This window comes from Dermacentor albipictus, unplaced genomic scaffold (assembly GCF_038994185.2).
Source record: "Dermacentor albipictus isolate Rhodes 1998 colony unplaced genomic scaffold, USDA_Dalb.pri_finalv2 scaffold_30, whole genome shotgun sequence".
NCBI classification, from domain to species: domain Eukaryota; kingdom Metazoa; phylum Arthropoda; class Arachnida; order Ixodida; family Ixodidae; genus Dermacentor; species Dermacentor albipictus.
Genome location: NW_027225584.1, coordinates 13,210 through 301,567, shown reverse-complemented (window position 1 = coordinate 301,567; position 288,358 = coordinate 13,210). Strand labels below are relative to the sequence as shown.

The 288,358-nt window shown below is 47.4% G+C and overlaps 4 protein-coding genes and 2 long non-coding RNA genes across 6 annotated transcripts; 2 read left to right on the top strand and 4 right to left on the bottom strand.

The window, feature by feature from the left end:
- Nucleotides 1-20,616: 20,616 nt before the first annotated feature.
- Nucleotides 20,617-30,108, bottom strand: LOC135908427 (involucrin-like). The gene is made up of 2 exons (XM_065440202.2): nucleotides 27,695-30,108; nucleotides 20,617-20,924 (listed from the first exon to the last, which is right to left on the bottom strand). The coding sequence occupies exons 1-2, from the start codon at nucleotides 29,768-29,770 to the stop codon at nucleotides 20,652-20,654; spliced, it is 2,349 nt and encodes a 782-aa protein (XP_065296274.1). The 5' UTR covers nucleotides 29,771-30,108; the 3' UTR covers nucleotides 20,617-20,651.
- A 50,158-nt stretch (nucleotides 30,109-80,266) lies between these two features.
- On the top strand, nucleotides 80,267-197,481 carry LOC135908408 (uncharacterized). Its single transcript, XM_065440190.2, has 7 exons — nucleotides 80,267-80,282; nucleotides 80,356-80,513; nucleotides 92,674-92,713; nucleotides 94,668-94,739; nucleotides 111,622-111,796; nucleotides 165,717-165,854; nucleotides 197,417-197,481. The coding sequence occupies exons 3-7, from the start codon at nucleotides 92,681-92,683 to the stop codon at nucleotides 197,479-197,481; spliced, it is 483 nt and encodes a 160-aa protein (XP_065296262.1). The 5' UTR covers nucleotides 80,267-80,282; nucleotides 80,356-80,513; nucleotides 92,674-92,680.
- LOC139052729 (uncharacterized) lies at nucleotides 150,292-152,013 on the bottom strand. Its single transcript, XR_011510035.1, has 2 exons — nucleotides 151,874-152,013; nucleotides 150,292-150,421 (listed from the first exon to the last, which is right to left on the bottom strand). It is a non-coding gene; the product is annotated as an uncharacterized lncRNA (long non-coding RNA).
- A 15,718-nt stretch (nucleotides 197,482-213,199) lies between the features above and the next one.
- LOC135908439 (uncharacterized) lies at nucleotides 213,200-218,526 on the top strand. Its single transcript, XR_010566331.1, has 2 exons — nucleotides 213,200-213,639; nucleotides 218,431-218,526. It is a non-coding gene; the product is annotated as an uncharacterized lncRNA (long non-coding RNA).
- A 12,769-nt stretch (nucleotides 218,527-231,295) lies between these two features.
- Nucleotides 231,296-232,985, bottom strand: LOC139052721 (uncharacterized). The gene has a single exon (XM_070529763.1). It carries the CDS (start codon nucleotides 232,849-232,851, stop codon nucleotides 231,682-231,684), a length of 1,170 nt encoding a protein of 389 aa, XP_070385864.1. The 5' UTR covers nucleotides 232,852-232,985; the 3' UTR covers nucleotides 231,296-231,681.
- Nucleotides 232,986-260,938: 27,953 nt separating this feature from the next.
- Nucleotides 260,939-287,568, bottom strand: LOC135908425 (uncharacterized). Its single transcript, XM_065440201.1, has 4 exons — nucleotides 287,531-287,568; nucleotides 278,714-278,880; nucleotides 274,097-274,453; nucleotides 260,939-265,077 (listed from the first exon to the last, which is right to left on the bottom strand). Exons 2-4 carry the CDS (start codon nucleotides 278,878-278,880, stop codon nucleotides 264,789-264,791), a joined length of 813 nt encoding a protein of 270 aa, XP_065296273.1. The 5' UTR covers nucleotides 287,531-287,568; the 3' UTR covers nucleotides 260,939-264,788.
- Between the last annotated feature and the right edge of the window lie 790 nt (nucleotides 287,569-288,358).

Genomic DNA, 288,358 nt, shown 5'->3' with positions numbered 1-288,358 from the left:
TACCGCAGGCATTGCACTCGGCGCTATCAGCCATTCCAGTCAAAAATGCATATGCACTGGCAGGCACGTACCCAGGATTTTTTTTCGGGGGGGGCCCATCACCTTCATCATCATCATCATCATCATCATAATCATCATCATCAGCAGCATCATCATCATCACCACCACCACCACCACCACCACCACCATCATCATCATCATCATGTTTTATGTCCACTGCAGGACGAAGGCCTCTCCCTGCGATCTCCATTTACCCCTGACCTGCGCCAACCGATTCCAACTAGCGCCCGCGAATTTCCTAATTTCATCGCTCCACTTAGTGTTTTGTCGCCCTCGATTGCGTTTTCCTTCTCTTGGTACCCATTCTGTAACCCTAATGGTCCAACGGTTATCTAACCGGCGCATTACATGACCTGCCCAGCTACATTTTTTCCTCTTGATGTCAATTAGAATATCGTCTATACCCGTTCGCTCTCTGATCCAAACCACTCTCTTTCTCTCTTAACGTTATGCCTAGCAATCTTCGTTCGATCGCTCCTTGCGTGGTCCTTAACTCGGTCTCAAGTCTCTGCCCCATATGCACTGGCAAAATGCACTGATTGCACACCTTACTTTTCAATAATTATGGTAAGCTTCCAGTCGGGAGCTGGCAATGTCTGCCGTATGCGATCCAACCTATTTTTATTCTTCTGTAAATTTCCTTCTCATGATCAGGGTTCCCTGTGATTAATTGACCTAGGTAAACGTACTCTTTCACAGTCTCTAGTGGCCGACTGGCGATCCTGATCTCTTGTTCCTTTGCCCGGCAATTTATCATTATCGTCATCTTCTGCATATTAATATTCAACCCCACTCTTACACTCTCTCTGTTAAGGTCTCCAATCATTTGTTGTAACTCGTCTGCATTGTTGTTGAATAGAAGAATGTCATCGGCAAACCGAAGGTTGCTGAGATATTTGCCGTCGATATTTACTCCTAAGCCTTCCCAGTTTAATAGCTTGAATTCTTCTAAGCACGCAGTGAATAGCTTTGGAGAAATTGTGTCTCCCTGTTTGACCCATTTCTCTATAGGTATATTCCTGCTTTTCTTGTGTAGAATTAAGGTAGCTGTAGAACCTCTGTATATATTCTTACGCGAAGGACGAGTCAGTAAGACGAGAAACTATTTACAGATTATATTTACAACAATCGTTGCAGCGCTGACCGTTTAGATTCACAGCGCGAGCCCAGTTCGTTCTTCCTTCTCTTTTCTGGAGTGATGGCGCCCACGTACCTCATTCACACAAACAAATACCACACGCATGTAGCAATATTTTTCAAGCTTTTTACGTAAGCGTTCTGTAGTCCTTAATTATGTAGTGCATCTAGACTGCTGGTGTCTCTACTGAATCAAATGCATTTTCGTAATCTCTATAAGCCACATAGAGAGGCTTATTGTACTCTGCAGATTTCGCGATAACCTGATTGATGACATGGATGTGATCCATTGTAAGGTATCTCTTCCTGAAGCCAGCCTGTTACCTTGGTTGACAAAATCCAGCGTTGCCCTTATTCTATTGGTGATTATTTTGGCAAATATCTTATATAATACTGGGAGCAAGCTAATGGTCCTATAATGTTTCAATTCTTTAACGTCTCCTTTTTTGTGGATTAGTATAATGTCTGCATTCTTCCAGTTTTCTATGACCCTTGCAGTCGATATACACTTCGTATAAAGAGTCGCCAGTTTTCCAAGCATTATGTCTCCTCCATCTTCGATTAAATGGACTGTTATTCCACCTTCTCCTCCCACCCTTCATCGTTTCATGTCTTGCAGGGCCCTTCTGACCTCATCGCTAGTTATAGGAGAGTTTCTGTATCCTGTTGATTACTGTTTCTAAGTGAGGTATCGTGACTGCTCTGGGTACTGTATACAGGTCAGCTTAGAATTTTTCCGCTGCTTTTACTATATCTTCGAGATTGCTGATGATATTATCCTTCTTATCTTTTAGTGCATACATCATGGTTTGTCCTATTCCAGGTTTCTTTTTTACTGATTTCAGGCTGCGTTCATTTTTTACGGCTTCTTCAGTCTTTCTCATGTTATAGTTTCGAATAGCAGTTATTTTCGCCTTGTTGATCAGTTTTGACAGTTCCGCGAATTGCATAACGCTGTGCGGCCGCCACTCCCATACAACCGCGTAGAGCGCAGGACTCTGCGATTCTAGACGTACTGCGCTCACCGAGAAAGGTTAGAAAAACACTCACATAAGCACAGCAGAGAAGTGGCTACGTGAGGCGGTTCGACCGATAACTGTAGAAGCGTCATTCAAAGCAAGTAATTATTCTCCACTTCCGGCGGCGTTTCCTCTACTTCCTTTTTAAATAAAAAGATGTTGATTCATAAATATTCTCATAAACAACAGTCAACATTTTTGGTTATTGCGTTGCCCTTATTCTATTGGTGATTATTTTGGCAAATATCTTATATAATACTTAATCGCCTAATTCGCTTAATTCTCAACTTAAGATCGCTTAATTTCTCAACTCCTTGCGATTTTTGTTTCCAGTTGCCAAATTTGCACGAAAAGTGCTATACAATTAGGGAAAAACAGACGAGCTAACTGGCGACAGTCATCTTGCTAATGGGTTTAAGGATTATTGCAGGGTTTCATGATGGACGCTCTTTCACATTATTTTATTTCCCACCATATCTAACCCATATCACGGGTATATGGTTCCGGGCATCTGCCTGCGTCGCGGCGAGCCGTAAGTAACTCAAGGAAATAATGAAGCACAGGGAAAACTTAAACGCAATTGGCGTTTTGTCCGGCCGCAACTCGTTCCATGAGAGTATACAGACCAGCTAAGTAACAGCCGCATCCCTCTCCTGGTCCCAGGATCAGCCTAAACAAAGATGGTTGAACTAACAAGAGCAAGAGCTATGCGCGTGACGGTGGAATAGATGGTGACAACTGAACGCATCTCGAGTTAATCGCGCGGGTGCGGAATCTATGAGAAAACTGTCCTTCACATTACAAGAGATGCCGATAACTACCGCCATCTAAAAGGAGTGAAAAAGGCAGCATAAGGCTGACCGATGAACAGCTGCCAAGTCTCAACATTAATCTGGCGGCGCTTTAGGAATGTGTGAGGAGTGGTGGCGTGGGTGGGGAGGGGGGGGGGGTATGCCACTTGATTTCGGGGGGGGGGGGGGCGCGGGCCCCCCCGGGCCCCCCCCTGGGTACGTGCCTGTGCACTGGTGAATGCGACGCCCAAACGTAAGCGGCACAGCACTGTTTCCTCATTTCGCAGAAGACCTGGTAACAGCCGCAGTTGCATAGAGGGATCGAGGGAATGCAATCGATGTTGAGTGAATTCAGGTGTGTGCCACTTTTCCAATGTCAAAAGAGTGCGCTAGCTTGCCTAAGTGTTGGGCTGCGTCGGTCCGTGATAAAGGTACAGAAACAAGGGTTGCTCCTTCGTGGGCTTTCCTAGCAGCTTCGTCGGCGAGGTCGTTGCCGGAGATACCGCAATGACCAGGCAGCCACTGAAACACGACGTCGTGTCCTTTCATGATCACGTGATGGTGCATTTCTCGTATCTCCGACACGAGTTGTTCCCATGACCCGCGACGAAGAGATGACAGAAGACATTGTCAGGCCGCCTTTGAATCGCAGAATATTGCCCACCGATTAGCCGGTTGGTTATTAATATAATCAACGGCACCTCGGGGGGCAACAAGCTCCGAACCGGTCGATGTTGTCAAGTAAGAAATCTTGTATTGGATGCTTAGTGATCGTGATGGTATAACCACTGCGCTGGTGGAGATGGTCTGAGTGGAAGAACCATCTGTATATATGTGGACTCTATCAAAGTAGAAAGTGTGCAAACAATCCAGAGCTGCTTGCTGCAAGGCCAAGGTAGGCAGGACGGTCTTCTTTCTTATCCCTGGAACCGTAAGACGCCCTTGAGGTTGTTTTAAACACCACAAAGCTGAGATTGAATGTGCTGAGGGTGTGAAGCCCGATGGTAAGGAGGCACGATGGATGCTGACCTTGTTGGAGAAGGACGCCTGTGGTCGTCGTTCTGGCATGAATTAAGAAAGTGCAATAATATGCTATGTGCCTGATCATATGCATTGCGCTATATTTTTCTGAGTTTTAATAATGGCTGGCTACTGCATGCAGTGTCGTGCAATAAAATAATATGCCACAGCAATTATTGCGTGCCTCGCAGAACAAATTGAATATATCTTTCTCAGTCAAAACATCATAGCAGGCTGAAAACAATAAACTGCAATTTTTCTTTTTGTGGTGACGAAGTGTATAAATTGTGAAAATAACCTGTTTATATATTTCTTATACTATGCAAATGAGCTGCTCCCATACATTCGAATAAGTGCGTCAATAGTACGACTTGGCAAAGCGCAACGAAAGACTCCTATTAAAACCCTCTAATTCTCAAGCTTGTATTATCTGACGGTATGTCATTTCATTAATGTAAAGAAAGGCAAACTTGATATGTGGAAACCAGTTACAATAGAACATGGCCCTTACACTGTGAAAATGTTTTGTAGCAATACACTCAATGTGAAGGCCTCCGGATGCGGTGTTGATGCATCAAAACAACCTAGAATAATAGAGGTGCTCCATGGGCTAGATTTGGCAGAATCAAGAATTTGGGGGAGACAAGATACGAATTACATACATTTTAGCTATTCTAGTTTTTTTTGTGAGTGCTACAGGTGTTTCAATTCTGGTTTGCTGATTTTCTCAGAACCCACTTTTTCACGTTTCTCTCACGCACCAACAAGCATAATTATATTGACACGGATGCTTTATCTGTATCCGGTTACCGTATTTCACCGGCTAAAAAATGTTAAGCGTTATCGCTCGGTGCAGGATGCGCCTGAACGTATCGCAAGTTTCGCGAATGTTATCGATGGTTCTGTCTGTTGTCGACGAACCTTGCTAATCTGATTGCATACGCGACACGAATTGTGTTGTAGTTTCTGGAAGGCGCGCGGGCACCAGCGAATAGGCTGTAACTTTCGACGGCTGCCGAATGCAAACCGACGCGCTTGACCCGCAGATGAGATTTTCTACGATTGCCGACATTGCTCGCCGCTATCGTTGCGATTGAGCCGGCACTATTCATTTACCGTCACTACTACGTGGCAATATTTCCAACACAGATTTTTTTCAGTTATACATTGCACGCCTAATTCTTACATAGTTGGCTGTGCAATGAGCTACCAAAAAATGAAATGGTGCAACAGTTTTTGATAAATGGCATCGTCGTGCAGGTGTTTGCAAAGCGATCTTGCAGACAGACGACGCGCGAGCGCTGATGTCGATATTTTGTACACTATTGTTACTTCAAAAATAAAAAAAACTGTTGCGGCAGGTGTATATTCATTATTCAAACGTGTTTTTTTATATATAAAAGCACATACAGATCACTAACTTATTGTTTCAAGCTTAGTTTGCAGCAGGCTGTTTTAGGCCGGACTTTGACGGATGAAGACGGAACAGTCCAGCAACAGTGCGCCGCAGTCGAGGAGCGAGCTTCGGCGCGCGTCTCCAGTGGTTGCGCGCCCTTTCCCTCCAGCCGAAGCGAAGCGACGCGTTCGCTTGCCAGCGCGCGCCGAAGCTTTCGGCGCGTGCCAGTGGTTTCTCCTCAGTTTCCTTCCTCCATGGCGAAACCGATACCGGTGCTACTGGGGAACCAGCGCTGGATAGGCGGCGCGTCGAAAAGAGTGCGTTGCACGCCGCCCTGGCGACGAGACGCGGCATATTCCAGCCTCCCGACCAGACGACACACACGTGCGCGGCCGTATTATAGTTCGTATATTTACGTTTTCGCGCCGCTTCAAGTGGACAGTTTTCGTAAAGAAGCTAGCGCCATCAAGTGAACAAATGACGAAAGAAGCTTTTTAAGCTTTATCGTGTTTTTAAGCTTTTAAGCTTTATTTTTGATCGTGTGTCGCGGCGAGCACGTCCGTTTCTTTAACGGTTGCGCATAGCTGCCTCGCAAATCTAGCAGTTACGGCTCCGGTCGTGCTGCGCTATGCTTTCGGAAGTATTAGTTGGCCTGAAGACATTCCATATTTCTCTGGCTAGACATAAAAAATTCTAATGTTACTTCGCTACAGCAGTCAATGGAGAAGAGAGAGATTAAAACATCTTTATTAATAATATTTGAATGGCGAGAGCAGTGTGGGAGGAACCCTCAGTCCAGGATCCCTAAGATGATTCCGGCGATGTTTCGAGCCCGTTGTATCACTGCTCGGAGGACCTCGGGAGGTCCGTCGCGGAGGGCATCGTCCCACAGCTCTTTGTTGCGTAGGGGGTAAAGGAGAGTTGGCAAGGGAGGAAAGAGGTTTTCAGTGCACTCAATCGGGACGTGGAAGATTGTGCGCGAGCTGCCACAGCCAGGGCAACGATCTGCATAACAGTGTGGGTAGAATTTATTGAGAGAGACAAGATTAGGAAAAGTTGCGGTTTATAACTGGCGTAATGCCACTGCTTCCTCCCGCGAGAAGGACGGTGGTGGTGCGGCGTGGGTGCGACGAATGCGTGTATAATAACGGAGTATGTCTTTATAACGGAGCAAGAGATCCCCCCACTCTGAACTAGTCGCCTCACCACGCCGAGTCGCCCGGAGGGAAATTTCTCGGGCAACCGCATGTGCGCATTCGTTACCCGGCAGCGAGGTATGACCAGGGGTCCAGAGTAAGTGGATGCGGGGAGCTGTGGTTGGTGTATTTTGCGGGATCTGTTTGAGAATTTGGTGCGCCGCTCTCGGGATGCCATGTCCTGATAGGAACGCCCGGCATGCCTGTTGCGAGTCCGTCAATATATACACTTCCTCAGGAACACGGATGGCGTATCGAATTGCAAGAGAAACACCGAGAATTTCTCCGTAAGCGGCATTTGTTCCGCGCATTGCAGCAGAGTCTCTCAGGGATTCGGTGCCATCCAAAACTACCGAGGTATAGCCCTCTTGAGTGCGTGATGTGTCAGTGTATAAAGCTTGTGTTTCCGGAATGTTTGCAAGCATACGGCCGATGTATCGTACACGGGCTTTGCGCCGCCCTTTGTCATGCTCGGGGTGCATATATTACGTGGCAGTGGAGAAGAAAGCTTTATCGCATCAGCTGACTCGCGCAAGCAAAGGTTTGAGTGCTCCGCTGCTGGATCCGTAACAACGCTGGCTACATTTAGCATTAATTACATAAATTTACCGGATGCACCTCAGCTCCGAGTCCTCATCCGCATGCGCATTTTTAAAAACACATAGGCAGCTTAGTCGCGCCTGCGCCGGCAGTACGCGCACACAACCCGTATTACAAGGCAGCTTCCCTCCCACATAATTCTTGGCAATGAATGGATAATATTTACCTTTCGTATCTTTCGCTTGGTGCGGTGGCGTTGGAAGGGGCTTGGCGGTGGTATTACGAAGGAAAAATGGTTGGTACATATGCCGGATGGTGCATGCTATTGCTCATTTTGTTTCCGACGAAATGCCGACTGCAGATTCTGCTGTTTGGTACTGTCTGCCACGGCTTACCGTCTTAACTATCGAATAAACCAAGCAAACACACGAAATTCAATTTAGAAACCAGCCCGACACCGCTTGACCGGGCGCCAAGACGGGAACTTACTCCGCTCGCCTGACTGCTTGGATCCAACGCCGCCTCTATTCTTGTTCGTAGGGTTTAGATGGAGAGACGCAGTAGGATACATCCTCCCTCATCCCGACGTAGTTGTCGCACTTGTATACGCAACAGTATAGTCGGCGTCCTTTTGTTTTCCTTCGACTTTCAGGGCACGCAACGCCACTACCAGTAGCAATTTTCGTCCGCGGGGGAGGGTGCATTGTGCACGCTCTGACCGCCAGGGCGGCGCTGCAGGCGTCGTGAAAACTCCAGCGCTGGTTCCCTATACCGGTGCCGTACGCATTCGGACTACATTGCGCACGAATACAGCCACGCGCAGAAGCTCCACCCCGTAGCTTTCGCTTCATAGCCAAGAAAAGTCCGCGAGTATAGTATAGACACGACAGTGGTTGCGGGGAAAGGGGATAAATTTCAGTTTAGGGTACGGTACGATACGTCCGTGTTATTTCGGAAAAATAAGCGCCATGCAAATATGTCAAGCGGACAACTTACGCAGGGCGTGCAGAAAGAGAGCCGCATTAATTAAAGCACATCGCAGGGTCTAGGCGACACCACGGAAGCGTCGGCACGTCAAATCAACACTTCAGTGCCCGCCGCGTTAGCCTTGCGGCTGTGTCACATTTCGAGGTCGCGGATTTGATCGCGACAACGCCGGATTTTCACGGGGGCGGAATAAGAAAAAACGCCATAATTCAATTAAAGTTTAATAGTTCTGCCACGATGCGATGTGCCATGTGAGGCGATGGCAACCCTTTCAGATGCTATAAAATTCAACTCGGCACTCTCGCGTTAGACTGAACGTTGAAGAAATGAAAGATTCACCGTCAACATCGCCGCTAATTATCGTCCATCAAAGCAAACAGCAAAGAAAGCTTCGCGTGCATGGATTCCCACATTGCGCGCGATCTGCATAATTTTTCCTTCATTTTTGCTGCCGAACGTACTCGTCGATGGGCTTGGTGGATTCCTGGCCAAAACGCCACTTTGAGCCGCACTGCTCCCCAGTGCGTCGGCCACGGCCGCCTCGATCACGCGCGCACGGCTTGCTCCGGCCGTTCCATTCGGACGGAGAAATCGGCCCTAATTGCGGAGAGTGGCGCGGCCGCTCTTTTCGCCGCACCGCGGAGCGCGTGCCCGACCCCTCGCCTCCCCTGCTATGGCTTCGCAAGAGGCGATTTGCGGCGCCTTGGACGTATTGTGTGATGAAGAGTGGCGGAAAACCGCGATGAAAACAAATTTACACAAGAACACCAATGACTCCTGCGGCTAGGTATTTATTTTCTTACTAAGCTCCAGACGCTGCGGCCGCGTGTTGCCCGAAGCGGACACTCATGATGCCATGCGAAACGAGTGCTCCCCGGAAAACAATCATATCTGCGGGTTTTGGGCGCAGCAGGCCAATGAAAGCATGGAAGTATGGAAATGCATTGCTCCTTTATAAAAGAAGTGCCACGTCTCACGAGGCAACGCAGTAGTAATTTTTTCCCCTGTGAATTCATGAACGTTTGTGCATGACGTACTAGCTCGGTCAGAACGTCTTTACCGGTCAAAAAACAGTCTGGAAGGAAAATGGCAATTGTACTATGAAGAAAATGGGCAGGCGATGTTGCACGCTGAGCTGTCAATTTTATATTCCTTAGGCGAGCTCATCACTGTTCCTCCTGTACGAGAGAATCTGCTCACCAGAGTCGACAGCCGCGGAGAGCAACGTCCTGTCGCTCTGATTAGTCTGTATACTTGAATACCATGGCTATATTCGTGGTAAAAATTACCAGCATAACAAGGTCAGTGTGTGCAGGAATTTATTTACAATAAAAAGTTGTCAGCTCGCGCGCGCTCGAGCTGTTTAAACGCGCAAAACCTTTCGACTGAGCGGCTTAGTGATTAATTTTTTGCGATAGGCCACTCTGTCCGTAACAAGAGCAGCAATGTTTGATAGGAGGGGCTTTATGAATTTCTTTGCCACTATTGACGATGTGACCGAGGCATGGTCTTCTCTTGCCTCGCATATAAATAGAGGGCAACTCTCCAGATGCGGCAAAATCATCGCCGTGATCTTCTTGCACACATAGTTTGTGCCAATACGTGGCACTGCGATGTCGATGGCCTTCTTTACTTTTACAAGAACAGCTACAAACTCGGGCTTTGGGAACACCAAACCCCCTCTAGTTCGGTGGTTAATAAGTCCCATCACTGGTGATATTGATGGTTCCAAATCATTTAGTCTTGGGCAGGCGCTGCACATCCTTTGTTCTTCTATCGCTTTCACGACAAAACCGGCTACGTATGCTACTGCAGCGGTTTCCACTGTTGAAGGTGGCCGCTGCACTGAAAAAGAAAAGGTAAGAACAAAGTGCTCATATATCAGGACTAATTAAGGAATATGGAGCTCCAATCCCGGCTTGAAAAAGTGATAAGCTCGAAAGGCTATTATAACTGCATGCGCAATTCATGAAGTCTGCCTACTTACAGGGCATCACTTTCAAGGGCGCCAGCAAACTGTTGACATCATCCACGAAACTCGGTGGTTTACAAATGCTAGAAAACAAAACGGTTCAGAAACTATATATTAGTGACCGGCATGAAAAAGGTGCAAAAGCATGGGGAAACAGCACTAGCTTGAAAAACACATTTTTTTTAACGGAGCTGGGGCCTATGCATACTAGGTAGGAAATCGCTAGTTGCTGCTGACACACTGCTTTGATCATCCGCAATATCGGGTGGTTCAGACAAGCTGAAAAACAAAACAGTGCAAGAACAAGAAGCTGGTTACCACTGTATGTGGTGTACAGAGGTAAAAGAACCAGAGGAAGCGCGCGTCCTTTTTGAAAAACTGACATCAAATAAATGGTGCTGCAGCGGATGTGCATACCTGAGTAGTGCAGTACTGGTTTTAGCCGAGGTGTTCTGAGGAATGCTCGATGTGTACAGTCCTGAAGATGTCCCGCTCGGCACAGCTGGATCAACTCTGCTCAATTGGGTTGATGTAGCACTGTACATGCTGGAGAACAAAAAAATGAATACGACAGAAATGACATCAGAAGGAAAAAATGTCAAGAAAATTTTCTTGCATGTTCAGCACAGACTAGCATTAGTGAACAAGTGAATTTAAACCGCAAGAACTTGATATACAGTGAAATACACTTAACTTTGCAGCAAAACTTGTGTGCTTACCTCATAACACTCTGACCATTTCCAACATTTGATGCCTGCGATGCACACAGGATGCCAGTCCGGAGTAACTTTTGAAGGCCGAAGGTGACAGCTCTAGCGTCTAGACAGTCATTGCAACCCGCCATTTGACGCAAAGCACTGAACAGGACCTCAACCGGATCACTTGACACATTTCTCGTGAGGACATGAAAGAACCCACTCTCCAGCAAGTACTTAATACAAAGAACAGAAGACTTGCTTGTGAGCAGCAGTGCCTCGTAAGTTTCTGGGCTTAGGAATTTTTTCCCATTTGCAGGCACTGTGGAGACTCTCAAGGTATTGCGGGAATTCGTCCTCAAGCCAATTCAAGCGTCCATCTGTCGCACGGAAGAAATGCATCTTGTCGGGCTTGTTTAAGTGCACGTGGGCTATTTTGTTGGCCACAATATGGATATCAGACCACTTTTGGATTGCCTTCATGAACCGCACAGTTGCACCAGCATTTCTGAAGGGCTCAGCTCTTGGGTGATAAGTAGGGAACTCCATAAGAAAGGAAACCGCAGCAATCACCTCATCCGAGAAAAGCTGCACTGCCCTCCCAACATTCTTTTTCTCGAAATTGCTCGGCTCCACGTGCTTTTGAGTGAGAAAACGAACAGGCTTCACAATCTCATTCTTCTGGAGTTCACAGAGCTTCTTTATGAATAATCCCGTTATTGGAAGGCTTCCATCAGTCATTTCGCGTTCAAGAAAGAGATTTCGCACATTTTTTATGATGTGACATTGGTCGAAGGACAAAAATAGTGGCCTGCTAGGGTCACATGGGTGACTGACAGCTGGCTTCAGCGATCCATTTCCAAAACGGCGCATCATAGTTGCATTAATTTTGTGGTTGTCTGTAACGATTCGTACCACATGAAGACCACACTTTTCGACTTCTTCGATCACATGCTTTGTCAGTTTGTGCAGCATTTTACCACTTGGCCGGTTCGTGAAGAAGAAGCCGCATGGAATTTTGTAAGACGTTGACAGCCCTGCAGCCACAAAGTACAACACCTTATTAGCAACTACAACATTGCTTATATTTTCTTGGCTGATGGTGTCAGGCTTTGTTGTTTCATGACCAAAGAAGCAGTCCATTTTGCGGTCATATATGTATCTTAAGTTTATGGCTATTTCGTCAATAATTACTGAACACATCTTTGCTTGCTCTTTTAGCTGCTTGACTTCTTGCATGAGACGCTCTTTCATCAGCGGTGTGACTCCACTTTTATTGTTAGACTTCCCAACATACCGGAGCAAAGTTTTTGAGGGTAGCTTCAGAAGGCCTCGGTTACGTATGTAACGGTAGGCCTTTGGCGATATAGAGGACTACACACTCCTTCACAAAATCCGGTGACCAAGAAGGACGCTACCTTGAAGCGTTTGCTAGCTGCTCAACTATACAGTCTTCCAGACGAAACTTTGCTGTGCCCACCTTTTGCAAGCACTTTCTCAATGCAGATTGCACTGTATTGGACTTAAAATAATTGAGGTTTTTCTTCAACCTTTCATTCTGTGTGCGAAGTTTTCGAATTGCTTTATTTTTCCTGAAAAGCTGCACCCTCAACCGGTTTATTTCTCTTACATCTGAATGTTTATGGGGGACAGTATCATCACTTGTTTGAGTAGCACATTCAACTATTGAAGTAGCTGGAAGATGATTTTCAAGGTCTTGAGTATTGGGCTGAAGAACAAAATTCAGTGTTTGGCTGTTTACAGCAGGTAAGAGCAGATGGCTGCTTTCTTCATGGCCCTCGGTTTTCCAATTTTTCTCACTAATGCAGTCCATTGGACTGAGAGTAGAAACTGCGCAAGGTGGTTGCTCCCGCTCCAACTTTCGCCGTTTTTTTGCTATCTGCGGCTGCATATAGCTCGGGTATCCAGGAAAAACACTGGGTACAGCAGCCCGCTTCAGACGCCGGATCTTTGCGGATTCAGAACGGTAGTCATTGCCCAAGAAGTGCAAAGAGCAGACGACACTGCTGGCGGACTTATCATTCGGAGTAAAATCTTTCCTCGATATAGCTTTCAGCCATGCGTGCCGGAGAGTTTCATCAGCTGGGAATTCGTGGAAGCTTAAGCCAAGCTTTTTTTGTGTGCTGGATTTGTAGCATGGCACGCAGCAATGTGGCATGTTCCTGAAAATACAGGAAATAATTTATGAGGTCAAAGTCCTTGATTATCAAAATAATGTTTTGTCTGAATCGAAGTGACTCGAACAACTCGATAATACATAAAACATGGCTGATAGCAGCAGAGCCCCTTCAGCGCCAACACTTGACGACTGAGAAGCGTACTCCCAACACCACTCAAGTTCCCTTGAAGCTACGCAATGTAAAAAAATAAAAGCCATGCGTGGAAGGGCCCCGAGTATATAATTTCTCCAGCACGAGGCTAAAGAAAATGGACCTCAAAAGACAGATCGAGAAGACAGTCAGGGGCCACGTTGAAAGAAAACCCCGCAAACAAAAAGAAAGGAAGACGAGCGTTGCAGGGGCAGCGCTTAGGCACAGCGGCAGCTCACTCGCCACAATAGATATTTCAAGCACGACCTACTGTATAAGGTCGTGATTTCAAGACGTGCAATGCGGCACATCAAGTCATGCATCAACGCAGCCTTAGGTGCGTCTCGATCGTATTATGCTACAAGAAACAACGCGTGCACTGTGCAAACCCGATTTGAGGATATACAGAGACGTACCTTGATTTCATTGCGGTTTCCTCTGGCTGTCAACAAATTTTAGAGCGAATCTGACGCGAGACTGTACACGTGCACTCTCCGATGTATTCGCTTCTCCAAGCATGTGCCAGCCGCCGCGCCGTCGGCAGGAGTAGTGTTCCTGTATATGCTCCCTGCTCCCTGCTCCCTGCGGGAGCATATACAGGAACACTAGGCAGGAGTTAAGGTCCCTCTATAATTTCCAAGGTAGCGCCATCTGCCGCGCGCGCCACCTAGGAAGTTCCTGTAGCAGACGGCGCCCACGCTAAACCGCGGCGCCGCGGCATTCGTGAGGTGAAAAAATATCTGCATACGCGCGGAGATATAACCTACTGGTGCCTGACTGTGGCGAAAAACGAAAGAAGGACCCGAACTGCTAAATTTAGTCCTTTAATTTCAAATAAGTGCTCCAAGAAAATAGCTCAAGAGAGCGTAATGAGTGCTTGATCGCCTCGATTCCGCGTGTTTACATTTCGTTCGTTTGCGCTCAATCGCCGCGCGAGCCTTGGTGATTGCTTACGCTTAATCCCGTATGCTCTGTGAAATATTTTGGCTGTAAGTGTGCTGCGTACACATAGCGGTTGCATTGAACGAAGAAGTCGTGTAAATATGAAGGCTGACAGTCGCTCCGACCGGAAAACTTTCGACATAACGTCGCTCAAACGTGCGATTCTCAAAGCACGCGACCCTCACGGCAACTAAACAACATCCTGTGTGTTTGTGGAAACGAGTGGGCCAACAGTCTTCTTGTCGCTGAGTGTGTCTGTCATGTAGCGATTACACGACCACTGCTGTGTCTTGTGGTTCAATGCTACGAGCCAGTGCAACTGTCTTGACATGATGAAGAGGCGGTATGGATCGTGTCAGCGTGTCTCCTCGATCGTGTTCGGGCTGCCAGCGCGATCTGATCTCGCGGCACACCAACATCGAGCGTAGTGTGTGCGCGTGTGTGAATGTGGTTGACTGTTCTCGTGAACCGTGCGACGTCGCCGCGTAAACTCGAATCATGACGCGCATTGTTGTGTTTATCCCTTTTCGCCTCCGTGCACCGCTAAAGCCCCGTAAGAATTAGAGGGCCCTTATACGAAACGCACGCGGATTGACCCAGCTATTACTGCACTGTGTTTTGCTGGCAATCCGCGTATCGCTTGTGGCGTTTTTCTTATGTTCATTTGCAGTTGTGTGTTTTTCATCAGTAAAATGGCATTGCCGATTACTGAAACATCTTCGAGTGTAAGGGAAACTTGGAAGGAACGAGCTCGCAGCTGTATGTAATGTACTTTGACATTCTGTATTACGCTTTATTATTTGACGGCCAGTAGCTGTGGCTATGCAGTATTCGTTTTTAAAAACAGAGTAATGCAGGCACTTAGCAATATATTTAATCACATATACAAAGCACAAAATACGATTAGGATATTGGAAATTACATTTTGGACATGTTGTAAAGCGCAGTTAACAACGCGCGCACAAACACAGGAAAGTGTAAAAGTAGAATTCGCTGCTGAATTTTATTTTTTATCGCACGTAACGCAATGCGGATATTTGTCAGCGAGTTAATGCGTTTCTGCCCCGCTATTTACTTGCATGCTAGGTCATACTGCACTTGCTAAGTCAACGGGCTCGTAATGCGCTGAAATCAGTAATCTCCACAAACTTCGGCTGTCAACATTCATGCGCGCGAATGAAATAATACTGCAGCTCTGCACACACAGGTGCATACTTTCTCTCGCACCTTCCCATCGCTCTACGTTACTTTCCTCGCATAGTCGTGCAGTTACCGATGGTTCAGTCTTTCCGTCCATTTCTATGCAACCAGAATTACCTTCTGGTTAGGTTTTGTTTGCTGCGCGGGATGCAAAATAACTTCTTGTCGTCCTCCGTCTGATCTCGGCACCCATCCGCACAGCAACAAGGCATTTCGGTCCTTCGCATCCTAGGTCATGCCGATCTATTCAGCGCGCTCACAGCGAACTAAAATAAATAATCTCCACAAACTTCGGCCCTCAACATTCATGCACGCGAGTGAAATACTATCACCGCTCGACACACTCACGTGTATACTTTCTATGGCACCTTTGTATCGTTGTATGTTACTTGCCTCGCATAGTCGTGCTGCTAGTAACAGCGCAAAATGTAGACAAGGGACGAGAAAAGAAGATACCACAAGCGCTGACTTTCAACAACGTTTATTCCGAAAGAAACACGACTTCTTATAAACATTGCCCTCACGTGTCGCAGTCACGTGATCGCACATCATTTTGCGCTGTTACTAGCAGGATGGAAAACCAACAAGCCGAAGCTGCTATTCTAGCGAAATAGTCGTGCTGTTACCGACGGTTCAAAGTCCGTCCGTGCAATTCTGTGTAACCATACTTTTCGTCTGGTCAGGTTCTGGTTGCCGCGCGCGATGCAAAATAACTTCTTGCCATCCTTCGTCCGATTTCGGCACCCAACCGCACAGCAACGAGGCATTTCAGACCTCCCGGAACGAAATTATCGCAGCGATGTGCAAAACACAACAGGCGAAACGCGCGCTCTTCGCCCGGCGCGCAGGAACTTTCATGGCGGCAAAGGGGCGGAGCAACGTCACATGTCACCGATCAGCCTATCGCAGGCGTTGTCGGCTGGATCAAAGCCTGGCGGTACTTTTAAATGATTGCGGGACTTTAGCAGGAGTGGGATAACAGCGCCGCTCCACGGCGCGCGAGGAAACTTCTTCGATTACACCTCTCTAATGGGGTGCGCGCTGAATGGGACGGCCGGAGCAAGCCCCGCCGTGCGCGCGTGACCGAGGCGGCCGTGCGTCGGCATTCGGCGCACGTGTATTTACCGACAGGCGGAGCGGATGGCTGACTGTGAGTGGTAACGTCCACAAGCGCGAGGGAAATTGCTTGTAATCAGACATTTTCTGTAATAAATGGTTATGCTTAAAGGAACACTAAAGGCAAATATTAAATCAAGCTAAAGTGATAGATTAGTGTTCGAGAATCTCTAAGGCGTCAACATTATCGCGAACAGAGCCTTAATACTCGAGAAAGCGAGGTAAATGCAGGACATGATCAGAGATTCGTCCAGGATGTTCAAGCACTTGCCCGATGACGCAGGCGCTCCTCAGTTAAATTGTGTCACTAGTACTCAACCACTCGTTGCAAAAACACCCTTGTATTGTATTATGAGACGAAATAAAATGTTACTTGTCCATTTCTATTTCATTTTTATGAGAAAGAACTAACTGAAATTACCCTTGACGCGGTCGGTCGACAGGTTTCGTTTTTTTTTTTCGCCTTCGCACCACCCACGCTTTCGCGTTTCGGTACTTTCCTGATCGCGTAGCGCTGCGCTGGTTTTGCTGGCTCGCGAAACTCGCACAAACTGCAAGTGGCAGAAAATCCAACTTCCATCCGATGTCGCGAGGTACCTGAACGGCATTTGATCAAAAAAATTGGAGGACGCTTAAGCTATGCCTTCAAAAGTGGAACGCGACAGCGTTCCCGTCGACCCACCAAGGGGTGTAAGACAATGCGCTACGGCGCAGCGATCACTTACGAGGCGCCCCGCATCGGTCTTTGCACCCACCAATCACGCGGTGAGCGTCGAGCAACGCAGCGTTCGGCGCGGCAACGAAACGTGCGCCTGAGCAAGCGGAATGAACCAAAGAACTCGGTGTCTCGGAACGTCATGATTGGCACGGACGACCGGGCGGCGAGGCGCCTCGCACCGGTCCCCGCACAGCCCCAATGCGCGCGTGGCGCGCCAGCTGTCGGGGCACCGCCGCACATTGCGAGGAGGGGGTCTTCTGTGTTTGCCGCAAGATGGCTCTGCGTGTGCAGAAAGCGCAGAATAAATGTAGCGAAAACGAACTTCGCTACTCGTGCAACTGCGACTTCTGTAATTTACATGCTCATAATTACCGATATACACAGCAGTATAACTTTCTACGGCACGTTTGTAAGCTAACACCGCATTCACTAGATGCGTTTTTGTCCCACTTTGAACGATCGAACTCATTCCTTGAGTCCTTTTGTTTGCGGCTACTGAAGAGCCCAAACATCCGGGGTTACACTTTTCATAAAACTGAAGTTCGAATTTTAGCATATACTGATGATGTAGCAGTGTTTTGTATGGACGATGACAGTGTTAAAGCAGTTGTACAAGAGGCTGTAAAATTTTGTACTGCAAGTGGAAGTGCTATTAACTGGAACAAGTGTCTTGGTTTTTGTATGGGAATTGGCAATACAAGCCTGAGACTTTTTGTAACATGCAATGGGCGGTGACTGCAGGCACCTACCTAGGTGTCCCCCTCGAACATTACCGAGATAGCAAAGAATATTGGGACAATGAAGCAGTGCGAATTAAAACCCAGACCGGCTAATGGGGAGGGCATAAATTTTCAATGTTTGCAAGAGCCACCGTGTGTAATGTGTTTTTAGTCGCTAAAATCTTTTATGTGATGCAAGCGTTATGTCTGACGAGGATGTCTGTGCAAAAGCTGCATAGAGTATTTGCGATGTTTATTTGGGCATCAACATGGGAACGTACAAGTCGTAGTAATCTGCTCCATAGAGTGTTGAATGGTGGGCCGGGGGTTGTCACATTTGTTCCTCAAACAGATTGTAAGCAGGTTTCTTTTTTTGCGTGATCAAAAGGATGCTTTTTTGAGAACAATGATTCAAGCTAGACTGCGCGATTCATTGCCTCATTATGTAGTGTCGTCCATGTATGCAGGGCCAATGCCTTAAGTGCTTTTTTGCCTGAAGTGGTCGCGTCTTTCCGAATACTAAATGCAAGATTTTCTAGTGAATATCTGGCCGCTGTTACTAGTAAGAAGTTGTATAAAGATCTTGTTGATGTATTCTTGCGTGTACCGTTGTATCGTACAGTATTTGTTTTAGGTTCAGAATGAGATGTTCTTAAGAGAGTTAAACGAATGCCGGTAAGAGCTTCTGTTAAATCTTTCTTTTTTCAACTACATACAGGCACTCTCCCAGTGAAACCGTAGCTGCAAAGCAAAGGCATTTTTGTACCTTGGTCTGTGAATTGCTTAATATGCAAAAAACCGGAGACGATTGAGCATATCTTTTTGGACTGCCATGACGCAGTGTTTTTGTGGGATATTCTAATACGTAGCTTTAAAAAGGAATTGCCGTTAAGTGCTTTCGGGATACGCTTCCTGCCCTGCGCGGAACCAGAGGGAGTGCCTGTCGATCTGTTAATGCTTCTGTGCATGCACAGTGTGTGGCGAACGCGTATGGATATTAGACATGAGCGCGTTGTTCAGGCCCCAGCGCATGAATACTTCATTGAAAGTGTGTTATATATACGCGAATTTTTCTGTGCTCAGAGTGATCCTCCTGATTGGCTAAGTGCTTTGGACAAAGTGACTAGCCTACATCGTTCTTATCACACCACAGTGATCCGGCATTGACTAGTTGTTTTTTATGGCCATGTAATATTCACATTGTATTTTCTTTTGCGAAGCCGGTAATAACAACAACAACAAAAAAACTCATGGCTGAGTGGTAGCGTCTCCGCCTCACATTCCGGAGACCCTGGTTCGATTCCCACCCAGCCCAACTTGAAAGATGTTTTTATTTGTGTGAATTACCTTCCAGGATTTTTCGCTCATGGCCAACGCCGCCGACTCCAATGACACCGGCTTTTCTGCGACACGAGCTCCTTAACGCTGCCGCGTTAAAAAGCAACTGCCGCTGCAGGTTACTGCAGCGGCGAATCCACCCCTCTGACTTCATCTGTCTTGGCCCGGTATCGCAGTCGGTCGGGTGCCGTTATTGCAAGCGATGCAAGCGATTTTGCGCGTGACAGTGACGAGCGACGGCTTCGAGCAACGGATCGGGCCGTCGCTTGAAGAGATTGCTCCGTCTTGTCGCTCGATCGCTGGATTTCCAAATCTAGAATTCGTCGTTCGTCGCCCGGGAAGTGCTATAAGCGACTAGCCAATAGCGCGAAGCCGGAACTGGATCTAAATAACTCAAGCACTTCCGATTGTCGCACGGAACGAGCAAACGATAGAATTTTTATACGTGCAAGGGTGAGAACCTACTGCAAAACCTTCAGAAATATTTTATGCTGCTTTTTACAGTAAATGACATCAACTTAAGTTAATAAAACATCCGTCACGGTAGTTTTGGCGCCTATATTGCTGCCCTCATACCGACAACACTGGGGAGACGTCGCTCGAACCATGGTGTTAGAATAGGTGGCATGGAGTGCGACTTGTAGGCGACGAGCGAACGCGACAGCCATCTCCATCGCGTCGCTTGTCGCTGTCGCGCGCAAGATCGCTTGCATGGTGTTTATACTTTATACTCACTGACGGCAGCAAAGGGCGGTGATGGCGTACGCAACGTCACCCCCCCCCCCCCCTCTAATTAGGTGGCGTGAGATTTCAATTTCGAAAAAGTTATTCAGACCCTTCAGATGCAATTTTCTCCTAAACTAAGTTTTTTCTTGGCATGAAACAAGCATTGCAAGGTCTCTGGAATGGTATATAAACAGTCCACGTCGACTTAGTATTTGCCTTTATCCCTTTAAACAAGGCCGTCCTTTGTAAGCGGTGTTGCTCTCATACATCCGCCTCCAAATTATAAGACATCAAAATTGACATTTTGTTTCGTACCGCCTACCTTGGGTCAGCTTTTCGGTGCTCTGGTGGCGGTGGGGCAAATGCCCCCCCCCCTCGCCCCCCCCCCCTGGCGCCTCTCTTGCTGAAGGTGCTCTACAAATGTTCTTATCTTACTTGAGGTCCTCAGCCAATAATTAAAATGCTTGGTCATGAAACTTAAATAATGAGCGAGGTATGGGGAAAAAAAATGGCCTGAGGTACCAGTGCGAATTGTATGCGTGCGTTTGAATTCGCTTCCAACGCGCCTTTAATTTTTAAAATCTTGGCTCAAGTTACGTGGGACGCCCTGTATATAGCTGGACGATATATGAGGTCGCAAAGACAATCTAATGGAGTTACGAGGAATTACTGGGCAAGCGAACGCACGAAACGCACGTAAGACAGACGTGGAAGCACAGGTGGAATAATTTTTTACTCCTCCGCGCTCTCTAACGCCTCCTAACGCGTGGCATGGACCGGGACCGCCCTGTGCGAGACATCCCAGTGGGACTCTGCGGGCGGGCGTCGATGACCCGTATGGTGCGGCTGGAAGGGCGCGCTGGCTCCCTGATGAGCCGTATGGTGTGCACCTGTGCCTCATCCTCGTCTTCGTCGTCGCCACCGCCGGTCAGCACGCGCACATCTCTGGCCGACGACTGCTGCTCGGCGCCATTTCGCAGGTACACCACCGCGTCGTTGTCGTCCGCCCTGACGAGCCGTACCTGCGCTTGCAACCAAAGGTTCAGCGACCTTTCACGGAAGGCTCAGCCTTCGACCGTGCGTAGAAGGTCACCACGTATACCAGAGAGCCGATCTGCCTCTGCGCATTCCTCTGGCCGGCTGCTGCTTTCCAACGGGAGTGAAAGCAAGAGTCTGCATGCTCGGATATTTAAGTGCATGTAAACGTATCTCAGTAGGTAAGTCTTAGGCCGGAGCCCTCCATTTCGAAGTCTTGAACGTAAAATTACTTAACCTTAAAGCGCAGGACTTTTCACTTTGGTATATCTTACTGCTCTTGTGCAAGTCCGCACCACCAAGTCAGTAAAGAAATAGATAGATAGATAGATAGATAGATAGATAGATAGATAGATAGATAGATAGATAGATAGATAGATAGATAGATAGATAGATAGATAGATAGATAGATAGATAGATAGATAGATAGATAGATAGATAGATAGATAGATAGATAGATAGATAGATAGATAGATAGATAGATAGATAGATAGATAGATAGATCCATTCAATCGACCGACTTGGTGGCTCGGGGTTGAACAAGAACTATAAGATATACCAAAGCGAACAACACTGAGCTTTATGCATATTCTCGTTCACGTGTCGCAATAAGACTGTATGCCGGTGGCGCATGGAGGAAGGTGGCGGCTAACCGGGACTGCTTGGTTGTGACAATTTCGGCTTTTTCGCATGTCAATACTGTTGGTATACCAACACTAAGCACTCTGACTTGGCTATTCTTTCTTATTCCCCATGTACTTGCACTACCAACATCGTCCGCCATATTTTCGGGCCGTCGCTAAGTTGGCTAAGGCCCAAACAACGAAACGTTCCTTTCCTTCGAGCGCTTCCTAACCTTACGTGAGGCCTCCTTACAGCGAAAGACCGATGGCGGAAGCAAGCGTACTCTGAAAGCTCCCTTCACCCGTCCTCACGTAAGGAGTGGTTGCCGCGTGCATGGGTTCGAGAGTATCTCTTAAAAGCTTTACGCGAACACCACTATTCAATAAAAAATGTTGTATCGTCGCACAATCTTTAAATTGAAGAGCTAATATAGAGAAGCGTGGACGCTTTCCTCTAGTTTTGTTTACTAAACTTTGAAAAAAGTAGCGCATCACAGTGCAAAACTTGATGTGTTCCATCAACGCTGGCACGTCGGCGTCGTGCAACGCCTAGTAACGCCCAGCAACGCATCCATGCCGCACGCGTGACTGAAACGAACATGCCTGGCAAGACGTACCGTGCTCGCGCTTCTCCGCAGGTGGGCGACAGCGCGCATGCGCAAGCAAAGGTCACGTGGTTAACCAGTGAGGTGAAGCGCTCGTTCAGGGCCAGGAGCGGCGTAAGGACGCATGAAGGTAGCTTTGTGGCTACCTTATGCTGAGGAAGCACCAAGGAAGCCTTCACCGAGGGCCCCTCAGTAAGGAAGCTTTCAGAGTGACATTAGGTAGCCTCACCCCAATGAAGGCTTCCTTAGTGAGGAAAGGAGGGTTTCATTGTTTGGCCCTAGATTACAGCATCAATTGAGGCCAGCGCTAGGAACTTGAACGCTGGCACTTGTGACTTGCGCGCGTTTCGGTGACGCCGAGAGGGCACTGCCAACCGGTGAGGTAACAATACATATAGTTCGGGAAGGGGGTGAGGGTGGTCGGCCTGGTGCAAAAGAAGAAAAAGATAACAAAATGAAAATGTAGCCACGTGATGACATTCCCTTGCACCGCAACAATTATGTTTTGGTTGGGGAACGCGGAAACAAAGGAATGCGACCACAAGCGAGTGTCTAACTTAGGCGTCTGATGCCACGACCGAAGGATCGACCGAATAAGATACACCGCCGATTACGATACTCCATAATGTTAAATTGGAGTGCAGTTCTATACGTGTTTTCGCCCTATATTGAAGCGTCGCACAGACCACTGCGCTGACTGGCAGCGCAGCTACGCGTGGCTCTGTACAGGGTGTCCCAGCTAACTTTATCCAGAGTTTAAAAATGTGCGAATGCCACGTATCTGGACAGAACGAAGGTAATGTTGTCTGCCGTGGCTTGGAAACACTCAGATTATTTTTTCATTCTATCTAACTACAGAATTAGTCGTAATTAGTTAATTATCTATGGGTTCTCAATATTATAATTAGATGAAAGTGTCAATGAGAAAATTGTAGAGCAACATGAGAAACTCCCGATACAGATTTATGTTGCTCAATACGTGCTACACAAAAGTGTTTGCATGAAAGCCCGAAAATGCACGCAAAGTGCCTCGAGAGGCCAGCGCGGCAATTTTTCGTGCATTTGCGGGCTTCTTTCATGCTCGGAAAAACACTTTTATGTATCTAATTAGGCGGAATGAAAAAATAATTTGAGTATTTCTAAGCAACGGCAAACAACATTACCTTGCTCCTGGCCAGCTATGTAGCATTCACGTATTTTAAACTCTACAGCTAAAGTTAGCTGGGACACCCTGTATATTGACCAGCCATACAGTCGTCGCTTCCCGTAAAGGCCGATCCACACGACGGACCAAATTGCTCTTTTGGACCGCGGTCCGCGCATCACGTGACAGGACGTCACCAGTTCGTGCGTACCGCCGTTGGCCTGCACAAGACCACGGCCCTCGCGGTCCAACAAATCGCCGAGGCTTTTCGGGCCGATTTACGCTCGAGCCGCCCATCGCCGCAAGCCGCACCTCACGCGTGCGGTAGCGCGAAAGATTGCACGTATCAAACACTTGTGCACAAATTTCGGTTCACATTGTGTTTGTGTTAGGTATACACTGTGTACACAATGTAAACGGTAATTTGTGCACAAGTGCTGGATTCGTGCAATTTTTCGCGCGACCGCAAGCGTGCGCGGTGCGGCTTGCGGCGATGGGCGGCTCGAGCGTAAATCGGCCCTTCCCGCTTCAGTTTTGGCGGCGGACCGCATGCAAACCGCAGCAATTTTGACGTAGCCAACGAATGTTGTGCGGCAACAGAGTGTCTTCAGCCAAATCTAATCTAGTATTCGGCTCAGCAAAAGCCAGTCAAGCCAGTCATTTCATGTCCGCCGTTCCGCATATACACGTGCGTGCAGCAGACATATTTTTTCAAAACCGCGTCCTCTTGGAGTGACGTGGAGGTTTTTTATATTGTATCCCTCGTTGAGCAGTTCCCGGCTTTGTGGGAATCGAGCCGGAATGATAACTATGATAACACTCTCGCCGAGAGTGCAGCTGGTTGGTCTGTTCTGCCGTCTGCTATGGCGGTCCGCCGTGTGGATGTGCTTTGCGCAGGACCGGACCGCGGCGGGCCGTGACGTCGCATCACGTCACCGATCGGCCCGCAGACTTGGTCCGTCGTGTGGATCGGCCTTTAACTGCGCAGCTTATGCAACCGTAATCTCTACTGGGAAGCACTTGCGGCGAACGCTATGCGCGAAGACGAGCTGTCTCATTTTTTTCTTTCCCCCGCACTGACGGCGCCACCTTTGCCGCGATGCGCGAGCGTGAGCTCCATCTGGTGGTGCTTCAATGTAGATTCCTCTGCTTTCCTCTTTATGCTTCCGCTGCATGCACCTTCTCTTCCGCTTTCCTCATCGCGCTCTCCTCGCTCTCATCACCTTTCATCCACCGCTGTGCTCCGCGTTCTGTTTCATCTTTGGTTGTGCTCGTTCGCTCGGTTACGCCGAGGTACGACACCGAGGCACGCCGATGGTCAACGCAGGAATGGGCGCCTAGGAGCTGTGCTCTAAAGGAAATGATGATGATGATGATTTGGGATTTTTATGGCGCAGCAGCCGTGTAGACTATAATGCGCCAAGGAGATGTTTTTCGCATTATCTTATTTGTTTAAATGCTGTAAAATGGTGTCTCTAAAGGAAAGTGCAAGGCTTGGTCTGCACAGCATCGTGCGCATACAGCCCGACGTCGTACACCGGCGAGACGAAAAAGAAAGAGGCGCCGTATATGTCTCACCAGAAGGCCGACCTTAACTGTGCCTTGTGGGAGTGGAGAATGGAAAGAATACAGTTGAAGAGGCAACAGAGGATGGAGAGTGTAGAGAGTCGGAGGGGGCTGTAGGACCACTCTTGTGTTCTCTATTCCGGCTGCTGTTTGCGCTATTTGTTCATTTAATTTTGCGTACTCTTTTTTACTTCCCTGCATATCTCTTTTGAGCAGGGCTCTCAATTGTAGACTAATACGCTTATGATCACTTCCGAGGATGTACTTCTCCTCTTCGTCTATTTCCATTATTGCGAGCTTGCTATACATCCCCTGCGACATCAAGCAGTAGTCAATGGCCGTTGATTTGTCCCTGACACTTAACTAGGTTGTGTCGCCCACAGAAGTCTAGCATCAACTTCCCGCGACAATCTGTGTATCCATCCAGATCCTCGATGTAACCATTCATGCCACCCAGCAGACAAATATCGGCACCTTCTCCAAACTGCTCTATATTGTCATTGAGACACTTCACTAGATCCTTGTTCTCTTGCCTGTATTTGTCACCTGTCCCTAAATAAACTACTCCTAGCCTTGTCTTTTTACCGAAATTGTACCTGATACCCAGACATGTTCTTTGCAAGTTGACTTTATTCTTTGGCAATTTGTTCCTTGATGTATCAGCATACCTACTCCTTCTCCGTTCCTCTCCCTTGTTGTTCTGCTGCTCCCTTCCCAGACGTAGCCCTCAATAAACGGTTGGTCTTCTAGATGCCTCAGATGTGTTTCGCATAGCACGTAAACACCTACTTCTTCGTCCTTTAACTGCTGTTCTATTTATAACCACTTCGCTCTCTTTCTACCGCCTTGCATGTTTATGTACCTGATCCTGGTGTTAAATTTATTTTTGTAGTTTTCTTCCTGGACCACCTAGTGGCCATTTTATTGCCGTCAGCCTCTAGTGTTGCACTTTCTACATTGTTTCTACCTACCCCTACGCCCTAGCCGCAGTGGATCCCCTAAAAAAGCTACTGCCCGGCCTGCCAGGCGCCAGCCGATCTCTGCTCCAAGCCTTTCATTAAAGTGGATGCCATTTCGTGTAAGGCCTCCGCCAAAGCTTGCTCTATGCACTTCCCTGTTTATGTCTGCCACTTCAAGGCCTTTTTCATGGCTTAGCTTTCTTATCTCCCGATCAACAGCCACAACGTCCTTGGTAATTTCTCTGTTAGAGATGTCAGCGCCACCTATCGCTGCAGTCGGGAAATAGCCTCAACGACGGCATATGGCCACTGAGATCCAAAGATCTGGCCGGCCAACTAAAACTGTGAATGACGTGCGCTGCTTAAGGCCGATCCACATGACAGACCAAATTGCTCTTTTGGACCGTGGTCCGGGCATCACGTGATAGGACGTCACCAGTTCGTGCGGACCGCCATTGGCCCGCGCAAGACCGCGGCCCTCGCGGTCTAACATATCGCCGCGGCTTTTCCCACTTCAGTTTTGGCGGCGGACCGCATCCAAAGCACAGCGATTTTGGCGTAGCCAACGAATGTTATCCGGCAACAGAGTGTCTTCAGCCCACGGAGGAAGGAAACTACGGAGAGGCCCTGACGTCACTCTTTGTGAAGCAAAAGTGAAGCCGGAAGTTGGCGTTGCTCATGGCGATGCTCCGCCTTTTGTGCCACCCTCCTCTCTTGTTTACATCTTTCGCGAAACCACGCCGCGCTACGCGTGGTATCGCGCGCGGAGCGCGCGCGCTCGCGCAACATCCGGCAGAGCACGGTGCAGGTAACACAGCGCGACAAGACACGGTGACTAACGCAAACCCGCCCACACAGCGCCTTTGCCACGGCACGAAACCTACAAGAGCAACACGTGTGAGCGCTCAAAATCAGAACAACGCCGCCATTGTGGCCCAAAAGGCGTGGCCATACAACAAAAAAATAAAAAAGCAGCAAAAAAATGAGAACCTACTACGTCATTTCCGCCACACTTTTCTCCTAGCGCGCGGAGGGGGTAGGGCCTCTCCTTAGTTTCCTTCCTCCGTGCTTCAGCCTAATGCAAACTAGCTTTCGGCTCAGCAAGAGGCAGTCGTTTCATGTCCGCCGTTCCGCCTACCCGTGCGGGCAGCAGATATATTTTTAACCATGTCCTCTTGGAGTGACGATGAGTTTTTTTTTTATTTGTGTATTCCTCGTTGAGCAGTTCCCGGCTTTGTGGGAGTCGAGCCGGAACGATAATGATGGTTGGTCTGCTCTGCCGTCTGCTATGGTGGTCCGCCGTGTGGATGTGCTCTGCGCCGGACCAGAGTGCGGTGGGCCGTGACGTCGCATCACGTGACCGATCGGGCTGCAGACTTGGTCCGTCGTGTGGATCGGCCTGCCGATCCGCACGACGGACGGCACGAATTGGTGACGTCCTATCATGTGATGCGCGCACCGCGGTCCAAAAGAGCGATTTGGTCCGTCGTGTGGATCGGCCTTTAGCGTACGCTACACTATAGCGGATAGCGTATGCTATAAGTTGCGTAGGCTATATAAAAGACACAACGTGATGCACCAACTGACCCAACAGTCAACGATTCTGAACCTGTAAAGATATTTGTCTCTCTTCTCCCCCTAACATTTTGGTGGAGTTTGCGGACTCTTACAGGTTCTTTATTTCAAGGCCTGCGAGAGCGCCCTGTCAAATGAGGAGAGCTTTGCTTTTCATGAACGAAGATAATTAAAACTGAACAAAGTGACCAAGGTGCAGTGCAACAAAACGTCCCAACCGTTGTCTGAGCTGTTGCAACTCGCCAATTTAGTGAGTATGGTGAATATTATGGATATTGTTCTCACCTCGGCGGCTCGCATGCTGGGTCGCCGTGGGTATCGGAAAATTCTGGTGGCCGCTCCTCTGGCGTCTACCTCGCAGAGGGAGCTCGATGACGACGACGACTGGACGCGACGAAGGCGCACCAACTGTGTCGGCGACTGCGGCGTGCTTCGGAGGACGCGCAAATGGGCCGGGGACTGCCGTTCCTCCGGCTGGCGCAACTCAATGGTGCGTACGCAGCTGCGCCTTTCCTGCTGAATGGTCAGCGGGGAGTCTCGCCCGTCCTCCTGGTGCCCGCTGACAGTTTCGATGGGCAATCGCAGCGACTTGACAGAGCGCAATTGAGGTGCAGCTGCCGACTCCATCTGGTGCACGAGAATTGTTTGAGTTGCTGGAGCCGCTTCCTTGATGACGTGCACTTCGGTTGGCGGAGCTTCTTGCTCGTGCACGTGAATTGTCTGTTGGACTGAATTTGGTTCCTTGATGACGTGCACCTCAGGAGGTGGTGCTGGTTCCTTCTCGTGCACGTGGATGGTCTGAGGTGGCGGGGCTGGTTCCTTGATAACCTGAACAGTGGGAGGAGGTGCGGGCTCTTGCTGATGCACGTGGACTGTTTGCGGCGGAGGCGCAGGTTCTTTGATGACATGCAGTTCGGGAGGCGGCGTCGGTTCTTGTTGGCGTACGTGAAACGTCTGAGGGGGTCCAGCGGGTTCCTTGATGAGGTGCAGTTCAGGAGGAGGCGCGGGCTCTTTTTGGTGCACGTGGAAGGTCTGAGGAGGCCCTGCGGGCTCCTTGATGAGGTGCAGTTCAGGAGGAGGCGCAGGCTCTTTTTGGTGCACGTGGAAGGTCTGAGGAGGCCCTGCGGGCTCCTTGATGACGTGCAGCTGAGCGGGCGGAGCTGGTTCTTTCTGACGCACGTGGAATGTTTGCGCTGGCGGAGGTGGTTCCTTGACGAGGTGCAACTGCGGCGGTGGAGCGGGTTCCTTTTGCACGACGTGTACAGGGGGCGGCACCGGCGCGGCCTGCTTGACGATGTGCAGTTGCGGAGGAGGGGCTGGCTCCTTCTGAATTACGTGGAACGTCTGGGGCGGTGGTGCAGGTTGCTTGATGATGTGGATCTCGGGGGGTGGCGCTGGCTCCCTCTGTATTATGTGCACGGGCATCGGCGGAGCACACGGCTGTTTGATGACGTGGATTTGTGGCGGGGGCGCAGGATCCTTCTGGTGGATATGAAACGTCTGTGCTGGCCCCGCAGGTTCACGAATCAGGTGGAGCTGCGGAGGGTCGGCCGGTTCCTTTTGGTGGATATGGAACGTCTGAGGCGGTCCCGGTGGTTCTTTTATAACGTGCAGCTGCGGAGGCGCCGAAGGCTCCTTTTGGTGAACGTGGAAGGTTTGCGGAGGTTCTGCGGGCTCCCGGATAAGGTGCAGCTGAGCTGGCTCTGGAGGTTCTTTCTGATGAACATGGAAAGTCTTGGGGGGATCGGGAGGCTCCTTGATGATTCTCAGTCTGGGCGGAGGCGGGGGTTCTTTTTGGTGCACGTGGAAAGTCTGTTGTGGAGACCCGGCGTCCTTGAATACCTTCAGCTTCACTGGTGGCGGTGAATCTCGGTGCACGATGACGGCCTGAGTAGCCAACTGCTTCTCTTCTCCGGTGATTCTTATCTGCGTATCGGTGTCGGACTCGGCTCTCTTGACCAGGTACACGCGTTTTTCTTCCTCACTTGTGGAAACTTCTCCCTCGGTGATCACACTAACATGGGGTGCAGGCTCGGACTGCCGTCGGTAGATATGGACGGTCGGCCGCTCTGTCTCGGAGGACGACGACCGCTCCGCGTTCCCGCCGGAAGCACAGGCAAGCACCTGCGAGGCGGGCTTCGAAGCCCTCTTCTGCACGATGCGCACGGCGTGCCCGGATGACTCAGACGGCGAATCTTCGATGACGCGTATAAGTTGCCGAGACGAAGGCCTTGAGCTCGGAGGGATGACGCGCAACACCCGCGATTGTCCCCTACCGTCTTTCACAGGAACAACGTCCTCGGACGGACATTCTTGCAGTCGCACGACGCGCAGTGCGCGGGATGATCTGCGACCCTGCATGACGCCAGTTCCTCGCTGCCACAAGACGAATGTCGGCGAAGTGCGAACCGAATGGCAGCCCCCGGGACTAAATTTAGGCGCGCCTCACGATGCTCGAGCTTCGTGTGCGAGGTCTTCAGCAGCGGCAGCACTGCGACGGCTCTCCGCTATGCCAGCAAAGCCTACCTGTTTCGGCCCAGCTCACTGGCGCAGCGGCAGCTTTGCGTCCTATGCAGTCGCCACTCCGAAGGCCAGAGGGGCGAATTCCGTGCTAAGCCGATTGAGACCGCCGTTAGCGCCAGGTATAAAACGGCCCGTGCCCCTCGCTTCACCGAGCACACCAGCGACGTCAGTCGTGGCTGATGGTTGAACAGAGGAAGACGAAGTGCTTTGACCTAGTTTGTGCGGGATAAAAAGAGAAAATAATTGTTGCAGAAACGATGAAATATAATTAATTAATTAAATTATTTATTTATTTATTTATAGTACCCTCAGGGCTTACAATGAAGCATTTCAGAGGGGAGGGGCTAATAAATACAGATAAGTATGCAAGAAAGGAGAAAGAAAACACGAATACTAATTAGATGACAATGCATGGTACAACGTAAAAATAACGCGAGAGCGACACAAAAAAAGCATATTACGGTAAAAAAAATAATTATACAAAGAAAAACGGAAAACTTCGGTAATACAGATTAAATATAAATACATGGTATATCGGACAAGTTAGAGTGAGACAATGAGCACAGAATGATAGAAAATAAAGCATAATACAAAATACACTGTTTGTAGATTAGGTAGATAATAAAAAAGAAAACTTATAAACAATACTGATTAGGAGAAAACGGAATCGCTTCATTGTACATTCACATCGAGGCATACTAGACAATATTAGTAAGTGCCTTACGGAAGCTATCTGTGTTAGTTATATTGACTAGTGGGTCCGGTAGGTAATTCCATTCGTGGCATGATTTTGGAAGAAATGAATTACCATAGGTACACGTTTTGTGGAATGGGATGTTCACTTTATGACGATGGTCCAAGCGTGCAGAAGTAAAAGAGGCTGGTTCGATAAAGCGTGACTTGAGTGTAGGAATTAAGTGGTATATTTTATGGAACAGACAAAGGCGAGCGATTTTTCTTCGTTTGGAAAGGAGAGGTATGTTGAGGGCAAGTCTGATGCTAGTTACGCTTGCTGTGCGCTGGTAATTGTTAAGAATAAAATGAACGGACCGATTCTGCACAGCTTCTAAGCTGTAATTAATGTTAATTGATGAGGGTCCCATATTGAGGATGCATACTCTAGATTAGGCCGAATGTAGGTGACATATAACTGTTTTTTCAGGGAAGAAGGTGCGAGTGAAAAATTTCGTTTAAGATAGCCCAGCATGCGGTTAACGTTTGATGTAACGTGTTCGATATGTCGTTTCCATGGGAGATTATTTGTAATGTGCACTCCGAGGTATTTATAACAAGATACTGATTCAAGTGGGATGTTGTTAAGATGGTAGTTATGAAAAGATACTTGGCTGCGTGAGATTCTCATGAATTTACATTTTGAAGTGTTAAGATTCATGTGCCAGCGGGAGCACCAGGTTGTAATGTTATCAAGGTCTGATTGTAATGTAACCATATCAGAATCATTAGTTATTTTTCGGTAAATTACGCAATCGTTGGCAAACAAACATATAGAGCTAGTGATTTGATTAGGCAGGTCGTTAATATAAATGAGGAAAAGTAAAGGCGTCAACACAGAGCCTTGAGGTACACCCGATTCTACTGGCACCTCTGGTGAGTCATTGTCATTGATGGTTACATATTGGGTACGATTACAAAGAAAGCTGCAAAGCCATTTGAATATTAAAGGGTCACTATTTAGAAGGCTTAGCTTATAGATAAGTAACTGGTGATTAACTTTTTCAAAGGCTTTAGAAAAGTCTAAAAAAATACAGTCCGTCGCAAAACCCGAGTCCAAGAACGCATGCAAGTCATTAGTGAATGTTATTAGTTGTGTTTCACAAGAAAAAGATTTTCTGAAACCGTGCTGATAACGGCTAAAAAATTGTTTGATTCAAGAAAGTTTACAAGGTGAGTGAAAATGATGTGCTCAAAAATTTTGCAGGGTACCGAAGTTAAGGAGATGGGTCTGTAATTCAAAGAGTGATGTGGGTTTCCCGATTTAAAAAGTGGGGTAACCTTACCGGTTTTCCAATCAATGGGTAGGGCACTGTCGTTAAGTGATCTAGTAAACATAAAGGTAAGTATGATGGAGCTGTATTCTGCAGTGTTTTAGAGAAACTTGGAATTATTACCGTCAATACCACATGACGATGACCGCTGTATCGTGAAAATTCTGGCTCGGATACCAGCTGGGTCCAGGGTAATGGGATACATCGCCGGAAAGTTAACGGATGTAAAAGGGGGATAGTCACCTAAATTTTCTGTGCAGAATGATTGGGCAAACGTGTTGTTTAGTACAGAAGCGCAAAGATGACTCGGAACTTGATCGCCTGAATCGTTTACGAGACTTATAGCGCTATCTTTGGTACATTTCATAACGTTCCAAAAGCGTTTTGGGTTAGTTTTTATCGGAGACGGTAGGGTTGAGTTAAAGAAGTTAAATTTGGACGTGTTTAAAGCGCTTGTATAGGTTTTTGTAGCGGATGTATATGCTAACCATCGATCAGCGTTTAATGACCTTTTGGCGGAACAAAAAAGTCTGCATTTTTTGTTGCATAATCTTTTCAGATGGTTATTGTACCAAGGGGCGTTAGAAGATTGATGAATTATTCTAAGTGGAATATATTTGTAGATAACATGCATTACTGTAGTCTTAAAAGACAACCACAATTCTTGAACTGATAAGTCTACATGTGTCATAAGGAAGTAGTCAGGAAAGGCTGATAGCTCAGAGTTTATAGCGTTAAAGTTAGCCTTTTTGTAGTCCCTAATATATTTGGTGTGTTTCTTTACTTTTGTAGGGGGGATGGAAATGTTAAAGTGTAAGATGTCATGGTCACTCAGGCCAGGCACGTGGGTCACTGGTGAAACGTTATCAGCATGAGTGGTCAGAATCAAGTCGAGCAACGAACTTGTAGTAGATGTGACACGTGTTGGTTTGATAACGAGCCGTGCAAGGTTCAAATCTACGCAAACGTTAAGAAATCCTGTAGCCTCTGCAGATGTCGGATTAGAAAAAGGGCAGGAACGCGACCAGTCGATAGTTGGGAAATTAAAGTCTCCTAAAAGAAACATAGGTAATCCAGGAAATCTAACGGATATTTCGCTTAGGGTGTCATGAATTTTTTCTGCAAAATCACAATCGGGATTAGGGGGACGATAACAGACCCCTATGATTATTTTTTTGAAACCAATAGATAGGCAGCACCAGAGTAATTCCAAATTAGTAGTTACACTCAAAAGGAATGATTCAAAGCTAGAGTTAATAGCAATTAAAACACCACCGCCTATTCTGTCGGTGTGGTCTAGCAGATATACAGTACATTTCTTGTTGCATTGAAAGAGCTCGCCTGTCTCTATTTTGTCAGAGAGCCAGGTTTCCGTTAGTACAACAACATCAGCTCCAGTATCGTTAATTAAACTGTTCAAACTATCTCTTTTAGGAAAAACGCTCCGAATATTAGTAAGGATTACGGATGCTGTTGCCGATGGGCCTCCACCCCTCGCGTGAGCCTATTTATTTCCCGCATAGACACGTCCAGAACGCGTTGCTCGTGGGGACATGGCCACAGCATTGCTCGTTTGTCTGCCAGTATTCACTTCAATAACGGAATATTCGTCGGTATTGAACATGTAGCACTTTCCTTCCGAAAATAGTCTTTTGTAGCTTAATTTGAAGTTAGTGTTCAAGCCTCTACCGAATTCCAAAAGTTTCTTCCGGGCGTGACGTGTGGCTTCGCAAAAGTCTTTGCTTACGCTGATACCTGTTCCCGCGAAAGACGACCGTTTGGAAAACACCAGCTCTTTTGTCTTGAATGTGGTAAACTTCACCACTAGAGGCCTATTTTTGCCGCTGGCAAATTTCCCGATTCTATGTGAACGCTGTATGCTATCAAGTGTAAACGTGTATCCAATTGTCAAAGTAAGCGAGAAATAGCTTATGCGGATTGAAGAAATCAAATCGACACTCTAGCAATGTTTTCGAAGTGTGCCGATGACGTGAGTAATGTTCTGTCGCAGTGATGCAGTAGCTATATGGCGTTCTGCTGCTGAACACAAGGTCGCGGGTACGTTTCCCGGGCGCGGCGGCCGCGTGTCGGTGGGGGCGAAATACAAAAAAGCTGGAGTACTTAGATTTATGTGCACGCTAAAGAACACCAGGTGGTCACAATTAATCCGCAGCCCTCCACTACGGTGTCTCTCATAGCACCAGTGTTGTCTGGGACGCTGAACCTCACGAATCAAATCAATGTCGATAATGGTGTTTGGTGATAGCGGCACAAAATATTGTCGACACCTTTTGGCATGCGACATAACAGAGTGACGACGATGATGGCGTGACGATAACGGATTGAGGACAGCTTCACAACGATGGCATCACAAGGGCTGCACTCGTGCACCTTTTCTGCTCGTTCACTCCACGGAGGCCGGATGCTCCTCGGACCATTTGCTTCAAAATCATGCAGATCCCCCGCACTGTGGGAGTCGGTCGAAGCAGAGCTGTGGTCAGCGGATAAGACGGAACGGCGTATCTCGGCAAGAGACGCGCAGCGGACCCCTGGGAAAAGACGTGCCCCGCCAGCGCACGCGACGGAGACACCGCACCACCTTCAGACGCCACACAGCTTTCGCGTTAAAACATGTGCGTCTTAAAAAAACTGGTTGGCGTTCGGCGACGAACGCGCCCTTAAAATCGGTTGTGCGAGAGCACGTGCCCTTTCCGTCAGCGTAGAAAGTGCGGCCGCCGACTACAAAAACGGGCAACGGAGCCAAAGAAAGCTATTCGCTATAAAGGGAAAGTTTTGTTTTCTGAAAGTACGACACCTTTCGGCAACCGTGGAGTGTGGACGCCTGGTTTCTCTGCTCCTTCGACTATGGCGCGTCCTGCCATGCCAATTCGCCTGCGATACTACAAATTGCCGCGTTCCCCGCAAGCTGAGGCCAACCTTGTATGCTGTGAATTTGTTGTTTGCCGCTCCCCGCGCCTCTACAGCTCTGAAGCAGCTGCAACGCGGCAGCCCCTGCCGGGGCCATAGCTGCCTTGGCATGTTTTCTGCACCATGAACCAAGAGCGCCAAGCGACCAGCTCTTCCGAGGCCCATGTTCTAAACGGGCGTGCAAAGGACCTTCGGCCTATTCACCGCTCTGTTTCCGTGGAGCATTTATCTACCGCAACGTCATTTTCCAATGAGCAGGAGGCGCAATCGGCGATGGAAAACGCCGCCGCGCGTTCTTCGGCCACAACGAAGACGCCCGAAGGGGATACCGCGGGACTGGCCGCCAATCCCCTCGTCGCCGTTTTTTTTTTCTCCCAACCACGAGAGGCGGACACTCCGACCGGGGAAAGGATGGAGGAAGATGCTGCCCTGAACATTTACGACGACAAAACTGACGACGACTCAGGTGGCTGTTGGAAGACAGTCATACATAGGCGGCGCGCCCGTCAAACGCACGCCAAGACGCAACCCTCCCAGAACATCTTGGGCATTACGGACGCCTCTCAGCTTACCATACGCAAGCGCAGTCGGAATCAGAACCTGCCTCGACTTCCTTTGCACGATGAAAAGATAATTCTGCGCCCTCACGGAGGACTTTGTCTCGATAAGTGGACACCCCCGGTACTCGCCAGTGCTCTAGGAGTGCAGTCGGCTTGACCACCGAGGATCGTCAGCACATCGTTTTCCGATTGCGACCTCAGTAGAACTTCATCATCAGCACACCCAAGTCACACGTGGCTGACGCATTGTACAAGGTGAGGGAGCTGAACCTTGGTCAGCGGGTCCATCCCATCACAACATATTCTGCGGCCCCAGACAACTTATGCAAGGGAATTGTTCCTGGTCTTTTGCCCGGTACTCCTTCTTCCACGCTAGTGGATGAACTTTTGGCTCCTGCAACTCAAATACTTCAAGCACGAATGATGGGTCAAACCAACGTTGCGTTGATAACATTTGAAGGACTTAAAGTGCCTCGCTACGTGCGTTTCTGTGGCGCAGAGCTGTGCTGCTACCCCCTCTGCCCCCGCCAACTGGTTTGCAATATATGTCACAAGCTCGGCCATTGGGCTTAATACTGTCCTACGCCGCGCCTGGTCATTTGCGCGACGTGCGGGACTGACAACCCCACCCCGTCGCATCCGTGCACCCCACACTGCAGATCCTATGACGGGATCCATCCTACAACACGTCCAAACTGCCCGCGGCGTGCTAGGCAGACACTGAACAAGGCTTGGGTACGGAACGCTCTCGAGAAAGAGCAGCGTGAACTCCATTCCTCCAGCCACCTGACCACAACCACAGATACGGCGGAGACCCGAACGTCACGCGCCCCAACGAAGGCGACGCGACAACTACGGTCGGAGACCCGTTCGAGATCCCGTCGCAAGCGCCGGACCCCCTCCAAGTCTCGGTCCCAATCCCGCGAGGCACCGGGACGCCTCTCGGAGAAGCGCCCTCCTTCCCCATCTTGCCAACTACCCTAGAAGAAGGCCCTACAGGCCAACGCCCCAGCCAAGGTGACCCTGGCCTCCTCAGGGGTGCAAGGGACCCCGGAGAAGAAAGCAGCAACGGAAGCGCCTCGGGAGGTAGACTCTAAGCCAAAAAGGGCTAAAACGGGTATGGCTGTTAGTCTCTTGGGGGACTAAATGACCTGCCACAGATTTTGAACCAATTTTGGACTAACTGCGGGAGCAAATGCGGCGGCCTAACAGGGGGAGCAACTACTGCAGACGAAAAGTGAGGGCAACCTTTAGTCCCTCCGAGTTAGTCCCTAGAGGATCAACGGTTAGTCTGTTAAAGTTAGTCTACAGGAGTAACTGCAGGAGCAACTCTTAGTCCCTCCCAGTTAGTCCCTAGAGGACCAACAGTTAGTCTGTTAAGGTTAGTCCACATGGAGTAACTTCAGGAGCAACTTTTAGTCATTCCCAGTTAGTCCCTAGATGACCAACGGTTAGTCTGTTCAGGTTAGTCCACAGGGAGTAACTGCAGGAGCAACTTTTAGTCCATCCCAGTTAGTCCCTAGAGGATAAACGGTTAGTCCCTTTAGGTTAATCCACAGAGAGTAACTGCAGGAACAACTTTTAGTCCCTCCCAATTATGCCCTAGAGGTTCAACGATTAGTCTGTTCAGGTTAGTCCATAGGGAGTAACTGCAGGAGCAACATTTAAGCCAGGGAGGACCAATGGTTGGGCTGGTTGAGTTAGCCCAGAGACTATCTGTTCGCCCTTCTCTGGAGAAATGTTCTTCCTTTCAAGTACTTCCTCTAAACCAACAGTTGTTCCCCCAAAATTAAATGCTGCCCACCATAAAGGTAATGGTTATACCACCTTAATGTTCTTCTAGAGGCTAACGGTTCAAACAGGAACGATTAACATTCAATCCGAAACAATGTGTTTCGGATTGAATATAGTCTTTGGAATAAATCATACTTTTCAGTCATGCAACGAAATCACTTTTCCAATGATTCCAGGTTGCCATAGCTTTTCAAGCAAAAACAATGATCGAACTCAAGTAACCCATGTTTATTTTTAATTAAATATTGCCACCATCATCTTGAGCCACAATTAACAAAAAAAAGGAATACTAGAATACAAATGCCAAGTCCTTGGTGTACAGTAATGACATAAATATACAGAAGATAAAAAAATTGACTGAAAATATGCAGCAGTTCAAACAAAATAAGACAACTCCAAAGTATACAGCAGATGAAACTTGTCATAGCCAGAGTAAAATCATGAAAATAAAATTAAGCCAGGAGCAGTCACAGTCAAATATAAGTTAGAAGCACTCTACAATAACCCCCGAATGCAGAGATATAACTTGGCTCGAACTTGACTTCTGGCAGTCTCAAGACAGCATTGCCGTGCGTCGTAAATCGTGCTTGATCTTGCGGACGACTTGCGAACGACTTGGCTGCGTCGAAGTCCGCTCAAGTCTGAAGTCTGCTCCTGGGCTAGCTTGAAACTGACTTCGTGTGTTATTCCAACATGGCAGCCTCCCGAACGAACGTCGCGCGGAGGTTAGCTGCTTTCGAGTTTGCTTGCTACGCCACGGATACGGCATTTTCAGAGGCGCAGCCCTTGCCGAAAATTCCGCGACCCACCCTACGTGACCGAGGGAATCCGATGGAGCTGTACGACAACGAACAATTCCTCGGTCGCTACAGATTCACGAAGAACGCCGTGCGACTTCTCGCTATGTTGCCTATCCGGGTAAGCGGGGACAACAGAGGACCGACTGTGTGCCTCCCATGCTGCAGTTGCTGATGGCTGTGATTTTTTACGGCGCTGGCACGTTTCAAACAGTCACCGGAGGTCCGGTCCGCATTCCTCAGTCAACAGTGTGCCGCGCAGTTGGAAAGGTAACTATGCTCATCGCGAAGCACCCGCGCCCGATGCTGGTGCGCTTCCCGCAGTAGCGGAAAGATTGATTGCGAGTGTATTTTCTCATCTCCTGTGACTACACATAATAAAAAGGAGCCCAAATAAGTCAGTCATGCAGAACATGTGCGCTTACCAGTTTTGTGGCGCTTTCCCTTTTCTTCCGCAGCTTCCTCTTTCCGCTTTTGCTTCAGGTTGGTCCAGCATTTTTTCAGTTGCTGGTGATCGCGCCGCGTAATCCCGTGGTTGACATTCTAATGTTTTGCTATTTCTTTCGATGTCTGATTCTTCTTGGTCAACGACGCGACATAAGTTTTCTTGCATTCCACAATATGCTTGTAGTCGTTCAGGAGTGTCGTCGGCAGGCTCTATTCGTCTTCTTTAAAACGGGCTGCCGTCTTGCGTTGCGGTGCATTCTCTTGGGAGGAGACCGTACGTGAGTGCGACATTTCAGCGTGAAAGCCTGTTGACAGAACAGCAATTTCGTACCAAATGCGGCTTGCGGCCGTCGCGCGAGCCCCACAACTTGTTTTCCTAACAGACGACACTTTCCTAGCAGACGACACGTGCTGCCAATTTCCGATGTCGACAACTGTGCCGCACTCTCCCTCTCGTTGTTCTCGAAAAACCCTCCATGCGAAGCAGACAAATCGTTTGCACGTGTCATTTTATTTATTTATTTTGTTTTTTATCGGTGTTGTCACCCATATGGGTCCGGGCAGGGGACTCAACGGCGCTCGGTACTCTTCGTTCGCAGCACATGTTGCAGTTTTTTTCTTGTTTGTGACTCCGGCCTAGTGCGTTCGAATAGGTTGGCTTTTTCTTCAAAGGGTCACGTAGCCCGAGCAGAACACGGGCCGTCGCCTTCCTCCTGGAATGCCTATAGGCGAAAAGGGACGCGCGAGCTCCCTCAGAAACCGACCGTATGCCTCGTCTCGGCCTCTTCTGTCCGGTTGCCGGCCCAGACGGCGCATGAACGCCTTGCGGCAATCGAGAACAAAAGCCGTTTAAAGACCACCATACGAACCAACCATTTCGTTCACTTCTGTACGGCAACAAACATGCAACAAGACCTCTGAGTTAAAGATAAACTAAAACCAAAATAAATGTGACGATAAAATTGATTTGCACTCAAATACACTGTCGCCTAAAAGTGTAGCGGCGACTTGAAAAGATGGTGAAACCTGCAACTCAAAAAGCGCGCCAAAACACCGAAACTTGAAGACCACCTAAATCCGCCGGGAACGCGCGCGTTCCGCAAGCAACACTGGCCATCGCAGCGGCGGACGTAGCCAGATGGAATAAGCTTACGCAAACTATACTTCAGCACTTATGCCCTGGTAGAAATTTGGAAAGATACATACTTTTTTGCTGTACAACGTGCCTTACGCTAATAAATTTATTGTTTACCTCGAACACAGACGAGCAACCTGCTTTTGTATTGAAGCACACTCTTGACTTGACGATGCAAGTCAGCTTGAGCGTCTATGAAACGCGAAAGCCGACTTGGGCGTTTTGAAGTCCGCCTCTTGCTTCGGGCTGACTTCGTCAAGTCAAGTCCAAGCCCGATCCAAGTTAGAACTCTGCATTCGGGGATTAGTGTCTCTTTAATATCCTGGTCAGATGCGCAAACTTAGGGCACCTTGAGTGAATTTAGTTTACTTCGTTGAGTGTCACTTCAGCAGCAGGGTGCTAGGTGGCAAACCAAAGTGCCATTCAGGTATACTGAAAATGATCCTACAGTGAAATCCTAATATAATAAACTTCAGGGGACAACAATAAATTGTTCTTTAATATGAAAGGTCATTATAGCAAAAGCCCTAGAATTAACAATTCCGTGCATCAAGCCATAAGTGTGTAAGTTTTGACTGTGTGGGCCATCCACAAAAACTTTAGAGTTGGCCCTCTGCCTATTCTGTTGCTATTTTCCATTGACTCGGCCACCATATACCACCAAAGCACCGCGGCGCACATGAAAGAGACGCTGTCGACAAAACCACAGACAAGCTCCCAGACGCCTCCAAAGCACAATGTTCTTTTTTCTCCTTTTCTTTTTTGTCACTTTTATTGCCGCATGCGGTCACAAAACCTATTATGTCGTCACCTCCAGAAAGGACAAAAGAAAAATTTGTGGTCTCGCTACGCTCACAGCGCGCCCGCTCCGATTCCGCGCGCTGTCGGGTTCGTCGGACGATCCTACGGCTGTCAAGCTGATGTAGGAGTCGTCGGACTACCTCGCCGCTGCCACCATTTGAAGGAGTCGGAGGTCGTAGATGAGGAACTCGGTTAACAGGATTTATTTACAGGATTAACATATTTTAAGACAAGATACATTGGCAGTCTAGCGCGACTCCCATATGGAGCCCGCAAGATTAACATTCAGCAAAACAGCATTCGAGCACACAGCTCACTACTACATTTTGGCATAACGTCGAGCACTCAGCTCCTTACGACGAGCACGACACGAGCACGAGCACGCTCTAGCAGTCGGCAAACGCTGCTTATAAGCCTCCGCTTGACGTCATAGTTCGACGTCATCGTTCGGCGTGGACGGAGCACGAATGGTCGGGAATGTGCGTCCAATCATGGTAAACTTGCCGCCGCCCCGCAGTACAGCCCACACACACAAAGGCTAACACGTTCGAGCCTACACACACAAAGGCTAACGCGTTCGAGGGCTTTGTAGAACTCTCGGTATAACCCGCGGTGTCGTCGACCGAGGGCCTCGTAGAACTTTGCGCCGTCCCGGGTGGCGCGGCGGCGCACCACATTCCAGAGCTGCCCGCGCGCCACGTGGCCGCCTGTCATCCGTAGTTCTCAGAAGGCGCCTCGTCTGGGGGGGTTGGAACACGCGCAGCGGGCTGAAAGCTGCCACGTTGCCACCCCCGTACGGCCATTCCTAACAGCTCCTCCATGGCCCGGAAAATCTCGCCTGGCCAGTGCTGGCAACCGCTGGGCAGGAAGAGAATGGCTGGCGAGCAAGATGACGGCTTTGCTCTCTGCAACCCCTGCGTACTTGGAATGCCTTCAACCATCTCACAACAACTGGCACAGAAGAGTCGACCCCGGCAACACAATACCGCTCAGCGTTCAAACGCCCGGAATTAGCTGCTAACCCACCAGGCCTCCTATCACAATTTCCATGCAAGTCACTCAACTGGGAATCCCAAATTTTGCCCCAAAATTTCGTGCCACCAAAGCGAGCGTTCACGTTCCTCCTGAGTTCGACCAAACCCGGCCGTCGCGCTGCTCAAGAGTAAAGGGTTACGCAGAATTAAACCGAACGCTTTCAAACACCAATACTCAAACATAACTTCAGCAGCCTAACTTCGCGAACAGCCTGTTACTACCCTATCACAGTGGCGTACTTATCTCATGCACTGCTGCCACTGAACCGTCTGGCCAACTCTACAGGTACGTCATCACAAACGCGCTAAGTTTGAGGTCCCTATTCCGAACTCGTGCTTGCATCTTACAAAGTTTTCATCACGCTGACTCACATTTGTTCCTTTAATCCACACAGGACACGTTCCTTAAGCAAACAACCACTCTTGCGTAACTTACGCAACACAGAGGAACCTTTGAACAAATGTGTCTTTTACTAACTAGCTCTTCGCACGCGTACTAGAGAAGTCAGAATACGGCTGCCCTCGACACACACGAGCAACCCAGTCAAAACCTTCTGCTTCCTTCCGTCCGCACAGGACACGCGCTAATAGACCTAAGAGCTTTTCTCAGTGCAAATCACGCACTTACTGAAAATCTACGCGCTTAACCTTAAAATTCAAAAAAAGCACTTAAAAAGAAAGAAGGTTAAATAACACACACGCGCGTTACAATAGGCCTCTCAACGATAACCTTGACCTTCAGGTTACTCACATACACAAAAAAAAAAAAGAAAGCCTATATACTTATTAATGAACATCTCGCGAGACTACAGGTTTACATAAAACGCGTCTTTCAAATCACGGAGCTTCTCAAACGAAAACACAAACAAAGCTCAAACCTTACATATTGAAAGAGCTCCTAGTCTCAAATCGCGAAAATTTGCAAATGTTCAAAAATAAAACAAAACACGTTTCACTTCTGTGTAAGCTCTCTTGGCTTCCCGTTCCCGATTGCTTACGACTGACTCATACTTTCAGCCGGACCCGTGGTGGTCGCACTTTACAAGCTACTCTGGCTACGGAGGAACAACAAAAGGGCTGACTCACTATCAGCTCTCCCAAGACGTTACGGTCTCCTGCCAATTTGCGTCCTCCCGCCCCGCTTTCAACAGGACCTCGACTGACCGCGTCGCTACTCCCCACCTGGTCTCGTCTTGCCACCTTGCGCTTCTTTGAACTGCACGCTGAGCTTCGAAGAGAACGACGGAACGACGAGGAATTTGACTGCCCTGTGCCCTTTGTCCGCGTCCGTGCAGAACAAGCTTCTCGGTCCCCCTTTGACCGGTGGCTCGAACTTGTTCGATGCGTCAACATCGTCCGTGACGACCGCACCTTTCTTTTCTCCGCGCCCTGCCTTCTCGCGCTTGTCGCCGTCTTTGGCTTCGCTACATTAGCCACCGCATTCCGATCTTTTCGGCGCTTCTTTCTGCGGCGCTTTCTCCTCGAACTCTCTTTCATGCCGTCATCTCGCGCCTCGTGCTGGCCGTTACACATCTCGTCGGCCCAGATCGGTCTCTTACCCGCACAGTCTCATTGATTTTCATTTAAATCAACATTATCTCTGCCTCGACTGGCGGACAGCTCAACCGACTCTGGCACAATGCAGCAGGCTTTACTCGAGTTAGACAACTCGCACTCTTGCGAACTGCCCTCTACTACATTGCCCAGCGCACGCTGTGCGTCGGCACACAGCCCGTCGGTATCGATCGCTGTCTCACGCGCACAGTCCGAATGATTAATAACTGAATCATCCCTCTCTAGGCTACCTAGACTGGCGGAGAGCCGCACCGATCCCTGGACAATGCAGTTGTTCTCTCGTGAGCTACGGAGCTCGCCATCCCGAGAACTACTCTCAACTGCATCGTCCAGCTGGCACTTCTCTTCTGCACGCAGATCTGACTCGACATGGGTGCTCGCGTCTGTCAAGTCAACAGTACCCTGTACCTCGCTAACGACCTTGATACCATGAGATGCGACGCACACACGCGGTAACTGTGCCAATTTGTTCGCAGCTGGCCTAGCTGTCTCTACAGTCCTCTGTTGACACAGCACCTCGTCGCTCTCACTCTGGCCGTTAACGGCCTCTGCTGCCACTAAGGCATCGCTAGCTGCTAGCACTTCGAGTTCACTTATGAATGTGCTGCTATTCTCACAGGTACTACTACTCTCGGCTTTCGACTGAAATCTGCTGTCGAAATCCTGCCACTTTCGCTGCGTCCAGCCTACAGATTTTTCAAGCCGCTGTTGACTTTGTTCGATTAACTGCTCGAAACCTTCAATCTTTATGGTCAATGCCTCAATGTACTGCCTTCTTACTTCTGTTAGGCCTTTTTCCTGCGAAATGCTTTTCAGTTCCTGCCTAGCTTCTTCCTGTTCTTGCTTAAATTCTTCCTGTTCCTGTCTAATTGCTTCCTGTTCCCGCTTTTTGCTTAGAATTCGTTTGCCCATTTGTTCTATAAATTTTGAATCATTGTTGCTTTCTAGAATTGCCTTACGAATTTCTGCTTCCGTCAAGTCCTCCTCTACGTTTACCTCGATCTCCTCACACAACCAAAACAGGTCAGCTCTCGTCAAACACATTAGGACCATGGTCGCTACTTTAAGCTTTGGTTGTGCTGTCACACAATACTTGTTGCGATACCCACGCAAATCAAAATACAAGTAAAAGATCCCCAGCGAATCAAATCCAAAAACACAGGGAAATTGAAGCCTGGTAAATCTTACAGCCAAAACCAAACGCTTACCCACTGAAGCAGCACCATATCACCAGTCCTTCCCCGCCGTATCCAGTCAGTTGCAAGAGGTGGTCGCCCAAGTCGCCTCCAACTTGATCAGGATGCCGGTCGGTCACCATGTGCCAACGTCCGTCAACCGCCGTTGTTGTCTCCCGAGTCGTAGGCCGATCTAGGAGCCGTAGTCGGATCCCTCCGCTGCCATTCAGTTGTAAGAGTTGTCGGAGCGGTCGTAGTTGTCGGGAGGATCTTGATGCGACAGGACTAGGCGAGCAAGCTTTACTGGCAGTCTTTACATTTTATAACATGAGGTATATTGGTTGTCTAGCGCGACTCCCATATGGAGCCCGCAAGATTAACATTCAGCAAAACAGCATTCGAGCACACAGCTCACCACTACATTTTGGCATAACGTCGAGCACTCAGCTCCTTACGACGAGCACGACACGAGCACGAGCACGCTCTAGCAGTCGGCAAACGCTGCTTATAAGCCTCCGCTTGACGTCATAGTTCGACGTCATCGTTCGGCGTGGACGGAGCACGAATGGTCGGGAATGTGCGTCCAATCATGGTAAACTTGCCGTCGCCCCGCAGTACAGCCCACACACACAAAGGCTAACACGTTCGAGCCTACACACACAAAGGCTAACGCGTTCGAGGGCTTTGTAGAACTCTCGGTATAACCCGCGGTGTCGTCGACCGAGGGCCTCGTAGAACTTTGAGCCGTCCCGGGTGGCGCGGCGGCGCACCACATTCCAGAGCTGCCCGCGCGCCACGTGGCCGCCTGTCATCCGTAGTTCTCAGAAGGCGCCTCGTCTGGGGGGGTTGGAACACGCGCAGCGGGCTGAAAGCTGCCACGTTGCCACCCCCGTACGGCCATTCCTAACAGCGCGCCGGACGACCACCGCGGGTTCGAGCACTCCGAGGCGCCATGCGTGCAGGGCACCGCGTCCGCGCCTGCTCCGGCCCGCTCCGTGTGCCGACGCGCAGCTGCGCGCGTACGCACCCCGCCGGCCCCAGCTTAGGGGGAAGGCGAGACCGCGCGCGCAGCAAGGGAGACCGTAGGCAAAGCTCTCGAGAAGCCAGAAAGTACATTTATTAAACTGGAAGTCAATACAAACATCAATTTTAACGTCCCGTCCGAATCTGAAGCTAGTTACACAAAACACTTCCGAATGGTCGCCGGTGGCCACTAACGGCGCACCACGACATAGAGAGGTCCTTCGAACAGGGATTACGGAGCAAGTTAAATCATGCATAGAGTGAACTTTCGCACGCATGCAAGTTCCTGAGCTTAGCGGTTACAACGAAAACGGGCTTCCCGACCAAGGCTCTCGGCCGCAACCTTCAAATGTGGGCACCCGGCGCCCGCATCCCTATGCACGACTGCCTGCTTCCCTTTTCGATGATGATGGCGCCGCTGTAGGAGTTGAGGAGGACTTCGGGATGAAAACTCTCGGGATGTTTATTTACATTATGTACAGTAAGCGTCAATTAACAGTCTTAGAGTCATTACGGGCCGGCAGCAACTCGGACGCTGCGGCCCGTCGCAAGAAGTTCGAGAGAATCAAGGAATGCTCTAGGAATGCTCTAGGTCTTCGTCTTTTAACGCGATAGCGTTAAGGAGCTCGTGTCGCAGAAAAGCCGGTGTGGTCGGCGTCGGTGTCGGCGTCGGTGTCGTCATCGGTGTCGGCGTTTGCGGCGTTGACCGTGAGCGATAAATCACGGCAGGCGCTTCATAAATAAAAAGCAACTTCCAAGATTGGCCCGGTGGGAATCGAACCAGGGTCTCCGGAGTGTGAGGCGGAGACGCTACCACTCAGCCACGAGTTCGATGCTTCCAAGCGGTGCAAACGCGCCTCTAGTGAATGCGGTGTTGCCTTCGAAACGAGCCGTGGAAAGTTATACTGCGGTGTATATCGGTAATTATGAACATGTAACGTACAGAATTCACAATTACACGAGTTGCGAAGTGCGTTTCCGCTGCATTTCTTCTGCGCTTTCCGCACACGCAGAGCCATCTTGCGGCAAACACAGAAGACCCCCTTCTCTCAATGTACGGCGCTGCCCCGACAGGAGGCGCGCCGCGCGCGCATTGGGACCGCTGCCAGGCGCGTCGCGGGACTCCCTCTCCCCTGACGACGGTTCGCCGTGCTCCCGGTCCTTTCTTTAGATTACTATCTCTCTGCCCGTGCCGATCGCGACGTTTGGCTGGCGTAGATCGTTTCCCCTCCGAGACACCGAGTTCTTTGGTTCGTTCCGTTCGCTCAGGCGCACGTTTCGTTGCCGCGCCGAACGCTGCGTTGCTCGACGCTCACCGCGTGATAGGTGGGCGCTAAGTCCGATGCGGGGCGCATCGTAAGTGACCGCTGTGCCGTAGCGCATTGTCTTATACCCCTTGGCGGGTCGACGGGAACGCTGTCGCGTCCCACTCTTGAAGGCGAAGCTTAAGCGTCCTCCAATTTTTAAGCCCTTCGGTGCCTTGATGACACGTCACGTTCGGCCAATGGTAGGCGCCCGTGCGATGGAGTCACACCCGGCGAAGAGAGTTGCTGCTCGGGTGTTTGTCCGAGGGTTTACTTCTCCCTGCGGTCTTGCCTTGCTGACTTGCAATGCGTCGTCGCAATGGGTGGGCGGGGACGACGCTTGGGCCCTAATTGTCCGAGGGCTTTCTTCTCCCTGTGGTATTGCCTCGCTGGCTTGCAAATGCCCTCTTCAAAGAGGGCAGGGGGCGACGCTGCCAGGCCTTCCCGGTACAACACAGCCGTCTTGCCTCGGGACCCACTTTACCCGCAACAGTGCCAGGATGGTAGAGTCCCTTCCCTCCACTTTCGGGAAGAGCCAAGCAGTTAATAGCTACACCGGCTGCACACGAAGTGGGGTCCGCCAACTTGTTTGCACGTGTCGTGCCTCAGGAATGTGGCATCCGTGTTTCTGCGCTCCTTAATTAGCTGTGGTGCGATTCGATGTGGTCTGGGGAACTCGAAGCAGGCTCAGGAAACGGCCCCGTATCTAACACCGCGTAACACGGAGTAACGGGTGGTGTGGCAGTGGTATTGTAGGGGGATTCCGCCAAAAACGAGGTTCCCTACAGCAGTATATCGCCACATCCACGAACCCCTTCTTTATCCGGCTACAGCTTGCTCTCGGGTGTCTCTCCTCTTGTGGAGCCTTAGTTTCGAAACATGTTACATGTCGCATGCATACCACTAACATTAACATCCCTCACCAAATATTGGAAATAATTATGCAAGGTAAACGCAGCGAGAGTCTGTTTATACTCAATGTATACAGTCCCCCCCCCTTCATGTACGCACTGTTTTCAGCACCTACTAACATAATTTGGTAGCTTTGGACGCGTTTGTGGGGGGCCGGTGGCTTTAACGCTCCGCATACTGCATGGGGTTACGTTAACTCGTAGGCTAAAGGGACCCGCTTATGGAATGCCATCTGTAACATGAAATACAGACTGCTTACCAACCCAGAGCACCCAACTCGGATAGGCAACAGCGTATCTCGTGACACCTGCCCTGAACTTACTTTCGTGTGCAATACTGGCCCAATCGTTGCGCACGGGCCTTTAGAGGAGCACCTTGGCAGTGACCACTACATTGTGGCGACCACCTTGTCACCTTGTCATTACGGTGTGCGCGCAGGCCCGAGCGAAATGTGCGTATAACGGATTTGGCGAAATTCAGGGAATGCCGCCAGGACCCACCTGAGGGCCAGGGGTACGAACGCTGGCTTGACTCTCTCACACAAGATCTAAAGGCCAGCACGTGCACATTGAGTACCACAACCGAGACACCAGACATAGACCCGCATTTACTTCATCTATGGAGCGCCCGCAGAGGGTTGACATGACGATGGAAACGACAACGCCTCTACCGCAAACTTAAGAAACGTATAGATCAAATTACACGGGAATCCCAGGAGTATGCAGAGGCCCTTACGAGGAATAACTGGCGAGGAATTTGCGATCGCCTCTCAGGCACATTGAGCACAGCAAAAACGGGGTCGATTCTTCGCTCGCTCACAGACCCCACCACAACAAAGGGAAAAACATTTCAAGAGCTGCGCATCCTACTGCACGAGTACAGGGACGATGTCTCGACACTCCTCAGGGAGCTAGAGAAGCATTTCATACCCACAGGCCCGCCGCCGCAGTACCCTAGCTGACTATCCGAATGTAGGCGAGGCTAAGAAATTTCTGGATGCAGACATCACATCTGAAGAGGTGCGGTGATCTTACAAAACCTACGCCGCAACACGGCACCGGGAGGCGACCACATCCGATTCGCCACCCTTCGTAAGCTCAGTGACCCGGAAATTAACCACCTCACCCATATCTTCAATGATTAATGGCGCAAGGGCATGCTTCCCCAACCATGGTGACACACCGACATGACACTGATCCCGAAACCGGGCAAACCTCTAAAGGTTGAAAACTCATGGCCCGTCTCCCTAACATACTGCATTGGCAAGCTCATAAAGCCTGTACTCTTGCGGTATCTACAGCGTTTCCTCGAAGAAAAATCATTCTTTTCTCACTCTCAATTCGGATATCAAGCTCATCTGTCTGCAAAGATGTGCTTTTACAATTGCGGGAGGAAGTCATAGGACCTCCGTCGCGCGTCCAAACGAGAGCACTCATCGCCTTAGACCTAAAAGGGGCATTCGATAATGTTGAACATGGCCTCATCCTTCGCAATGTTGCACATTCGCCCGGTGGAAATCGTGTATACAACTGTATCCGCGCATTTCTTCGAGATCGCACAGCCACCGTAGGAATGGGACCGCATCGATCCAGTACGATTCCCCTTGCAGGACGTGGGACACCCCAGGGCTCAGTTCTTTCCCCTACTCTATTCAATATTGCGCTCGCAGGGCTATTCTACCAGATCCCTGACGTCGCCCATGCTATTTATGCGGACGACATTACTATCTGGTCGACACGGGGTTCCGACGGAGCCATCCAGGACCGACTACAGCAAGCAGTCGACACAGTCTCCGAGTACGCGAGAAAATGCGGTTTAAGATGTGCTGCGCAAAAATTGGAGCTCATAATCATTCGCCCCCGTAGCCGTTTTTCTACTCTCCCTATCACTGTGCACCTGGATGGCATACCCATACCACAGGTTAATCGTGCTCGCAACCTCGGCCTATAGGACCAAGTGGATGGCAGGTCTAACTATACTGTTGCCGTTCTATCCAGACAGATTGAGCAAATTCGGGACACGATGGTGGAGGCATGCGTGACCAGCCGGCCTACATACCATCTCCCAATTCAGTGGTTGACCCGAGCGTAACAACTTCGCATAGACGCTATGATTCGCAAAGCAACGAAGCTGGCCCATGGCCTCCCAAACTATACATCCACATGCCGTCTCCTTATCTTACGGGGACATAACACACTATGCGAGCTGCTAGAGGCACATTGGGTGAGCCATCGACAGCACCTCTTACTCACTCCTACTGGCCGCCATCTTCTCACACGGCTAGGATACTCTGTCCTACCACCACGACACAGTTCCGTCGTCCGCCACCACTCCCCAGGCCAGCACGCCAACCCATCGCCCCACGCAGCATTCCAAGGAAGACTGATGTTTGGTGCGCCCCCTACCACCGTCCGCTTTGCTATCACTGCGGAGAAGCCGGGCACATCTATCGTCGATGCCCATACCGGGAGATGGGACTCTGAGGGTTCGCCGTTAATGCGCCGCGACCACATATTGGCGAACGACCTCGCGATATCGCCGACTACATCGCTGCCACTCAGTGGAGCCCTCGACGACCGTCCCGTTCGCTGTCACCAGGCCGCTACCTGTCGCCGCAGCACCGATCATACACCGGCCCAGCCCGGGGCCGCTCTGCGAGTCCATATCCGGAAAACTAAAAGCAGGAACCGATGGAGGTGCGGTTGCTGTTCGTCGAACTGACGAAGATCCTCTGCCGCCGACGAAGACGACGAAGAGACCATCTCGACGACATAATAATGACACGCCGCCGTCCCGACGAAGTCAGGAAGCCAAGACTACACCGACGAAAGACGGCTTGACGACGCAACGTTCCAGCTTCAGTTCAACACGACGCAGCCGTGATCCGACGCCAAGACCTAATAGCAACGGCAGACAAAGAACCACCGACCTCGACGTGCTTCTCGATGGCCACGCAGTTACCGCCTTAGTGGAGACTGGGTCTGATTATTCCGTAATGAGAGGACACATCGCCGCCCAGTTGAAGAAAGTTAAAACTGCATGGCAAGGCCCTCAAATTCGAACCGCTGGAGGACACCTCATTACGCCGACTGGAATCTGCATGGCAAGAATTACCGTTCATGACCGGACTTACCCTGCCACCTTCGTTATTCTCCAACAGTGTTCACGATACGTCATTCTCGGCATGGACTTCCTGAACCAATACGGCGCAATCATAGACCTGAAGTCAAAATCGATAACACTGTCGGAAGATCAAGCGATACCGCCGGAGAGCTCTCGTAGTCACCACGCCTTGAGTGTGCTCGAAGATTAAGTGAGCATCCCGCCGCGCTCCAGCATTATTATTTCCGTCTGCACCGAAACACCCGCTGACGTAGAAGGCGTCATAGAGGGCGACCAACATTTGCTGCGCGACCGTGAAATTTGCGTCGCAAGGGGGATCGCTCGACTCCATTGAGGGAAAGCGGAAGTTATGCTAACCAACTTCAGCCAAGAGTTCAAGCACATCAACAAGGGCACGAAAATCGCGTACATCGAGGAAATTGTGGAAACCAGCAATGCCTTTGTCCTCTCGGATTCTGCCGCATCTACCCTGATGAGCGTAGTCCCCGAACCAGACTTCGACGCAAATCCGAGTCTTCCTATGAGTAAGCAGCAACAGATCAGAAGTCTTCCCCGACGATACAAAGACTGCTTTTCGACGTCATCGAGGATTCGACAAACACCATTCCAAAGCATCGCATAATAACCGAAGAGAGCGCTCGACCACTCTGCCAGAGCCCTTACCGAGTTTCGACGCGAGAACGTGAAGGTATTAGGCAACAAGTCGTCGAAATGCTGCGCAATGACGTCATCCAGCCGTCGAAAAGCCCGTGCGCATCTCCTGTAGTCCTGGTGAAGAAAAAGGACGGAACCCTACGCTTCTGCGTCGAATATCGTCGTCTGAACAAGATCACGAAGAAGGACGTGTACCTCCTTCCATGGATAGACGACACATTGGATCGGCTCTGCAACGCTAAATGCTTCTCATCGATGGACCTCAAGTTTGGCTACTGGCAAATAGAAGTCGACGAGAGAGATCGCGAAAAGACCGCCTTCATCACGCCAGACGGCCTCTACAAGTTCAAGGTCATGTCATTCGGACTGTGCTCGGCGCCTGCAACGTTTCAGCGCGTCGTGGACGCGGTGTTAGCAGAATTGAAGTGGCAGACCTGTCTTGTTTATTCGGATGACGTCGTTGTCTTCGTCGGAAATATTGACGATCACCTTAAGCGGCTTGCGGCAGTATTAGAGGCCATCTAGTCATCAGGGCTCACTTTGAAGCCAGAAAAGTGCCGCTTCGCTTACGATGAGCTTCTATTCCTAGGCCACGTCATCAGCAAAGCTGGAGTCCGCCCCGACCCGCGGAAGACAGCTGCCATCGCAGTTCCCGCAGCCAATCGGCAAGGCAGTGCGCAGATTCCTTGGCATGTGTGCCTACTATAGGCGCTTTGTCAAGGACTATTCACGCATCGTGGAGCCGCACGTGACAATTTTAATAATAAAGATGTTTACTATCTCCGAACGAAATAGAGGCATCAAGTTACTTCCGCGCTGGAGCGTCCGTGTTCGTTCCATGCATTCGTCTGCGTCCTGCTATCTGTTTCGCACTTTTTTGATGTGCAACCACCAGGATGTATACTACTGCGAGCTGAATATACTCATTGAAAGGTAACTGGATAGCGCAGCAAAACAAGGACACAAGAAGATACGAAGACAAGCTTGTGCGCTTGTTTTGGTGCGCTATCCAGATACTTTTCCGTGATGACCGACCAACAAGCCCACATCGCCAACGTCATTTAATATACTTCACACGCTGTCGTCGTGGCTTCACCGTTTTTGGCTGCCGCATGAGATCTTGGGGCTCATTTTTCTTAATTGGCAAAGTGAACGGGCTTTGTCTTTTAATATATTCTTGTACCGCACTCTTCTTCTGCTGACGGTGTTTCCTCTAGCAACTGTTCTTTAGGGCCACAAGTAGCGGTTGTAATGTTTCTTTAAAAGAAATCAGGTGGCTCAATTCACAAAGATATTCGTTCGCAGGTGCTCTTTGCCATTGACCGGTAGCATTTGCTAACAAAACCATATGTCCAGCAGGAGGATTGGCTAGAGTTTGCTTTTACGAATAATTCTAGCGCGAGAGGTTTTTGTGAATACGGACGCCGAAGACCCCAGCGATTCCTTTGCGGCTGAACTTGTAGAGACCGTCCATCTATACGTTGTCCCCTCTCTGCGTACGGCCACTTTGGCTCATTTGCTGTGCCTAGACGTGGGGGTCATTGCCCCCTGCTCGCCCGACGAGGGGAGCCACCGCAGCTGCTCAGCAAACCTGCTTTTACTTCTGAATAAAGCTAATCGACTCTCCGTTCTCAATGGAGAGTTTTAGTGTAGGGGACGCAAGCGACTTGCGTACGCAAGAACTAGGGGCGACGGTACTGCGCATGCGTAGACCGCTACGTCTGTGTCTGCGCATGCGCAGTACCATCGCCCCTAGTTCTTGCGTACGCAAGCCGCTTGCGTCCCCTAAACTAAAACTCTCTAATCTGTCAAAACGTGTATTACTTGCCTCCGCTAAACCGAGCTCCCTACAAGTGGTGACTCAGGACATCGAGTTTTTTTTCGAACACTACACTCTAAGCCAAAAAGGACTCAAACGGGTATGGCTGTTAGTCTCTTGGGGGACTAAATGACCTGCCACAGATTTTGAACCAATTTTGGACTAACTGCGGGAGCAAATGCAGCGGCCTAACTGGGGGAGAAACTACTGCAGACTAAATGTGAGGGCAACTTTTAGTCCCTCCCAGTTAGTCCCTAGAGGATCAACGGTTAGTCTGTTAAATTTCGTCTACAGGAGTAACTGCAGGAGCAACTTTTAGTCTCTCCCAGTTAGTCCCTAGAGGACCAACAGTTAGTCTGTTAAGGTTAGTCCACAGGGTGTAACTGCAGGAGCAACTTTTAGTCCTTCCCAGTTAGTACCTAGAGGACCAACGGTTAGTCTGTTCAGGTTAGTCCACAGGGAGTAACTGCAGGAGCAACATTTAAGCCAGGGAGGACCAATGGTTGGGCTGGTTAAGTTAGCCCAGAGACTATCTGTTCGCCCTTCTCTGGAGAAATGTTCTTTCTTTCAAGTACTTCCACTAAACCAACAATTGTTCCCCCAAGATTAAATGTTGCCCACCATAAAGGTAATGGTTATACCACCTTAATGTTCTTCTTAAGGCTAACGGTTCAAACAGGAATGATTAACATTCAATCCGAAACAATGTGTTTCGGATTGAATATAGTCTTTGGAATAAATCATACTTTTCAGTCATGCACCGAAATCACTTTTTTAATGATTCCAGGTTGCCATAGCTTTTCAAGCAAAAAAAATGATCGAACTCAAGTAACCCATGTTTATTTTTAATTACATTTTGCCACCATCATCTTGAGCCACAATTAACAAAACAAAAAAAGGAATACTAGCATACAAATGCCAAGTCCTTGGTATACAGTAATGACACATAAATACAGAAGATAAAAAAAAAAATTGACTGAAAATATGCAGCAGTTCAAACAAAATAAAACAACTCCAAAGTATACCGCAGATGAAACGTGTCGTAGCCAGAGTAAAATCATGAAAATGAAATTAGGTCAGGAGCAGTCACAGTCAAATATAAGTTAGAAGCACTTAACCCCCGAATGCAGAGATCTAACTTGGCTCGAACTTGACTTCTGGCAGTCTCAAGAGAGCTTCGCCGCGCCTCGTAAATCGTGCTTGATCTTGCGGACGACTTGGGAACGACTTGGCTGCGTCGAAGTCCACTCAAGTCTGAAGTCTGCTCCTGGGCTAGCTTGAAACTGACTTCGTGTGTTATTCCAACATGGCAGCCCCCCGAACGGACGTCGCGCGGAGGTTAGCTGCTTTCAAGTTTGCTTGCTACGCCATGGATACAGCATTTTCAGAGGCGCAGCCCTTGCCGAAAATTCCGCGACCCACCCTACGTGACCGAGGGAATTCGATGGAGCTGTACGACGACGAACAATTCCTCGGTCGCTACAGATTCACGAAGAACGCCGTGCGACTTCTCGCTATGTTGCCTATCCGGGTAAGCGGGGACAATAGAGGACCGACTGTGTGCCTCCCATGCTGCAGTTGCTGATGGCTGTGATTTTTTACGGCGCTGGCACGTTTCAAACAGTCACCGGAGGTCCGGTCCGCATTCCTCAGTCAACACTGTGCCGCGCAGTTGGAAAGGTGACTCTGCTCATCGCGAAGCACCCGCGCCCGATGCTTGTGCACTTCCCGCAGTCGCGGAAAGATTGATTGCGAGCGTATTTTCTCATCTCCTGTGATTACACATAATAAAAAGTAGCCCAAATAAGTCAGTCATGCAGAACATGTGCGCTTACCAGTTTTGTGGCGCTTTCCCTTTTCTTCCGCAGCTTCCTCTTTCCGCTTTTGCTTCAGGTTGGTCCAGAATTTTTTCAGTTGCTGGTGATCGCGCCGCGTAATCCCGTGGTTGACATTCTAATGTTTTGCTATTTCTTTCGATGTCTGATTCTTCTTGGTCAACGACGCGACATAAGTTTTCTTGCATTCCACAATATGCTTGTAGTCGTTCAGGAGTGTCGTCGGCAGGCTCTTTTCGTCTTCTTTAAAACGGGCTGCCGTCTTGCGTTGCGGTGCATTCTCTTGGGAGGAGACCGTACGTGAGTGCGACATTTCAGCGTGAAAGCCTGTTGACAGAACAGCAATTTCGTACCAAATGCGGCTTGCGGCCGTCGCGCGAGCCCCACAACTTGTTTTCCTAACAGACGACACTTTCCTAGCAGACGACACGTGCTGCCAATTTGCGATGTCGACAACTGTGCCGCACTCTCCCTCTCGTTGTTCTCGAAAAACCCTCCATGCGAAGCAGACAAATCGTTTGCACGTGTCATTTTATTTATTTATTTTGTTTTTTATCGGTGTTGTCACCCATATGGGTCCGGGCAGGGGACTCAACGGCGCTCGGTACTCTTCGTTCGCAGCACATGTTGCAGTTTATTTCTTGTTTGTGACTCCGGCCTAGTGCGTTCGAATAGGTTGGCTTTTTCTTCAAAGGGTCACGTAGCCCGAGCAGAACACGGGCCGTCGCCTTCCTCCTGGAATGCCTATAGGCGAAAAGGGACGCGCGAGCTCCCTCAGAAACCGACCGTATGCCTCGTCTCGGCCTCTTCTATCCGGTTGCCGGCCCAGACGGCGCATGAACGCCTTGCGGCAATCGAGAACAAAAGCCGTTTAAAGACCACCATACGAACCAACCATTTCGTTCGCTTCTCTACGGCAACAAACGTGCAACAAGACCTCTGAGTTAAAGATAAACTAAAACCAAAATAAATGTGACGATAAAATTCATTTGCACTCAAATACACTGTCGCCTAAAAGTGTAGCGGTGACTTGAAAAGATGGTGAAACCTGCAACTCACCCGCCGTGGTTGCTCAGTGGCTATGGTGTTAGGCTGCTGAGCACGAGGTCGCGGGATCGAATCCCGGCCACGGCGGCCGCATTTCGATGGGGGCTAAATGCGAAAACACCCGTGTACTTAGATTTAGGTGCACGTTAAAGAACCCCAGGTGGTCAAAATTTCCGGAGTCCCCCACTACGGCGTGCCTCATAATCAGAAAGTGGTTTTGGCACGTAAAACCCCATATATTATTAAACCTGCAACTCAAAAAGCGCGCCAAAACACCGAAACTTGAAGACCACCTAAATCCGCCGGGAAAGCGCGCTTTCCGCAAGCAACACTGCCCATCGCAGCGGCGGACGTAGCCAGATAGAATAAGTTTACGTAGACTATACTTCAGCACTTATGCCCTGGTGGAAATTTGGAAAGATGCACACTTTTTTGCTGTACAACGTGCCTTACGCTAATAAATTTATTGTTAACCTCGAACACAGACGAGCAACCTGCTTTTGTACTGAAGCACAGTCTTGACTTGACGAAGCAAATCAGCTTGAGCGTCTATGAAACACGAAAGCCGACTTGGGCGTTTTGAAGTCCGCCTTTTGCTTCGGGCCGACTTCGTCAAGTCAAGTCCAAGCCCGATCCAAGTTAGATCTCTGCATTCGGGGATTAGTGTCTGTTTGATATCCTGGTCAGATGGGCAAACTTAGGGCACCTTGAGTGAATTTAATTTACTTCGTTGAGTGTCACTTCAGCAGCAGGGTGCTAGGTGGCAAACCAAAGTGCCATTCAGGAATACTGAAAATGATTCTACAGTGAAATCTTTATATAATAAACTTCAGGGGACTACAATAAATTGTTCGTTAATATGAACGGTCATTATAGCAAAAGCCCCAGAATTAACAATTCCGTGCATCAAGCCATAAGTGTGTAAGTTTTGACTGTGTGGTCCATCCACAAAAACTTTAGAGTTGTGCCTTTGCCTATTCTGTTGCTATTTTCCATTGACTCGGCCACCATATACCACCAAAGCACCGCGGCGCACATGAAAGAGACGCTGTCGACAAAACCACAGACAAGCTCCCAGACGCCTCCAAAGCACAATGTTCTTTTTTCTGCTTTTCTTTTTTGTCACTTTCATTGCCGCATGCGGTCACAAAAACTATTATGTCGTCACCTCCAGAAAGGACAAAAGAAAAATTTGTGGTCTCCTCGCTACGCTCACGGCGCGCACGCTCCGATTCCGCACGCACCGGACGACCACCGCGGGTTCGAGCACTCCGAGGTGCCATGCGTGCAGGGCACCGCGTCCGCGCCTGCTCCGGCCCGCTCCGTGTGCCGACGCGCAGCTGCGCGCGTACGCACCCCGCCGGCCCCAGCTCAGGGGGAAGGCGAGACCGCGCGCGCAGCAAGGGAGACCCTAGGCAAAGCTCTCGAGAAGCCAGAAAGTACATTTATTAAACTGGAAGTCAATACAAACATCAATTTTAACGTACCGTCCGAATCTGAAGTTAGTTACACAAAACATGGCTGAATGGTCGCCGGTGGCCACTAACGGCGTACCACGACAGAGAGAGAACAAAGAAACGAGGAACAAAGAAAAAAGAACCCCAGCAGTAAGAAGTTGCCTATCCTTCGGTCAGCGCACGCCATCGCGCGCCCCACAGCAGAGAAAAGGGAAATAGAAAGAAACGACAGACGAGCAGTCGGGGGCACGATCGGCAGACGCTGCCTCAGGACATCGAGACGACGGAAGAGTGCGCGCGCACCCGGCGAGGCCGGGACCCCGACGAGCCGAAGTAACCATCGGCCGGCGGCGGACAAAGGGCGCCGCCGCCAGCAGAGAGGAACACGTACGCACCTTCAGACGCCCCGATGTGGTCTCCCCAGGACCCGACTTGCGCGCGCTTACCCGGAGTGCACGCAAGCAGGGCCCGAATCCCGCCAAAATGTTAGCCAATGGCGAAAGCCTGTTGACCTTCGTGTGGGCGGGATGACAGCAGAGCGACAGTGTTTTATGACCCGCTGCGACCCCGTCCAGGCAGGGGGGAGAGGGACACGGAGCCCCCCTCTCTAAAGGGACTAAAATCAGAGGACTAAATTGTGCCGTTGATCCCCAACGTCGACCGTTACCTTGCAAGGACGAACATTTAGTCCCACAAATTTGCGCACGACACTTCGCCTCTGCACACGGCACGCACAGTGGATTAACCGTTGATCCAAAGGTCCAACGGCTGCCGTTAGTCCCCTGTTCCCTGTTTTCGGCTTAGAGTGTAGCCATCAATGAGGCTGCTTCTACTCCTGCTGACAGAGACGACGCCACGATTACGTCTCCTGTCACGGCTGCGGAGCTTCAACTTCCCAGGTTTTGGCCCAACAATCCTAGAGTTTGGTTTATGCATGTAGAGGCCCGTTTTTAACTCCGGCGCATCACTTCACAGACAGCAAGGTACCTGCACGTCGTCGCCGTGCCACCCTCCAACATTGCCAATGTCGGAGTGCTAGCGCGTGCGCCTTCAGCCGCAGCATACGACGACTTGAATCGCACGGTCCTGCAGTGCCTCAAGCCATCGCAACACAGTAGGCTCCAACAGCTCTTCTCCGAGGAACTCGGCGACCAACGACCGTCACAACTCCTACACTGGTTGCGGCAGTTGCTGGTGGCCACTCCGCAAGCGAGAGCCAGTTTCCAATTAAGCGCGAACTGTTCTTGCGGCGCCTCTCACTGGCAGCACGCATGGTGCTGGCGGGTACCGACGAGACGAGTCTTGATCGGCTAGCTGCACTCGCTGACCGCATAGGCGACTGCTGCACAATTAATGTGGTCGTTACTGCATGGCCACATCTTGTAGAGTTCAAAACAAAGTAGAATAAATTTGTTTGTTGCGACATATTTAAAATAAATGCGTGTATCACTGCGATTGCAACACCGGGACTTGATACAAACAAACACTTTCCAGCGCCTATAGGTGGCACGGCGAACGTTTCAATATGGCAGTGATAGATGTGATGGAGGCGATACGAAAGCGTGCGCATCTCCAGAAGCAGGCGGCTTACGGGCCTCTGGTATCTCTAAGCGCGATCCTTGACCTTGCTAAGGAGACGCATAGATGTGTTGTAGAAGGAGAGGCTACGTTTACCGCTGGCCATATAATATGGTGTGGAATAGGAGAGACGACATGTGCGGCTGTCCAGGTCGAGTCACTCTGCCTGCAGACAAGTGCCGTAAAAGGCCCGCCCCATAATATAAAAGTTCAAGCCTGCAGTGTAAGCGGCGCCTTTGGGGTAAGTATTTCTCCTTACGTTTTGTAATCTATACGCAATGTACGGGAATCGACACCCAGCAGTTAATCGGTCACGCTCGAATGTAAACAAAGCGCAGTGACGCTGCATAAAATTAGCGTGTGCATTGACGACGAAATACATGGCTCCATGCACCTTCTTAGTTGAGGAATGCTTGTTAAAAATGCCAGATAACACGGAAACATTGCAGCAGTGCCGATATGCAATATATGAGCGAGATGATGAGGGGTGCCAGCGCCCCCCGTTTCCAGCACGATTAGCACGGTTAGCGTTTTCGCGCGCTGTAAAGAAACTCACATGCGCACTCTTCATTAGTGACCGCTCCAGGTACGTAGTCCTGGCCCTTGTTTGATGCAACATTGTTGTAGAAGAGATGCTTTAAGACCTAACAAAACAAATACAAAATCCGAAACGCGTGCGCCCGACGTTCGATCGGTGCACACCTTTCACTACGGCCCCCAAAAAAGCAGCGAATGCCTTGGGCATTGACCGCCTGCTTCATTTTCACACAGAACGACTAAGAGCAGTTGCGGAATACGTTCTCTAGTTTGCAATGCCCGCGACGCAGCGTCAGGCACCGTCGCAGAGTATTCGCCGGAACAGCGCGAGTTCAGGCAGAAAGCTTAATAAACGGTGACACTTGAATACTTAAATTTACCTTGGGAATCTGTGGCGGGCTTTCTTCGGCCAAGACTAGGTCTCACTCTTGCTTCGTGGCGCCACAGGGGGATCTTTTGCGAAGGCACGGCGTTTCTCTTCAGCCGCTTTCGTAAGGGCTTCAACTCGTCTTTAAGGCAAAGTTTCACAATCAGCTCGCCACAAAATCAAACGAATCTTTGAGAGCAGCGCAACAGTCAATTACACTCCCCAAAGTGGCCCCAAAAGAAGTTGTCTTTGTTGAAGTGCTCGCTACATACGACCATTTCTTCGCTCACTTCCTTCCCGATGTGGAGCTTGACCGCCCACAACTTCCTCCGTTTTTTTCTCTTTTGGAAAAAGGTGCAGGCTTACTTTTCGCGATATCGCACGATTTGTGCATTGTGAAATTGAATGTATGGATTTTATTGGCGCAAGGGCCAGGTATGGCCAAAGAGCGCCAATTGCATTGTGCATTGTGGCACACTGTAAATGCGGTTGCTCTTCGCTCGTCGACTGTTTTTTTCCATATCGAAGAGTACCAAAACGCCAACACAGCTGCACAAACCACGTCAGCGGGAAATCCATCACACTCTCCCGGCTTCAGGAAAAATCCGTGCGGTGGCGCTAGCGTATCTGGGAAGCGCCAGTAGGATGCGGACAAATGCTCAGGAGAAACTCCAGAATGTTTGCATTCTGATACGTATGAAAGCGAACAGTTTCATTCTACGGCTCCTAATGAGGGCGAAAGAACACTTAATTGTGTACGTGGAACAAAATCGCATTGATATGCTTAGAGATATACTCATGGCTTAACACTTTTGAAATGAATAATTATACCTTGCTATCGACATTGAAGCAGCCTTTTGACAGCAAGAAAAGGAATCCGTTTTTCCAGCTTTGAGCATTGAATTGCAGGCAATGCAAGCGGGCATAAAATTGTGCAAATATAATTTGTTTAGAAATACCAGATAGGAATAAACGTTGAGGCTTTCATTTGTACTTTCTCTGGTTGAGAAGTCTAGTTTGAAATTACTCCCGTAAGCGTGTCGTAACAATGTTGACCTAATACAGGTTGCAGATTTTTGGGCTAGTTGGTTCGTTGCATCAATTGAAGTCATAGCGCTGGATCGATAGGGGTATGAAAGACGACAGGACGTGCACACGTCCTGTCGCCTTTCATGTCCCTGTCAATCCAGCGCTATGACATCAATTTATACAGGGTAAATACATGACTAGCTTAAGAAATCTGGATGATTGCTATGAATAACAGTGAAGTAACTATGTTATCTAATAACCTTATTAATAGAATAATAATATTTATTTCCACAAAACAGCCTAACCGTGAGCGGCGTGTGAGGCTGAGCAGAAAGGTGAAAAACCCTATGGCAAGTGCGCATGCCATTGGATTACGTCCCTGCATTATGGATAGCGCGTATTGATGTGGCCTTCTTGTTAGAAGTTCAGAGTATACTACCAACGCGAGACACAGGACAACAAAGCGGACGGGAAGCGTGTCATTTAGAATGCTGTGGTACAACGTACAGGTTTCTACAAAAGTGACGGTACTGCTGAAAAAAATTTGATGCGTTGGCTTTTGCACCTTTAGAAATATTCAGAGCATGTATATATATTCATATATGCTCTGAATATATTCACAGCACACTACCGCGATTTACCATCCAAGCTTTACTGTACACATTTCCCTTGCTGCTTTTTTTTCTCGCTGCCGAGAAACATTGTCTCACGCATTCTTGCTGTTTAGGATCCAGGGCTGAGATATCTGCCTCGAGCACTTCGTTAAGCTTAGAAGCATTTTTCTCTTGCATTTTGCAGAGCTCATCTTTCAGGTCACTCATTCGGGATGACAGCCTCCGGTTCTTTTGTTGCACTGAACGCAGCTTCTGCTTTGCACAGTCTTTCTAATTGACCGCTTTACCCTTGAACACCGCGTCAGTAAGGCCTTCCTGAGGTAGCGCCAGGATACGCATGCCTGTCCTGCGAAGTAGAACAAAACAGAGGGAAAATAAATGACCACAACGTCGGCCTTGTTATCTAGTCGTACATGCATTACATTGTGAAGTTCGCAGCAAAATTGAAATAATTAATTTGAAAGAAATCTGCATACCTTCATATGGCTCCTTTCCGGCGCATCGTCTACTGAAGTATGTGCCGTCGTGTAGGGTCAACTGCACTTGAAGTTTTTTGGTGAGGCTGTCTTTCGGCATGCTGCTAACGGACAGTACTCCTTTACATAGGCGGTATAGGTCGACACTTCGAAGCAGTCTGTTTCCTTCCTCACGGCTGGCAATGCGTCTCGTTTCTACTAAGTGGCCGCAAAGGCGCGCACTATATCCGGCGCCGGGACCATCATCGCGTGAAAGCGTCACCACCCTCTCTGACTCCACACATTGATTTATTCATACACACACACATCCCTTTACTCATTACATCCACCCATCCACTCATTCACTCATCCACTCATTCACTCATTCACTCATCCACACATCCACTCATTACATCCACACATCCCTTTATGCATTACTTCTCTCCACTTTGCGGGTTTCCGCAGAACTTCTACATTGATTTTCGCCCATTCTTAGGTTGCAGTACACAGTCCCACTGTAATCACTGTTGCGATGGCAGCTCCAGTATTCTGAAGGAACATCCAGCCTCGAAAAATCGTCCGGCACAGATACTTCGTCAACTTCACAAGGGTCGTGGTCGTTCGCCAACGCGCTACTCTCTGTGTCAATGTCCGGACACCTCGATTCCTTGTTAACGTCGGAATCATTACATTGTGGTGTTTTCGCTTCATTAGGATATGTACTTGTGCTTTTATTCTTTCTTGGTGGTCTCTGTAGCGGTGTGTTTGACGGATAGCTCGGCGAGTTCGGCAGAAAAGTTGGCACCTCATCGGATAAAAGTTGCGGCTTTCCACGCGGGATGCAGACTTCTTTGCCGTCAATGATTTGTGTAAAGTCCCTCACAATGCATGATGGCTCGAAATGTAGCTAACACACACAGCAGGTTTCGTCCAGAACCTTATCTTTTCGATGAAGGTTGTGCTCCCACTGCTTGCGTCGGTTCTCATCCTTTGGCACAGCGAAGAGCGACGGCTGATCGCCTTTCGTCCACTGGTATCCCGTTTTGCAACCGGGAGCAAAACAATGCCGTTGACGCCGCCGATTCGGCATGACCGTAGTCTTAACGCTGCGAACTCACAAAGAGGAAGAATGCACCGCACAAAAAGCAACAAAGAGCTGCAGGCAGCTTGGCGGGACTGCTAGCCGCGCGCGGGCGCGCTGATATCGAACCTACAGGATGGATGGATGTTACGAGCGTCCCCTTTGGAACGGGGTGGTGGGTCGCGCCACCAAGCTCTTGCCATTATACTGACTAATGTCCTACCTAGGTTAAACAATGAAAAAAGAAAAAATAGCACTACGAACTACCACGCCCAAATTTTCTGATCCCCTATTGCGAACTGTGCTTTTGTACGTCTCCGTTTTTTTCTTGTTTCCCTACTTTTCTTCCATCAATCCTCCAATCGCCTCTTACTAATGTCTATTGCGTACATGTTTGCTTTACCATTACTCCCGCTGAACCCAAGGCCTTCAAGGAGGCCAGTGGTGCCTAAATCGACCGCTGGGTAGAAGTCTTCACATTCTAATAAAACATGCTCCGTCGTTTCCCTAGCTTTACCGCAGCAAGCACATGCTTCTTTTTCCTTCTTATATCTCGCTTTATAGGTGCGTGTTCTAAAGCATACCGATCTCTCTTCGAAAAGTAATGAGCTTCCCTTCCAGTTATCATAAATGGTTTCTTTCCTAATTTCGTTTTTTCCTCTTAAGTAGTTACTCATGGCAGGTTTCTTTTCCATTGCCGCCACCCATGAGATTATTTCAGCTTCCCCGACTTTATGCTTGACCTTCTTTCTTGCTGTGTTGCCCACCCTACAGGCCACATACTTGCTGGTAAGCTTCCTAGTTCTTTTCCTCCACTGTGAATCAATGTTTTTTCCTGTACAGATACCTGAACACTCTCCCAGCCCATTTACTTTCTTCCATATTCCTCAGCCGTTCTTCATACTCAATTTTACTGCGAGCTTCCCTCAATTCATAACTAGTCCAGCCCATATCACCCTGCACAGCTTCATTTGTATTCCCGTGAGAGCTCAATGCGAGGTGACCCACTGACCTTTGGTTCCCGTCGAGTCCTGATTGCACCCCTGATTTAAAGCAAACAAGCGCATTTCCAAAAATAGGCCCTGGAACCATTACACCTTTCCACATACCTCGGAGGACCTCGTACCTATTGTATCCCCATATCGCTCTGTGCTTCATTATGGCTGTATTTCTCTTCCCCTTTACTGTTATGGCTTTTTCCTGTGTTTCCATATATCCATTGCCTTCGTTTATCCATATGCCAAGGTATTTATATTCTGTTACCCGAGGTATTTATTGACTCTGTATCTCCATTGTCTGTTCACTGTTTCCAACGAATACCATAACACCCGATTTTCTAACACTAAATTTCAAACCTAAATTGTTGCCTTCCTGTCCACAGATATTAGCCAGACGTTGCAAATCACTTTGCTTGTTAGCTAGCAACACAATGTCGTCCGCATGAAATAAATCTGGGAGTTGCTGCTCTATTACTGTACCTGCCTGTTTGTATCAGAGATTAAACCCGATATTACTTCCTTCTAGCACCCTCTCCATCCTCACCATGTACATCATAAACAGCAGCGGGAATAAAGGGCACCCCTGCCTCAGTCCCTTGTTGATATTAACTTTCTCCTCTCTCCTCATCCCTTCCCATTCAACGCAAACGGTATTTTCTAGGTAAATCTCTCTCAGAAGCTGTAGACAATGGCTACCTAAGCCTCCCCCTTCCAGAATATGCCACAAAATGTTGCGGTCTACGTTGTCGTAGGCTCCTGTAATGTCTAAAAAGGCCACAAAAACGGTGTGCTTTCTGCTTTTCATATTGCAATACACTGAGTAAGAACAAACAAGTTATCATCCAAACGCCTACCTATTCTGAAGCCATTCTGAAGCTCTCCCAAAATGCCATTATTCCCTGCCCATGCTTGAAGTTTTAATTTGATTGCCTGCATTGCTAGCCTGTATATCACCGATGTAATGGTCATTTTCTCTTCCGCTTTCTTACAGTCTAAATTTGTCAGCACCAGCTCCTTTTCCATTTGGGTCTCTTTCATGCTCTTTTTTTCTCCAAATACAACCTCGTCATTGCCTTGAAAAGATTCGGCTGTTACCTTTTGGATGTAATTTATTGCCGCTTCTCCTTCCAGTCTGTTTTCATCTTCGTCTAGGATATGTTGTTGTATTGTTGTAGACTTCCTGCCTAATAATTTTATGTGATTCCAAAATATTCTAGGTGCGGCCTTCTTTTTCTCACGTATTTCTGGCAACCGACGTTCACATTCACCTTTTAATTTTGCTTGCACCAGTATTTGAACCATATACTTTTTCTCCCCACATATTTCCCATTTACTGGTTACGTCATCCTGCGGCAACTGCGCCTTCTTTGCCTGCCTGTGCTCTCGAGATGCTTTCTGTCGTTCTGCGAATTCTTCTCGTATCTCCTTGTTCCACCAGCTTTTCGGTTTCTTTTTTTCTTTCCAACGAACATGTTGTTCCTCTTTCCGTATTTCTGTTGTTATTACACTCAGAAGCTCACCATATTCCCGCTCTTTACTTGGCCATTTGCCAAGTTCTTCCTTAACTCTGGTGACTATATTTGCTATTTGTTCAGCGTTCAAATTTGGACTGGCCATTTTGCTCTCCTTGCTCTCTTTACCAACTACATATCCGATTTTTGAAATGATGCGTTTATGGTCCCTTCATATGCTGCTAAACCCTTCCTCATCGATGACCATTTCTCTCAACTTATCGTGAATTCCTTCTGTCATCAGACAGTAATCAATGGTCGATTGCCGGTTTCCCACTTTCCACGTGATCTGTCCTTCACACTTAGGCCCTGTATTCACGATCACGACGTTATGTTGCTCACAAAAGTCTAGCATTGACTTCCAGTTATTGTCGGTGTAGCCATGTAAATCCTGTATGTGGGCATTCATGTCACCTAATAGGACAATCTCAGCACCATTCCCGAAACCCTTAATATCAGCGCTTATGCATTCCACTAACTCTTTATTCTTCTCTGTGTAATTCTTTTCGGTCCACAAATACGTAACTCGCAGCCAAATTTCTTTCCTACTCATTGTACCTGACAACCAAAGATGCTCTTGACATTGTGAATTAACTCTTTTTCATTTGGCTCCCTGATGGATGAGCATTCCGACTCCCCCGCCCTCTCTTTCCGACTTAGTTCTGTTGCACCCTTCCCAAGCATAATTCTCAATAACTGGCGGCTCTTCTGAGTCTCTAAGGTGCCTTACTGTAACCGCATACGCCCATATTTGTTCTCTATGTAACTCAGAGAAGCTCGGCGTATGCAAAAGAAGATAAAGCGGCGAATGGATAAGCTAGCGGATCAAAGATGGAAATGCTTTTACGAGTCACTGGACCCCCGCAAGCCATTATCCCGTGTGTGGCGTACCCTACGGGGCCTTAGCTCAAGCCCCCAGCAACGACACCCTTTCAACGCCCTTGCTCTCTATGGAAACCGCCGTGAGGTAGAAATTGCGGAGGAATTTTGTGCGAAAGTGGCCGGCGGCACAGTTTTAGCCTTTGACATGACTTCAGGTGACATCCCCGGTCCACGAGATACAAGTATGGACGCTCCATTCTCTATGGAAGATTTAGAAGCTGCTATGGCGCTCTGTAGGAGTTCATCTTCACCAGGGCCCGATGGGATAACATATAGTGCTTTGCGCCACCTAGGTCAAGAAGCACGAAGACAACTCCTCAGCCTATTTAACAGCTCATGGCGAGATGGTGTCGTCCCACAGGAATGGAAACGAAGCCGCCTGGTACCACTACTAAAAACAGGAAAGTCACCACTCGAACTGGCGTCGTATCGGCCGATAGCACTTGCCAGCTGCGTCGGGAAACTCATGGAACGTATGATCCTCATGCGTCTCGAATGGTACCTTTAACACAACAAAATTTACCCTGACTCAATGGCGGGATTTCGACGAGGCCGTTCATCGATTGATAGTGTCATCGATCTGGTATCTTCTGTAGGACAACAAAAATCTCGGAAGCGATTATCAGCCGCACTCTTTCTTGACGTGAAAGGCGCTTACGACAATGTTTCCCATCAAACCATTCTAGACGCACTTCTGACAGTTGAACTAGGAGGGTGAGTATATTGATGGATCAGAAACTACTTGACACAAAGGTCCTTGTTCGTGCGTACGGAAGATTGTCCGACTACCGACCACTACACATGCCGAGGCGTTCCCCAAGGCGGTGTTCTAAGCCCTGTTCTTTTCAACCTCGCGCTTCTTGGGCTGGCTGAATCCCTCCCGGAAACAGTGAGTGTTTCAATATACGCCGACGACATCTGCATCTGGACATCAGCGGTCACTCGCCTGCAGGTTCGCGCAAGGCTACAGCAAGCAGCAACACAGGCATCTGACTATCTTCAGACACAAGGCCTTACCATCTCAACAGAAAAATGTGCGTTAGTCGCTTTTACGCGAAAAGCGATGTCTGGTTATCCAGTATACATCAATGGCCAGCCTATCTGCTACAAAAAGAATCATCGGTTTTTGGGTGTCATTGTTGACCGGGACCTCTCTTGGAGCCTTCAGGTTGCCCACTTGAAGAAGAGGCTCACATATATTGTTCACATCTTCAAGTTCATCGCCGGCAAAACATGGGGATCGTCAATAGGCTCCATGCTACAGTTATATCGAGCACTTTTTTTATCGGATTTTTACGCTATATTTCTCCCGTGCTTGCTAAAATATGCAAGTCAAATCTTCAAGAACTTCAGAGCGTGCAAGCACAGGCACTACGTGTTTGCCTAGGCCTTCCGCGGAGCGCCTCAACAGCAGGAACCATTATAATGGCTCAAGACCATCCGATCACGACTTACATCAGCACCGACTCGCTCAGGGCCCATGTTCGTCATATTTCACGGATTCAATCAAGCTTTCTTGCCTGTCTGCCAGAACGACGACCACAGGCATCCTTCGCCAGCGATGTCAGCAAGTATCGTGCCTCCCTACCATCGGGGTTTACACCATCAGCACGTTCAACCTCAGCTTTGTGGTGTTTAAAACAACCTCAAGTGCGTCTTACGGTTCCAGGAATAAGAAAGAAGACCGACCTACCTACCTTGGCCTTGAAGCAAGCAGCTCTGGATTGTTTGCACACTTCCTACTTTGACCGAGTCGACATATATACGGATGGCTCTTCCACCCAGACCAGCTCCATCGGGGCAGTGGTTATACAATCACGATCACTAAGCATCCGATACAAGATTTCTCACTTGACAACATCGACCGGTTCGGAGCTTGTTGCCCTCCGAGGTGCCGTTGATTATATTAACAACCGACCGGCTAATCGGTGGGCAATATTCTGTGATTCAAAGGCGGCCTTACAATGTCTTCTGTCAACTCTTCGTCGCGGGTCCTGTGAACAACTCGTATCGGAGATACGAGAAATTCACCATCACATGATTGCGAAAGGGCACGACGTCGTGTTTCAGTGGCTGCCTGGCCATTGCGGTATCTCCGGCAACGACCTCGCTGACGACGCTGCTAAGAAAGCACACGAAGAAGCAACCCTTGTTTCTATACCTTTATCGCGTACTGACGCCGCCCAACACTTAGGCAAGCTAGCGCACCCTATGACATTGGAGATGTGGCACACACCTGATTTCACTCAACATCGATTGCATTCCCTCGATCCATCTATGCAACTGCGGCTGTTAGCAGGGCTTCCGCGTAATGAGGAAACAATGCTGTGCCGCTTACGCTTGGGCGTCGCATTCACGAATGCATATACGTTTTTGATTGGAATGGCTGATAGCACCGAGTGCAATGCCTGCGGTGTCGAAGAAACTATAGACCATCTACTGTGCTACTGCCCATCATTTGAAAATGAAAGACAAGATCTCTGCACAGCTCTCAACCAGTTAGATAGAAAACCGTTCACCTTGAACAAGATCTTGGGACCATGGCCTCGTATATCGCAGCTACAAAAGGCCACAAAAGCACTGCTGCGATATTTGAAAGATACAGGATTGAGTCAGCGTCTGTAATCCGGACTGAGTGACTGAACGATATCCCCGGTGGACTTTCTCTTTCTTTAATCTTTCCGTCCCCGTTTCCCTTTTTCCAGTGTAGGGTAGCCAACCGGGCTCAGTCCTGGTTAACCTCCCTACCTTTAATTTATCATTTGCTCTCTCTCTCTGCTCCTCAATCTCTGCCCACTTTTCCTTTCTTCTGCCGCCCTGCATGTTTATGTAGCCTATTGCATGGCTAACTCTTTTTCTTGCTTTCTTCCTTTTTCTGTTATCGACGGCGACGCTCTTCTGATGTTCCCCTAGGGGACCTCCTTCATTACTACCTACTCTGACCTCCTGAGCGCCCGCGAACCCCTAAAATAGCAACAGCGCGACCACCAAGTCGCCAGCCCATTTCTCGTGCTAGCCTGTAATTGAAGTGGATCATGTCTCGTTTAAAACCACCACAACTTCTCACTTCCCTGTTTACTTCGACAACCTCGAAGCCTTTCTCTCGGCTCATTTTCCATATTGCCTCATTAGCAGCCACTACGGCTCTTTGTACATAACTGTCACGCACAGGCACCTCCGGCACCGCGCACACCACGACCTGTACCTGAGGGGATAGCTCGCGCAAGTTTTCCACCCCCTTCGCCAAGCGCTGGGCCAGTCCTGGCCATTTCCTGTTTAGGACGTCATTTAGCCCACCTGTTACTATGACAAGGTTGCGCACGGGGGCATTTTCCGCAAGCTCTTCTTTTGCTCGCTCCATGAAAGAACCCAGTGTCTGCCCTGGAAATGTCCCTACCGCCACTTTTTTGTCGCCTTTCACCCTCTCCACAATTGCTTTTGAGCACCCAGCCAGGTTTGAGTCGCTAGCGATAATCACCCTTTCACTCTCTCCTAACTCTCCCTGCTTGCCTTTGTCCTTTTCCGGGTGATTCGGACTCGACAAGGGGTATTGTCCCCTGGGCTCCTGCTTTTTCCGCGTGGCGGCCTCAAGATAGGTGCCGCTCATTCCAGCTAACCCTTCATCAGCCTGCATGCGTTCCACGTATTTCGCTGACCCTCCCTCGCATGTCGCGGGGGGGGGGGGGGTCTGCGTTCCATTGTCACGCACATTCTCGTTAACAATGGCGGCCCTGTTCAGCTTTTCCTCGGCTGCTTCAAGTCTCTTTTCAACTACCTTCCGTGCCTCACGCTCCCTGTTTAGCTCATTTTTGAGCTCTTGCACCTGTTTGAGAAGCTCTTCCTGGAAAGCCTCCATTTTCTGCAGCCTAGTATCGGCATCACATTGTGTGCCGGTTGATTCGACGCCCTTTCCATTCTCATCCTTCTCCTCATCTGCCTTGAGGGACCCCCCGCGTACTGCCTGCTTTGCCGGCTTTCTCGCCATGTATTGCACGGCTTTTTGCAAATGCTATAATACTACATCAATGCAGAGCACGTGCCGTTGAGCAAAAACCGATACGCACAGGATCCAAATCCTCAAAATGTCGCAAAGCAACTCTCATCAATGTTTCAAAAACAATCAATGCCGCGGTGACCGAAGGTATGACACGCTTTCGCACGCGCTCAACCACGCGGCCACGCTCTCACTTTTCTACCAAAAGACGCACAGTAAAACCACTAATAGCTATTTGTCTTGCCACTTCCAAGCTACCATTTAAATACTACAAACACTCAACGTCCCACCCGGCTGCACGTGTTGGAGCACGTGGCACGAAAGGACGCTCTAACCATCCTGCAAAACAAATGTACATGAAGCACATCCGCGCACCCGAAATACGAGACAAAAAAAAAGAAAAAAACCCCACCCAATTACTAATTAAAGGCAAAAAATAGCAATTAAAAATAAAATAGAAAACAGAAGCAAGCTCAAAGCATGCACAAAAACTTATGATTTCTTCGCCGCCATGGAGCCCCGAAAAGTACGTCCATTCGCCACAAATCCAAACAAGACAAGAGCCCCCGCTACAAAAGCGCCACCGCTTACACACGGGACCTGTCGACACTCGCCGCCTCACCACATCGCATGGAGCGCGCCGGCTCGTGAACGTCACTACGCTCGGCTCGGCACTTATGCGGATGACATCACCCTCTGGACCAACCAGGGGAGCAATGCGAGCATCGAGGAGCGCCTGCAGGCGGCGGCGGATACTGTCGTGCACTATGCTGCCGGTAGGGGTCTGTCGTGCTCACCGCAAGAATCGAAGTTATTCGTCTGCAACCCAAAGTCGCTCCGGTGCAAGCGTAGCTGGGAATTTGACATTAAAATAGAGGTCCCAAAGGTTAACCAAATCAGAATCCTAGGACTTTTCATACAGGAAAACGGATATAATGATGGGACAATCAAAAATCTAGAGGGCTTTGCCACGCAAGCACTTGGCAGATTTAGAAGGGTCGCGCTGAAAGGACGAGGCCTGAAGGAAAGAAGCTTGCTTAATTTAACCCAAGCATACGTAATAAGCCGCGTGTGCTATGCCACGCCTTTCTTAAACATCAGGTCAGAGGAGAGGAGGAAACTCGACTCGCTCATTCGACGGTGCATAAAGAGGGCCTTAGGCTTACCAATTACCACCTCCACAGAAAAGCTCCTCTCTATGGGAGTGCACAATACCTGGGACGAAATAGCGGAGGCTGTCAGAATTTCGCTGCTTGAAAGATTAAGCCGAACGACCACGGGCAGAGCTATCCTCGAAACGGTAGGCCTGCAAACAGATAGGGGACTACGAGGCAAGTCAAACATCCCGCTGGTCTGCCGAGAAAATATAATCATTCCCCCCCTCCCTCGTAACATGCATCCAATATTCAACACGGAGAGGAGGGAAAAAAGAGCAGAAGCACTAATCAAACGCTTTGATTCAATGAACAGCAAGTCGGTTGCGTACGTGGACGCGGCAAGTGGCAAGTCGGGTGCGGCAGTCGCCTCGGTGGTCGACGGCCGAGGTGCCCCCGTATCGGCCGCCACCATTAGAAGCCGCAACTCGAAAACGGCTGAAGAAGTTGCGATAGCGCTCGCTTGCGTGGCAACGGAAGCAAATTTCATAATTAGCGATAGCAAAACGGCCATCTGGAATTTTGGAAAGGGCAGGATCTCGCCGGAAGCGGCAAGGGTTCTGGCCAGTAGACGGCTGAACACAAAAATTAGCCTAATTTGGACACCTGCATACACGTCCGTTCCTGGCAATGAGGCGGCCCACGAGTTAGCCCGAGCTCTCTACTTCCGGGTGGCTGTGGAACCGCCCGACTGCCGGAACATGGACGAGCGTCTGCAAAATTATACGGAGATTGTCGAAAATTATCGGCTACTTAGGAGACTAGTGCCACCACCGGATAAAAATCTCAACAATAGAGAGGCAGTCGCATGGCGGCGCTTGCAAGCTGGGAACTTCGTAAACCCGGTCTGGGCATACCATGTTATGCATGATAGAGAAACCGATGAGAGAAAGCACTATGGGGCGAGAGGGACCCTCGATCACATAATCTGGGAATGCACTAGCTCACCAGGGGCTAAAGCAAACATAAATTGTGGAGAGGCCTGGGAAGCCCTGCTGCGGAGCGAGGACCCTACTCCACAACACGCCATCCGCCTGGCGGAAGAAGCCGCGAAGAGTCAAGACCTCTTCGCTTGCTTCTAATGGCGGAGGTTCCGTCCCCCGTCCCCAAGGCCTGTGTACCTGGGACGGGGAGTAGGGGCCTCCTTATCCGGCGATACAATAAAGTTGCTATCATCATCATCTCGGCACTACCTATATTCTAGAGCACTGTAGCGCTGGTACGCGCCGTGCTCGCCCTGCCGCCTATGTGGCATGCCTCACTGCCTCGGCTGCCGCGTAGCTGGTGCGTTCTAATTGCCAGGAGACCAAAGAGCCTCTACTGACGCCCATACAAACAACCCACAAGTGAGTGAACATGGCGTGCGACTTTATTGGCAGAAGAAAAGCAGTGCACCTTCTGGTACAAGAGCAGCAATAAAACTTGCATCTCGAGATGCGCTGAGAAGCTCGCTTACGTCGTCGCACATGGCGGTTTGGTAACGAGCGGCAATCAGCAGCGCAAGCAAATTGGACTGTGCCCCACCTGTTTTCATAGACAGTCGCCGTAACTTACATTGCCAAGCGATCAGGTTACGCAGGCATCTACTGCCGCAACCAACAGAGCGACATGGACTACCCGGCATTTTAGCGTTGCCTCCTTTCCAACCTGCACGTCTTTTTGTTCTTTTGCGTGCCGCTAATGTGCAACTCGCACTTGGTGCCCCACATTCTCAATGTGGGCATGGTCGGTTTGGTAGGCATCGCCATTTTGTAGCCACTTTTGCAGAGGCCTTTCCACCCATGTGGCTATCAACTTCATAGACTTCGGATCATGTAATCATGTATGCTAGTCTCCGTTCACGCCACGTCACGTTTGATAATGACGAAGACCTACAAGCATAATTTGCCCTTTGCTGCAGCATGAAAGGTCGAACGGGGAGCACCAATTACGGTGTGTGTAAATTGGGAGTCATTGTCGCTGTGTGGACTGCAGCAGCAGATGGTTGCCTCGTGAGACTGTTGCCCAATGCAGCTGACCAGGTCGCCACATCCAAGAAACATAACATGGCAACCATGATCAAATGAGGCTCGGCATTCAATCACCGCATAAGGTTCACACAAAACACTGTACATTGGCTAAGATCCACATGACAACAGTGAGCTTTCACGCACTGCGGGTCGCTTACAGAACATTCAGCTATCCGACTTCAGGCACAGTCCTTGCCTTCTTCGCCCATGGCGTTCTAGTAATGAGTGACAACCAGCGGCACAAGCAGATTGGACAGTGTCCCACCTATTTGCATGGACAGTCGCTGTAAGTTGCATTGCGAATCAATTGGGTGATACACGCATCTGCCGCCATAGCCAACACAGCGACATGAACTACCTGGCAATTTAGCGTGACCTCCTTTCCAACCTGCACGTTTCTTTTTGTTTTTTCGGTGGCCTCTAATGTGTTGCTCGCACTTGGTGCACCACCTGCTCTCAATATGGACACGGTCTGGTTTGTGGACACGCAGTCCTTTCCACCCATGTGGATATCAACCTCATACACTTTGGATCATGTAATTAGGTGAGCCTCCGTTGACGCCAAATCATGGCTGAGGAAGGCCACAAGCAAAATTCGCACACGGCTGCAGCCGGAAAGGACGGAACGGGGAGCGTGTAAACAGGGAGTCGATGTCGCTGTACAGACTGCAAGAGCAGAGGCTTACCTTGAGAGGCCGTTCCCCAATGCTACTGACGAGGCCGCCACATCCGAGAAATGTAACACGGCAACCATGACCAAGCGGTGCAGTATTGAAATAAGGCTATGCAGTCAAATCATTTCAGGATACCTCTAACATAACACATTGGCATTATGCACTATACCTTGGCTATGATCTACATGACAACAGTGAGCATACAAGCACACGGGTCGCTTACAGCAGATTCAGCCGTTCGACTGCAGGCATAGTGCTTGCCTTCGTCGCACATGGTGGTCTGGTAACAAGCAACAACCAGCAGCGCAAGCAGATTGAACAGTGTGTCGTACCTGTTTGCACTGACAGTCGCCACTGAAGAAGAGCAACTTGCATTACGAAGCAATCGGGTGACGCAGGCATCTGCTGCCGCAGCCAACAGAGCGACATGACTACCCGGCATTTTAGCGTTACCTCCTTTCCGACCTGCACGTTTTTTTTTTGTTCTTCAATGTAGCTTGCGCCATCACACAGTATGTCGAGTAAGAATAGCAATTGTGAACGAGTCTATAGGAATTAAATATGGGAATTAGAAAGCCTGCATTCAAGAAAGAAGCTACTCTACCTTGCAAGCATTGAAAGTCAAAAACATTAAGAAAAATTTAATGCTACATAGCACACAGTGCAAATGTTAATGCAAGACACGTCAATGCCGCATCAGCTATTTCAGGAGAGGAATTCTACATGGCAACGTTCACTAGAAAATACTGCTACACATATGTTATGCTACTAGACAATGACCATGGTATTAAGTATGAGCAAAGAATTGGTTGACCTTTAATGTTTAGATGAGGAAGATGAATTATCTTTAACAAGAATGTGGAATGAAAAAGCTTGCATTCATTGAAAAAAATTATACTTGGCACAAATGGTATTTGACAAGGCCAGGAAGCTCATTAAGGAAGGGCAGGCTGACGGAACCCTTTTGGCCAGTGTCGTCTGTGCTTGTTTAGAGGTTGTAGGTACATCTGAAGACACAGAATCTTTGTTGTTGAGGTACATGGATGACTCGGCCAATATCTCTGCGGGTGGAATGATGGCAGAGGCTCTTTTCACTCTTGACACAGACGTCTGTAGACTTGATATCTCATCCAAATGCTTCTGGAACGACTTCTTTGTTCGTGGTGTAAAGCCTTGTGAATTCGGCTCGTCTCTTCCTGTCGGTGTAGATGAGGGCTCCCGTGATGACCAAGATGAGCTTGGCACAGACTCTGTTGGGGCAGAACAGTGACACATGAGATACAGCAGAGATTATCCAAAGTCATGTAATGTTTTCTTTTATGTTCGAACCAATTATGCTGAACTGTAAATACGAACAAACGTTCATATAATCTACTACAAACAAATTACATGTATCTTAAGACTAGCAAGCCAATACAGCATATATCAAGCATATTTATTTCTGAACCAGGTGGTGTTTACCTTGCAGTAGCAGCCAAAGCCCACACAATGACCTTGTTGTAGCAGGCAGCAACTTCTCTTTAGTGCGTGGAGTTTGTTGCTTTCTATTGGTGCCGTCCTCATTACTGCATGTCTGGAACAGAAATTTTGGCTGCATCAAAAATTGAATAAGCACAATTTTGCGATATGAAATGCCAAAAGGGGTGACATATACATTGTAATGGTTTGTGACTACAGAACACATGCAAATGTACCCTGTTTGTTCTAGGGCGCTAACAGCATGGCAAATATATATTGCTACTCTCCATAAAATTGATGTCTGCCTAACTACAATGCATGTCAACAGCCTAAGTATTATTAGGATCACAAATGAGAACATTTGTGCGCTCATCCATACACTAGAAGAGATCACACTGCTGGTTTCACAAGCAAATGCATGAAAGGCATGAAGCTAGCAGAAATTATGCACTCTTTTTCTGCATGAACGTGATGCACCGCTTCACTACTACAAAAATAAATGTGCTCATGTAAACCAAACTGAACAGCAAGAACATTTGGAACCAACAGGTACGAAATATGGGTGAATTATCTTGCGTGAAACTGTTTGATGCATTAAATCGAGTACTTTAGCTTCAGTTTATCAAAGGGTTATTTGGTTCTGTGGACGAAAGAACTTGCAGGCAGACTCGAAAAAATATACTTTGATAAGGCTACTATGTCACCTATGGCTACGGCTACAACGAGATGAAAAATGTGACGCGCGTTCCGATATCGATTTCTGTTTCGTGAATTCGCAACTAAAAGTTTATTTCGGAAACAGAAACAGAGGGTCCTGACTGCCCATATGCAATGCAGCATCTAGTTCATTAACTTGTCTCCGCCTGTAAGTTAACGAGAGCAGCATTACATAGGGATTCAGGCAGCGATATTAAACGACTCACCGGTACTGCTGTACTCAGTCGCAGAATACGGTTGCCGTTTCGATGCAGACGCATGGCTCACGACCGAAACGTAGCTTTCGGGCTTACATGTCCGCTTGCAAACATGTCACTTCACCACAAGTTAAATAATGGGAGACATCGTAGCGCAATAAACTAGTTTTAGCAACAAAGAAGCAACCAGTCTAAGTGTACGAACGAATGAATCCGTGCCGCCATGCACTCGAAAATACCAGTGAAAGTTTTAAATCCAGGCGAGAGGTCACGTGGAAGATCGATGATACTGAACCCTATTTGCGTTTATAATGACAAAAACAGTAAACTTACTAATGAAAAGTACAGTATCTAAATAGCAATGATAATTTTATGGCATATTTTATGAAATAAACATGTTTCGGTAATTGTAGCGGGAAGATTGTGAGAAAAACTTGCGCTTACTACGGTGTCTCTAGCGGGAGATATTAAAACTAACTCAGGCATCCCTTGAGGGTTTCTACTATGCTTGTTTTATTAGCAGCGGCGCGCAGTCGATTTTTTTCGCCTTCTGTGGTCATTTCTTGAACTTGAGTGTGTGCGGGGACTGACACAACGCTGAACCAGCTGCGAGCAGCTGTTTAAGTGCGCCGTGTCTCATCGCACTGATATCTTACTAGAAGCAGGCATACAGTCCCTCTTCATGCCACCAGAGAAGTCGCAACTATGCACAAACGCCAAGTGATCAATAACCGTTGATCCCATCCCACGAAACATACACCCCACCCACAACGAAAGGCGGAGAAAAGCGAGAATGAAGGCAATCCTTGACAACATGAAACGTAACGAAGCGCAGGTCCTCTTCGTTGACGCGGCCAGATATTGGAATCGAGGCGCCTACGCTGTCTCTGTTGTGGACGCCCATGGCTCACTCATCAACGCAGCCACGGTAGTTACCAACTTCACTTACGAAGCAGAAGAAATGGCCATCGCGGTGTCCCTTCGAAGCTGCAAAGGAGCGCCAGTCATTTACTCGGACTCAAGAACAGCTATTAGAACCATCTCGTCAGCCCTCGTCTCTAGGAAAGCAGCTACGGTTATCAACACTGTAAAGGATGTTGCCAAACGGCATGGACGCTGAGAGGTCATTTCCCTTCCTAGAATTGTGGGAGGTCGCCGTTTTCGGGCTTAGCCGAGAGTAAAGCCAGCCGGGCGCTTCGGTAATGAGTCGGGAGACGCTCTTTGACGGCAGATAGCCCGCGCCGACACGTCGGGACATTTTAACCTGTCACGCGTACGGGCTTGAGACGTAGGAAAGGGTGCGACGTTGGGGGCCCTTTGTCCCGGAAGCACGGACGGAGGCGCCCTGCCTGGGACGTACCACGAGCAAAGCGTCGTTAGGGCGTCAATGGTCATGCCGGGGGGGTACAAGGCGGCAGCTTAAAACCGGAGGGATCGGTGACCCGATGCGCGGTCCCTTGAAAGGTAGGCTGGCACCCGAGACAGATCCTTCTGCGTACTTAGCTTTACGGGCCCGCCGGAGGAGACGAACCATGCACAAGACGGCATTGTGAATCGGCGGGTGCACTTCGGCAGGGGCGCCCTTTGTGGCACGCAGTGCGCGATGGGTTTAGTTAAGGCGCGAAGACGGGGCGACGCATATGGTCGTTCCCCGTAAGTGTTTTTCAAAGTGTCGGGAGGTTTTCCATATATGTCGCGGAGACGAAACGGTTGGGATGTTATTTGTTTATTTGTTGTTTGGTGGTTACTTTCTCTCCCTCTATCTCTCTGAATGTTCCGAGTAACGCAGGGAGAGGGTGAGAGAGAGAGTGCCCAATGAGTGACAGCCCAGTTGACCCAATCAGGTCACTGGGGTGTCGTGATTTGCCGTGAGGGGATTCGGGAGGAGCAACTGAAGGTTTAAAACCTGGCTCCCGACCTCTCACGGGGGTTCTGGGCGCAAGAAAGGTGCTCTGCACTTTCGGCTCTGCCGAGTTAAAGCGCCGGTCCCTGTGTAACCCGAGGGTCTTGACGTACGAAGGGTGCTATGCACTTCGGCTATGTCGAGTTGGTACGTCAGACCCACTGTAAATAGCTGTTAATGTAAATATCGTGTACATAAAGTCCATTCTCCAAGTGCAACGTCTATGGCGTCCCATCTCTGATGGAAGAGGAGATACGACAACAGCTGAAGAAAACTTTCTCTACCAAATAAGCTGGTTACGCCAGCTTGGAGGCACTCTGTGCCACGAAAGTAAGAAAAGAAGGTAAAGAAAATTTACTAACACCATCTTCTTCCAAGAAACTGGAGGAGACAACCTCACGTCCCCACACATCACATGGTTCCCGGCCCACATGGACAACATTTCCGGACCTCCTGACCGTAATCCGAACGAGCGGGCACACCAACTGGCGCGAGAGCTCACATTCAGCGTCTGCGGTCTGCCCCCTCGCTTCAACCCAGCCTGGAGGAACCTAGACAACAAAGACCCGCTCGTATCATACCACGAAATCACTTCAAATCATAGGTTATCAAGAAAAATTTTTCCTCCTCCTCACCCAAAGCTCAAAAAAGCACAGGCCGTCACTTACAGACAGTTGCAGACTAGGACATACACCACACCAACAACACTAAGCAGGATCAATCCTGACCTTCCTACTGAATGCCCACACTGCGGCCACGAATACAACAACTTCGAACACATGCTCTGGCTGTGCCCTGCCAACGCGAGCACGGATTTTCCCGACCAGTCTTCCTGGGACTCAGCGCTCAGAAGCACAGAGCTCATCACTCAGTTCAAGGCTGTCCAGAGGGCCCGGGCCGTCGCCGAAGGACTCTGTATACCGGCCCCGACCTGGGTGGAGCCGCCGGATTGACTTCCCCTCAGGACCTAAATAAAGTTCTAACTCACTCACTCATCGCACTGAACTTCAGAAACCGCCGTTGCGCACTCTAAAACGAAAACTTAACTTCAAAACATTTTAAATTACAAAAGACGCATATTATTTGCTCCTAATTAGGAAAAGTCAACCATATTATAATGCAAACGTTTTATTCGCTACAGCAAAAGAATTATGCAGCGTGTGCCACGACACCTGGCAGTAAGCAACCCTGGGCGTCGCACCAGTCGCATTGTTGAAATCGAAAACATGTAAAATGGGCCCTCTAAAAATCGCATTGCAACGTGTGCGATTGCACCGATTTTCGTCGTTGAAGTCGCAGCACTTGAAACAGAGGTTCGGCTCCCAAAGGCGGCAATTTGTCTCATCGGCTACTTTCATTTCCCTTTTCGTCATTCTTTCTACATTTCAATTTCTAAAAAAAGTTCGCTTTCACTGTTCGTTTTTTTTTACTCCATTGAAGGTGGACTTGACGTGGTCGTAAGAAATAAGAAATCGAATCCCTCAGTTCCCCTTATTCATCCCACGCGTTCTCCTCTTTGAAAAGGATTACCAGCACCGTGTAATGGCATCGAGCGGGTGCATGCAATGGAGAAATATGTAACTATCTTCAAGGATGCTTGTAAACACTTTGTCATTATGATAATATATAGAAAAGGAAACACAACGTCAGAGGTATTCGGCATAGTTTGTCCTTGCTTATTCAATGTGGTTTATTCTTTGTAAATACTGTCTTCATCAATGCCTGCATAAGAACAAAGAAGAAGCAAAAGTCTGAAACGAGTGAAGGTGAGCGTTCTAGATTTATTTTTTCGCAGTGGCGTCAGCACCATTCCTGTTGCGCTTGTGCCTACCAATGGAGGTTCCATCAGGATCACGAGTCCACAAGCTGTCCAGAAGGCACATAAGACCACGTCCAACAACTTCCAAACCATCACTGATGTGCGAGCGTTCGGACGTTCACCCGACCAGACCTGTGTTGAAGACCTCTTGAAATGCACTTCATGCGCTTCCACCCCGGTGAGTGCTTTTATTCCGCCTCACCTTGCGTGCACCAAGTGTCTTGTACGGGGCGTAGACTCCCGATTAAGCCCAACTGAAACCCTGGACAAGCTCTCCGCAGCAGGTGTCATTGCTATCTACCGTTGCAATCGACTGATAAATAACGAAATGGTTCCAACGGAATCTGTGATTGCAACGTTTGTGGGCACATCACGTGCTTCTGAAATAAAGGTGTGGCCTCTTGTGTTCCGTGTAAAGCCACTCGCGTCACATCCAATCCAGTGTCAGAATTGTTGGAGATTCGGGCACAGCGCAGGCGGATGTAAGTCTAGCTTGCGTTGCCACACCTGTGGAGATGGTCATTCTTCAAGTGAGTGCTCCGCTCAATCTCTAGAGTGCTGCCTCTGTGGGGGAGCACAGCCAGCAGACTATTCGAACTGCTCAGCTCGCGCTCAAAAGATACAAATTCTTGAAATAATCGACCGCCGTCGTTGCTGCCGAAGCGATGCAATTGCAGTTATTAAAGACAGGGCCTTCGAATACTCGGGTGTTACAGTGCGCAACACTCCAAACGTGGATCTTAATATCTCCGAAGCAATTGATTCTGCAGTGGAAAAAGCAATGGCTAAAGCTAGGGATAAATTGATATCCAGTCTCTCTGATTGCTTAGCGCAAATTATTTCCAGTCACATGATGCAAGTAATGAAGACCACTAAGACACCAATGCAATCCCCAGTATCTAACGCCACACCTCGAATGCCTAGCAACGAGGTAGAGATGCCTTCTACATTTCAGAAGATTCCACAGACACTACTCCGCTAGTCAAACCAGGCGAAGATGAGCCCTCTTATTCAGACACTGTTAGTGCCACAGATATGGAACTTGACACTCGAGCTCCCAAACGTATGGGATCCCCAATTTTAAAAGTTATGAAACCAAAATAAAAAAAGAGTCAACCATTTCCTATGATTACAGAAAGCATTCTAAAGGCGGCAGTTACCGCTGCTGTGCGTTCCACACCATTGAACAGTTAAAAGCACTGCAGTGGAACTGTCGCTCTATATTTTCAGCTTTAACAGATTTATCTTGCCTATCTATTCAATTCAATCCAGATGTCTTACTTCTTCAAGAAACTTGGCTTTCACCTGATAAAAAGTTTCATTAAAAAGGTTTTTCGTCTTTCCGATTAGATCGACAGTCGCGATGTGGAGGATTACTGATACTTGTTTCCAGTAAAATTTGTCGCAAGACAAAAATTTCTTTTCGAATCATGGATTCCGACTACGAAATTTGCGCCATAGATTTATGTCTCCCAGGGTACCATCCATTTTCAATTACAAATGCATATTTCCCCAACGGTATGCAAAGTACACGTCAACTTGATAGGGCTCTGGTTGCCTGTAGAAAAGAAATTTTGTTTGTAGGGGATTTTCATTCGCATCACATGTCGTGGGGGCTAAAAACAAATTTGTGTGGTAAGCGACTATGGCAGTGGACTATTGATAGCCACCTTTCATGTCAGAACACAGGACAAGTAACGTTTGCTAAAGGTTCCTTTCGCTCGGTGTTAGATTTAACATTTTGTAGCGCTGGCATCAAGGTTTTGTCGTGGGAAACGGTTGGCTCAGCAACCAACAGTGATCATCTTCCTGTGTCATTTGAAATCATTTGTCCAATAACATCTTTAGAATACCAGGCATGCACATTTGTGAACCATACGGAATTTAGGACTTCCATGCGTTCAGCCGTTTCGAAACTTGCCAATACCAATGATAAGGAAATCGCTTCAACCATTGGCTCAATTCTAGAGGATTCCTGGACGCAAGCTGAATTTGTCATCCCTTCGGCTAAAGGCACCGCTTGCCGTTGGTGAAATAAGGAGTGTAGGCGGGATTATAGAAAAAGAGAAGCAGCTTGGAAAATACTTCTGCATAATCAGTGCCCGACAAATTGGAAAAATTATCAGTTTCACGCTGGCGTATTTAAGCGTACTGTTAATCGAGCCAAAGACGAATACGATATTAGGCATTACGATTATCCATCAAATGCAAAAAATGAGTGTGCTTTATTTGCATTTCTTCGTGCTAGGAAGGGGCTACCAGCACCCTTAACATTATACTCAATCCGCCTCTTTCACGGCGCGACGACGCATGCGCCCTGCCCTAGCGGATTAGTCGCAAAATCTTTTGGAAGGGACGTGCGCGCGGCCGCGCGGCCAGATATCGGGGGAAAGTACCCCCGGGAAAAAAAAAAGCGCTTGGACGCGCGCTGTTGCAAACGCTCGTGCCATGTACCGCGTTGAGACTCTACTGGTAGCTCGACGCCGGTGCTGCGCCAAAAACGGGCGTAAGACTGCAACTCCGCTTTGAAGCAGAAAGGGGTCAGGGCTTGGTCCGAACTGCACCGTGAACCACGTAGTTGCCGCCTTGTATTGACGGCTGTCAAATTTATCGATGAACCCTTGCGTTACATTTGGGCGACACTTCAAAATCACGTTGCTGACGCAGTCTTCTTGCAGCGTCGGCCCACTGTTGCTGGTGGTGGCAGCGCGTGCCCGACTTCATGTACTGTTTTAAGGCGTGGTAACACTGGGTCGATACGAGAACGACAAGACGCTGATGCCGACGATTGGCCGACTATTCTGCACTGTGTCACTGAGATCATTTGATTGTAATAGGCCGACAGTGACGCAACCGATGGGTGCGAGTTGTCATATAGCGCGACGGGCTTTCGTGTCGACGGCACCGACAAAATCAGCGTGCCGACCGTGATAGCTTGACCGAACTCTACGTGATCAGCCGTCGAACCGACAACGTGATAGCTGCAGCTCATTCACTTGCACATATAATTATTCGCGCTCAAAATGCGTCGACATGCCTTCGAAGTTGAAATACACGAGCTTCAGTCCTCGCAAGCCGTGCACGTGAAGTTTGAGTCAATGTTGATCCTGTTTAGCGAAGTTTAGGTTAGGCCGGAGGCCGTCGAGTTCGTGCATCTGCTACCGATAAAGCTGGGCTTAAAAATAAGCAGTCCGGACGAAGGAAACCGCTCTTATAGTTAGGTTGCGGCCCTATAGCGATTTGATAACTACTCTTCATTTCGAACGGCACATACACAGTAAGCGGCAAGCGGCGACACAGCGCTGTGCAACATCTTATACTTTCGTCATCGTTCCCGATCACTGCCGGTCGCATTCCCATAAATGGTGGGTCTGTGTGTGTTTTTGTGCTGACATTTCTTAATTCCAAAGAAGCATTGTATACCTCTGCGTCAAACAGGAAAGGAGAGACAGTGGATTCGATACAGCAGCCTAAACTTGCTCAGTTGCCAACGGTGTCAGCGATGGCAGCCGCCTTCTCGCGAGAGAACTGCATGGCATATAAGTGGGGACTTATGCCGAGCACAGTTGTCTCTAATAATGCTTTATAGCACGTGCAAACTTTAAGTATGATGAAGTTGATTAAAATCGAGAATCAGTAGTAACAGCCTGTAATATATATGCGTCTTGATCACAGTAGCAGTTGTTTAAGGGACTCGGTCGCTCATACTGACACGTCTGTATGGTTTGCTACATTTTGAGATTATTTCACATTAGTGATGCGCCGTTTCTACAATATTCGAAGAGCTAACAGCGATCTGAAGCTGTAGATGTAAACAAATGCACCACTTTGGCAAATGCCACTTGGAAGGCTGCGCTCGAAGGCTTCTTGAATATGCGAAATGTTTAGGGAATGTGTAAAAGGGATACAAAAAGCCATGTGCAATCGCAGACATCAGCGACAACGAACTCAAGGCAGCCGCGTCGGCAGACGGAACTCAGCGTGCCTTTATCAGCCGCGCTGTTACCACAACAGCGCACTCGGGCCTGTTCACCCACTATACTCGGTGGGTGAACGACATGCTGCCCCGGAGAAACCATTATTAATTAATCGCGATCGACGAACCGCACAACCGACGCGCACTCAGCATGGGCGCAGGTACAGAAATCAACCGGCGAAACCCCCCCCGACACCCTTCCAAAGCGTTTCCAGCGGCGTGCGTCAGAGGGCAGCACACCTACATGAAAGAGGCGGATTGTTTTGACCCCGCGAGAATTGAGCGCCTCTCTGGAAGAGATTGCCAAAGGCTTAGAAAATCGATTTACGGCCGGGCTTCCGGCTATTCATTCTACGTTAGATCCTTCGGATGGCTTTACTCTAATTTCCTTATCTGAACTAAATGAGACTGCACTGTGCTTGCCGAATGCAGCCCCTGGCCTTGACTGTGTCACAAATGCAATGTTAAAAATATTGTTACAGGGATCGCCTAACGTTCTTTTAGACCTGGTGAATTATTCAATTAAATATGCTTGGATTCTGTTGCAATGGGAGCTCGCCAAAGTAATATTGATGCGCAAGAAACAAGAAGGAAGGTATGTATTGGATAACATTAGGCCCATTGCACATACATCAAACGTAGTAAAATTCATTGAGAGGCTTCTTCACCTTCGTATCATGAAATTTATTAATGATAATTTCATTCTTAGTTTCTGTCAGATTCGTTTCAGGGCTGGCTGCTCCATCTGGCATGACCACGTCGACTTAGAAAGCCGAATGCAACTAGCTCGACGTCATAAGCAATACGCTGCCTTACTGACGCTCGATATCGCTAAAGCATACGACACTGTGGAGCACACTGTATTGATCAATCGGTTAACATCCTGTGGTGTTCCTGGGTGTATAGTAGCGTGGATTCAGTAATTGGTAGGTGAAAGAAAATTCTATTCCTACCAAAGCGGCGTTTCTTCTTATAAACACAAACAAACGAGAGGCGTACCGCAAGGCTCAGTCCTTTCCCCGGTGCTTTTTAATATTCTCGTGAGCACACTACCTTATCATCAAGAAGTAACTACTTATGCTTATGCAGACGATATTGCGTTTTGGCATCTGCAAACGACATCCACACGCTATACCAACGACTGCAAACTTGCCTTTGTGCTCTGGGGAGGGGGTTAGATGTTAATCGCTTTATACTCAATGCCAGCAAATGTGCTGTTCTCGTTTTTCCGATACGTGACATAATGCACATCTCATTGTCTTACCACCTTCAAGACATACCACAGGTGCAATATGTTAAATACCTCGGAATTATTTATAACGCCTCTCTCAACTGGCGCCCACACATAAATCATGTGACTGGAAAAGGTAACCGTGCAACTGGCATATTGCGTAGACTGAGCAGTCGTCGAATAGGATTGAGTAAGAGATGCACTCCTAATGACATATCGTATGTACATTCGCCCGGTATTAGAATTTGGTTGCGCGCTCTTCTCTGGAGCTCCAGCCTACATGTCCCGTCCTCTAATCCTCTTAGAAAGAGAAGCATTACGTCTGTGTTTAGGTCTTCCTAAATTTGTTGCGAATTCTATTCTTTATTTAGACTTCCCGTTTCCTCCTCTTTCGTGCAGGTTCCGGCTTTTGACAGTGCAGACATTCTTAAGGATTTATGAATCACTGCTGCGACATCTCCAAGCTATCCTTATTTCGCAACCTGCGTTGTTTTTCGGTGTCATCTGACCGCGACTACGTACTCCTCAAATTATATTCGTGCAAAAATTACTTGACTCTTTGGGCGTGCGCATATGCGATGTACTTCCTATTCCTGACAGAGCTGTTGCAACGGATATTCAATTCGATGACATTTTTCCTAATAATGCAAAATTACTTCAACACCGTATTCTAGATGGTATATTACAAGATCATCTGAAGAACCTTCAAACATTGTAATTGCGACAGATGCTTCACAATGTAAAGAAAAGTCATGTGTAGGAATATTTTCCCCGATTCTTGATTGGACATTTTCTCTTCGGCTGCCAGATTTAATACCGATCTTTTTTACCGAATCCATGGCCGTAGTGCTGGCATTACGCAAATTAGGACCATCAATTACGTCAGCCGTGATTGTCAATAATTAGTTATCACTGTGCTCATCCCTTACTGCTTCTGGTGATTCTCGCATGATGAGTACATTTCAATCATAGGTACCTGGGTACTTGAGAAGCGTGCGTTTGATTTGGGTGCCTGGCCATAAAGGACTAATTATAAATGAAATTGCAGATTCTCTGGCGAACGCATCGATAAGTGGCCCGATTCTTCCTTTACTGCCCATTGACTGCTCATGTTACTGCTGCTAGATTTCGCAGGAGTGTCATTATGCAGGCAGTATCAGGCTACGCAATTACGAACTCTGATGATTACGGACATCTCCTACACCCTTGGAACAGAGATTTTTGGCGAACACGGAAAATTGAAGTGTCCATCACGAGGCTGCGCTGCCGTATACCTGCGTTGAACTTCTCTCTCCACAGGTCTGGTCTGGTCCCCTCACCATTATGCTCATTCTGTGTCGAAGCGGAGACAATAGACCATTTCTTGTTGTCTTGCAGGCGTTTTTCTATTATAAGAAAACGACTACTCGAAATCCCGCTTCGCACTATTGGTCTAAATTTATCAGTGACTGTGATCCTATCTTTTGGAGCCTCCATTATGGGTTGAGTCAGAGAAATGTTTGCTAGGCAGTCAAAAATTACCTGATTGAAACCAATCGATTTCCATGTTAGACTGATCGTTCTCCCTCCCCACCACAGCTTTCTTTTAGTCTTATCTATTATGATTAATATTATTGTTATACCCGGTTTTCTTGTGATTATTTTTTTTCTCCAAACACAAAACGTTTATTTTTAAACTCCAACGCTCAAATCGTTAACTCCCTTATTATTTTTATGCACCTGATTTAACCACCCGATTCTTGGCCAATCCCCCACTGTGGGTATGTGCCACGGCCACTCCGAACAACAACAACAACAACAACAACAACAGCAACAACAAAAACAGCAACAAAAACAACAACAACAATAACAACAACAACAGCGTGACCTTTCGCCTTTGTGATGGGAAGACATTGTGTTGAAATATAGTGGCCCCTCGTTTCTTTAAATACGTCTTTTTTATTGCCGTGCCGGCTTCGTTTGCGCGTCACCGACAACGTAACAATAGACACCATGCGTTCAAGTAAGAGAGGTGAAAAACAGGGTTATGCTTCTTCACTTGCAAGCAGCGCCAGACCACAGCCTAGCGAGCGGAGGGTGCATATCCTGCAAGAGATGTTACGCATTCGCAATGCTTGCTAGCCATTGTTTATCTCGTGGCAAGAGTTTCCGTGTTCTGAGGAAGTACAGTACAACTGTGCTTGCCTCAGTGACTATAGGCGAAGGACCACGAATTATGCGTTCTTACGCTGCCATGTAACGTGCAAGGCTCCGCTTGCAAAGGTGAAGGAAGCCATGAAACGGGCGCGCGTTTGTTGCTGTTTTATCTTTATTGCGACAGCAATTATACGGACACTGCAGGCGCAATTCCACTGTAGATGCCGCGGGCGTCGCCGTGATGTTCCGTATAAAGTCCAAGTGCGACAACATCCTGACTGCGTGCTGTATGCTGTGGGTGCGAGTGAAAGCATGCGAGGCTATGACGAGGATGGCGGCTAGATCTCGCGCGCGCTCGGGTGGAAGGCAGGGAGGCACCGTCTTAATCGCTTGCATGGCACCGGAAGAATGGGACGTTCTACTCCGGCGGCGGCTGCGTATGGCACGGTCGCGATGGCCCTAACCTGAGGCCGATCTGCGATGAGGACAAAGTCTAGGTGCGCCGGGGGCTTATTGCTTCGTGTGTGTTTTCGCCTATTATAGGGCCAATCTATGAAATCTTCCTTACCTCAGTAAGGAAGCCTTCATTGCAGTGAGGCCACCTTATATCACTCTGAAAGCTTCCTTACTGAGGGGCCCTCGGTGAAGGCTTCCTTGGTGCTTCCTCAGCATAAGGTAGCCACAAAGCTACCTTCATGCGTCTTTACGCCGCTCCTGGCCCTGAACGAGCGCTTCACCTCACTGCTTGACCACGTGACGTTTCCCTGCGCATGCGCGCTGTCGCCCACCTGCGGAGAAGCGCGAGCACGGTACGTCTTGCCAGGCATGTTCGTTTCAGTCACGCGTGCGGCATGGATGCGTTGCTAGGCGTTGCACGAAGCCGGCATACCAGCGTTGCTGGAGCACATCAAGTTTTGCACTGTTATGCGCTACTTTTTTTAAAGTTTAGTAAACAAAACTAGAAGAAACTTTAACCTAGAACTAGAACTAGAAAAATCTTTAACCGGCCGCAATTCACGGGACACACGCGTTTTTGCAGCAGTCTTATTTCACGCCAAGGTTTTGACAGCGAGTGTCCGCGGTCATCGAGTGAGATGTCATGTTCGCCTGTGCGCGTTACACAATGCTTGTTAATTTAATTGGTATTCGAATGTTTACAAGTTTAAACAGATAATTATAACAGGTTCTAGACAAAGTTCAGGTTCTTTGCAAATAAGGCCAAACTTGTAACGTAGTTGAAACAAAACTGCATAATATTCAGCCCTAAAACTATTGTCCTTCTGTTACAATTGAAAGAATAGGTGTGAGTCCCGTACCAAACAGCCTATGCGTTAACGGCCCAAACTTTTGTCTTTATTAGTGAAGCTACCGACTGCGCTAAGCGAAGGAGAACTGAGCAGCAGCTCAGTTCAACTGAGCAGAGCAGGGGGGAGCAAATTTATTAAGTCGAACTTTCAAGAGAAGTATGCAAACATGCAAATCTTCCATGTTCAGGTGAGCGAGAGGTAGCTGATAGCTTGTTTCGCTAAAATTATAACTGATAACATGTAATTTGTTAGTGAAAAGTAATTGAATTACAGTGAGCGTTACCGAGCAAACAATTTTATCGTTAAATCAAAAAAATAAAAAGAATACCCAAAAGCGTTATGGACTAATGGTAATTATTTACGAATAACTCGCTATGTACAGTCAATCGCCACATATTACGGGACACGAGATCTGAGAGAAAGCTCAATATCTGCGCAGCCTCACAACGCGGCCTAGTATTCGCGTTTACAGCCTCTTCCAGTATAGATGAATAACATTGTTATGTTTGGCTTTACTGGCTACTTTTACAGGCTGCTCGGAAATTGATAGTTTTCTGAGATCCTGTGGTGCAAAAACCTTTCTGGTTGACTTACAAGCATTAACATTGTTATTTATGTGTTTCAATATGCTTCAATAGCTATAACCGTAAATGTTATCTTTTTAGAGCTGTTAGATCAGTCCAAAAAGGTAATGAAAAAGCACTTTCGCGGATAATACAAACCTACATCACTGAGAGTCGCTTGTTCCACGCCGTCGCTGCGTAGCCAGGCACATTGACGTGATGCCGCCTGAGCGCGGGATATCAGCGAGCAGTACATCGCCGAGATCGCGCCGCGGTTAGACGCGCAAGAGCTCTGCCTCGCCGTCTGCGCATTCGTTGGCGCGCAGGCGCGAGTTTTCGCGCGTTTTCAAACGTATGCGTGGTCTGGGCTTCCGGCGACAGCGCGAGTCTTTTTCGCAGAGGTCGTGGTAGATAGTCTGTACCACGATGCCACCTGTGGTTGGAAAATGGGCGCCCAGGTACCAACGTCTGAAAATGCCAAGAGCCCCTTTTCCATGATAAGAACCTCAGAAGTGCCTGATCAACACCAATTTTTGTTAAAGTATGCAGTTGTATATGCAAGACGACTAGATTTGTACAAGATACTGTTTCTCACAGGGGGCGTGGTCGGAGATCTTTGTTCGATACGCGTTCTGTTCGGTTGCTTGAACGTCACAAAGTGGGCGGTATGCAAAATTTGTGAGAACAGGAGGGAGAGAACAGCCAATAGGCTAGTGGTGAACTCCAAGGAAGGTTACTTCCCTCGTCTGTCGTTTGCTTGCAGCCAATATACTACAAAATCATATATTTCTTGCCTTCCAATGAATTATATCCTTGTATGTAAAGAATCTTAGTTGAAATCAAGAAAAAGAAATGGGCATGGGCAGGACATGTAATGAGGAGGGAAGATAACCGATGTCATTAAAGGTTACGGACTGGATTCCAAGGGAAGGGAAGCGTAGCAGGGGACGGCAGAAAGTTAGGTGGGCGGATGAGATTAAGAAGTTTGCAGGGACGGCATGGCCACAATTAGTACATGACCGGGGTTGTTGGAGAAATATGGGAGAGGCCTTTGCCCTGCAGTGGGCGTAACCAGGCTGATGATGATGATGATGATGATGATGATGATGATGTAAAGAATCTATTTTTCTTCTCAAGCTTAAACACGTTCTCAAATATTAATACGGATGACTACTACAATTTATAACTATTAGTTTCCCTGCGTGGTCCCTAGGTGGTGTCACGCACATCGAGGGGAAAAAAAAAAGAAACGACGGGAATAGTGGCGCATATTTCAAGAGGCAACAACATTCCACTTGCTCACTGGCACCCGATCACGGCGTCGAGTTCGCCGCACAACCAATGCACTGCTTGTTTCGACAAACGAAAGCGAACCCGGAATTCGCTTGCTCTCATCTTTTCAAACGCGTTTCGCACCTCCAACCGCTCTCTTTCCTATTCGTGCAACGCCAACGCAACAACTGAAGTTTACAACACAAGCGCCATTTTCTCGAATTAGATAATGGATTGGATCCGAACGCGCCATTCCACGGCCGCAGCCACCGTTTGGATCCAATCCAATCCACCAGACGCGCCATGCGAAGTCGGCGTCGTCATAGGCGTTATTCTTGACACGCATGGACCTGCACGGCCGCCATTATCCGCCATGTTTACTCTCTGATTGGCTGTCGAGAGGTCACGTGCTTTGAAATTTGTGCCGGGATGCGTAAGTATTGCAAAATGCAATTTTGTGTTTTGATCAAGATGACGAAACGTGACGTCGAGCTGAAAATTTTATGGACTAATACATCCTTGGCAGATATATTGCGGCGTTAGCGCTTCAAAATGAATGTGAGTGGTAGCGTACAGAAGCCAGTGCAATGCATCTGCAATTTCGCGAATATGTGGTGGCGATCGAAGATATGCGCCACGCCAGCTTGCTGATTGGCTGAAGGAATATCCCATGAGGTGCGTCACAGGAAGGGCTGTTTGGTAAATGTCATTTTGACGATGCGTGACGTCGCGATGGGCCGCCATTGCTGAGATTTCGCGCCGTAATTTTTGCTGCGACGAGCCGCGCGAGTTATGCTAATGAACAGCCATATGCAATGGCAACCGAGAGGAATGCGTATCGCCACATTTTCCCCGTCGTTTGGCGCCATGAAAATCTTTTGTTCATAACGCGTACTCATAGTATTTGCATCGCTCTCGGGTGGTGTTGGCATTTGTGTTGGGGGCCATCAATTTTAAAACAACGCGTTCATACGAAATAATATTGGTTGAACATAGCAAACTTTCGGCAATGTTGTCCACTTTTCACTGCTGCATTTGTATTGTAATCAAGATTAATGCCTTTTCGCACAATCAAAAGTTATGACAACGGCGTCTTTATACTTCATAAAAAGAAATGTGCTAGTCGATATCTCTGGCGCCCGCAACGCCATCGGGGATATTCGGCCGTCCCTCAACCAGCCGAGTCGGGCTGAGTCACTTGCGTTTCACGAGATAGCGATAACATGGCCTAGAACGTGCGCGCATCACCTCTGTCAGGTCGCGAATGTTGTCTAAAGGAAGAAAAGAAGCGCGCTGGCGCCAACATGCGGTGACTCATTCCATTTCCCGGGGGCACGCATCCTAGCTATTGAAGCAGACGACGGCTTGTACGCAGCATACGAGGGAAGCGAGAAGCGTTTTCGACGGAATAATGCGCTTTGAGCTAGCTGCTTTATTTTTACTGCGGAGAAAAACTGTTTTGCTGTGCCGAGAACCTTACGTTCAGCGCCTTCATTTCAGTTTCCTAGGCAAAACGTCAAGTTGGTGTCACGTTGCGAAAGCAAAATTGGGTCATCAGCGCCATTTTATTCGCGTCGCGTCTACATCACGCATCGAAGAAAATGGCGGAATGTTCAGAATAGCGCCCCATATTATCGCACCAACTTCACAACTCCCGTCGCGTTCGGCTCCTAGAAGACGACATGCACGACTGCAAGGTGATTGACAGGAGCGTGTCGTCACCAAAAACGTGGCCGGGCCCTGCGGCTGGCGTGGTCGGCGCGGCTTAGGTCAATCGCGCGCGCCGGTAACCGAACGAACGCGCCGAACAACGTCCTCTGATCGCGCCCTTGCTTTCGTGTCTGTTTTCGCAGCTCAAGAATGTCGGCTAGCCCACCATCTTTGAGTCAATCGGTGAGTTCTGAAGCAACTTTTCACATCACACGCACACCGCATGTAGGTATGAGTAAGTCTTGCTGCTGAGGCTGCATGGATTCTAGCGGTTGTTTTTTGGCAGGAAAAAGTTTCCTGGAATAAGGATGTAGATCTCATACGAGGCATGCAGTAGGAATGGACATAATAGTAGACGTAGCAAATGTGAACGAGGCATGTTTTAAGAAATCTTCCCCTGGGTGTAAACACGGCGCATTCACGTATAGGCTCTTTCTTTGACACGCATGCTGTTCCCGAATATATTGTGGAAAGACGATCGATACACGTGCGCAAACTGACTGAATACGAAAACACGTGGATCAAGAAGTGTGGTGCGTGACAGGTTGCCTTCTGTTCGGCGCCTATATAATAGCCGCTGCTGTCTCAAATGCCAAGGGTAATTAGAACTTCTTCGGTGGCCTGAGCGAAGAGAGAGAGCGTGAGAGAAATAAAAACCACCACATTTTGGCAGTGTCATTCGGGCGACAGAGCTTAATTTACCCTATCTATGTATACCGAGCCCCATCAGTCCCGTGATCGGGCTAATTATCCGCATATCCACCCCTGGCAATCCTCTCCAAAGTAAAATGCTTTATACGTTCATTTCGTTATCTGGACGAGGAATCATGCTTTGAACACCGTGCTGCAATTCTATCGAAAATGCAGACCATGCTCGCATTCCCACGCATCATTTGCCGACAACCATACGCGCACAGTTTATACCATGAATATAGCAACGTTTTAGAGCCCAGCGCCTTTACAACGAAAAGTGTTACGACGAGATGAGCTATATGACGAAGGAAAGCGATGGGCCAGCCATTTTCCCATATATGTGCATTGCGAGTGACGCAGCAACAAATTTTGCAACGAATTTGCTTGTTTAACCAAGTAATGTATACGTCCTTGACCACATTTTGGTGTTTATTAATGAACACACATGAAAACACTTGCTATTTTGTTCGTCTTTGTCGTGCGCTGGCGATTCGCGTCGTTTGCGCAACGATATGCTCAGTTTTCAAGCACAGGTCTACCGAAAACTATAGCGCATGAAGTTTGCAGTTTATGCAAATAACCTCAGAAATGGCTTCGCACATGGAGGATCCTAGCAGAATTCCGAGTCCTCGCTGGTCGCGATCATATGTTTCATGACGACCCGAGTTGAAAAAGCGCCTTAAATATCTGCAGCTGCAATCGGCCTGTAGTAGTGGAAAACAGCGTGAAGGTAATTGTCCAGAATAAATTGCGGCTACATGAAAAAAAAAGAACATAGACGTCTACGAAACCAACTCTGAGTTATGTTCGAACTCTTGCATCACACCGTTGTGCACTAAGGGGACTGTAAGGGGTGGGATCAATATAATGATGCGACCTGTACGACGAAAGCTACATACGCTACATACGGTTCCATGTATTTCATCGTAAATGGGTTCGGCTCTATTTGTAGAAGATGGAGAAATAAGAGGGCATTCCATGTGCCCCTGAAATTTAAAAGGATATCGTCAAAGGGGTTGAGACGCTTTTGATCTGTGTACGCGTCACTGTCACCGACACTAAACAGTCCATGTTGGACCAAGTTTAGTTACATTTCTGACTATACATGAAAAAAAAAACGATTGTCATGGCGCTGGTGATAAAGACTAAATGCCGTACACCTAACACAGCTCCTATAGCTCCACGAAGACAGGAATCAACGACAGAGCAACATAAATGGCGCTAAAATAATGGCAGACATAGTGTTCTATATGCTGTACTACCTGGACTGCTAACGTTGACCCGTTTATTGGAAAAAATAATTTTTGGCAATGAAAACAAAATATTGGCTGAAGCCCCGCGAGTGCTTAGTGTTTGTTTGTTTTTTTGTTTTTTTTTGCGCATTCCGCCTGTGTCACGTCAACCCGTTCTCTTGCGCACCCGGCTGCGACCGGTGCCTCACGAGGCTGCGGGTTCCGGCGCAGAAACCAGTCGCCAAGGCGGCGAGCACGGTCAGCGGACTGTCAGGAAGAGACACGTGCGTATGCGCAGAACCTTTTTGTGGCGTCCTCAGCCCGGGACACGCAGAGCATCTTTGGCGGGAACAATCAATGATTGGAGCGCTTGTTTTCGTGTGCAGACTGCTGCCTTTGGCCTACATGCCAAACATCGTATTGGCAGAAAATGTGTTCGATGCACGCCAAGTGGCCCTTTTCTATCCTCTACGGAGCGTCATCTCGAAGCCTCTTCATACGGCCGCAACTTTCGCCGCTTTGTTTCCATGCTTCGTAGCGTGCGTGCTTCGATATGGCACGTATTCCTGAGGCGGTGCCCGCGTCGTCTTAGAGCGCAGCTCTTACCCCCGTATGCAGAAATGCAACTTAAGTTGAAGCCCATGCTTGACTTGATCCGAGTGACGCCTATCGGGAACGCGCCGAAGGAAACGCAGTGAGCGTCTTTGGGCACGTTAACGCCAGGCGTCATCTAAATCAAGTCAAGCATGTGCTTCGACTTAAGTTGCATTTCTGCATACGGGGGTTAGTCGCCCGTTCCTGCGTTTCGCGTCGGCCCTCGGCGTGACCGAGCGCACGGCACACGAGCACAGCGAAGGATGAAAGAGCGAACGCAGAGCGTAGGGAGGGATGAAAGACGCCGATATCGAAGAGAGCGGCAGGCGGAAAGCGTGAGAATAAAAGCGTAGTGCCGTGCAAGACTCGCTCTGCGGCGACGAACGCTACGAGATAGCACCGATGGTACGCCGCTGTTTACCGATGGCATGCGGCGAGCGCACGTCCACCGATACATGGAAACAAAGCGTTGCATGAGCGGAAGTCTGACTGCGGCGGTTGCTGTAAATCGTGGCCACGCGTAACCCACGCGCTGCCTCTCACGACTTCCAGATTAGCTAGTAAGTCGAGCTACACTTCGTTCAATTTGCAACTTGCCCCACGGGACAGGTTGTCCGCGCCAGCCAATATATCGCGAAATCAAAACACGTATAGAGCTGCGCTGAAATTTCGCATTAGGGAGTATCGTAATCCTCTGTGATTTTTTTTTCTTCTCACCTCTTCTCGCCCCTCCTTCCCCTCCTCTCAACGGCGCGTGTACTGATCCCCCATGGAGCTATCATGGCGAAAGGGCAAGCCGATTAACCCTTTACTGCACCTTGCTGCATTTACGCAACATTCTGATGAACGGCGTTAAAAACCGAAGCAAAGTCAGTTTGGAGCTGCCTGTACACGTTGTTGCATATCCGCAACATTGGTCTGTAAAACGCGCCACCTTCTGCTGAAATCTGTGATAATCCTTCGCATCTTCTACCAAATCAAACGTGGCGGAGGCTGCGCGCGCCCGCGAGCACTGACATAGGTAAGTTTTACAAATTGTAAATGTATTTCTCCATAAGACAAAGCGCAAAAAAAAAATTCTTACGCTATACTCCACATCCTTCTGACTCAGTAGGTTCAAAAACATTGTCATTTCGGAATAGTTTGTTCCTCGCGACAGAACGTCGCTGTGTTGCACAAATGCAACAAAGTGTACATGGTTTATTTTCTTCGGAAAAGTGAAATGGCTCCGAAACGCTGGTATGGCCCAGCAATTCCTCCTGATAGTGAAGGGAGTGACTATTCAATTAGTCACGACAGCCACGAGTCTAAGTCCGTTTCGATTCATTATGTGGACAAGATGTTCTCTGGTTGAATTTCCTTTTTTCTTTTCAAAAGTACGCTGTGCCTCCGCACGTTGCCGTGTCAGGTCGTCACGGCTTTACGTCTGTGCTTCGATGTTCTACATTTTGACAATAACCCGAAAACACTGCATCGTTTCCTGGCTGCACGGGAATCTGCATGACATACTGCACGAAGCGTGGGAGCCACCTGCGCTGCACAAGCATGTACAAGTGCTTCTTTTTGTTCCACACTAAATCATAGGTGCACCAATGATTGTCTTGTGCAAATGAGCATCTGAGTATGAATCGCACTAAATCTATCTTTTACTTTCAACTTCTTTATTTGCCCAATGTTGTAAATATGCAACGTACCCTTTTTCTGCAAATTGAAACCACAAACATTCGCTAAAGTAAGTTTCCGTGGGAGTACAGGTACTGTTATGCTTCCCTACAACTCCATGAACATGGTGTTAGAATAGCCTATTCTAACACCATGTCCATGAATAATATTTTGAGGAAGCGAAAAATTGCGCAGTAAAGGGTTAATTTTCTGACCTTGACTTTGCGTGCTCACTTCAGGCTTTGATCATCGCGTGTAGCTACCGTGTTCGGACTCTCGGCTATTACTTCGAGGCTTGCATCTGGCTGCAAACAGTCTGTGTGGACCCGTATATAGATGGCGGTTCCGTCTGTCCACTCGCTTCGGCCCCTTCTGCGCCTGCTGCTGTTCGCGTGCACCCATCACACTCCGAGATGGCTCGCTATGGCGTTCTTCTGCTCTGCACAAGGTCGCGGGTTCGATTTCCGAATTCGGCGGCCGCATTCCGTTGGGGGCGGAATGATAAAAAACGCTCGTGTGTCCTCGTTTTGGTGCACGTAATGCACCCCATTAATGCACTCTTGAAACTTATTTCGGAGCATTCCCTCTGCGGGGTCTGTCATAGCCACTGCGTTGCTTTGAGACATTAGAATCAATCAATCAATCAATCAATCAATCAATCAATCAATCAATCAATCAATCAATCAATTGTATGAATTATCGCCACCTTCTTGTTATCGCTGCCGCGTAAGACACGCTTGCTCCGAAACTGCCAACGTTGTTTGGTTGGCGAGACGTGTGCTCGTATAAGTGCAGTGTTGCAGACTCTCGCTCCTGTGTGCGAGCGTTGGCGCTTGCTCTAGAATGTACAGTGACGCACATATACATGGCGGACCGACCTGAGCAGTATGGTTCGTATCGACAACCGTCATGCGTCTCTGCCGCTGTTGTGACTCGTAAGCGCTGTTTTGTTTTGTGGACACGAGTTCACCCGGGGAAAGTTATATTTCTGGCTCATTATTTCTGTTAGGATGTCTGTCTCTTCACCTCATCGTCACAAATCCGCGACAATGTATTAGTTACTAGCGTTATGTCAGTAACCAGTTCACATTCATCATTTAGAACGTACGGTAGCTGAGGCCGCTCGGCTGCTGCTCGTGCTGGTGGTGCGACTTGGCGTGGTTAAGTATGTCTATGCTTCCACAAGATTATTTGAGTCTCCGTGGAATAGTGGGGTTCAAGAAGTACAATAAGGCAAGGGGTCGTGCAGTGTTAGGGGAAACGGGTCATTGCTATTCCGGCACTGACAGTAGCTTACTAACAGTGTATGTATTTATTTTGTTACCTCGAACACTTAAAATGATGCCGACGAAGGTTACTCAAATCACGTCACCACAGATTAAGTTTCTGCCAAGGCGGATGTCATTTGCAAGATAAACCAAAGCAATAGATTGTTTAATTAAGCCAATTACATTAACTAACGTCTCAGTTACAAACATTACGGGACATTTTTGTATTGCAAGGTAGAAAGAAATTGTCGTAGCCGTTTATTTACGTGGTTCTAAATTTCAAAGTGGCCATGTAACAGGCGTTAAATTGTTTCTTCCATTTAACTGATCACGCACGCAGCGCCGTGAAGGGACGCTCGCAGTGCAACCTCGTTGTGACGCGCTGTGTGGCGGCATCCGATGAAGCTTGGCTATATGGCGCGATAGAGCGACCCGCCTCGCCCCTGCTGCTGAAGTGACTGTGCGTTCAATCGGGAGTTGCGCGTGGCGCCAATTGGAAGAGGACGAGGGAAGGGGGAAGGCAGCTTCATTTACGCCACGCTTTTAGGTCGCACAGGGGTTGAACAGGATGCCGCGTTTGGCGGTATTGCCTGCGCAATGAGGTAAATTTAACAAATAATTTGACGCCAGTTACTTCGGTCTACATGGCCACATTGAAATGCAGAAGCACGCTGAGTTCTCTTCCATTTTCCAATACAATCGTGTGCCGTAAAGTTGGTTAATTCTAGGACGCTTAATAACGAAATTAGTTCATTTAGTAAATGGATTGCTTTGGTTTTTCTTGCAAATAACGTCCACCTGTGCAGATCATTAATTTGTAATGACGTAATTCAAGTAACTCTTGTAGGCTCTTTTTAAATATCATTCGAAGTGAAAAAAAAAAGACTGTATTTCATATGAAGGCCTGCAGGTTGAGATCATTCGTCGACATCCACAATCCCGCTGATATAGAGCGAACTTTCAAGTTGCATTGACCCAAATGTCATTTACTCATGTGAAAGAAATCACAGTTGTAGGTCTGTACTATTGCAAGGCTACATCGACAATGCCAAAGCGTGATGCACCCTCCTCTACAGTAGTATTTTTTTTTTACTAAATACTATAAGTAGTATTTTTCTTTTCGCAAAATATGAGGGCTTTTCAACTCTCTCATTATGGACCTTGCAATCTCGGCCTCCTAAATTTGGTCAGCCACAAAGAACAAGCACCAGCGCGGCATCGTGAGATGAGGTGATAGTCCGCTAGACGCGCAGGATGCACTTCCTTCGCGGCACCTCCAAGAGAACCCCTCACCAGGTTTGGGCATGGCAAACAGACGAGCGAGCTACACAGATCGCGCGTTGACGATCGCTTCTACAAAGTGTCGAACTGCTGCATGGCGCTGATAGCTACAGAAATTCCAAACGAATGCCCGCGCGCCCTTCCTCTCTTTAGGGAGCCCCTCTTCGTGCCGGAGAACTAAGATCACGCGCACAAACGCCTCTACATCAGACGCACTGCCTGCAACGTTACCGATTATGACACGTAGGCAAATAATTCATTTCAGAATGCACAAAAGCGCTACTAGACGTGTGCGGCGCATCCGAAAGGGAAAAGAAGAAATAAAATGGGGGGAGGGGAGGGGATTGAGGCAGGATTCGCGACAGAAACATGATGCAGACGCCACGCGGTTTTGCGGCTCCTTTGTGGAATCAGGCAGGAAAGGAATGCTGTTTGCGGACACTATTCGAATTCTGGAGTTCTACGTGCCAAAACCACGATGTCATTATGAGACACGCCGTAGTGTTAATTTTGACCACCAGGTGATCTCCAACGTGTCCCCAATGTAAAACCCCTCAATTTTTCAAAAGTAGCGCCATTCTTAGATCTTTCCGCCACCCCGCTCACCCTGGCGCTTCCTCCTCCACGCCTCTAAAACCCCTTAAACTTTGTAAAGTAGTGCCACGCTTTGAAGAATGCCGCCTCCTCCTCGAGTGCTCTGGCCGAAGCCGACGCCGTGCCGCTATTGGCCTAATGGCATCACGTGGCCCCTTGAGCTGGCTTCGTTTGTTTACAGTCACGCTTCAGTGCCATTTTTGCTTGAGAAGCGGCGCTTGTTGGCTCCATTCCTTCCATTCGTATTCTGTGTTGTTTTGATTTTGTGAATGTCTTGAAGGATGTTTTGTGGCAAGTGCGACGTTGCTTCACGTCATTTTCTGTTACCATGACCTGCTGCGCGTTTGGATGCCAATATAGTTTTAGCAAAGGCAAAAATATGTTCACGATACCGTCCGGTAAGCGCAACGGGTTAAGAAGAAGCACATGGCTTCACCAAATGGGGAGGGAGAACTTCCGACCAACTTCCTCCGCGCGACTATGTGACGTAAGTTGTGGGTCTCTCATAGTATTGTATGTGCCAAGCTTGCGTATTGTGCTGCGGGAAATAACGTAGTAGATATTGCACAGTTCCCTGTGCATGTTGTCATTTGTACGCACGCTTTACCATGATTTTTACGCAACGTCTGCTTTGCTTATATGCGCACTACGTGGTCGTGTTAGTCATATTTGGTGCGCTTAATCGTTTTGAACGCCAACCGGCTTGAGTTCGCGGGCACGCGAGGTTGCGTGCGATAACATGATTACGAAATTTTTAACATTCAGCGCAGTCCTTTTGATAAAATTTCAGTCTCGATCATGAAAGCGCCTCGGGAGAGCAACTTTCTGCCTTTTGTGGTTACTAGCCTTCTTTAGATAGACTAGCTTTGTTTGCCACATTTGTTCGTGTTCCTCGTTGGCGGTCGCCCGGTGGATTTGCGATACAGAGGCACCGATGAAAAGCGTGCGTGCTCTCCCGAAACCGTGTTACGCGGTGCGTTCGTCGTCGAGCGACCGCATCATAGGTAATTGAGACGTATGTGCTAATTCGCGTGAGCTTTAAAGTGTGCGAAGCTTAAGATGCGGCGGTGGAGCACTCGCAAAGAAAACGTGCGGTCGCCCGCCCGTTCGCTGGTTGGATTAGTCGTCGTTCGTGCTTAGTCGTTTGCTCGTTCGTTCGCGCGCTCGTTTAGTCGTTTGCTCGCTCGTCTATGCCACTATTAGTTTCTACAGTCACTATGCCTAATTGAGACGCGCTTGCTGTAGGACTCTTAGGCTGGTGCGTTTATTTACGCAATGAGACAATAAATGGTGCACACGGACTTGTGACTGCAAAGGCAAATCTGTAATGCATCTATGTGAAAATAAATTGTTAACTTGGAACTGGAATGCCGTTTCATATCATTTTAACCTATGGATAAAACATAATTTCACTTGTCGCAATTTCGGCCGCGTAATGGCGGGGGGATTTTTCACGCGATCATGACTTCACTAATAAAGTCATGTCTCGCAAATGTTACTTCGAAGGGAGTGCAACCGTCCTCAATGCATGCACCTCAGTGCAACTCGGTTCACGACAAGTACGTCACTTAGTAAACGGACGAACCAACGCACGACGAAGTGTTATTCCTGATAAGTCATTAACCTGAAAAAATTACTGAAGGCCACAGTGGTCTTGTTTGAGATTGAGTCAAGCATCGTTATCGCGCTCCCGCTACGCGCACGAGTGCTAAAAACTCATTTTATTTTCTTGTGTACGCACAGTCCCGACTCGATGATCGGCGCGCGGTATTTCTGTCGGCGTTGAGACACGAGAAACATAATAGCACCAGCGCCCACCTCTGAGGCTTTGCGCGCGCTTAGATTGGCAAGCACGCACGTTGGCGGCACTGTAGCTTGTAATACACTTTCGAACCTCCAGAGCAGTGATCTCCGTCAGCCTTTGTACGTCACAGCTGATACGCGCCGCAAATTCACATGGTAAGGGCGGCGCGGATTCTTTAGGCTGAGGGCTTGCTGGAAGCCAAGAGGTTGTCATTCGATGGTAAACGTGTTATTTACAACCATTCGCAACAAGATCTTGCGACGCGCCCTTGAGAAATGCTGCGTACCTAATTGTAGGGCACGCGATACATTCGCAGTCGTCAACGCACAGCGTTAACACTCCTTTAGGTACTTTTTTAAGAAATAGTTATCAAAAAAGTGAACTAAAAGCTGCCGTTACCGAATTTGTATAAGCATCCGACTAGAAATTCTATGCTGTACACGAAGTTACGCGGAGCTGGAAAGCCAACGTCAATGCCTAAAGAGCACTGCCTTGCTATGCGTGCATTCACTCTGCGAAAGGTCGTCCGCTGCGCTCGAGCATCGTAGGCGGCGCCATGGTCGAGGAGGCACTAAAGCCCCTCAATTTTTCAAAAGTAGCGCCATTCTTAGATCTTTCCGACACCCCGCTCACCCTGGCGCGTCCTCCTCCACGCCTCCTGTCGCCCCAGCCTCCTCCGCTCCCCCATTGGCCAATCTGTGTCACGTGCAAGCAGGCGCCGCGCATTTGTATATTTTTTTTCTTTCCAGAGCGGAGCAGGCGCGGCGCTTTTGTTTATTTTTTTCTTTCCAGCGCGCTCCGACCTCCATTGCTGGGCCTGCGCGACGAAAGTACGGCAGGCGGATTGACGGAATGCGTTAGCGTAATAGAATGTGTTAGGGCCGAGAACTTAATTGCGATGCCGTGCTGCTGCGCCTTCGGTTGCCGCAACAGGCACAGCGAGGGCAAAAAGCTTTTTGGTTTGCCATTCGGCGGGCGCAACGCAAAAAGAAAAGTGTGGATTTACAGGATCGGGCATGTTGACTTCGAGGAAGTGGCTAAGAACGCACGGCTTCGTGAAGTGCCACGGCTCCTCACAACCTCTTCTTTTGAGCCTAGATGACACCTTTCGCTTCGAAAACGTGTATGTGTTCATGCTCTGCGTGGTTTTTAGTGCGTTGAAGTTGACTTTTTTTTTCGAATGTGCTCTCTCTGTTTCATGTAGTTTGGTCTTGCGTGAAAGTGCACGCATTTGCAGCTCTCCTGTTACATAGAAGTGACTTTATTCTGGGTGTGTTTTGAGCTCCACCAGAAGTTAGCACATTCTCGACGCTTTTGCAAGGCTGACTATTACTTATGGATGCAGCCTTTTAGCTTCGAATGTACGTCCGCATGTATTGATTTGGTTTGTGGTAATTAACGTTTTTAACGTCCCGAAGTGACTAAAGCTATGATGGAGGCCCTGGTGTATGGCTCCGGATAACTTTATCTAGGTTGCCAGGGGATGTTTAACGTGCACTTTGATCGTAGTGTCGTACGTGGGCCGGTAAATTCCTCGTTGGCGTTTCATAATTCTCGCGCGGGCGAGCTAGCGCTGCTTTAGAAGTTGGCGCGTCGGCGCGATTCTATTTCTTCAATATATTTTATTTACTAGTTGTAACAACATGAGAGCAACAACAACCGGGAGTACCAAAGCTAGAACCAGGGCTGGATGGGGCTCGCCGAAGCCTGTGCATGCCAAGGGAGTATAAGATAGTCTGTCCGCTATAGCGGACAGCGAATTTTGTATGCGAAGACTCCCTGCACCGTCTGCTTTATTGTAATGTCACGTGCTCTTCAGAGGCCTCCGTTAGCCGTTACATGTGCCCTCCTGGAGCAGTACTTGTAAACAAAAAACAATCTATCGCCACGATTTCCAATGCACCCCACAATGAAAAAAGCAGCCCTGTTGCCAGGCATTGCTGACCGCAGACAGTGGGAATCTCTCACGCGCCGACCGAACAAAGGTATCCTGCAGGTGCGTAAATGAACCTACGAAACCACGTACACATAATTTCACGCTGTCAAAACCTGAAACTCTTGTAATTACGCGCGTGTTTGAGCACACCGCGTGCTTGCGTCATGTTACAGCAACACGAACTCAACGTGCGCGCACTTTAGGCCTTAAATACGTCTTGAATAATAGTCCTTTTCTCAATTTCTTCCACAATTCCAACAGGACATTTTTAAGGCCAGTTACGGACTGACGAAGCAAGATGTCTATTGAAAATACTGCTCCGCAGGGCTCGAACAAGCTTTTCCGCGGATTTCCTCCTGTAGCGTGTTACCGTCGTCTGCTATGGCAGGCCCAGCACCGGTGGCGCCACCATCGAGGCCGCGCCGAGCGGAGGAGGAGGGAAGTGAATGACGCTACTTTGGGAGATTAAGGGGTTTTACCCCAATGCAGGGAACAGGCAGAAGAAGGGAGTGTCTGTATGGAAGAGAATACCGCCGCCTCGTAGCATAGTGACGTGACATTTGAGTTTCTCGCATCTCCTAGAGTAATTAATGAACGTATATGTGAACAATTCTTGCTGTAAAACGCTTCATAGATGGTACTTTCAGTGTTTAACAAGATTCCCAATGTGGACTTATGAGGAGCTCTTTAACGCCTGTGTGATAGCTTTCGCGAAAGAGTCTGTAATTATTGTGTATAGAATTGTTGGCTTTTAGATAAGTAAAAAAAATAAAAAGCAATAAAAGAGAAAGGCATTTCATATAGCGGTTTTAAAGAATGGTCACGCTATTGTTGAGACTATAGATTACATTTTAATACTATGCCTGCATTTGTTTGGCAAAAAGGGATAGCGTTTGTCGGAGAAAGTGAAAGACAACTCTTAAGTCTCATGCATAAACCGTAGCGCTGGATATTTAATGGTGATGTCATAGATTTTAGGGCGTTCTCATGTTGCGGCGGTTACAGATAGGAAACGAAAGCTCACTCACGCTCTCATGTTGAGTTGTCCTTTCTTTTGTTACTGTAGTGGCTGCGCGCCTACCGATAACCGACACGTGAGCTACTGGGATACGCCCCCATAGAGAAAGAAATTCAACAAGAGGGGACACTCTTCAAAAACTGGCAACAGGAAACACGTCACGCATAGTTTCAACTCCATCCGTTAGTTGACGCGAGCATCAGAAAAAAAGATTGTGAAATAAACTTACAGACATCGTTTTATTTTTTTTTATTTTTTCCTACTAAAAGTGAAAACGTTTTGCGTGTAAATAAACTTATACTTTGCGACTTATTTTTGTTGCGTTGCCTAGCAACAAGCTAGCGGCACGTCAGACGCACGTGCATACAATGTAGCCAGCGCACGTCTTCCCAGCTTATCACACACGCCGGCCCAGCTGTGCTGGCGCTCGCCAGTCACCTTGTCCATGGAATAAAGAAATTCATTTGCGTACTTTCCCTGCAACTGCCTGGTTCCTGCCTGCCTGGAAGAATACATAATGGTGACGAGGATCAACACATCGACAGCGGGACCCTGCAGCTAAATTGGCATTCTCTTCTTCACTTCGGAACCGACAGTACTGCGAGATGGCCTCGCAGCTGGGACAGATGGAGCCTTTTGACGACTCGACCAGTGACTGGACGTCGTACGACGAGCTACTCTCATCGTACCTGAGGGCAAACAAGATTCCAGCCAACCTTCAAGTCGACGTTTTCGTGAATCTCAACGGCCCAAAAACCTACCAACTGTTGAAGACTTTGACTGCTCCCGATACGCCTACTTCGAAGTCGTTAAGAGCGTTAAGGGAAGTTTTCAGCAAACAGCTGTCGCCAAAGCCGTTCGTTATTGCCGAGAGAGCCAAGTTTTACCGCGCCGTACAGGACGAAACGCAGACGATAGCTCAGTTTGTAGAAGAGATACGCATGCTGGTTCAAACCTGCGATTTTGGTTCTTTTCTCGACGATGCGCTTCGCGACAAGTTTGTGTGTGGCATGCGGCGAATAGACATCCAGAGACAGCTGTTCGTCGAGGACAAGCACTTTCCAGAAGGCAGTTGACCATGCTCTGGCGTCCGCGGCCGCAATGAACAATGCAGTGACAGCCCATGATTTATCGGATAGCGGTGGCTTAGTTCACCGAATGCAGGGCGGAAAGCAGAAGAATAAGTACGCAAGTAAACGTGGCAAGTCCCAGCAGTGCCATCGCTGTGGTTCTTTCAAGCACGATGCGCAAGCGTGTCCGCACGTACGAGCTACTTGTTTCGAATGTAACCGGCAGGGGCACATCCGTGGGATGTGCAGAGCAAGAGTGCAGCAAGAGTGGAACCAAAAAAAAAACAAGAAGCCGTGCATGTGCACGCTTGAGTGCAAGACCCAGCACGACTTCACTAAGCTCAACAGTGTCGACGTGTCACGAACCGCACCCATAATGGTAGGCGTAAATGTAGAAGGAACAACCGTACATATGGAGCTCGACACTGGAGCAGCAGTATCGGTCATGTCGCACCATCAGGCTAAAGTGTACTTTCCTGGTGTTTGTTTGCAACCAACAAAGATGCAACAGAAGACATACACAGGGGAAGCCGTAAAGCCTGTAGGAGTAATGGATGTGCTGGTCCGCCAAAATAACCAAGAGGCACGATTGCCGCTTTACATTGTTCCGCAAGGCGGCAAACCGCTCTTAGGTCGCAACTGGCTACAGCATATCAGGCTAGACTGGGGTAGCATTCGAGGTATTTGCAAGGTGTCCGCTGCGTCAGGCAGTCCACCCGCAGCACTGGAAACGCTGCTACGGAAAAACGAAGACCTGTTTAAGGATGAGTTGGGGACCATACCAGGAGAGCAGGCAAGCCTCCAGTTTAAGGATGACCAAGTGCCTCGTTTTCTAAAAGCACGGAGTGTGCCTTTCACTCTTGTGAAAAGAGTAGAGGCTGAATTGCAAAAGCTCGAGAAGTGGAGATTAATTTCTCGTGTCGCCAGTAGCAAGTATGCAACACCGATTGTTCCCGTAGTAAAGCGCGATGGGTCAATTAGAATATGGGGAGATTACAAACTCACGCTGTACCCGATCCTAGATGTCGAGACGCACCCGCTTCCAAAGCTGGATGAGCTTTTGGCAGCATTAGCGGGAGGTCAGAAATTCTCCAAAATTGATTTAAGTCGGCCTTATCAGCAAGTCGAGATGGACGAAAACTCCAAAGCCTACCTGACTTTGAACACGCCCAGGGGCTTATACGTTGTTAACCGCTTGCCTTTTGGCATCGCCTCAGCGCCGGCGATCCTTCAGGAGATCATGGATAATATTCTGAAGGGCCTTGACGGGATTACTCGTTACATCGACGACATCACGGTCACCGGAAGGACTGAACAGCAGCATCTGAAAAATTTGGAGGCGGTACTGAGACGGTTATCAGACAGAGGCATCAGGGTAAAGAAAGTAAAATGCGAGTTTTTCAAAGGCAAGTTGTAGTACTTGGGACATGTCATTAGCGCGCACGGAATTGAACTGGCAACTGACAAGCTAGAAGCCATCGCACAGGCTCCGCGTCCCACGCACAAGCAGCAATTACGTTCACCGTTGGGCTTGATAAACTACTATGGCAAATTTGTTCCTAACCTGTCAAGCGTCGTTTTACTCCTAAATAGATTGCTGCGGCTCGATGTTCCCTGGGCCTGGTGTGACGAGTGTGAAGCAGCCTTCTCGGATATCAAGCAGCTGCTGCCACAGTCACCAGTTCTCGCTCACTACGACCCCAGTGCGCCCCTGCAACTGTCGTGTGATGCATCGGCATACGGTATAAGAGCTGTCATCTCTCATGTGGAGCCAAATGGTCAGTGCCATCCGGTTGCATACACATCACGTACTTTATCTTCAGCGGAGGTCAACTATAGCCAGCTGGAAAAAGAGGCACCCGCTCTAGTTTTCGGCGTCCAACGCTTCCATTACTTACTTTTCGGGCATCCATTTGTTCTCGTTGCTGACCACAAACCCTTGCAGACAATTTTCGGTCCTAAGACGGGAATACCAACTGTTCCCGCAGCTAGACTGCAACGCTGGGCTTCAGTTCTGTCTGCTTACAATTTTACTTTGAAGTATAAGCCATCGAGTCAAAACGCCGAAGCAGATTGCTTATATCGATTGCCCCTCTCAAGTGAAAGTGAAGAATGCTCGGATGACCAGTTCTATCTCCTACGCATGCAGTCCTTGCCAATCAACTGTCGTGATGCAGCACGCGAAACGGCCCGAGATCCGATTCTAAAGATGGTCATGCAGCACGTAATGAACGGTTGGCCTGAGAACGTCGTGAGTGAAGAAATTAAGCCGTTTTTTCACAGACGCTGTGAACCTTTTGCACAGCTAGGGTGTCTTCTTCTTGGAATAGGTGTCGTTATTCCTCCGAAACACCAGTCGCAGATGCTCCAAGAATTGCACCAGGGACATCCTGGAATTGTTCGGATTAAAGAACTAGCACGCACATACGTGTGGTGGCCAGGCATCGATCGCGACATTGAGACCCAAGTGCGTTCTTGCAACCCCTGTTGAACTCAACGCGTGATGCCTTGCCTGGCTCCTTTGCACCCGTGGGCATGGCCAACGAGACCATGGGAACGTCTGCATATAGATTTTGCAGGACCTTTCAAGGGTGCCATGCTCCTGGTTGTGGTCGAAGCTCACTCCAAGTGGCCGGAGGTGGGCCAAATGCGAGACACGTCCGCGAAAAAGCACAGTAAACCGCCTCCACGAAATCTTCTGCAGGTTTGGTTACCCTGAAGTTGTGGTATCTGACAACGGGCCGCAATTCATCTCGGATGTGTTTTCAAACTACCTTAAGAACATCGGCACACGCCATGTAAGGACGTCAGCCTACCATCCGGGCAGTATGGACAGGCTGAACGATTTGTCCAAACTTTGAAAGCGGCACTGCGGAAAAGTAGGCACTGCGGAAAACTCTCCCAACGTTGTAACACAACGTTGGGAGAGTTTGTTGTCTTACAGGAACAACTCCACATGCGACCTCGGGCGAAACGCCGGCAACTCTCCTGCTACAGCGTCGACTCCGCACCCGTCTAGATGCAGTCAAGCCGCCGCTGCAGCAGAAGGTTTTGACGCAGCAGTTCGTCCAGACAGTGCGGCGCAAGCAGCGCGCACGTGGATTCGCTGTGGGTGAAAGTGTTCTTGTGCGAAATTTCAGACGCGGTGCAAAGTGGTTGCCTGGGATTTTGTTAGGGCGGACTGGACCTGTTTCATACAGAGTTCGTGTGCAAACCGGTTGAGATGTGTTTGCCTAGAAGCGCCACCAGAACCACATAATTCAAGCCAGGGATATGGACTTTCCTTACATCCCTGAACAGCGAGACGACCCTGAGCAGCTGTGAGCCGAGATGACGCCGGTGCAGCAAGCTTCGTCTTCTCTTCCAGTCACGGCAGAGCGGCGTTATCCTGGAAGGCAGCGGTGCCCTCCGGACCGCTATGTGCTATGAACTACTTTTGTTTCAATGCATGCGCCCGAAATACAATAAGAACGGGGGAGTGTAGTGGCTGCACGTCTACCGATAACCGACACGTGCGCTACTGCGACACGCCCCTTTGATAAGGGCTTATATACCAGATGGCGGCCCAGCTGTGCTGGCGCTCACCAGTCACCTTGCCCATGGAATAAACAAATTCCTTCTGCGTACTTTCCCTGCAACTGCCTGGTTTCTGCCTGACTGTCAGAACACCACAGTTACGCAGTACGATTCTCCTTTATTTATAAACGCCTGACGAATCTCGACCAAACACTGTCAAACTGTATATGTCACTTAGGTGGTGTGGCGGGAACTTCAACTTATAGCGTTGGTCATTCGTCTGTGTCCTCCTGCAGTCGTTTTAATATTTACGTCGTTTCCGGCATAGCAGCCCTCCATGCTAATGGTTAAGGGTTGCCTCTTTGTGACTTAACATCTGTCGCCTACTATAGTGTAGGTTAACGCAATTTTCTTACTGTTCTCTAGTGGCTCTATGAGTTATCGGTTTATTGAATAAGAGCAAAGTAGGCAACCGGCCGCAGGTTGTTATCGACGCTTTCTACTTGGCATAAATTGTAATTGCTGCTGAAGGTTCCGCTAAAGCGGGGCAGACACGAACAGGCTATGTCTACAATGAGATGATTACATATATACAGGACGAGCTGTGTTTCCTTGCCAGTCGTAAATACGACACTGACAGAAAAAATAAACGAAGAAAATTACTCCCGTACACTCCATCGACAGTGCTAATTTCCAGTGGATTATTCGTAACTCTAACACTGATAAACAATTATTAATTAGCACCACCTATATGCTTACGCCCTTCCTTCTTTGTGGGCGTCTACAGCTCACTCTAATGTATGCAACATGAATTACCAACTCGGCCAAACTTCGATCGCGCTCCAGTTGGCTTCTTTCTCAGCTTCAGGTTCCCGTCTGCGTCGCGTGTTTTTCACCTGGGCGCACGAATTATCAGGACGCTGTACGGCTCTTGGCGTAAACCTCCGAGCTTTTGTTGATCTGAATACTTGTGATGGTCGGGCAGACTTTCGCGCTTCATTCTGTAAGCGGAATAATTATGGGAACAGCGAGCACACTCCCTGCGAGACGTTCGAGTCTATTTCGTAGCACAATACTATGGCGCGATCTTCAGTGTGCATTTAGTGCAGTGACAGCCCTTGCATTGTTGGCGCCTTAAGTTAGTGCACCTCATGCGACGCACCGAGTCTCCACACTGTGAGGTGTGCAATGTGACTGAAACTATAGGTCATGTGCTTTGTGACTGCCCTAAGTTCGTGGAAGAGCGTGATAGGTTGGTCAAGGACCTTACGCGTCTCGACAGTGCACCGTTGTCGGAGGATATTATTTTAGGCTCTTGGCCAGACGCTCAGTCGAGTTTTAAGGCCATCAAGGCATTACTGAACTTTTTAAAAATTAGAGGCCTGGACTGCAGACTTTGAGCATGCCCAATTGCTTGCCATATTTTCTACATCTTCCTTCTATCGTCATCGTCACCCATCATGCACCTCTTTCTTCCCTCTTTCTTTCCCACTTCCCCTTCCCCCAATGCCGAGTAGCTGGCTAGAGGAATATACCTCAGGCCGACCTCTCGGCATTTCCTGTCATTAAACTTCTTTCTCTCTCTTAAGTTAGGGAAATAAATTACGATTGGGGATAGGGCACCACACTGTATTACGCCTTTAACACGCATATATGAATTGCTAGCGCCTCGAAACAAAAACAACTTGACTTCATGCTTACGTTTCATGCTTCATGCTTACGTCTTCCTACGTAACAATATCAACACTATATCCACCCAAACTGTGACCCTGGTTTACTCGCAAGGGTGGTTCACGGCACAGAAAGCAACGAAGTGCGAATAATCTAGCACTACATGCATAAACGACCGGCCATGAACTTCTAGGATGAAGAAGCTACGTGAATTTCACAGAAATCTGACAAGAAAATAGAATGAGCACCAGAACAACCAAAGTTTAACCGAACACGCACAACTTATTGAAGAGTTATAATAACTCGAATTAAATGTAACAGAAATCATTGGATCCAAGCAACTGACCCTCTCGGGAAGAACTGCAGTTAACTTTAAACTCAGTTCCGACCTCAATCAATCTGCAATATATCAACCAGGTCGAAAGTAAACAAGACCGTCCGTCCTCGACTGAGACATGCAGAATGGAACAGGTCGTGCGAGAACGCGTGCTTCTAAACATAAAACGATAAGACGTTGCATTAGCGGAGATAACAAAACGGAGTGAACCTAATGCAAAATGCCAAAATGTCTGTTGAAGAGGACAATATGGGGTTTTACAGGGACGTTCTGTCTACCCGCCTACCCATTACACTGCATTCAGTTGGGAAGGAGTTTCAAGACTCATCAGCTTTCATTCGTTTGACTCGACATGTTGTAACGCCTTACAGTCCCGTTCCACTCTGCTTAGTGACTGTTCTGGTTTCTTTTCCAGTGGCAGATGCTGCTGTGCCTGAGCTGCTTGTCCGCCGTCGTCCTCGTGCTGCTGGTGCTGGCCGTGGTGTACGCCTTGCTGTACGCCTTGGTGCCGGAGTCTCTGGCGCAGCATTCACTCATGGCCGCGCGCCGATGTGGAGACATCCCCACCTGGGGGGAGTCCCATCTCAAAGGCAAGAGCGCACTCGGACGACGACAGGTGGCAAAGAATTTCGTCTTAAAAACGATTTTCAAATAAGAGCATTTTCTTCTCCGAGCGACAACGAGTCCCTGGCCTTGAAAAAAAAACAAGTCTACTTGTCGGAACGTGGTTCTCGTTTTGCTCATAACGAGTATCTTGGCGCTTTAGTGTAAGGCCACACATTTCAACGCGTATATCTCTTTTTTCGATGCAATCCTCCTTGGTGCGGATGATGTGAGTGGTTTACCGCTCAGCGTGCCACGGTGCCGCCTGCCTTCTAGAACTTCCGGTGGTCATGAATCACCGCCCCAGACATGCTCCCGGTATATGAGCTGATTCAATGTCATCTGTTCATTATGAACGGTAAAGCGCTACGCTTCCGCAATGTTCCCGCGGAAGAATACAGTGGCGGCGAAGCTGTCTCCTTTGGACTTCTTTATTAAAATTATTTATATAGAGTCACCTTTAAACTTTTTGCACCATCCTTAATGTGTTTGTGGCTCGGACCCCGAAAGGGAAATATCGTGCTTCAAGTCAGATATGAATTTCACTTACGTTGCACTCATTCACGAGAAACTTCATCACACTAAGTCCTTCAGTGTTGTTCGCAAACGCTTAGCCACCATCTTGTCCAACTCATGACTCTCATCACCAAGAAACAGCGCCCCATGTAATGACGCAGGTTATACAAGGTGTATTTTTAGATAGCAGATCTTTTTTGTGAAAGACTATAAGCGCCAGGACGGTGGCGTTCTTACAGATGATTTGGCAGCAAGGCGGGGATACCTGCCTCTAGTATCGTAAGCTTGAAAAGACTAATAAAAAGAAAGATTAAGTAACACAGTTTATTAGAACGTTGGGGGCAGCAGTCGCTTTATGGCAGATTCGGTGGCAGTCACATTTTAATGCACCGCATATTTTTTAGTTTTGAGTGTGGCGCTTAAATACAAAAAATCATCGAAATTTCGACGCTAAATCGAGGCAATATCGAAACCGAGCAAAGTGGAGCGTTCAACAGGTAGCCCCGCTATTACGTCAGACGGAAACGCCCCGTGACGAAAAGTGAGAGAATAAAGCTTGTACCATAGACAAAGAAATTCAACAAGAGGGGACACTCTTCAAAAACAGGTAACAGGAAACATGTCACGCCTAGTTTCAACTCCGTCCGTTAGTTGACGCGAGCATCAGAAAAAAAGAATGTGAAAAAAACTTCCAAACAACGTTTTATTATTATTTTTTAATCTTTCCCACTAAAAGTGAAAAAGTTTTGCGTGTTATACTCCTGTCACACGGACGCGGCTAAAGTCCTTTTAACTCCCTTCAACCAAGGACGTCTTCATCTCGAGGGAGATGCGCGCCGTGTCACACGGCAGTCCTTTAGCAAAGGAAGTTTAAGGAAGTTCCCAGCGAAAGGAGATGGAAAATCTCCCTTGCAGACTGAAGGGAGTACTCTTGTTCCCAGCGTGCTTGAATTCCGAGTCAAGAAATCACCCTCAATTTTATTAATTTTGCTTTTACCAGCAATTATAACTGTTTTTATTGCATATAATATAGTATTTGAGCACTGACAAAGATATTTCAGTTGAGCAGCTACATTCGACTCTCAAACCGGGCGTTCTTGGAATTTTTCGTCTTTAATATAGATACCATATTTAAAATGCAATGCATGAATAATTGTATTTTGTAAGAAAAGACAAGGAACCAAAACTTTTTAGCAATATATAACGTGTTTCTTTCATGACTGCGTACGAGGTGAGCAGCGCCTAATGGGCCCCCAGCGGCTGCTTTCGAAAGCTCGCTTATAGGCCGTGTGACAAACAGCTAACTCCTTTGAGGTGATACTCCCTTGCGGTCCTTTAAGGGAAGGAAGTTTGAAGGAGATCCGAGTTGCCTGTGTGACACGGGTACGCCAGACGCACGTGCATACGTCATGCGCCAGACAAGCCGCAGGAGTGAGCGAGGCCGGCTGCGCATGTGAAGCTCGCGTGCTCGGCGACCCGTCTGTTTTGGATGTAGACCGTTTTTTGGGCTCCCGGCGTTCTCGTGTGTTCTGTCTGCATTTCGACACGGCACCGCTGCACTGCTGGACTACAGCAAGGTGAGGAATTTCGTTTGACAGTCTGCGACGCACTTCAAGCACATTTAGGCTTACTGCACAAAACTGAGCCTATAGTAGTGACGCAGTTATCGAAAAACAGCTCCGCAGTCCAAGCCTATTTAGTATGAGTTAATTACTCGTACTGGGATATGTTTGCGACACTTTCTATGAGCCCAAGCATAATTATAACTTATTTCGGTAGTTTTTGGGCACGCTCGCCGCACCTGGCTTTCTGACGAAAAGCACCTTGGCCGTGTGACGCAGTTTCGCGTGTACTGAATCTTACCGGGACAAGTTTTGGCGCTTTCTCTGACCCCAGACATTATTGTAACTAATTTCGCTACTTTTTGGGGTACTTTTCAAGCACAGTGGCCGCGCTCGGCGTAGTGGCGCAGTTAGCGAAAAGCAGCTCGGCTGTGTGCAGCAGTTAGTTTCGCGTGTACTGAATCTTACTGGTAGACGTTCGTGACGCATTCTCTGACCCGAAAAAGTAATTTATTTGGTAACTTTGGGGGATATCTTGAGGCATGCTCACCGCGCCTGGGGTTGTGAAGCTGTTAGCAAAAAAAAGCAAGCCGGGCATAGTGAGTTAGTTTTGCGTGTACTGAATTTTAGTGGGACAATTTAGTTTGTGACGCATTTTATAGCCCTGCAACAACATATACCTTATTTCGGTACTCACGCTTCTCGAAAACGCGACGAGCGATTGCCGAGAGTGATAACACGGGAGTGTTGCATGCGCCGGCAGGACGCGTAAAAGATAACATGGAGGAGCCCAAGGACATGACATTTATGTATTCTGAGCGACTGAAAACAGGCTTTGCACCCACGAGTCTGACTTGGGTGCGATTAGAAGGCATTCTGCGAGCGTGTAACATGGTCTGGCTGAGCCTGTACTGTAGCCACCTTTGTGTACTTGGCGTACCATCGCGTCGACTGAGGCCAAGTTGTTTTGGAAACGCGTATATAGTCACCCATGTATTTGTGCTCTTGAAATGCAGGAAATAATGTCCGGGAAGGGAGGGGTGCTTGAAAAGCGGATGTTTTCTTCAGATTTTATGGCATTGTTTGGGAGGAGTCTCTGCTGCGAAATGTACGTAAAAGTGAATTTATCTGTAATGCCGCTCATTCACCACTTACGCACGTTTCGCCTCTAGACGCAATACTACTGTTAGGTCAATATACCGAAATGATACATGCTTGTAATTTACTTTCAGCTGATGGCATCCTGGGAGCTTTGTACGGCAACGACTGCTGCTTACCTGGTGCCACAACTTTGGATGAATGTAGAAGAAGCCCAGAACGAGTATTTATATAGAGCAAAATAAACATTTCATCATTTCAGAAGACGTCTTTCGTTTTCTTTATGAAATTGCACCTGACAGATTCGGCGGAGTCTTGTAAAGGTCGTTCGCAATCATTTTTACTAGATAATGAAACAATTCCACCCAAAGGCCACGTGGGTTTCAGCAGCAGAAGAAGAAGAAACTTTATTAAAGAATAGTCCGGCAGTTCTTGCTGTGGTGGCCTCAGGTGACGGCTCGAAGTCCTTTGACTCGAGCGGCACCTTCGGCTTGCCGGACGGCCCCGAGCTGGTCTGCCAGCTCTGAACTTCTGATAGCCGCCTCCCAGCGGCGGCGACGCCTACGGAGAAGGTCGCCGGCGACTGCAGCATCCGGGGCGGCGTCGGGAAGAAGCAAGCTCGAGCCTTCTCCTACTCTGGCAACGGCCGCGATTATGGACTATGATTATGGACGCGTCGCGAACGGAGCTGGTTTGATTGCCGTTGTTGCCGGCACATTCCCAGAGCATGTGTCGCAGCGTTGCTCTCTGTCCGCATGTTTTACACGCGTCTGTTGGATATAAACGCGGATAGCAGTGGTGTAAGATAGCGGGGCTATGGTAGGTGTGTGTCTGGAGCAAGCGTGAAGTTATTGCCTCGTTCCTGTTCAATTTATCGTGCGGTGGCGGGAGTGTACGTCTTTCGAGTCTGTAGTGTTGGGTGAGGTCTCTGAACGTGGTTAGGCGATCGCCCCACGCCCAGTGTGTTTCTTGTTGCTGTATTTCTGCTGTAGTGTCCCGATCCGGCAGATCCGATGCCCCGCTCTCGGGGGCGGAGGCGGCCACATAATCAGCGGCGGCTCGGCGTGTGAGACCTCGAGCCGTGGCGTGGGCCGCCTTGTTGCCTGCGAGCGGAACATCGGTATGTGCCGGGGTCCAGAGGAGGAAGACCGTAGAATTTTGGGGTTGCGAGGGCGATGACGAGTCGCCGTCGTCAGAAATTTGGAGTATTCGGGCAGCTTCCCGCGAAACATGACCGCGCGCGAAGCCGCGGATTGCCGCCTGCGAGTCGCTGATCACGATCGCAGCGTTCGGCACCGCGACGATTGCTAGGGCTAGCGCGGCTTCTTCGGCTACCTCCGTGTGTCCCGTGGTCACCGTGGCGCTCGCGAGGCACCTACCCGAGCGGTCTACAACCGCTATCGCGTGCGCGCTTCTCCCTACTCCATATAGCGCCGCGTTTACGTACCCCGCCTCGTTGCTGTTACCAAACTTCTTCTGAAGGTCGCTTGCTCGTTTGTTGCATCTCCCGGCGTGGTGCGTCGGGTGCATGTTCTTGGGAAGCGGCCGCGAACAAAGGCGGGAACCGCCGTCTTCTCTCCGTGCTGAGTGTGGTACGCGATGCTGAGCGACTCGAGGATGCATCGACCTGCCTTTGACCTCGATAATGGTTCGTATTGCGCAACGTCGTGCGCCTCGATTAACTCGTTGAGGTAGTTGTGAACTTCGAGCTCTAAAAACTTGTCGGCGCTCGCGTTGAGTGGAACGCCGACCGCCCTCTTGAAAGCCTTTCGGATCATGCATTCGACTTTGTTTTTTTCAGCCCCGGTCCACTTCAGGTAGGGGGCAACATACGTTATGCGGCTTATCGCGTACGCCTGCACGAGACGGATCGCGCACTCTTCACCCATACCATTGCGTCTATTCGTGATGCGACGCAAGAGTCGGATCGTATCATCTAGCGAACGACGAAGTATTCGCACCATCTCTCCGTTATGGCCGTTTGCCTACAGGTGTAACCCTAGGATTCTAATTTTCTCTACGTGCGGTACGGGAGTACCATCTGCCAATGTAATGCGTGTTTTGGAATATTCCCGTTCCTCTTCGCGCAAGGCTTTACGACCCCTTCTTGTGGGTTTATAGAGTAAGAGTTCGGACTTGGTGGCCGAGCACTCATGGCCCATTCCACGCAAGTAATTATGAACCGCATCTACTCCTGCCTGTAGCGTTCGCTCGACGTGACCGTCACATGCTCCCCCGGGAACCCAGAGGGTGATGTCATCCGCGTAGAGACTGTGATGTAATCCTTCTATTTCTGTTAATTTCTCGGGTAGACCAAGTAGAACTAAATTAAAGAGTAATGGTGATATGACGGATCCTTGCGGCGTGCCGCACGGACCCGTCTCAAATTCCGGCGATTCCTCGTCGCCGACGACGACGCATGCGCGCCTGTCCGCGAGGAAATCTCTAACGTACTTATACATTCTTTGGCCTAGTCCTAATGTTCTAATTGTTTTTAAGATCGCTTCGTGCTTAACGTTGTCAAAGGCCTTTTTATTATCTAAGCCTAGAATTGCCTTAGTGGAGCTGGTAGTGTCGTCTACGATCTGGGGTTTAAGCTGAAGCAATACGTCCTGTGCGGAGAGGTTGCGGCGGAATCCTAGCATGGTGTGCGAGAACGCGTCATGATCTTCGAGAAAGTCGGTTACGCGGGTGAGAACTGCGTGTTCCATGACTTTGCCGACGCAAGGCGTAAGTGAAATCGGTCTTATAGATTATCGAGCGTGACTTGCTTGCCAGGTTTAGGAATCATGATAACGCGGGCCTGTTTCCACGCTTCGGGAAGAGAACCCTCGCGCCAGCACTCATTGACGTAGGCCGCGAGTCGGGAGATTGACTCGTCGTCTAGGTTGCGCAGAGTCTTGTTGGTAACCCGGTCCGGGCCGGGCGCCGATCGAGTGTTTAGTTCGAACAGGACTAATCGAATTTCCGATTCGCTAAATTCCGCGTCCAGTTTCTCGTTTGCCACGCCGTCGTACTCGGCCTGCTGGATGCTTTCGGCCTTCTCAATGTAACGGTTACGTATTGCGTCGAGGAATTTATCGCCTTTATAATCTCTTACTAGTCTACGACTCTTGTGGCCTTGAGTGGCCCGAGTCTCCTCCAGATCTAATAGGTGTCTAAAAAGGCGCCAAGTGCTCGTCCCGGTCATCTGCCTCTCGAAGCCGTTGCACGTGTCTTCCCATTGTGCCCTGCATACCTGAAGTGCGTGTTCTTCGATGCCTCTGTCTAACTGTGCTATGCGTTTGCGCAACGCCTTATTGTGTCTTTGGTATTTCCATCTCTTAGGAGGGCTCGCTTTGCTTCCCACATGTGTAGGAGCCTGCTGTCACTTATTTCGAGGTTCGCCTCGGGCACCAACATCAACAACCGTTGGACAAATAAAGTTTATTCCTCCTTCCTCCTCGGGCGGAACATCGCTCGTTGCTGCGCCTACGTCCCTTCTGAGCGTCTCGGTCCACTCGTCTATGTCCGTAAAGGCCGATCCACACGACGGACCAAGTCTGCGGGCCGATCGGTCACGTGATGCGACTTCACGGCCCGCCGCGGTCCGGTCCGGCGCAGTGCACATCCACACGGCGGACCGCCATAGGAGATGGCAGAGCAGACGGCAGAGCAGATCAACAAGCTACACTAACGCTTTTCCGCGTTATCTTGCAATCATTCCGGCTCAAGTCCCACAAAGCAGGGAACTGCTCAACGAGGGATACAAAATAAAAAACCTCCTCGTCACTCCAAGAGGACACGGTGTTTAAAAAAATATATCTGCTGCACGCACATGTAGGCGGAACGGCGGACATGAAACGACTGGCTTGGGGCGCTATTCTGGACATTCCGCCATTTTCTTCGATGCGTGACGTAGGCTCGACGCAAACAAAATGGCGCTGGTGGCCCGGTTTTGCTTACGTAACGTGACGCCAACTTGACGTTTTGCCTAAGAAACTGAAATGAAGGCACTGAATGTAGCGTTATCGGTAAAGCAAAACAGTTTTCCTCCGTAGTAAAAATAAAGCAGCTATCAAAGCGTATGATTGTTCCGTCGAAAACGCTTCGCGCTTCCGTCGTCTGCTGCGTACAAGCCGTCGTCTGCTTCAATAGCTAGGATGCTTGTCCCCGGAAAATGCAAAGAGTCATCGCATGTTGGCGCCAACGCACTTGTTTTCTTGCTTGAGACAACATACGCGACCTACCAGTGGTGATGCGCGCACGTTCTAGGCCACGTTATCGCTATCTCGTGAAACGCAAGGGACTCAGCCCGACTCGGCTGGCCGAGAAACGGCCGAATATCACCGATAGCGTTGCGGGCGCCAGAGATATCCACTAGAGCGACGCAAGCGCCGGCGTTGCCATCTCTTGTTCATTTCGCTGGTTACTCGCACCGCGGGAGGAAACTTCAAGGCGCCGCCTTGCGTACATTTTTTTTATAAATTAGAAAGAGGCAGTTGTCATAACGTTTCATTGTGCGAAAAGGCATTAATCTTGATTACAATACGAATGCAGCAGTGAAAAGTGGACAACATTGCCGAAAGCTTGCTATGTTCAACCAATATTATTTTGTATAAACGCGTTCTTTTAAAGAATGATGGCCCCAAACACAAATGCCAACACTATCCGAGAGCCATACTATGAGCACGCGTTATGAGCAAAAGATTTTCGTGGCGCCAAACGACGTGGAAAATGTGGCGATACGCATTCCTCTCGGCTGCCATTGCATATGGCTGCTCATTAGCATAATTCGCGCGGCTCGTCGCAGCAAAATTATGGCGGAAAATCTCAGCAATGGCGGCCCAGCGCAATGTCACGCATCGTCAAAATGACGTTTACGAAACAGCCCTTCCTGTGACGCTCCCCACGAGATATTCCTTCAGCCAATCAGCGAGCTGGCATGGCGCATATCTTGGATCGCCACCACATATTCGCGCAATTGTAGATGCATTGCACTGGCTTTTGCACGCTACCGCTCACATTCTTTTTGAAGCGCTAACATCACAATATATCTGCCAAGGACCACAAAAATGTATTAGTCCATAAAATTTGCAGCTCCACGTCACGTTTCGTCATCTTGATGAAAACGCAAAATTGCATTTTGCAATACTTCCCCTTCCCGGCACAAATTTCAAAACACGTGACCTCTCGACAGCCAATCAGAGAGTAAACCTGGCGGATAATGGCGGCCGTGCAGCCGCCATGCGTGTCCAGAATAGAGCCCCAGGGGCCGAATCTCATAACGGTTCGGTTGGGGAACCGTTCCTTTGGCCTCACCTGATTGGCCAAAATTTTGATTACGTCACAGGTCGCCAGAGGCAGCGGGGCGGTATCGCAATTTTCGAATATGTCACGCATCTGTCAATCACCTTCAAAGCGAACCGGTCGTAGGAACCGGCGAAGGTGTAGTCCGCTTTGGGTTCCGTTGCTGTGGCTTGGCTGTTGGCTTGTGACCCTGGCCGTGCGCGCCGGTCGCGCGCCCCCGGAAATACGCGGGCGTCGCGCGCGCGTGCGTTGGTTGCTTCGGAGGCTATTACTTGCCTTCGTCGTCTGCTTGGCGTTCCTCTTTCTGTGTCGACCACGGCTGGAAGTGTGATACGCTTTCGAAGAAGTGACGGATAATGAGTTGCACCGCCCTTGCTGGCTTTCTAAGTAGACCTTTTGCAGGCTACGCTATCAAATGGAGGAGACTCGGGTGCAAGCGTACGAGTGGCCATTCCACGCAGAGGAAGGAATATTGCGCGCTGGGGTTCATTGCCACCGGCCTGCAGCTCCTAGAGCTCAGTCGGACGCGAAGCATTCGTCGGAATTGCCTAGATCTCTGCTGCCGACATTGTCCACAAAGTTGCTCTCGCAATTACTGTGTTGGCCCGTTGAAGGGCTGAGTCAGCTTTCCCGTGACCTCAGCTTCAAAGTCAATGCCAAGGAGATATTTGCACGGTGAGATCGAATTCCCAGTGCTATCGCCAGTGTGAATAGCGAGCAGATCGCCGTTCAGCAGTCAGAAGGGCTCAACCTAGGCTGGTTCAGCGCTTCCTTCGTTAGGCTGGTAAAACTATACTATCAGGACGAGAAGATATTGTGGAGATATCTTATTTGGCTGCCCTTCTTTTTCTATTTCGGGAGTGCCGCACTTTGTTCCTCAATTTCACGGCAGAGCGCGCACCGTCAGCGCCACACTCTTCGATTTGACTTTGCGCAGGAAACGCAGGGCCCGTATAGCGTAATGTTCGATTTAAGTTCCATTGCTTCTATATATCACGCGACGCGCCGTGGGGCAGATCGCAGGGATAGCGACAGCGCGGCGGCGAGCGAGTCATGTCCGAGCCGATGACGAAGGGCGAAAAAAGAAGGAAGAGCGACTCGCCCAAAATGGTCGCTTTTCGAGAAAGGCGACCGTTTGCGACCATTTGCGACTGGTCGCAAAGCGACCAACTTGGTCGCGCGACCTCCTCAAGTCGCCGGTGTGAATGTGCCCTAAGAACCAGTTCACGGTTTTGTCGCGCTATCTATTTGAGAAGTGCTGGTAGTGCGTTCCTGTTGCATGCATCGTGCGAGCTCCCGGTAGCAGACGACATATCGCTGCGCTCTGCCAACTCATTTACGCTTGCGATACCGCCTGTCGGCTGAGAATAAAAAAGAATGACATTAATAAATTACTTCTGCATTGCGTAAACGCCCGGCACCACACGTTTATACTTCAGAACTTGGCGTATAATATTAAATTTATATTTTACATTTATTTAGCAAGCGGAAACATTCTGCAATTCCTCGATTAGCTCGTCATATAATGACGTACACTTCAGAGGTGGCACCCTCTCATCCATTGGTCGCGTCCTCCCCTTCTTCCACCGCCGGCTCGGGAGGGGCACATCAAGTGACGTAAGCGGCGAAGCGAACGGTTCGTATTCCGGACCGTTATAAGATTCGGCCCCTGAATAGCGCTCCTGACTGGCTTTTGCTGAGCCGAAAACGAGTGGATTTGGCTCAAGACACTCTGTTGCCGGACAACATTCGCTGGCTGCGCCAAAATCGCTGCGGTTTGCGTGCGGTCCGCCGCCAAAACTGAAGCGGGAAAAGCCTCGGCGATTTGTTGGACCGCGAGGGCTGCGCTCTTGCGCGGGCCAACGGCGGTACGCACGAACTGGTGACGTCCTATCACGTGATGCGCGGACCGCGGTCCAAGTGTCCCTTGCCGCACAGTCGACACCGCGGCTCGCATCGATGTTCAGGCGACGGATTGTTGCGTCCGCATCCACGGCAAATCTTGTCGTTGGGATTGGGGCACACGTCGGCGCGGTGTCCCAGCCTTCCGCACTCATAGCACACATCAATCTGCTTCCTGTAGCGGGAGCATCTGACGAGCATAGATCCGTAATATACGTATCTCGGTACGGTGGAACCCGTCAAACAAAACGATTATGTTGTGCGTGTTGCTCATGTGTTTCGCGTGCAGCACTCCGGGGTTGCGCTTCGTCACTAGATTAGCGATGACGTCTGCCGGGCTCTCGGTCTTTGTAATGTTCCTGATCAGGCCCTTGGAAGTGTTCTCCGGGGCGGCTTGATAGGTGTTCGCGTCGAACTCTCTGTCTCCGATGCAAAGTTTGCTTATGACTCCGTAGCGTTTGGCTCTGTCTTCAGACGGCGTGCTGAGCACCACGACCTTCTGTTTAACGTTGAGGCAGATGCAATCTTCCCCGGCCGCTTCTCTGCCTACACCCGCCGCGTTACGTAGGCAGCAATAAATGCGAACCGTCCGTAATCGCGCACGTTGAAGCCGCCTCGGGGGCGTACGACGATTTTGTAATAGTCCGGCGGTAACTCTGGCCCTACGGCTTGCCATGGCAACCTGCTGCACTTGATGGGCGTACTTCCTTTTGTACTACGCTGTGGTGACTCCCGTAGTCGACGTGGCTACCGTCCGTCGCTGCATGTGCACATGCTGGTTATGCGCCGACTCGGTCGCACCGTCGGCCTGTTTCTTCCTCTTGACATCACGCCACTCCGCTCCCTCGCCGAAATCTTCCGGCCTAATCTCTGTTCCTTCTACCTGGACAACTTCCATTTAACGTCAGGAAAGGCCTGGCACTTTGCCGTCGGAGACTGGGAGCTCCAATGAGGTCCGTCGACACGGTAGGCTTGGCACGCCCCGCCGCCGCGGCGGCCGGGCATTAGTGGCCTATACGTGGAGATAGGCTTAGCTTGCCCCGCCTGCGTGGCGGGACAAAAGGCGCTGCTTCTCGGCCAGAACATGGGCCTACCTGGCGAAACTTGGTGTCGGGGCAGTCCTGATGAGTCCGCCGATCGCTGGTAACAAGAATTACCACGAGAAGCTCGATAATCCGCCAAAGGCATAGGAAGCAGAAGCGAAAAAAAAAAAGAAATGCCGCGCCGAACAGCGGAGCCGGCGCGGCGTGTACTAACTGGTGTTCAAAACGCGCGGATCCAAAACAGAAACAGGAAGGAGTTAATACCATCCGCTTGGTGTGCTACAGTCAATTCGGCCACTGGGCTCTATGGGAGTGTGCGCTCTTGTTGAAATTTCTTTCTCTATGCTTGTACTACTGCCTGTTGTGGCAGATACTAAATACGGCACATTTTGCCTGGCAAGATTCTTAAAACAATAAATTTTACGTGCCAAAACCACTTTCTGATTATGAGGCACGCCGTAGTGGGGGACTCCGGAAATTTCGACCACCTGGGGTTCTTTAACGTGCACCTAAATCTAAGTACAGGGCAAGATTATGCCGCGTCGTGCTGTATCATTGTTTGCCGCATGCAACCAATCAAACTTTCTCACGCACATCGTCCGGGGACGCGCATAAACGGGTAGCGCCTAGCATACAACAGTTGCGCTGAAAAGATAAAGTGAGAAAGAAAAAAGAAACCGTGTCGGCGTCTTTTTGAGCGTTGTGCAGCGCGCATTTTTGGCAAGAAGAAACGATCTCCAATGATGCGTACGCATCACAGTATATATATATATATATATATATATATATATATATATATATATATATATATATATATATATATATATATATATATATATATATAAATATATAATGTAGGTACAGAGGAATTCTGCAGGCTACCTTTCAAACGTAAAGAACATATGTGTGTGTGTGTGTGTGTGCGTGTGTGTGTGTGTGTATTGACACGTATACTTATCTTTATCGGGCGACCACGTTTCGCCGCCTAACAAATGTTATCGTACACCACGGGATGCGCCTGCACATATCCGGTTTCTGGAAAGTTATCGATGCTTCTATCCGCTGTCTGTTGTCGCCGAACCTTGTGTTATCTGATTTCATCGCGTGACTCGAATGGTGTAGATCTTTGTGGAAGGTATGCGGCTCCCAACGATTAGTCTGGAACATTCATCGACTGCTGTATAAAAGCCGACGCGCTTGACCCGCTGATCAGATTTTCGACGATCGCCGACCGTGTTCACCGCTATCCTTGTGCTATAAGTGTAGCCTGTTTTTGTGGGCACAGGTTCGCCCAATAAAAGTTAGTTTTGTTTTTCAGAGTACTGCTACTGTGTTCTTCAACGTCACCACCACGTGACATCTGGTGGAGGTGCTTGTGCGTTCATGGGCGCTATTCTGGACACGCATGGCGGCTGCACGGCCGCCATTATCCGCCATGTTTACTCTCTGATTGGCTGTCGAGAGGTCACGTGTTTTGAAATTTGTGCCGGAAAGCGGAAGTATTGCAAAATGCAATTTTGCGTTTTCATCAAGATGACGAAAGGTGACGTGTGTTGTGCCATTACCACAAGCCCGGATCCCGAATCTGCAAGATGCAGAATCTATCCTGCGAGCGCCATAATTCTCCCTTCACAAGTCAAGATGCTGCGCCTTCGTGCGGGAGAAGCCTCGGCGGAGCAGCGTGTTTTGACGTGTCCGCGTGTGCCCGACGGCCCGGCGCCGCACCTCCCTTGCCTGGAGGTCACCGCGCGCGCGAACTTTGAACCGAGTGGCCAGCGCGGTCGCTGGTTGGACCCCTCGGACGACCGTCGTGTGCTGACTTTGTATTGGGCCGTTTGAGTGACAATGGGCCTCGGGGATTATAAAAGCAGGGACACGCCGCTCGAAAACAGGATCTGCCGACCCCACCGGGAGAGAGTATCGCTCCCGACTGGGGTGAGATGTGAAACGCGTTTTCGCCGGACGTCGTCGTGCGAGAACAGTCGCGTTTGTTGTGAGCACTCGGCCCCAGTGCCGACCCGTTCATGTCCTGTATGATAACCTGTATATAATGTATAAAGTCCCTTTTGTTATTCTCATCGACGCCAGGCTCGGAGTCTTCGCTACCAACGCTCTGTCACGAAACGGGTGACGAGCGCTACGGGACCACAAAGCCGTATTCGTGGTGCAGCGGTGCAAGTTCGTAACACTGGTGGCAGCGGTGGGATTGACCGGCATCAGCTACCTCGGCGCGGTGAGTGCCTGAAGTTTACCTCAAACACCAGACTTTCTCTGACACAGGTTATAGTAGCTCAGGGATTGACTTGGTGTTGCATTGTGTTTAACCTTGTGTGTTTCAAGCCTAGTAAGAGTGTTTTGAAAACCAGGGGATGCTGAGAGGGTAAACAGGGCAGTGTGTGAAATACTTGCATATGTCTTACTAGTAGTGTTATAGTAGCGTACGGCAGGTATATTCAAAAAGGGTAAACAGCAGGAGGACAGTGTGAACGATGGAGAAGTACAAGGTGAAGGAACTTCTCGAAATTTGTGAGGAGTTGGGCATTGAGTTGGGCTCAACCAAAAGAAAGAATGCGATCCTTGAGGTCATGAGGACTGGGGACGTAACGGCTGAGGAAGCCGCTGAGGCCTGGGCGGATATCAATGAACGTCGGGAAAGGGAGGAGAAGGAACGTTGCGAGCAGGAAAGGAGAGAACAGCAACGTCGCGAGGAGGAAAAGGAGGAAAGGAGAGAACAGCAACGTCGCGAGGAGGAAAAGGAGGAAAGGAGAGAGATTCGTGAGCACGAGCTTAAAATGAAAGAGTTGGAGACCCGAAATAGCTCGCCAGCGCCTAGTCTCACTTCTAACGTTCCAAGAATACGCGATCAACTTCCACCCTTTGTCGTCGGAGAGGATATGGCCAAATACCTCGTGAAATTTGAGCACGTGTGCGAACGGAATAGCATTGAGCGATCCCTCTGGGCACAGAATCTGTTAGCGTTGCTTCCTGGGGAGGCATCAGACGTAATAACTTGCTTATCGAAAGAGGCGTTTGAGAGCTACAGTGATGTGAAGGAAGCGCTACTGCGGAAGTACAAATTGTCGCCCGAAGCTTTCCGGCAGAGGTTCCGGTATGCAAAAAAGGGTAAGGAGTCGAATGTTGACTTCGCGTTTCGTCTAAAAGCCGACTTGGTGGAATGGCTGAAGGGCGAAGAGGTTTACGACGACCGCGACAAAATTGTCGAATGCATCGCGTTGGAGCAGTTCTACCGTTGCATTGATGAGGATGTCCGGCTCTGGCTGCAAGATAGGCTAAAGGAGGTTAAGCTAAACAACGCAGCAGAGTTAGCGGAAGAGTATTACACACGCCGCAGCTTGCACAGCAAGGCAGTGCGCATAGAAAAAGCAGATAGAAGAGATGGGTTTTACGGGAAGCCCGACGAACGGAAGGAAATCACGCGTCGCGAGTTTCGGGACGACGAGTCCCTTCCCAAAGAAACTGTAAGGGATGGACAGAATGCATCTCAGAATGATGACGATGGTCCGAAACAGCGAAACGAAATGACGCGTTCTTTTGAAAAACGGAGACCGTTAACCTGCTACAATTGCAAAAAGCAAGGGCACATCGCTGCAAGCTGCCCAGAGAGAATTGCTTTTGCAACGATACAGGAAACTCACAAAAACATACGTCTATTGGAGCCCTATGTGCAGGAAATTAAGGTAAACGGCAAGAAGTGCCGAGCACTGCGGGACTCTGCAGCAACTATGGACGTTGTTCACCCGTCTTTCGTCTCCTCGAGTGATTTTACGGGAGAGTGCGTTAGGATACGGCAAGTGGCCGAGAAGGAGAGTGTCTGTTTACCGATCGCAACGGTTAGCATTGAAGGAGAATTTGGGAAACTTAACACCGAAGCCGCTGTGTCAGCCGCCCTCCCGGAGCAATTTTCCTACCTCTTCTCAAATAGCTCGGAGCAGTTGCTGAGGGATCACGGCAAATCATTCTTTGCCGACGTGGCGTACATGGCCCCCACGCGATCCAAAGCGCGCCCGCTGTCGAGGGAACTTGACTTAGCGTCGGTGAGCGAACAGCGGTGCGGCACACGGACCGATCACGGTAACTTGAGTGGCGAGCAGTCACGGGAGAGGCAGAGCTCGGAGGCTGGCCTAGACGAGCGGGTCCTGGAAGTGAGTGGGAGTGACGCGTGCAGTGCTAGCCGCGATATAGACTCGACGCCGCAATTAGGCGACGCGGGCTCCGCACTCGCTCTGGTTTCCGCCAGCCGGCAGGAGCAGGCTGCAGTTGAAAGAAAAAGTCTGATTCGCGAGCAACAGGAAGATTGTTCATTAGCCGATCTGAGGAAGAGCGTCAAACGGGGAGTGGAAAAAAAGGGGGTTTCATTTGGCAAGGAACCTGGCTTATTGTACCGCCGCTACACGGATAAGCAGGGTCGCAAATATAAGCAGCTTCAGATTCCGCGAAAATATCGCCGGGAAAAATGAATGACCTCATTTGCTTCCTCAGTAGTATGTTTTCGGTCCAAAGCGATTTCAAGGGGACCATTCTATTTGTCATTATTATTGCTGATTATTAATTGTTTCTATTTTGTTATGTTGATGATTTGAAAACTGATTGTTTAAGCCTTGTGTGCTAGATCGTACACCTGCCTCTTGTTGCAGCGGGAGAAAAAAGGGGAAAACAATTTAGTTAGGTTGATTTGAATTATGGCCTTGTCTGGTGTTTGACGGGAGACAGAGGGCACTTGTTCGTGTTGGGTGTTGCCTTTTGCCGGTCGGTTTTGCAAGCTGCAGAACGACCAAGCGGGACCAGTGGCGAGAAGCAAGGTCTTAGGAACGACCCGAGCGGAGCTGGTCAAGGTGCCTTGGCGACGACGTGGTGAGCAGAGCTCCTGTCCTGGCGAGTCGGACCTGGGCACGTGAGGTTACCTGGCGTCCCGACACTGGACGTGAACTTGGACGAGCCTGACGAACGTGCGCGCCTGGCATCCGAGCCACGTGGAGGCAGCTCGTCTTCCCGGCGCCTTATCTGAGGGCGGGGATGCTGTTGTGCCATTACCACAAGCCCGGATCCCGAATCTGCAAGATGCAGAATCTATCCTGCGAGCGCCATAATTCTCCCTTCACAAGTCAAGATGCTGCGCCTTCGTGCGGGAGAAGCCTCGGCGGAGCAGCGTGTTTTGACGTGTCCGCGTGTGCCCGACGGCCCGGCGCCGCACCTCCCTTGCCTGGAGGTCACCGCGCGCGCGAACTTTGAACCGAGTGGCCAGCGCGGTCGCTGGTTGGACCCCTCGGACGACCGTCGTGTGCTGACTTTGTATTGGGCCGTTTGAGTGACAATGGGCCTCGGGGATTATAAAAGCAGCGACACGCCGCTCGAAAACAGGATCTGCCGACCCCACCGGGAGAGAGTATCGCTCCCGACTGGGGTGAGATGTGAAACGCGTTTTCGCCGGACGTCGTCGTGCGAGAACAGTCGCGTTTGTTGTGAGCACTCGGCCCCAGTGCCGACCCGTTCATGTCCTGTATGATAACCTGTATATAATGTATAAAGTCCCTTTTGTTATTCTCATCGACGCCAGGCTCGGAGTCTTCGCTACCAACGCTCTGTCACGAAACGGGTGACGAGCGCTACGGGACCACAAAGCCGTATTCGTGGTGCAGCGGTGCAAGTTCGTAACACGTGGAGCTGCAAATTTTATGGACCAATACATTTTTGGGGTCCTTGGCAGCTATATTGAGATGTTAGCGCTTCAAAACGAATGTGAGCGGTAGCATGCACAACCAGTGTAATGCATGTGCAATTGCGCGAATATGTGGTGGCGATCCAAGATATGCGCCATGCCAGCTTGCTGATTGGCTGAAGGAATATCTCGTGAGGAGCGTCAGAGGAAGGGCTGTTTCGTAATCGTCATTTTGACGATGCGTGACGTTGCGCTGGGCCGCCATTGCTGAGGTTTTCCGCCATAATTTTTGCTGCGACGAGCCGCGCGAATTATGCTAATGAGCAACCATATGCAATGGCAGCCGAGACGAATGCGTATCGCCACATTTTCCCCGTCGTTTGGCGCCACGAAAATCTTCTGTTTGTAACGCGTGCCCATAGTATTTGCATAACTCTCAGGTCGTGTTGGCATTTGTGTTTGGGGCCATCATTTTCTAAAAGAACGCGTTTATACGAAATATTATTGGTTGAACATAGCAAGCTTTCGGCAATCTTGTCCACTTTTCACTGCTGCATTTGTATTGATATCAAGATTAATGCCTTTTCGCACAATCAAAAGTTATGACAACGCCTCTTTCTAATTTATAAAAAGAAATGTACGCAAGGCGGCGCCTTGAAGTTTCCTCCCGTGGTGCGAGTAACCAGCGAAATGAACAAGAGATGGCAGCGCCGGCGCTTGCGTCGCGCTAGTGAATATTTCTGGCGCGCGTAACGCTATCGGTGATATTCGGCCGTTTCTCGGCCAGCCGAGTCGGGCTGAGTCACTTGCGTTTCACGAGATAGCGATAACGTGGCCTAGAACGTGCGCGCATCACCACTGGTATGTCGCGTACGTTGTCTCAAGCAAGAAAACAAGCGCGTTGGCACCAACATGCGATGACTCATTCCATTTTCCGGGGACACGCATCCTAGCTGTTGAAGCAGACGACGACTTGTACGCAGCAGACGACGAAAGCGAGAAGCGTTTTCGACGGAATAATCATACGCTTTGAGATAGCTGCTTTATTTTTACTGCGGAGGAAAACTGTTTTGCTTTACCGATAACGCTACATTCAGTGCCTTCATTTCAGTTTCTTGGGCGAAACGTCAAGTTGGCGTCACGTTACGTAAGCAAAACGGGGCCACCAGCGCCATTTTGTTTGCGTCGCGCCTACGTCACGCATCGAAGAAAATGGTGGAATGTCCAGAATAGCGCCCCATGTACCGAACGCCCCCTCAAAGCCGCGATCCAAGCCCCAAGCCCCAGGACAAAACCAACATCGCCCAAGACCAGCGTGCTAGTCGCCGACTGCAAGGACTGCCCCCAGAGCACGGACTTCTCCCTGAGACGAGCAGGAAGTTTGCCACCAAGTCCACCCCAATAGCAGCCGCAGCGTCCCCCGTCGTGCAGCAGCAGCCCAGGGAGCCCCCGACGTTCCGCGGTTCAACATTCGAGGACCCGGAAACTTGGCTTGAGACGCATGAGAGGGTTGCTGCATTTAACAGCTGGAACAGCGACGACAAACAGCGACATGTCTTCTTCGCATTGGAAGACGCTGCCAGGACGTGGTTCGAGAACAGAGAAGCCACCTTAACGACCTGGGACCTTTTCCGAAGCGGCTTCCTACAGACATTCACAAGCGTCGCACGCCGAGAACGAGCCCAAGCACAACTAGAAACCCGAGTGCAGCTGCCTAATGAGACCACCGCGATTTTTACAGAAGAAATGAGCCGCCTATTCCACCACGCCGACCCGGAAATGTCCGAGGAAAAGAAAGTCCGGCTACTGATGCGTGGTGTAAAGGAAGAACTTTTCGCCGGTATGGTACGAAGCCCACCGAAGACTGTCGACGAGTTTCTTCGCTAGGCCACTAACATCGAGAAGACACTCGAGATGCGAAACCGGCAAGTCGACCGCCGCACCAACTCTACAACTATGCCGGAATTCAATCACTCGCCTCCGACGACTTGCGCGACGCTATCAGGGCAATCGTACGAGGGGAGCTTCAGAAGATCTTCCCGTCGTCGCAGCTTCAAGTGGCCTCGATTGCTGACATCGTCAAAGATGAGGTTCAGCGGTCGCTTGGAGTTCCGGAGGTGCAACCTCCATTACCGAAACCACAGCCAGAAGCGATGACCTACGCCGCCGTCGCACGCCGTCAAGGTCCTCCTCCGCGACCGCGCCAGGGCCCTGTAACGCCGAAGTTCCATCGACCACCGCCGCCAGCACGCCCACCCGCCGTCCAGCGCAGCTACCCGAGGAAGACCGACGTTTGGCGCGCTCCTGACCACCGCCCGCTCTGCTACCACTGCGGAGAAGCGGGTCACGTCTACCGACGATGTCCATACTGGGAGATGGGAGTGCGAGGTTTCGCCGTCAACGCTGCGCGCCCGCAGCAAGGTAAACGCTCTCGTGATATCGCTGACTACCACGCCGCTACTCAGTGGAACTCTCGACAACCGTCGCGTTCGCCATCACCAGGCCGCTACCTGTCGCCGCAGCGCCGACCATACACCGGCCCAGCCCGGGGCCGTTCTGCGAGCCCTTTTCCGGAAAACTAAAAGCAGCAACCGATGGAGGTGCGGTTGCTGTTCGTCGAACCGACGAAGATCCTCCGCAGCCGACGAAGACGCCGAAGAAACTACCTCGACGACATAACGACACGCCGCAGTCCCGATGAAGTCTGGAAGCAAAGAATGCGACGACGAAAGACGGCCTGACGACGTCACATCCCAGCCACAGGTCAACGCAACGCAGTCGTGATCCGACGCCAAGACCAAACTGTAATGCAAGACAAACAACCACCGACATCGAAGTGCTTCTCGACGGCCACGCAGTCACCGCCTTAGTCGACACAGGGGCTGATTACTCCGTCATGAGTGGACACATCGCCGCCCAGTTGAAGAAAGTTAAGACTACCTGGGAAGGCCTTCAAATTCGGACCGCTGGAGAACACCTCATAACGCCAACTGGAATCTGCACGGCAAGAATAACCATTCATGACCGGACTTACCCTGCCACCTTCGTTATCCTCCAACAGTGTTCACGAGACGTCATTCTCGGTATGGACTTCCTGAACCAACACGGCGCTATCATCGACCTCAAGTCGAAGTCAATAACGCTGTCGGAAGATAAAGCGATACCACCGGAGAGCTCTCGTAGTCACCACGCCTTGAGTGTGCTCGAAGATCAAGTGAGTATCCCGCCTCGCTCCAGCGTTGTTATTTCGGTCGGCACCGAAATACCCGCTGACGTAGAAGGCGTCATCGAAGGCGACCAAAGTCTACTGCTAGACCGTGAAATTTGCGTTGCAAGAGGGATCGCTCGACTGCACGGAGGAAATACGAAAGCGTTGCTGACAAACTTCAGCCAGCAGTTCAAGCACATCATCAAGGGCAGGACGATCGCATACATCGAGGAAATTCTGGAAAACAGCAGTGCGTTTGACCTCTCGGATTCTGCCCCATCTACCCCGATGAGCGTAGTCCCCGAACCAGACTTGACGTAAATCCAAGTCTTCCTATGAGTAAGCAGCAACCGATCAGAAGTCTTCCCCGACGATACAAAGACTACTTTTCGACGTCATCGAGGATTCGACAAACACCAGTCGCCAATCATCGCATAATAACCGAAGAGTGCACTCGACTGCTCCGCCAGAGCCCATACCGAGTTTCGACGCGAGAACGTGAAGGTATTAGGAAACAAGTCGTCGAAATGCTGCGCGACATAATCCAGCCGTCGAAAAGCCCGTGGGCATCTCCTGTAGAATTGGTGAAAGAAAGGACGGAACCCTACGTTTCTGGGTCGATTATCGTCGTCTGAACAAGATCACGAAGAATGACGTATACCCGCTCCCACGGATAAACGACACATTGGATCGGCTCTGCAACGCTAAATGCTTCTCGTCAATGGACCTCAAGTCTGGCTATTGGCAAATAGAAGCCGACGAAAGAGATCGTGCAAAGATGGCCTTCATCACCCCAGACGGCCTCTACGAGTTCAAGGTTATGCCATTCGGACTGTGCTCGGCGCCTGGAACGTTCAAGCGCGTGACGGACATGGTTTTAGCGGTTTGAAGTGGCAGCCCTGTCTTGTTTACTTGGATGACGTCGTCGTCTTCGCCGGAAATTTTGACGATCACCTTAAGCGGCTTGTGACAGTATTAGAGGCCATCAAGTCATCAGGGCTCACTCTGAAGCCGGAAAAATGCCGCTTCGCTTACGATGAGCTTCTGTTCCTAGGCCACGTAACCAGCAAATCTGGTGTCCGCCCAGACCCGCAAAAGACAGCTGCCATCGCACAGTTCCCGCAACCCATCGACAAGAAGGCAGTGCGTAGATTGCCTAATACAGGCGCTTTGTCAAGGACTTTTCACGCATCTCTGAGCCGTTGACACGTCTAACTAAATGTGATGTTGAGTTCAAGTGGGAAACGCCGCAGTCTGACGCATTTGAAGAACTCAAAACGACGCATGCAGTCGCCGCCGGTAGTTGCGCACTTCGACGAGTACGCCGATACAGAAATTCATACCGACGTCAGTAGCCTAGGCCTCGGTGCCGTTCTAGTCCAGAGGAGAAACGGAGTCGAACAGCTGATAGCTTATGCTAGCCGGTCGCTGTCAAAAGCGGTTGGCAACTATTCTACGACCGAAAAGGAATGCCTCGCGTTCGTTTGGGCTACAGCTAAATTTCGCCCTTATCTATATGGCTGGCCATTCAAAGTGATCAGCGGCCATCACGCGTTGTGTTAGCTACATATATAAAGGATCCTTCAGGACGACTAGCGTGGAGCCTCAGACTACAATACGACATCACTGCAACCTACAAGTCCGGACGAAAACACTCCGATGCCGATTGCCTATCACGCGCCCCCATTGACCCGGCGCCGCAAGATGACGAGAATGACGACGCATTCCTTGGAATGATAAGCGCGGAAGACTTCGCTGAACAGCAACGGGCAGACCCGGAGCTAAAAGGCCTCGTCGAATATTTGGAAGGGCACACCGACGTTGTCCCCAGGGCATTTAAGCGCGGATTATCTTCCTTCACGCTTCAAAACAATCTACTCGTGAAGAAGAACTTCTCACCAGTCCGCGCCAGCTACCTTCTTGTTGTACCGTCAGCGCTGCGTCCAGAAGTACTGCGCGCCCTACATGACGATCCGACCGCCGAGCACCTCGGCTTCTCCCGGACGCTATCGAGGATACAAGAAAGGTATTACTGGCCGCGCCTAACAGCCGACGTCACCCGTTATATCAAGACATGCCGAGACTGTCAGCGACGCAAGACACTACCGACAAGGCCAGCGGGACTACTACAGCCGATCAAGCCTCCTTACCGACCTTTTCAGCAGATCGGGATGGACTTGTTGGGACCTTTTCCGACATCAGCTTCCGGAAATAAGTGGATCGTCGTGGCGACGGACTATCTCACCCGCTTCGCTGAAACTAAAGCTCTACCGAAAGACAGCGCAGCCGAAGTGGCAAAATTTTTCGTCGAGAACATCCTGCTGCGACATGGTGCTCCAGAAGTCCTCATCACCGACAGATGAACGGCTTTTACAGCAGAGCTCATGCAAGCCATTCTGCAATACAGCCAGACAAGTCACAGGAGGACAACTGCCTACCATCCACAGACAAATGGTCTCACGGAGCGCCTGAACAAGACCCTCGCCGATATGCTTGCAATGTACAGTGGCCCCAATCTTTAGCTGGTGTGCGGGAGCGACGACTTTTCCGTGCGTCAGCGCCGTTTGACGGGGCGAGGCTGGAAACAGTCTGAGGCTAAGCGCATGCGGACAAAGCGCGCTCAGCTGGGCCCATCGTCTACTAGGCTGTTTCCAGCCTCGCCGCGTCATACGGCGCTGACCCCCGGAAAAGTCGCCGCTCCCGCACACCAGCGAAAGATTTGGGCGACTGTATGTCGACGTCGAGCACAAGACGTGGGATGCGGTCCTGCCGTACGTAACATTCGCTTACAGCACGGCGGTGCAAGAAACAACACAGATCACGCCATTCAAGCTGGTTTGCGGCAGGAACCCGACGGCGACGCTCGACGCTATGCTGCCGCACGTCACTGACGAAGAGAATCTTGACGTCGCTACATATCTCCAGCGCGCCGAAGAAGCTCGACAGCTCGCCCGCCTACGGATCAAGACCCAGCAGCGTACCGACAGCCGGCACTACAACCTCCGACGACGCTTCGTCGAGTATCAGCCCGGCGACTGTGTTTGGGTATGAACCCCGATACGCCGACGAGGACTCAGTGAGAAACTACTGCGACGATATTTCGGACCCTACAAGGTCATGCGACGTATTGGCGCTCTGGACTATGAGGTCGTGCCCAGTGGCGTAGCTAGGTCGTCTGGCACCCGGGGCCCATAGGTCTTGTGTCACCCCCCCCCCCCCATGATGTAGTCGATGAAGGCGAGGATATCCACAATTTCCAGGTTTCAGCTCCAGTACAGCCACCTTAGATACCGCGCATGTTCCCCGGGTCCCCCTCTCCTTCGCTTTCTTTCCCAGAAATCGCGAATGCAGCAAATATACACGCTGTTTTTCTTGCGCCAAATAACACAGGGTGCTGCACTGATAACCTGTGATAAGCCCATGCGCACATCTTCTGCCAGACTGCAAGTCTTGGCAGCTAATACAAATGCGGCATCGTGGAAAATATTACTCACGTCACAAGTAAGAAAAAAAATCTTGATAATAAAGTTTTAATTGCCAATTTTAGCGGCAATATTGCTCTTGCAAAATTGAAGCCCGACATTCATATCTTGCCCAACAACAACTTCACAAAAATTGTCGTAGGTACTATGGCACGCAGTATTTTGTCTGTGGGCATCCCTGAACGAAAACGAAAATTAAATTGTTTGTCAGTGACGCTGATCTCCCCACCCTATTAGAAAACGCTACCTGCCTCGCCGCTGCGCGGGCGCCAATACTATGACAATTGCGAGTTCTCTTCATTCTGATCAATAAAGCCTTGTTTTCACTTGCTGCTATACGGACAAACGTGATTATCTGAGGTACGGTACCACCGCAAGATTGGAAACAGAATAGAGCACGCTTCGTGTCGATTCTTGGCATCACCATAAAAAAATAAAGAAAAGGCCGTGATGAAGCCCGTGCCAGCGAAAGCTTGCACTACTGTTGGTCTGCACTCGCAATGGAGAGGATTAAGGGATCAACCTCACTGGTCCACTATTTCATATTTCTTTCACTGCTGCCATATACTGGACGCCGTCCGCAGTGCCAAAGTACAGTAGGTTGTAGCACCCAAAACGAGTTTGTTTAAGAAGTTTTTGTTGAGTTCATTATTTGACTTTGAGTCCTCAATTCTCGAATTGAAGTGCTTCCTCTATAAGAACTAATTACGGGAATTTTAAGGATATGGTTATTCCTTATCTGCCATATTTTTTGCGCTACCGAGTTCCTAGTAATCACAAAAAGACATAACTTCATAGAACCTCGATCGGGAAATATCCTTACAATATTCACCACTTTTTTAAATAAAATTCTGTGCAGCTGATAGAGACACTGTGCTTGTGACATGAATCACACAACAACAACAGTTTCCTGAAACTTTCGAGGGTAAGAAGAAAAGCGTGAAATATAACGGCAGGTTTGGCAGCGGCTTCTCGGAGCGAGCGGGAGAGGGGAAGTAAAAGCGAGCCGGACATCGCGGCGGGCCCGCGACTACAGCCTGTGGAATCATACGCCGCCAAACTCTTCGGCCGAACCGAGTCTGAAGACGATCCAGACAATCCCATTAGCGACTTTTGACGGCCCCACTTATGCAACGTCGCTCTGAACGAACGCTTCGCCGTAAACGCGAGCGCTGGGCGCGCTGGTTGAACGCCCTCTTGCTGCTGTCTTCGTTCGTCTTCACTGTGCGTTCTGAACGGGAGGGACCCAAGAGTCCCAACGCCTTACAACGCCTCACTGTATGTTTAGCGACTCCCGCTCCCAACATGAACGCACAGTGCGAGCGCACCCCACATGAAACGTTCCGCTAAGGCTAAGGCGAGTAGTTTAGCGACCATTTCGCGAATTAAATTTCTTTAGCCCGCACATTCGTGCAATTAACTCGTGGGGTGTTGATAGAGCTGCAGCTGACAATTCTGCGGCGCAACGCATCGGGTGCATGAGCTCGGGCTACTGGATGCCGGAGCACTCTTTGCAATTTGCGTCCTGTCAAGCCGGCGGAAAGAGGGTTGTCTTCAGGCGTATATGACACCCCCCCCCCCCCCCCCACTGGCCCCTTGCACCCGGGGCCCACGGCCTCCCGGCTCCCCCTGTTGCTACGCCACTGGTCGTGCCAGACGGCATTTCGCATTCACAGCGGCGCCGCGCACGATCTGAAGTTGTCCACGTGGTGCGCCTTAAACCTTTTTACGGACGCTGACGAACTTCCTTATTTTGTTGTTTTCTTTGCTATGAGTACTTTTCTTTATTACTTTTGTTTGTTTGCAGCATCGTGTCGATGCTTTTAAAGAGGGGGGTATTGACACTTGTACTTATCTTTATTGGGCGACCACATTTCGCCGCCTAACAAACGTTATCGCACAGCGCGGGATGCGCCTGCATTTATCCGAAGTTTCTCGGAAGTTATCGATGCTTCTATCCGCTGTCTGTTGTCGCCGAACCTTGTGTTATCTGATTTCATCGCGTGACTCGAATGGTGTAGAACTTTGTGGAAGGCATGCGGCTCCCAACGATTAGTCCGGAACATTCGTCGACTGCTGTATAAAAGCCGACGCGCTTGACATAAAGAACTTTAAACAAGAGCGGACACTCAGCGGCCGAATTGACTGTAGCACACAAAGCGGATGTTGTTGACTCTTTCCGGTTTCGGTTTTGGGCGCGCGCGTTTTGAACACCAGTTGGCACACGCCGCGCCGGCTCCGCTACTCGGCGCGGCATTCATGTTTTTTTTTTTCGTTTCTGCTGAACCTAGCGTGGCGTTGGCGTGGAATAGTTTCATTATTAAGTAGAAATGATTGCGATTGACCTTTACAAGACTGCGCCGAATCTGTCGGCTGCAATTTCATATAGAAAACGAAAGACGTCTTCTGAAATGATGAAATGTTTATTTTGCTCTATATATATGCTCGTTCCGGGCTTCTGCATTCGTCCAAAGTTGTGGCACCAGGTAAGCAGCAGACGTTGCCGTACGATGCTCCACCGGATGCCATCAGCTGTAAGAAAGTATATTACAAGCATGTATCATTTTGGTATATTGATCTAACAGGAGTATTGCGTGTAGAGGCCAAACGTGCGTAAGTGGTGCATTACAAATAAATTCACTTTTACGTACATTTCGCAGCAACGACTCCTCCCAAACAATGCCATAAAACCTGCACAAAATATCCGATAATCAAGAACCCCTCCTTTCCCGGGCATTATTTCCTGCACTTTACGTGCACAAATACACGGGTGACTGCGCGTTTCCAAAACAACTTGGCCTCAGTCGACACGATCGTACGCCATGTACACAAAGGTGGCTACAACACAGGCTCAGCCAGACCATGGGTGCTATGCAGGATGCGCCGAGTTTCTCGTTCACCCGAGTTTTACCCGAGTTTGCTCGACGGCAGTCAGTGAACGGAGATAGCGCGGAACGCGCCGAAGGTGCAGGCAAAAAATATGTAGACAAAAAGCCGCGTATGACAACATGAGCGCACCCTGCGCGGCACGCTGCTTCCATGTTTCAAGCGCAGAAGGCTGCACAACGAAACGCGCCAGCGCCGCGTGTTGTTATCAACGGATTATCTCAACTTAGCAATGCCATGGCTGTCCCGCTGTCTGTCTGCACACTTGCCGTGAGCCGCTTGCCACGCCTTTCCCGGGCGCGTCAAGGGCGTGCCTCCCCTTTCGAGCACTATCTTTCTTTCCTCCAACGAATGCAAACAGGGTACATGCGGCGCATCCTTGCACCTACACTTTCACTCAAACGAATACGTTAAAATACAACAAATAAAATAACGAACATTTTTATTTCATTAAGTATCTGTTTTTCGTTTCCAACGCTAGAAATTTGTGATGACAAACGGAGATCGAGCAAATCATTAAAGTTTGCACTTCTTGCCGCGAGTGGCGACAGTGAGGCGAAAGCGTAGAGGCGGCACATTGAAGCGGGTCGCACGCACGAGGGCGTTCATACGGTGATATGTCGCCTAGGGGCGCTGCAGTGCTATTCTCAATAAAGTCGGTCATTATCCATTATATATATATATATATATATATATATATATATATATACCCGCTTGCTGGCTATCGACAGTCACTCAGCTAACAGAGGTCGTGCACGATCTTGCTTTAAGTATTAATAATCATAATCAAACTGACCTACTTTTACTAGATTTCAGTAAAGCGTTTGATTGTGTGTGCCATGCTAAACTAACTGCCAAAATTACAGCTGCGATTGGCAATGGACCTATTACTGCATGGATAAAAAACTTTTTATCTCACCGATCCCAATTTGTCGTCATCGAAAACATCCCATCTGCTCCGGTGCCTGTCACATCAGGGGTCCCACAGGGCTCAGTAATAGGTCCGCTGTTATTTTTACTTTTTATCAATTACATTACAAATAACATTGATTGTAAAATCAAACTGTTTGCAGACGACTGCATAATATAAAGAGAAATACGCAATCACCAAGATCAAGTTCTGCTCAATAATGCACTAGCAAAAATAACCGAATGGTGTGATAACTGGCAAATGACCATTAATACAAACAAAACGGTTTGCATGACAGTAACGAGAAAAAAGCACCCATCGTTTTTCCACTACACACTTAACGGCAGCCTCGTAACTAGAGTTCAACAGCATAAGTATATTGGTTTAACAATAGCGTCCGACCTCAACTGGACAGCACATATTAATAACATTACTTCTTGTGCATTACGAAAACTCTTCTTTCTCAAAACGTGCCTGCGGTTGGCGCCAACTAACGTCAAACTCTAACCTTACATTACATTTGTGAGACGTGTCCTTGAGTATGCTAATGTCGTATAGTTCCCGCACACTAAAACAAAAATATCTAATCTGCAAAGGATCCAGAGAAAGAAAATTTGGTTTATCCACCGAAAATACCGGCGCAGTGATTCCCCTACTCTTCTAACACAGTCAGGGCTTGCAACTTTCGCTGTACGAGCAAAACGAGTTCGTCTCAAATTTCTGCATCAAATATTACACAGCCGACTAAAAATAAATGCCTCTGGATACGTTACCTTTTCTAAATCCCGCGTATTTCGTCATAATCATGCATATACACTAAACAAGTTCCTCTGTAATAACGATACTCTTCAGTCTTCCCTTTTCCCCCGTGTTGTTCGCTAGTGGAATAACCTAGATGCATCTGTAACTAACACAGTATCGCAGCCTGATTTGGTTAAGTTATTAGAAAACGAAATAATTAATTAGGAAAGAATAGCTTATGCATATATAATTGTAAGAACCCCCATTTTTTGAACTGTAGCTAAACATTTACCCCCTTTGTTTCTTTCTTTGTTTTATAACACTGTAATAATCCTTACGTACATGTAACCTGAACTGTACTATTTCTGTGAGTTTCTCTTGTTATTCATTATATTAGTGTTGTAAAATTGTGCATTGAACCTGTTTTATGTATTTCCATTTACATGTGTTCATGTTCTTACCATTCGGTATATAAACCATGAAATGTATGTATAATCATATGCCCACCTGCTATGGTGTCGATATGAGACTGGCAGTATTGTAAATAAACAATATATATATATATATATATATATATATATATATATATATATGGGGGGAATCATCATCATCATCAGCCTGGTTACGCCCACTTCAGGGCAAAGGCCCCTCCCATACTTCTCCAACAACCCCGGTCCAAAAGGGTTACGGAATCCAGTCCGTAACCCTTAATGACCATCGGTTATCTTCCCTCCTAATTACATGTCCTGCCCATGCCCATTTTTTTCTTGATTTCAACTAAGATGTCATTAACTCGCGTTTGTTCCCTCACCCAATCTGCTCTTTTCTTATCCCTTAACGTTACACCCGTCATTCTTCTTGCCATAGCTCGTTGCGTCATCCTCAATTTAAGTAGAACCCTTTTCGTAAGCCTCCAGGTTTCTGCCCCGTAGGTGAGTACTGGTAAGACACAGCTATTCTCTTGAGGGATAATGGCAACCTGCTGTTCATGATCTGAGAATGCCTGCCAACGCACCCCAGCCAATTCTTATTCTTCTGATTATTTCCGTCTCATGATCCGGATACGCCGTCACTACCTGGCCTAAGTAGACGTATTGCCTTACCAATTCCAGTGCCTCACTACCTATTGTAAATTGCTGTTCTCTTCCGAGACTGTTAAACATTACTTTAGTTTTCTGCAGATTAATTTTTAGACCCACTCTTCTGCTTTGCCTTTCCAGGTCAGTTAGCATGCATTGCAATTGGTCCCCTGAGTTACTAAGCAAGGCAGTATCATCAACGAATCGAAAGTTACTAAGGTATTCTCCATTAACTTTTATCCCCAATTCTTCCCAATCCAGGTCTCTGAATACCTCCTGTAAACACGCTGTGAATAGCATTGGAGAGATCGTATCTCCCTGCCTGACGCCTTTCTTTATAGGGATTTTGTTGCTTTCTTTATGGAGGACTACGGTGGTTGTGGAGCCGCTATAGATATCTTTCAGTATTTTTACATACGGCTCTTCTACACCCTGATTCCGTAATGCCTGCATGACTGCTGAGGTTTCAACTGAATCGAACGCTTTCTCGTAATCAATGAAACCTATATATAAGGGTTGCTTACATTCCGCACATTTCTCTATCACCTGATTCATAGTGGGATATGGTCTATTGTTGAGTAGCCTTTACGGAATGCTGCCGGGTCCTTTGGTTGACGGAAGTCTAAGGCGTTCATGATTCAATTTGCAATTACCTTCGTAAATAGTTTGTAGGCAACTGACAGTATATATAAGCTGATCGGTCTATAATTTTTCAAGTCTTCGGCGTCCCTTTTCTTATGGGTTAGGATTATGTTAGTGTTCTTCCAAGATTCCTGTACGCTCGAGGTCATGAGGCATTGTGTATACAGGGTGGCCAGTTTTTCAAGAACAATCTGGCCACCACCCTTGAACAAATCTGCTGTCACCTGATCCTCCTCAGCTGCCTTCCCCGTTTGCATAGCTCCCAAGGCTTTATTTACTTCTTCCGGCATTACTTGTGGCATTTCGAATTCCTCTAGACAATTCTCTCTTTCGTTATCGTCGTGGGTGCCACAGGTACTGTATAAGTCTCTATAGAACTCCTCAGCCACTTGAACTATCTCATCCACATTAGTAATGATATTGCCGGCTTTGTCTCTTAACGCATACATCTGATTCTTCCCAATTCCTAGTTTCTTCTTCACTGCTTTTAGGCTTCCTCCGTTCCTGAGAATATGTTCAATTCTATCCATATTATACTTCCTTATGTCAGCTGTCTTACGCTTGTTGATTAACTTCGAAAGTTCTAGCAGTTCTATTCTAGCTGTAGGGTTAGAGGCTTTCATACTTTGGCGTTTCTTGATCAGGTCTTTCGTCTCCTGTGATAGCTTACTGGTATCCTGTCTAACGGAGTTACCACCGACTTCTCTTGCACGCTCCTCAATGATGCCCACAAGATTGTCGTTCATATGCTTCAACACTAAGGTCCTCTTCCTGAGTTAAAGCCGGATACCTGTTCCGTAGCTTGATCTGGAATTCCTCTATTTTCCCTCTTACCGCTAACTCATTGACCGGCTTCTTATGTACCAGTTTCTTCCGTTCCCTCCTCAGGTCTAGGCTAATTCGATTTCTTACCATCCAATGGTCACTGCAGCGCACCTTGCCGAGCACGTCCACATCTTGTATGATGCCAGGGTTAGCGCAGAGTATGAAGTCTATTTCATCTCTAGTCTCGCCGTTCGGGCTCCTCCACGTCCACTTTCAGTTATCCCGCTTGCGGAAGAAGGAATTCATTATCCCCATATTATTCTGTTCCGCAAACTCTACTAATAACTCTCCCCTGATATTCCTAGTGCCTATGCCATATTCCCCCACGGCCTTGTCTGCAGCCTGCTTCTTGCCTACCTTGGCATTAAAGTCGCCCATTAGTATGGTGTATTTAGTTTTCACTCTACCCATCGCCGATTCCACGTCTTCATATAAGCTTTCGACTTCCTGGTCATCATGACTGGATGTAGGGGCGTAGACCTGTACAACCTTCATTTTGTACCTCTTATTAAGTTTCACAAGAAGACCTGCCACCCTCTCGTTATTGCTATAGAATTCCTGTATGTTACCAGCTATATTATTAATCAGGAATCCGACTCCTAGATCTCGTCTTTCCGCTAAGCCCCGGTAGCACAGGACGTGCCCGCTTTTTAGCACTGTATATGCTTCTTTTGTCCTCCTAAGTTCACTGAGCCCTTTTATATACCATTTACTGCCCTCTTATTCCTCCAATAGCACTGCTAGACTCGCGTCACTAAAAAACGTTCTAGCGTTAAATGTTGCCAGGTTCATATTCCTATGGTGGCCTGTCCGGGGAGGAATCATGCGACAATTATTCGCTCCGTTCGCCAGGTGTAATATATTTCACAGCATCACTTGTTCGAGCAGTCCACATGATTTTCGTATCGATTGTGGTGCATGATTTTATTCGCCATTCCTTCTTTTATATTTCATCGTGTTGATGTCCAGCTTCATATCCTAGACAGGACTGGCATCCGTCGTACGCATACGTTGATTCACACCGTCGGCCACAGGATGAGCAAAACCGCAGGCACAGACACAACGACGCTTCGACTTTGTGCTGAATTGAAACTTTAAGCTATATAATAGAAGGCTGGGGCTAACTTCAGGGAAGACGACAGCGAATTGTGCAACAGCAACAAGTTTGCATAATTAGAAATGTTTAGGCGATTTTTCATTGTTTCACCTTGCATGAAGTATAATAACCCCAAAGCTCCGGAAAAAATAATCATCCGCAGCTCTTTCAGCAAGAGAAAGCTCAAACTAGAAAATAATATGATAGATGTGCTGATAACACATCAATGACAAATTTGACGATTGTCAGGGGCGGACATTTCTATTTGATAACACCCCACAGAGCGTCATGACGAAAAGGAAAATTCAGGCTATTATGCGCATACAGATACACAGCCCATCAGACATTAGGCAGAAGTTCCCTGCACAGCATTTTTGTTGCTGCCTTTCACATTAGCGCACGCTCAATACAATTATGCATTGAAAAATCTCAAGGCACTTTGAGATGACAAAGCAGAGCGCGGCGTAAAGATATAAGCACGCGCCATCCTCGGCTATCAGTTGTAGCCTCTGGCCAATCAGCCACAGCAGCGTGTTGCAACGCTTATTCGCGTCAGCCCGAGTGGCGCGGATACACATAACTATGTTCTTAAGACTGCTGTGCCCCTATCGTAGAAATTTCTTCTTAATTCATGATCTGCGACGGCTGTTTAGGTTTTGTGAATAGACCTACGCTTACTATTTGCGGAAATACTAAAGTTCGCACCTGTGCTACCATTGTATACACACGCCTTTTGGCGATTACAGCGCTCGTCTTTGCAGCGGTAGGCATCGCAAGCTCGCTGATATTACGAACAGCTTTAGATTTATGAACACGCTCTTTTCGTAAGATTTTCCTTGCGCGAAAATTTGTTCGCAAGTTCGCTTAGTGAATTCCACCCCAGTTTTCTAAAGCATTAGAAGGGAAATGTCATAAACATCCCCGTGCAGCTGAAAGCCGCGAGTGACGCTTCGGTTAAATCCAGCTGCAAAACTTCCTCATCCAATTTCGCCTCGTTTGCATATCTTGTGTGCGTGTCCGTTCACGTCTGTGTAGCAACGCGTTACCATAAGGACAGCAACTGTTGTGACATTCACTGGGACACCACTGAACGCAAACCCAACAAAAGATTTTTTTCGTGTCCACTCCTGCGCTTGTCACTTCAGCATGTTTTATCAAGTCGGTGTTTCACAGAGTGCACCGCCAGAAACGTCTCATGCCGTCTTTGCGGGATCAAAAAAATGTAACGGGTGTGCTATCTCTGCAGAAAGCCGACCTCGTTAAAACCTTTATTGTATGGTAATATGTGATTCGCTGTCTACACTCGCCCTCACAATGAGCAATGGGATCTCGATGCATCATGCTAGATGAAGCTTCCACGTTGCAGTGTAGTTTTTACAAAGTAGTTTTCTCCAACGCACAGAGTTCTCTGCTAAGACATAGTAGCAGTTTCCTTATTAATAATGCCTGGATGTTAATGAACATTTTCACTTGCAATAAGTCCTCCTTTTATTTGTCTTATGTTATTTTGAAGAGTTTAGTAATAGAGCGGGCAAATAGCTTATATCCCGCTAAAAAAACCCATAACACGGAACTCGGAAACGTCGCAAGGCCGCGACTTTGTCTTAACATGCGAACTCAAGCGTGAGAGCTGTCCCAGAGGTATAGCACCGGGCATTGGCAAGATGGCGCTGCGAGTCTAATTTATCACACCAGTGTCGCCAACAACAGCTGGAGCCGCGATGAACATCAAATATTGTTAAGGAAGGAGACGCGCCTATGCTTCATCACTCGTCTGAGTGCTACACCCGCCCAGCTTTGCCGGTCTTGAAGGCCCAGCTTGGGGTTTGTTCTGCCGTGTACAAGCGCGACCATGCTTTGTCGTCGCAGCACGGCCAGCGTAAGCTTTTGCCGATCTCGGGCGCTGTTAATCACCTAGTGACAACCGATCGAAAGTATGTCATTCCAAATTTGAACCGCGTCCCTCCAGTTTTGCTTCCTCCGCTCGCTAGACTGTACGTTACGGCGTTGCTACCAGCTGCTGGAAGCTTCAGCGCAAGGTGCCTAAAGTCGAGAAAAACATCCTCTATAGTTACAGGAAACTTGCATACTTGCAGCCGCGATCCCATGTAGGAAAGCTGGGAGTCCCCATATTTCAAGCGTGGATGCATTTGGCGTGATGGACTTTTATTTTCATTTTTATATTATTATTTTTTTATTGGTAACCAGCGGTGGCCAGCAGGCGCGGGAGCCGTTTCTATGTCTCATTAAAAACTGATTCATCCGCTTGCTGTGCGGAGTGTTAATGCACTCTAAGAAAAAAAGGAGTGACCCTCGGAGTCCCTTATGCTCATCTTCGAATGGAGCAAATTTCCTCCCTCATGCTTGGGAGCAACGGTTTCTCCCGCTTCAAAACTAACATGGCTGACTCGAGGCAAGCGAAGCGAGGGATGCGATTAGGCCTATGAACTCTGCTAGCTCGCAGCTGGAAAATAACGCACGCATCATAAGCATAGTGTACGTTACTGATATTAGCAAAAAAAAAGCAATCTCGCAAAGCTTCGGCGCGTACAATAAACCAGGTGCAAGTACGACACCATTTTGTCGCGATGACTTCCGCTCCGCTACCACGCTTATGATCTACTGCTGACGGCCGGCTGATAACGTTAATAGCGCGAGCGGAGCGTCGCTCTAACCACTGTCGAAGCGCGAAAAGGAATGGCATCGCTAGCACATCGCGGCGTTGAACTTACATAAATATAGGGATATGCATACATCAGTTCGTCGCACGCACGCACACACACACACACACGCACACACACACACGCGCACACACAACACACACACACACACACACACACACACACACACACACACACACACACACACACGCACGCACGCACACATATGTAAACAACGTACTTAGCGCCACCTGGAGAGGTTTCAAATTCCTAAATTACTAGTGTTCAGGCATCTGTACAGGAAAAACATTGATTTACAGTGGAGGAAAAGACCTAGTAAGCTTACCAGCAAGGATCCGGCCTCTGGGTGGGTAACACAGCAACAAAGAAGGTCAAGCAGAAAGTCAGAGACGCTAAAATAATCTCATGGGTGGCGGCAATGGAAAAGCCTGCCTGCCAATGGTACGCCAAGCCTGCCATGAGTAACTACTTAAGAAGAAAAAAAAAATCAGGAAAGAAACAATTTATGATAACTCAAAGAGAAGCTCATTACTTTTCGAAGCGAGATCGGTATGCCTTAGAACACGCAAATATAAACCGAGATATAAGAAGGAACAAGAAGCATGTGCTTGCTGCGGTAAAGCTAGGAAAACTATGGAGCATCTTTTATTAGAATGTGAAGACGTCTACCCAGCAGTCGATTTAGGCACCACTGGCCTCCTTGAAGCCCTTGGGTTCAGCGAGAGCAGTGGAAAAGTATAAATGTCCGCAATAGACATTAGTAAGAGGCTATTGGAGAAAAGTGGGGAAACGACAAAAAATGGAGATGTACAAAAGCACAGTTCGCACTAGAGGATCAGAAAATGTGGGTGTGGGAGTTCATATGGTTATTTTTTTCTTTTTTATTGTTTAACCTAGGTAGCACAATAGGCAGTATAATAGCAAGGGCTTGGTGGCGCAACACACCGCCCCGTTCCAAAGGGGACGCCCATAACATCCATCCATCCAAGTCAAATGGAAAAGAGTAAATTCAAAATGTCAAGAGCATCTTTGGTTATCAGGTACAACGAGTGGAAAAAAAGTTGGCTTGGCGTTACGTATTTGTGGACCGGAAATAATTGCACAGAGAAGAATGAAGAGTTAGTGGAATGCGTAAGCGCTGATATTAAGGGTTTCGGGAATGGTGCTGAAATTGTCCTGTTAGGTGACATGAATGCCCACATACAGGATATAGATGAATATACCGGCAATAACGGGAAGTCAATGCTAGACCTTTGTGAGCAACATAACCTCGTGATAGTGAATACAGGGCCTAAGTGTGAGGGACAGATCACGTGGGATGTGGGAAACCGGCAATCGACCATTGATTACTGTCTGATGACAGAAGGAATTCATGATAAGTTGAGAGAAATGGTCATCGATGAGGAAGGGTTTAACAGCATAGGGAGTGACCATAAACGCATCATTTTGGAAATGGGATATCTAGTTGGGAAAGAGAGCAAGGAGTGCAAAATGGCCACTCCAAATTTGAACGCTGAACAAATAACAAATAGTCAGTGGAGTCGAGGAAGAACTTGGCAAATGGACAAAGAAAGAATGGGAATATAGTGTAATAACGACATAAATACTGAAAGAGAAACCACATGTTCGGTGGAAAGGAATAAAGAAACCGAAAAGCTGGTGGAACAGAGAGATGCGAGAAGCGATCACCGAACGACAGAAAGCATTGCGAGAGCACAGGCAGGCAAATAAGGCGCAGTTGCCGCAGGATGAAGTAACCAGTAAATGGAAAATATACCAGGAGAAAAGTATATGGTTCAAATACTGGTGCACGCTAAGATAAAGGGTTAAAGTGAAGGTTGTTTCTCTGAAATACGCGAAGAAGGCCGCAGCTAGACTATTTTGGAATCACATAAAATTATTAGGCAGGAAGTCAACAACAATACAACAACATATTCTAGACGAAGATGAAAACAGACTTGAAGGAGAAGAGGCAACCAATTACATCCGAAAAATGAGAGCCGAATCTTTCCAAAGCAATGACCAGCTTGTATTCGAAGAAAAAAAGAGCATGAAAGAGACCGAAGTGGTAAAAGAGCTGGTGCAGACAAATTTAGACTGGAAGAAAGCGGAAGAGAAAATTCCTAAGCGCACAGCCACAGGGCTAGACGAGGTTCCCATTAGGCTGATAAATGAACTAGCACCAAAAAGTAAGGAAGCTCTGGTGAAAACAGTGGAAAAAATTTTTAAATATACACGAATATCGGACAGTTGGCAACAAAGTAGAATGAATTTAAGTTATAAAGATAAGGGGCGAGAAAGATAGAATTCAATCGTACAGAACGTTGACCATTACATCAGTAATATACAGGATATCAATGCAGGCAATCGAATTAAAACCGAAATCATGGGCAGGTAATAATGCCATTTTGGGAGAACATCAGCATGGCTTCAGAACAGGTAGACGTTTGGATGGTAACTTATTTGTTCTTACTCAGTGTATTGAAATTGTTGACGCTCGTTGACGACTGGGAAAACAGTGAGAACAGTGAACAGACAGTGGCAATACAGGGCCAGGAAATACCTTGGGCAAAAAATATAAATACTTTGGCATTTGGACAAACGAAGGCAATAGATACATAGAAACACAGGAAAAAACAGTAAGAGTAAAGGGGAAGAGAAATGCAGTCATAATGAAACACAGAGCACAATGGGGATACAATAGGTACGAGGTGCTATGAGGCATGTGGAAAAGTGTAATGGTTCCAGGACTTACTTTTGTAAATGCGGTTGTTTGCTTTAAATCAGGGGTACAATCAGGACTCGATGGGAACCAAAGGTCAGTGGGTCGCCTCGCATTGGGCGCTCACGGGAAGACTACAAATAAAGCTGTGCAGGGTGATATGGGCTGGACTAGTTTTGAAGTGAGGGAAGCCAGTGAGTGACTCATTGTCATGCATAATTTAGCAATAAATTTCGGTTGAATACTTGTTTGGGTATAGTCACCTGATAGGCACGGCAAATCTGCACCGACCTCTTAATATAAAACCACACTTTAATGAATGCTTTTGACTAGCCACTTTCAGTTATCAACACGGTGGCAACGGCGATCTAAACCTTTTACTTCGAAGGCGTAGCGATGGCGCTTTAAGAACCACTGACATTTACAAAATGAATTCCTCTGAGATTTGCTTCAACGTTTTGTCGCCTAATTTCATACAGAAATGGCAAATAATCTCCTTAACGAGAGCAGCATTCGCTGGAAGTTGGCAATCCATTACTCCAGTAATACTGCGAAAAAAAAAAGACACAGAAGTGAGAGAAAGAGAACACACACCAAGCGCAACAAGCGACACAACCTGCTATCCGCGGCGTCCGCGCCGCGCAATGCCCGTGGTGTGCCGGCGGAAACGTTTCCCCCTTGCGTGCGCATACATATCTTGCGTCGCTGCCGCCGGTGACCCAAACATCGGCTACGTAACTTCTTTTCAACGGGAAGTAATGCTGAGTAGCGAAACCTGAGGTATAACCACTTTGTAACAAGCAACCAGAAGTGTCAAACCTCTAGCATAGAGAAAGAAATTTCAACAAGAGCGGACACTCCCTTAGAGCCCAGCGGCCGAATTGACTGTAGCACACCAAGCGGATGTTGTTGACTCCTTCCGGTTTCCGTTTTGGGCGCGCGCGTTTTGAACACGCCGCGCCGGCTCCGCTGCTCAGCGCGGCATTTTTTTTTTCGCTTCTGCTGAACCTCGCGTCGCCTTGGCGTGGAATCCTTTCATTATTAAGTAGAAATGATTGCGATTGACCTTTACAAGACTGCGCCGAATCTGTCAGGTGCAATTTCATAAAGAAAACGAAAGACGTCTTCTGAAATGATGAAATGTTTATTTTGCTCTATATAAATGCTCGTTCCGGGCTTCTGCATTCCTCCAAAGTTGTGGCACCAGGTAAGCAGCAGACGTTTCGGTACGATGCTCCACCGGATGCCATCAGCTGAAAGAAAGTATATTACAAGCATGTATCATTTTGGTATATTGATCTAACAGGAGTATTGCGTGTAGAGGCGAAACGTGCGTAAGTGGTGAATGAGCGGCATTAAAGATAAATTCACTTTTACGTACATTTCGCAGCAACGACTCCTCCCAAACAATGCCAAAAAATCTGAACATATGATTTTCAAGCTACCCGCCGCGGTTGCTCAGTGGCTATGGTGTTAGGCTGCTGAGCACGAGGTCGCGGGATCGAATCCCGGCCGCGGCGGCCGCATTTCAATGGGGGCGAAATGCGAAAACACCTGTGTACTTAGATTTAGGTGCACGTTAAAGAACCCCAGGTGATCAAAATTTCCGGAGTCCCCCACTACGGCGTGCCTCATAATGAGAAAGTGGTTTTGGCACGTAAAACCCCGTATACTATTATTATTTTCAAGCACCCCTCCTTTCCCGGGCATTATTTCCTGCACTTTAAGTGCACGAATACACGGGTGGCTGCCCCTTTCCTAAACAACTTGGCCTCAGTCGACACGATGGTACGCCAAGTACACACACAGGCTCAACCAGACTATGTTACACGCTCGCAGAATGCCTTCTAATCGCACTCAAGTCAGACTCGTGGGTGCAAAGCCTGTTTTCAGTCGCTCAGAATACGTAACTCTCATGTTCTTGAGCTCTTCCGTGTTATCTTTTACGCGTCATGCCGGCGCATGCAACACTCCCGTGTTATCACTCTCGGCAATCGCTCATCGCGTTTTCGAGAAGCGTGAGTACCGAAATAAGGTATATGTTGTTGCGGGGCTATGAAATGCGTCAAGCTTGTCCCACTAAAATTCAGTACACGCAAAACTAACTCACTATGGCCGGCTTTCTTTTTTGCTAACACCTTCACAACCCCAGGCGCGGCGAGCAAGCCTCAAGATATCCCAAAAAGTTACCAAATAAATTATAATACTTTTTCGGGTCAGAGAATGCGTCACGAACTTCTACCAGTAAGATTCAGTACACGCGAAACTAACTGCGGCACACAGCCGAGCTGCTTTTCGCTAAGTGCGTCAATAAGCCGGGTTCGGCAACCGTGCTTCTAAACTACCCCAAATATAACGACGCTAGTTACAATAATGTTGGGGGCCACAGAAGGTGCGAAAACTTGTCTGTCTTAGGCGCTACGACGTAGTACACGCATGTACACGCGCAAATGCGTCACACAGCCGAGCCGGTTTTCGCTTACTGCGTCAGTAAGCTGGGCGCGGCAAGCATGCCCAAAAACTACCGAAATAAGTTACAGTAATGTTGGGGCTCATAGAAAGCGTCGCCAACATCTCCCAGGACGAGGCATTAACTCAAATTAACTGCGCCAGGATGGCGGAGCTGTTTTTCGCTAACTGCGCCACTCGAACTAAGCCTAAATGTGCTTAAAATGCGCCCCACACTGTCAAACACAATTTCTCACCTTGCCGTAGTCCAGTAGTGCAGTGGTGCCGTGTCGAAATGCAGACGATACGCAAGAGAAGCATAGAGAAGGCCGGGAGCCCAAAAACATGGGCAATATCCAAAACAGACGGGTCGCCGAGCACGCGAGCTGAGCTTCGCACGTACGACCGGCCTCGCTCACTCCTGCGGCTTGTCTGGCGCATGACGTATGCACGCGCGTCTGGCATGCCGCTAGCTTGTTGCTAGGCAACGCAACAAAAAGTTGCAAAGTATAAGTTCATTTACACGCAAAACTTTTTCACTTTTAGTGGGAAGGAATAAAAAAAATGAAACGCTGTCTGGAAGCTAGCGTCAGCGTGTTATGGGTTCTTAAAGGCGAGGGCATGCTTCGATATTTCGGTACTGAAAATAATCTACTTTTCTCTCTTTCATTGTCATAGGACATACTGTTGCGAATCATGGTCGTCCACATTTAAAACATATTTGGATCCAATTTTGCGCTTACAAAACAGAGCGGTGCGGATAATGACGTTTTCCTGTCCATTCGAATCCAGCAGTCATTTATTTTGCAGGTTGAAAATACTTCCCTTTACCCTATCCTCCGAAATGAAAGTTGCTATTTTAGTGAATAACATAATATGTCGCAATCACTCATTGTCATTTAGTATATTTGCGATTCCTACACGAAATACTAGACATGCCACTAACATAAATTTCAATTTACCAGTTACCCGAAACACATACGGTCAAAGACTAATTCAGTATCATGGTACAAAGATATGGAACGCCTTACCAATAGAAGTGAAGAGTGCCAGTAACTTTTTATTTTCCATAAAAAGATTATATTTCTCAAAAATTAGTGAAGAATGTTGCTTTGTGGTGATATTTTTTCTGTAATACTATTCTATTGTTGCACTGATGTATGTTTTCTTTTTTCCCTCTTGTTTCTCATCCTGTACAATTATGTATAATCAATATACATTTGTTCGTCACTGTCCTGATCGCCGCAGCACAAACGCATGTATACCACAGGGGCCCACACTAGCCTTGGCTATGGGCCCAACAGTTGTTTGCTTATGTTGATGTACAAATTCATGATGAATAAATAATGTCTAATGTCTAAAGTTTATTTCACATTCTTTTTTTTTTTGATGCTCGCGTCAACTAACGGATGTTGTTGAAACTAGGCGTGACGTGTTTCCTGTTGCCAGTTTTTGAAGAGTGTCCCCTCTTGTTGAATTTCTTTCTCTATGCCTCTAGCTCGAGCGGGAGCTCCGATACGCGAACAGTTCAATTCAAAGCAGCGCCCGGCTGCTGACGCACAGCGAGACAAGCCCGTACTCAGGCATCATGGCCTAGACACCGCAGCTATAAGCCAGCCTTTCTCGATTTGATGCGTGAAATTACGATGGAGAGAAGGTTAGGCTATCTAAAAGGTATGCAGTTGTGGCCTTCCTGAAGCGTCATCCGCGACGGCTTCGAGGCGAAAGGAAAATACGTTTGCTGGCGCCGTCGGCACGTAGCTGGGCATCACCGCCGCAAACGACGCCATGAAATCCACAGCTGGAGCACAAACCCTGCAACTGGAGCAAGGAGGCGCTCGAGCGCACCATGCAACCAGATATACAGTTGTATTTCCAGCGTCACTTGCGTGACGGTTCGTCTGCGTCTCGGCCCGCCAGCGACGGCTTCCCCGTGATTCATCGTGTAGCGCGCACTACACTACATAGACAGGAAGCACTGAACAACAATAGAAGCTGCATTTCCTAGAAGGCTGGGTTACGAACAAACGTACAAAAAAAAGTTTCCAGAAAATAGATTTGAAAAAAGCTTTTGCACATACAGCTCTGAAGAAAAGAAGACACTCTCGAAGATAACGTGTAGATGGACAACTGAAACTACAAAGTACGAAAAGCCTAATGAAGGCACAAGGATACGGGGCAAACGGATATGCCAAGACGTGAACGGGAGAGACCAAGCTAATGGGACACACATGGGCACGACAGCGCTGTGCACTGTTTCGAGTCCCGGGATTCCGGAAAGCTGCAGGGCGCTGCCGAACTCGAACGTCGGTACGAAGCGAAACCACCCTGTCTATAGCAGAAAGCACGACAAGCCCGGCGCAGGCACAGCTTTGCAGTAGACGCGCCGGCAGAGAGACGACATAAGTCGGAGCTATGCTTCCCGGTCACTCGTCGCGGCGGTTACGCTTCAGCCACTGTACTTACGCTATGGTTATAGTACCTGTTGCCTAGCAGATTGTAGCGCAACAATCTTCGTTACCATGGCTCTCCTGGCTATGGATATAACACAACAGACACCAGCACTTAGCCTTCTGATATCGTCAATGGTGAGCGGGGCCATTCACACCAGCCGCGGTGAGTAATTTTTGGTTCTCGTATGCAGCAGTATCCTGATATTACGGCGAGTGACTTGTACCATAGCCTCCTTGGATGCTATGCTAGTATTTACTTCCGCTCTCCTCCGATTTCCTTTCAAATCGCACGCAGCTGCTCAACGAGTAGCAGCGAAAGACGTCCTCGATGTAGCCGAATGCTTTTAGTCTGTGGACAGGAAGGCAAAACATGATTTCTAAGGCTTGCTCGAAAACCGTGGCTTCAGCGTCCCGGTCAGATTCATCCCGACACTGTACGCCCGACCTCTGGTCCGACCGCCGGCAGCCGCTGGCACACCGCGTGCTGGCTCGCACGGACCCGCTTTGCAGCGGCGTACGGATAGCACATTTTTTGCCATTTTTGTATGAAATTAGGCGAGCAACCGTCGAAGCGATCTCAACAGAGTGTATTTTGTAAACGTCAGCGGTCCTTGAAGCGCCGTCCGTATTTTGTAAGAGTAATTTGTAAGAGTCCACCTGGACTGTCCATTTCAGCGACTGCTGATTGGAGGCAGCTCTACGCGATAGGAGGAGATGAGCGGTCCTAGCCAATCAGCAGCGGCCGAAATTGACAGTCCAGTAGGTGGACTCGTATAGAATACACCCCCTGCTCTGTTGTGCACAGTATATGTGTGAAAGCTTTTGTGTGTACCTCTGCGTGACTTTGCCTAGCGGGAAGTGCAAAATAAAACCGCGGCTTTTTTCTAGATGGATGGATGAATGGATGTTATGAGCGTCCCCTTTGGAACGGGGCGTTGGGCTGCGCCATCAAGCTCTTGCTATTGTATTGCCTAATATCCTACTTAGGTTAAAAGGAAAAAAAAAGCACGATAAATTTCCCTAACCAAATTTTCTGACCCCCTATTGTGAACATTGCTTTAGGTCACCTTTTTTTGTCGTTTCCCTACTTCCACCAATCTTCCAATCGCCTCTTACTAGTTTACTTTCTCCTCTGCTCTCGTCCAACTTCAAGGAGTCCAGGGGTGCCTAAACCGACCGCTGGGCAGAGATATTCACATTCTAATAAAGCATACTACATGGTTTCTCTAGCTTTACCGCAGCAAGCATATGCTTCTTCGTTCTTTATAGTTGCGTGTTCTAAGGCATCCCGATCTCGCTTCGAAAAGTCATGAGCTTCCCTTTGTGTTATCATAAATTGCTTGTTTCCTGATTTCGTTTTTTCCTCTTAAGTAGTTACTATGGCAGGTTTCTTTTCCATTGCCTCCACCCATGAGATTATTTCAGCCTCTCTGACTTTCCGCTTGACCTTTTTTGTTGCTGTGTTGCCCACCTTACAGGCCGCATACTTGCTGGTAAGCTTCCTAGTTCTTTTCCTCTACTGGGAATCAACGTTTTTCATCTACAGATGCATCAACACTCTCCCAGCCCATTTACTTTCTTCCATATGTTTCAGTCGTTTTTCATACTCAGTTTTACTGCGAGCTTCCCTCACTTCAAATCTAGTCAAGCTCATATCACCCTGCACTGCATCATTTGTAGTCTTCCCGTGCCCAAATGCGAGGCGTCCCACTGACCTTTGTTTCCCATCGAATCCTGGTTGTACCCCTGATTTAAAGCAAACAACCGCATTTCCAAAAGTAAGTCCTGGAACCATTACACCTTTCCACATACCTCGGAGCACCTCGTACATATTGTATCCCCATAGCGCTCTATGCTTCATTATGGCTCCATTTCTCTTCTCATTATGGCTCCATTTCTCCATATCTATTGCCTTCGTTTATCCATGTACCAAGGCATTTATATTCTGTTACCCGAGGTATTTTGTGGCCCTGTATCACCACTGTGTGTTCACTGTTTTTATTGAATAGCATAACACCTGATTTTCTAACACTAAATTTCAAACCTAAATTGTTGCCTTCCTGTTCACAGACATTAGCCAGACGTTGCAAATCACTTTGCTTGTTAGCTAGCAACACAGTGCCGTCCGCATAAAATAAACCTGGAAGCTGCTGCCCTACTAATGTACCCGCCTGTTTGTGGAGAGATTAAACCCAATAGTACTTCCTTCTAGCGCCCACTCCATCCTCACCATGTGCATCATAAACAGCAGCGGGGATAAAGGGCACCCCTGCCTCAGTCCCTTGTTGACATCAACTTTCTCCTCCACTCCTCATCCCTTCCCATTCAACGCATACTGTATTTTCTAGGAAATCTCTCTCAAAAGCTGTAGACAATCGTCACCTAAGTCTTCCCTTTCCAGAATATCCCACAAAATATTGCGGTCTACGTTGTCATATAGGCTCCTGTAATGTCTAAAAAGGCCACATATAACGGTCTGCTTTCTACTTTGGATATTTCAATACTATGACTAAGAACAAAAGAGTTATTATCTAAACGCCTACGTATTTTGAGGTATTATCATAAGAAGCCAACAAACACTGATACCAAGGACAACAAAGGAGAAATTTTGCTTAATAAATGAAATAAAGAAACGATGAATTAGTGGAAATTAAACTGGATGGAAAACTTGCCGCAGGTGGGAACCGAACCCACAACCTTCACATTTCGCATGCGATGCTCTACCAATAGAGCTACCGCGGCGCCGTTTCCCCATCCACTTTCTTGGGCATTTATGTTCCTAGTAGAACCCTGGGAGGGTTAGCCAGCGCCGCCACTCACAGACCTTGGCGGCGGACGTGCAACGTCCTTTTTGACGCAGGCGTCACGAGAACGTCATCTTTTTGGGTGAAGGCAACTGGTCAATAAACCCACACATGCTACCTGAAGGCATCCATATTGCCGGATTCGAGACCCTCGTTATGTAATAAACGAGAAGAAGGCGGTTAACCGAGGGGCCCGCTTTTCATTAATCATATCATAAGAAGCAAACCAACACTGACACCAAAGACAACATATTGTCCTTGGTGTCAGCGTTTGTTGGCTTCTTATGATATGACTAATAAAAATCGGTTAACTCCCTTTCTCCTCGTTTACCTATTTTGAAGCCATTCTGAAGTTCTCCCAAAACGCCATTATTCTCTGCCCATGCTTGCAGCTTTAATTTGGTTGCGTGCATTTCCAGCCTGTATATTACCGATGTAATGGTCAACGGTCTATACGAGTCAGTTCTATCTTTCTCCGCCTTACCTTTATACATTAAATTCATTCTACTTTGTGACGAACTGTCTGGTATTCGTATATCTTTTAAAGTTTTTTCCACTGCTTTCACCAGAGCTTCCTTACTTTTTGGTCCTAGTTCATTTATCAGCCTAACGGGAACCTCGTCTAGCCCTGTGGCTGTGCGCTTAGGAATTTTCTCTTCCGATTTCTTCCAGACTAAATTTGTCAGCACCAGCTCCTTTGCCATTTGGGTCTCTTTCATGCTCTTTTTTTTTTCAAATACAACCTCGTCATTGCCTTGAAAAGATTCGGCTATTACCTTTTGGATGTAATTTATTGCCGCTTCTACTTCCAGTCTGTTTTCACCTTCGTCTAGGATATGTTGTATTGTTGTTGACTTCCTGCCTAATAATTTTATGTGGTTCCAAAATATTCTACGTGAGGCCTTCTTTCTCTCACGTATTTCTGACAAGCATCGTTCACTTTCACCTTTTAATTTTGCTTGCACCAGTATTTGAACCATAGATTTTTTCTCCCGGTATATTTCCAATTTACTGGCTACTTCATTCTGCTCAACTGCGTCTTCTTTGCGTGCCTGTGCTCTCGAGATGCTTTCTGTTATACGGCGATCGCTTCTCGTATCTCCCTGTTCCATCAGCTTTTCGGTTTCTTTTTTCCTTTCAAACGAACATGTCGTTTCTCTTTCCGTATTTCTTTCGTTATTACACTTGGAAGCTCACCATATTCCCACGCTTGGCCATTTGCCAAGTTCTTCCACAACTCTAGTGACTATATTTGTCTTTTGTTCAGTGTTTAAATTTTGACTGGCCAATTTGCTCTCCTTGCTCTCTTTCCCAACAACATATCTCATTTTCAAAATGATGCGTTTATAGTCACTACCTATGCTGCTATGTCCTTCCTCATAAATGTCCTTTTCTCTCAACTTATCATGAATTCCTTCTGCCATCAGACAGTAATCAATGGTTGATTGACGGTTTCCCACTTCCCACATGATCTGCCCTTCACGCTTAGGCGCTGTATTCACGATAGCGAGGTTATGTTGCTCACAAAGGTCTAGGATTGACCTCCCGTTATCGGTATAACCACCTAAATCCTGTATGTGGGCATTCATGTAACCTAATACGATAATTTCAGCACCATTCCCGAAACCCTTAATATCAGCACCTATGCATTCCACTAACTCTTTATTTGTGTCTGTGCAATTATTCCCGGTCCAAAAATGCGTAACGCCCAGCCAAGTTTTTTTTTCCCACTCATTGTACCTGATAACCAAAAACGCTCTTGACATTTTGAATTTACTCTTTTATATTTGGTTCCCTGATAGATCAGCATTCCGATTCCCCCTCCCTTTCTTTAAGACTTAGTTCAGTTGCATCCTTCCCAAACATAATTCTCAATCACTGGCAGCTCTTGCGAATCTCTAAGGTGGGTTTCTGTACCCGCATACGCCCCTATTTGTTCTATATTTAAGTTCTCCTCAATCTCTGCCCTCTTTTCCTTTCTTCGGCCTCCTTGCATGTTTATGTAGCCTATTGCATGGCGAGCTCTCTTTCTTGCTTTCCTCCTTTCTCTGTTATTGACGGCGATGCTATTTGGAGGTTCCCTTAGGGGACCTTCTTCATTACTACCTACTATGGCCGCCTGAGAGCCCGTGGGCCGCCTGAAGAAGCAACAGCGCGACCAGCAAGTCGGCAGCCCACTTATCGTGCAAGCCTGTAATTGAAGTTGATGCCGTCTCGTTGAAAACCACCACAGATTCTCTCTTTGACAACCTCGAAGCCTTTCTCTTGAATCATTTTCCATATCGCCTCATTAGCAGCCACTACGGCTCTTTGTACGTGACTGTCACGTACAAGCTCCTTCTACACCGTGCACATGATGATCTGTACCTGAGGGCTCGCGCAAGTGGTCCACCCCCTTCACCAAGCGCTGGGTTGGTCCTGTCCCTTTCCTGTTTAGAAAGTCATAGACGTCTGCATGCCAAGTTTCAGCCTAGACGCCAGCGCTCGTTTCTCCCCTGGCGGAACGATTTCACCTCCAACGGGTGTAGGTTTCCGCCGCCGCTTCCCTTCACGGTCGCACCCGCGTTGAGTTCGCGCTGAGCGCGAAAAGTCTTTTGTTTGCGGCGGTGCCTCCTCGGATGACCGAAAATAATTATTGTGTTGTGAACTGCCACGACAGCAATGTAAATACGGAAGGGTTGACGCCACCAGTAAAACTCTTCTGATTCACAAGAAACTGGTACGAACAAAGCAGACGACAGACATGGATTACTGCGGTGCGTGGAACGAAGTAAACAACTGGCAAACGAAGCGAGCTCGTTCATTGATCACTCGTGAGTGTATGACGGTTTTTATATGTAACCCACATGAATTTCATGATTACTCGGTATATAATCCTTTTATTCATATAAAAATTTTCAGTTGTTCGACCAGCGCTTGTCCTGTCTTTTTCCTAGTGTATCGCTTGTGTGTGCGCCACCCAAGAATGGAAACCACTTCTGTTGCATGCACTAGCAGTGGCCGAAGTTCACGCGTGCCGAGAAATTGAATATGTGCACGATGCATTGAACATGACCGGAGTTCATTCTCGCTTCACCACTGCACCGATCGATCGAGTTACTGGATGATACACGCCCGCGTCTTGGTCGCGCCGGCATTGCTGAAGCAGAAATGATAACTAATACTTTCAACTTCCGTCGCTTGAGCACTGTTAAAAAATGGCCAAGCTATTTAAATTGCTGCCTCTATTCTACATTGCAGGGGACGTATTAGTTAAAGTTGTGTGCGCATGTCGTACTTGTGCTATGCAGCGATATATTTTGTTTATTTCCACACAGTGTCCATGGAAGTCCGTTGTCGCCATCAGAGACAACACGGATTTGTAGCAAAGATTTTGTTAGAAATTGCAAAAATCACTTTAGCTCACACGCATCGTATGTGCCAACAATTTTTCCGGCGGCACATACGATGTCGTTTCCAATTACCTGATCAGCGTCATTTGCTAGGTTAAGCAGACGCTGCCCTTTCGCGGCATTGCAGCCATAAAAATAATCGTCAAGCGTACCGATCGTCTTAAAGGCAAATAGAAGCGTGTACAGTCTGTTTCACACTTAGGGGAAAACTCGGAACGTATTGCATCACGATGCGGCAAGCAATGGAGTCGTGCGGCGGCAGCAGCTCGAGCACGCGCAGACGCTTGAGGGGCGGAGTCGTGGTGATCTGCGTCGTCTGCTACGGCTGCACGCGCTGGCCGCATTGTCGGGAGGCATACTGCTGCCAGAGGCAGTGCACCGATTTCATCGTTACTACATTTCAACCTTGATATAACCTCGAAATAACGAACACGCATATAACGAATTATTGAATATATCGAACTCTTCCGAAATATTTTTGTCAAACACATGTATTTTTAACTTCCTATAGCGAACGCGGTTTGCTATAAATCGGATATAACGAACTTCGCGACGCCAAGCCCTACCTCACTTTAATAGCAGGCGGCAGGCTTCGTTGCACTACAAGTGTGACAGCGCCGCTTCAGCAGCGGCGGCAGCGGCGTGATCGAATGTTGCTTTTGCGTTTTAGTGTTAGCAGTGGCATGGCCGTCGTAGCGTTGTGTGGAGGCTCTTTCGGTGGTCGTGTCGAGTGCAGTGCGTGGGTGTGCGTAGCTTGTGCGCTAGGGTCGCAAAGTGTGCGTCCTTGTTGACAACTGTACCGCGCACAACACAGATGTCGCACTCAATAACATTGAAGTTCGCTTTCTTCCGCCTAACTCTACAGCCAAGCTGCAGCCTTTAGATCAAGGCGTCATCAGGGCCTTCAAGGCAGTTTGTAAAAGGAGTCTGATTGACACTCTTCTCGTGAAGCTTCGTATGAAGCAAGACTTGAAGATCGACCTGCTGGGAGCAATCCAGATGCTTAAAGCGGCATGGGACAGTGTGAAAGGTGAAACGATTGCCAACTGCTTTCGGCACGCAGGTTTTGTTCCACCAGAGGCCCATGCATCAAGTGACGATGGTGACGATCCCGACGAAGCAGAAGCAGAGCTCTGTGAGCTCGATGAGGCCTGGAACAATTTTTCGCGTTTTGTTGGTGAAATGCCCGCAACAGTGACTGTAGAAGACTTCGTAGGTGGCGACGACATCTCAGCGACCACGGCTGTACTGATGGACGCCGAAATCGCTGCGGAAGTCTCTGAACATCCCGCAGACGAAGCTCAGGCTGACCCTGTAGACGATGAGAACATTCCGACTTCACAAGAAGCACTTGCTGCGTTGGATTTACTGCGCCGCCACTGCAGTGCTAGTGAGGGCAGTGGGTTTGCCCTTGGTGTGTGTTTGCCCTTGTTGAGTTGTTGAACAGGGCATGATACGGAATGCGATCAACACCAAGAAGCAGGCCGCGATAACGCAGTTCTTTGTGCGTAAATAAATGAACGTGACCCAAGTAAGCATCGTTCGAGTTGCTGTGCCCTCTCTGATTGAATTTTGCTCCTCTTGCATGTATTTTTTACGAAATTTTATATTATGAATTATGGATATAGCGAACTAATTTCCGACTTTTTAACTGTTCGTTATAACGAGGTTTCACTGTATTCCTTAGTAAACGTTGTGTGACGCCAAACTCTGAGCCTTCATTGGCGATAATGGAGTTCCACAAACTTCTTTTGACAGCATGCTTCGTTTGTTCTTTCGAAAGGCCGGGGTACTGAGCGCGTGCACGTATATTTCTTCACTGTGTGTGCTTCCGTAATACGCAGCGACAAGACGCACCAAGATGTGCGCGCATCGTGCTCAGTCTTTATTTGATTCGAAAGCAAAACAAAACACTCAACAATGATAACTATGGGGGTCGAACACGATGAAACATAGGGATACGAATAAAGGAATGTTTTAGGTTAAGACAATAAGCTGGAAGTGATTTTTCTCGACAATCACTCACTACACCAGACAGACCCTGCCCGCCGGAGGGGAATTGGACACGTCACGCTCCGAACTTCAGTTGGTATCTCCTCATGTCTCCAGCGGAAGCGATGACAGCGCTCATCCTGGAAGGCAGTGAAGTGTAGAATGACTTGATCAGTGATGTGTTCATTCGCAGCACGCCTCAGTCGCCGACGATGGTGGATCGAAGCCTATCCTGGGGCGACTGATAGAGGGGATGGTGCGCCTGCGATACTTTCAACGAGCCCAGGACATTTTAAATAACGTTGGCACCCGGAGATTGAGGCGGCCAAACCAAGAGAGTGACGGCGCGCATTTCCAGCAGTTCTTGCACAACACGAGCAGTGTGGATCGGCGGCCTATAGTGTTAGAATATATAGTCGCCTTCCAGGAACGGGCCGTCAAAAATGTGTGGAATCAGTGCGTCGTCTATGATTGCCCTGCACCATTCAGCGATGAACTTACCTTCGAGGCGCATCAGTGGGCGTCGCACAACGCTTAGTAAAGAATACCGGCTCATTTCACGCAGTAACGATGACATCGGCGCACTGCCCCTGACAGTAGCACGCTTCCTGACAATGCGGCCAGCGCGCGTCGCCGTTGCAGATGACGCCGTTCAAGACCCCGCGCCTGCGCATGCCGCATCGCGATGCAAGGCGCTCCGACTTTTCCCCTAAGTGTGAAACATACTGTACATCGTCCTTCGAATAAAACGTCCACGCGCACACATGTAGGCACCCACCGTGTGCGGTACGAAACGCGCCCAAACACGCGCAGTGCAAGAGGCAATCAAGCCGGTGCGAACGAGAGATGGGAGAGGCGTATCACCCGCTAGTTGAATTTTGCCCCGCATGTGGCGCTCGCACACCGGCGCAGCAGTGCCGCTCGCGGTGCCGTTCTTGTCTATTTAACCCACCTGCTACTATGACAATGTCGCGCACGTGGGCATTTTCCCCGAGCTTCGCTTTTGCTCGCACCATGACAGAACCCAGCGTCCGTCTCAGAAGTGTCCCTACCGCCACTCTTTTCTCGCCTTTCACCCTCCCCACAATTGCTTCTGAACACCTACGAAGCTTGAGTCACCGGCGATAATCATCATTTCCCTCTCTCCTACCTCTCCTTGCTTCCCTTTGTCCTTTTCCGCGTGATTCGTACTCGACAAGGGGCATTGACCGATGCGCTCCTGCTTTTCAGTGTAGCGGCGTCAATGTAGGTGCCACTCTTTCCAGCTAACCCCTCACCACGTTGCACGCATTCCACGTACTTTGCTGGCCCTCCCTCTCTGTCACGTCGGGAGCTGCGTTCCCTTGTCACGACTATTCTCGTTCAGAATGGCGGCCCTGTTCAACTTTTCCTCGGCTGCTTCAAGTCTTTTTTCCACTACCCTCCGTGCATCACGCTCCTTATTTAGCTCATTTTGAGCTCCTCAACCTATTTACAAGCTCTTCCTGGGAATCCTCCATTTTCTTCAGCCTAGCATCGACATCACAGTGTGTGCGGATTGACTGGGTTCCCTCTCCATTCTCATCCGTCCCCTCGTCTGCCGTGAGGGACCCCCCGCGCACTGCCTACTTTCCCGGCTTTCTTGCTATGTATTGCACGGCTTTTTCTAATACAAATACTATAATAATGCAGAGCACGTGCCTTCTAGCAAAAACCGATACGCACAGGATCTAAATCCTCAAAACGTCGCAAAGTAATTCTCACCAACCATTTAAAAGCAATCAATGCCGCACAGACTTAAGGTATGACACGTTTTTGCACGAGTTCAACCACGCGGCCACGCTCTCGCTTTCCTACCAACACACACACAGTAAAACCTCTAATAGCTATTAGTCTAGCCACTTCCAAGCTACTATTTAAAGGCTATAAAGACCCAACGTCCCACCCGGTTTCCCGTGTTGAAGCACGTGGCGCGAAAGAACGCTCTTACTATCCTGCAAAACCAAATGTACACGAAACACGCCCGGGCACACGAAATAAGAGAGAGACAACAAAAAAGAGAAAGCTACCCAGTTAATATTATTCGTAGGCTAAAAAAAATCAGCAAATCAAAATCTTAAGCAAGCTGAAAGCGTGCACAAAAACTTTGATTTTGTTGCCGCCTCGGAGCCCTAAAAAGCATGTCCATTCGCCATAAAATCTCAAGCAACCCACTTTCTTTCGTCAGCTTTTAGCGTCATCTATCAGGCCGCTCAGTAATTATATATGGCTTAGAAATTTGAAGCTTATGTAAACGCGCTTAGCGCCACCTCTCCAGGTGGCGCTACGCGTGTTGTTTAAATAAGCGTGTGCGTGTGTGTGTGTGTGTGTGTGTGTGTGTGTGTGTGTGTGTGTGTGTGTGTGTGTGTGTGTGTGTGTTTGTGTGTGCGCGCGCGCGCGCGACGGATTGATGTATGGATATCCCTATGTTTACGTAAATTCAAAGCCACGATGTTCTACGACAGTGGTTAGGGCGCCGCTCCGCCAGCGTTATCAACACGATCAGCTGGTCGTCAACGGTGGGTGATAAGCGTAGTATACTCGAGCGGAAGGCATCGCTATAGTACTGTGTCGTACTTGTGCTTGGTTCCTTCTATGCGCCAAAGCTTAGCGAGATTGTTTTTTTTTATTTTTTATTTTTTTTTCAAGTATTAGTAGCATACGCTATGCTTATGACGGGTACGTTGTTTTCCAGCTGCGTAATCCTAGTCACATCCATCGCTTCGCTTGCCTGGTGTCGGCGATGTTGGTTTAGGAGAGGTAGAAACCGTTGCTCCCATGCATGAGGGAGGAAATTTGCTCCATTTAAAGACGAACATAGGGGATATCGCCGTTTCTCCCTTAATGGAGCAAGGGTGAATCATTTTTTTCTTGGAGTGTATGCCCCATCAGTGTTTCATCACACAGCTATAGTTGTAGCACCACCAGCCAGCTTTGCGCGACCTAGCTGACTCACACCAGGCGCATGCGCGGCGGGGCCTATCTGGCCGCTGGCATCATTATTTGTGATGTTCTTGAGAAATATAGTTTCAATTTCAATTTAAAAAAAAAGTGGTAGTGGCAACGGTAACACGGGTAGAAGAATGCTGAAGCTTTCTATTAGCTTTGTACGTTCGTAATAACAGTTTGGCAGTTTACCGTAACGACTGGTATAAAAGCTGCTCGAAGCCCAAATGTGTGCTTGCCATCCCTTGAATGCTGTGTTTACTTATACCTGCTGCATCGGTAGGCAATGCTTTCTCATTATTTTAGCTTGAATTGAAGCTGTATTTAGATCGTGATCAGTGGCTTAGATACATAATGTGTAAATAGTTGGGCTGGGGGCAGTCAGTGGGGTCAAAGTACTGGCTTCGTCACGAATGAACACTCCAAGGAGTAACACGGCCGTGCAAGTTTTTCACTGGTCTTAGAGCCTGGTCGAGAGATTATTTTATCTTGCAGATCATTATCAGCTGTGCACGCAAAATATGTGCTCCCTGGCTACGTGCGGTCCCATCAACGACAGCGTGTGTCACATGAAACCACTCGTCTTCGAAGACAAGTGCAAGTGCTGCGATTGGTGCCTCCTACGAACCGTCAGTAAGAACGACACTCATTTTCAGCCGTCCATTATCTCTGCCATTTTAGCATCGTAAAAAAATCGCTATACGGAGTATGTCCGCCTTGCCATTGAAAGGTTCTAAAGAGACCAACAACTAATTTTAAGAACAGTATTTTTTTCTGTCAGCGTTACGGAAAACTACAATCGAAAATGTGCAGTCCGGCAATGGGTAATTAATTTCTTATTTATTTATTTTATTTATTTCCAATACTGCTAGCCCTTGCGGGCTCTTACAGGGGTGGGGGAAAAGAACTTTCAACAAACACATAACGCCAGTTCCGCAATAAACAAACAAGGCATTCAGCAAATACATAATGACAGTTTGCGCTCAAATGATTCAGTTGTGTGTGTTTCAATAAATACATCTGCGTCAAGGCTGTTCCAATCGACTATAGTTTTCTCAAGAAAGGAAAATTTGAAGGCATCGATGCGTGGCACATAGGGCTTTAAAGCATGAGGCTCACCTGTACGTGGGGACGCTCGTCCAGGGGGACGCAAGTATAATCTGGAGTCCAAATTGAATTTATTGTTATACAGTTCGTACAAGAAATTCAACCTGGCTATTTTTCTGTGCGTTGCATGTTCGGGCGAACCGGCACGAGATAATTACGCAGTTATAGACTGCGTTCTTTGGTAAGAATTAAAGGTAAACTTTGCGGCTAGTCTTTGAATCCGTTCCAGTTTATTTATCAAACCCACTTGGTGCGGATCCCAGACCATACATGCGTATTCCAGTGTGGGCCGTACAATTGTGTTGTACGCCTTGAGCTTTACCTCGCGTGTAGCATCTTTCAACTTTCGCCTTAACAGACCCAGTTATCGTTGAGCAGATCCACAAATGTTTTCAATGTATTCGTTCCAATTCAAATTGTGCGTGCTTGTGACCACGAGATACTTAAGCTTACTAACATGTTGAAGTGGGCTATTATTTATTCTGTAAGTAAAAAGCAATGAGGTTTTCTCGTTATATACAGTCATGTAAGCCAAATTATCGCAAAATTTTCATGTCCAACGTAACACCCCAGCCATAAATTCTTTGCAGGCATTCGTTCAATAACACTAGGTCCTGGACATTCTTAATGCGACAGTAAATAAGGCAATCATCTGCAAATACACGCAGTTCAATGTTAGGATGCAAGTCATTAGCAATGTCATTTACATATAATAGAAACAAAATTGGTCCTAAAACCGAACGATGTGGTACACCAGGTAAAACAGGTAAGGAGGATGGTCGTTCACCTGCTATTCGAACATATTGCCTTCGAATTGAAAGCATGCTAGAAATTCCGAACAAATATTTTCGATCTCAGTGGCTATGAATTTATCTGTATGTGCTATGGTAACATTGGCTACCGGGAACGAGTGCGAAAAGCTATACAGCGTGTTTCACGTACCAAGGATTTAAAAAAAAATGGTTAAACGCAGCTGAATGCAACCCATGATATATGGTTTGCCATCATGTGGCACTCCTTAAAGTATATTTTATATACAGCTTAATTAGTTAATTATCTAAGATCAATTATACAACTTTTTTTACATTCACTTTGGTGGCAAGTGCGTTTCGTTGCGTTGCACATGCAGGGGGCTCAGAAATGACCGATCATGTTTTTTATGGCAACGTGCATGCTGCGGGGTGATCTTTTTTTTGCGTTTCAAGAAAGCCGACAAAATATGATATAAAACCACGTGACTGCGCTCGTGCTCTATCATGTTGCAGCGCTCCCAACCGTGCGTCGAGCCTATCGCTTACCCGGGACAATGGTGCTTCCTTTTCTGGTGCCACCGTCAATCCTGGGAAAGATTGGAATAGCTATATATGAACCAATCACTAAAAATGACATCAAAGTATGTCACAGGGTGCCGACAAAAAAGGCGGATGAGTCTCACATTGTTGTCCAGTTTTTCAGCCGTGCTAAACGTGATGAAGTCCTCGCAAAAGCAAGAAAAGTACGCCTTTCTACCACTGGCATTGGTTTTACACCAGCGTGATCCGTTTTCGTAAACGAGCACTTGTGCCCAAAACTGAAAAAGAAAACTGCTAGGAATGACTGCTGCTATGAATAAAGAAAAGAAACGGGGCTTTGTCTGGACCAAAACGAAAATATTTTTGCAAAAAAGACTGAATCCTCCCACAGGCTGCGTTTTGTCCACGTCAGCGAACCGGAAAAGATGAACTGAGCATATAAGGCGTATTATGTTCTCATAGTTTCAGACGCACGATGGATACAGCTTATTTCACACCGATTGAAGTTGCCATTTCTTATCATAAATCTTGCTTAAACTTTTCCTTTATTCATCTGAACGCTCAATCGGCACGAAAACAAAAAGAGGACAAAATTCTTACTTTGATAGCTGTTTTTGGCTTTGAGCCAGTCATTGTCATGATCACCGAAACTTGGTATCAAGATAACTGCGATGTTCTTGAGCTACCAGGGCATACGTCTTGCTTTGTAAATCGTCCTTGCCGGTTAGGAGGTGGCATGATGCTGTTGGCTAAGCACGCAATAACCTGCTTTTTAGTTGAATCATATACATGAATCACAAACGATTATGGGGTATTGACTGTGCAGTGCAATGATGCTGTGTTTTACGTGTTGTATCAGCCTCCAGCAAGAAGTGTACCGCATTTTCTTTCCTTCTTGGGCAACTACCTGAGCTGGTCCAATGGTAATGGCTATAGATTGTTTCTTGCAGGAGGTCTGAATATAGACCTTCTGAAATGTTCTACACATCAGAAGGAATTAAGCAGAACCCTAGAAGTAAATGGTTTTCCAAATCGAATAAAAGCACCAACGCGCATTTCAAATGCCTCTTCAACACTAATACACTTGTTCTTTACTATAACACTGACGATCCATGTTTCCTGTCGGGGATAGTAAGCGCCGAGATAAGGGAACACCTTCGTATATTTTTACTAACCAAGCTCAACAACTGTAAACCAGACAGGTCACTTGAATTTACAGTTACCATAAGATATATTAACATCAGAGGTTTGGTCTCTTTTCGCAATCAGCTATAAGTGACTGACTGGTCAAACGTATAGTGTATCAATGAACCTGAACTTGCCTACGATTGTTTCTTTAGATATATTTAATGGTATTTATGATCAATGCTTCCCACTCAGGACTTTGAAGCGCTCATGTAGGGGCAAGAAATCACGGATAACGAAGAAATGCTTGAAATAAATACGCAATCGAAATAAATTACACAAATTTTTCATAAACAGTAAGTGTGAGGTTGCCCTAAAAACTTCAAATCTCAACGAGGTAAGGTCACCAGTCATTTACGACATGAGAAAAGGTGCTATTTACAGAATTTATTCAATTCTGAGGTAATGAAAAAAAAGTGATCTAGCTTGGAAGCGAATAAATGAGTTCCTAAACCGCAAGGTGAATGACAGAAACAATCCGAAAGAACCTTGCATTGATGGTAGGATAATTTCAAACGAGGACCTCGCAAATTCTTTTAATGAGGATTTTTCGTCTATAACAAGTAACAAGAATGACCAAAATAGTTTACAGTACATGGACGACAGGTGGAAAGAAAGTGCCTTTCTCGCCCCTACAACCGCCGAGGAAATAGTTAGAATTTTTTAATCTATAGGTAACAGTGGCTACTTTGACGCTGATTAATTACAAATCAGACCTATCAAATAGGTTTTAGACATAGTCGCCCCTGTCTTGCAACACGTTTTCAACCTTGTCTTCACCAATGGCGTATTTCCTAAAAAATTGCAGGTAGCGAAAGTAATTGCATTGTATAAGGGTGGAGACAGGAATGTTTTCTTCAACTACAGGCCTATATCAGTATAGGCGGTCTTCTCTAAAGACCTAGAAAAATTGATTCATGTCCCAATAATTTCTTTTCTTCCTAAACACAAGCATATTAACACTGTGTAAGTATGGCTTTATGAAAGGTCTTTCGACCGAACATGCTCTCTTAGTGCAAAAATGATACTGGAATCATTTGAGCAAGAAATGTGTGCTTTAGGCGTTTTCATTGATTATTCCAAGGCTTTAGAGCGGATAAATCACCTGACTTTACTACAAAAAAATGAATCATTATGGTTTCCGTGGCGTATTTCTGGACTTAATCAAATCTTACCTTCAGTACCGCAAGCAGAAAGTAATCATCAACAACCATGCCTCAAATCTACATCTACAACGTAAGGAGTGCCATAAGGAAGCATCCTTGGGCCAATAATATTCTGTATATACATTAATGATATCGTTAATATTTACAGGTCTGCTAAAGTCATTGTCTATGCTGAAGATATGTCCATACTAATCACTGCGCGAGATCCAAATGATGCTGTCATGAAAGCAAACATCGCACTAATGAAGCTGTCAACTTGGTCCACTGCAAATTCCCGTATCATGAACGCAACTCGAACAAAAGCTGTTCTTTTCCGACCAAAATGAAAACCGCAAAATATTTTTGCAATGTCAATTGCAAATTGAAAACTTCGTCATACTAATAGTGCCTACTGTTAAATGTTTGGGAGTATTCTTTGAAGAGCACATGTCTTGGGATGTGCAAGTAGATAAAATGTAGGTGGTAAAATATATCGAGTATCAAAAGTGCTTTCTAAACTGAGACATTGCCTCCCTAGAAGCATAAAACTGCTTCTTTATAACTCGTTCTTTATGTCAGTAGCCAGTTATTGTTACTTAGTCTGGGGTACGACCACTTTATCAAATATTAGTCAATTACACATAATACAAAAAAAGGCTGTTAGAGCGATAGTGAATGTTCAATATCTGACTCATTCCGAACCACTGTTCAGGAAATTTAAATCACTGCCACTGTCTGAATTTTATCAACATACTCTAAGAAAGCGTTATCAAACAGAGATTATCTTGAGATCATCATCATCATCATCATCATCATCATCATCAGCATCATCAGCCTGGTTACGCCCACTGCAGGGCAAAGGCCTCTCCCATACTTCTCCATCAACCCCGGTCATCTTGAGAGCATACCTTGCCTCAAACCAAGCAGAAACATTCGAGACACTCCCTTTCATGAGATTTGGGACATTGCACGCAATCGCACAAAATATGGCGATCAGATGCTGCGTTTCCAACTTCCGAACTTGCGTAATAACTGATTATGCACACATACATTCCCGAGAATTGTACTGCGAGCGCGGCGGTAGCAGGGCCGTCTATTGCTTCCACGCGCGAAATCTACAAACCATGTCTGACTGACCGAGGACGGCGCTATTGTAGGTTGAGTGAGGCATAGCATTCCTGACTTCTTAGCATGTGGGCCCGCAGTGTTCCCGGAAAACTCCCTTCTCATTAGCTCTAGTATAAGCGCGGTCCAAAGCTGCAGAAAAGCCGAAGTCGCCTAGAAACTGCCAAGTACGTCTGTTGTGCGGGAGGCTAATAGCCGTATTGTTCTGCGCGGCTTGTCTAGCCACTCGTAATTTTTACCCGAGAGCGCAAGTTTCGGACAGCAAAAGGCAGTCAGGCACGACATCAAGCGGACAATACGCGGCTCGGGGCTTATCGGTAAGCGCAGAAAACTTTACCCTTTTTTTACTTTTTTCACACAAGTTTCAACTGTTGTACAAAATCGCCGAAAATATATCGTGTACCTAGACGTGCTCAAGGCCGCGCGTGAGATTCGCGAACCACGATGTTAGGACCCCCAAGAATTGACACTATATCGTAGTGCCAATTACCGCAGACCCGCAGAGGGCGGACAAATCGACGGACCTCTTACACATGTAGAGCCCTCTGGGCTGTGCGTTTCGGTGATAAGGAATCCCGCCGCCAGCGGGGTTATCTGACTGAGCTATCTCGAATGCTCGGTTGTGATAGTCGAAAGTTCGAATCCTCTTTTTTTTCCTACATCTAACGATGGTGTATCTTCGTTTGACATCCTCCAGTGAACTACTTCTGCAGGCTTGGAGTGACGCCTGACATCAGAAAAAGATGCCGAGAGCGAGTAGGGCTAGTAATCCAAGGTACAAACAAATTAGGAAGACCCACTAAGCTTGAACAAAGACACTCCCTCACCAAAACAGGGATTGGCCTCCCTGGTGCAGTATTCAGCCGCAACCTCCCTGATGATATCTGCAATTAACCTACGGCCCTCAGTCCCCAGCAGCTGCGGCGCACCTGACCAAGGCGGCGGGCAGACGTGTAGTGCAGCAGAGGGTGCAAAGAATCTCTGGACCCGGAGAGGCGGCCAATGGAAGCTGACCCTTGCAACCCTTAACAACCGAACTCTGTCGAGTGAAGCTAGCTTAGCAGGACTCTGAGGAACTATCAGATATTATTTGGGTTATCATTGGCCTTATGGAGATTAGCAGAACTGTGAGGCTTATACAGTGTGCCTAACGGCCTCCGATATAGAGGTCTCCCAGATAAGAAGCAATACGGGGTAGGATTCCTAATCCAAAAGGACATAGCGGGCAACACTGACGAATTCCGCAGCATTAATGAGGGGGTAGCAGTGGTCGTAATGGAACTTAATAAGAGGTATAGTTTAAAGGTAATGCAAGCCTGCGTTCCGACATTCGGTCACGATGATGATAAAGTAGATCACTCTTATGAAGATGTTGAATTAGCGATGAGAAAGTACAAACTCAGTATACAGTAGTAATGGGCGACTTCAATGCAAAAGTGGGGGAAAAGCAGGCTGGTGAACAAGGAATTGGCAACTACAGATACGATTCTAGAAATGCTAGAGGAGATATGCTGGTAGAATTCGCAGAAAGGAATAAGCTAAGAATAATGAACACCTTTTTCACTAAACGTAGCAACAGAAAGTGGACCTGGAAAAGTCCTAATGGCTAAGCGAGTAATGGAATTGATATAATATTTTCTGCCATTCCCAGCATAGTGCAGGATGTAGAAGTGACAGGTAGGGTAAAGTGCAGTGATCATAGGTTGGTGAGGGCTAGGAGTCACCCCAATTTGAAGAGAGAACGAGCAAAATTGGTCAAGAAGAAACAGGTCAACCTGGAGACAGTAAGGGCAAAAGCAGACAAATTCAGGCTGGTACTTGCAAAGAAATATGTAGCCTCAGAACAGAGAGATGAGGATGACATAGAGTTAATGAACGAAGCCGTAATTAGGTTGCCTTCAGAGGCAGCAATTGAAGCGGGAGGCAAGGCACAAAGGCAGCGAGTAGGCAAGCTCTCCCAAGTAACAAAATACCTAATAAAGAAACGACAAAGAATGAAAGTGTTCAACTCAAGAAATAAGATAGAATTCGTGGAACAGTCAAAACTGATCAACAGCTAAAATAGGCGTTGGATGGATGGATGGATGCAAAACTTTAATGAAGGTCCTGAGGTACGCGACTCAGCGCGCTGCGGGCCGCTCCCACGTTGGGACAGTCAGGCCATGCCCGACCGCCGCATCGTGGGCCCTCTGGACAGTCCATAGTTGCGCCCCGGCATCGGGGCTCTTGATAGCGGAGAGGCGATATTAGAAATTATGACGTGAGAAAGACTGAAGAAGCCGTAAAAAATAGACGCAGCCTGAAATCAGTCAGAAGGAAGCTTGGCATAGGACCAGCCAAAATGTATGCACTGAAAGTTAAGCAGGGTAATATCATCAGCAATCTCGAAAGTATAATAAAAGCAGCAGAAGAATTCTATACTGACCTGTACAGTACCCAGATGACTCAGGAGTACGCTATTCGAAACAATAATGAATAGGATACAGAAACTCCTCCTATAACTAGTGATGAGGTCAGAAGGGACTTGCAAGACATGAAACGAGGAAGAGCGGCAGGAGAAGATAAAATAACAGTTGATTTAATCAAAAATAGAGGAGACATAATGCTTAGGAAATTGGCGGCTATCTATACGATGTGTCTATAGACTGCAATGGTCCTTGAAAAGTGAAAGAATGCAAACATTATACTAGTCCACAAAAAGGGAGACGTTAAAGAATTGAAAAATTATAGGCCCATTAGCTTACTCCCAGAATTAGATAAAATATTCAGCAAGATAATCTCCAATGGAATAAGGGCAACACTAGACTTTAGTCAACCAAGGGAATATGCAGGTTTCAGGAAGGGATACTCTGCAATTAATAGATCACATCCATGTCATCAATCAGGTAATCGAGAAATCCACAGAGTACAGTCAGCCTCTATGTATGGCTTTCATTGATTACGAAAAGGCATTTGATTCAGTAGAGATACCATCAGTCATAGAGGCATTGCGTAATCAAGGAGTACAGACCGCTTACGTAAATATCCTGGAAAATATCTACATAGATTCCACAGCCACCTTAATTCTACACAAGAAAAGTAGGAACATACCTATAAAGAAAGGGGTCAGACATGGAGACACAATCTCTCCAATGCTATCCACTGAGTGCTTGGAAGAAATATTGAAGCTATTAAACTGGGAAGGCTCGGGATAGAGGTTCGACGGCGAATACCTCAGCACCCTTCGGTTTGCCGATGACATTTTTCTATTCAGCAACACTGCAGAAGAGTTACAACAAATGATTGAGGACCTTAAGAGAGGCAGTGTTAGAGTAGGGCTGAAGAATAATATGCCGAAGACAAAGATAATGATGAATAACCGGGCAAGAAAGCAAGAGTTCGGGATTGCTAGACATCCTCTAGAGTCAGTGAAGGAGTACGTTTACCTAGGTCAATTAATCACAGAATCCTGATCACGAGAAGGAAATTCATAGAAGAATAAAAATAGGTTGGATCGCATATGACAGACATCGTGAGCTCTTGACTGGAAGCTTACCGTTATAATTGAAAAGGAAGGTATACAATCAGTGCATTTTACTGGCGCTGACATACGGGGCAGAGACTTGGAGACTGACAAAGAAGCTTGGGAACAAGTTAAGGACCGCACAGAGAGCGATGGAACGAAGAATGCTAGGCATAACTTAGAGAGACAGACAGACAGACAGACAAAGAACTTTATTAATGGTCCTGAGGAACCGGCGTTAGGGTACCCCCCTTTTCAGGGAGTCCCCGTAGCCGTCGCGGGCCGCACCCACGTCGGGGTCGGAAGATCGTGGTCCTCCGCCCTGTCGCAGGCCCTCTGGACAGCCCGTAGTTGCTCTGAGAGGTCGCCGCTCTTAAGGGCTGCCTCCCAGTCGGTTAGAGTGGTTAGCGATGAGCTGACAGAAAAAGAGTGGTTCGGATCAGAGAGGAAACGGGTATATCCGATGTTGTAATTGACATGAGAAAAAAACGGTGCTTGGCAAGGTAATGTAATGCGCAGGCTAATAACCGTTGGACCATTACGGTTACAGAATGGGCACCAAGAGAAGGAAAGCGCAGTGGAGGACGGCAGAAGGCTAGGTGGGGCTATGAAAGTAGGAAATTCGCGGATGCTAGTTGGAATCGGTTGGCGCAGCACAGGGGTAATTGGAGATCGCAGGGAGAGGCCTTCGTCCTGCAGTGGATGAAGGATGATGATGATTATGCTGCTGCTGCTGCTGATGCTGATGATGATGTATTTGTCCTCCTGCACTTCATATGTGCTTGCTATATCTACACATGTTACTTTTACATATTACCCACCGTGGTTGCTCAGTGGCTATGGTGTTAGGCTGCTGAGCATGACGTCGCGGGATCGAATCCCGGCCACGGCGGCCGCATTTCGGTGGGGGCGAAAACACCCGTGTACTTAGATTTAGGTGCACGTTAAAGAACCCCAGGTGGTCGAAATTTCCGGAGTCCTTCACTACTGCGAGCCTCATAATCAGAAAGTGGTTTTGGCACGTAAAATCCCATAATTTTTTTACTTTCATATATTTATTGGCCTGTTGATTCAGTATGCCTTCTTGTAATAATGATATTGCATTTTCTCCTACAATTCGAAGTGTGTACCTTTATATCTCTTGTATTCTACGATTTTACACTCTTGTAGGCAATTTCGAAGGAACTGCGCCAACTAAGACAATCACGAGAGGGAGAACGACACAGGACAAGCGCCGTTCTCCCTCTCGTGATCGTCTTAGTTGGCGCTGTTCCTTCCTAATTCAAGTATATGCACCATCTAGCCGAACTGAATGTTGTCCTGAACCTTGTAGGTATTCTTTATTTGCGCTGCTGTCAAGTAGACGGTCGGTGGAAGCAGCCAAGCCCTATCTTGAGGCTTTTTGTCTGCTGTCCGCAGTATCATTGTCTGAAGATGTTGATGTTGAAATAAAGTGCGAAATAAGATGTGATGTTGAAATAAAGAACTTGAACTCGAAGATGCTAACGCACTGTGAAGCGGATGCCTAAAGCCGCGGCCGGTCACTTTGCCACAGTCGTCCAGGGGCGTGGTTCTTTCGCAGGAAGCGCGGTTGAGAGCGCTGTGGTACGATAGCGCATGATCACAGTCACGTGTCTTTATTTCATATTTCGCGGGCTTTCTCTGAAAGCCAAAAAAAATCAGCATGGAGCATGTAAGGTGCCCCAAGAAATCGGACCGGTCGTTTCTGAATCTCCTCTAGAACGCGAGGAAACGCACTTGGCCCTAAAGTGAATAAATAGTTTTAGTTTAAGGGACGCAAGCGGCTTGCGTGCGCAAGAACTGGGGCGACGGTACTGCGCATGCGCAGACCGCTACGTCTACTTGCGTCTTTGGGGCGGCCGAAAACATCGCTACCCCTAAGCGGTCACGTTACCCACGTGACTCTCGCCGTGTACGAGAACTTACGAGTAGCTAGCGGGTAGATTATCTCATAAATATTTCGCCAAGTGTCGACAGACGCCGTTTTTATATATATTAGAGAGGTATAGCGTGTCCGGTATTCCGGTAAACGCAGGCTGAGTAAACGGGAGTGGCCTGCATGGTGCATCCACCTGGCTGCGCAAAGCTCAAACGGACAAAAGCAGCTAATATTGCTGTCACCAAGTCCATTCTACTTCGCTGCTTGTGTAAATTTTTGGCACTTGCGCAATCGTGTTGCGGCCAAAAATGTACACACGCAGCAAAGTAGAATAGACTTGGTTACAGCAATATTAGCTGTTTTTGTCCGCTTGAGCTTTGCGCCACCAGGTGGCTGCACCATGCAGGACGCTCCTGTTTACGGCTCCGCTCCAACGCCCCGTCCGCCTGCGTTTACCCGAATACCGGACACGTTATACCTCTCTATTAACTGCTTTTAATAAGAACAGATTTATGTGCTTTACTTCATATGCATGATTTCATATTTTAAAAAATGATAACGCAGCAAAGATCAGACGTTGATGGCGCTGCGAGCGCATCCGAGCTCACTGCGGCTTGCGTTTGGGGCCACTAACATATAACGTGTTTCTGCTTGCGTACGCAAGCGCAAACGCACCCAAGCGCTAGGGGCCCAACGCCTTGCGTCCCCTAAACTAAAACTCTCGAATATTAAAAACGTCGTATAATTTATCTTAGTTAATTAACTCATGAAGCGGAATATAGACATACTGTGCACTTTGAATTAACGTGTGATATTTAATGGCGCAAGGACCAGGTATGGCCAAAGAGCACCAATAATTATACTCTAAGGAGCGCCGTATGAAGGGAAACCGTATGTCATTGGTTTAATTCAGCTGCGGTGAACCACGTTTTTTTTAAAAAATTTCTGGTTCAAGTTATGTGAAACACCCTGTAGAAGCTGTACTTGTAGAAGTTTTGGTCCCACGTCCCGGACTTACAGTGACGTTCTGATGGGCTCTTGATCTGGCCGGATGCCGACAAATGGTCGAAGAGATATTAATGTTGAGATGACGGGGGAAATAACCCTTGCATAAGACCGAAGAAGAGAAAGGGAGGAAACACAGCTTATCTGATTGAAGGGTCGGTGAAGAACTCCAGTGCACAAGATTGAGGGTATTTGCATCTACCTCAGTTATCGCGCTGCCAGTGTTCATGGAGTCAAACTATGCTACACTCTTTAAAAAGTTTGCCCCCTTTGGGTCGTATCTTGTCCCGCAACAACAATCGTCATCTGTCTTGCCCGCATTTTCTTTCTGTAACGCTGCGAGCCCGGTACTTCCAAGTGACGAACTGCTTGTGCATTATCAGCGTGACACAGCAGTCTCGACATGAACGTAGCGAGAGCAGAGTTTTCAAAAAAGAAAACGCAAGCAAGGCAGATGGTGAATATTATTGTGTGACTTGATAAACGCGAAAAGGTGTAAACTTTTTAAGAGTGTAGTCTGAGAACAATGTAGAGGCTTAAACAAGATTGCTCCCTTTGGGGCTTGTCTTGTCCCACAACTACAATCTTTAAAAAATTTGCATCCTTTGGGGCTTATCTTGTCCCCCAACGATAATCGTCATCTGTTTTGCTTGCATTTCCTTTCTCGAAAACTCAGCGCTCGCTACTTTCCTGCCGAGAACGTTGCGTCACGCTGATAACGCGCAAGCCGTCCGTGACCTGAAGGTACTGGGCTCGCAGTGGTAAAATTAAATTAAGGGATTTTACGTGCCAAAACCACTTTCTGATGATGAGGGGTGCCGTAGTGGGAAACTCTGGAAATTTCTACCACCTGGGGTTCTTTAACGTGCACCTAAATCTAAGTACACGGGTGTTTTCGCATTTCGCCCCTATCGAAATGCGGCCGCCGTGGCCGGGATTCGTGTTTAGCAGCCCAATATCATAGCCGCTAAGCAACCACGGCGGGTAACATAAAAATTTGTCCTGGTCCGGGACAGCGTTAAAGAAAGGAAATGCAGGCGCGATCGATGAAGATTATTGTTTTGGGGCAGGATAAGCCCCCAAGTGTGTAATTTTTTTGATAGTGCATAATCGTCGTCTGCCTTGCTTGCGTTTCCTTTGTTAACAATCTGCACTGTCAGACCATTCCTTTTAATAAAGTTTATTTTCTTCTTCTTCTCTCTACTTTCCTGCCAAGAATGCTATGTCTCGTTTAAACGCGCGTGCCATGGAAGAAAAAACAAAACAAAATAGGAGAGGCCCTGACTTCACATTTCCGAAGCCGTAAATGCAGCCATGTTGGTGTGCCATCTCCCTTTCCGCCTCCAGTCAACTCGCCGTAGCAAATAGGTGCGAGCTTTGAGCTTGCATTGCTAGGAGCCGCCGGAAGTGTGTGCTGCCGAGGCGCGTCACAACAAACCCTACAAAACTTCTGTAATAGTTTTATAGGGAATCAGACGCGCTTTTGTGCTTTTCCGTGGCACGTATGTTGAAGAAGACGACAAAGACTCGCGCCGTGATTACGTGAGTGTCTCTGCTGCTGGCTGACACTCGCGCTCATAGACCCTAAACGCAACTTTCAAGCTTACACACCACACTCCAAAGTCAGCTTGTCTGGTAAACAGAATGTGCTGCGAGAGAGACACGGGCCGAAAAATCTTCACTTTTCTGAGGCCGAGAGCAGCTGCGAGAGCTTCAAGAGCTCGGTTCCTATGGCAACGTTGATGTTTACGGTACCAGTCCCATGCTCCTTTTCGAAAGACAGCACGTGACTCCCGCCACACTTTCTTGGACACGTCCGTGCTGGTCTCTCCTACGCTTTCCTTCCTCCATGGCGTCCGTGACCTGAAAGTACCGGGCTCGCAGCGTTAAACAAAGGAAATTCGGGCAAGATCGATTACGATTATCGTTGTGGGACAAGATACTAAGTGTGTAATTTTTTTTAATAGTGAATAGTCGTCATTTACCTTGCTTGCGTTTCCTTTGTTGTAAAATTGGCAGAGGCTTATCTTGGCTAAGCCTAGTGGATTGCGAAAGCAATCGTCTGTTCAGGTTTTAGAGTTCCATACTGCTAATCGAACGTGTAGACGCAGTCTCGTCACCATTTAAAGCATCCATAAGGCTTGCTGTCGAACGATCAGGTGTCGCCAAAGTCGTGTCAGCATTGAGAGCATGCATGATACTTGTAGATGCACCCAGATCAAGAGATGTTGGACGCATTCGCCTGGCTGCATAATACGCACGCCGTTTAGCTAAACGTTGGTCCCGATCTTCATCCGTTTCTCCCGCACGCTGCCGCTTCTTAGCTGCAGCACATCGTTGCAGCTTCACCTTATGCATATCATCCGACATACCGCGGAGGATTCGCTGGGACGACTGCGACGAGCCGAGTTGGGGGGCCGCTTTTCCACAGCTGGCACGACGTCACGTAGAGCGAACGCCTCGCGGCAGCGGCGCGCAGCTTCAGCATGGAGGATTCGCTCGGACGATTGCGACGAGCCGAGTTGGGGGGCCGCTTTTCCACAGCTGGCACGACGTCACGTAGAGCGAGCGCCTCCCCCACGGCAGCGGCGCGTGGAGGATTCACTGGGACGATCGCGACGAGCCGAGTTGGGGGGCCGCTTTTCCACAGCTGGCACGACGTCACGTAGAGCGAGCGCCTCCCCCACGGCAGCGGCGCGTGGAGGATTCACTGGGACGATCGCGACGAGCCGAGTTGGGGGGCCGCTTTTCCACAGCTGGCACGACGTCACGTAGAGCGAGCGCCTCCCCCACGGCAGCGGCGCGTGGAGGATTCACTGGGACGATCGCGACGAGCCGAGTTGGGGGGCCGCTTTTCCACAGCTGGCACGACGTCACGTAGAGCGAGCGCCTCCCCCACGGCAGCGGCGCGTGGAGGATTCACTGGGACGATCGCGACGAGCCGAGTTGGGGGGCCGCTTTTCCACAGCTGGCACGACGTCACGTAGAGCGAGCGCCTCCCCCACGGCAGCGGCGCGTGGAGGATTCACTGGGACGATCGCGACGAGCCGAGTTGGGGGGCCGCTTTTCCACAGCTGGCACGACGTCACGTAGAGCGAGCGCCTCCCCCACGGCAGCGGCGCGTGGAGGATTAACTGGGACGATCGCGACGAGCCGAGTTGGGGGGCCGCTTTTCCACAGCTGGCACGACGTCACGTAGAGCGAGCGCCTCCCCCACGGCAGCGGCGCGTGGAGGATTCACTGGGACGATCGCGACGAGCCGAGTTGGGGGGCCGCTTTTCCACAGCTGGCACGACGTCACGTAGAGCGAGCGCCTCCCCCACGGCAGCGGCGCGTGGAGGATTCACTGGGACGATCGCGACGAGCCGAGTTGGGGGGCCGCTTTTCCACAGCTGGCACGACGTCACGTAGAGCGAGCGCCTCCCCCACGGCAGCGGCGCGTGGAGGATTCACTGGGACGATCGCGACGAGCCGAGTTGGGGGGCCGCTTTTCCACAGCTGGCACGACGTCACGTAGAGCGAGCGCCTCCCCCACGGCAGCGGCGCGTGGAGGATTCACTGGGACGATCGCGACGAGCCGAGTTGGGGGGCCGCTTTTCCACAGCTGGCACGACGTCACGTAGAGCGAGCGCCTCCCCCACGGCAGCGGCGCGTGGAGGATTCACTGGGACGATCGCGACGAGCCGAGTTGGGGGGCCGCTTTTCCACAGCTGGCACGACGTCACGTAGAGCGAGCGCCTCCCCCACGGCAGCGGCGCGTGGAGGATTCACTGGGACGATCGCGACGAGCCGAGTTGGGGGGCCGCTTTTCCACAGCTGGCTTACGTCACGTACAGCGAACGCCCCTCGCGGCAGCGGCGCGCAGCTTCAGCATGGAGGATTCGCTCGGACGATTGCGACGAGCCGAGTTGGGGGGCCGTTTTTCCACAGCTGGCACGACGTCACGTAGAGCGAGCGCCTCCCCCACGCCAGCGGCGCGTGGAGGATTCACTGGGACGATCGCGACGAGCCGAGTTGGGGGGCCGCTTTTCCACAGCTGGCACGACGTCACGTAGAGCGAGCGCCTCCCCCACGGCAGCGGCGCGTGGAGGATTCACTGGGACGATCGCGACGAGCCGAGTTGGGGGGCCGCTTTTCCACAGCTGGCTTACGTCACGTACAGCGAACGCCCCTCGCGGCAGCGGCGCGCAGCTTCAGCATGGAGGATTCGCTCGGACGATTGCGACGAGCCGAGTTGGGGGGCCGCTTTTCCACAGCTGGCACGACGTCACGTAGAGCGAGCGCCTCCCCCACGGCAGCGGCGCGTGGAGGATTCACTGGGACGATCGCGACGAGCCGAGTTGGGGGGCCGCTTTTCCACAGCTGGCACGACGTCACGTAGAGCGAGCGCCTCCCCCACGGCAGCGGCGCGTGGAGGATTCACTGGGACGATCGCGACGAGCCGAGTTGGGGGGCCGCTTTTCCACAGCTGGCTTACGTCACGTACAGCGAACGCCCCTCGCGGCAGCGGCGCGCAGCTTCAGCATGGAGGATTCGCTCGGACGATTGCGACGAGCCGAGTTGGGGGGCCGCTTTTCCACAGCTGGCACGACGTCACGTAGAGCGAGCGCCTCCCCCACGGCAGCGGCGCGTGGAGGATTCACTGGGACGATCGCGACGAGCCGAGTTGGGGGGCCGCTTTTCCACAGCTGGCTTACGTCACGTACAGCGAACGCCCCTCGCGGCAGCGGCGCGCAGCTTCAGCATGGAGGATTCGCTCGGACGATTGCGACGAGCCGAGTTGGGGGGCCGCTTTTCCACAGCTGGCACGACGTCACGTAGAGCGAGCGCCTCCCCCACGGCAGCGGCGCGTGGACGATTCGCTGGGACGATCGCGACGAGCCGAGATGGGGGGCTGCTTTTCCACAGCTGGCTTACGTCACGTACAGCGAACGCCTCGCGGCAGCGGCGCGCAGCTTCAGCATGGAGGATTCGCTCGGACGATTGCGACGAGCCGAGTTGGGGGGCCGCTTTTCCACAGCTGGCTTACGTCACGTACAGCGAACGCCCCTCGTGGCAGCGGCGCGCAGCTTCAGCATGGAGGATTCGCTCGGACGATTGCGACGAGCCGAGTTGGGGGGCCGTTTTTCCACAGCTGGCACGACGTCACGTAGAGCGAGCGCCTCCCCCACGGCAGCGGCGCGTGGAGGATTCACTGGGACGATCGCGACGAGCCGAGTTGGGGGGCCGCTTTTCCACAGCTGGCTTACGTCACGTACAGCGAACGCCCCTCGCGGCAGCGGCGCGCAGCTTCAGCATGGAGGATTCGCTCGGACGATTGCGACGAGCCGAGTTGGGGGGCCGCTTTTCCACAGCTGGCACGACGTCACGTAGAGCGAGCGCCCCTCGCGGCAGCGGCGCGCAGCTTCAGCATGGAGGATTCGCTCGGACGATTGCGACGAGCCGAGTTGGGGGGCCGCTTTTCCACAGCTGGCACGACGTCACGTAGAGCGAGCGCCTCCCCCACGGCAGCGGCGCGTGGACGATTCGCTGGGACGATCGCGACGAGCCGAGATGGGGGGCTGCTTTTCCACAACTGGCTTACGTCACGTACAGCGAACGCCCCTCGCGGCAGCGGCGCGCAGCTTCAGCATGGAGGATTCGCTCGGACGATTGCGACGAGCCGAGTTGGGGGGCCGTTTTTCCACAGCTGGCACGACGTCACGTAGAGCGAGCGCCTCCCCCACGGCAGCGGCGCGTGGAGGATTCGCTGGGACGATCGCGACGAGCCGAGTTGGGGGGCCGCTTTTCCACAGCTGGCACGACGTCACGTAGAGCGAGCGCCTCCCCCACGGCAGCGGCGCGTGGAGGATTCACTGGGACGATCGCGACGAGCCGAGTTGGGGGGCCGCTTTTCCACAGCTGGCACGACGTCACGTAGAGCGAGCGCCTCCCCCACGGCAGCGGCGCGTGGAGGATTCACTGGGACGATCGCGACGAGCCGAGTTGGGGGGCCGCTTTTCCACAGCTGGCACGACGTCACGTAGAGCGAGCGCCTCCCCCACGGCAGCGGCGCGTGGAGGATTCACTGGGACGATCGCGACGAGCCGAGTTGGGGGGCCGCTTTTCCACAGCTGGCTTACGTCACGTACAGCGAACGCCCCTCGCGGCAGCGGCGCGCAGCTTCAGCATGGAGGATTCGCTCGGACGATTGCGACGAGCCGAGTTGGGGGGCCGTTTTTCCACAGCTGGCACGACGTCACGTAGAGCGAGCGCCTCCCCCACGCCAGCGGCGCGTGGAGGATTCACTGGGACGATCGCGACGAGCCGAGTTGGGGGGCCGCTTTTCCACAGCTGGCACGACGTCACGTAGAGCGAGCGCCTCCCCCACGGCAGCGGCGCGTGGAGGATTCACTGGGACGATCGCGACGAGCCGAGTTGGGGGGCCGCTTTTCCACAGCTGGCTTACGTCACGTACAGCGAACGCCCCTCGCGGCAGCGGCGCGCAGCTTCAGCATGGAGGATTCGCTCGGACGATTGCGACGAGCCGAGTTGGGGGGCCGCTTTTCCACAGCTGGCACGACGTCACGTAGAGCGAGCGCCTCCCCCACGGCAGCGGCGCGTGGAGGATTCACTGGGACGATCGCGACGAGCCGAGTTGGGGGGCCGCTTTTCCACAGCTGGCACGACGTCACGTAGAGCGAGCGCCTCCCCCACGGCAGCGGCGCGTGGAGGATTCACTGGGACGATCGCGACGAGCCGAGTTGGGGGGCCGCTTTTCCACAGCTGGCTTACGTCACGTACAGCGAACGCCCCTCGCGGCAGCGGCGCGCAGCTTCAGCATGGAGGATTCGCTCGGACGATTGCGACGAGCCGAGTTGGGGGGCCGCTTTTCCACAGCTGGCACGACGTCACGTAGAGCGAGCGCCTCCCCCACGGCAGCGGCGCGTGGAGGATTCACTGGGACGATCGCGACGAGCCGAGTTGGGGGGCCGCTTTTCCACAGCTGGCTTACGTCACGTACAGCGAACGCCCCTCGCGGCAGCGGCGCGCAGCTTCAGCATGGAGGATTCGCTCGGACGATTGCGACGAGCCGAGTTGGGGGGCCGCTTTTCCACAGCTGGCACGACGTCACGTAGAGCGAGCGCCTCCCCCACGGCAGCGGCGCGTGGACGATTCGCTGGGACGATCGCGACGAGCCGAGATGGGGGGCTGCTTTTCCACAGCTGGCTTACGTCACGTACAGCGAACGCCTCGCGGCAGCGGCGCGCAGCTTCAGCATGGAGGATTCGCTCGGACGATTGCGACGAGCCGAGTTGGGGGGCCGCTTTTCCACAGCTGGCTTACGTCACGTACAGCGAACGCCCCTCGTGGCAGCGGCGCGCAGCTTCAGCATGGAGGATTCGCTCGGACGATTGCGACGAGCCGAGTTGGGGGGCCGTTTTTCCACAGCTGGCACGACGTCACGTAGAGCGAGCGCCTCCCCCACGGCAGCGGCGCGTGGAGGATTCACTGGGACGATCGCGACGAGCCGAGTTGGGGGGCCGCTTTTCCACAGCTGGCTTACGTCACGTACAGCGAACGCCCCTCGCGGCAGCGGCGCGCAGCTTCAGCATGGAGGATTCGCTCGGACGATTGCGACGAGCCGAGTTGGGGGGCCGCTTTTCCACAGCTGGCACGACGTCACGTAGAGCGAGCGCCCCTCGCGGCAGCGGCGCGCAGCTTCAGCATGGAGGATTCGCTCGGACGATTGCGACGAGCCGAGTTGGGGGGCCGCTTTTCCACAGCTGGCACGACGTCACGTAGAGCGAGCGCCTCCCCCACGGCAGCGGCGCGTGGACGATTCGCTGGGACGATCGCGACGAGCCGAGATGGGGGGCTGCTTTTCCACAACTGGCTTACGTCACGTACAGCGAACGCCCCTCGCGGCAGCGGCGCGCAGCTTCAGCATGGAGGATTCGCTCGGACGATTGCGACGAGCCGAGTTGGGGGGCCGTTTTTCCACAGCTGGCACGACGTCACGTAGAGCGAGCGCCTCCCCCACGGCAGCGGCGCGTGGAGGATTCGCTGGGACGATCGCGACGAGCCGAGTTGGGGGGCCGCTTTTCCACAGCTGGCTTACGTCACGTACAGCGAACGCCTCGCGGCAGCGGCGCGCAGCTTCAGCATGGAGGATTCGCTCGGACGATTGCGACGAGCCGAGTTGGGGGGCCGCTTTTCCACAGCTGGCACGACGTCACGTAGAGCGAGCGCCTCCCCCACGGCAGCGGCGCGTGGACGATTCGCTGGGACGATCGCGACGAGCCGAGATGGGGGGCTGCTTTTCCACAACTGGCTTACGTCACGTACAGCGAACGCCTCGCGGCAGCGGCGCGCAGCTTCAGCATGGAGGATTCGCTCGGACGATTGCGACGAGCCGAGTTGGGAGGCCGCTTTTCCACAGCTGGCACGACGTCACGTAGAGCGAGCGCCTCCCCCACGGCAGCGGCGCGTGGACGATTCGCTGGGACGATCGCGACGAGCCGAGATGGGGGGCTGCTTTTCCACAACTGGCTTACGTCACGTACAGCGAACGCCTCGCGGCAGCGGCGCGCAGCTTCAGCATGGAGGATTCGCTCGGACGATTGCGACGAGCCGAGTTGGGAGGCCGCTTTTCCACAGCTGGCACGACGTCACGTAGAGCGAGCGCCTCCCCCACGGCAGCGGCGCGTGGACGATTCGCTGGGACGATCGCGACGAGCCGAGATGGGGGGCTGCTTTTCCACAACTGGCTTACGTCACGTACAGCGAACGCCTCGCGGCAGCGGCGCGCAGCTTCAGCATGGAGGATTCGCTCGGACGATTGCGACGAGCCGAGTTGGGAGGCCGCTTTTCCACAGCTGGCACGACGTCACGTAGAGCGAGCGCCTCCCCCACGGCAGCGGCGCGTGGAGGATTCGCTGGGACGATCGCGACGAGCCGAGTTGGGGGGCCGCTTTTCCCCAGCTGGCTTACGTCACGTACAGCGAGCGCCCCTCGCGGCAGCTACGCGCAGTTTCACCATGGAGGATTCGCTAGGACGATCGCGACGAGTCGAGTTGGGGGCCGGTTTTCTACAGCTGGTATAACGTCACACATAGGTCACGCTAAAGGTCAATGGTGGATTCTCCGGGAGGACGGCCAAGAGCGGAAACCTCGAGCAGTATTGCTTTCGCAATAAAAATCTTCGCTCGCTGCTTTTTTGCCGAGGATACTATGGCACGCTGATAACGCACGTGCCCTTTGTGACCTGAAAGTACCGGGCTCGCAGCGTTAAAGAAAGGTATTATGGACAAGATTGATGAGGGTTATCGTTGCGGGACACGATAAGCCCAAAATGGTGCGAGCTTTTTTAAGAGTGTACGTTAGAGCGCCAGATTATAGTTTACTTCTGTCAGGTGCAGCGGGCGGTGCCTTCACAGTAGACAGTTTTAGGTGAGCGTCGCTTTTGATCTGCTACTGTCACGCTATACGCTCTCAGGTGTTGCGGAATCCGAGGTGAATAACCTGGTAGCGAAGCTTCTATATAAGCCCATACGTTCAAGACATGGTGGTTCATCAGCGGTTCAAGGGGCTTAGCGCCGTCTATGTGACGAGGGAACACTTCTGGCGGAAAAAAAAATGAGACGCCATATCCGTTAAAAACAGAAATAACGTCATTTTGTTCTCGAAGGCGCGAAATTGGTTTTGGTGGCATGCCATTAGAACTGTGTATTAAAATGCCCCGCCATTCGATTTGATGGGCGTTTCGAGCATTCAGCGCGGAAAGCGATGCAGGAAAAGGTGAGCCGTACGGATGTCGGAATCGCACCCCTGCACAGAACAAACTTTCTTTGGAGGCCGACGAAAGCTTTGGGCTCCCTGCAATGGTCAGGCGGCGCGGCGATCGGCTCAGCCGTCACCGCCACCGTGTCAGTTGCGCGAAACACCGAGGCGGCCGCTGCTGCGGAGGCATGCTTTTGCGGCGCTCGTTTGAAACCTTTCGGACGTTATAAATTGCGGTTTTAAAGCAATCGAAAACGTCGAGGCCCACTTTGGACCACCGACGCTTGAGAAAGGACGTAAAGTCTTTTACTACAACCACGTATACCATGTCAAAGAAGTAAACAGCACGGACATCACAGTGAGGTGCCTAAATTAAATTGTGGTGTTTTAGGTGCCAAAACCACGATCTGATTAGGAGGCACGCCGTGGTGGGAGACACCGGAATAATCTGGACCACCTGGGGTTCTTTAACGTGGTCCTAAATCTAATTACACGGGTGTTTTGGCATTTTGACCCCATCGAAATTCCACCGCCGTGGCCGGGAATAATTCCCGCGACCTCGCGCTCAGCAGCCCAACACCGTAGCCACTAAGCAACCACCGCAGGTCGCGAACTATTTGTAACAACAAAGTAAGTATGCTTACGACGTTGATCTGGAAGTGCGTTAACAAATCATAATTTTATGCCACCTAAGTGAGCAAATATGGTCGTGGACGTCTCTGAACTGTCATTTGTCGCTTCCTTACTTGGAGCGTGCCTTGCACCTCACATTGTAGAGATTTTGGTGAATTGGCAGGTAAGTGCTTTTTTTCTCCGTTGACGAAGTGCCTCGAGCATATTCTGGTATTGTCGTTCGGGCTCGAATGTGAGAGGGCATTACCGCTGAAGCATCATAGAGAGCAATCAGCTGAGGCTAAGCAACGTGGAGACTGAACAGATATGCGCTTGTGTGTGCGAGGGAAATGCTAATTTTCGAATACTCGACGTGTGCTGCAGTATACTCCAACCTTAGTTCTGTTGTTCAAAGCGCGAGAAAACATCGGCATGAATGAGCTCGGTTCCAGCATTCGCGTCCTGATCTTGGCGCAGGAAGAAGCACAGTGTGTACAAATCTCCAACACGGAGTGCTTACAAAGCTAGATTTGACACCTAACAACCAGTGCGAGTTTGTTTTGGAGCAAGACGAGCTAAACAACTATCAAAACTGATTTACAACAGCCGGAATCAGTTCACGCATTTTTATGCAGTTGACGCTTTATTGTGTGTTTTTACAGATGCCGCAGCTGGCTCTTCTTCATTTTCCTGTTTTTGCACTTACGTCTTAGTTCGTTTAACAAAAATTCGCAAACCGACACGAACCGCGACGATCCACTTCAGTCGCCGGGTTGCTTCCCCCGGTTTTGAAGGGAAGCGGTACAGTTTGATGCAGACGTCCCCTTCGCGATTGTGACAGTTCCTAACGCAGCAGTATCTGCGCTTGTGCTTTTTGTTCACAGTTCTCACGAAGGAGCTGCCAAGAGGTAGCGGGGAATCTATTGGAAAATTGGAAAAGCAGGCTTACAGGCGGGCCTGAGCGCACCACGGACAATAGTGAAATGACGGTGAGGGCCTACCCGCGGGTGCTCACCGCCGCTGCCAGGTGGCGCGACATGTACAGGCAAACTGCATTGCAGGGTGCCCGGACGCCAAGCCCGTCGACCAGCGCTGTCGCACGAAAACAACTAAAGCAAACAATTATCTGGCGGTGGTAACTAACTACTTTTGACTGAACACGTTGAGAAACAACGAAGGCTACTCGCGTCACCAAATTCAGACATACGTCTACAAGCAAAACAGCACAACGTATGAGGGGGGGGGGGGAGCGTATGGTAAGAGGTGAGCATTACGAGCCCGGCTTTCTGTGCACTTCAAGAGCTCATTCAATTGCAAGTGATAGCGGCATAGCGGCGTCAACGGCTCCTCCTACGATGAGCTGTGAAAAAAAAGGTATTTATTGCTAATAATGAAATAAAACACAGTTGTCTTTTCTTTACTCATCACGCATATACAAAATTGATTGGGAATTTAAGTTTCGTTGGATGAATCTAACTGTTCTGGGTTTATTTAATGGACGCTTTTTTCTTTCCCAATGTTTGTTCCTTCCGAACATAGTCGCGCTTCAGTCGCTGTTCCCATAACCACCTTTGCTGATGTCGGTGACAATTTGCTCTGAACTGCTTTTCACCGGAAGCTTCGTGGCTTACTTGGATCGACCTTGCGGAATCTTCGTTCATTTCGCATTTTCGATAAGTGCGTATGAGCCATACGCTGTCAGCTTGGCTGCAACACGAGAAAGAAATCCAGCGGACGCACCACCCTGCGTTAGCTCGGTCGGCTCAACGCCCGAGCATGGGGTTGCCTTCAGCAGCCGGCGTGAGCGTCGTGCGCGCGCGGGCAGCATTCCTGCTGAGAAAATTATTAGGGCGCACGGCGTTTGAGCGGAGGTGACTGCGAAGGCTAAGGTGAAATTGTCTAATGTCTTTTGTCATGGACTGTCGGAGTGAATAAGCGATAAGAAATGTCGTAGCTTGTCTCGCAGCACTGGCGATGTTTCTGGTGGCATTTAACGCATCCACGACTTTCTGAAGTTCATACGGAGGCTCGTACAAGACTGCGCAGTACTAAGACATCTCGCTATGCTCATGACGGACAGGAGAAGCGCCCACGATTGGCTATAGTGCTAACGCGCAAGCAGCGCCGCGTTTCATCGGCAGCATATATATAGTTTACAAACCCGCCGTGGTTGCTCAGTGGCTATGGTGTTGGGCTGCTGAGCACGAGGTCGCGAGATTGAATCCCGGACACGGCGGCCGCATTTCGATGGGGGCGAAATGCGAAAACACCCCTGTGTTTAAGTGCACATTAAAGAACCCCAGGTGGTCCAAATTTCCGGAGTCCTCCACTACGGCGTACCTCATAATCAGAAAGTGGTTTTGGCACGTAAAACCCCATAATTTAATTTATTATAGTTTACATATGCTGGTCTAAAGGTGGAAACACTTTGACTATGAATATGTTTGACAACAAACATTTCAATGATTGAGAGGGATAGATCGATATATGGCAGCGTGGTTCGTATACTTTGGTCCTGCAGCATTCGTTCGCCGAGTGTCGGTACGCATTTTTCGAAAAACTGCTGTGCTGATATAAACACGTCGCCCAACGTTTCAACGACGACGTCGTACTGGCGTAATCGTGCGCACGATAATCTGAACGCGCGCTATGAGTAATTTTCGATCCTCTTTGGCCAGTGCACGCCGTGAGTAGACATGCTCACGTCAGTAGACATGCTCAAGTCAAATTCACTTACACAAACCACGTATTAAAAAGGTGTAGTAAACTTGAAAAAAAAAAGTGCTTGTTTGACGCTCTGGCAGCACTTGGTTATTTTTACTTGAGCTGAGGTGCCGAGGCGTGCGCGACGTTCCGTTATGGCGATGAAAAACAAATCGCGAATCGTTCGAGTTTTCCGCAGCTTGCAGCCACCTCGAGGAGAGGGAGAGTGGCGATGACAAATCCGTGGACCGGTACTTTGCCTGCCAGCGCCCCTGCTATCCCTTGCGACCTCCTAAGTAGCAGTAGTGAGGTAAGTTGCTGCCCAGTGAAAACTCAGTATTTCGAGGAATATTTACACGGTTAGGTTTAACTGCCGCAATAGTTGCGGATGATAGATTGAAAGAAATAATTTCTTAAATAGGTGAAGCCTCCGTAGTGACTTAGGGTCTGTGGCGTTTTGGAGCTAAATACATGGTCAGGGATTCAATTCCCCATCGACGAGTTATGTTTGTGCCGAAATCTGTAGCATACACATGTTCACCGCATCTATATGCCTTTCCCGTGGTCGGCCATACTTCTTTCATTCATTCTGGTGGTTTGCGTGCCAAAACCAGGATTTGATTTTGAGGCGAGCCGTTCAGTGTGGGACTTCGGATTAATTTTGACCACCTGGGGCTCTTTAACATGCACCCAGTGCACGGTACTGGGGCATTTCTTGCATTTCACCTCCGTCGAAATGCGGCTGGGATTCGATCCCACGTCCTCGGGCTCAGTAGCGCATTGCGATATAGCCACATACACCACCACAGCGGGTCAAATCATTTGAGTTGCAAGCTCTCAGGACAACCGTGATGGAAATAGTTTCTTCGCAACTTAGTCACATTTCTCGTCGCTTAAATGCATTCCAATGCAAAAGAAGCGAAATGGCAAGGTAAACGCATGGCGCACAATTGCGGATATTGGGCGAACGTTCAGGAAAATAACGTTCTTTGCTGATAAGCAGCGTACAACAGAGCTGCGGCGCAAAACAAGCACGCATCGCAACCTAAACGTGTGGATCATTTTGCAGCGAAGCTGTTATGGTCGTACGAATACATTCAAAGGGGTCTCACTAAAACGTACTGTAGCGTGACTTCCAAGCGTTCGCATTGACTGCTGGAGGACTAATAAACGTTGTGGGCGGAAATTTGACAAGGACATGTGGAAGGACGTTTAAGACAATGTTCATGCGATGTTGACTTTGTGGGCTATCGTTCGATGAGTTGTGAACAGTCGTCAATGTTTCGTAGAACTCTTGTTACAATAATTTGCATACGGTTGAACGAAACGTTGCGAAAAAGCCGCTTCACTTGTCGCATAAATTTTTTCGTAAATAAAATAGGTACCAGGAAAAATGGGGTGGTAAGTTTGCAAACCTGCGCATTGATAAGGGGATTATGAAATTCGTGTAAATTGAAGTCCGTTGCGCAGAGGTTTTCGGAAGACTAGAATGAATGCCACCAAAGACTGATCGCATGCATGAGGCGAGAATTCATACAGGCATGGGCAGAGAGTTTCAGTCTTTCCGGGGGGGGGGGGGGTAGCTGGGACCAGCTTGCCCCTCCTGCACACACCACTATATGTATATATATATATATATATATATATATATATATATAACATTTAGTAACAATTTCACTTGAACAAGCTTCGTGTCAGCTCGAAGATTTGTCCACTGAAGTCACGGCCTTATATGGGTATAGACAACACCTCATAGTAGGAGACAGTTCAATTTCCCAGCCTGAGTTGAGTCCCCTCGCACCCCCAAGAATCTGGCGTCTCTCGGTGGCATAACATCCTCTCGTAAAACTGTTTTATACTTCGCTACCACTAATACTGCTTCGGCTTTCCGGAGAAACTGCAGCATCTCTCTCTGTCCTTTGTTCTTTCAGTCCGAGTATAAGCGCTGCTGCAGATGACTGCTGTTGAGTATGATTTCGAGTGAATCCGGCTTGGCTTCATTTCGGTTACTGAGTGAATTATACAGCTTGTTCTAGCTATCATGCACCAGGAATCAAAGAAAGAGCAATTACGTTACTCGAAGAAAACCTAGTGCACACTAGTACAGTGGAGTAGCCGGCAGTAATTTTTTTGCTAGTGATATTTAATTAGGTAACTATAATTAATTACCTAAGTCAAGAAGTACTGTCGTAATTATTAAAGTGACAATGAGGCATTTGTAGGCACCGGCAAATGACATCTTACGGCGGTGTTTTCATCAACGTAATAATCGCGTACAATTTTTTATCACTGGTAAAGAAACCCCCCGACAAATGAAAAACACCCCGTGACTGCGCTGTCACCCGAATCATAAAGCAGCGCCTTCATATAAGCTAACTGAAAGCAACTGTTTTCCCTGTCACAAACGCAAAGAGAGCCCATTACCTTGTTAAGGGTACAGCAGGAGCGCCAACAGCAGGTTTGGCGGCTTTGCAGGTATTCATTCCTCTAATTTCTAAGTTACACTTATCGCTCTCTCAAGGTTGACTAACAAAATTTCCTCTAATTTCTAAGTTACACTTATCCCTCTCTCAAGGTTGACTAAAGGATAACAAAAGTCTTTTGATAAGGCGTCCGAAGCGCCGATCTGATCACGGATGAGATGCGAAAAGCAATGTAACAGGCGTAGAATTTTTGACAATTGCGTTTTGCTTGCACCGCATTGAAACAGTGCGCGCAAAGCTGCATTTCGGGCCGGAAACTTGCTTCGGACCAAAGCCAAATTAAATGGGCGCTTTTATTTTTCATTAGAGTGTATGCGTGCTACAAAGAACAGCTTCGTGGCAAAAAATAAATGCGAAATAAGCAGATCGGGAAGCGACTCACGTGTAGAAAAAAGGCAAATCCGAGGCGTTCAAGAAAGTAAATGTACCACTTCTAAATGAGCCTAATTGGCATTCAGGACATCTGCACACACACACACGCACACAAAAAGCAGAATATTCTATTAGATTTATCTGACTGATGCCTAAGCATTTCGTACCACTGACGTGGTGTTTCGTGGTTGTATGCTGGTGGGTGTCGTATAATTGCGAGAACGACCGCGAAAGAACCGTGAAACGGAGAAGCGCGGTTGCAACACCGAACTGTTAAGCGAGACCTGCACGAGACGACGTAGAAGGGGCGAGTAGAAGCAACGTTGACTGGTGTTGTATAGAGCCCGCAGCGGATGCGGACGTGGGATGAAATGACCAGTAAATGCAGGAAATATGTGCAGCATTTATTAGTTACACTGAACCATTGTGAACCGTGATCAACCGTGCTCTGCCGGCGGCTACGTATGGCTACGTATGGCGCGGCCCGTATCTTGAAAGTGGTTTGCGAAAGGGGCAGAGTGCGGCATGTGCTGAGAGCTCCGTGAGCACTCTGTTCGCGCCGCTTCGTTGGCGTTGAGGCGAGAGGCAGCACGCAGGTGAATTCGCTGGCTGCTGCGGATTGACAGCTATCGTTTCATGGGACGTACAGAGGGGCGGTTTTTCCGTTGGGTGAGGATGGAAATGCTTACGCATTTAAAACCATCAGATTTCAGTGCGCCTTCATTATCTATGAATTCGTAAGCGCCGTTCATCACCAGCTGCTGCCCAGAGGACGTGTTCGAGTAGGTCTCCTTCTGCAGGTGCGCAGTACTGAGTCTGCATTATCACATCTTGTGTGGCTTTCTTGATGACCGACGCTGGAATTCTACGGCAGACATCCGTTGTCCTTGCCTTAGGCTGCTCATCTGACGTCCGTCTGAATCATGTAAGCACGATTTTTCACGTAACCCCAAAGAAAGAAATCGAGGGGAGAGAGGTCAGGTGAACTTGCCGGCCAATTTGAAGGCCCCTGCCTTCCAATCTATCACGCATGAAAAGCCGCATCCAGCCAGTTTCATGACCGGCTGCTGCTGTGTGCTGTAATCTTGCTGATTACCACAGAAGTGGAAGATGTGACAGCGGGACTACGCTGGAGAAACTCGTGCACCACTCATTCAAGAATTTCGTCCACGTAACGCTGTCCAGTTCAGTGTGTGATCGAAGATGGGATCGATTATTGCACCAGCGTAAATTACGAACCGCGCATTAGATGACCACTGGTACTGGCGCCGAGTGTGGTTTGCCATACGTGGATTGGAGCCACTCCAATAGTGTGCATTATGCAAATTTACCTGGCCATTTCTACAAAAATGGGCTTCATCTGTGCACATGATCTTGCTCAAAAGTCCGGTGATTCATCGGCTTTTGTGAGGACCTAACTCAAGAAATCTAGATGATTCTGCAGGTCCCCATCTTCCAAGCATTGGTGCAGCTTAAGGTGGTCATTTAGAATCCTCTACACTGATGACTTGCAAATTTGTAGCTGGGCGGCCAAGTCCTGCACGCAAGCATGAGGGTTTGAGGCCATAAATGCTAGAACATCCATGCGTAGGCGAGGACTCAAAGATGGAGTCCTCCGCCGTTGTTTCTTGAAGCTGCCGGTTTGTCTCAAGTTCTCATAATTTCTGATGATAGTCGATGCGTTTGATCTACCGCCACACATCCAGGACATATATATTTGCGGACTTCGTCTCGTTGCCATTTGCAGATCCCAAGGCGAAGGTCACGTTTTGCTTCTGCCAATTAGATAAATACACGGCATCTGGGACGAAACAAAACACACCTTTACACCTTTGCACTGACGTAGTCAATTCGCTTTTGTGGCGATAGGTATTGTGGCAAAATGGAAAAGAAATTAAAAGAAAACGCCATCCCTGTGCTTTATTTATGCTAAGACAACAGCTATTATAGCTTCTTTCAAACTAACACCAAACGCCACGTGTAACTTCCGCCGGGGTGCCGCAGATAAGGAACTAGCCCGATCACTATGTCTTCCTTTATTTCCTTTATTTCATTCTGGCTAACTCAGAGGGCATGGCTTTATGGTGCGGGTGGGAGCGCAGTCATGTGGCATTTGTCATATTTCGCGGGGTTTATTTATCAGTCCGACAAAGTTAGTACCCAATTAGTACGTCGCTGAAAATACCGCAATTAGATGTCCCTTGGCTGAGCCTACAAATCCCTCATTGACACTTTCATAATTAGGATAGTATGTATCGAGTTACATAATGAATGATTATTACCTAATTGAATCTCACTAATGAAAACATTACTGGCAGCTACTCCACTGTACTGGAAACAATATGCGCTAGGTTTTCTTCTAGCAACGCAATTGTTCTTTTTCTTAAAATCTGCGTGCATGATAGTTAATTGGGACACCCTGTATATATATAGGACATCTTCGTAAAAGTCACAATGTTTCCATCCATAATAAATGTTTGGTTATTAGAAGAGTTTTTTTTCCATGAGTCGTTAGCATTGCTTACTGGAAAGAGAAGCAATACTGAGACATACATCATTCACGTGAATTTCACACGCCATTGATAAAAGACTGCCGAATGGGTCACTGAAGTCTGCAGGTTTTTTAAGGGTAAAAAAGCACGCAAATCAATTAGAAGCGAGGTGAACACTCAATAACATATTCATTCACTAGGCACAGGCTATCCATACCTTTAGAAGTAATTTTTAATTGGCTACCTCCTCCTCTTTAAAAATAAACTAAACTTTATCCTCTGCATATATATTCAAATATATTGTATATGTGCATGGTGTTTACAGTGGAAATTTAAAACAATATTGAAGTGAGAAAAAACGGATGAGGCAGCTGTCGCTAGTGCTTGTAATGCGCTTGTCTGTCCTTCTATTTTCAGGATTTGCAGAAATAAAGCGAGAGTATGAATTAAAAACCGTGCACGTCCGCTTCAACAATGATGGAGTAAGCTATTAGCCACAATAAAGTTTTAAGTGAAAATGTCGAGGCAACTCAAAAGAAACCTCAAATGATGTGGGGGACAAAACGCTGGTAATATTGCATGGGTTCGTGTGTGTGTAGGGGGGGGAGGGGCAGGTCTTGCTTCGGCATCGCCGGGGAAAACTCCGGACGGGGCTTGGGCCCTGGAGCCTCCCCCCCCCCTCCCCTCCCCCGTAGTCGGCGCCCATACATATAGGAATAAAGCACGTGCGTCGAACACAATGTTTCAGTTTAAAAGTTCTCGAGATGTTAGGAGCGTCACAATCAATTAAAGAAATTGTGGTGCAAATAGCAAAGATTCTTTCTTCGGATTAGCAATAAATTTTGAAAATGTGCCTGGTAGCACGGGAATAGATATTTGATGCGGACACTTTAGATTCGCATATGCGATACCCACTAAGTACGCACACATGTGTTGAAAAGGTATCTGCACGTTCTGAAGTGTTAATTTGAGCGTGAGGAAAAAAATCCGTTGCACTTTCGGAAACGTTGGCGTTAGAAAAAAAGGCTGCGCCGGGGCGCAAATAAGTCGCATGAACCAGTCACAGCAGTTGGTAGTGAAGTCGGCGGGGAAGGAGCCATGATACTTGTCGGTGATGGCATAATGACAGTGGTGCACGGAGGTGATGTCAGTGAGGGATGACCATGCCTAAGGCACCATTTTAAGAATAGAAACAGCTTCGCTAGTACTTGGTTTGTGATTCAAAGAGGTAGCGGAAGCCTACTGACATTTTTTACGAGGGAAGTTTACATTTCTGCGCAACGAAAGCGAGCAGGAAAATGTCCTACATGATGACCAGCTAGATGGGGCCAAATCGAGAATGTCGTTTGTTGTTCTAGCTAGCAGGTCATACCTATTCAGCGAAATCATTATTTTGGAAATCAATAAATCATACCATCTGATGGTCGCTTTCTGTTGGAGACAGTGCTCTGGAATGTGCTGCGATTTACCTTGATCATGTGCAAATGTTTTCCTCTTTGTTCTCTTACAGATGACCGGCGGATCTACGCAGACATGAATCGCTCAATCATCATAGCAATGTTCAAGTTTCCCTAATACACTTCGAAGATGTATTTACTTTCCTTGTAGAGGTTGTCGAATTTCTCTTGGTATTATTATTATTATTCTGCCCGTGGTTTCTCAAGCGCCACAAGTAAATCGCGAGACTGCATCGTTACCTGATATAGAAGAAATGTAAGCCACCATAATAATGAGTTGTAATAGCATCGCCGTGTCTTAGCAAGGTGCAAGAGCAGATATGGATAAAACGTGTGTATAGACAAGCATTTACGTGTAGAAAATTTACATTGAATCTTCCAGAAATGTTAGTACAAGAAGCCCTGTTTCACTTACTAACCTATCTGCTGGCACATTGAGACCAGAGCCATAAAGGAGAGGAATAAAAATAACCTTGCATCTTTATTGTGTACTCTTCGAAAACGTGGACTAAACGACAACAAATGAAATTCGGCAGAAGAAATACATGGACTACGCGGACACGTGGTAACTATCACTGCGTAAGCGAAACATATTCTTGCTGAGCTCAGCCTCGCCTTTGATCCTCCAGAGCCTTCGTAATCGTTGGTCCGACGGGATGGAGTAGCAGGATATCAAGGATTAGCCTCTGTTATTAGTTCTGCAAATTAAGTACGATCAACCGTAATGGCCTGTCGTAGCTCGAGTGGAAGAAATATCTTCGTTTACGTGTCCCCTTATGGGTCTTCTTACATGTTACTTTATTAGAAGAGTTTCGTTTCAAATGAGCAAGGAAAGCTTGAAAGTTTTTCTGGCCTTCTGATGCTCAGTGAAAGGTCGCAGGTTCAATTTCCTACTTTGGCTGCGCGCTTCACTGGCTTTGGCTTTCGCTGCGTGCTTGGAAGAAATATTCAAGCTGTTAAACTGCGAAAGCTTAGGAGTGAGTTTCGACGGTGAATACCTCAGCAACCTTCGGTTTATCGATGGCATTGTTCTATTCAGCAACACTGCAGAAGAGTTACAACAAATGATTGAGGACCTTAAGAGAGACAGTGTTTTTTTTTTGTACAAAGTTTTATTTGGGCAACATAAATACAAGGTTTGCCCGCAAGGTAAGGCAAAAGGAGGGCGTAATCCTCCTGACTAAGGCCTTTACCTCGCTGGGGCAGCAGAAGTAGCAGTCAACTGATAACAAAGTACAACTAATAAGAGACAAAACTTTCTAACTATTCACAGCAAAATTTTAAGCAAAATGAAAAGTAACGACCGTTTGCCAAATAGCAAGTAACTAAATAAATACAGAACAGGAAAAATAAGAACATTCTGTTATTAACAAAAGTTATACATTCAGAATAGAACGTTATTAACATTACTATTGACATTAAACAAAGAAACTTTATCAACATTCATTAAACACACTGTGATCAGAAAATATTATGTTTTGTATGGCACGTTTAAATCTGTGAATTGTTCTAGAATTTATAGCTTCGTCAACAATGTTAGAGTGGGGCAGAAGATTAATATGCAGAAGTCAAAGATAATGATGAATAACCGGGCAAGAAAACAAGAGTTCAGGATTGCAGTCAGCCTCTAGAGTCTCTGAAGGAGTACGTTCACCTAGATCAATTAAACACAGGGAACCCTGATCATGAGAAGGAAATTCATAAAAAAATAAAAATGGGCTTATTCGCATACGACAGACATCGTGAGCTCCTGACTGGAAGCTTACCGTTATCATTGAAAAGGAAGGTATACAATCAGTGCATTTTACCGGTGCTGACACGTATGGGGCAGAGGCTTGGAGACTGACAAAGAAGCTTGAGAACAAGTTTTAAGGACCGCACAAAGAGCGATGGAACGAAGAATGCTGGGCATAACTTTGGAAGACAGAAAGAGAGTGGTTTCGATCAGAGAGCAACGGGTATAGACGATATTCTAATTGACATTAAAAAAATGGCGCTGGGCAGGTCATGTAATGCGCAGATTAGATAACCGTTGGAACATTAGGGGGACAGAATGGGTACCAAGAGAAGGGAAGCGCAGTAGCGGATGGTAGAAGACTAGGTGGTGCGACGAAATTAGGAAATTTGCGAAATATATATATATATATATATAAACGAGAAGAAAGGGGGTTAACCGAGGGGCCCGATTTTTATTAGTCCTATCATAAGAAGCCAACACACACTGACAAAAAGGACAACATAGGGGAAATTACTTCTGCTTAATAACTGAAATAAACAAATGATAAATGAATGTAAATGAAAGTGGATGAACAAACAATTTGCCGCAAGTGGGAAACGATTCCACAACCTTCGCATGCGAAGGTTGTGGAATCTATATTTATATTGATTGACTACAGGCATAAGTTGCTGTTGATACCACGTGATGGTTCGTGACTTCAGTAAATACCACAATTCTCGATTTCCCTATGCTAAAATTAGGGCCTTGATAGTTCACTTCATTTCCACACGATTTGAATATATTTGCAAATTTCTGAATATATCTTGCACGGTGCCGTAGTAGCACTATCTTGTCCGCAAACGAAAGCCCACAGAGGCCCTATGTTGCACCCTCTGCACAATCAGGATGTAGCATAAATCAAACCCTAATTCACTATTTTCCAGTTATGTTTCTATGCCCTTAACATAAAGCGTGACCAAAAATGGAGACACAAGGTATCCTTGCTTCGGTTTTCGGTGAATTTCCAATAGTCCTTTGTGTTTGCGGCCTCCCATACGATTGGTACTCGGTTGTGCCAATATGTCTCCCTGAGCAGCTCCACTGCATCGTCATTTATGCCCTCATGCTCAAGAATGTCCCACAGCTATTCCCTAATTGCGTTGTCGTAAGTTTCTTTAATGCACGGAAAACAGCGCTCGCGCCCATGCATCTGTTTTCACCAAGCGCCGAAACCGGCTGAATGTATTCGGCACGAAGAGGTGTCGCCGCGCATGATTGTAGAGTACGGGGCGGTTGTATTTCCCTCTCCTTTTGTAGCGGTGAGACTTTAAGAAGGACAGCGGAGCCACGTCGAGGACATTATGTGGTTCCTGCTGCGGCCGTTATGCCGCATTAAAAACGTTGTTCATCGTGCGGCATCGTGTTTCTGATTCGGAGCCTTGCTCGGCGAAACGTAACACCTTCCAAGGGGGTTGCAGGGAATGGAGCTTCCCGTCACGTGTGAGAAGTTTCCCCACTCATTTATGGAACCGCACGTGTAATCCCGACGCGAGATGTTGTGGCTGGAGTAGCGGCCGATTGTACTCAAAGAGACATTCGACGCCGACAACAACGCGCTAAAACCGCAAACGCTGTTGGCAAAAACAAAAAGAAAAGCTCAATTTAAAGTGGGCCCTTACATTCGACGCAGGCGTAGACATACTCATTCGTTCGGCTAGTCAGGGCAATCTAAAGCGCGAACACTAATCTGCGCATTACATGACCTGCCCAGCGCCATTTTTTTTAATGCCTATTAGAATATCGTCTATACCCGTTTGCTCTCTTATCTAAACTGCTCTCTTTCTGTCTCTTAAAGTTATGCCTAGCATTCTTCGTTCCATCACTCTTTGCGCGGTCCTTAACTTGTTTTCAAGCTTCTTTGTCAGTCTCCAAATCTCTGCGCCATATGTCAGCACCGGTAAAATGCACTGATTGTATACTTTCGTTTTCAATGATAATGGCAAGCTCCCAGTCAGGAGCTCACGATGTCTGCCTTATGCAATCCAACCCATTTTTATTCTTCTGTGAATTTCCTTCTCATGGTCACAGTTTCCTGTGATTAGTTGACCTGGGCAAACGTACACCTTCACAGACTCTAGAGGCTGACTAGAAATCTTGAACTCTTGTAGTTATTTATCATTATCTTTGTCTTCTGCATATTAATCTTCAGCCCCACTCTTACACTCGCCCTGTTAAGTTACACTCTCCCTCAATCACTTGTTGTAACTCGCCTGCAGTGTTGCTGAATAGAACAATGTCATCGACAAACCAAATGTTGCTGAGGTGTTCGCCGTCAATCCTAGCTTACTCCTAAACCTTCCCAGTTTAATAGCTTGAATACTTCTTCCAAGCACGCAGTGGATAGCATTGGAGAGATTGTGTCTCCTTGTCTGACTCCTTTCTTCATAGTTATCTTCCTACTGTTGTAATAAAGTTTATTTACAAAAGCAAAACAAAGCCCTTTCAAGACTGTGGATAATAACTGAAGCTCTAACATGTCAGGCTGAGTTTGTGAATACCATAAATTAGACACTACCAACGTGATTTTATTAAAGCTACTTTCCGGGCTACTTGGTGTATACTTGATTTGAAAATTATAACAATGCTAATGCATCCATCCACAAAGGAACAAGGACAAGACACACGCAACATGACTACCAAGATGACTTGGGTTTATTTTACACTCCATTATCTAAAGAATAAGCAAGCAACTTTAGCTACATTTAAACAAACACATAAGAGGAAGAACACAGACTAAAGTACCAACTTCACCATGCCCACTGGTGTTCACAAATGCTGTATAGAACGCCAGGTCTAATTGGCACATGCTTTTATCATATTACAACTTCATATGAAGCTATTTTCTCTAGACTATGCACTTTTGCATTCATTCCAAAAGTGTTGTGATATGTGACAGAACACAAATGAGCTTGTATAAAAAGAACAAACTGGCATGGCACACTGACAGGAAGCAAGGAAACAGGACAAGCGTCGCTATTGGTACAAGATCTACAGCAATATATCAGAAGGTGACAGTACAGCAATATTATTTAAGCAAAAGTGAGTACAGATCTGTGAACTTATTCAAGTCAAAACGTGGATTTACCATTTTCAAAACCACATATTCATGAACAAAAACAGCTAAACATCAGTGCACATATTGCAAAATCAGAAGGCACAATTCTTCACTGAGTGCTAGTTCAGCCACCGCACGCCGAAATGCGTAAAAGCTGCTTAACCTGTGTAGCCTTCAGCACGCGACAGCAAAGACGACTATCAGCAACAGGCTTCATATATACTGTTTGGAGTCTCTGCTTCAAACCGCAATACACTGTTAAAATAAAATTTCAGAGTTTCCTTGTTTCATTCAGAAAAAAGACAGTGTCTTGGTCATGCCACCACAGTTAACGGATAAACTTGCGCCAGCTACATTGAGTCAAAGCAGAAAATAAAGTGAGGAAGACAGATGTATGGTGTGAAAATGATGCTGTTGTATCAAGTAGCATAACTGCTCACTTAACATTCAGCTGCTTTCCATGCCTCTGCATACATACTGAGAAGCTTTACCTCTTCACCATCTGCTAGTGAAGCACTGTTTGTTCACTGTGATCACCCACTCAAGGCAGTCACTTGGTTAAGAAGGGCCCTACGCTACATGTAAGGAAACCGACCCGAAACCGTACATAACTCCTGTAAAACATTGTCATGTTTTGGATACTTCGACTGTTCATCAGCAGCTGCATCACTACTGCCAACATGCAGACGATGCAATTCCCCAAGCACTTGCTCAACAAGAGTACAGTAATGAAGAGTGGCAAACTGAGCTAGCTGGTTCATTAAGAAAACAAGACGCTATCGCAAGAAAAAATAAACACTCTAGAATTTTGAGGGCTCTGGCTTGTTTATTATATTCAAACATCAAAAAAGCTGATTATTACAGAACGCCATGAAGCGTGGTGCACTGTTACCAACTGTTGTTTTTTAAAGCTATAACCTGTTATTACCAGACATTCATGCACCATGGCTGAAGACATACTGTTCATCGTTGCCATGTCTTGAGCACGGCAATTAGTCTCTTTCATAAAGGGTTGGTATTGTCACTACAAAAATATTGTGGTGTATTGTGGTGTACGCACCTGAGAAGCTGACAAATGCACTGATTTAAGTCTTCATAGTTCAAGTGTACTGGAGAGAGTGGAATGTTCGTTGGTTGATTTCGGTAATATTCGGTAATATTCAATGATTCGGTAATATTCAATGACACTTGTTGAGTCACAGCCGCGGTTGTGGACTACAGCCTGTGTTTCACTTTCATCCAAGTTCAGGCAGAGCTTTCCTGTGCCTAACAAAATTGTCTGCTGACCAGTTCTCCTCTCCTATACACCAAAAACGTCACTGCTTCTGCTGAAAGATTTAAACTCGCTTTAGCTGCCTGTAACTTTCGAGCAAGTACATAACGTTCCAATATTGGTAAAGAACATCATTAGCTCTGCTGACCGATTTCACAAGTTCATTTCCGCCTTCAAATACAAATGAAGAATGCGACCAATGAGGTCCTAGTTTAGCCGCACTTTTAGGAAGATGCAGAATTTGGTGTAAATTGTATGTCATTGCACCCAATCTGTACAAAGACCGTGTTCTCACAACAAACTCCGAGAGAAGATCGGATGACCTCATTATGGCCATCTGAAGTGACGGTGTCCAGTAGAAGTATATAGACACCCTCCACAAGCAAACTGGAATGTCTGACATACTTATCCGGCAAACAGCCGTGAAGGAATGGTAATGAATAATGAACCCATTACTTCCATTCACTAGCTTTCCAGATTGTGAAATCTGATAATCTTCGTGGTGTACGTGTGAACCAATTCAGTGGCTTGATTGTCCATAACCTCCTGTTTAAAGAAGCTAAACATTGTTGTGAACCAATGTAAACATAGTTTCTCTTTTACATGTGATCACATTTTTATTCTTTTTAAGCTGTTGTACGGTGTATATTTGTTCCAACAATCTTTCCTTTCTGAATCCTGAGCTTCATATGTGATTTATATGTATTGTCTTTTGTGATAATATAAATGCATTATTTCTGACTCATTTCTTGGGCAAATGAGGAAGCTTGCTTCTCCTTGAAGCACATTACACCTATACAACACACATAGATACTGATAGACTATAGATCTCGCAAACTAATATGAATACACTATTACCCTAATAAAAAGAATACACTAGTAGACCTGTACAAGCAGAATAGCACATATACGTCCAGAATAGAGCTAAAAGGAATTCTATCAGTGTGTCAAGTTGTATCGTATCGTAATGCAATAGAAAAAACTGATAGAATTTTTATTAGGTTGCCCTCTCAGATTTTTTGCTAGAGATCTTTCAGTGCAAATGCATATCAACCTTTTGAGTAATGCTAACAACTGAACACATGGCTTTTTGTGCTGCAATGTTTCTTGGACTCCTGCTTCCCTTAAACTTATACTGTATTATATGCTTGCAAGATCAAAACTTGAGTATGCTTCATCAATCCAGGATACACCTACAAAAAACAGAACTCTCATATTTAGTTGAAGCCATACAAAACCAACCTGTAAATTTTATTATAGCTCCTTATTCCCACACCGCAAGCATATCAACAATTAAAACTTGCCTTGATTGGCCAGGCTTGTCAACGAAAAACTAACCCATTTATTTCACAAATTCTCAATTGAAACGTATGTTATTACCTCCTTGTATCTCATTGAGAATGAACCACAACCTCAAGGTACAGGTGCCAACTTGCCAAACCAATCTTTACTATTCCTGTCGAAGGCAGCCTCAGAACACACACAGGCACACACATATATATCAATGAGCTACGAGGAGGTAATAAAAACATGTTTCAATTGAGAATTTGTGAAATAAACAGGCAAGTTTTCTTGTTGCCTAGCCAATCAAGGCAACTTTTTATTGTTGATATGCTTGCGGCATGGGAATAAGCAGCTACAATAAAATGTACAGGTTGGCTTTGTATGGCTTCAACTAAACATGAGAGTTGTGTTTTTTGTAGGTATATCCCGGATTGATGAAGCATACTCCAGTTTTGATCTTACAAGCATATTATACAGTATAAGTTTAAGGGAAGCAGGAGTTCCAAGAAAACTTGCAGCACAAAAAGCCATGTGTTCAGTTATTAGCATTACTTAGAAAGTTGATATGCATTTGCATTGAAAGATTATTAGTAATATGATTACCTATGTACAAGGTGCTTAATAAGAACAGAGTGTTTAATTTTGTAGGTAAATGTGGTAAAAGGACCAGTCATGATGTGAAAATCTCTTCATTTTGCTTTCACCACCCCACCTTACCACCATTTTACCTTTACACACACACACACACACACACACACACACACACACACACACACACACACACACACACACACACACACACACACACACACACACACACACACACACACACACACTCATACCATGGCACCCATTCCGTAACTCTAATGCTCCATACGATAGAAAATACGATAGAAAATTGGGCAAGTTGTTGAAGCTTCATGGCAGCTACTGCATGACAGATGCCGACAAAAGTAATAAAATGGGACAGGATACTGCACTATCAAATGAAGTTTATTGAAAGAAAACAACCAATATATAACACACATCACGTGACCAACACCCGGCCCCCTAGCATATGCAGATACATACCAAAACAACCTTCACATCACCGAATGCACATGTTTTGACGGCAACACACATGTCACGGCTGATTAATCAATGTAAAAAAACAATTACTAAGGCACAATGCAACTCAGTGGATTTACTTAATTAGATCTAAAACGGCAACCTCGCTATCTTACAGCGAGATGGATGGCTGGCTAACACATAGTGAGCCTTTCTTTCTAATGTGATAAGCCCCCATTAATTCACGTGAGAGCTTTTCACAGTGTGTGAACAGCAGAATAGTACTTTCAAAAACTGGATGACGCCCAATGCTGCAACAATGCACAGAAAGGTGTGGATGCGCAAAAACCCTTAAAAAAACTATGGTACTTCCTTAGTCGAATGTTTAAGCACCTTCCAGTCTGACTGATATATATTTTGTAGGCTTCAAGAAAAAGGAATCAAATAAACATTATTTCGTGTGCAAGAGACAAACTGTATGCTATATTTCACTTTGCAGTCCTCCCTGATGAGACAACCGTTGTGAAGAATGTGCTTGTTTATTGCTTCACATATTCCCTTCAGCTTATCTTTAAATGAAAACCCAATCCTCTCCTGGAACTTAGAGGCCACCTTTTTCTGCCTGTGCGACAATTAATAGAGGGGATAATGGCAACTTTGTTCCGCTCTTGCTCCTTAAGCTTCTTCCACCCTGGTCGCACCTTAAAGGGAAGCTGAAGAGTCTGTCCAATTCAATAAGACGCTCATATACGGATGCGGGAACCTTATAAAGCATGTAGGTCAAATTTGGGTTTTTGTTTTCAAATAGGAGCGACGTAATCGTCGGTTGAAATTGCGCTGTAGCTCCGCCCCCCGTCGAATGCCGCGCGCTGCTGCTGACGCTGACGATGCGAGCGGAGACCGGAAACCGCGGTGTTGTGACGTCAACTTTAGTGTTTTGCTCCTTCGCAGCCTGCGCGACCGTGCCTGACCGTGCTTGTTTCTGCGTGCGTGCCGTCGTAATCTGCTTCGATCGACCCTGCATTTCTTTGTTGGTGCGTCTGTGTGTGTAGAGTGGTGGTCAACGTGCGCAGCATCAACTGATGTGGTGGGCCGATCATGCCATCTTTCTGTGCAGCCTACGGTTGCACGAACACCAGCGGCCGCGACGATGTTGTCTTCCATTGCTTCCCACAAGACAAGAAGCTTTTAAGGAAGTGGGAGGCTGCTGTAAAGCGAAAGAATTCCAAGCCCTCAAGAACAACACTGCTGTGCTCCAACCACTTCCGTGACGACGATTATCACCAGAATTTCCACTAGCAGGATTTCTAAACGCAGCGCGAAAAGATCGGAGCAACGAAAACAAAGACGGCACGAGTGCGGACTGACTGATGATAACTGGTGTTGGAAGGCCTTATGAATACACGAACTCGCCCAAACCTGGATTTTGATTTACTGCGAGCTCCTTTATGTTAGCACGCTGAACGGAAGGTGCATGTTTATTTCCCGCCCTCGACGCAGGTTTCGTCGCAAAGCGCCGCGAATTTTCTATTTGCACGTGTGTTGTAAAACAGCCTGCATGCAGGTATAGCATAACGCAGTGCAAATGTAGAGTTTGCATGTGCTGGAAAGCCGGCGCACGCCAGGACGCTACGCTCCCCCCGTCTCTCGCGCACAGCGAGAAACCGACCGTCTCACGTAGCCGACGGAATTCGCCGCCTTTACGACTTCGGTTACGAGTAGTGTGCGGATGGCGCACAGATGAAGGTCACTACACGTACTGCATGAACCGGGAAGCTTTTCACGCGTTTGAACCGTCTTTGTAGGTTGCCGACAGCTTTGGACAGCGCACAAATGCCGACGATCGCATCCCCGCTTACGTTCCACGAGGAGGCATGCAGGAACACAACACTGCAGTTGTTTGACCGGAAACGAGCTCACTAGATCGGCGAAAGATCGGCGAGATCACTAGATCGCTTTGCAAAAAACATACTCACCAAAGAGCATTTCCAACACGAGGAGATCCCAAGACATCGCTTTCGTTCTCGTCGAAAGCACTGCTCGCACCAGCATCGTTTGCTTCTTCGAGAGGCCGGCTCTTTGCAATCGGCTCGTACATGTAGGGAGCAACGCCGAACTCTTCAGCAAAACGCAGTCTCTCTAAATTTTCTATTACCTCTTAATTTTCCATTACGGCACCAAACTACCTGGCACCGCGCTTCATGTGGAGCGGCAGCGGTCGGTCGCTAAAGTTGACGTCACGGGTCGCCCGACCAATCACAGGCGGAAACGAGACGCGCGAGCTGGGCGTGTCCGCTGCTGCACTTTTCGTCGAAATAAAATATATTTGCGCTTTCTTTCGCTCAATTTCGATACGATATTCGAATTCGGAGGGTTGAAAACCATTATGTACACATGTTCACTCATTTTTTCTGGAAAACCTTTCAGCTTCCCTTTCCTTAATTAACGTGCTTCAAGATAAAAAAAACCACTGAAACTGAATAACCTGCCTCATTAAGCCTTGTCACCAGATTCCTTACACTTTCAAGGATAAGGTGAGGATAGCTCTTGGTTGGGGCATCTCTAATTGCCTGAGTGGCAATACTGTACTTAATAAGTTTTGAATGGATAGACCTATAATCAAGAAGGAGCTTAGAAATTCTCAACTGATATCCCCAGCATACGTTATCCCACATAAAAGTAAGCGTGACATAAGAAGTTGCAGCATATTTTTTTTCTGGAACTTCTAAAGTGAAGTTGAAACCTTGCTATTGTTCTCTATATAACTTCAGTACTTCGATGACAGCTCTGTGAAAGTTATCATTTGCTCATGAAAAACAAATAATCATCCACGTATCTGAAAATTTTAAGAGCAAGCCCACTCAGGTTTTGATTATCTTCTGGTCAACATAACTTAAAATATTACTGAGCACTGGTGCAACACCGGAACCTATGCAGATGCCAGCATTCTGGACACATATTTTACTTTCCCACCAGACCAAAATTGACCCTAAATAGAAATCAAGAAGCTCCAGAAAGTTTGCAACAAGAATTTTACACCTTTCAGCAAATTCCAGCTAACCTGTTTGCTTGTGTATGAAGTCCTTAACAAACTGCAAGAGACGCACCTGCGGCAAAGAATTGTACAAATCTTCTGCATCTATACTAAAGCCTGCCCATTTTCCCAGATTATGCTCCTGCAGGAAGTGTACAACAGTCTGAGAGCTGGTAGCAAGGAATTGGTCGTTGATTCCCAGCCTGTCAAGGTGTGTCTACAGAAATTCTGAAACATGAAGCTATGATTCATATTCCGACACAATGTTTCTGAAATGGATTCCCTAAGCTTGTGTGTTTTGCACTGAAGAAGGCGCATAAAAGAAAACCTCTTTCCACCTTAACATCATTTGAGACTGTTGTCAAACCAAACTGATTCAACTTCGTGACAGCTCAACATTTTATGTCAGCTATATTGGTATAAATTTCATTAAAATTGATGTCAGTGGCTGACACACCCTCCTCCGGAAAAGTGCTTTCCAACATGACAACACAATGCCCTTTTTTGTCTCCAAGAAACCTCCAAGTTTCTGCCCCATACGTTAGCTCAGGTAGAAGGCAATTATTCTATGCTTGATTGTACAAAATCATATATATATATATATATATATATATATATATATATATATATATATATATATATATATATATATATATATCTTTGTATTCACCATCCAGGGCCAGGGAACAAGAGAAGCCAGACACCACTGACCAATTTTTGACTAAAAGAATTAATTTTTGACCTTATACATCTTGTTTTTACTGTACATGTCCCTCACCTCCATCCAGGTTCCCAACATTTATATCTAAAAAGCTTGTCTATCACCACATACAGGGTCTGTCCTGAAAGTAATGTCAGTAAATTTATTGTGATGTGACTGTATGTCAGAGCGGTCTAACTGGTTAAAACTAGTAGTGACGGAATCCAGCTAAGCAGCGGTCCGTCAGTCAGTGTGCTCCGAAAATCGGAGAGTGTCGGATGGGCCCGTCCGTGAGCTGTTTTTTTTTCTTGTGCAAGTGAAAATGCAGCGCTCATTAGAACAAAGATTTGCGATCAAGTTTTGTGTGAAACTTGGCAATACTGCTGCGGAAACTGTTACTATGCTCAAGACTGCTTATAAAGAACATGCCTGGTCATATCGGCAAGTGTTTCGGTGGCACAAGGCCTTTTGGAAGGCCGGAAAGAGGGCGACGACAAGGACTGCGCTGGATGGCCATCCACGACCACTACGACTGACAATGTGACACGAGCGAGAGAACTGTTGAACTCAGACCAACGATTAAGTGTTCGTTTAATGGCCGACATGTTAAACGTTTCGAAAACTCAAGTTCATGAAATTGTTACAAACAATATCGGCATGCGGAAGGCGTGCACAAAAATGGTTCAAAAAGTGCTCACTGACAACGAAAAGTCACGCCGCGTTGAAACATGCCAAGAAAATCTCAACATGTGCAAACGTGAGCGAAAATTTTTGAACAACGTCATTACAGAAGACGAGACTTGGGTATTTGAATATGACCTGGAGACCAAAAGGCAATCATCTGAGTGGCACACACACTTGCCCCTCCCCAGAAGAAAGCCAGGGTGAGCAAATCAAAGATCAAGATCATGCTCATTGTGCAGGGTTCAACATATCCGGCCGGACATTGCACACAACTGGAAGTTGCACCACGATAATGTGCTGGCCCACAGTGCCTTCATCGTCACCGACTACCTGGTTAATGCAGTGGGGCCAACGATACCCCAGCCCCCGTACAGCCCGGGCTTGGCTCCCCCCTGACTTTTTTCTGTTTCCATGCTTCAAAACACCCCTGAAAGGCAATCATTTTGGGACAGCAGACGTGATTAAAGCAGCTAGCAGAACAGCATTAAAGGCCATTCCGGAGGAGGACTACCGCAACGCATTCGAGAGCTGGAAGTCTCGCTGGAGCCGATGTACTGACGCAAAAGGAGAGTATTTTGAAGATTTTTAAATTTTTTGTAACAACAAATTCAATAAATGATTTTTAATCGCCTTACTGACATTACTCTCAGGACAGACCCTGTACATGCACTTTGAAGGTATGTATGTGGAAAGAATTTCAAACTCTGCTTGTTTTTCTGGCATGGAATAAAACGACCTTTTGTCCCTAAACCACTTACTTTTAAACTTTTCCGTTTGGTTCATTTTTCTAACTTCTGCAGAGTTGCATTCACAACTTTCATAGTTAACCAGCTCCGTCTTCATTCTTGCTTCCTAAAATATGCCCTCCTGTCACGCATAATTTGGAAGGCCTTCTGTTAGCTATGGGTATTGTATTTCAAGACTATCAGTGCAATGTTGCATGAAGAAACCTATTCTTGGAGTGAATTATTGTTCAGCTTGATATCATGATACTGCTGCATGGTTGTTATTTAACTCTGCAAGAGAATGGTCCTGCCATCTTACCAAGAGTGCATTTCATGGGTATTACTCTCTTTCTTGTGACATTAGTTTATGAGGCTCACAGATATGTATCTGTGTCAACAATAACACCTGACATCTAATTTTGTGCAACATGCACTACATTTAATCAGATAAAAGTTGCATGTTTTGTCTCTTGAACCAGTCTGCTCAGTGGTAGGAGGTCGAGACCACAAATGAGAATGGCTGGCCAAGATCTGTGTTATGCATCTGACAAGATTTCATGGTGGCAAGAGGACATGTTGGACCTGATGTGTTCTTTCTAATTATTGTGCACAGAGTTATCAGCATGATAATATCCTTAATGCTATAAAGAGTACCTCCAGCAAGCAGTCTATATGCTTACGCCTTTTTGTTGCTTATGGCAACAAAATCCAACATCCTTTGAAACATGCTAACTTGCTGTCTGATGCACAAAACGAAGAACGCTGCCTTCTCTTAATTTATTAGCAACAAGAAAGCCACTCTGGAAGCAATTATATACATACACAGCAACACACACTAAAACCTACAAATGGGAGAAAAAACACAAACTAGGCTAACAATACAAGAAACCTGACACCCAACAAGTGTTACATGTTACTCAAGTATGCACATTCAACCTGAGTTAAAGAGATAGATGGTCGACTCCCGCACTCCTGTGCATGCATGTGGATATGTTAAGCCTCAGCTACTCTTTCTATATCATAACTGTCCCCATGTTTGTGAAATCTGGTGTACAACTGCAAGAACAATGATGGCTTGACAGGTGGTTTACCTTTCAATGAGTTCTATAAGGAGGATGCATCAACTCTTCCAGCCAATGTACACATTACCACATAAAAGCACCAGCTTATAAACAGTACAACACCATACGGCACAAATTGTATATATGCCACGTGTTATTAAACTTACATCAATAAAGTACATTAGAATTGGTGCTAAGGCTGGTGCACAATATATGCATATACTTTAAACAATCATAAATAATGCAGGAGCTTGGAATATGATTGGCTATTTTCGGAACTGCTTTCATAATACAAAAGTCAAGGCTTTGTTTTTGGCATCACCCACTCCAATTCGTTTTCTTTCTTTTTCCAATTGAAGCATTGGCAAGGTTTGTGCCATGCGCTTCGACCGTGATTTTTCCTTGTTCGCGCACGGCCATGACCATAATACAAGAAAATCGCCCCAGTAACGCAGTGGTCCCTGCCTACTTTTTCATATACTTTACCGCAATACATTACGTATGCTTCACCGCGTAACATGACTGTATTGCGGCAAAGTTTATGTTATGGAACTGACATTATGTAACGGACCTTTTGTCATTCTGCTGCTCGCATGAGCATAAGCTCGCACAACCACAAAACACAGACTTGGCTTGCTGCTGGTTGATTTTCTAGCTAACATTTCGAGACGTCCACGTTGTTTACACAAAAATCGGTGACGTTTCTCGCGCTCGTACGCGCTTCAAAGGGCAGGGCAACGTGACCACCTATAAGTAAGGCAGTGATAAGCGGCAACGAAATCCACACAAGGTACATCAACTTCCATAAAGCTACTGGGCAACGCCATCAATAACTGGCACGTACAGGGGCCACCCGGGAGCTGGCAAACACTGCGATGACATCCACACAAACTACGTCGCTTTCCACAAAGCTATTGGGCAACATGATCGGTCACAGGCACAAGTGCAGTCCGCAAAACATTACATAGGCAGAACTACTACGGCCACACTCAATCACTTCGCCGCAAGCTCTCACATTTAACGACATCTGTTATAACTGCAGTGTTCTTATCCTTTTTCAGTTGAAGTCTACAGCTACACGTGCCAATCTGGTTGCCTATCTTATGTTTTCTTACTTCGTTTCCCTTCCCCTCCTTCCTTAACCTGTCTGTATATTCTGAAGTGCACTGCAAATAAACGCCCATTCTGCCAGCTTGTCAGCATGTGTCTGCCTCGCCTGCGTCAAGCGCAGTGTCCGACCTACGATGTAACAGTGGCGACGAGAAACGGAAAGCAAAAACCCTGGCAAAACCTTGAAGCGCAGGACGGCAGCTACGCTACGGGGCGACGACTCGACGATGGCACACCAGCAACTGCCCGACTTCGACGACGAAAGAGACAACTGGAAAGCCTATGTTATCAAGGCAGAGGCATACTTTGAGGCAACGGGTGTGAAGGAGTCGGCAAAGAAACGGGCACTTTTGGTGGCAGCTTTAAGCACGCGCACCGTTCAAATATTAGCAGGACGAGTAGCGCCGAAGAAGCCGAATTCTTTGGAATACGAAGACGTCGTGAAAGTCTTGGACGAGTTTTTTTTATCCCAAGCGCCATGAGATTACCGAAAGCTTTCGCTTCTTCAACCGCTGCCAGCTTGACGGTGAGTCTGTTCAAGAATTCATTACTGAAATTCGTCGAATTGCGGACAACTGCAATTTTGGTACCATGCTCGACCGAATGCTACGGGATAGAATTGTGTGCGGCACAGGCACGTACCCAAGAGGGGGCCAGGGGGGGGCCGCGTCACCCCAGAAATTAAGACGCATACCCCCCCCCCCAACCCCCGCCATCACTTCTCACACACATTCCTAAAGCGCCGCCAAATCAATGTTGAGACGTGACAGCTATTCGGAGGTCAATATTTTGTTGCCTTTTTCACTCCTTTTGGATGGCGGTAGTTGTCTGCGTCTCCTGGGATGTGAAGGCCAGTTTCCTCATCAATTCGGTGCCCACTCGATTAACTCCAGATGCATTCAGTTGTCACCGTCTATTCAATGGTCACGCGCATCGTTGTCTTCGTTAGTTCAACCTTCTTCATCTACACTGATCCAGGGACCGGGAAAGGGATTCAGTTCGTGGTCAGCTGGTCTGTATGCACGTGGAAAGAGTTGCGGCCAGAGAAAATGGCAACTGTGTTTAACTTTTCTTTTTGTTTCATTATTTCTTCGAGTGACGGCTTGCCGCGACGCCGACAGATCCTCGGAACCATATACCCGTGATATGGGTTAGATAAGGTGGAAAATAAGATAATGCGAGACAGCGTCCATCATCAAACCCTGCAGTTACCCTTAAAATTATAGGCAATATGACTGTCACCCGTTAACTCGTCTGGCTTTTGCCTAAGTGTACAGCACTTTTCATGCAAAATTGGCAACTGGAAACAAGACTCTCAGGGAGTTAAGCGATCTATATACTAAGCGATATACTAAGGGAGAGGGCCGAGACAACAGCCAAACAGGAAGGAAAAGCGAAAATTAACAAATTTAGCCATTGTTTATGAAACTATTTATGGATCAACATCTCTTTATTTAAAAATGAACAGAAAAAACGCCGCCGGAAGTGGAGGACAATTCCGTGTGTTCTGAATGACGCTTCTACAGTTACATTAGAGCCGCCTAACGTAACCACGTCTCTGCTGTGCTTATGTAGGTGTTTTTATAACCTTCCGCGGTGGGCGCAGTAGGTCTAGAATCGCAGTTTCCTGCGCCATACGCGGTCGTACGCGACTGGCGGCCACGCATCGTTACGTAACTTCCCTAATAACAATACGAGTTGGTTGTGGCACTTGTTACAGCAGTAAACGAGGGATCCAAAAGAACTGTATAATTCTTCCAGAGCTAATTCAAAAAGCGCTAATATAGTCTGATACAACTTCAGTCTGCAATGAAGCCCCGCCCACGCCCTCATCACCGCCAGCCACTGTTCCTCCGCGAGGCTGTAAATAATTCGTACTTCAAACTTTTTCTGATACCCAAAAAAGGCGGTAACTACAAAAATAAAATTATTAGCGTGCAATTTTGTGCCTTTACCCTCGCCTATATGGTATAATAGCGAATACCTAATTCTTTATTAAATTGAAATAACATGCTTGGCTTCGCTACAACTATTTGTTGTGAAGTTCAGTTGGCAGTGAAGTTTGATGAGATAAAGAAGTGAAGTTTCATGAGCAGTGAAATGAACCGCACCGCGGACTTTTGAAGACTCCATACATTTTGTCCGTGTCTTTTGCACGCATCATTACTTCTGCCGATGAAAAGACTCTTCAAGAAGAGAAGACGCTCCGGAGGTATCAAGTACAACGCCACATTAGAGAGTTTTAGAATAGGGGCCCCAAACGTTTTGCAGCCCCGAAGAAATAGCGTCGAAGCCACTGCGCATGCGCAAGACGCAAACTCCGTTTGGGTTTTGCGTTGGGAACGCTATTTCACCGATTTAGCGGAGTCCAAATAGCGGCCCCAAAAGCTTTGCGTCGGCAAACATGGCGGCACCCATCGAAGCGGCGGCTCTAACCTAGCACAAAATTCGGTTCGATTCGCGGTAACGCGTGAAGTTCGCAAGCTAGTAGAAGTGACTGCGGTTATCGCTTTCTCTCAACTAGCGTGTGTTATGAAGATTGACTCATTAGACGCCGCTGATTTTGAATTCGATTGTAGATTTTATGGCTCGTAGGCCTAACGTGGCTAAGCTTGGCTGGTGAAGGCTAGTAAAGTTGGTTTGCTCAAAACTAAGCGCAGCTAATTTTTTGCTGCTTACAGAATAACCTCTAAATTGTAATTAAACGCGAATACACGCATGTCAAAATTATTATTCCTATCATAAATTGGTATATTTTATTTAATTATTTATAATAGCTTTTCTTTGACGCCGTATTGGCGCTGTCAGCGCAAGACGCTATCCGCAAACGTAAAACCCTATTCTAAAGCTCTTCACTCCTACGTGCCCCAACGCTAACACCCGCAAAGCTCTTTGGGGCCCCAAACTATTGGGGCCCCTATTCTAAAACTCCCTATTGAAATGGCCGCATGACGACGATTTTGTTTGCTTCTGTGATTGGCTGGCGGAGTAACCTAACTCCTTGCGGTCCGTGTGTCTTTGTTGCCAGCTGTTGTTCTTTTTAGGTTCTATTCTACTACAGTAATCTTTATTTTACACTTTGCTTTTTTACTGGTTCTTGGCAGTGTCCTTTCTGCGCTTCTTTTCTGCGCGAGTTTGCCAAGTAAACGAGAGGTGTATCGCACAGGCGTACGTGTAAAATACACCTTATTTCATTTCTCTTCTGTGGGTTTACGCGTTCTTATGGCAAGTGGTGGGCGTTATTCACATTTGTAATAGAAGTACCCCCCTCATTTGCATAGAAAAGCTACCTTGGGTTGCCCCCCCCCCTTCCAAAACAAAATCCTGGGTACGTGCCTGGTGCGGCATAAGATCGAGTGCACTGCAGAAACAACTCCTGACAAAGACAGATCTGTCCGTAGAGGAAGCTGAAACGATGGCACTGTCGGCTGAAGCTGCAGATAAGGACGCCAATAAAATGGCCGCAGACACGTCGGTGGTGCTTAAAATTAAGGCGCCGTCAGCCTCAACGAAAGAGGTACTGGCCGAATGTGGGCGTTGTGGCAGCATATAAAGCACAACAGTAATGCCTGCCGTTGGAGTAATGCTCGTTGTTATCGCTGCGATCGACGTGGTCACCTAGCAGTACAATGCCGGAACGAAGAAAGCGCAAGATCTTGAACTCGAGAAGGAGCCCGGAGATTTCGTGGCAGAGTACTGACTGTTCAGGAAGGGGAGACAGATGAAGACATAGAGGATAGCATGCACATTTGGACGCTAAAATCGACGCGGGAGGTAAATGTGAAACCCCCAATGCGATGCACCTTCACATGGGGAGATGTGGACATATCAATGATTATCGATATGGGTTCCCCGGTCTGCGTCGTGTCCCGACAGCTATTTGAGCAGCACAAAAACACTTGGCCTTCGCTACGGCCTTCACGCACGCAGGTATCATGCTACCTCGGAAAATTCTCAGTTTTTGGAGAGCACCTCTTGCCGGTGTCGTACGACAGTACAACTTTGGAATGCACATTGGTGGTGCTAGATCGCCCCGGTCCAAGCTTATGTGGTCGAGGCCTAATTTCCCTCCTGAGCAACGCAGGCTCCCCCGTCCTCAGCCTCTCAGTCAAGCCGCTGGCCACACAGCCGTCTACCACCACGCAGATCACTGCTGACGTGTTTTCCGAGTTTCCAGATGTTTTCAGCTCGGATCTGGGCCTCATCAAAGGACCCGCGGCACACCTACAGCTGAAGGAGGGAGCCACGCCCAAGTTCTGTAAAGCCCGATCTATTCCCTTCGCCCTACGCCACAAGGATTCTGAAGAGCTTGATAGGCTCGTGGTATTAGGCGTATTGTCACCAGTGCCGCATTCCGAGTGGGCTACGCCCATTGTACCCGTCCTTAAGAGGGACGGCACCGTTAGGATTTGCGGCGACTTCAAAGTCACTTTAAATTCGGCATGTGAGCTGGAGCAGTACCCATTGCCAGTAATCAGACATGTTCGTGCCCTTAAGCGGTGGAAACCATTTCGGCACACTAGATTTACGTGACGCATATAACCAAGTCTCTCTCGATGAGGCATCGCGCCAGTTATGCGTGATTAACACGCATAAAGGTATTTTCTGCTACAACAGATTGCCTTTCGGCACTACCTCTGCGCCAGCCATTTTTCAACGCAGAATAGAAACAGTTCTACAGGGCTTATCAGGCGCGCAAGCTTATCTGGACGATGTCTTGGTGTCCGAAAGAGCAGGAAGTGACGACGTGCTAAAAGTCGTTCTACAGCGTTTCCGCGAGAATGGTGTTAAACTGCGCCTCGACAAATGCAAATTTCGGCAAGCGTCCGTTACATATCTCCGCCATCGAATCGATCAGCAAGGGTTGCACCCAATAGAGAAGAATGTCCAAGCTATCACAGAAGCCCCTAGCCCGAAAAATGTAGCTGAGCTTCATTCTTTTCTTGGCATGATCACTTTCTACGCAAAATTTTTGCCGAACATATCGTCTCTGCTCGCTCCACTGTACCGGCTGTTGGAAAAGAACAGACATTGGCTCTGGGAACAAGAGCAACAAACGGCGTTCGATAAAGCAAAATGGTGTTTGCAGCAAGCAGGTGTGTTGGTTCACTTCGACCCTTCACAACCGCTGAAACTAAAGTGCGACGCATCGCAAAAAGGTATCGGCACAGTCCTTTTTACACGAAAGGGAACGTCAACAAGCCTATTGGATTTCGTTCAAGGACATTGTCGAAAGCAGAAAAAAATTATTCGCAACTTGAACGTAAAGCACTGGCCCTCGTATTTGGAGTAATGAAGTTTGGTGATTATCTTCTAGGCCGAGAATTCATCCTGGTCACAGATCACCAGCCGCTCCTGGGCCTGCTGATCGAGACCGCATCGGCCCACTACGCCTCTGGCTGCTGCTCGCATACAGCGCTCGGCGCTGTATTTGGGAGGATTTCGCTACAAGTTACAGTATTCGCCAGGCAAGAAGCTCCTGAACTCGGACGCGCTTAGTAGGTTGCCACAAGAAACTTTGGCGCCAACCATGGAAGGGAAACCACCTTACTACGTTCTGGCACTCGCATGTGTCCAGGAGGGGCCGGTCTCGGTAGAACAACTGCAGGCGCTGACGGCAGGTGACGCAGTATTTTCAAAGGTCGTGCAGTACACAAGAGACGGGTGGCCTCCAAGCTCTAAAGCATTAGAACGAAGCTTACTCCCCTTTTACGACCGCAAACTGGAACTGTCATTGGCCCCACCGTTTGCTATATTGGTGCCGTAGAGTTGTCATTCCAGTTAACGCGCAACATAGAATGTTGCCCATGTTGCACGAGACATATCAAGGATCATCGGCTATGAAATCAATCGCTCGGTCAGCTTTTTGGTGGCCAGGAATGGACCACGACATAGAACAGCTGTCAGCGGGGTGCACAAGCTGCATCCAAAATCGACCAATGCCGGCATCTGCTCCCCCAGTTAACTGACCGACCTGCCAGGAGATCTGGTCAAGAGTGCATCTAGATTTCGCGGGGTCAATCAAAGGAAACGTGATCCTTGTTCTCGTAGATGGTCACAGCAAATGGATTTAGGCCGTACCAATGAAACAGGCGACCACATCATCGACTATTACTTGCCTGAGCAGCCTCTTTAGCAGGTTCGGCATCCCTCGCACCATTGTTTCAGATAATGGGACGCAGTTCACTAGCCAAGAATTTACTGATTTTGCGAACAATAACATAACCAACTGCGCACGGCTGCGTTTCATCCACAGTCGAATGGCCTAACAGAGAGAGCCATCCGAACTGTTAAAGATGGGCTGAAGAAGATGAACCAGGGCAGATTAGAAGATTGCCTTTACAGACTACTTTTCCACTACCGGAGAACACTCCTTGCATCGGGCAAATCTCCTTCGGAACTTCTTCTTGGCTACCAAATCCGGTCCCGCCTCGACACATGTCTTCCTCCTTCGGTTGCAGGAAGATAGGGAACGTCGGATGACTGGACTCTTACACCAGACACAAATGTTTACGTCCGTGACTTTGGTAAAGGTGATAAGTGGAAAACGGGCACGGTAAAGTCTGCAGACGGAGCTAGGATGGTGACAGTGGAAACGCCTGAGGGCCTCGTTCGACGACACATTGATCAAGCTCACACAAGGAAAGACCCAACGGCTACCCAAAGCCACAAGGAAAGTGAAAGCTCGTCCATCTCGAGAATCCGGAAGAAACTTTCGGAGCAAAGCCAAAGGCAAAAGCCGAAACTCGTGAAACGTCACCACCACAGTGTCAGTCATCACCCCAACCCCTGGACCCACAAGAGAGAAACGGTGAACCTACAGTGGCCACGGAACTCCGAAGCTCAACACGAAAGCGCAGACCTGTGCAGCGTCTTCAGCATTATTGATGGCGAAATGTTATAACTGCAGTGTTCCTATCGTTTCTCAGTTGAAGTCTACAGCTACACGTGCCAATCTGGTTGCCTATCTTATGTTTTCTTACTTCGTTTCCCTTCCCCGCTTTCCTTAACCCGTCTTTATATTCCGACATGCACTGCAAATAAACGCCCGTTCTTCCAGCTTGTCAGCGTGTGTCTGCCTCACCTGCGTCAAGCGCAGTGTCCGACCTACGATGTAACAACATCAAACAGCCACATTCACTTCTCCACAGTCACGGGCACAGGCGAAGTCCGCACGGGCAGAACGGAAGCACCGATTTAGGGCTCTCGTCACGTTCATCGCTTTAGCGCCACCTATTTCAAAATAATATACGGAGCCAAGCCAAACCATTATTTAGCGTCTATTTGGGTGAACCTAACGCTTTCGGGCCCTAAGCGTTGGAACGACCAGGGCACTATAACGCTTACCCCCCTTTCCACTACGTCGACCGGGTCTCAGGAACGGCGGCCCTTTTGAAAAACCCGGGGATCCAGAGAGCCATTGTCAAGCACTAATTTAAAGACAGTGAAGCCCTCCGATGGCCTATTCAAAGGCGTCAGATGGTAGTCAGTACCTGAAAGCTTGAGTAAAGTATCTTCCAGACAGGGGTAATTGGAGATCGCTGGGAGAGGCCTCCGTGCTGCAGTGGGCATAAAAATAGTTTGATCATGATGATGATGATGATGGTTTCATAGTTGTAGGGTACGGTAGTGCACCCACTTTCACGGATTCACCGCCTCACCTTTTCCCGTAGAGTTTCGTATTATTTATTTAGAAACTTTATGCCTTTTCCCCACTTTGCTCAAAGACAGGTAGCGCCACGATTGAGAGTCTGGAAACGCATGAATGTGTGTTAACCTCGGCATAGAGTTTCCTACAAAAATTACTAGAGGGAACTCTGGCGCTAGTGTCTACGGGCGCTATGGAGCGGTTGTCCCAGCATGGGAATTATGGGAAGCACATGGATTTGCCTAAACTTCGTTCTTTTGGTTTCAAACGGCTTTGTGACTTTGTAAACTCATCATTTTAAACAGTGTATTGCGTAATAAATTATTAAATAAAGATCATTAAAATTGCCCTGCGGCAGGACTCGAATACAGGGACTCTAGCACAGAAGCCTGATATTGAAATCATTAAGCAACGGACGCATGTATCGACAAGTGAATGAAACGCCTTTATGAATTTATAACGGGCATGCCAGTGCCTTGAGACGCTTGGCGCGTTTCGATTTGGCCACCTGGACAAGCTCAATCGTTGCAATTAATAGCAATTGTACGCGTTCCCGGCGTCTTCTGCACTTCGAGGAATACAGATTGCGCTGAAGTAAATGACAATAAGATTTATGATATGATTGATATGATATGATTTAAGACTTATGAGCTATGGAAAGAAGAATGATAGGTGTAACGTTAAGGGATAAGAAAAGAGCAGATTGGGTGAGGGAACAAACGCGAGTTAATGACATCTTAGTTGAAATCAAGAAACCCGCTGTGGTTGCTCGGTGGCTATGGTGTTGGGCTGCTGAGCACGAGGTCGCGGGATCGAATCCCGGCCACGGCGGCCGCATTTCGATGGGGGCGAAATGCGAAAACACCCGTGTGCTTAGATTTAGGTGCACGTTAAAGAACCCCAGGTGGTCAAAATTTCCGGAGTCCTCCACTACGGCGTGCCTCATAATCAGAAAGTGGTTTTGGCACGTAAAACCCCAAATATTATTATTATTATTATTATTGAAATCAAGAAAAAGAAATGGGCATGGGCAGGACATGTAATGAGGAGGGAAGATAACCGATGATCATTAAGGGTTACGGACTGGATCCCAAGGGAAGGGAAGCGTAGCAGGGGGCGGCAGAAAGTTAGGTGGGCGGATGAGATTAAGGAGTTTGCAGGCACGGCATGGCCACACTTAGTACATGACCGGGGTTGTTGGAGAAGTATGGGAGAGGCCTTTGCCCTGCAGTGGGCGTAACCAGGCTGATGATGATGATGATGAAACGACAATAAGATTTATATAGCGTAATATACAAAGCCACAAGAACGTCTGAATCCACAAGCACGAAGATCAGACAAATCCATGTACTGCCCATCATTCCCATAGTAGGACAACGACTGCAGCGCCAGAGTTCCCTCTAGTAATTTTCGTAGGAAACTCTATGAACCTCGCAGCCTACCACGTTTTTTTCTTCGCTCGCAAGGTGGCATCGCATTAATATAAACTCTGTACTGAAAAAAGAGCAGCTTTTGCTTTCGTTTCAGTAGAAAAGCAAGAAAATCAGTAAATTCAAGCGCTTTATCACTGAATCAGCATAAAAAATAAAATAAGTAGATCTGCTGATAAATCAGCAGCCATGGCATCACTGGTCAGAACAGTTTAAACCGAGTGCTTCATTGGCGCCCCTAGAGCGTGACGTCTGCAACACAAGCACAATTTCGCGTCAAAGTTTATTCTACGGCGCTCAGCACGCACGCATGATCTGCATACCGTTCGTTCTTTTTTTTTATTTGGTAGCCAACTTGTGTAGCACAGACAAGACGTACTTCGCATTCCTCAAGTGAAACTTAAGCTTTAAATTATAATACTCGTGCTTTACTTTGGAAGCTCCTATCTAAATAAACGGGAACGGAGAAATCATTTGCTTGAAATTTATTCTGTGTGGAATTCGCTGAGGTTCGTTGACATGTAGGGACAAAAATCTACTTATTGTAACAAGCAGATTTTTTCATTCGAATCGCCATTTATATATTTTTTTGCAATATTGCTATGCGTAACTTGGAAACTTAACGAAGAAACTAAAGCATCAAAACAACTCTAATTCAGTAGTGAAAATAAAGTATCACAAATCCGTAAAATTCACCTGTTGGGACACCTAAAGCAGACAAAAACTGATTCAGTGATGTCCTTGAAATTTATTTAATAGCTACGACTATCACAAAACTCCTGTAAAGCAATGCAATTTTTTTTGCCCACTTCAGATGCTCTAACAAATTCAGCTTAATGGTGATATCTCTTCCTGGTGCTGAGTTCGTACAGAGCTGCAAACTGCGCAGTTTTTAAAATTGGTAGAACCTATCTTTCTTTTTTTCTTCAAACGCAGCAAATTTACCTGCTCCCTTCCTTGGTTGTCTAATATGATAGCATTCATTTCGAACATACAGTTGACCAATTCTTTAACAGTACTGCCCGATCAAGCGTCGAATGGCAGGCCAGTAGACACATTCTAAAGGTGCGAAGCGGTGCATTCAGCAAGAGTAAGAGAGACCAGCAAGAGATCGACAAGTTCTTGCCGATCCGGTCTCCTTAACAGAGGCAACTACTTTATTGCATGGAAGAAATAAGTTGTATAGCACGGAGACATTGCATAGCATGAATAATAAAAGAAAGTTAGTTAGCCACTGACCCATATTACTGATAATAACTGACTAGTATATGAAACTGACTTAGTTAACTATCAAACCGGCCAGCACTATCAAACACAGCAATATGATCAAAAAGCACAATGAACATAACATTGAACATTGTGCAGTGTTAAGAGCGGCCAGCTGCAGTGTAAGTTTGCCAGCCAGTGACGCCAGCGGTGGCAACCTCATCTTGGAAGCCCGCCCCCAACCTCTAGCCACGGCGTGGCTAAGTCGACTTTGTGTCGGTATCAATACACGCATCTTCCACTCTCCATCGCTTCAGCTAGGATGCGTTGTGACTGAAGGAGTTCGACGAAGCAGGCTTTGTGCGCAACACAACAACGCGGACCTGATCTCCTACGGGCGGGGGAGCTGCCGCGGGAACGCTGGCGGAGGCTCCTTCCCACGCACCGACCAAGACGCAAGACAACGCGCTACCCGGAACGGCTCCGAGTTCTACGAAATTCGTGTGGTGTCGGTTTCGGACCGTGAACACGTGTGTGTGTGCATGTGTGTGTGTAAACCGTCCTGCGGAGAGGCGGCTAGTTTGCGATGACTAAACGAACGTTCGGGTCACCTTGTATTGCGGGAGGACCAAGTGTTTAAAAACTGCTGTTGTGCGGATGTTCGACACACTTTTCTTAAGCAGTCATGTTGGACTGAGACACCCTCTCAAGCAGTCGTGTTAGACTGACGTACCTTCTCTCGCAGTCATGCTAGACTGATGAACTGCATGTAAATACTGTAAATAAACCCGTATTCCTCGTTCTCGATGAGAAGCAGTCTTTCCCTTCATCAACGTCCTCAGTGTGGATAAGTTGGACGACGGCATGGGCCAGCTACCTTCGAATTCATGCCGGACTCCAATCTTGACAACGGAACACGAGCGATGGGATTGAGCCCGCAATCCTGACAGCAGGCATTTCAGTGCTGCCATCAGAAACGCTCAGGAAGCTCACTGACCAGAGCCAACATCGCATTTCATTTCCGTTGATTTTCAGTTCCGTTTATCTGGAGGTTGTAAAAATGATGGTAACTTTAACAAATGTTTTTCAGCATTGCATGAACATAAAACCAACCAACCATGAGGATGTCGCTTCCCTTTAAGCAACAGTTAACGGTTAAGCAATTTCCATTTATCGAGATTCCACTATAGTACTTGAATCGGTAAATCATAATTAGTCTCTCAAGATTATGTTTTTTTCCTCACTTATCCCAACGCAAATGCCTGCAAGGCAAATGGAAGCTTACCACTGGTCACTGTAGTGAATTTGGCCTAGCTCGAATGGTGAATTCAGGACCTAACTGCACTGCATTAAAACTGTAAAGAAATGATGGACACTTTTTTTTCATTGTTTACTTATTATACACGCAAAAATTCCAAAGGTGTGGTGTGCAGTCTGCATTGAAACAAGCAAATTGTATGTGGTGCTTCAGCAGCCTAAAGAAATGTGCATTCTCTTAATTTTGATTCTACTGCAGGACCAATAGGCTTCTCTAACAGAGATCTTCCAATTATATACCTTGCATAAAAAACCATTACAGGCTTCAAGATTTCTAAATCTCACCACCGAATTCTGGGCTTTTACATGGCAAAACCTCAATATCATTATGAGGTACGCCATATAGTGGGGGACTCCAGATTATATTTTGACCACCAGCGGACCTTTAACATGCCCCCAATGTACAGAACACAGCTAGGTGTTCATGCATTTCATTCCTTATAGAAATGCGGCCAGGATTTGATCCCACAACCCCATGCTTATCAGTGACACATCATAGCCGATAAGCCACTGCGGCGGCTCAAATCTCACCACTCTACCCAAATCCTATACAGGGTTTTTGTTTCTTTTTTTTTAGCTGGACCAAATTTTTAAATACTGCCTGTGGCACATGGCACATTTTTAACCCTTTCCCTTCATCTTTATCTAAACTACTCGATGAGGGGGCCTATTCCTTATACGAGGCATTAAAATGCTTAATTGAATCATTACCAGTATTCTTTTATTAACACTTTAATTAATTGCTTTATGGTACATATTTCAATCTGAACCGTAGCTAGTGAGTATTCAATGCATATCAACTTAGAACGAGATCTGAGGATGGCATCAGTTTCGAGTTACGCACCATAAACTTTCATTAAAGATGTCTTATTGTTCCGTAAAAAGTTTTAAGAAAATGCTGTTTTATGCATAGAAGCACAAAAGTAACTTGAAAGCAAATGAATTTCACCAGACAGTTTGAAAATTTATATCTCGAAACTGGCGTTCCCTGAGAATTCATTCTAAGTCGATATGCCTTGCTACACACTAGCTACAATTTGTAGATTGAAATATGTGCCACAAAGTAATTTATTAAAAAGTTCTTAGTACGTTTATGTTAATTATTCAATTAATCATTTTGATTTGTCATAGAAGTAATGGCCACCTCACCAAGTAATTTAGATCCAAGGGATAGAATTGTGCTATCTGCCCCAGGTAATGTTTTTTTTAATTTGGTACAGTTAAAAAAGTAAAAGCCACCCGGGGTTTCATGGCCCCTCAGCTGTTTTCCTTTCTGTGGAACTGACTTAATCTTATTGTAATGGATCGTTTTGTCTTCTGTGTAGATTACATGGCTTGCCCAACAGCACCTTTTTATCTCTACTATACTACGGTTAACCGGCCGTTACTTTCTAATCCAATGTATCAGCAGCGCATCGCCTAAAGGCTTTAAAACATGGTTACGGTTGGTGTTGTTGCATCTGTCGGTGGGGGCATGATGACAATGAAGTAGTCCCCAAAAATCATTACTCACTTTGTAAGAAGACATTCTGCAAGAAAAATGCGCTGCTGAACCACGTTTTGCCAGAATGCAAAAAAAGGAAGAAAGAAACATCTGCGGTGCATTGACAATTATCTACGTATATGCTCTATTCACATTAGGCAAGCTCAAAGACAAAGTGACTCTTTTGAACACATTAGATCCTCACCTTAAAAAGGCTGGCGTCAGAACGAAATCCTTATATCTTGCTACCCATTGCATTAGGAGACATGATAAAGGTCAGTCTTGCTCATTTGTTCAGTCACTTGTTTGCAACACTTGTAAATATATATATAAGAGCAGGTGGGACTAAAGAATTCTCGTGCAGCTGAAACCGGCACTCTAATTATGCTTAAATACATGGCATGGGAAGCAAAACGATTATACTTGCGTTGGTAGCCGACAGACACCTGTGGTTATCCGTAATCTGACTTACCTAGTGCCCTTCACCAGAGCATGAATTGAGAACATGGTCGGCATAATTTAACGATCCTATTTAGCGATTCAATGAGTATGCAGGTGATACTAACATAATCATAACAGCAAGAAACGAAAATAAGCTATATGACAAAGTTACAACAGCTCTCAAAAAATTGTCATTCTGGTTTCATGCAAATAAACGTCTCCCTAAAGCGGCTAAAAGTAACAATGTTATCTTTGCCCCTAAATACACTCATGTTATGCCCAATAATTCGCTCGTAATAAATAACACATCATCAGAGAGCGTCAGTAATACAAAATTTCTCAGTGTCCACTTGGATGAACAGCTAGTTTTCATGGCACACACATGTTCATGGAACATTTAAGATTTACAGGAAAATACCTCTTCTTTGCAGGTTACGTTACATTTTCCAATTAAAGACACTGTTCACACTATATTATTCTTTTGCACATTCACGCATTACATATGCTATAGTAATTTACGGATTAACCTACCAGACAATGCTGGAACCCTAAAGTACCATAGAAGACAGCAGTATATGTGTTCTTATTTTTATACAAAACACAGACTGTTTCATATGCTGATGGATTACAAAACATACAACCCCAACAGTCTGTATTAGTTATCGTGTTTAGTACTTGCTTACAAACTTTCACATAACGCTATTCTATGCCCATCGGTAATGTTTGTGTATCCAAGACCCACATGTTCACTACGTTCTACCTCAACTGTACCATTATGCATACCCTACACAAGGACTAACTATATTTATTCATTCATTGTATTCATTTTCCTATGTTGCCACAAAACTGTGGAACACTTTACCATGTAGTGTCCCTTCATCCACATCATTTTATTTAGGTAAGCAAATTGTTCGTGTTCATCTGCTTACCTTACAATAGTAATCATGTTAAGAGAGAAAAAGCGTTTCGCATGCATTTGTAACAAAGCTGTTGTAATATATGTATTTTTTTCTTGCTTTGCAATTCACTTGCAGTCACTTACATTAAAAAATGGACCCATGCTATAACCCTTGAAAGGGCTCTATGGTCCTGCCTATATAAAAACAACATGTCATCGTATATATATCAGACACAATAAAAATTGATTGCTTTGCAAGATCTTGATAAGGGCTAGCTGGTTCATATTTAGAACTAAGGTTGAACAGCACAAATAAAACAAGGATACAAGGAAAGAAATACCACAGACAAGGCATTAACAGCACCTCTACGTGGTATTTGTTTCCTTATGCCCTTATCTGTGCTGTTAAACCTCAGTTCTAAGTTGATTGATTCCAATGAAATTCCTTGCAGTATTTTGCCAGTGGTTGGGGCTGCGCTCCACCCGCATTATAAACGAAATCAGCCATGCATGAACGGTGGAATACGTAGTGGCACACAATCAAGCGGAACAAATAGCTAGATTATCGCTAAGTAGGGACAGCTGGGCTAGTTGGCTAGTTAGTTGGCGCAGGCTGAAAAAAGACGCATGCCCGCTACAGCGCCCTGTTGTAGAGCCCTATTGGCACCAGGTTTCTCACCGCCTCAAGAACGTTGGCGACAGGTGCGGAGTGCGTGTTGTGTTTTCAGCACCGGAAAAGCTGGGACGAATGTGTCACCTGGTAAACGAATCCCAGAAGAAGCCAGCCTACAAAATAAGCGCACCAAAGCCCTCGTTGAATGTGACATCAAACCGGGCGCTGTCTGAATGAACGCCTGCTAGAGCATCCCAGGAATGCTACTTCACTAAGTGGCGCTGGTCATTTAGCCGACCACATTCGCCGTTGCTCGCACAAGCCAGCATGCAAGGTGTTTTTCTAACGAACACGTGTGTTGCGCAAATATAGCAATCAGAAAAACCGGGAAATTTTTGAAGCCTTTTGTATCTCCAATGAAAATGATTACTGTGTCAGTGCTCCTTCTGTTGTACTCGGGAAAACAGAACTTGATTATCGCAGGGCAAACGTGTGTGTCGAATCAGCTAGGTAGGGCAAGAGATGAGCAAGATTGTACTGAGTGATGTAAAAAAAGAGCGGAAGAGAGAAGGAAAGGTTTTTTTCACTTTTTGCTTTTATTCCTTTCTTCTTTTGGTTTCGACACTTCTGATGGCTGTTGCCTGGACCAAGAAAATATTTTTGGGTGGTCCTGCGCACTAGCAGCCCCCCCCCTCCCCCTGTGTACATAAAGCCCTGTTTTCCACGAATAAAACTCAGTTGAAGTGCGGCGTTCGTGTTGTATTTCTCTTCTCGTCCGTGTTCAATTCTGCACTGGAACGATGTTTCATATTGCTAGCTAGATTATACCAGCCCATCTCTGCAATGTTTTGGCATATGCAGTGTGGTACACTGTTCTTCAACTCCAACAATGTTTCAATTACGCTGCACAAGCTAAATGTGAGACTTAAGACTTCATGAAGAAAACATAAAAAAAAAGAAAATATGCTGTGCATGTGTGCACATGGCTGCAGCATGCAAGCTCCTTCAGCTTGAAGGGAAGCTTCTTAACATTGCTCCAGAATTTGCAGAAAGTTTTCAAGAAGTGCTATAGGAAAATGTTCTTGAGATCACATAGTCTCTAAACATGTAGAGGATTCAAAGGTTCCCAACTGCTCTTTGCAGTCATTGCATCAAAGGAATAAAAGGGTCACTGGGGACTGGAAATTCTACAGCGAACCTGTTAGTCTCTTGGTGGCCGGCATTTTTCGTGTCGTCATCCGTAGGCAAAAAAGTGGGCCGATCCCGGATGTAGTGAAATGCCGGGCTGACCCGCGGTGGAGGCGAAGCAGGCTTCAAGCACTCCGCAAAGTGAAGCGAAAAGTGCATACATTCTTTGGAACCACGCATGCAACATACAGAACAGCATTTGTTTTACTAAAGAACATGAGAACACTTATGACAATGCGAAGCATGTAGCGCTACCCGCATAGATTTCCCGGTAAACATTACTGTTGAGCAAGCTGCCGTGGCGACACTAACTTGTGACGTGGGGAGTGATGAGCTACCTAGCCTTTCGTATATGAAAGAACCAACTTTGCAACTGGTTTCATTGTTGTAGCACCCTTATGGGTAGGCAACGCATACTTAGGACTCCCGAGGAGCAGCGTAAATATAAGGAGCAGCAAAGGAAAAAGAAACGGCAATACGACCAGTCGCAGCAGGCTGTCAAAATTACCATCACTCCTATTGCTCTAGAGCATAGCATACACCCATTAGCAGTTGTTTTAACAGCTTCGCTAGACATCCACTATCGCAGCCAGGATGGCAGGTCAATTTTTTTAACAGTATTGAAGCATGAACGTATAGCGACCGACAGGATTTGAACCTCCTTATAACGAAGTTGCATCAAACATGAGAACGCTTTTGTTGCATACAATATTCATTACATACTGACGTTGGCGAGAAACATATTAAATTTACTTAATTATATGCAATAATTTGTCATGTTCTTGTCCATTATATTCAAGTTCAACATTATACAATGCAAGGATAGGCTTAAACTGAAGTTGTGGCTTTTCATGGTAACGTTGGTGGTGCTTTTGAAAAAAAAGATTTTTGCAACGCCAATGTCAATACACTGAAACAATGAGCCATCCACCAGCTCACGCACTATCATCAAAATGTAGTATGCAATCAACCTCATTATTTATTGTTGCCAAAATGTGTGTGGTGGCAGCATAAGCAGTGGTCATCATGCATACTGTGAGCACATCTCTCCACAGCAAATACATAACAGGGCCAGCCGACATCCTTATCAGAAATAGGACGATGAAATGTTGTCCTGTCACACTGGTGGTACTTCAGCCAAAACTTAAATGCGGTTCTGTCGTAACCACAATTTGCATGCTTTTCTTTCGACTGTGCGAAAAAGCAAGTTCATGCTTATTTACGCCGTTATGTACACACTTCTGTTCCTGCAAATTGGCATAAATAACCACAGTTCTGCAGAAGAAAAAAATTCAGCCTAATTACAAAAGCTTGTTTTCTTGTTTAACTTTAGTTTACTGGATGGAGTTACGTGTCTGCCAAAATGTTTTAACATGCAGTGATTGTCACTTAAGGTTGTCAATTAGCACTTACCAGTTAGCTAAGGGAATGCAAACATGGTAGAGTGGCCATGTAAAAAAACAATGCTAATTTGAGACAACAGATTCGTAGGCACCCATAAGGTGAGAAATGTTTGCTGAATGACTGGAAATTATTGAGCAGGAATGAGCTACTCCATGCATTTATTTGATCAGGAAGTGGCACCCTCCTCACATGTAGAAACCATGGCTTTACAGCAGAGGAAGTATTCTGTATAGCCACCATGTTTATTTTCTTATTCATAGATCCCGAATTAATTAGAGCAGAAACAAATATTAGGAAAATTGTACTAGGCAATTCTCTAATCAAATAGCAAGGACTACCCAATTTATAGTGAGATATTGGCAGCATTTACTCTCCTGGCAGCCGGGAGAATTTCCCAAACGAATTTCTCCCAGCACTCACCTCCTATTGGCACTCGGATGTCACGTAACAAACTGCCGGTAAGAACTGCCGGCAGGTGTGCCCAAGAGCCTGCAAGTGTGCTTAACCTGACCTTACCTAACCTTCCGAGAGCCAGCAGAGGAGGTGAGTGCCAGGAGAAACGGGTTTAAGTAGCTCTTCCGGCTGCCACGAGAATAGACACTGCCTTAAATACTGTAGCACACAGCTGATAATGAAGTCTGAAGAGCACAACATGGCAAATTATAATTCATGCTTTACACAGAAACTGCACTGACTAGTGAGCATTGTCAAGCTATAAAACAAATGGAGCTTTGTTGTACATTACCTGATTACTAAAAAATCATTTAATACTCGAGTTGCTTGGTCTTACACTGAAACACCGTTGTTATGCTATGCACTGAACACAAAGCGGGAACACTGGGCTGAAGATCACTTTTTCCAGGAGTAGGCAACGAGGTCACTGCAAGGTGTAGTCCTTCAGAATGAGCCTTCGGGGGAAGTCGAAGATTGCCACACTCGTTCAGTCCGCCTCCCTGAGAGCAGCTGTCACAGATGCTCTCTGATCGGTTGGCAAGAGTTCGAGCACCCTGTCGACCATGTGCTTGCTGACGTTCTGCACTTCCTTCTTCATTGCTCGCAGCTCCTGCTTCATCCACTCCCTGCGCACAGTCGCCCGAATCACTTTGCGGCGCAGAAGCCTGGCAAGCGCCGCGTCGTCGCTCGCGCCGGCACTGCGACAGCGGTAGGGCGTCTGCACGCGTTTCAAGAACAGTTTTCGCAGCTTGTGGCACGGGGGGCAGACGGGTCGCGGGCCCAGCACCACACACGCCTTGTGGTGCCACGACCCGCCGTACCTCGAGGCCGTCAGAGACCACTCGACGTGTGGGTACAGCTCGGCGGCGCACCCGGCGCACGCCCTGAGACCGGCCACGAAGTCGAGGAAGGATTTGAGCCCGTCCATACCCGTGAACAGCATGCCGTCGGCGTTAGTGTAGGCGCTCGACGGAACCGAGCGGCCGGCGGCGCTCAGCGTGAGTTTCGTGTCGCTGGCCACGACGACGGCCCGGTCAATTTGGACCAATCGGTCGCGCATTCGGAGCTTGTAGAAGACGACCGAGTCGTCCCCCGCCGTGTCGACGGACCAGCCGTGGAATCGGCCCCCCTTCTGCGCTACGGCCAATATCTCTTCGAAGAGCCGACGACGCGCGGCCTCTTTGGCCTCGTCGATCGCGCGCTGGTGCGCGGCTTCTGGCGTGGCACCATCGTCGTCGTCGATGTCGGCCGGTCGTTCGTTCCGAGGCGACTCGGGGTCTTCGAAGAGCGACGGCTGCGGGCGCTTGCGAGCCGCGGAGCGGCTTTGACGCTGCTGCAAAAACACTTTCTTCGAAAGGAACTTCGGGTAGGAGGGAAATATGAGCGGAATGGCTCCTTCCTTGAGCGCCCATTTCTCGCGCGGGATGACGACCAGTTCGCCGTTCACGTTGTGCGCGAACTCCCTCATGATGTCCTCGGCGTGAAAGTGGATGTGGCACACGCGCGACTTGGCGTTCATCCTCTTGTCGTCGGGCCTGGCGATCGCTTCGTGCCACGCTTCGAACAGGGAGTCGTCCCTCGGAGGCCGAAAGTAGTGGCGCACCTCGCCGCCCGTGCTCGCCTCCGTGCAACCCGGCACGAAGCATCGCTGGGGCATTCTCGCCGCGACTCGGGCGCTAGCGCCTCGCACACGCTGTACGATGGTTGCTGTGTCGAGGTGGCTGACAGTTCGCGCACAACGCAAGCAGCGACATGCGCACCGCTGTGCGGCTGGCGCTCGATTGCATAGAATAAAGAGAGAGAAGTGGTTCTTATGGGAAAAGGAGGAAACGCTGGCACTAGCTTCTGCAACCCCTGCGGGAGCACGGCTCAGCGCCAGCAGGGAGCTGGAGAGTGGAGTAAAGCAGACAGATGGTAGGAGCCATAGAATAAAGAACCAACTTCTCGATTGTTGCTTGCATAGAATAAACAGCCGTTGCTTGTGTTCGGTGGTCACGTGGGATCGCTCGTGTCGTTCCCGCCAAGGCGCGGTTTTCAAGTAGCAAAAATCGCGCGGTCGCGCCTTGCTTTAGCGAGAAGAATTCTTTGCGAACATCAGGCGTTTTGAGTGTATCTAAATAACCTAAGTACGTCGTGATGCCGTCGTGGTCGTTTCTTCAACTAGATATATGTCAGAATAGGCATGGGGTAGCGTGACACGCATGTATTCATAAAATATGAACGACATATGTCATGTTTGTCATTACATAAATGGTATGAATGGCATCATGCCGTCGTTGTAGCTCCTTTAACTCAATGGATATCAGGATATCAGTGAAATGCATACATGACCTGACAGGATGACATATGACAGGATATAAAATATGTCATGATCATATTTAAGACAGGCACGTACCCAACGGTGCCCCCCTCCCCCCTCGCTCGCCGCCCATGCCACCACTTCTCACAAACATTCCTAAAGCGCCGCCAAATCAATGTTGAGACTTGACAGCTATTCGGCGGTCAACATTTTGCTGCCTTTTTCCCTCCTTTTGTATGGCGGTTATCGGCGTCTCCTGGGATGTGAAGGCCAGTTTCCTCATCAATTCGGTGCCCGCGCGGATAACTCCAGGTGCATTCGGTTGTCACCGTTTATTCAACGGCCACGCGCATCGTTGTTGCTTCGTTAGTTCGACCTTCTTCATTTAGACTGATCCAGCTGCTAGGGACCATGGAAAGGGATTCGGTCCGTGGTCAGTTGGTCTGTATGCACACGGAGCGAGCGGGGGCCAGAGAAAATGCCAATAGCGTGTAACTTTTCTTTTTGTTTCATTCTTTCCTCGAGTGACGGCTCGCCGCGACGCTGACAGATCCTCGGAACCTTATACCCGCGATATGGGTTAGATAAGGTGGAAAATAAGATTATGCGAGACAGCGTCCATCATCAAAGCCTGCAATAACCCTTACACTGATAGCGAATATGATCGTCACCCCTTAACTCGAGTCAACCTCAACTGCCCTGACATACTCTCAACCCGCGCACGACGCCTCAGTGTTGTGTTTCACTGCTTTAAAGAGTTTATTTTGGTTTAGATGAGGGACACCTGCATCTCGGCATCAGCCAACTTTGTTTTTTGAGCTCAAGCTCCTTCAAAACGGCGGCAGCACGCTTCCTTTCCGTTCATTCCTCAATGAGTAGGTCCTTTCTGTTCTTGTCCTCCTTCCGCCACTTGTTCGCCCCACGGACAATCTGAAGCGTCTTCTTGGTCAGTTGCACAGTCCACATCTGATTTTTCAAACTCCCTAGGGGCCGCGAAAACTTCCGAAAGATCGGCCAGTTAGAAAAAAACTGGCTGTGGCTTAGCTAAGGTTAAGCCCAGGATGCGAAGCATACTAGCCTTTATTTTAACGCGACAGCGTTAAGGAGCTCGTCTCGCAGAAAAGCCGGTGTCGTCGGCGTCGGCTCAGGCGTGCGGCGCTTGCTCAGGCGCACATTTCGTTGTCGCGCCGAACGCTGCGTTGCTCGACGCTCACCGCGTCCGATGCGGGGCGCGTAGTCGCTGCGCCGTAGCAAAGCCACCTAGAAACAGTCTCTGTAGCACGCCGCAACCTTCGCTTCTCATTCCAATGAGCAGCTCTGTCTCCAGGAGGCATCTCACCTCGTGAGTGCCTAGCAGAGGCAAGCGCAGCTGCTTATATACCGCCGCGACGGCGCGAGTTGGAGCCCCGTTTCCCCTCTGTCGTGACGTCACGGTGTCACGTGGTATTGAAGGCGACACCGCCGCGCCTGAGGAGCTGGGTTGAGCTCTAGTAATATGCTTCGCATAAAAATAAATGCATGTCATTTACTGCCCTTAAGGGCTCAAACCACCACAGGCACATTCCAAAACGCTCTGAAGGCCTGTCGGTACACGTATTAGGCATATCAGTGCTCATACTGTGACAGGAAATACTTGGTGCACGCGTATATAATTAAGGAATACATACTGTGTCCCGCGGCAACAGGCCCTCCCCACACTTGTTATGCTTCACTGCAATACTTTCACGTATGCTTCACCAAGTAACATTTCTGTATCGAGGCGCAGCTGACTTTCGGAAACCGGCATTATGCAACGCACTGTGCTTTCCAAGCTTCTAAGCCAATCGAGAGGACTACAAATAGTCCGTGTTATTGCTGACAGCAGCGAGTTCTTTCAATAAAAAAGACGGCACCCAACGGCAAGACACTTCATAGAGAACGTCGAAGCAGTTAGGCCTAACGTTGCCGCAGTAGTGGCTACGGCTGCCAGCGGATCTGTGTGCGAAAGCGCCGGTTCGAGGCGGCGAGGTAAACAAATGGCAGCGCAGATGCCGTTTCGGATCTGCGGTCACAGCAAAACGTCCGGAAAATCGGACGGCGAAGAGTTCTTGCGTCCGAAAATTTCACACGTTCTGATACATTGACTGTATGGGGTACGTGGTGGCGGTGCCGCGAAGTCGTTCAAATAATCGGGAATCCGGGAAGTCGGTCGTTGACTGTACACTGGCAATTCCTCCAGCTGACGACAGGGCGTCAAGGACGATTCATTACGATTCCTATTCGTACTCGAGCGAGCATTATCGCGACTTTTGACCCTTTCAATAAAATTACAGCTATTTTTCCCTGACAGAGGCACAAATTCCCCGAGTTTTCCCTGAGTTTTTCCAGACTATTCAAAATCCCCCAGAATTCCCGGTTTTCCCAGTTCTTAGTCACCCGGCAAATAGTTGTTGCGAAGCAAGCATGTTATTTCAGTTCAATAAAGAATTAGTCATTCGCCATTCCACTATAATAGGCGAGGGAAAATTACGCGCTAATAATTTTATTATTGTAGTTACCGCGCCTAATTTGGGTTACAGAAAAAGTTTGAAGTACGAATTATTTGCAGCCCCACGGAGGAACAGTGGCTGGCGGTTATAAGGGTGTGGGCGGGTCTTCATTGCACACTTAAGTTGTATCCGACTATAGTAGCGTCTTTTTTTTTTCAATTCGCTCTGGAAGAATTATACAGAAATATATATTTGCGGAACAATCAGTTTTTTTATGTCCCTCGTTTACTGCTCTAACAAGTTAAGTGCCACAACCGACTCGTATTGTTATTTGGGAAGTTACGTAACGATGCGTAGCCGCCAGTCACGTACAACCGCGTATGGCGCAGGAAGCTGCGATTCTGCATGTACTGCGCAAAGTCTAGGTGGCGTTGACTGCGCCCACCGAGGAAGGTTAGAAAAACACTTACATAAGCACAGCAGAGAAGCGGCTATACGTTAGGCGGCTTGAATGATAACTGTAGCAGCGTCATTCAGAACACATGGAATTGTCCTCCACTTCTGGCGGCGTTTTCTCAACTTCCTTTTTAAATAAAAAGATGCTGATCTATGAATATTTTCATAAAAACGGTTATATTTGTTAATTTTCGCTTTTTCTTCCTGTTTAATTTAAACGCTTAATTTCGCTGTCTAATTTAATCGCTTTATTTAATCGCTTAATTTCTCAAGTCCTTACAGCGCTTAGTTTCCAGTTGGCAATTTTGCACGAAAAGAGCTGTACAATTAGGGAAAAACCAGAATTATGAGCTCTTGAGAGAGAATCTCAATTGTGACAAAGTTTGCGCTTCATACCATTGAGCTTGCTAGCAGTTGATAGAAATAGTTCATATTCGAAAATATTTGCTCCTGTATGCTTCTCCTTTTTATTCGTATTTGAGAATGTACGACTCCATCTGCAATTTTTTTCGAAGACATTTTATCTGCCGTGCATTTTTAACCCCTCTCTTCTATTCTCGTATTGAATAACATAAACGCTACTCCTTAGTATTCAAATTGGGTTAAATCGTTTTTTAAATTTTTTTCATATGCTTATTAGAGAGTGACAGCATCGGCTGATATGTTTTCATGCCGTCTTGACATAAAACACAGTTCTGCATCACTCAGGGAATTGTGCAAAGGCACCCAGGGAAAACCTGGAAAACTCAGGGAATTAGGGAATGTCAACTTGGTAGACACCCTGATTTGTTGTGAAGTTTCACTTCAGTTGGCAGGGAAGTTTCATGCGAAATGCGCAGACTATATACATTTTGTCCATGTCTGTTGCACACCTCATTGCTTCCGCCTTTGAAAAGACTCTTCAAGAACAGCAGACGCTCCGGAGCTATCAAGTACGACGCCATTTTGAAAAAGCCGCATGACAACGATTTTTGCTTGCTTTTGTGATTGGCTGAAGGAGTAACACAACTCTGCGCGGTCCATGTGGCTTTTTTGCTGACTGCTGTTTATTAAGTTCTATTCTACTAAAGCAATCTTTATTTTACACTTTCGGGAGGCTTCTTTACTTTACAGTGTTCTTCCTGCGCTTCTTTCCTGTGCAAGTACATTTAACGTGGTTCTTTTATTGCCGAGTAAAGGAGAGGTGTATCACACAGGCGTACCTGTAAAATACATTTTATTTCATTTCTATTTTGTGGGTTTACGCCTTTTTTTGGCGAATGGTGGGCGTTATTCACATTTGTACTAGTAAAGGTACCTCCCCCCCCTCATTTACATAGAAAGGTTGCCTTGGGTTGGGGGGGGGGCCGCAGAAAAAAAAAATCCCTGGGTACGTACGTGCCTGACAAGACATACAAGCGTACGTCATGACATCACGCTTGTCATATGGCATGTATGTCATGAGATAAATGGTATGATCAAATTACAAAATACTGTCGTGGCTGTTTCTGTAACTAAATATAAATCTGGATATGAATGGCATGCGTGCAATACCATGAATGCCATGAATTACGTACATGGCAAGACATGCATGATCGAGCATATCATTCTTGTCAAGTGATGCACGCATGTCTCGACACGCATATCCTGATACATATCCAGTTAAAGAAATGACCACGACGCCATCACCTCATGCCATTTACGCCATTCATGCGATGCATGCTGTGTCATTTCATTCAGGTCTTGGACATCCCGATATATAACTAGTTGGAAAATGGAACTGACATTAATGACATGTCGTGCCACATATGTCATGAAATGACTAGCGTGAATGCCATGTGGTCTGTATGTTAAGCCACATGATTCCTGTGAATGTCATGACTTGCTTGATAAGAAAGAAAATCATAGCATGCATGCACGGCATGACATTACCATGACAAAAACTCATGCCGACGTAGCGGACCAAGTCGTCCACAAATTTCGGCCAATGCCTATATGCTTGTGCTCGTGAAGTCGTGATTGCCGTTGGATCTTCATTCCAACTTCGTAATCCGATTCTTGCGTGCCATCTGTGCTCGAGCCAAGTACACATAAGATGATTCTGGCATCTCTGCAGCAGAACACTGCCTGGTGATTGCATCCCTTCAAACGGCGATTGAAAAACAAGTTTCCCACGAGCGTTGATTTCCGAGCGCTAGATAGCAATACGTTGCCTCCTAAATCCTCGCGAAGCTCGTGTCATTGCCCTTCTTGTCGTTGCTAGGCTGCTCAATCAAGTATATCTGCTTATTCTGCTTATCTGTTCTGCTTAATGCATGCTTACTTATTCCTTACTGCATCTGCTTATTGCTGTTCCCGTGCCCAGGGGTGCTGTGTGAAACTGTGCATGATTGCTTTTCTATGGCTTTCCTACTCTTGTGCTCTGGCGACATAGGAACAAACCCCGGACCCACCACTCGATCATCCAAATCCCTATCAGAAACTGAATCACTCCCTGAAGACCCTGCAGAACCGATGACCGTAATTTTTCAACTGCTCAAAGATGTTCACTTCCGCTCTTACAAAGTTCGAAGGCACAACATGAGATGACCGCACACATAAAATCCATTAAGGCTTAGCAGAAAAGCATCGAAACAAAAATAACTAACGTTCAGAAGCGTTTGGATGACCTAGAAGAGAAAGGGAAAGTTCTTGATACCTTGAGCCACGAGTTTGCAGGCATGCAGGAATGTATTGAAAGCTTCACTTCACAAAATCAATTTTTACGAAAGTGCCTAGATAATATGGAGGACAGGTCACGCCACGATAATTTGATTTTTTATGGATTCATCTGAAACTTGGCAACAAACTGAAAGCACACTGACCAATGCACTAACGAAGGTTCTTGACTCGCTACCAAACGACCCATTCCAGCGTGTTCATCGTTTACGGATATTTTCCACTAATAAATTCAGACCCATCATTGCCAAGTTTACCAACTACAAAATAAAAGAGTTAATCCTATCACATCGCAATGATTTCAAGGAACAGAAAATTTCAATAAGTGAAGATTTTTCACCCGCAACTCGAACTGCGAAACGGAAACTTACCGAATTTGGAATTGGCCATCTGGGATCACCCAAATTTCGCCTTCGCTTCAATAAGCTATACATACGCGGCTAAAACCGCGGTCAGCAGTCAGCAGTCATGGAGGCATTACGGAATCAGGGTGTAGACGAGCCATATGTAAAAATACTGAAAAATATCTATAGCGGCTCCACAGCCACCATAGTCCTCCATAAAGAAAGCAACAAAATCCCAATAAAGAAAGGCGTCAGGCAGGGAGATACGATCTCTCCAATGCTAGTCACAGCGTGTTTACAGGAGGTATTCAGAGACCTGGATTGGGAAGAAATGGGGATAAAAGTTAATGGAGAATACCTTAGTAACTTGCGATTCGCTGATGATATTGCCTTGCTTAGTAACTCAGGGGACCAACTGCAATGCATGCTCACTGACCTGGAGAGGCAAAGTAGAAGAGTGGGTCTAAAAATTAATCTGCAGAAAACTAAAGTAATGTTTAACAGTCTCGGAAGAGAACGGCAGTTTACAATAGGCAGCGAGGCACTGGAAGTCGTAAGGGAATACATCTACTTAGGGCAGGTAGTGACTGCAGATCCGGATCATGAGACAGAAATAATCAGAAGAATAAGAATGGGCTGGGGTGCGTTTGGCAGGCATTCTCAGATCATGAACAGCAAGTTGCCATTATCCCTCAAGAGAAAAGTGTATAATAGCTGTGTCTTACCAGTACTTACCTACGGGGCAGAAACCTGGAGGCTTACGAAAAAAGTTCTACTCAAATTGAGGACGACGCAACGAGCTATGGAAAGAAGAATGATAGGTGTAACGTTAAGGGATAAGAAAAGAGCAAATTGGGTGAAGAAACAAACGCGAGTTAATGACATCTTAGTTGAAATCAAGAAAAAGAAATGGGCGTGGGCAGGACATGTAATGAGGAGGCAAGATAACCGATGGTCATTAAGGGTTACGGACTGGATTCCAAGGGAAGGGAAGCGTAGCAGGGGACGGCAGAAAGTTAGGTGGGCGGATGAGATTAAGAAGTTTGCAGGGACGGCATGGCCACAATTAGTACATGACCGGGGTTGTTGGAGAAGTATGGGAGAGGCCTTTGCCCTGCAGTGGGCGTAACCAGGCTGATGATGATGATGATGACGCGGCTAATTCTTCATGTACAATCCATCTAACGACACAATCGATGAAATCGAGCAGCCAACCGAACACGCGCCCCAAGGATCACGCGCTTCGTCACATGGGGCATCCTATAGGGCGCGAGAGGGGCAGTGGTCATTCATCACCATCTGATGTTACGATTCTGTATACTAACATCAGAAGTATCTTGAATAAGAAAACTTCTCTTTCTCTTTCATCGGCAATCGACACCTATTCTGCGCATATCATCGCACTTACTGAAACTTGGCTATCATCTCAAATTCACAATAACGAACTCTTTCACAACGCACACCGCTTCGCAGTATATCGCAATGACCGAACTAACCAACGAGGAGGCGGCGTACTCCTTGCTCTTTCGAAAGACATACCGTCATCATGCATCTACACTAATAGCGTCTTGGAAACTGTCTGGGCATCAGTTACTCTTGACCATCAGAAGATAATATTCGGCGTATGCTATCGTCCTCCTTCTTCTCTGCGCTCGTTTATTAACGACCTTCATGACGAACTTAACATAATACACACCAGATTTCCATCGGCTTCCTTGTTTTTACTAGGTGATTTTAACTTTCCGAATATTTCTTGAGTTACCCAGCCTCCCACCCTATCTCAATTTTCATCCGATGCCAGTGATTTTCTTTATTTATGCTCTGTTTTTTCACTTACCCAATTAGTCACTAACCCTACCAGAATCTCTGCCAACACAGCCAACACTTTAGATTTCATCCTAACCAATAGAGCCGACTTTGCTTCAGCCATCTCCTATTTACCTAACATAAGTGATCACTCTTGACTCCTTTTCAGCATTAACACTGGCTGTCCTAAACCTGCAAGAAAGAAAAAGACCATCCTAGAATATATTAGAGCAGATTTCGATGCCATTACCAATGAATTATCAGTTTTTACTCAAAACTTCTTCAGAAACATTAACGATCGCTCTGTGCAATCTAACTGGCATATGTTCACGGCCAAAGTTCACGAACTAACTCAAAAATATGTTCCAAGACGCACCATCACTTCTAATCCTCAAGCCCCATGGTACACCGCCCATATAAGACGCCTATCTAACAGAAAAAAGCGCCGATATCGTACAGCCAAGCTATCACAATGTAACGCACACTGGGACGCATACAAGACTGCCGCTGATGCCAACATAACTGCGCTTAAGCAAGCAAAAGATAACTTGCTCTCTAACATTTTACCATCGATGCTATCTACACACATTAAAAAATTTTGGCGCGACATCAACCCGCATACCGAAGAATCTATTAACTTAACTGACGCGTCAGGTGACCCTATTCAGACTCATTTATGTGCATCAAAACTCAACGAAACCTTTGTTCCGAACTGCTCGCGCACATCAAACACCAGACATCCCGTTCCACTCCGGTATAATTTCCGAACTATGCCCCAAATTTTACTTGATTCATCTGGCGTTGCTAAACTTATTGATGCCCTAATATTTCATTCATCACCCGGTTTTGACTGCATTCATGGTAAATTTTAAAAAATACAATTGTCTACAGTTCCTTTTTACTAACAAAGATATTTCAGCAGACTCTCCATAGTTCCACTCTGCCAACACAATGGAAAGTCGGGAAGGTGGTTCCATTATTCAAGTCAGGAAATAGAACATCCCCTATAAATCATCACCCCATCTCGCTCACTAGCACTTGTTGCAAACTATTAGAACATGTAATCTTCACTAACCTTGTGAACTTTCTCGAGTCTAATTCATTTTTACACCCGCACAGCATGGCTTTCGTAGGTCATTTTCTTGCGAAGCACAACTTGCCAGCTCCACTTTCAAACTTCACCATATTTTAGATCGCGCATCAGAAGCTGAGTGCATTTTCCTAGATTACTCGAAAGCATTCGACAAGGCATGTCACCGCTTAATATGTTTAAAGCTAACCCAACTGAGTATCGACTACAATGTTCTGAAATGGATTGAATACTTTCTTCTTAACCGATCGCACTTCGTTTACGCTAATAATTTTAACTCACCTTTCAGGGAAATTTACTCGGGCGTGCCACAAGGGCCGGTGCTTGGACCCCTTTTCTTCCTTATTTACATCAATGATCTCCCTTCCATTGTATCATCTAGCATTCTTTTGTTTGCTGATGACTGTGTTGTTTTCCGCAGAATAAAATCCCCCGACGATGCTAACAGTCTTCAGCGTGACCTCTCAACATTGCTCTTTGGCGTAATGAATGGCTTATGGAACTTAATACTAATAAGTGCAATATTATGCTAATATCAAGAAGTGCCAACTCTCCGCCTGTATACTACCTAAATAACGTTGCATTAGAAGCGGTTACTTCATATAAATACCTGGGTGTTCATATTTCTGGTGACCTTAACTGGACGCGCCATATTGAATACATTACTAACAAAGCCAACCGCATGTTGGGCTACGTGCGCCGTAACTTTTCCAAAACTCCTTTTTCTTTGAAATTACTGCTTTATAAAACACTATAATACGTTCTAATTTGGAATATGCCGCCGCGATATGGGATCCGCATCATGAGAAACTGATAACATAACTTGAGCTGGTTCAGAATAACGCTGCTCGTTTTATCCTATCCAACTTTAACCGTATCGCAAGTGCAACAAGCATGAAAGCTAATCTTTCTTTACCTCTTCTAGCATCCCGCCGGCAGACAATTCGTTTAAGTCGTTTTCATAAACTATACCATCACCCCATGCTACGCGATTCCCTCATTTCGTCCCCCAGATACGTGTCAAATCGCATTGACCATCGTCACAAGGTTGGCATTGAAACATGTAACACTAAAACTGCATTTCAGTCTTTCTTGCCTCGCACATCACGCGAATGAAACCGCCTTCCCGCAGATATCGTCGACATAATTGATAACCAGCATTTTCGTTCTGCACTAGCTAACATTGTATAACAGGAGGATGATAATACTTGTTCTGTAATATGCATTGTATTGATTTATGTATTTCTGTTTTGTAACCACTCCCCTCTTTAATGCCTTTGGCCCTGAGGGTTCAATAAATGAAAAACAAATATCGACGTGTGCTCTTTCCTGGTGCACACAGTGCCTCAGTACAACAATCATAGTGAGTTGCTCTGCTTATCCCCTTCACATAGCAATTAATCCTATCATTTGAATATTTAGTTTCACCTAATTTTTTAAAAATTTATGATCATGAAAAGCATACTACTACCAAACAAATTGAAATGTACGTTCTGTCCTTTATAGTGAATTTTTTCAAGTAACATACATCGTACATGAAAACATCAAAAAACTAGTTCATGCCTAACATATGTAGAAAGCACCCATCCAGCCACTTGAAATAAATATGCTGGATGTAAAACATTGCGAAAAACAAAATATTCAGTGACAAACTACTGACAGTGATATAGCAAGGTTTAGCACTGCGCTTGAACTCTTCAGACGATGTTCTAACTAGGCATGAGTGCGACTGTACATGGATGCGACATACATGGGAGGGGGGGCACCAAATTTCAGGCACAGTTAAAAGCTTCAACACGCTGTTTAGGGCCTATAATGAAATTGCACAGGCACCACTGTACCGCCCATAATGAGTGGCACCAGTGAAATTACATCATTTCCAAATTATCAGCACAAATATTGTTTTGCATTTTTCAATAGACAGAAGTTTTAGCATAAAAGGCATATGCTATGAATAAAAGTTTTTATGACTTTTGTTGGCATGCTACGGTAGTAAAAAATTCTGAAGAATAATTCGATCAAGAACATAGACCTGATTTGGGCAACTTTGGCAGTTGAACAGTATAGCATCTAACTTGCATTACATGGCATATGAAAAATATAGCATACTTATACATAAATATAGTCACCTAGAGTGTCCATACATAAAATACCCAACATATGCATAAAATTCACCTAGAATATCCATAGAATTGCTACCCGCCGCGGCTGCTCAGTGGCTATGGTGTTAGGCTGCTGAGCTCGAAGTCGCGGGATCGAATCCCGGCCACGGCGGCCGCATATCGATGGAGGCGAAATGCGAAAACACCCGTGTAGTTAAATTTAGGTGCACGTCAAAGAACCCCAGGCGGTCGAAATTTCCGGAGTCCTCCACTACGGCGTGCCTCATAATCAGAAAGTGGTTCTTGCACGTAAAACGCCATAATTTTTTTTTCATAGAATTGCTACCACAATAATAAAGGAAGTCAACCTGCTACATGATGGGAAACACCGAAATGAATACTTTCCAAGTCATTTTACTAAATCACCTTATATATAATGTTCAAAATTCCAGTACAGGTCCAATCGGGAATGTTTTAACATATGTTGCTACTTGTGGGACAAGTAAATGAAAGTGTGTGAAATCAAAATAGGAAACAGAGGAATTTCGCATAGTAATTAATAGAACAATGCCCAGAAATATTTACAAGAGAAATGAAAATGTATAAATGCCACTCATACCGGTGTCAAACACCCCCTTGCACTTCTCAAAAGGTAATACCATCATGGCTTCAACAACTTGGAGGAAAAGCTGACTACTTCAGCTAAAAAGGTTTATTGCATATAGCTCCGGTCCTGTCAGGTTGCGGCCCTCTTAGCTGTCTTTCATTTTTCACTCATAGGTATTCAGAACTGGCAGTTCAGTCGGACATCCTTCCTCCATTGTTCTGAAGAGAGAGAGAGAGAGGGCTCTTTATTAGAAAAACAGAGAATTTTGCCGGCGCGTATATAACCGCTGGCATGCATGCATTGTTCTGAAGCCGCCAAGCAACCCAGGTAGCCGCCATATGCTTCTTGGTGTTCCAAATGTCATCCTTGCAATGATCAGTGAAGATGCACTTCTGGCTTTTCTAATGCACTGTGGTATTTGCATCAGCTCTTTCACAGCTTGATGTGACGTTCTATAATATGCAAGACCTTCGTGGTGTCATTATGGGAAGGAACAGAAGAGCCTTTTAGGTGTTCATAAGGGTTTCCTTGGGAATTTTTAAAGATGTGTTTCCCAGTGTTTCGTTGTTGTGAGGTATGTGCTACAAGGAAACAGAACAGTGAACTTACTTCTGACATTGCGCATTTCTACTTTTTTATGTCATCATCATCAAATCTTTACATCCAGTGGTCTAGCTCAGGCCAATACCTCTGTGCCATCTTTCAAATAAATCCTCTCTCTCTCTCTCTCTCTTGGTGCACATAATATAGTGCGACATTGAACAGCAAAGAACGAAATACAGGACAAACACCAGTGTTTGTCCTCAGTTTCTTGATCCTACAAGCATGCATAAATCATGCTATGGTTATTTGTGAATGTGGCCAAGTAAGTGAACCTTGTTTATGGCAGGCAGCAAGTAGGCCCTATTGTAGTTGTAGGAAGTCCGCTCTGTGATGGTCTGAACGCCGACAGAATTCACTTGAAGGCACTTGTAGCTTGAGGATGCACATGCAAAAAGAAGAAACAATGCTTTATTGCCTATGTTTTGGCCGGGGGATGGCCGAAACGTAGGAAATAAAGCATCACTTTTTTTCGTACGTGTCCTCAGCCTACAAGTGCATATATATATATATATATATATATATATATATATATATATATATATATATATATATATATATATATATATATATATATTTATATATATATATATATATATATATATATATATATATATATATATATATATATATATATATATATATATAACCCGCCATGGTTGCTCAGTGGCTATGGTGTTAGGCTGCTGAGCACGAGGTCACGGGATCGAATCCCGCCCACGGCGGCCGCATTTCGATGGGGGCGAAATGCGAAAACACCCGTACACTTTGATTTAGGTGCACGTTAAACAACCCCACGTGGTCAAAATTTCCGGAGTCCCCCACTACGGCGTGCCTCATAATCAGAAAGTGGTTTTGGCACGTAAAACCCCATATATTATATATATATATATAAATATATATATATATATATATATATATATATATATATATATATATATATATATATATATATTATTCTATGCCTTAGGCCACCCTCTCCATAGTGCTTATTAATATCATTATTAGTGTATTATTAGTGCTTATTAAGTAAGGCCACATAAGGGAAAGCTCAGTTTACTCCATACTAGGAAGGCAATGCTGCCGAAGCTGCACAAGTAGCACTGTCATAAAGATCTTACACTCCACATGTTTCATAGTGAATTCATTATTGACCTGTAATGTGTTATATGTGGAACACTGTTATAAGTTACACCCTTTGGCTTGCCCCTTCTGCCACACAACAATAATCGTCATCTGCCTTGATGCGTTTCCTTTCTTTAACGCTGCGAGCCCGGAACAATTTCCAGTAACGAACGGCACGCGCGTTATCAGAAGGGGCACTCCAAAGGGTGTAAACTGTTCTATGCTGATAACGCGCGTGCCGTTCGTTACTGGAAAGTACCGGGCTCGCAGCGTTAGAGAAAGGAAACGCATAAAGGCAGATAACGATTATTGTGTGGCAGAAGGGGCAAGTCAAAGGGTGTAACTTTGCCTAAGAGTGAATAACTTGAACTGCAATTATTAGAACTAGGATCACATGGAGTCATGGGATGCATTGTTTGTTTGCATCCACCATGTGACTACCTTGGTGTTTATGCTGGCAGCAGACTGTGGAAGCTGTGCAGAAACAGTTCAGGCCTGCAATACCTATGAATAATGACCACGTTCTAACGGGAAACTACTATTTGCTAACACTTTCTACAGACTAGACGTGGTTGCTGCTGCTGTGTTTACCGGGCATCTTGCCAGGTATACTATTTGTGGATATGTACAGCATCTCAAGGTCACTGTCGGTAACTTCAATAAAAAGGCTATGCAAACGCTGCTTACACAGATGCCTTATGTGCTTTGTTACAGCCTCCGCAGCATTGCCTCTTATGTTTGAATCAGAGTATAGCCTCAGTCTTTACTAAAGAATAACAGGTGCTCTTTCACATTTTTACTTGTTTGCACTCTAAGTTCTACTCACTCTAAACCACTGTATCAGAGCTTGAGTATTGTGCTTCTATCAGAGCTGTTCAAACAGAAACTATCATGTTTTATCTTTGAACTGAAATATTGCACTATATTTAAGTCAGCTTATCCAAGAGATCTTCTTAAAATTACAAACCAGGTTTTCTGCAAGTGATAATTTACTTTCTCCCTGCCAATTGAACAAACTATGGAACATTAACTGCTCTCTTCTCTGGCAAGCCATTATGTAATTCTGCGTCTTATGAAATTAAACCATTATCACCTTCGGTATACATATGTCTACGCGCTTACAAGAAATACTTTCCTTTGTCAATAAGCTAAGTGAAGAGCATCATTATATAGGTAGTAAATTTATAGTACTAATGTTTGCTTTCCAGGTAACCTTTTCTCTTGCTTCTGTTGTTTTTTGAGTATAGTATGTTTGCAATTTCCCTGACCACTGGTAATACTCACACTAGCCCATTTGTCTTTCTGTTGTTTCTAGAAGGATCGCAGTTGCATTTGTATACTAGTTTGTTCTTCATTTGTTTAATGCGTTTAGCATTCTTTGAATACTTCACGCACTGCCATGCAAAAATGCACAAGATTAATTTTTTTGGTGTTGTGAGTCCACTCTAGTTTATACATGTGATACCTGCATAAACTCTGGCTGAATGATGCCATATAGGTGGTGTCAGCTTCATCAGCTGTACCAGAGTGGTCTATTTCCATCGGCACAGGTGTTGAACCATGGAGGCCTGCAATCTGCTTGGGCATGAGGGGATGCAGCGCCACACTCATTCTGCATTGCAGTTTCTGTGGTGGAGTCAGGCACAGTCTGTGTCGTTATGGAAACCATCATTTTGATGGTCATGTGCACCTGCACAGCTGTAATGATTAAAACCGCTTGGGTAAGCAAATCTTCTTGGAGCAATAACTCGTCTAATTTTTTTAGTCCTAATGAACAATATTTGTTGTTATTCTTGTTTTGCTGCTGACAAGTATATTCTGTCAATAAACTACTACTTTGCACCTGTCCTTAAAACGCGCACTCTTTCCGAATTTTTTGGCCAGCTTACCAACAGACTGGCGTTCTGGTGTCGTCTCGTTTGCCACTGTTCTTGCGGCTATTCTTGCGACTGCCTTGTACACACATCTCTGCGTGGGTTTCTAGTACATGGCAGATAACAATAAAGTGTATACAAGGGAGTACAGTATCTTCTTAACTGCATATTTCATACACCACATTGTATCTCTCTGGCATTTTTTGTGGGAGTAAAATTTCATGCAAAGTGAGTGGCAGTTGTTTTTCAACATTCTGCATAGTGAGCACAGTCAACTTGGTAATGCTTTGTGTCACGTGCTTGATAAAAGTGCATGAAAACCTAACACGCACTGTCAGAGTGACATTAAGCTTGACCACACTCTGGACAATGGGTAGTAATGATGATTCTTTTTTAATGCTGTGATCTTGCCGCTCGAAGTGCTCGCACCAAGCAGACAGGTCGCACCAACATTGATGGGCAAGAGCTTCAATATTTGCTAGGGTCGATCTTTGTGCATTCATTGTATAGGAAACATGCCAGCCACTATATGCTGGCATGCTGGCATGCGCTGCTGTACAGAATAGGAAGGAACGGGTAAAAAGCAAAAAACGTACAGATGTTTGTCCAGTTAGGCACAATAAGAACAACAGTTTTACTAACTGCCGTATGGGTGTGGTTTATAAAATTCCCCTTAGCTGTGGCCAGTTCTACGAAGGGCAAACGGGACGGTGTATCAATCAGAGGCTAATGGAACATAAAAGGTCGTTAACCGGTGGATCGCCTTCTAATCTTTCGCTACATTGCCGAGATTGTAACTGCACGCCAGAGTTAGATGAATGCGCGATATTGTACAGGCATAAGAATGAAGATACGCGCCTCATGGTAGAGGCATGGCATATCTATAACGGTGGAATTGCGTGCGTGAGTCAGCCTTCGATTACTTTACACAAGGAAGAGATTAAGTGCCTTAACAGTTATCTCTCACGTAGACCGGCACGTGTACCCGATTGACACGTGGTGTTACCCTTCCTGAGCATGCGCAGATGACTTTTGTGTCTGCTTTCTTTTTGTCGCCTCAGTGATCCCTTCAGTTGATAGTCGGCGTTCGTGTTGTCCACTTCCCTACTCTTGTGTCCTGTCGGCACGCCTCACTTCTATTTTGCATAATGAATCCTTACCAACTAGCTCCGCTTTCTGTCGTTCTAAGCTTCATTTCTAGTACTCTGAGCCCTTTTCCATGTTCCCCTACTTATCTGCACAATCCTGCTTCGTTAGCTTCCCTAATTGCGATATGTATGTTCCGCGCTAGAACCATGTCGTGGTTTAGTCGTAATCGTGTTGTCCCATTGGAAGTTCAAATGATGTGCGGTTTTCTTGAACCATCAACTGGGCATGCAAGGAGGATTGGAGCTATTCCTTCCGCTGAATCATCGCGCCAAGTTAGGTTCTACCAGGAGTATCTAAGGGTCCGTTGCGCGGCCCTGCGAGGCGGTCGCCATTGGAACCGCCCCTGCGCCGATTGGAATAAGTTAGCCGTGCAACATGCGGACTTCCTATGGAGGATGAAACTTCCGGAGCTTCAACAAAGTAAGAGGAAACACCTTTCTAATAATTCACCGTCAAATAACGTACTGGTTCTTGGAGACGCCATCGTAAGTGATAACCATAGAAGAACCCTTGCTTTAGGTCACCCGCCGTGGTTGCTCAGTGGCTATGGTGTTGGGCTGCTGAGCACGAGTTCGCGGGATCGAATCCCGGCCACGGCGGCCGCATTTCGATGGGGGCGAAATGCGAAAACACCCGTGTGCTTAGATTTAGGTGCACGTTAAAGAACCCCAGGTGGTCTAAATTTCCGGAGTCCTCCACTACGGCGTGCCTCATAATCAGAAAGTGGTTTTGGCACGTAAAACCCCAAATATTATTATTATTATTATTGCTTTAGGTCCTAAGCACTCTTTTAAGCCTAACATAAAACCCGTTTACGTTTTAAGCATACCGCGCTGTATAACCAGGTTCGTCCCGTAAGAACGCTCACGCTGTATTTCGGATTGCATTGCTAGCATTAAACAATCAAGTTCTCATTTTAAGACGCCTGACCCTGTCCGACCATTAGTTGATTACCTTGTGGAGCATAAACTTAGACCAGTAATATCTGACAAGGATGGTCATTTCGTAATTATGCCAGATGACATGTTTTCAGAAAAAGCGAATTCAGCCATAGAAAAGAATTTGCAGCCAGTAAAACTCAAGCCTTCGGTAGTTAAGCAACGTGCGGTTGACCTCTTGTCAAGGCATAATCTTGATAGGCTTGTCTGTAATGTCAAGAAAGCTAAATCCCTCACCTTAGAACTGTATTTCTCGGCCAAGACCCATAAACAAGAAATTCCTTTTCGTGCTATAGTGTCAGAGAAAGGGACGTGGCAGGTCTGTGTCGCTAGTTACCTAAAGTATTGCCTAGCTTCGCTAGTTTATTCAGACCCCTTTTGCCTACGTAATTCTCAGGCACTAGTTCAGTATTTGAGAGAGGAAAATCCTGGTGATTGTACAGCTTTTAGTATGGATATCGAAGACCTATATTATTCCTTGCCGCATGACGGGTTGCTAAATTCCGTAAATAAGTGCATTAAAGAACAAGTGCAAGAGTCTGCTTTTATTGACAGATGCGGTGTTTCCACGGGAGCATTTTCTAGAAATTCTTTCAATGTACTTGAAGTCAACGCTGATTGGGTGGAGAGATGGCGTTTTTCTGCAGAAATCAGGCATCTGAATTGGCTCAAAGGTCGCCCCTATTCTTAGCATCATTTACCTAAGTAAGGTTGACAACTTCTTAGAGAAAGCCTTAGGTAATAGCGTTATCAAGATATTTCGTTACGTTGATGATTACCTGATTTTCTGCAATAGGGAAGAATGCGATTCCGCTGCTACCTCAGTAAGTGAGGAATTTAAACTTTATGGGGGAGGATTAAAGTTTACCAATGAATTTCCTCAGCGACACGTAATTCAGTTTCTTGACATTTCCTTGATCTTCGAACAAAATCATGTGTGTTGGCAGTACTCTCCAAGATCTTCGAAGCCGTTGCTAAACTTTCAATCCAAGCATTCTAAATCAATAAAAAACGGAATTTGCCATGTCGTGCCTTAAGTCTTCCCTCACCAGATCCTGCATGCACAAAATGAGCGCCAGTTTTAATGCGCAGGTCCGGCGCCTATTAGAAGCAGGTTATCCTAGTTTAGCAGTGGCCACTGTGGCTAAGCGCCTAAAGAAGTCTGTTTCGAGAGCGACGGACGTGATTACGGAAAGCAGTAATAGCAAAAAAAGAGTAGTGGCTATTCCGTATATTCATTCAGTGTCGCACAGGCTTAAAAAAGTTGCTAGTAGATATGATGTTAATGTTGCTTTCACTGCTCCCAATAAGCTAGGTAAGATATGCGCTGCCGTACAGAATAGGAAGGAACGGGTAAAAGGCAAAAAACGAACAGATCTTTGTCCAGTTAAGCGCAATAAGAACAACAGTTTTACTGACTGTCGTATGGGTGTGGTTTATAAAATTCCCCTTAGCTGTGACCAGTTCTACGTAGGGCAAACGGGACGGTGTATCAATCAGAGGCTAATGGAACATAAAAGGTCGTTAACCAGTGGATCGCCTTCTAATATTTCGCTACATTGCCGAGATTGTAACTGCACGCCAGAGTTAGATGAATGCGCGATATTGTACAGGCATAAGAATGAAAATACGCGCCTCATGGTAGAGGCATGGCATATCTATCATGGTGGAAGTGCGTGCGTGAGTTAGCCTTCGATTACTTAACACAAGGAAGAGATTAAGTGCCTTAACATTTATCTCTCACGTAGACCGGCACGTGTACCCGATTGACACGTGGTGTTACCCTTCCTGAGCATGCGCAGATGAGTTTTGTGTCTTCTTTCTTTTTTTCGCCTCGGTGCTCCCTTCAGTTGATAGTCGGCGTTCGTGTTGTCCACTTCTCTACTCTTGTGTCCTGTCTGCACGCCTCACTTCTATTTTGCATAATGAATCCTTACCAACTAGCTCAGCTTTCTGTCGTTCTACACTATATGCTGTGGACTTCTCCAAGATTTTCCGCTGGTCTTAAGAGGAAGCTTTAGCTCGGGCCCAACTCTGACGCGGCCTATTCAAATACATGTATAACGCAAAAACGTTTTTCTGAGATAGCCCCTGGACCGATCTTAATGAAAATTGTTGCACTTGAGAGAGAAAGTTAAATTCTAGTGACTGTTGGAACCGGAATTTCGATTTAGGGCTTGGGTTTCGTTAAGATTTTTTTTATATTCGTACAGTTTGAAAAAGATAGAAGCACGAAGTTTACAAATTCATAGCTCTGCATCAAGAACAGATATCGCAGTTCTATAAACGGCATCTCTGAGATAATTCAAAGCGGACAAATTTGGTATGTCATATTGCATCTTAAGTGAATTTCTTATGTTGTTTACAAGGGTTCTGCAAAAGCTGTATTCACATGTTATTAACTTTTTTCATATTAATGTGTAACATATCAATTTTGTCCGCTTTAGATGTACTATTATATGCAGTTCACAGAATGGTCTTATCATTTTTAGTATTTGAGTTACAGAGTTGTAAACTTGACAGTTTCGTTTTTTGAAAGCTTTCGATTTTTGCCAATTTTCAATAAAAAGTTTACGACCTAACTCAAAAATTCGAAACGATCAGTCACTACATTTTAAGTTTTTCTTCTAAATGCAACAAACTTCGTCAAATTTGGTGCAGTGGTTGCCGAGAAAAACGAATTCTCCTTTTACATGTATTTAGATATAGGAGCACCCGAGCTAAAGCTTCCTCTTAAGACAGATATTTGTGCAGCAGCGTCCAAGGGCAAGGTTCTGACTGCTGTTGCAGAAGTTATGGGGTGCTTTTTCTATCCCGAGAACAGACGGGATTATTTACAGGTACCCCTTCAGGAAAACGCATGCAATCGGCATACGGAGGCCTCAATAGAGCCCCTGAGATTATAATAAAGGCAGGCGGCGCACCATCTCTGGGGCACCCATGGCCAGTGAAGGGATCGAAGCTGTAAGAAGGGTGGTGCGTCGGATAGAGCTGCCGAGCAGTGGCGTAGCAACAGGGGGGGGGGGGGGGGGGGGGGCCGTGGGCCCCGGGTGGAAGGGGCCACTGGGGGAGGCAGGGGGTGTCATTTGCCTGAAGACAGCCGTCTTTTCGCCGGCTTGACTGGGCGCAAATGGCAAAGAATGCTCCAGTATCCAGTAGCCCGAGCTCATGTACCCGATGCGTTGCACCGCAGAATTGTCGGCTGCAGCTCTATCAACACCCCACGAAATAATTGCACGAATGTGTGGGCTAAAAAATTTTATTCGCAAAATGGTCGCCAAACTACTCGCCTTAGCGGAACGTCTCATGTGAGGTGCGATCGTGCCATGTGTTCATTCTGGGGGCAGGCGTCGCTAAACATAGTCAGGCGTTGTAAGGTGTTGAGGCTTTTGGTCCCTCTTCCGTTCAGAACGCGCAGCGAACAAAGTCACCAGCAAGAGCGCGTTCAACCAGCGCGCCCCGCGCTCGCGTTTACGGCGAAGCGTTCGTTGAGAGCGACGTTGCATAAGTGCGGCCGTCAAAAGTCGCGAATACGCTTCTATGGATCGTCTTCAGATTCGGTGCGGCAGAAGAGTTTGGCGGCGTACGACTCTACAGGCTGTATATAGTCGCGGGCGCCGCGATGTTCTCCTCTCCCACTCGCTCCGATGAAGCCGCTACGAAACCTGCCGTTATGTTTCACGTTTGTCTTCCTACCCTCGAAAGTTTCAGAACGCTGTTGTTATTGCGTGACTTCATGTCACAAGTACAGTGTCTGTGTAAGCTGCACAGAATTTTATTAAAAAAACGTGAATTTCGTAACAATATTTCCCGATATTCGATGAAGATATGTGTCTTTGTGATTACTAGGAACTCGGTAGCGTAATAAATACGGCAGATAAGTAATAACCATATCCTTAATAATTCCTTAGTTAGTACTTCTAGAGGAAGCATTCAATTCCAAGAATTGAGTACTTAAAGTCATATTATTACCTCAACAAAAGCTTCTTATACAACATCATTTTGGGTGCTACAACCTACAGTACTTTGGCAATGCGAGCGGCGCCCAGTATGACAGCAGGGAAATAAATATAAAATAGTGGACCAGTGACATAGGCCCCTCAACCCTCTCCTTTGCGAGTGCAGACCAACAGGCCGGTTTCGCTGCCACGGGCTTCATCAGGGTCTTCTTTTTTGATGGTACGCCGAGAATCGACGCGAAGCGTGCTCTATTCCGTTCCCAATATTTTGGTGGTACCGCAGCTCGGATAATCACGTTTGTCCTTATAGCAGCAAATAAAAACGAGGCTTTATTCAGAATCAGAATCAGAATCGGTTTTTATTGAGATCATTAGAATGATTACAAGTTGTTAATATTTAGGAGGAGGTCCCGGAGTCAAAGACTGCAATGGGACCTCCTTTACAAAGTAAACGTAATAAAACAAAGAAATGAAGAAAACAAAGAATAAAACAATGAAATGAATGAAGAGAAATCGTAATTGTCATAGCATTGGCGCCCGCGCAGCCGGGAGGAAGGTCGCGTTTTCCGTTGCTCTAATATGGTGGGGAGATCAGCCTCGAGACACAATTTAATTTTCGTTTTCGTTCAGGGCTGTCCACAGCCAAAATACTGCGGGCCATAGTACCTACTACGATTTTTGTGAAGTTGTTTGTGGGCAAGGTATGAATGCCGGCCTTCAATTTGTCAAATGCAATGTTGCCGCTAAAACTGGTAATTAAAACTTCATAAATTATTTTTTTACTTGTGACTTTTTTTTTACTGAAATTTTTCTTTTACTTTTTACTTGTAATCTTTTTTTTACTTGTGTGCCAAGCCTCACAGTCTGACAGAAGATGTGGATATGCGCTTATCACAAGTTATCAGTGCAGCACCCTGTGTTAGTTGGCGAAGAAAGAACTGTGTATATAGGCCTCGAGCTCCAGCACTGGAAAAGCTGGCGCTTCCGTCGGCGTGACGTGCTATTAGGGATCACGTGGGCATAGCGGCCGCGTCGGAGGCTTCGAGAGCGTCGAAGCGAGCTGAAAACAAGTGTTTAAATTCCCTCGTACGCTGCGGTCCTCAATTAGTGGCGAGATTTTCCCGCTTCGAGTGTCTCCTTTACAACGCTTGAAAGTACTACAATAGGTAGTGGCTGCCTTTGAAGGCGCGCAACATGGTAGGCTACTGCTCGGTGCCGCAGTGCCGGACTTTCGCAACGGAGCCCGGTGTCAGCCTTATTCACACGTAGCCGCAGGACAAGAAGCTGCGTGAAGCTTGGCTCGTGAAACATAAAACCGGTAAACAGTCATCGGCAAGAACTCGGGCATGCAGCAAGCACAGACGCGAGGAAGATATCTGCTACGGCGCCGGGTCTGCGATGTTCGAAAAACGCGCACTGATCGAGAAGCACGCCCGAGTCCGCTGCCCGACTAATGTCATGAAGGTTTAGTCTATGAACTTGTCGATGCTATAGATACTGGCAAGTTCACTGGAGTGGAAAGGGAGCGGTAAGAAGCACATTAAAAAAAAAGCATGGCAAATGGTCATGTTTGTGTTATGAAATAATGCACTGGATCACAAAAAAGAAGCAGCGGGAAATCGAACGCTGAGAACACCGATAAACATATAGTGCGTCGCAACTCGAGAAATAATATTGAAACGTCCAAGGATTTAGAAAAAAAAAGATTCAATGGTTGCGACGGCTGTAGTCCCTGTAGGCGTCGAAGTCTCTACTATGAAATTATTCTTGAACAGCTGTGAAACCAGGAAATTGTCGATATCCTCGCCTTCCTCGATTACAGCCGGGGGGGTGACAGAAGACCTACGGGCCCTGGGTGCTAGATGACCTAGCTACGCCACTGCTGCCGAGACCTCGGCGAGCCTTTCGTCTGCTGCGTGATGTCTGCCTTTCATGCGCTTACGTCTGCTGATGCAGGAGACGATGCGCAGTCTCCTTTGATTGGCTACAGCCCAACAAGCCAAGTGCAGCACATGACGTCATAGCCTCTGCCCGGCACTACACTCATCTACACAAGCCTGCACGAAATGCTGGCAAAAAAAAAAAAAGACAGCTCTAGCAGGAGATAGAGGAGGCTCTGCATAGAATTATTATATATATAACCAACTCTAAAGTAAAAAGCTTCTTATAGCACCGAAGCATTGAAATTCGTAATCGCAAGGGCACCTCCACATTGCCACTAAGTGCAAGCAGGCAGAGGCAGATGAGGAGATTGCAGTGAACTAGAAGGCTTCTAGTTCACTGTAATGCGATGCAATTCAGAGACAACACAATCCTGCCTCAGTGTGGTAGTGCCATCTAGTTCAGGCACCTGCAAACGCATCCTTTCATGCACTAAATTTAGATCAAAATTTTATAAACAGCAATCGGATCTTTCTGAAAAATATACGGAATAAATATTACACAGTTTCAATGCATACATTCTTTTCAACAGTACAAAAATGAGGGGTAGCAACATGGCGGCACCTTTGCGGTTGCCACTTTTCTAGCCCAGCTTTTCCACCAGAAATGAGGCCTGCTGCTATTGTGTGGCACCACATGATGTCCTGGGAAAGTGAAATTCGCACCTTAATGCCGTGAAAGTTCGAGTGGAGGGTAACTAATTTTGCTTGTACTCTGGATTTTGTCTGACCAATAAATAAGTTGGGTTTTATGTTCTTTTTTTCCCTGTGAACCACGAATGTCTCTTCAATGTCTATAATTGATCCAAACATGAATGTCTCGAAGTCACATACATGCTACGTCTCCCATACATGCCATTTTTATAAGAAAGAAACGTGGCTGTTTATAGGGTGTACCGTCTACATGATTCTTAGGCTACCAGATAAGGTATTATGAATGTACATGTATATCATTCAAGCACCAATTGGTAGAAATATTTATTGGTGTACATCGTTTGAACAATATCACCTAAATTTTTAACGTGCATAAATAAATATATATATACATATATATATATATGGACGTATGTGTGCCAAGTCCTCCTGCCATCTGACAACGGCACTGAGGGCGCAATATTCAACATAGCAACCAACCTGCAAAAGGCCCCGATATGCTGGGCAGTCTCGCGAATTTTCGTTTTACTCAGCAAGGTTATTGGAACTATATGTTCTATGTATGTTCTGCCAATAAAAATGTGGTAAGCTGTTCCCAAACATTCATGTCAAAGTACAAAATTTAATGTTCGTAATGTCTTCATGGCACATTTCAGCCCCATACTAATATCCGAACCATGTAAACAATACCCAGCAGACACATCAATGTAACATCTTTCAACATAAAAGACGACTTTTGACAGTACCATCAATGTTATTTTCATTTAAACTAGAGCAATCTCAACCTCTATTGTAAGTGTTGAATCTCCAAGTGAAACATATAATAAACCTCCAGACAATGCTCATGATTTATATGGTAGTTCAGTGTTCTACGACATGTTGAGAATGAATCTACAGTAAATATGGTGACACGAAAACAGCGTTGTAGGGTCCCTTTAATAATCGGGACTTTCCCACAGGTGCTGTTTTAGGTGTAACATTGTTGCTTGGTCTATAGCGGGACGTGCATATTTCGATCAAAATCTTTGAAACAAGATGTTGCGCTTATTACTGCATTGTTCCTGTTCATATTTCACAGAAAGATAATCTTGGAGTCAACATCATTCAACGCAGCACTTGGCACAGTTGTCTGGCTTTTAAAGAAACAAAATGGAAAGTTGACTTAGTTTATGGGACTGGCAAGCAGCTCCCAAGACGGTGCTAGCATAAACTTGCGTCGCCATCTTTCAGCAGCTACAGAAAGCAGCCGTTCAGGGAGGGTTGCCGCATGTTCTGGAGGAGCGGATAGCACGCGGCAACCCCTCTGTGAATGGCTGCTTTTCTGCAGCTGCTGAAAGATGGCGACACAATCTTATGTTAGCACCGTCTTGGGAGCTGCTTGCATTCCCATAAACTAAGTCAACTTTCCATTTTAAGGTGCAGCGCTTAGGAGCCTATTCCTGCGGCGAACATCGACATAACCAAGTGAACGAGCTCAGCGAAGGGTGAAAGAGTGAACACGAAGCACAGTGGGGGATGAAAGATGTGACGAGGAAAGCGGGGGAGGGTATGATGAAAGCGTGAGAAGAAAAGTGTAGTGTGGCAACGATGGCTGCGAGATGGCACCAGAGTAACGTACATTGCCTGGAAGGTCTGTCTACGGTGGCTGCTGTGAAACGTGCCATCACGTCACCCATGCTATGCCTCTATCTCCAGATTAGCGAGGCGGTCGCGCCGCACTTCGTTACGTTTGCAACGTGCTGCACGAGACAGGTTGTCTGCACCAGCCAATATATCGCAGAATGAAAACACGCATAGAGCTGCGCTCAAATTTTGCTTTAGGGAGTATCATAATAGTCGGTGAATTCTTTTTCTTCTTATAAGCCAGGCAACTAACTGTGCCAAGTGTTACATTGAACGATGTCGACTCCAAAATGCAAACTCTCGGCAAAATTTAAGCAAGAACAATACCGCAGTAAGCACTTTTTTTTTTTCATATGGGAGAGATCGCTGGGGCTGGTTGGTCAATGGTGGGTTCAAGTGGGCGTGGATGGAACGGCGCTGGACTTGTAGCCTCGAGCTCGCGGCAAACAATGTGCGACGTGCTCACTTAAGGGTGGCGAAGTGGTAAGGTCGATGCAAGGCGACGTCGCAGCCGTGTTAGGTAGCCGGAAGAACTGTGGAATGATGCGGCGGCATTCTTTGACAATGACGTCGATGATGGACACATTGTTGACGATCAACAAGTTGAATGCGTCGTCTGCGATCCCTTTGAGTAGGTGGCCGACGTTGTCAACCTTGGCCATTTTCTCGTCAACTTTCCGGCAAAGAGTGAGCACGTCTTGTATGTATGAGACATACGATTCAGTAGAAGACTGAACTCGGGTAGCAAGCTCTTTTCTAGCAGCCAGCTGCCGACCGGTGGGTTTGCAAAAGAGGTCAAAGAGCTCCTCATTGATAGCATCCCAGCTAGCGATCTCGTCCTCGTGTGTCCGGAACCCGACACGAGGAGTTCCGCCCAAGTAGAATAGGACATTGGCTAGCATAAGGGTAGGGTCCCAGCGGTTGTTTTGGCTAACACGCTCATACAGGTTGAGCCAGTCCTCAACGTCAACATTATCTTGGCCGGAGAATATGCCAGGATCGCGGGGATTGGTAACCGTAACGTATGTTGTTATCGGGGTTGCAGGAGTAGGAGACGAGGAGTTGTCAATGGGAGCCATGGCACAAAGCAGGACGGTGCGGCCGCTGCGGAGCTCCATGGCGAGGACGAGGAACGGCACCCTCCACCAAAATGTTACGCACAAAGTATATTTACAAAGGATAACTGCAGCGCTGGCCAGTTCAGCCGACAGCTCGAGAGTTAGCGAGCGTTCATCTTCGTCGGGGCGCCCGCATGCATCGTCCACAAGAAACTCTCAATATGCACGTATCAATATTAAACAAAATATGCACATCTTTGCAGTTCCATGGTTCGCTGTTCAGCAAGTGAAGCAGGAACTTGGCGCCGGCATTTTTCTAATACGGATGTTCCATGGTGAATTTTCAATCACAGTATGGCTCACTTATCCAACCTGTGGTAGGGAGCCAATCACAGTCAATCACTTGGATCCTAATCAGGCCCAAATGCGGTCCAAAAATGTGACGTGTGGTAATCATATTAGTCTGCTTGTGCCTTCAATCAATTAATTGCAACTTAAAAAATAGTTATTGCTTTTAGCCTGTGAATCAATTAACCTGACGATCGACTGATCAATCTCCCAGACCTACATGGAATGCCAAGTTAGCAGCACTAAGCAACAAATTGCGGTATGAACATACCTTGGCGCACTGGCCTTGTAGAAAAGAGTCAAATGAAGTGAACTTGCCTTGGGACATGGCTGTCATGTTAAGCTTCCATTAAGATTGTACATCATGAATGCAAAACCAAGAACTAGTCAACTTTAGTTAATTATATATACACTTTGTGATTACCACTTCGCAAGCACAGTCTCTACGATGGAGCTTAAAGCATATGTGCAAGTTGTATTTACATTCCTCACACAAAAATTTAAGTAAAATGTGTGAATGTTTAATTTTTGAAGATGCTGTAGATTACATTTCAAGCAGAGTTGAAAACACATCCCTTTAATAAATGACGAGAACATGGAAAAAAAATACAATTAAAAAGCAATTTTATTTGTGTGCAAAACAGTGACAAGTCAATACATAAAAATAGCTTGGATTCATACTAAAACATGAATGACATGATGCAGTTAAATAGAGAATTATGGTATGACTAGAATTGCTATACAACAGTACAACAGGTCTTTCCAATGAGATCAAGAGACAGGATGTAAGGGGCTGTGCAGCGAGAGGGAGGATTTATTTGAAAGATGGCACAGGGTGTCTACCAAGTTAACATTTCCAAATTCCCTGAGTTTTCCAGGTTTTCCCTGAGCACCTTTGCGAAATTCCCTGAATGAGCCAGACCTTTGTTTTATGTCAAGACAGGCTGACACCACGTTGCCCGATGCTGTCACTCTCTAGTAAGCATGCTGAAACAAAAAAATGACTTAATCCAGTTTGAATAGTAAGGAGTAATATATATTTTATTTAAAAAGAAAACAGAAGGAAGGTGTTAGTAAAATGCACTGCGAAAGAAATGGTAAAGCCCATTCCAAGTTGAGTCGAACATTTTCAAATACGGATGAAAAGGAGATGCATACATAAGTAAATATTTTTTTAATATCAGCTATTTCTATCAACTGATAGCAAGCTCATCTGTATGAGGTCCTGAACTTTGTCACAACTAAGGTTCTCTCTCAGCAGCTGGGAAGTCAACCTCAACTGTCCTGATATACTCTCAGCCCGTACACAACATCTCAATGTTGGGTTTCACTGCGTAAACAATTTATTTTGGTTTGGATGAGGGACACCTGTGTCTCAGCATCAGCCATCACTTAGTTTTTTTAGCTCAAGCTCCTTCAAAAAGGTGGCGGCACCCTTCCTTTCCCGTTAATTCCTCAGTGCGTCGGTCCTTTCTGTTCTCATCCTCCTTCTACCACGCTTTGACCACATGTATCATCTGAAGCATCCTCTTGGTCAGTTGTACAGTCAACATTTGATTTCTTGGGACTTCCGAGGGGCCGCAAAAAAAAATTGAAAAAAACGGGCAGTCTGAAAAAAATTAATGCATGTCTTTAACTGCCTTTAAGGGCTAAAATTACCACAGGCACGTCTCAAAAAATTGGAGGACGCTTAAGCTTCGCCTTCAAGAGTGGGACGCGACAGCGTTCCCGTCGACCCGCCAAGGGGTATAAGACAATGCGCTACGGCACAGCGATCACTTACGATGCGCCCCGCATCGGACTTAGCGCCCACCTATCACGCGGTGAGCGTCGAGCAACGCAGCGTTCGGCGCGGCAACGAAACGTGCGCCTGAGCGAACGGAACGAACCAAAGAACTCGGTGTCTCGGAGGGGAAACGATCTACGCCAGCCAAACGTCGTGATCGGCACGGGCAGAGAGATAGATAGTAATCTAAACCGGGAGCACGGCGAAGCGTCGTCAGGGGAGAGGGAGTCCCGCGACGCGCCTGGCAGCGGTCCCAATGCGCGCGCGGCGCGCCTCCTGTCGGGGCAGCGCCGTACATTGAGAGGAGGGGGGTCTTCTGTGTTTGCCGCAAGATGGCTCTGCGTGTGCGGAAAGCGCAGAAGAAATGCAGCGGAAACGCACTTCGCAACTCGTGTAATTGTGACTTCTGTACGTTACATGTTCATAATTACCGATATACACCACAGTATAACTTTCCACGGCTCGTTTCGAAGGCAACACCGCATTCACTAGAGGCGCGTTTGCACCGCTTGGAAGCATCGAACTCGTGGCTGAGTGGTAGCGTCTCCGTCTCACTCCGGAGACCCTGGTTCGATTCCCACCGGGCCAATCTTGGAAGTTGCTTTTTATTTATGAAGCGCCTGCCGTGATTTATCGCTCACGGTCAACGCCGCAAACGCCGACACCGACGACACCGGCTTTTCTGCGACACGAGCTCCTTAACGCTATCGCGTTAAAAGCTCTGAAGGCCTGCCAGTACGCTTTTAAGGCATATCAGGGCTTGTACTGTGACAGAAGACGACATGCACGCATGTGTAATTAAGTAATGTATACTGTGTCCCGCGACAATTGCCCCCTTCCCACGCTTGTTATGCTTCACCGCCTAACACTACTGTACCGAGGCGAAGCTAACTTTCGCAGACTGGCATTACGCAACGCGCTGTGCTCTGCGAGCTTCAAAGCCAATCGCTAGGATTACAAAGGCGGAGTCGGTGCCATTGGTGATAGCGGCGAATTCTTTCAATGAAAAACACGGCACCGCACGGCAAGGAGCTTAATAGCGAACATAGAAGCAGGTAGGCCTGACGTTGCCGCGGTGGTGGTTACGGATTTGCCTGCGAGAGTGCCGCTGCTTCGAGGCGGCGAGATAATCAAAATAGCGGCGGTGGCGGCTTTGATTAATGCCATTTCAGACCTGCAGTCGGGGCAATATACATTGACTATATGGAGTACGTGGTGGTGCCGCAAAACCGTGCAAATTATCGGGCGTCTATAAAATCGGTCGTTAACTACTCTGGCAATACATCGTGCCGATGACACGGCGTCAATGACGATTCGTTGCGATTCCTCTGTTACTGGAGCCAGCATTAACACGACTTTCGTTCCCTTTCAATAAAGTTACAGCTAATTTTCCCTGATGGAAGCACAAATTCCCTGAGTTTTCCCTGAGTTTTTCCAGACTGTTCAAATTCCCTGAGAATTCCCGGTTTTCCCGGTTGGTAGACACCCTGTGGCACAGAGGTTGGCTTCAGCTAGGCTGCTCTAGCCTGCAACTCTGCATGGAGAAGGGGTGGGGGGGGAGGTGTAAAAGTTTGATGATGATGACATAAAAGAATAGGCATGCAAGATGGCAGAAGTAAGTTCAATATTCTGTTGCCTTGTAATACACACACCTCGTAAAAGCGAAACGGTGGAAAATGCATCTTTAAAAACTCCCAAGGAAACCCTTATGAACACCTAAAAGGCTCTTCCGTTCCTTCCCACAAGGACACCACGTAGGTCTTGCATACTATAGAACATCACATCAAGCTGTGAAAGAGCTGATGCAAATGCCACAGCTCACTGCCAATGCCAGAAGTGCATGCATCTTCGATGATAATTGCAAGGATGACATTTGGAATACCAAAAAGCATGGCACCCCATTTGGGTTGCTTGGTGACTTCACGACAATGAAGGAAGGATGTCGGACTGAACTGGAAGTTCTGAATGCCTGCGAGATGAAAAACGGAAGACAGCCAAGAGAGCCGCAGCCTGGCGGGGCTGGAGCTCTGCCATGAATATTATTTTTAGCTGAGGAAGTCAGCTTTTCGTCCAAGATGTTGAAGCCATGACGGTATTACCTTTTGAGAACTGGCACGGTGGTGTTTGACACCGGTGTAAGTGCTGTTTATATCTTTTCGTTTGTCATTTAAATATTCCTGGGCATTGTCCTATTGGCTACTTGCAGAACCGTCAACAACGCAGTTCTGCAATTGTGGGAGTAGTCAGTGAAACAGACATGCCAGGCAACAATACATGCTTGCGCATTTACGTGTTTCCACAAAGTTTCTTGTGCACTCCTTTAAAGCTGAGCATGTACCAAAGGCCGATTAAACACACTTATTGCATGTCACGTACTGCCAAATTCATGCAATGGCATTGTTTCATGGCAGATTGAGTGACCGGAAGTCTGGTAAAATCGTTGGCTGGGCCTGTTGGAAGATGGCGGACACAATGGCAGCAAGCAAACGGACACACGCAGAAGGGAAAAGAAGCAGATTAAAACCGTGCTGGTGCTTTTGTGCTAGCCAGTCCCAGTTGCAGTCTATATGCACCAATTGCCTGCCCCCCCTCCCCATTCACAAAGAACTCTCATACTGCAAACTTTATACACCCACGCTCTCTCCTGTCTCGACGAGGTGCTCCATCACCATCACTCTTCCTTGAGGTCGGGGAGTGGGTCGCCCAAGACTGCTCGTTCTGCGATGGACAGGAGGTACTTAAAGAGCCCGGTCACCACCGTGGTCTTGTGCACCTGCATTGTCCCCTCGTGGTCCAACAAAAACAGGTTGAGGAAGCACACGCTGCGCAGGGGAAACTCCTCGTAGCGATGGGGCAGCACGTGCTTCGACAAGTGCTTGCAGAGGGCGAGCAGGAAATTCGTCCCGTCCTCCACCGTGACGCTCCTTGAGGGTGGCGACAGCTGGCCAAGCACTTCCGCACTGCGGGAGCACCATAGAATAACGAGACGTCACTGTCTGTGAGACGAGCATCGATTGCAAGCAAGCCCCGTGCTTGTTAACAAAGGGACACGGTGGAGAAGAAAAAGAAAGAAGAGTGCACGGCTATGCCACCGACATAACTTTTCCTTCGCAGGCCTGTTAGCCTAAAAATTTGAAAAATACTACTACATTTGAAGCCGAAAAGTACTAAGATGTCATGAAAAATATTAAAGCTTCTTGTATGACTCAACCTAATGACTAGTTATTAAAAAAAAATCGGGCTTTGTTCAAAACAAGAGTGCTGCGAATAGGCACTCTCTAGAGTCACAGCTAGTGTGATCTGCGCCCCAGACACATGAAAATATTCACAGAGTTTATTAATGAAATATTTATGAAATGGTAGCAGATATCTCAGTTGCCATTGTGCGCTGTGCATGGTGTTAGAATAGGTTAGGTGTGCGAACGAGTCTCGCCGGGGCGGCGCGCCGCCGCTCGTAGTGTGCCCGTCCTCCGGCAGGCGGCGCGCCAAACTTGGGGCCTTCGGCGCAGCGCCCATTAACAATCGGGTAGTGCGAACGCGCGCTTGCTGGCTCCTTGCAATATATTATGAGGGCCAATTCAGCCTTAGCCGTAATAAACCTAACAGCTTGTAGTGTTTTATATTAAATGCTTGTCGTGAAAATCGCAGGCCACCAAAGAGCTGTTCACTCGTACGCACTAAAGGTTAGAATTGGCGCGAGCTGTAACAGCAGCTATTCTGTGATACGTCTCAGTCTTCCTAATATTTTGTCCTTATATTAAGTTATAATGTGAGCGATGTTGCGTCAAATTATGCAAAACACTGTCTGTGAAACTGCCGACAGAGGACTTCTGGAAGTTGGCGTCCGGAAACGAATTTCTTGTGTTTTCGTTTGCAGCTGTTATGTGCGCTCGTTTCCGCGTAGGTTTCGGGCGCTGAATGTTGCTTTCATGCTTTGAAAAAAAAAACACAATGCTGCATCACCATTTATTTCACACACATATCTGCAGTCACAAAAGAGGCCAGCTATTACAGGTTTTGCGTAAAATTTGGGAGAGCTTCCGTAACCGCTTTTTCGCATCAGATACGGCTACATTGCGCTACCTTCTGTTTAGTTTACACAAAAATAGGTGGCATAAAAATACAGACAAGTAAAAAATCATTTGTTAAACAAGTTTAGCAAGCTTCCGCAGCTGCTGTGTTTTGTTTTTTGCATCAGCTTTTCTTTGCTTGCAGACTTGCCGCATTCTCATTGCTATATAGTGATGCAGAAGACATGCCATCATTTCTTCTTTGTGTTCCAAACAAGGAAAAGAAAAATGGTAGCTTTCTAGCATGCTTTCTACTGTCAATTCATAGACATTTCTGTGAAAAGTTTACTTCTGAAATTCAGTCTCGGCTGCTTGCAGTAGGTGGAAGATGGTCCTACTGGGGTGTAACAGTCCACCTCAAGTTTTGCAGTGAACTAGGGCACTTTCTTTTAGAGACTGTGCAGCAGCTTCTCCAACAAGGCATTCTCTACATTTAGAGCATGTTGTACTCTTCATAAGTTTTCGACACATAAAACCAGCAAGGTAATAAATTATACAGTCAATAACCTCTGGCTCTGTGCATACATGATCAAAAACTTCTTCACACTCAGCTTCCGCGTCCACTAAGCCATCCAGTTTTTGTTTTAGTTGCTGAAGTTGGGTCTTTTCTTCATTGTCAACCTTAAAAGCAAGCTTAATATCAGTCAGTGTTAGTGCATGTGTATTATCGGCGGTTTGCACTTCGCAATTGCCAAACTTTGGCGGCTTGAGCAAACTATACACTGAGAGCATGTTATACAATTGCAGGAATGTGGGCATAGAGGGGTGGTCATTTTGGCCACCTGCTTGGCGGATAATTCCGAAGAAGCGTTCAAGCACGTCCTGATTGAACTTTCCCGACAAGACATACCTGAACCCACACTCCTTGAGCAAATACCGAGAGAGTTCCAGTGCTGATAAAATTGATACGCGCAGTCCCTCTGCGGTCTGCTCGGTTAGGCAATTTTTACGGGAAATCTTTTCAGATAATACATCTTGCCCCCACTTGTTGAGCCAATACAGTGAAGATGCTAAAACGCGTAGATCTTTGCTCCTTACAGTGATGCCTTCTCGCGGGCAGTTTCGATTGAGCGCGTCAAACAGGTCATTGAGTTTCATGGTAAACTCCATCGTACCTTTCACACTTTGTAATCCTTGCGTGCCTCTCCTCGAATAAAACTCCAGCCCTTTTGCTACACTCCGGCTGAACAACTGCGTCGCAAGCTTAACGCGCATTTTTTCAGTGTTTGTTGGATTAATATGGGAAAATGTTAATTTAGGACAGACACGCGCCAGGCCGGGTTGCTTCGAGTCTTCTACAAACAATCTGTCATAGTGGTCCCAGTGCACCCGTTCACCAGTGACAATCAAAATCTTTTGTCGATGCAAGTGGTTACGCACACATTTCAGGAGGTGAGGCACATCGGAAAAAACAAAAACATTGCGCTTGTTGTCAACAGGATGAGTAAAAAAGTGTTTAGTGTGCCGAAGAGCCCCACTCACTCCGAACTCTTTCCACATTAAGCGATTAGTAGCTGCTCCATCACACACAATTCCATCCACCAACGCGCCAGCTTCCTCCAGGAGAACGATCGCTTTTAGTATGAGCTGTGCAAGTTTGGTGCCTTTTGTAGGACCCTTGCTCGCAAAGACAGCAACTGGCTGCGAGTAATGGTCCCCAAATGCTCGGAATGTGAACACCAGTCCATGGTCGGCGAGGTCATCGCTGGTCGTCGCACTGTCACCAAAATCGCTGAATCCACAATAAGTCATTGACTTTGAGTGCACTCTCATCTCTTTCCTTACTTGCATTTCGTCTAACACTAAAATCCCGTGTTGCTGAAACTCGTCCTTGGTGGCCATTTTTTTCTTAAATGCCGCAAAAAATCGTGTGTCAAATCCGCATTTCACCCTCACCAAACTTAAATACTTTCGAACTGTTGTGACACAGGGAAGCGGTAGAACGTCATTTTCTCGGAGGAAGGAATACGCCGATGGGCTGCGAATGTGCAGCAACAGACACAGCAAAAGCCAGTCTTCTGTGTAGCGCCGGCTCTTTTTATTTGCGAGTTTGGCAGCTGCCAAGCACTCTTTCACTGCCGTCAGCTGTATTCCTGGTAGCTCAGCTTCGGAAAGCTTCGCTTCAATGTCTTTTGCAGAAATTGTCTGCAGGCGCTCACGAGCTTGCTTAAGCTCGGCAGTGAGCATCTTCAGCCGGTTGCAAAGGCGATTCTTTGATCTTTTGAGGGAATAGTTAGCACGCCTGAGCGCTGCAAGTTTTTCACGGTTTTGCAATTTTTTCGCGGAGAAACAAGCACCACTGGAATTCAACTTCCGTTGCTTCTCCATTAGCCTATTCCGGCGAATTCGGAATGTGTTTGAGAGGCTGAAGCGCTTCTGGCAAACCGATTCACCGGCACTGAGGATTAGTGGACATTTCTTGTGGCGCCATTTATCATCAGAATCGAGAAACGCACTTTGCGGCTCAGCCTCAGGATACTCTTTCACGCTAGGTCCTGCAGTACAAAGCCTTACTTTGTCTACATGCTCCAAAATAGTATTAACGTCCTCCAAAGATCTCACAGAGATTGCACATTTTAAATCCTCCAAAGAAAAAACTTTGCCCATCACCACTACTCTCACCTCCATTTTGTCATCAATTTCGACAACCTTGGCAGCCACCAGAGAAGCAGCAGGGCAGATGCCGCCCCACGAGTACGTTGCTTCATTCATGTCTGATGCGGTCATGTCGCCCGTTGATGCAGTACGTGAGGTAAACGACCGCAACTGGCTGGCAGATCTCTTGGAGCGTTTTAGTTGAAGAAAGACAACACTTTTAACTTCGTCCGTTTCGAGCCGGTGAAAACCCCAGCATTTAGACGGTAGGCACGAGAGTGGAGGGTTTTCGAACAAGCTTGCGAATGCTGTGATCACCGCTGTTGCTGAGCTGCAATCGGATTCTTCTTCAACTGCTGTCACGTTGCACGCCTCAGCGGTATTCGGAGAGGAGCGCATGCTAGTTTCTTCTGACACTTGTACACAAGGTTTGGCGGTCCTCATTTTTTTCGCTTCTAGCGGTTGCCTTTCGGCGGTTGCCTTTCGGCGGGTCGTTTTCTGCTTCTTGGAGTCTTCGAAAGGTAAGCAGGGCAGTCAGGGAATTTCGTCGGCACCGCGTCCTTTGCCAACAACGCGCGTCGCGGGACGCTTTGCAGCACATGCCCATTGTACTCTGCCGTCCAGGTTTTGGACACAAGACTGGGCTCAAAATGTCTCTCGCAAACGTAATCGGTTGTTTGTAGAGCTCGGTCCTTTCTTGGTATGGCACGCCGCCACTGCTGCAGTCGTTCGTCGTCTTTCGGCGCCGAAAAAAGCGAAAACCTTTCCTTGCAGGATTTGTAGCCCGTATTGCAGCGTGGCACAAAACACTTCTTCCCCATCACGCGAACGCAGAATCCGCCATAAACGAAGAAAATGATGGAGCGTGGATATCAGCGAAAGGCACCGTGCACGTGCAAGAGAGAAAAACGACGCGCACGACAGAAGACGAGAACTGACACGTTCCTTACGGCAACACATGGGCTCTCAGCCACCTAAAGCCCAGCCGCCCCTACAGCCCCCAACCACCCCGCGCCATCTCTCGGCGGCCGGCGGAAATTCGTTCCTCGCTCTCGTCAGTTGCTCTCCGCCGCGGGAGGGCCCGTTCACACACCTAACCTATTCTAACACCATGGCGCTGTGACTATGAGCTGGGTGGCTAGCTATGCTGTGGGCAAGTTCAAATAGTCGACTGGGTTGATAAAAGTAGGCTCTGAAATATTGATCGATGACTGCAGTTGCATTCTTCCTAAATCAGTTTTGCCCTGCATTAAATGCAAATAAAAAATGTTAACGCTATTCGTGTGATTATGAAAATTGTAAAAAGCTAGAACAATCAGGCAAGTTATGATAAGGCGTTAAAAATTTGCAGGTGTGCCTTCACTACTTGCCACTTTGAACAGCAACCTTTGTCAGGTAACCTTTGAAAACACATCTGTTAATATGGCTTTGCTAGAAAATTCATGCCAGCATAGTGCTGTGCCTTTTTGCTTTTGGCAGCAAACTTGATGGCAGCACCGCAGCAGTCTCGTGATGGCACAAAAATGCATGTCACACCGCATGTTGGAAACTTTCTCGTATCTTCACAAACACTCTTGGAAACTACTTGATTTGCTCAATTATGACATGCATCCAATTTTCATGGCCGAAAATTATAACAAGTAATGACTCTGATTGTCATTTACCATTTTTTTTTTCGTAGTAAGAGAGACAGTGCAATGGAGATTTGCTAAGGCTTGGAAAAAGGTAAATTTACTGTATCCCAGCTACATTGAAGTGGGCGTCATTCACTATAGCTCTTGGAGGCCTCCTCATCGCTAGGAACAGCCCACAGCATCCCATATTCAGTGCCGCCTGTGGCAGTAGGGATACTGGATTTCTTAAAAGCCTTGCAGACATGAAGGAAGAACATAAACTACCTATAGGAGTGAGCATTATGTCATGCGGCCAGCCTTGCCAAGCGAACTCTCTGTGAAGCCATTCTCTTCGCTTTTTCCTTCACAGTGCTGGCCCATGACGTGACCTCCCGGACTCGGCGTATTGGCTCAGAATGTTTGGTTCCCGGTATCTTTTAATCAATGTGCACTTGTTCGGCTGCCCTGCCGTAGCTCTGCCAGTAGAGTGGGAGCAGTAAAACCTACCAAGCTCTGTTACATGGCGATCACGTGTTGTTCGGCTCCAACCATGTAGCGCAATGCCCCCTCCCTGCTTGCAGGCCACAGACCCAGGGGTACTGATGCCCCCCGAAATGATCACTGTGGCTAATATACTTTCCAGCATGACTTCCACATATGTCATTATGTGTTTATACTATCAATATGTCAGTGATTTGTTTGATCCACATATGAAAATAGGCGAACAGAAATCTTTCAACATGGCCACCGTTCTTACCGCAAAGCCCCTCCTGAAAGTAATTCCTGGTTGTGGCCCTGCATGGAATCCTAACAAACTTACAGAGCAGGCACAAAGCTACACCAGCATTAGCAGCAGCAGTGACGTGTGGATTGGAGTGAACAACAGAATTTTCAAATGTCAATGCAGTTTTGGTTTGTAGTGAAAGATGCCATCTTATAGTAAATTTTTCCTGAAAAAAAGAAAGTGCACATTGGAATCGAGCAAGTAGGGTATTGCCGCTCATACGTAAAGGTGGGTTCCTCTATTCAATCTGAAACAAGCTTCTTGGTGCACGTGCGAGAAGATTCTTCCACTAGTAAACTCGAAGCAGGTTCGCATTTTCTACTGGCTGTTCAGACCCCTTGCTCCACAACAGATCACAAGGATCCCCGCCATCACATGGGTTTGACTGGAAGTTTTAAAGTGTGCCAAGTTCTGCCTGCTGCAATCCGAGTGTTATCCGAGCATTCTCTCAAGGATTCAGGAAGAGAGAGTTGTAAGTAAAATTTAAGTCTATTCTTCATTGATGTCTAATAGCCCAGTCACACTGGGTCACTTTTGACCATGATCAATCCCAATAGGGATCGGTTTCTCAATTGCGAATGGTTTCCTTTCGCAGCTTGCACAAAGAAGCCAACCAAGACTGTGAAATTCAACCCCCATTGGACTCTCTCGTGATCAAAAGTGTCTGTGTGACACCAGTGTAAAGGAGTGAAATAAAAATGAAAACAGTGGGAAAATGAGTGAAACGTCAGTCCGGGTGACAGAGCGATTTGTCTTCGCCATGATGATGGCGACTACCTTTGTCAAAATATTGCCTTTGTGCTAAGGCTTCCCTCTTTCAGCCAGTGTTGTTCATCAACGTCTGCTACTTTCCCCATGGAAATTTTTACTGATTAGTACGTACCTTCATCAAACACTGCGAGGGAGACACACAAGAGAGCAGATCGCACACAAGTGCCGTTCTCTTATACATCTGTTCTTGTGTACTTCTTGCATAAGTCCATTCTCTTACGCATACCTTCCTCACGCTGTCTGAAGAATGTGCAGCAAAATGCACCAGGCACTGCAATCAAGTTAAGTGAACATCAATGGCTACGACAGGGAATAAGAAGGGGCTAGTTAGTGATGCATATTCAAGCAACTACAGCGCTAAAACCAATGAAGGACGAATGATGTGGGATAGACACAAGCACTATCTTCTAACCAAAGGTTTTATGTTCAGTTCCACAGATACGAGGTGTGAAAAAAAAATGAGACTGGTCCAATAAACTACTGTACTTACAGAATCAGTTCTCTATGACATTATCACCTTCAAGGTAGACCCCTTGAGCATTCACACATTTCTGCATACGGTGCTGCTATTGCTGGTAACAGTTCTGGAACGAGGTTTTTGGAAGGCCCTTCAGGGGATTCTCCGTTTTTTGCCTGAACCTCTTCAACTGAGGTAAAATGGGTTCCCTTTAAGCAAGATTTACCTTTAGGAAATAAAAAAAACTCGCATGGAGCCAAATCTAGTGAATAAGGAGGATGCCCCGTCACAGTAATGTTTTGGCAGGTCAGAAACTGCTTGACAGATAGGGCCGTGTGAGCGGGTGCATTGTCCTGGTGCAACAGCCGTCTATTACTCCACAACTGTGACCTTTTTTTCCCCAAGTCGTTTTAGTACTTCTATGTAGTAGTGTTGATTAAGTCTGACCACTGGGAACCCATTCAATCATTACAATTCTGTTAATGTCGAAGAAGACAATTAACATTGGCTTGAATTTTTATTTTGACATGCGTGCTTTTTTGGGTCTTGAGGATCCTGGAGACTTCCACTGCATTGACTGGCGCTTACGTTCTGGGTCATAGGTAAAAATCCATGTCTCATCACATGTTACCACAGATTCCAACAAATTTGGCTTGTTTGCAATGCGTTCTAACATGTCCACACACACGTCTTTACGGCATTGTTTTTGGTCATCGGACAGAACTTTTGCGCAACCTTTGCACAAATCTTCCTCATGTGTAATTCGTCCGTTAAAATGCGCCGAACAGCTTCCCTATCCAAGTTAACCAACTGCACCACTGCACGAACACTTAATCTTCGGTCACCACGGATCACACCACAAACTTTGGCAATGTTTTGGTCTGTAATCGCTGACCTTGGGTGCCCAGCACGTTCATAATCTTCTACACTGTCCCTTCCCCCTGAAAACCGGTTATGCCATTCAAACACACGTGCACGAGACAAAGTTTCATCTCCATAAGCCTCGGTTAACATTTGAAGTGTTCCCGTGGCTGATTTCTTACATTTCACAAGAACCTTGATGTTGATTCGCTGTTCGGTTTTTACATCAGACATTTTTCCGGCAGAATGCAGGTGCACGCATTCACTCAATGACACAGCACTTCCAAGTAGCATGATCAGTTCCATCGAAACTGGCCACATGAATAGAGGAGGTGTGTGGGATGACGTCAGCAAAACAGTTGTTGCCAACTCCACTCCTTTTTCAAGCTACACACTTAGTCTTGTTTTTTTTGTGTCACACCTCATATATATGAAAAAAGTTTATGAAAATTCATGAACAGATGGGTGCCACTCGCAGACACATAGACAACAAAGGAACAGCAATGGAAATCACAGCCTATAAAGGCAGAACAGGCCATATTTGTACATATTCATCTGTGAAACTGAGAATGAACCTTTAGCTGAAGGTCAGTTATGCCAGTGTCTGTCCTCTGTCATTAGTCCTTTGTTGGTTTCTGCACTGTAGTTGCTTGGCAATGGCTTTAGGCAGCAAAGAAAAAGCAGACGAGAAGACAAGGGCCAGATGTGTGTTGTCTCTGTTTTTTTTGTTTGCTTTGCTTTGCTGCCTGTAGGGATAAAACTGCACCAACTTGCCCCCCCCCTCCCCCTAAAAAAAAAAAAACGCATTTCAAGTCACTGTCTGCGCACCTGAAGCCCATAGTGACGCCGTCCATGTTCAGTTCCAGGCAGCACATTGAGGGGTCCTCAGGCTCGAGGAAGGAGAGGCCCCACACTGCGACCATGGACAGGTGCCATGGGGCCAGCTGTAGAGCACGTAGGGCGACTCCAAAGCTGTTTCCCAGCTCATAGGCCATGAGACTTCGTGCATTCACTGACCCCGCTAGGAACACCAGCGAGATCTTCTCCCCGCTGTGCACCAGCCCTGCAGTGTGAGGCTTCCGGGCGCCCGCACTTGCCACGCAGAAGACTGCCTCCTCGCCCTGCCTCTCATGGCCACCGAGCACGTTGCACGGCCGTAACAGAAGACGTGGCTTGCGCCCTTTGCTGGAAACAAGAAACGCTTGTTTCGATTGTGCCCACGGAGCTTCTACACCTGCCTCAACAAGACAGCTTTGAAGAAATAAACAAACAACAAACAAATTGGAACTATGAAATGTGCTTTATGGGGAGCATGTGTGGCCATTTCCTTCCACGCACTCACGTCGACGGGATTTCACGTTGTGGACGCGTCAAGAGCCGGAGGGTCCGAGCAGGAAATTTGCACTACGCCTCCTCCCGGTTGCCCCGTTGCTCTCGCTATATGCACTCCCCTTCTCCCAGACTCGTGGGAAAGGGAATAGGATCCCCAAAGATATATATTTTCAATTGTTCATTGTGCTAGGTGCATTCTAGTAGTAGTTACTCATATTCTGTAATCTTGTTTGTTCAGTTCCGCAATATTCCTGTGCACAATAGGCTATATCATTTTATACAGTACTATCATTCTTGTTGTACTGGTATCACATTGTATTATTTTTTGTCTTAGCAAAGTTATTTTCTATGATTCATTATTTCATGTAGTATTTCGTTTTTTTTTCCTTCTTGACGTTTACTTTCTTACTCTGCTGCTGAATAATGTTATTGTTTTATGTACCACCTGACCCGACATCCTTTTAGGCTCTTGTGCTTTGGGAGTTGCTTCTGTATCTTCATTTATGGATTAAGCTTATAGCTCAATAAAACCTGATTCTGAATCGACTCATGAGGAAGACATTCCGCTTGCCAAAGTAAAAAACATAAAGCGTTCCCGACGGAGAATTTAGTAAGATTAAGCAAAATTTTCCCAACTAATATGGGCGTGCCTGTCCGTGTAGCAACTCGCCACCGTCTTTGCACCACATCTCGTGGGAATGCCAAAATAAACCGCCAAGTTTAAATACCTACTTAGCTAGGTATAATCTAACACACTGCAGCAATGAGAGGCACAACTCACCAGCTCAGACCCAAAGGTGCAGAAGGCTCTTCAAGGTCACATTCGGCTGGCGGCAGAAGCCAGTGGAGCCCTGGACTTGGGGCCCCACCCATCAAGCTCCTGAACCCGTCCCCCTTTCCCCAATTCAGTAAAGTTATTTCTCTCTCTCTTTGGCTTCCTGACCTTGGACCTGAGCAAGGGCCTCATGTGAACCTTACGGATACCTTCCACAACTTGTGAGTGACCTCATTGCCAGACATAACGTGCAACGGGGCAAGCCTATTCATCACATTTTTACACAATGGACCTCCCCTCTGCAGGCGTTCTGTATTGCTCGCGGGAGCAAACATTGTTTGAGCAGATGCCGCTGGTTGCCTTATCGTCCAAACCCAACATGGCTGCGATTAACCCACACTACGGGTTGGGGACTACTACGGAACGACTGTGTGTGGCTAGATGTGGAGCTTGCCTTCAACCCTAGCCGCACGCATAGCGTAACCCCACAGCTTAAACAGTGTTACGACGTTTCCATCTTGGTAGAAAACTGTATAGCTTTACGGAAAACACGGACTGCGCTTGTCCATGTTTTCATTCTTGTCCCTATTCGTTTGCGCCATTCTTTCTTGAGAAAACTTTACAGTGGTTTTGCTCATCAGGCCTGTACGTGGACCTTTTCATCGGGCGAAGAGGATAAGGCGCACGGCGAGCCTTTCCTCCTCTCTGGCTTGGGCGACTGGGCACGGCACTGCTTGAAAGTATTGCTGTCCCATGTTGCGGAACGATTTCGGAATGTTTTAGATCGCACTATGTGAAATTTACGCAATACCAGTTCATATAGGGTCGTCAGGGAAGCCTTTCGGTGCATTGGTAGCTACAGTACGTGGAAATATGTCTTGGTGGTGGAAAAATGTGACACACATAACCAGCCGCGGTGTACGCGCATTATCAGACACGGTGTGTGTATGTGTTGTGAACTATTTTGCTTATATTGGTTTTAATTCAACAAAGAAAACTGGTTTCTCTGTATTACCAGCATTAAATGATATATCAGCTGACTGTCTGGTCGCTTGGCGTAGGGAGTAAAACATAAGAGCGCATGCTCGTGCACGGCCAACCTAAGGCAACCACGAAACATCTAAGCGGCAGGCGCTATCAAATATTTGTGATGCACCGGCATCGTTCTCGCGCATTTCAAGTCTAGTAGGCTTAAAATTACTATGTCTACGTTATCCTTCCTGCATGAGGCCGATGACACTGCTCAACACGGCGATCACTGCGGTTGGTGAACCAGCATGATACATATATAAGCTGCATGCTTCGGCATTGCCTTTTTGGCCTGTATACAGCCATAATATATGAGCGGGATCGCATAAAAAGAATGCGATGGCTATCTTTGAGGACAAAATTTCCATTATACATGTGAGTGCATCGTAGAGAACGGAACGAACACAACCGAAAAAAGAATTCGATTATCATCCTCTTTCCCGAAAAAGCAAGAGAAAGTGGGCTAACTGCCGCAATACGACCTCGCATAGTCACGCGGCACAACGTTTTTAGACATATAACCGCTGATGCCGTATTGTTGGACCATGCACTATATCTGTAATCCAGCACCTTATAGCTACAACTGCTTGGGATGCTCGCGCAGTTCTAAAACGGTCAGGTATGCTGCTATTACTAGCCAAAACTATTTTATTGAAGGGTGAAAACCTCATCCATTGAACTAAGTAGTCACGCAACGTAACCTGCAGCAAACAGTTTGAACACTTGTCAAAGGATAACCGCACAGCTCCTATCGTTGCAGTTCGGTACCCACACTGTTATTGTTGTCGCATATGTTTCATTTCTCCTAAACCGCAGCTCAGAACTAGAAGATAATACTGCAATAAGGTCACATTAGTGAATGGAACATTCAGAAATACACAATTTATCTCTGAGGCTGATTGTAGGCTCACATACATGCGCGCACACATCGCGCTGCATGCTCCGTCCGCCTCTATGCCAGCAGAAAACCGGCCATACCGACTTAAACCACTTCCGTACGTCTCACAGAATCGTTAAGCGCGTAGAAGACTCACGTCATGCTAAATATACCGCGCGAGCGCGAAAAGAAACACCAGAAACTATCTCCGAACGTATACCTGCCATGCAAAACGGAGCGCTCGCCCAAGCCAGCATGCCGAATGTCCATAGATAGCGCCACTGCGTAGAAATATGGTGGCGCCCATGAAAAAACGGTGTATACAGTTGTAACTGCTTTTAACTCGCTGCAGTGATGTGTCGGGCCCCATCCAATGTGCGAAAGTATCCGTTCTGGTCAGATGTCGACTAGTGCCTGATGAGCGCATGCTCACGTTCACCAGTTTCACAGAAACACCACACAACATTGTGGAAACTAGAGCATGTAACAGACAGTTTTGGATTAGTAGTGCGAGGTTGTGAGCTTCTTCAAGTAGTAAGTGAAGTTTGCAATGTCTCCCGACGAGGGCAGCACTTTTCTTCCTTCTCTCACGCTTGAAAAGATCTTTACCGTGAAGCGCCGACAGGATGGCAGCGTTTTATGGACAAAATTCACTTAATTTCATTAACTCAGAAGATAATTTTAGTGCCCTGGATGAATATATTTCACCTTCAGACAGTCCGCAAACATCCTCGGATGGGAGCAGTTTAGAAGAAAGCGACTGCGAGGGCCCTACAGGCCTGCAGTGCGAATTTTCCTCCACCAAGAGAGTGCTTTGAGTGCTACCACATGTACAGTGTTGAAGTACTATCTAAAGCCTCAGGAATAAGTAAATTTTCTGAAATGTAACTTAACATGTGTGCATTTACCTACAAAGTTTTCTGCGTGGCGTATAAATGCATAAAATGGCCCTTGACTGCAATTACCACCAATTGGGTAACTGCATGTGACCGCAAAAGGCTAAGGTAAATATTTTTTAAATCTTTATTATCCTGAGATATTGTGCTGTGAAGATGCAGACATATGGTCATTGCTTATTTTGAATATGAGGTTTATTTCAGTTTATCTCAGTTGGTTCTAACTTTACGCACATTTCCTTTCCTTGATTTTCAGGAAAATAATGTGAAAAGTCACTTCCATATTTTGCTAAATTCTCCACAGTTCACACAAAATAGTTGGCACTCAGAATAGTGCGTTGCTGGGTGTCAAAGTCAAAGTCTAGCAACTATTCTACGTTAGACACAGAGCAATATAAGGTTGGTCTAATTAGATTTTCTGAATCATGCTGAAGCCATTGCTACCACTGATACGTGGTGAAATTCTGTGCACAGCAGGCGAAAGTGCTGCTTTCATATTTTACTACTGTGCACGGTGTCAAGCTGGTGGGTCCTACCTGTCTGGAAGGTCTGACAACAAGCCTTGCATTATCGCCTTGAGTTTGGCAAGACTGAATTCCCACAGGGGCAGCCCATAATAGCAGCTCCACGTATTGGTCCGCAGCAGCCGTAACGCCAGGTCATCGTTGCCACTTGGCATACTGGGGGGCTTTTCAGCTGCCATCTGTGTCAGGCCACCGGAAAAAAAAGTTAGACATGGTAAGTTCAAAGTTAAACTTCTGCTTGCCTCACAGGGCAGAGGAGCCATCACGGGCTGTATTCTCAAACAACCACTTTCAAGGGTACGACCACCTTCGCAAGATTTTGAGCAACCTGGCAAAAGAAGCATCTAAGTGTCTGACAGTATTCCTGCCACTATGCAAACATAGAAACTTTGGCGCAGGGCTAGAAATGGTGTGGGCTGTATATGGCGATGTGTCTTAAGCCAAGTCACGCACAATCTCATGAAAGCGATCACGTCACCGAAAGTGAACGCCTGAGATTAGTGCCCTCGCATTCGGTGTAGCGTGTGGCCTCCCTCCCAAGCACTGACAGAGTCCAATGCCGCTTAGCTTCAGTGATCGAACTAAAGCTGGCAGCTTCAGCACGCCATGACTGATGGCCACGCCGCGGGATGAATGTGCTAGTGTACCGTGCTTTAAACAGTAACTTGCATTGCCTGTTTGAAGCCATCAAAAGAACCCTTAAACATACTTTGTGAAAGGCATGGAATGCTTTTAGTATGCATACCTATGCGATTAGAAGAGTAGCAGTGGGCTCGCTGGTAATCCACTGTTGTTGCGAAGATGTATAGTGCAAAGCAGTAAACAAACACGAGTGCTATAGAGATGAGGATTATTGTTACATGCACAATATTTATGCTGGTAAACAAAAATAGAGTAAGCAGAAAAACCAGCTAAAGACAACTACAGGAATCAAAGAAAGAAAGAAAGAAAAGTGAAGATACAAAATCATCCCAACTGTCAACTGTACATGCAGGTACCCTTCAAAAAACTATGTTCCTTATAAGACAGAGAAAGTGTTGGCAGAACCAATCTCACGATGACTGTTGACGGCAATGCATTTAGCATTGAATCAATATAGAAACACAACATACTGCCACTGTCAAAACTAGTTATGTATGAGGCGTGTGCTGCAGTGGGATTCCGCTTTTGCGCTTTCCTAATAACACTCGGTGCCATCTAGCAGTGCCACCAGGGAGTCTGCGCACGGCCTTCCAAATGCATGGCGTGCCACACTGACAAACACTTCCTGCGGCGACTGGGCTCCTCTCTCATGCTTCTTTCTGGTCACGTTGCAGCACCTAGTGGCACTGCCGAGAAGTTTGCGTGTGACCTTCAAGACGAGAAGCATGTCGTGCCGGTGCCTGCGAATGCTGAAAATTGTTCCCTGGCTTGCCACACACTCAGTGGCACATACTCAGTGTATTTGTGGTGCAGCCTGCTAAAAAGTTGCGTTGCTGTCCTTGAGGAAACCTTGTGACGTGGGTTCTATTTTGCCCAGCATTGGAGAAATTTAAATGATCTTTTTTGTCATAGTAGAGTGGCACGTTCCCCCAGTGGCACATACCTATACTCCATCTCACAAGTCCTTTGCAGCACTGCCGAAGGTACGAGGCATACACAGGCAATAACTTTGCGCAGCGGAATGTAGTTCTGGGCATAACTGTCTAATTACTGGCGGGGTGAGAGATTTTTGTTTTTGCTTAGTAAATCAATCGTTACAGCGACAGGTGACATATCAGGGCCTTTGAATGCACCTCGTGCACCTTAAATTCAGGCGCCTTTAATTAATTCATTAATTCACCATTAATTCACCAAGGACTGAAGTGAGGATGTCCTCTGTCTCCATTGTTGTTGATCCTTTATGTTAAGGGCATAGAAAGATAACTAAACAACAGTAAATTAGGGCTTGATTTATTTTGCATATATGAGAGCCAAAGGGTGCAACAGAAGGTCCCTGGACTGATGTATGCAGACGACATAGTGCTACTAGTGGACAATGTCAAAGATCTAGAGAGACTAGTGAATATGCGTGGTAACACAGTCACACATCTGGGCCTTAGGCTTAGTGCAGATAAATCTGGAATTACGGTATGATCTTTAATGAAGAGATGGGTAATTATGGGGTACGAATTCAACAGCAAGTCATGCCCATAGTACGGAAAATTAAATGACGAACAAATAGCGCAAATACCTGCCGGCATAGAGGAAGCAATAGAGAAACATCCCATGGAAAGATGGGATTATAATCAGTTAGAACTACTCATTAGTACAAAAATAAAATAAGTAAAAGGATTACACTGCTGGAGAGGAAAGAGGAAGCCACGAAGTTGGTGGAATAAGGAAATTAGAGAGGCCATCGAACAACGACGGCTGGCATCACGGGAACACAGCGAAGCAAAGAGGGCGCAGTTATCTGAAGAGGAAATAGGCCGAAAATGGGAATCTTATCGACAAAAGAAACAACAAGTGCAGGTCCTCGTCCAGGCTAAAATAAAGCAGTATTCTGATCACTGGCTGGCTGAAGTTCGCGATGCAACTAAAGGGGGGTAAAGAAAATTCTGGAACCATATAAGCTGGCTGGGTAAAGCGAATCACAGAAAGCAGGAACAGATTCACGATGCCAAGGGAAATTGTTTAGAGGGAGATGACGCTGTGAACTACATTGGTTCAGTTATAGCAGAGTCATTTAGGAAAGACGATAGGGTAATCACCCCACATGAGGGGGCAACACAGGATAGCATAATAGAAAACAGCTTAGGATTGACCAATCTAAACTGGAAAAAGGCAGAAGTAAATGTTCCAAAATGCACGTCCGCAGGGATAGACGAAATTTCAATCAAGTTAATTAATCAACTTGGCCCAAGAAGCAAGGAATCGCTGATAAAAGCATTGGAGGCAGTCATAACAAATAAGCAAATTCCGTACAGCTGGAAACAGAGTAAAATCAATTTGATTTATAAAGGGAAAGGTGATACGAACAACATAATATCCTTCCGACAATTACGATAACATCAGTTATATATAGGCTGGCGATGCAGGCGGTGAAATTAAAAATGCAGTCATGGGTAGAAAGTAATACAATACTCCGAGAACTTCAGAACGGGTTCAGAAGTGGTAGGCGCTCAGATGATAGCCTGTTCGAGCTTACCCAGTGCATAGAAATAGCTAAGGCGGAAAATAGACCTCTGTATTTAGCCTTCCTGGACATAAGCGGTGCACATGACAACGTGAACAGGGAACTCCTGTGGAGCATATTAAAAGATGAAGGTATCAGTCATGAGGTAATTGATTTTCTACAGGAAATATATCGAGAAATTAATGTTGAAATAACATGGGAAGGAATTAAGAGTACGACAACCGTCGAGGTACACAAAGGATTAAGGCAAGGTTGTCCTCTATCACTGCTGCTGTTCATGATGGAAAAAATGTTACAACGAAGCAATCTAGGGTATAATCTGTTGTACAGATTAGGTGGAAAGGATGTTGAGCAATGACTACCGGGTTTAATGTATGCAAACGACATTGTACTGTTAGCAGGGAGCCAGGAAGATTTGCAAACTCTGGTTAATTACTGTGGAGACGAAGGACACAGTTCAGGCTTCAGTTTTAGTTCAGCTAAGTCCAGTGGGATGTTTTTCAATGATACAACTGATCAGGAGCTTACAATACAAGGCCATGAAATACCCCAAGTGGCCGAATACACATATCTCGGGGTATGGATAAACAAAGGGCAGAGGTACACGGAAAAGCACAAACAGTCTCTCATAGCAAAAGGGCGAAGAGATGCCGGGATAATGAAGCATAGGGCATTGTGGGGGTACAACAGGTATGAGGTACAGAGAGGTATTTGGAAGGGATTAATGGTACCGGGGCTTACTTTCGGGAATGCGGTCCTGCGTTTAAGGGCAGAGGTTCAGTCGAGGCTAGAAGTAAATTAGAGAGCTGTGGGAAGATTAGCACTAGGTGCCCACAGGAAAACCACAAACGAAGCAGTACAGGGGGATATGGGCTGGGCATCATTCGAAGCACGGGAAGCTCAGAGTAAAATCCTATATGAAAAACACCTAAGGAAATTGGATGATAACAGGTGGGTAGCTGAGGTATTTAAATACCTATACAGAAAGAGCGTTGACTCACAATGGTGGAAAAGAACTAGGAAGCTAACCAGTAAGTATGCCAGACACGAGAACAAAGAAAGACAGAGCATTAAACAACAGGTTAAAAATGCCGAAGGTAAAAATTGGATAAATTCAATGGAAAAGAAGCATAGTGTGGAACTATATCGATACTGGAAACAGCAGATCAGGAAGGAAGCATTTTATGATAACTCAAGAGGTAAAGCCCTACCCTTTGAAGCTAGGTAAGGATGTCTTAGAACGCGGAGCTATAAAAAAGAAATTTAACGAAGAAGAAGACACATGTACTGTGCGTGGTAAATATGTAGAAACAATAGAACACCTCATACTAAAATGTGATGGTATCCATCCCGATGTCGATGCGGGCACAGTCACGCTTCCTGAGGCCCTAGAGTTGAGAGATAACAATAGTCATGTAAATAAATATGCAGTGGAAATTAGCAAAAGGAGATTGGAGGATTGGTGGCTGAAAAGCAAAGAGGTGATAGAAGGTTAAAAGGGTAGGAAGACGTAATTAAAGAAAATTGCGAATACTAATAACACACAACAAAGGTAAACAAAAATAAAAAGCTGAGCATGGTGGCAACTGCCATCACTCCATTTCAGAGGGGATGCTCCTACCTTCCGTCCATCCAAATGATTGGATACCTACACCCTGAAGCACTGAAAATGCTCCTATCACTTTTCAATGCCATGTGGGTGGCTGGGTATATTCCGTCCTCGTGGAAAGAATCCACAGTCTTCCCGATACTTAAACAATGCAAAGACCCGTCCTTAGCCAGCAGCTACAGGCTAATAGCACTAACAAGCTGTCTGTGCAAGCTGTATGAAAAAATTATAAACCGGCACTTAATCTCTTTTCTAGAAAATAGCAAAAGACTAGACCCCTTCTAGTATGGGTTTCGAGAAGGTAGATCGACAATACACCACCTCGTTCGCATCGAGGCGAACATCAGAGATGCGTTAATATATGAGCAGCTTTTATTTTCGGTATTTCTAGATTTAGAGAAAGCATACGATACAACATGGCGCTTCGGAATTTTGCGAGATCTTTCCACGATGGGGTTCAAAGGAGATATGTTAAACACAGTGAAAAGCTACTTATCCAACTGCACGTTTCGTGTGAGAGTGGGCAATACTTTATCTAGAACATTCACCCAGGAGACTAGGGTGCTGCAAGGGGGTGTGCTTAGTTGCACACTGTTTACTGTAAAGATGAACTCCCTGTATACAGTCACACCCCGCGCAATGTTTTATTTTGAGTATGTCGATGACATACAGATAGGTTTAAAATCGTGTAACATTGCGATCTGTGAACGACAGATGCAGCTAACATTAAACAAATGATCTAAATGGGAGAATGCAAATGGTTTTCAAATAAATTTCCCCAAAGTATGTGTATACTCTTTTCAAACAAAAGAGGCATAACACTAGTCCCAAAACTCACCATCAACCGAAAGCAACTATCTGTGAGCAATGAACACAAATTCTTCGGAATCATTCTAGACTCTAAGCTTACTTTCATCCCCCAACTCAAATATCTGAAGGCCAAATGTTTGAAGACGATGAATATTTTAAAAATTCTGTCTCGCAAAACATGGGGAAGTGATCGAAAATGTCTCCTGAACTTGTACAGGAGCCTTGTCCATTCTCGTCTTGGCTATGATGCTATAATCTAGCATTCTGCAACGCTGAACGCGCTAAAGATCCTAGACCCTGTGCACCACCTAGGTATCCGCCTAGCGACTGGTGCTTTCAGAACAAGCCCTGTAGAAAGTTTCTATGCAGAATCAAACAAGTGGTCCCTCCGTCTAGAGAGGTCATATTCCGGCTTCACATATCCTCTGAAAGTAAACTCGAATCAAAGTAAACTCGATTCCTGAACATCCTTGTTACACAACTGTAAACTATGTGTCCTGTGCCACACTTCTTAATAATCGGCCTACAGCCAGGCAGCCCTTCTCGCTCCGTGTAAGGAATCTTGGTGAAGAAATGTGTGTCCCACTTGCAGAACACCATCTAATGCTTCCAGTGAAGCTGTCACCGCCGTGGCAGTGGCAGCTTGTGGTATGTGACATGTCATTTATTGAAGTCAGTAAGCGTACTCCAGAGATGCACATTCGAATGCACTTTCTTGAGCTTCGGTCGAAGTACTGCTGCCCAGAGTTTTACAGTGATGCATCTAAATCACAAGCCGGTGTTTCTTATGCAGCAATTGGTCTGTCCTTTTCGGACTCTGGCATTCTGCATCGCAAACAAGTATCTTTGCGGCTGAAACCTATGCAGTATTATCCGCTGTGAAACACATAAAACAATTAAAACTAAAGAAGTGAATTATATATACTGACTCTCTGAGCGTTGTTAAGGCATTAGGATCGCTAAAAAAGCACAAGAATCCAGTAATTAATAATCTTTATACACTCTTGTGCACTGTTTATGCATGTAATCAACGTGTCATTATATGCTGGGTGCCAGGGCACAGAGGCATCGAGGGTAATGTGCTCGCTGACAAAATCGCCACATCCACAGCACGAAAAGATATAAACTCTTCTATAGCTGTTCCCACCATAGATTTGAGACCTTTTATTCGCAAGAAATTAGAAGATTATTGGCAACGCTTGTGGGACTCCCAAACCTCGAATAAACTTCACTTAATCAGGCCACATTTAAGCACCTCCCCATCTATAATAAAATTACAAGAAACCGATGTTGCATTCTGTCGACTAAGAATTGGACACACATACAGTACACACAATTTCTTGCTGATTGGTGATGAACCTCCTACATGTGGTAGACGTGGTAAAAGACTGATGGTAATCCATGTCCTTGTGGAATGTAGGGAAACAGAATGCGAGAGGAAAAAGCACTTTCCCTTAGCGTATCAACACCATATTCCATTACATCCAGCCCAATTTCTCAGCATGAACGCATTATTCGACACCAAATCAGTTTTAAATGATTTACATGACATTCTTACACTGCACATTATCCGACCAAATGTTACGTAGTACAGCTTCTTACCAGAGGCTGCTGCTGCTGCGCTCGTTACATTCAGCATTGCACGTGTCTCCAGGCCCTTGCATTCAAGGGCTCTGTTGAAGCATCAGTGCTGCGTTCACTACATGTTCTGTTACATCATCCGCGCGTAACAAGACAGTGCCATAGTTCACATCTATGGTCATTGTCATTGTTTTAATACTTTATATTTTACGCAATCTAGAGCGACTGATTTTAGGCCGATTTGCAGCCATGCCACATCCACCAGTCGAAGTACATTTCTCCATTTCACGAACAATTCATCGAAAACCGATCACCACGTGTATGGCGCTCTTTGGCCATATCTGGCCCTTGCGCCATAAAACTACACGCATCAATCAATCGCCTACCACGGACTATGGTACCTATTCCATGCCTCCATAATCAACTTCTTGTGGACTATGGACATCACCACTTCCGATTCATAGAGGGTGGGCTGCTATGTCCCGCTACTGTGAGCACCATTGTTCGCTGTTTGGAACCGCACATGGAGACCACCCTCGCCTGCTCTGGCTACAGAGGTTCAAGTGACTGTATCTAGTATCCTGAACGCAAAGCGAACCATCTGCAGCCACCTAGTAGTGCTCTTCCTATATAGAGCTAAAGAAAGAGTTTCTAAAAGACATAACAGTGACATGGAGGGAGGTCAGGCAGAAATGACGTCAACTCCCTAGCACAGGTCATTCAAACTGAGGAGCAGCAATGGGTCCTTTGGTGGCAAATTTCTACACAACAAAGTGATATATTGGCACAAAGAAAACAATAGTATACTTCTAGACTAACACTCAGTCGATCTAGCCCAACATAATATAGTCTTATAGTGTCTCTTTAAACTCGCCTCCTAGGCAAGAGGAGTTACTTGTATTTCATGGTCACCCTCCAAATCACTGAGCGAGCCCAATGTGACACGCCAAAAAGAGATACATTCAGTGCAATATGGCTGATGGCCATTTTATGGAATGAATGCACTAAGTTAAGTGTTCTGATGAGAAAGACTAGTACTGTGTTCACAAGAGTGTTTTGGTGGGCTAGTTGGTGCACATTTATAGCATAATTATCAGCACAAAAAGAATTCTTTTACTCGCCAAAAATTTCTTTTGGCAAATTTGCCTACCTATTGTGCTGCCTGCAAGTGTGAGGCACATTTTTTTTTTTTTGAATGCAACTAACCTTATCAAATTTGGTGCAGTGATTGCTGAGAAAGACGCTTTTTCTTTTCCCATGTATGTATATATGGGAGCCGGCTGCACATATTTTGATTCCGTCAGCAATACGAGAAACAAAACGTGAGTAAAACAAAATCAACATTCAACAAAACATATAATCAACGCAGCGGCTCAAACTGCTACATTAAACGCCAAATCACGTCGCGGTCTTTTTTTTTTTTTATCGTAGGTAAACGAAGACACGAACAATTGAACGCGCGCAATTTGAGAGGAACGCTGAGCGTTAACAGAAAGCATGGGTCCGGGTCGAAAAAGTTCTGATAATACAGAAGAGTGGCATAGTTTTAGGAACCAGTGCTGTGACAGGTGGAAGTACTTACAATTAGCAGCAGCTGTACTAAGCAGGCGAAGCAATAAGCGCGATTTCAGCGTTATTTTATACACCCTAACTATGGCTCTAGCCACAATACCTGTTCCAGCGTTTTAGTGTGATTTGTTCCCAACAGCCCAGCCATAGATCAAAGAACAACGTTAGAGAATCTAAACTGTACCTTCCGCAGTGGTTCGACGCCTGATGGCGCTGCTGAAACAAAAAACGGAAATGCGCTTTTTTTTTTTTTAGAGCATTATTCATTATGGCCGTTTTTCGCCGGTCGTGAACGCAGGCCACGACGCAGGCCCTCTATGCGCAGGCCCCGCGCCATAGAGTTAGTAGAACGACTCCCTGCACAAGGTAGCCACCCTACCCATAGAGTTTCCTACAAGAATTACACCCTACCCGCGCACTCTCAAGTTCACCAAATGGCCACAGAGGGCGAAAAATCAACCAAGGCGTGTTTCAGCGTAAGCGCGCAAGTGGAGCTACTGTAATTTGGTCGCATACTTTATATTATTCTTTTTGAGCTAGGGGCGCTGAACATGCTAAATTTTTTACTTTACACAAACCTTTGACATAAACAATCGAGGTGTCTAAGAATGTTTTTTTAGCTCAGGCAAATAGGCAGTTGATTTTTTTTTTTAATTTGATTGTTGAAGCTGCTTTTCAGTCATAGGGTAAAGGTTTTTGTACTTGATTAACCACCGATACCCATACATACCAATAATCGATGTGTTTCCTGGCCGTTGGCGTTCGAATACTACGGCGGTAAAACATTTTCGAAAGCATGCTGGTTTCGTCTGCGAGTCATTACATAAACTTGCTGTAACAAGGTCTACTCTTGGCAAAGAATAGTGCCTCATTTTGTTTAGGCGTTGATTATCATAATGAATGCGGCGGAGGCTTGAAGGTACGTTTTTAT

Bases quoted from the DNA above. Each gene is read 5' to 3' on its own strand.
- LOC135908427 (XM_065440202.2), bottom strand. From the start codon at position 29,770: ATGCAGGGTCGCAGATCATCCCGCGCACTGCGCGTCGTGCGACTGCAA. The intron at 20,925-27,694 runs GTGAGAACAATA...TTGCAAGCGCAG, and splicing joins CCAGCATGCGAGCCGCCGAG to GTACGGCTCGTCAGGGCGGA.
- LOC135908425 (XM_065440201.1), bottom strand. From the start codon at position 278,880: ATGGCAGCTGAAAAGCCCCCCAGTATGCCAAGTGGCAACGATGACCTG. The intron at 274,454-278,713 runs GTAGGACCCACC...TCTTGTTTCCAG, and splicing joins TTGTCAGACCTTCCAGACAG to CAAAGGGCGCAAGCCACGTC. The intron at 265,078-274,096 runs GTGCGCAGACAG...GTGCTCCCGCAG, and splicing joins GGCGTCACTATGGGCTTCAG to TGCGGAAGTGCTTGGCCAGC.
- LOC139052721 (XM_070529763.1), bottom strand. From the start codon at position 232,851: ATGCCCCAGCGATGCTTCGTGCCGGGTTGCACGGAGGCGAGCACGGGC.
- LOC135908408 (XM_065440190.2), top strand. From the start codon at position 92,681: ATGTCGGCTAGCCCACCATCTTTGAGTCAATCG. The intron at 111,797-165,716 runs GCAAGAGCGCAC...TTTATCTTGCAG, and splicing joins GGGGGAGTCCCATCTCAAAG to ATCATTATCAGCTGTGCACG. The intron at 165,855-197,416 runs GTAAGAACGACA...GTTCTCTTACAG, and splicing joins GTGCCTCCTACGAACCGTCA to ATGACCGGCGGATCTACGCA.